Source organism: Natator depressus, chromosome 1 (assembly GCF_965152275.1).
Source record: "Natator depressus isolate rNatDep1 chromosome 1, rNatDep2.hap1, whole genome shotgun sequence".
NCBI classification, from domain to species: domain Eukaryota; kingdom Metazoa; phylum Chordata; order Testudines; family Cheloniidae; genus Natator; species Natator depressus.
Window position 1 is genome coordinate 229,757,180 of NC_134234.1, and position 275,124 is coordinate 230,032,303.

The 275,124-nt window shown below is 42.4% G+C and overlaps 3 protein-coding genes across 6 annotated transcripts; 1 reads left to right on the top strand and 2 right to left on the bottom strand.

Moving 5' to 3' along the window:
• Positions 1 to 4,162: 4,162 nt before the first annotated feature.
• ABCC9 (ATP binding cassette subfamily C member 9) lies at positions 4,163 to 135,972 on the bottom strand. Of its 4 annotated transcripts, none has more exons than XM_074937581.1 (41): positions 135,845 to 135,972; positions 132,051 to 132,277; positions 123,472 to 123,644; positions 111,371 to 111,512; positions 109,603 to 109,724; positions 108,813 to 108,979; positions 104,048 to 104,290; positions 89,432 to 89,629; positions 84,308 to 84,472; positions 83,120 to 83,275; positions 80,108 to 80,242; positions 77,536 to 77,698; positions 76,761 to 76,801; positions 75,952 to 76,094; positions 71,364 to 71,472; positions 70,158 to 70,268; positions 69,066 to 69,138; positions 67,722 to 67,827; positions 59,575 to 59,613; positions 57,863 to 57,964; positions 55,768 to 55,852; positions 54,460 to 54,540; positions 51,663 to 51,800; positions 50,940 to 51,065; positions 48,763 to 48,859; positions 45,941 to 46,188; positions 44,687 to 44,835; positions 43,769 to 43,838; positions 40,893 to 41,050; positions 36,382 to 36,474; positions 29,734 to 29,836; positions 27,041 to 27,142; positions 16,278 to 16,398; positions 15,444 to 15,574; positions 13,907 to 13,985; positions 10,659 to 10,767; positions 10,323 to 10,426; positions 9,310 to 9,443; positions 8,878 to 8,940; positions 6,403 to 6,582; positions 4,477 to 4,609 (listed from the first exon to the last, which is right to left on the bottom strand). In XM_074937581.1, the coding sequence occupies exons 3-40, from the start codon at positions 123,614 to 123,616 to the stop codon at positions 6,445 to 6,447; spliced, it is 4,689 nt and encodes a 1,562-aa protein (XP_074793682.1). In that variant the 5' UTR covers positions 123,617 to 123,644; positions 132,051 to 132,277; positions 135,845 to 135,972; the 3' UTR covers positions 4,477 to 4,609; positions 6,403 to 6,444. The 4 variants fall into 4 exon arrangements, with proteins under 4 accessions (XP_074793689.1, XP_074793682.1, XP_074793675.1 ...); XM_074937574.1 differs by lacking the exon at positions 135,845 to 135,972 and adding an exon at positions 134,490 to 134,633; XM_074937588.1 differs by lacking the exons at positions 6,403 to 6,582; positions 135,845 to 135,972 and adding an exon at positions 134,490 to 134,627 and having other exon boundaries at positions 4,163 to 4,609.
• A 24,836-nt stretch (positions 135,973 to 160,808) lies between these two features.
• On the top strand, positions 160,809 to 177,241 carry CMAS (cytidine monophosphate N-acetylneuraminic acid synthetase). The gene is made up of 8 exons (XM_074949220.1): positions 160,809 to 161,029; positions 163,057 to 163,199; positions 163,511 to 163,663; positions 166,641 to 166,774; positions 168,724 to 168,818; positions 169,664 to 169,835; positions 171,640 to 171,787; positions 172,319 to 177,241. Exons 1-8 carry the CDS (start codon positions 160,833 to 160,835, stop codon positions 172,525 to 172,527), a joined length of 1,251 nt encoding a protein of 416 aa, XP_074805321.1. The 5' UTR covers positions 160,809 to 160,832; the 3' UTR covers positions 172,528 to 177,241.
• Positions 177,242 to 186,557: 9,316 nt separating this feature from the next.
• LOC141985269 (sulfotransferase 6B1-like) lies at positions 186,558 to 196,762 on the bottom strand. Its single transcript, XM_074949234.1, has 6 exons — positions 196,618 to 196,762; positions 195,575 to 195,759; positions 192,951 to 193,077; positions 189,435 to 189,529; positions 187,970 to 188,156; positions 186,558 to 186,676 (listed from the first exon to the last, which is right to left on the bottom strand). The coding sequence occupies exons 1-6, from the start codon at positions 196,760 to 196,762 to the stop codon at positions 186,558 to 186,560; spliced, it is 858 nt and encodes a 285-aa protein (XP_074805335.1).
• Positions 196,763 to 275,124: the final 78,362 nt, after the last annotated feature.

Genomic DNA, 275,124 nt, shown 5'->3' on the forward strand with positions numbered 1-275,124 from the left:
TCACTGGCTTGATTTATTTTTTTTTTTAAGACGTGATCTTCCCATTCACGAACAATATTGTTTGAAATGTCAAATCCACATAATTATCAGGCTCCCCATTCCCCAAAAGAACAACCAACAACTAGCAGCGTACAGCTAGTTCTAGCTGTAGTTATGGGTGCAGTAGGCAAACAAAAATTGGTTTTACCTATTGAAATGACAGTATCAAACCTGAATAAATATTTTCATGAAGAGATGGAGTGGGGAGCTATGTCTGGCAGCCTGAAGGGAGGCTGGAGACAGAGAGGAAGGCGTGGAGTTGTCAGGAAGGGGAGGGGGGCCACAGAGCGCATGCAGGGATACATTAGTGAGTCTCAAGCAGGGGGAAGTATAAGGAGATAGGAAGGAAGGAAGGGAAGAAGTATGAAAGGAGACAGTAGGCACCCACAGCAGGGAAGGAAAAGTACTGAAAACAGAGAAAATAAGTCTCTGTAGAGCTAACTCTTTTTTGACACGCCTGCTCTGAAGCCTATGGGAACTTCTCCCTAAAAGAGGACACGCTTAAGAGCTTAAAAGAAAATTGCAACAATTCATTTCAAATACTTCATACCTTCTGCACCATTCTTAATACAGCAATCCGGAAAAATAAAATAGCACCATGCAAACAATGGGGAATGCTGGTGCAAAGGCATCCTTCTCTGTCAACGGAAAACACAAAAAAGCAAAGTTCAACATATGTCCCTGGTGAGTATATATAAGATAATATGCACCGCGGCTATAATAAATGAGACCTGGTAGATCTGTGGCAATTTATGTGAAGCTTGTCATCTCTCTCTTGCGATATAAGAAGAATCTAATTTCTTAACTTTCAAGTGACTGCTTGGAACAAAGGGCAGTAACTACAGGGGTGTGAGTGATTGCTGTATATCAGTCGGGTATTACAATTATCATATATGTTTGCTACATTTAGTTAATATCTTGGTAGACAGTCCTGCACTCCTGCAGCAAGATGAACTGGCTGGCTGGGAAGTCTTTCACAGCTCATTACATCTGATTCCCTCCTTCACATACTAAAAGGGTAGCATCCAGTAAACGCTATAGCGGTAGAAGGATTGTCTAGGCAAGAACTTGCTATGTGTGCCTGGTCATGACTTTGGAACAAATATAGTAGGAATAATCTGTTAATTGTTCATACAAGGCTTTACATGATCCAGGGTGAAATCCCAGCCCCATTAAAGTCAAATGGGAGTCACTTTCACTGCCCAGTCAATTGGATTGGCTCGTTTGAAAAGTGTTAAATCAATACTGCATAGACATCTAAATCAATGGATGTGTTCAGCAAAGCTCTTGGTTCTTCATTTTAATATTGAGTCTCAACATAGTGAATCCAGTTCCTTTCTAGTGTAAGTTCATCGACATCAATGGAATAAAACCAAGAATGACTTTGCCCCTTGGACTCTTGCAGAATAAACACGCTCTTATGCTGCAAACATCTGCTTCGTTTATTTATTTATTTATTACATGACAGTGGTCAACACAGTGAATTTATCCAGCAAACAACAAGAATTGTGAGACGTGCTGCTCCTCAGAAAATGTTACTGAATGATTTCTTTGGGCTGGCTAAGTGAGCTACAGACTCATTTCAGATAGTCAAGATGGCTCACTAGTAAATCGCTGTACCACTTTTTTTCTCTTTACATTATCAGGATAAATCTGCAAAATTTGAATGCAGATCTTAAACACCTCAAATTCTCAGCTGTTGAGATCATTTCTTCCGCCCTGCAACTTATCTCTTAATTTTTTAAATATTAAATAGGTCATTATAGCACCATGTTTCTTTCCTTCCTAGACATACATTAGTGGATAGGTATGACTCGTGTTGAATAGTACCAGCCCCCAAAAAGCTTATGGGCCAGATTCTGCCTTTGGACATATGTATGAAAAATTCCCATCAGTACAGTGGGATTTATGTGCACAAATAGAAGTAAAGAATCTAGCCCTAAATATTAGTCAGGTGTAGAGAGATCTCCGGTTGAGATTTTTAAAGGCACATAAGGAATTTAGACACATACCTTGCATTAAGATGTATCAAAATCCTCTAGACTGCTTTGAAAATCATGTCCCTGGGCTCAGGGTTTGATTAAGAAATGCTGTAGAACTGTGAAGAGTATTGGGAGGGGGGGGTCTGTGATGTTATTGACTTGAACGGTGACCATATAGATCATGGTTGCAACCAGGGTCCTATGGTTGCACCAGGTCTTGTACAGAGGAGGTCAAGTGGGGTGTCTATGGAAAGGTTGTAGTTTGCTGGTTATAATTATGCTATCATTTTTGTATTTGAAGTTATGAATATTGGCTATGTACTTGTATCGCAATGTGTTTGATTCTAAGTAGCCTCAGTGAAGCATTTGGTCAGCTTCTTGAGAAAGGACTATTCTCAGTAAGTGCCCAATCAAGAAACACTTAACTGAAGATCTTTGGGAGAGCTTTCCCAGGAATGTTCAAACTAACATGTAAACAATGGGATCGGCCTGCAAAAATCGGAATCATTCATGAACATGTGACTTGCCCAGGTGGTTACAAACTCCATCTTGTTGCTGTGATTTTGCACAGGAGAACAAAGGGGTTTCCGCCCACAAGAGAAATAATATAAAAGGCCCTGGAAACCCCTCCATTTTGTCTTCAGCTGGCTTAATAGATGGCTTCTCCACCCCCAAGAGATGCCTGAAAGAAACTGGAACAAAGACAGTAACTACAGGGCTGTGAGTGATTGCTAGACCCAGACTAGGAAGGAGTCCAGTCTGTAAAAGAAGCTTATTGGAACATCTCTAACGGTGAGATTTACCTGTATGCAGTTGCTCAATGTATTAGGTTTAGACTTGTGTGTTTTGCTTTATTTTGCTTGGTAACTTACTTTGTTCTGTGTTATTACCTGGAACAACTTAAATCCTACTTTTTATACTTAATAAAATCAGTTTTGTTTATTAATTAACTCAGAGTAAGTGATTAATACGTGGGGGAGCAAACAGCTGTGTATATCTCTCAGTATTATAGAGGGCGGACAATTTATGAGTTTATCCTGTATAAGCTTTATACAGAGTAAAATGGATTTATTTGGGGTTTAGGCTCCCAGAAAGACTGAATACTGGGTGCTGGGAAAGTCCCTGTTAACTGAGAAGCCCCTGGGCTAAGTGAATCTTAGTTTCTGTGAACTGCAGGGGGGCATAGCCCAGCCTCTTGGTCTATCCTGGAGCTGACTGGTGTGTCTAGGTCAGCAAGACGGGAGCAGAGGGAAGCTTTTTCTGGCAGGGGGTTTATTCTCAGTGGTATCCCAGCACATCTAGTGACAGTCTTGAGGGAGTTTCTGTGACCCAACCCGTCACAGGGCCATGATAAGAGAATACCACAAGAAGGTTCAGATTGATGAATAGCTCCTAATGATTGTCTAATTGCAAGCTCAGGCCTTACATATTAACTGGAATACTTCAACCAGGCTTCCAAGTCCATAGTTCCCTTAATACAGAGTCTTTAACATACTGAATGAAATTCATCCCCAGTGTAACCGTACTGAAGCCAATATAATTATACCAGGGATGAGTTTGGCCTTTTGACTTTCAAGAGTCCATAGAACAAACATGGATTTAGGAACCTAACATGACGCTTTGAAAATACTGAGCTTCATTTTTACTTTATAACATCCCAGCTCTTCCATTTGACGTTGTTTTGCCATTGTCATTAGGAAGAGCAGATTCCTGCCTCATCCTGAGAGTACACCACCCCGTAATGAAAGAAACGCATGTGCATAGGGAAGAGAGTGAGAGCTATTATAACACGAGGGAAGCTTGCTACAGGCTAAGCATCTTGGATAGGTTTGTGCATGGTAACCACCGCAGCATTTAAAAGACAGCATTGTTCTAACTAGCACATGTGAATTAAAGTGGAGGAGAGGAGGCTTTCCCTTTTTGGATGCTGCGACATTATGCTTTCAAGGGAAGATTTTTATCCTTGGCTTACAAAGATATTTTGGCAGGCAAAGCTTGTCTGTGGAATGCAACAGATCACACCAAATGTCATGTAGTTATTTTTTTCCTCGGGGAGGATACCCTGGGGGCCCTGTAACTCTCATGATAAATTAAACCATGTGATCACTGGTTCGAATGTAACACATGCCATTCCTAAAAGCAGCAAATGCTTTTGCTCGTTACAAGAAAGAAAAATGCAATCGATGACTCCCAAGGAAAATGCCAAACTCCCAAGAAATCAAATTGTTGCAAACGTGTGTGGGGGAAGTTTAATGGCATTTGGTACAGTGACACTTTTATTGCTTTGAGGCATACATGGATTGCAATGGGTTTTATTATTTAAAGATAATCACATGAAGAAAAAAAACCTTTGAAAAGGCTAATGTGATGCTACATTGAATAGAAAATATTTGAATTTCATTTGTTTAAAAATTAGCTATTAAAAATACAGCATGCGATTTAGTGACCCTTCACATGTCAGCCCGGACGAAAGAAGCAAAGATGCCATCTTCTCGAGACAGCAGGTTCTCTGGTGTGTCATTCTCCAAAATATTCCCTCGTTTCATCACAATGACCAGGTCAGCAGTCAAAATAGTGTGAACCCGATGCTGTGGTAAAACAAAAGCATACAGAAATTCTCATTACAATAATAACTTTCATTTAAGACCTGATCCAATGCTCATTAAAGTCAATGGTAGGAGTTCTATTGTCTTCTGTAGGTTTTGGATAAGGCCCTATTTAGCAACTTTAATCCCAAGGGATCTCAAAGGGCTTTATGAACCATGGCCCTGAGCCTGAAAATACATATGCAGAGGCTTAACTTTCCGTATGTGAGATGCCCCTTTGACCTCAATAGGACTACTCAGATGTGTAAAGTTAAGCATGTTCATGAGTGTCTGCAAGATTGAGCCCTATGGTCCATGGTGTTGAACAGCTCCTGAGGGGTTTGGAATATACTCAATGCTCATTGACTCAGGAAATTCTCAGCACCCTCCATGATTGGGCTCTATGGAACTGGCCATTTGGAACTAAACTCATGGATGTGGTTCCAGGAATAAGCCCTGCTATATATAGGTACATGATCACTGATATACTCTTGCCTCTTTGGGATGCCTTGATCAAGGACACAGACAAATTGTACTCATAGAAAGTACCATTTGTTTTTTCTGTGATCATGCAGATTAGATGATGCTTTGAGTTTGATGTTTGTATTAAAACCACACACACAGCATGGAATCCAATTTTTGTGCCAGAGAGGGTTGAGGGATGGGTTGATGCTGGTGTGATTTGGACTTGTCATTTCAGGCAAGGCTGAATCTTACACCAGTGGGTCTCAACCAGGGGTACGCAGAGATCTGCCAGGAGGTACATCAACTCATTTAGATATTTGCCTAGTTTTACAACAGGCTACATAAAAAGCACTAGCGAAGTCAATACAAATTAAAATTTCATACAATGACTTATTTATATTGCTCTATATACTATCCATTGAAATCTAAGTATAATATTTACATTCCAACTGATTTATTATAATTATATGGTATAAAATGAGAAAGTCAGCAATGTTTCAGTAATAGTGTGCTGGGGCACTTCTGTATTTCTATGTCTGATTTTGTAAGCAAGTAGTTTTTAAGCAAGGTGTAACTTGGGGGTACACACGACAAATCAGACTCCTGAAAGGGGTACAGTTGTCTTGAAAGGTTGAGAGCCACTGGCTTATACCACTAATGTGTGTCATCTGGCCGTTCCTAAGGGAACAGCTTGCTTACACTTGGGATGAATCATGTGTCCTGCGCCAAGTCCAAGCGGCAACAGTTGCATTAAGGGAATAAAGAGTTTATGCTTCATTACTTTAAATGCCTGTTTTTGTTTTGTTTTTGTGAATTTAGCACTGGTGCATGAGTGACAATCCTGGAGAATGAATGAACGCTGCCATTTAACCATAGCACACTCAACATGGTAGTGCAAGTTCTTCCCCATGCTGTCCTACCAGTATAGTTCAACCCCACTCTGGAAGGGCATACTTAGGGGTGAGATGGTAGTTCAGTTTCCAGACTAATTCAGTCCTTGGTCTCTCTTCTGAGACTACCAACTAAAGTGTCATTTGTGATGTGGACTCATGTCCACCCAGATCTGGACAGACATATGCAACTCATTTCAGATATTATTTTCAAAAGCAATTATTTATTAAGTAGTTAATTATAATTTGTATTACTATGGTATTAGACTCATTACTCTATTAAAGATAATTAGTGCCTTCATTCAAGCAGGATTTTGGACTTAAAAAACACAAACACCATTTGAAAGTACCAGAATGCAGCAAATGGCCTTTTGTACCTGTCATCTCAGAGCAGCAGAATGATAGCAGAGCTAAGATAATTAAAGAGCTAACGGTAACTACCAGAGAGCCAGAAGTCTTGCGAGCAGTGTGGACTGAGAGAGTCTACTTGTTAGTCTTCACCAAAGTGGTGAACAGGCCATCCTCTTTGAGGAGCAAGTTTGAAGCAGTATCACACTCAGCTAGAACACCATCGGAAAGGACTAACACAATGTCTCCATCCAAGATCTGAGACACTCGGTGCTGAAAAGAAGAACAGGTAGGTGGGGAGAAAAAATAGGAGGAAGGATCAGCCACAAAGGAAGAAAGAACGTGAAGCCAATGGAAGGAAAATGCTTTGTGAAGAACAGGAAAGCCACATAAGCAAATGCTATTTTTCTTCAAACAGCGATGTGGAAAACAGAAGGCCATAGACAAGTGATATTTTAGTGAGAGAAACAGTATAAATCAGACATGAATTGGAATGACAGTTTTATGAATGGGAATTTGTTTGTTACTGGTGTGTTATGCTTTTATGGATCTGAGGTTCTTAAAGCCCCGTTATACATGAGCTAGATTAAGTGATTTTCCTACGATATCACAATGAGTCACTGCTACAGCTGGAAACAGAACCCAGTAAAGCTGACTCCAATCTCACGGGCTAACCACTCGATCACACCCCCGACAAAGCAAGTGAAACAGCTGTTGAAGCAAAAATTTATTTCACACACAAAACATCTGACTGCCAACTAAACACATCTCAGGGCTGAATTACTTTAATATATATATATTTTGGAGTCATAGAGTTTATGGCCAAAAGGAAGCACCAGATCACGCAGGGCATGTCTACACAACCACTTAATGTATGACAAACTGAGGTGTAAATCTATAGCATTGCAGCGTACCACATGCTAACTGTCCATCTGGGCTCTGCTGCTGCACACTATATGTTCCCTAGTGAGCACTAATGTACTGGGGTTTATGACAGTATGTCAAAGCAAACTAGGGAATGTTTAGTGCTCATCAACAGGTTCCACATGGACAGTTAGTGCATGGCTGTGATGAAGCAGAGAAACCACCCACCAGCACGGAAAGGGTTAAAGAGAGCCTTTGGGCCAATGCCAGACCTGGAGTGGGGAGAAAAGGAGGGAGCCTGACTCAGTTTGGGGCTGACTGGTGAAGAGGCAGGAGCTGGCTGCCTCCCTACCTTAAGGGAAGGATCACTAGCTTGCCAGCCAAGGCAGCCACCAGGAACCAAGCACCGTCTTCCTGGCCAAAGGAGAGGGAGAAAGAGGCTTAGGAGTACCTGGCCTGAGAGGAACTGGGTGACCAAAGTGCGGAGACCTTGTGGGGGTTCCGACCCCACCAAACTTATGGCTGCCCCTCCCAGAGGAACCTGGGACCGCAGCAGGACTCTGCCCAGGGTCCATGAAGGGGAACTACTAGAGATAAGCCACTACTGCAACTTAGACTATGGGGCCCTGCACCACACTCAAGGGGCAACAGTAGGAAGTAGCCCAGGGCAGTGGATGCAGACTCCCCACCGGGAGAGCCCCAACTTAGGGGTTGGTTTACACAGGGCCCTTGGCTGGGACCCAGAGAAGCGGAAGAGCCCAGGTCTCCCTACCCTGTCCTACCTTAAAGACTGAGGCACCTTGATCACAGAAGGAGAGTGCTGGAAGTCCAGTACTCCAACCACTAGGCTGTCTGGCCTTCCAAACCCCCGTTACAATGGCACACTGGCACGCTGTAGATTTACACCCTAGATTGCTGCACGGAAAGTGTGTGTGTACAGACATGCCCGTAGTCTGACTTTCTTTTCATCCCGGGGCACTAACCACTACCCTGCCACCTCCACACAAAGCCCAACAACCAGAATTAGACCAAAGTATTACAGCCCAGAAGAGTCACAGGAGGGATCAAGGTACAAGAGTGCCTGAGGCTCCTGCAATGGCAGTGGTCTTACATATGTACAGAATCCCTGGCCTAGCCACTGGCACCTAGAACTGATTGAAAAACAAGGGGAGAAGTTACAAACAAATAGCTGAAAACATTTTCTTGGCTTTTGTTGAGATGTGAATATTTTCCACCTCTTCAATTTTTAAAACCACGATAATAAAACAAAGGTGTATGGGAAGAGAATAATCCAATTTGAGACACTACACTGAAAAGCTTTTAAAGTCACAGTTCATGTTACAGTTGTAGAAACTAGCGATGGGTCTAAGCAGCAAATTTCAAATTCGGATTTTGAACTAGCCCCAAACTTTGGTGGTGGTAGAATCCAGTGTTTTAATTTGAGCTGAGTAGCGAGATTAAGCTCAATGGGAAAATTTGTAATGGGATCCAGATTCCGATGCCAAACTCCACTGCAAAGTTCTGGTTGTTCAGATCTGAGGGTTTTCACTTGGCACACTTTACAGATAGAAACTATTTGCAAAACTATGGAACCAGATGCAGGTTTGAGCCTGTGTCTTAGTTTTATTTTCATAGCAATAATTAACTGGTGAAAAGCAAGTATGAGGAAAGGAGGGAGGGGCATCTGCTGGAATCGATACTTACTGCTATCGTTACAACTGTGCGGTCCACAAAGGCAGTCATCACAACCTTCTGCAAAATGTTTTCCTGTCCAGAAAAAGTTTAAACAGTTATTCAGTTCTCTTACACACTATGTGCCCTTCACCACCAAAGACTCAGGACCATACAGTATATTGCATTCTGCCTGTGTGGTAGACACTCACTGATGTGATGCAACACAGCTTGGTAGCAGGATTCTTCTTTAACCCTTCTCCCCTCACCACAGAAATCAAAATTAAAACCAAAATGACCGAAAAATAACTGAAAGATTAAAAAACAAGTTATCGGTCTCCCCCGCCTAGGTGTCATGAATGACAGCTAGGGAAGACAGTTACCAACTTCTTGGCCTCAACTTCCAATGTGTTTTTGCCTCTTAAAAGGCAAAGCAACTAGCAGCAATGTAACTGATATACTCACTGTGGCCATGTCAATCGAAGCTGTGGCTTCATCCATGATGAGAATGCTGCTCTTGCGAACAAAGGCTCTGGCCAGACAGAAGAGCTGTCTCTGCCCCACACTGAAATTCTCTCCCCCTTCTGTTACTACCGCATCTGTAACATAGTTAGTTTTCAAATAGTTAGTTTTAAGGATTATGCCCTCTAAACGCTGTTGTCTCAGGATTTTATGCAATTGCCCATACAAATGAAAGAGCAAATCAATATCACAAATGACTTTCAATTTATACCATAAAATCTCCATGTAAGAGCTGTTCAAACATCAGTAATACCCCTGAAAAGTACACAGAATATCATCTCTGATGAGTGTTGGGATGCAATGATATGGAGGAAACTGAACGCAGCTGTTGGGACCATCATCATGAGGACAACAGACCATCTCACATGATCATGGAGTAAGGAGTTAACGTGTTTGGGAAGGCCTAGTGTTATGTGTTCATAATATGGACTGTGTATAATTGGTTTTCCTTCATGAACCAGACCTGGAATGCAAAGGGAAATGCTCGAACAGTGACCTAATTAGGAGATGCAGCTGTTGGAGCTTCATTTGGCAATCAGAGAGTTGCTGCTGCAAGACTAAAAGCTTTTAACCCTTTGACAGTTAGTCCCCCCACCCCACCTGTTGATGTGCCACATCAATATTTCCCTGAATTAAGTAGAAAGCTAAAACATCATTCAGCAGCATAGCATGTACATTATCTCTGGTATACTGTTGGAATATTCATCAGGGCCCAGATCCTGAAAGGTAGGTAGGTATCTAATGTTAAGCATCTAAATACATCTTAGAATCTGGGCCCAAGTGCCTGCCTCCCTTACAGGGAGGCTCGAAGTATAGAATGCATTGTACAGTACGCTCCCCTTGTCCTACAGAGAGACATTAAGAAGTCAAACTGTTTCTTTGTAGCTATATATAGATATGGCTCTTTTTTAAGGGCTGGAATAGATTCATGGGTACTTAGCCTTGTTCAAACATACCAAGACCTCCTGGCAATGATTTGACCATGTTCTTCAGCTGAGCAATCTCCAGAGCTTCCCAAAGCCTATCGTCAGTGCACTTGCACTCTGGATCCAAATTAAAGCTGCAGGGGAAAAAGTGACAAAGATCCAGAAATTATTGTTATATGCTAGCATCCTGGCCTATTCCCAGGATACATTGTGGCATTATGTTACTTGAGCTCTCTGAAAAGGTTGTGGAACCAGTAATAGGAATTTAAGGTCCCCATCCTTGCATATCACCGCATCCCATAGCTACTTCTGTGGTACCCTCTCCCAAGCAACCCTAAAGGTCATACAGTGAGAATGGATACCTACCGAATGGAACCACTGAACAGTATGGGGTCTTGGAGAATAATTGAGAGTCTGGAACGGAGGGTGTGCAAGGGCAGTTTACAAATGTCTATTCCATCAATCACAATCTTCCCTGTTTGAAATGACACACAGAGTGAGGACATCACAAGCATCAAACTATTTGTAAGAAGCATATGGAAAGATTAAACATAACTGTCTGAGACTGACTGCATTCCTTCAGCTGTTTATGGCTCTATAAACATGTGGAAGGTGCTCATATATAACACAACCCAGAGGAAAACAGGAGTATTGATGCCCAAACACTGTTCTCTCTCTCTCTTTCTCTTTCTTCTTCTTTTCTTTTTTTTTCTTCTTCCCTTAAAGGACACACTTTGCTTCCATGCTGCATGATTGATGATGCCATTAAAAGGATAATTTACTGTGAGCACCCTCGGATCTGCAGCCAAATAGAGGAAGAGAGAACAAAAGCAGCTAATGTAGTTGTCATATTTTGGCCTCTTCTGGGCCCACTGACTTCAGTCCGAGTAGGATTGGGTCCTTTGTTTCAAATTTATGCCAGTTTATTTTGCGCAGTGCACTCAAGTGCCATAACATGAAATATCAAAGCACACCTAGAACTTTAGAAAGATTTATCTAAATTGAGTGACTTTTTCACAAGAGGTGGCTGAGTAAATGAAGAACACGTCCAGTTTTCAGGCATTTTAATCCCATTAGTGTCAGTTTCCATAGATCAGTGTCCTCTAAGGATAGGGTAAGAGATTAATTACAATGCATATTGTTCAGCTACCATAAGAGTAATGGGAACAATTGCATTAATCACCCTGCAGCCCCGGCAAGTCCTTCCAATAAAGGAAGCTGCATGTAACAGCTGGAATACTCACTAACGTAAAGGGGATTTCATCACCACATCAAGTCAGTGAGTGTGTGGGTTTCACCTGGAAAATTGCCATGTGGTGTGTGAGGTGTGGCAACATTTGGCATTTAGAGAAAAAAAAATTACAGGCCAGATTGTGACCAGCTGCTCTGCCAGTAGGAAAGGATGAGAAGAGCACAAGAAGTCTCTCCCCTTAAGACTATGCACAGGAGCCAGGTACAAGTGCAACCGCTGAGCTTCCCAGAGCACAGGAACTGTGGTGGGCAGGTGTATAGAAGGGACTAAGATGAGGGATGTAGCCATCAGGCTCAGTCCACATTTGCACTGGGAAGCCCCAGCAGGGACACTGCCTCTGTGCGGCACAATTTCTCCTGGAGCTCCTGTGTAGCTCCGTGCTGCTCCCAACATGAGGATGTGCCTAAACTGAACTTGCTAGCCCTATTGCGAATAATGATTAAACCCAGATCGCAGCCAGGCCATGACAAAGGAATGGCAATTCCAAGCGGCCCATCTGTCATTGTCAGTTTTCATCATCTTGTAGTTTGTAAACCATACAAGGCTGTATCCTGCAAGGTGCTGAGTGCTCTGGCCCTAACCCAGAGAAGCAGATAAGCACAAGCTTAACTTGACTGCAGTGGGATCACCCACATGCCTGAAGTTCAATGGGGCCAGGATTTCTTCCATACTGTTTAAAATATGATTATCTTACATTTTCACTCAGGCAAAATTAGATCACTGGCCTTCAGCTGTGGCAGCATAAACTTAACTACTTCTGCTCCCCACATGCAAAGCGGGGAGTCTGGGAAGGAGGAGACAGGACCTTGGGGTGGGGGCAGGAGCGAAAGAGGATTTGGCTTTACTGGTGAGTGGGGGAACATAATCTTGAGGGGAAACCAGGATGATCTGGGGAGGTCTGGGAAGAGAACAGAGGAAATGGGGATGCCTGAGGCCATGTCTACACTACCAGGATCAACGCTGCTGAGATTGATGCAGCGGGGGTCGATTTAGTATGTCTAGTGAAGCCCCACTAAATCGACGGCAGAGCACTCTCTGGTACTCCACCGGAATGCGAAGGGTAAGGTAAGTCGATGGGAGAGTGTCTCCTGTTGACCCAGCACGGTGTAGACACCGCAGTAAGTCGACATAAGCTACGTGAATAACATAGCTGGAGTAGTGTAACTTAAGTCGACTTACCCCTGTAGTGTAGACAAGCCTGAGTGGGACAGGCAGGGAAGAGCAGAGAGGAAATATGGGAACTAGGGAGAGGAAGAAGGGGACATTAGGGCAGGATGCCAAGGAAAAGAGAGAGGGTGGGTGAAAAAAAAGTAAAAGAAGTGAGCTCCCAAAGAGGAACAGAAAGCTGGGGATCCTTGGTGGGGAGGAATCACCATGGAATACAGGTGAGTGCAAAGTACTAACAGAATGAGGAAGCAAGATGGACACAGAGGATGAAATCCTGGCTCCACTGAAGTCAATGGGAGCTTTGCCAATGAGTTTAACGAGGCCTGGATTTCAGACAGAGAGCAGAAGAGATGGGAGCAAAGGGACCAGAGACAGTCTAACATGGGAGAGAGGAAGAGAGATGGACAATAGAGAGTTAAAGGGAGACTGTGAAAGAATCGAGCAAATATGAGAAGAAAGTCAATGCTTTCCAAAGAAAGAAAAATCAGAGATACAGGAAGAGTGGAGAAATAAGAGAGACAGACAGATAGGAAGGAGATATACGAGAGATGGAGAGGAAAAGATGGACATAAACCAGTGAATTAAACTAAGAGCATCTGATGTATTTATCCTCCCGTATCTGACTGGATTTCACAGGCAGACATTCCAGATATATAATCAGTTCTGGGTGGAAATGATGGAATGCCTTCGGAATAAGAGCACTGCAGGGGCCCCCAAAATCATTGGAATCCTTAGACAGCTTCTATTGTAACAGTAGGGAACCACAATAAAAGAAAAATATCAAGGAACTGCATTTATTGAGCACCTGTTTCTATTTTACTCACATGGAACCACGTTCAGTTATGGCAGATGTCTATTTTGTGGGGAAAAATCTATAGGCACCAGAGAGTTACATATTTTCTCTTCCCATCTAGACACAGTACATTATTCTTTCAGATCATAAAATAGGAACTTAGTACCAGATCCTATGGTGAGCTGAGCATTTCCTGCAGAACTGAATGTTGCTGCCAAGAGGTGCTCTGGACTTTGAAGGATTGGGTGTAATACACCTGATCCAAAACAAGTGTTTTGAGGGGACAGAAAGCTTAGACATAAGCCTTAAATCTGCTTGCTTGCTTCTGAAGAACTGGAGTAGGGAATGGGGTAGCAGTTTCACAGATATAATACATGCTAATGGGGATCCTAAGCAACTAACCGTCAAATATGTCTACCATTCTGAAGAAAGCCAAAGACAATGATGATTTTCCGCTGCCAGTGCGACCACAGATCCCAACCTGCAAAGCAAAGGAAATTGTTATTGTTCTGAAGTCAATCTTGGGGAGAAGGGAATTGTGAACAAAACTCACAGACCCAGTAAGGAAATTTGAAATTTAATCCATATCGATAAAAACCCCAAACCAACTTAAAAACTAAGGGATAAACATACGGCTGCACAGGAGTTGGGTTCCACAATGTGCACTCCCACAAGGAGCATTTGTATGAGGGCTGCTACTGATGCTGGGGAGCACAATGATGGGATAGTTATGATTGCCTACATTGCTAACAGATCCAGTGGTGATGGGGACATGTATGTAACCATGGTCTCACTCTCTGCTCACCAGTGCATTTCTTAAGGGGACATCAGGAGTTAATGTATGGTTTAAGGACCATGGGTTTAAGGTGCTAGATATGAGCAACGTACTGAGAGCTCAGGGTGTAAATCGGATCAGATGCTTGGCCATGGTGATTCTTGTTCCCACACATACAGGTTAGCCTGCCCACCAAGGCCTTGATTTAGCATTATGCATGCGAGTAGTCCCATTGACTACTCAAGTGCTTAAATTTAGAAACATGCTTCAGTTCCTTGCTGCATCAGGGCCCGAGGGACTCCTCTTCTCCCCATCAAAGGCAATTGAAAAAGGCAGTATCAAATATTTTATAGCCAATATAAAAGTGAAATATCTAATATCACAGTAATTGCTGCTGACAATGCTTCTAGCATTTATAATAATGATTATTATAATATAATTAATAGTTTTTAATATATTATATGGCATTATAATACTATATAATGGTATTTCTATAACACCTTCCACTTCAGGATTTCCAAGTGCTTTACAAATGATCATGAATATTAACATTTGCAAGGTAGGTAAGTCTAAGGGCTTGTCTACATTACCTGCTGGATCGATGGGCAGCGATTGATCCAGCGGGGGTCGATTTATCGTGTCTAGTCTAGACGTGATAAATCGACCGCCAAGTGCTCTCCCATCGACTCTGGTACTCCACCAGGGCGAGAGGCACAGGTGAGAGAGTGTCAGCCGTCAACTTACTGTAGTGAAGACACTGCGGTAAGTAGATCTAAGTACGTCAACTTCAGCTACGCTATTCACGTAGCTGAAGTTGCATAACTTACATCAATCCCCTCCCCCCCCGAGTGTAGACCAGGTCTAACTCATCCTCATTTTACAGATAGAATGTAGTACAGAGCTGTTAAATGACTTGCCCAGAGCCACACAAGAAATCTGTGATGAAGGTGGGAATACATAGGTTCCCAACTTAGCCCTTTGCTTTCGCCACAAGGCCATCCTTTGGGTGCAGCTAAAAATGTTGGCTCTGTTTGCACAGCTATACATTCAAGTATTTTAGATGCTGTTCTTACTAATGAGCCATTGTTAGTGGGGAGTCCTCGTTTCCACAAATAACAGAAGCTGCTATAAAGGTATCAGCCTGAAGTGAGGATGGCACATTACCTTCTGTCCTGGTTTGATGTAAGCCTTGACATGCTTCAGAACAGGCTTCAGGTTATTTTCATACCGGACACACAAATCTTCAATCTTGATTTCCCCCTCTTGTGGCCAGTCTTTCGGGACTTGAGAAGGGTCTGAAATATTTGTAGTAGACAAAGGCAAATGCTATCTTTGAGTCACCCTCATTGCGCTTTCCCCTTTACCATGCATCCATTTGTAAGCACATTTGGAATCCTCTCTTTGTTCTGTTCCAAAGGAGCTAGGGAGGATGGCACCTGCTGAGACTGCGCCCTCCGCTAGTGCTGAAAACTGCAGCACAGAAACATTAGCACTGAGCTTCCTGATCTTGACACACAGGATGAGCGGGTTTGCTTGTGCGGTACTCTCGATGTCATTGAGCGTACACGCAGGTAAACAGTGGTGGATTAGCCACTGGGCCAACGGGGCCTGTGCTCAGGGACTCAGGACAATTGAGGCGCCCTTGCTCCCCGACCCGCTCCAACCACCCAGCACTCCTGCCGGGGAGCCGGATAGGGATGTGGGGGCTTGTTCCGCTCTATCTGCCTCGCGCTCCTGCTGGGGAGCAGGGGAAGGCCCCATTTCCCCATCAGGAGCACCGGAGCAGGATGGAGGGGGGTGATGCAGGCGGACGCGTTGGGGAGAAGCCCCCACTTGCTTTGGCCCAGGGACCCAAACCCCTAATCTGCCTCTGTATGTAAATGAGAACAGAATTTGGCCCAAGGTCTCTGTGTTTTTTGCATGATCGTGAATGGAAGAAATGAAATGTGCTTGCTTTTATGGTACCTGCAGAAAATAAAAAGGATTATAGTACAATACCCATAGTGCCTTCGTAGTTCTCAGACTCCATGGTCAGGAAACTGTTCACTTTTTTCACTGCACCCATCTGCACCTCCAAGTCAGCTAAATTTCTTACAACCCAGTTCAAATAGTTGGTTATCTGCATCACATAATGAGAAGGGGAAAAGACCTCAAACACAATTCGTCTGGTAATTGTTACGCTGTTGGATACGGTTTTGATATGTTTGTAGAAGCTTTGGGCCCGATTTACCACAGTGGGCCTGATTTCAATGGAGTTTCTCCAGGCTAAAACTAGTACAGTGGCATGCTAAATCAGGCCCTTTGTCTCCATTTTTCCCATCCCACCCTCCACATTAATGAATCATGTCCCAGTAATGTAGTATTCTGCACTGTTATCCCCATTTTGAGATACAGAAGCACAGAAGCATTTTACCTCCAGCAAACTGGCCATTGATTTGAGGCACCTCGAGTTGTGGGTCCCCAACTTACAGTACCTAAGGTGCCTTAAATTGGACAGCTAAAATTTGAGGAAAACAAAATCAGTGGCTACATCTGAAAATGTTGTTTTTAATAATTTGTCAAAAGCCACACATCAGTGGCAGAGCTAAGAATAATTCAGGATTTCCAGTGCTGGGCTTTAATCACTCAGCCATAGGTTCTCAATTAGAACTGGTGGAAAAATGACATTTTTTCCCTCCATTTTTTTTGATGATTTTTTTTTTCATTTTTGTCAAATTTTTTCATCAGAATGTTTCAGGTTTTCATAAAAATAAACCAATTTTCATCTGTTTTTTTTTTGTAAACTGAAAACTGATTTTTTTTTTGGAAGGGGACTGCAATAAAAATCCCACATTTTCAATGAAAATTGAAACTTTTTCATGAAAATTTCCTTACTGTTGAAAAGCCATTTTTTGTCAAAAAATAAGTTTAATTCTTTTTTTTTAAACTAGCTCTGTTCTCAACTTTTTTCATACCATAAAGCCCGCCTGCAAGAGAAAAATGTTTTAAGCCCTTGCTGCCATAACTTATGGGACCCCTCCACCATCCAGCCATAAAGAAGGGGAATATGGTTGTGAGCTGAGCCCCTGAGAGCTGTTCATGACCCCAACCCATTCATTAGACCATTTTTCCTCTCTGTACCTAAAGCAACGTATGGACTGCAGCACCCTGAGCTGTTTAAGTTGTGGAAGAAAAATATAGAAAGCTGAGGACCATAGCAAATAAAAAGCTTTTCAGTTGAAACTGCAGTGATCCCATTATTTCCAAAAAAACCAGGAGTACTTGTGGCACCTTAGAGACTAACAAATTTATTAGAGCATAAGCTTTCGTGGGCTACAGCCCACTTCATCGGATGCATCGAATGGAACATATAGTAAGAAGATAAAAATATATTATATATATATACACAGAGAAGGTGGAAGTTGCCATACAAACTGTAAGAGGCTAATTAATTAAGATGAGCTATTATCAGCAGGAGAAAAAAACTTTTATAGTGATAATCAAGATGGCCCATTTAGACAGTTGACAAGAGGGTGTGAGGATACTTAACCTCAGCCTAGACCAATCCACACAAGCAGTCCATTTCCTGGACACTACTGTGCTAATAAGTGATGGTCACATAAACACCACCCTATACCAGAAACCTACTGACCGCTATACTTACCTACATGCCTCCAGCTTCCATCCAGGACACACCACATGATCCATTGTCTACAGCCAAGCTCTAAGATACAACGACATTTGCTCCAATCCCTCAGACAGAGACAAACACCTACAAGATTTCTATCAAGCATTCTTAAAACTACAATACCCACCTGCTGAAGTGAAAAAACAGATTGACAGAGCCAGAAGAGTACCCAGAAGTCACCTACTACAGGACAGGCCCAACAAAGAAAATAACAGAACGCCACTAGCCATCATCTTCAGCCCCCAACTAAAACCTCTCCAGCACATCATCAAAGATTTACAACCTATCCTGAAAAATGATCCCTCATTCTCAAAGATCTTGGGAGACAGACCAGTCCTCGCTTACAGACAGCCCCCCAACCTGAAGCAAATACTCTCCAGCAACCACACACCACCCAACAGAAACACTAACCCAGGAACCTATCCTTGCAACAAAGCCCAATGCCAACTCTGTCCATATATTTATTCAAGTGACACCATCATAGGACCTAATCACATTAGCCATGCCATCAGGGGCTCATTCACTGCACATCTATCAATGTGATATATGCTATCATGTGCCAGCAATGCCCCTCTGCCATGTACATTAGCCAGACCGGACAGTCTCTACACAAAAGAATAAATCAACATAAATCTGACATCAGGAATCATAACATTCAGTTTGACCAATGTACATGGCAGGGGGCATTGCTGGCACATGATGGCATATACATTGGTCAAACTGGACAGTCTATACATAAAAGAATAAATGGACACAAATCAGATGTCAAGAATTATAACATTCATAAACCAGTCAGAGAACACTTCAATCTCTCTGGTCACTCGATTACAGACCTAAAAGTCGCAATATTACAACAAAAAGACTTCAAAAACAGACTCCAACGAGAGACTGCTGAATTGGAATTAATTTGCAAACTGGATACAATTAACTTAGGCTTGAATAGAGACTGGGAGTGGATGGGTCATTACACAAAGTAAAACTCTTTCCCCACGTTTATTCCCCCCCCGCCCACTGTTCCTCAGACGTTCTTGTCAACTGCTGGAAATGGCCCACCTTGATTATCACTACAAAAGGTTTTTTCCCCCTTCTCCCCCAGCTCTCCTGCTGGTATTAGCTCATCTTAAGTGATCACTCTCCTTACAGTGTGTATGATAACACCCATTGTTTCATGTTCTCTGTGTATATAAATCTCCCCACTGTATTTTCCACTGAATGCATCCGATGAAGTGAGCTGTAGCTCACAAAAGCTTATGCGCAGATAAATTGGTTAGTCTCTAAGGTGCCACAAGTCCTCCTTTTCTTTTTGTGAGTATTAGTGTTAGAGTTAACAATACACATTACAAACAATACAATATTATGAATTTGCAAAAGCTGTGAGAGAAAGAAGTGGCATAACAACAAGTAGTGAGACAAAGTCCACAAACAAGTCCTTGCCTCTGCACTGAAGAGCATTTTACAGTTCTTCCCAACCATAATAGCAACAATATGACAAACCCATTTGACCCTGAATCGCACCCGGAGGTGCTTATCAACATATCTACTGGACCGCATGTAACAGTAGATGTACAAGAGTCTCTATTGAAAATAGCAGATGTTGGTGAAGAATAAATGGAAAGATCTATGAGAGGTGCACTTGATTCGAATGGGACATGTAGCTTCTTCAGTCCAGTCAAGAAATCTGGCATCAAAACATTTGATGACTTGGCCAAGAAGACCAAATTTAAGTCTGGCACTGGTAGGGCAATCACAGCGGCTATCAGTCCAGAAATTTTCTGCAGAGCCCTGTCCTTAGCAAGATGCATATTCTTGGTCTCCCAATGGGTCCTGTGCCTATATCCCTCTTCCATGCTTATGGAACAAGAAGAACAGACAAAGCTGAGTTAGGGCTGTCACACTGTCTGGAGTGCATGACCATGAGTGCCAACCTCAGGGCAGACTGTCAAGAAGCAGGGCAGAGACCCCAAACTGGTTGTATTTTCTATAATTAGATTTCATCAACTCAGTAACAAGTGTGAACTCCTAAAGCTTACCATGGAGTCACAGGGTCCCCTTGGACATTCCAGTCTATCTTGCCATCCAGGCAAGCTGGATTGAGTGAGAGATGGTTGCTATAAACCAAAGATCACAAAATATTCAGGTTGCTCTCAGTCCCAAGAGATCAGTCACTTACCCCAGATCAGTTTGTACCTTAGAGCACACACCAAAGACAAGTCTTATAGCCAATTCTATTGTAAACTATCTAAGGATTTATTAACTAAGAAAAGAAGTGAGAGAATTATTACAAGGTTAAAGCAAGCAAACTTATATAGACCAATGAGTTACAGGCTATGGTTTCAAAAGGTGACAGAATTGTAGTAATCTGTCAGCTCTGAATGTTTTTAGGGGTAACCCAGGTTGACTCTGGGGATCTCTGCCTCTGTTTCATAGCTCCAGCCCTGTGAGAGTCCTCACAGCAAAAGATTAAAACATTTCTTGTTGGCTATTTTTATTTCCTTCTTCCAGAATTCAAACTGATGGGATAAGCCCTTTTGCACACAGCCTCTTCCTGGGTGGAAGGAGGCAATTTACAAAGTCTTTGTATTGTGATGTCCCACAATGACCCATTTAGTTCTGATTAAGCCTTCTTGATGGGCAGGAGATGATTCCTCCTGACTGGGTTCAGAGTTTCAGAGCAAACATTTTTACAGTTACAAAGCAAAAACGTATAATATCTTTATCATATGCTACAAGGTGATATTTAAGTGAGATTAAAGCATGCAGCAATTTACAAACATTTCACATAGCCTAAACACTGAAGACCTTGTTATAAGTTCAATACCCATCTTAACCATACTAACACACAGGTGAAACAGACTGGTTTCCAGCAATGAATTCGTCAGTACTCAGCTGAGGCCTAAAGCCTTGGCAAAAGCTGGCACCTGGTCTGCCAGGGTCACAAGGGCATCAACTGGAAGCTCAGGCTGAAAGAATCTATGAGCTAGGAGCATGCTACAAGGAAACCACAGTGAATATCACAGATACCATCGCTGTCATACAAATCATGGCTGGAGACAAATTCCACACATTTGATGAATTGGCTGCTGAGTATGTGAGGCAGGTCCTAAAAGGTTTTGACAAAGCTAATTCTGTAATTGAAGTCTTTGATGGATATGACAACAGTAACTCTGTGAAACCTGCAGAAAGATGGCACCGGACAGGATCTAAAGTTGGATGCAAGAAATACTAACTGGTGGATGCCCTATTCCTGCATGGAAAAAGTTTCTAAACATGGCATCCAACAAGCAGTCACTTGTAAAATTCCTGTGTGAATATATGGTTCAAAATGCCTCTGAGGATGTAGGAGCATGCTCAACACAGATACTTCTTGCTGGAGGCTTTTCCATCACTGGTAGAGGTGTTGAAGAAGCCCAAGACTTGCGCAGTACTCAAGAGGAAGCAGACACAAGTATGCTTCTGCATGCTATGTGTGCCAAAATGGCTTTTGGGTCCGTTGGTATTAAAGGAACTATAGTAATTAGGTCACCTGATACAGATGTTTTGGTCCTTGCTGTTCACTACTTTCCAAAAGTGGAACATACAGATAACATGTGGGTTGAAACAGGCACCATGACCAGCCCAACTGACAAGCGTTGCTTCATACCTGTGCATGCAATTTGTGACACTCTCATGCCAGACTTTTGCAATGTACTTCCTGCTGTACGTGCATTAACAGGATGTGACGCTAGGTCATCCTTATTTGGTATTGAGAAAAAAAATCTGTGTTAAATGTTGTCAAAACAAAGGGAGCTTACTGCTTAGGAGATCTTGCCACACTGTGAGAGAGTGATGGACAAGCCACAATTTGTGCAGCAAAGAAGTTGGTAGCAATGCTGTATGACCACAGTGAGAAAGAAAGGAGACCCCCAGAGACCTGAATTGCTTGTGCCTCAGTCTAGCCATCAAAAAGTACAAGTCACTGGCCAAACTCCCACCATGTGAGGTCAGGTTTGAAGAGCATGTCAAAAGAGAATCTTGGCAAACAAATATTTGGATGTCTTTGCTAATAGGTAAACCACATATTGGCTTACCACTGCAACATGGATGGACAGATGTGGATGATGAACTACTTCCTATAGTCTTCAAGAGCCCAAGGGCATCTGAGCTTTTACAACTCCGTAGCTGTGCCTGTACCAGGAGAGGTTGCTGCACAATTAACTGTGTCTGTTGACAGAACAATCTTCCCTACATAGACCTGTGTATATACCAAGGCAATGAAGACTGTGGTAACTCGTGCACTCTCAGCGGAGATCATATGATGAACAAGATTATGATAGGTTTCAGAGTAACAGCCGTGTTAGTCTGTATTCGTAAAAAGAAAAAAGAAAAGGAGTACTTGTGGCACCTTAGAGACTAACCAGTTTATTTGAGCATGAGCTTTCGTGAGCTACAGCTCACTTCATCGGATGCATAGCATATTGTGGAAACTGCAGAAGACATTATATACACACAGAGACCATGAAACAAAACTTCCTCCCACCCCACTGTCCTGCTCGTAACAGCTTATCTAAAGTGATCATCAAGGAGGGCCATTTCCAGCACAAATCCAGGTTTTCTCACCCTCCCCCCCCCCCCAGACACACATACAAACTCACTCTCCTGCTGGTAATAGCCCATCCCTCTTTGAAACCTCTCTTTATAATGCGCATGATAATCAAGGTGGGTCATTTCCAGCACTAATTCAGGTTTTCTCACCCCCCCCCCAGAGAATAGAGACTGGGAGTGGCTAAGTCATTATGCAAGGTAGCCTATCTCCCCTTGTTTTTTTCCTACAAACCCCCCCCCAAGACGTTCTGGTTAAACTTGGATTATTGCTGTGCACATTGTAAGATGAGCTATTGCCAGCAGGAGAGTGAGTTTGTGTGTGTGGTTTTTGGAGGGGGGTGTGTGTGTGTGGGGGTGGTGGTGAGAAAACCTGGATTAGTGCTGGAAATGACCCACCTTGATTATCATGCGCATTATAAAGAGAGGTTTCAAAGAGGGATGGGCTATTACCAGCAGGAGAGTGAGTTTGTATGTGTGTCTGTGGGGGGGGGGGAAGGGTGAGAAAACCTGGATTTGTGCTGGAAATGGCCCTCCTTGATGATCACTTTAGATAAGCTGTTACGAGCAGGACAGTGGGGTGGGAGGAAGTTTTGTTTCATGGTCTCTGTGTGTATATAATGTCTTCTGCAGTTTCCACAATATGCTATGCATCCGATGAAGTGAGCTGTAGCTCATGAAAGCTCATGCTCAAATAAACTGGTTAGTCTCTAAGGTGCCACAAGTACTCCTTTTCTTTTTTCTTTTTAAGATTATGATAATGATGTTGACTAGAAATGTCACCAGGGCTACTACATTTCAATGAGACCTGTATCTATTTATCATTAGATTTTGTTTTACCCTGTAGATTGTTGTTGGGATGCTTTAAGGTCACAAAGAAATCTAATTTTATGCCTTGAGATAATACATAGCTATATTAAACTAACAGAGAAATACAAGTATTTCAAAGTGGTCATTTTAACATGTTGATGGTGTCATTTCTTTTTCTTGTTTCTATGGTAATGGCACCATTTGACAGCTCTACATCATACCTCACCTTAAAGAAGACATCATAAGGTTTCAAATGATGTATGATGTGCATGTGTGTACAGAGAATACATTTAATCAATCAAATCTGTGGTGTCTGCTGATCGCCTGCTATAGGAACAGATTGTTGGAGGTACACCACTTCCTATAATATACATGGGTAAAGGGCTTTTTTAGCAACACTACATATAGTTTTGTATCACTACAATACTACACAGAGTCTTATTTCCTGCAAAGAATGCCACTAGCATACCGATATTGTTCTGTAATACATTATGTTCAGGTAAGATTGCTAATGCAAAAAATAAAAACCAGCAACAGAAATTATAGTTATAAAAGGGAAATAAAACTTAATGTTAAAACTTTGTATTCAATAACACAGCTTTGGAAATTAAAATAAAAATACCAAATCCCTCTAAGATCATCTGTTTTTTTGGGGGGGGGGCATTAAACTTGTTTTTAGAGCTAGTCAGATAAGAATAATATGTATTGTTCATAGATATGTTTCCAAAAATCTGACTTGCAATTCAGTTTGGCCATATTCAAGACCTTTTTGTTTGTTTCTCCATCAATATTTAGACAACTAGTTTCTGTTTATGGAGGTGCTATTATTTGTCTGAACGCCTGCATTCAGGCCTGAGAAAAGAGATTCATTGTTGGCTACATGTTTATGAAGAGGGTGCTGGGCAACAGCAGCTGAGCCAGTGCTCTGGTCACTGCAACTCTAATTACTCTAGAGTAGACCTCATTACGAAGAGCTGTGCCTAACTGATGGGCTGAGGAGAACGAAGAGGCTAATTAGCCCATTAGGCAGATGATAAAAAAGGCACAGGAAGGAAGTGAGAGAGGGGAAGCAGAAAGAGTGAGTGTGTATGTACCCGTGCATGCCCATGTGCTCGCTCGCTCGCTCGCTCGCTCTCTCTCTCTCTCTCTCTCTCTCTCTCTCTCACTCAGAAGCAGAGGCCACTGTAGGTGTAAGGCTGTACAGTGTGTAAGGGTGGTGAAAACAAATATTGCAAATAAATTGCAGGTGTTTTACCAGTGAAAGATCTCTGAGCCGTTTGTGGGCTTGAACAGAGGCAGGAGCAAGCGAGCCAGGCCACAATTTGCAAGTTGATTTTTTGCAAGTTGATTTTTTTTTTTTAATTCCCCCATTTACAAAATGTCAGTCATCCAGCCAAGAGTGAGAAAACAATACCATATAATTTAGGTGAATTTATTCTTAACCAAGAATGAATAAATCACAGGCTGAGGTTTATAAAATGGCTGTGTAAGGTTAGGGGGCTAAATCCACACTGAGGTGCTTAAATAAGTAGCTTGACCTCAGCAGGAGCTGCTGGGTGCTAAGTATGTTTGAAAATTAGGCCACTTATTTAGAGGCCTCAATATAGTTTTAGGAACTGAACTTCAGGTGTTCATTTTTATAGAGTTAATTCACAGACAACCCATAGTCTGTGAAATGATCCTATGAACACAGAAAAGTGGGGAAATACTTTGCAGTTTGTTTGCAAAAAGGAAAGAGGGATAAATCTGCCAAATAAAAAGTTTGTTATGAATAACAAAATTCCCAATTCCACTCATTTTCCACTGAACAAACACTGTTACAAATAATCAATAGATGGAGTTTAACAGTAAATAATTTGCACTGAAATTCTGAAATAAGTTTTAGTGTCAGTCAAGAGTCTTCAGCGGTATGCAAGAATGATAGAGTAATTCCTAGGAGTAGCATGAAGAAATTCTCTTGCCATTTAGAAACCTAACTCCATGTTCAGCTTTGTAGGCTGGAGGTTTACTGTGTTTACAGAAAATCCTGCTGCTTGGGGAATTACAAACACAGATTTGATATAAAAGCCTGGCATCCAGAGAGCTTGGCATTTCATTTAAATCTGCATCAGGGTTGTGTAACTGCCAGAAACTTGGATGCTTTTATGCGTTGGAGGGGACTGGGTCTATGATTATGAGCTACCAAGGGACAGCAGTATGAATGCTTTGCTCTCATCCAGTTCCAAACATCATCACATTTGGGCTCCCAAAGAGAAACAAATGAAAACCTGTCAAGAGGGGTAGCCAATGATTGGACCACATCCAAAGTTTTGCAAGTGATGTGCTGGGGCATAAAGAGGGAGGTAACAATGTAGAGATTATTTAAGAGGTTTTTTTTTAAATGTTGTCTCAAACTTTAGTTAACGGCTGACTCTTTCTCATCTGTTTGCAAGCAAACTGCAAATACAAAGTAGCTACAAACCTTGAACGGACATCTCAGAGTTTCCAGATATCTTTGCTAACTAAACAGCATTAGAAGGAATCTTCTGAATGTGCTGTTAACATAACTTATTGGAGCAGATTCTGGGCCACTGATAAGCCCTCTTTGTGCTGATACAGAAATAAAAAGGGATTTAAAGCCATCTTTAAGGCGGCCACTGAGAATTCCCTGGCTGACGCTTCAGACTAGCCTACCACCAAGCCCAGTCTTGGTGCTAAACCTATACCCAATTCCTCCCAGCCTCCCTCCCTAGCACTAATGCTACATAACTGGCAAACTGCAGCCTGCTTTCTACCACCCCATCCATGAGACTCTTCCTCCTCCTCTTGTGGCTTATTTCCTATTACCTCCCTTAATTTATTCAATTATTTTTCTCTCAACAATATAAGAGCACCCATCCTAAGCTCTTGACATACCTTGGGCATCGTTGACAATCTTTTAAAAATACACTTATCAAGAGAACCATCCATCACCTCGATTGAATTAAATAACCAACAATAACATTGCTAAAAAAAAAATTAATCAACCTCCCCCCTACACACGCCATCAAAATCCCACCCTATTCCTTCCCATTTCCAGCCATCTCTTACTATGCAAGGAATAAAAAATGGACCTTGTAGTGTGTATTGAAGGCTAACAAACTTTGGTGTCTATGGACCTGGGAAAGGAGTGAGTTTCAAAGATCCAGGGCCCACTTGCTATCCCGCTCAGCAATCTGCACAAACCCACAGCCTTAATCTCCTTCACCAAGACATTTCACAGCTAACTGCTCCATTCCCAACCCTCGAGACTCCGACTCATATTCAGAATTGGATAGATAACAGTACTCAGCATCTGGTTGATCCCAAAAATGTGGAGACATCACCTCTGATTTTGCAAGATCTGTTGGATCGTCATTTACAACTGGTTTCACGTTACACAGCCTTAACAACATTGTACAGTGCAAAACAAAGTGCACACAAGGGCCAAGTATGCACTTCTAATTTTCTTTCTATCCTTGGGAACACACGGGGCCTGGGAATTTTTTGGTTTTTAAATTGGCTCACAAAACCTGAAGCAAGTCCAAGTTGTCCTGAACTCACTCAGCTTTGGCCTGTATCCATTATTTGCAAGATTGTTTCTTTCGAGATTAAGGAAGTTGGAAGATAACCCGTATCTATATTTTTAAAACCACCTTAAACCTACTAGATTGGTCTCACGTGTCTTGATGTTTGTTCTGGTACGTACCGTCAGTGCGTACAGGAGACCCAGGCCCAGAAGACCAGAATCAGACCCGTGGGTGATGGACGTAACAGCTGCAGTGAGAACTATGCAAGCACCCAAATAGTCCTAAGAAGGAAGGAAGAGAAAAAAAAGACAGATCCTATAATACAAGTTGGATAAAAAGTCCAGTGACAAAATAAAGCCTTATAATATCACAAAGCATGTTCTATACTTTCCTTGCCCTCAGTTCAGACATTTAAGGTTTCAGAAGGGACCAGTCATTTAAAGTGCCCAACATGAGACACTTTGAAGGAGCCTGATATTCAGAGGAAAAGTGATCAGCACTTTCTGGAAATCAGACCCATTTAAGTGCCTCAAATTAGGCACCAAAAAGCAGACATCCAAAATGACTAGTCACTAAAACAACCTTCTTCTTTGAAAAATCCTTTCCAGCAAAAAAATGACACTCACACCACTGACACTCCCTTTTGTCCCAACTCCCCAGCAGAGTTTTGATCCCAAACAGGAAGAAGTGCCAGAGACTCCATGAAGTCCACTAGGGACTTTGCTATTGCTATTGGTTGTATGTGGAAGTTGCTCAGTTACCAGAGTGATGGAGACCAGTATAAACCTCACAGATGGATGGATGGATGATGAAATAAAGGAGTTATTTTATATGCATCATTTTAGCCGAAGATTTTACTTGTCCCATTTGGAGGTGAGAATACTTCACCCTAAAGATGCAGTTTGCGTTCTGTTTTGTAGAACTCTAGCTATTTAAAGATGGATAAAAACTCAATCCATCCTCTACATTTACTATCCAAATTTTGCATCTAATGTCAGGACTTCAGATAAAAATGATCAACTGTAGATTTCTAGGTACCTGATGTGATTTGTAGACACAGTCAGGTCACTGACACCTAATTTCTATAATTTGCCCCTGCAATTCTCCCATGCATTCAGAGTCAGCATTTTTTCATCTGATTTTTCTCCTCTTCCCATCCAAGAATCTTTCCCTCTACGATTTGCAACGAATACTGCTCAATTAATCTGCTTGTAGGAAATGCTAAAGTGAAGATGATAGTAGCCTCTAACCCAATCTCTGTAGCAAGAAAGTGCATTAGATATACAGTACGCTTGGGTCTCCATCAGCTGTTGGAATAGGAGCTGTGCAGTCACTCTGAAACCCATACGTCTCTGTGTGATACCAATACCATTGGACACAGCCAAATTAGCTATTTCTTGGCAACACTGCATTCTTCCACATAGTATTTTAAAAATCCCAAAGAGCTGATAGAAGAGATATGTATTTTTGGAGAAAAAACAACAAGAAGTCCTTGTGGCACTTTAGAGGCTAACAAATTTATTTGGACATAAGCTTTTGTGGGCTAAAACCCACTTCAGCAGGTCCAACATCAGGAGATTTTTAGAAATTGCAACAGCTTATACCAGGGCTGGATTTTGCCCTTAAACTTCATCTTTCTTTTATTGGGTACAAATGGGGCATTACTGCAGTTCATTGACACTGTACAGGGCTGAACCCTGAGATCTTACTCAGAGCCAGATCCTGTCCAGAGTAGGAAATGGAGCAGAACTGTGCTGCCCCAAGGGAGTCCAAGGAGGCAGAATGCCACATGGAGATCTCTATATGCAGGTGAAGTGTACCTGACACTAAACCATTCCAAGGATAGGAATACTTGTGGCACCTTAGAGACTAACCAATTTATTTGAGCATGAGCTTTCGTGAGCTACAGCTCTTTAGCTCACGAAAGCTCATGCTCAAATAAATTGGTTAGTCTCTAAGGTGCCACAAGTACTCCTTTTCTTTTTGCGAATACAGACTAACACGGCTGTTACTCTGAAACCATTCCAAGGATGAAGCTTTGGTCCCAGTCTCTGGCACAGAGGGAAAGGACATGGGCCTGCCTACTCCTTGGCCCTTCTTTGAAATGCCAGGTGAGGCAGGGAGGGAGCAATAATTCTGCCTGACCCTTGTGGAGACCATGAACATGGAGGGAGGCTCCTTATACCCCACTCACTGAGAACTTATATCAAGGCCAAGAATCTGACTCTCTGTTTCGGGGTGTATTGCTGCCAAATCCCCAGCTCTCCCTTACTCAAGGCTCAGTTCTGCCATCTTTACTCAAGTCAAGCAGTATTTTACTCCACAAATGGCCCTATGGACTTTGGAAGGCATCCTGGCAGAATCAGGCTGTGAGGGAGATCCTCAGTCCTGGGCCCATCATTTGAGAAGTGCTTTGGGGTCCTGAGAGATGAGAGGTGACATAAAAACCAAAAGCAGAATTATTGCAAAGTTGGCAAAACTACCAAAGCCCCTTTGAAAATAGTTTCCACTTGGGCAGGGCCTCAGATGTTGCACGGTAGTAGAAGAATTTATTTCTGTGAACAGAGAGTCTTATTTCAAAGTTATGTAGATATTTTCTGTTGCACTCTTTTCAGAACAATCAACATCCCAACACCGAAGTATGAAGGAGCCTTGTATTTTCTTACCTCAAGCCAAGAAAGCCAAAAAATAAATAAAAAACCCTGCTGCTATAACATAAACAACCCTGAGCTATTTTAAGGATCACTGTACACAAAACTGTTATATCTCATTGTGAGATTAATTTAAACTATTATCTAGCCCTGTGCATCAGGCAAAGTCTCTGTTTGCTTCCAAGGTTTCAAAACCATAGTGGGGACTAAACTGTACGTACCGTCCTGACCTCCAGCCATCTGTTGGCAGCTGACAGAAACAAGTAGGCAATGTTGTTCGTGTCCGTCAGTTCCAGCATATGTTGTTTAAACCTGGCTTCATGCCTGCAGACAGCAAAGTGGTTACATTATAACACACACATGCACAAAAGTTTCAATTGTTCTAAAAAACCCAACAGCTTGCTGAACTTACTGTGTCTTTTACCAAACTTAGGACAAAATTCTCCCCTCAGAACCACACCTTACTCACACTAGGCAGTACCTTGTTCTACAAATGGTAGCACTGGGTTGGGTTGTGGGTCAGAGTGCATGTCTGTGAAGCATAGTAAGGGGGAGTGGGAACCCCTTTTACATCCCTGCATAGGTTAACCAGACCAGATGTGAAGCAGTAAGAAGGCATTATTTACCCACACTACCCGCAAAATCAGGTGGATGGGGAAGGGAATAGGCAGAGCCTTGGCTCCCCTCTCTCTCTCAAAATGCTAATCAACTGAGATAACCTAACAGCGAATTACTACACCCTGGAGCAAGGGTGGACCAGAGATTTCATATTTCAGCCAAAATCTGACTGAGAAGCCAACTGCCTGAGTCCTTCAGCACAACCAGTGCCTTTCATGTATTGGGCTGATGGACACACCACCACCATTCAACCCTTTACCTCAGCCATTTCCTCAGACAGCCACAAAATGTCCGAAAAACTGAATAATAAATCCATTTCTAAATTACAAAAGCGAATGGGTGTTTCAGCTTCCAGTTGGTTTTCCCTCCTGTGTAATAGCAATGATGTTTAGAAACCAGTAAAATACTCAATAAAAGGCTGGTAGATTATGTAAGTCTCACAACTACTCTCTGGGGGCATGTCCCCACTTGGTGTAAATTGGCCTAGTTCCACTGAATTCAAGGGATTTATCGTGATTTACTACAGCTCATCTGGCCCTTGGTGCTTGCCCAGCCTGGCAGCCATTTCTTGCTTCACATACTACTTAATCAAGTCCTAAGCATTATCACTTAAAGAAATAGCCAAATTTCACTCAACAGCTCATAAACTGTTTTACCACCGCAACCCCTCCAATTTCAAAATAATTGGTATTTAAAAGTTCAGGACCTTGCGGTGAGAAGATCATAACATGGATGGCTGAAGGCCATCCTTGATGTTTCCCAGTTGTTCCAGTTTTTTTCTTGGTTATATTTCTTATGTTTTGTAGATGTGGTAGGCAAAGAACCTTCTGTCATAGCAGTGAGTGGGAGGGTGAAAATACAGTGAATATTCTGTTAGTGTCTTTCTATTTGGCAGTAACCCCCCTGTTTTCCTAATGGAAACTCTGACACGCTCAATCTGCTTATTTTCATCCAAATCCAACTCATCTTCTGAACATTCCTAGACTTTTATCCTGTCAGATGACGAACAGGAAAGGTCACTGAAATCTCAATCTAATTTAACTGTGGTGCTTTGTGGTAAACTACTTGAGGGAGTTCATTGTTTCATCCCGGTACATAATTAACTCAGAAGGTAGGGGGTGACTAAAAAGATAATAAGTAAACATTAGCTTGCTGAGAAAGCCCTGAGACTCTGGAGATGTAAGGCTGGCTTGACAGGGAGAAACAGATGAATGGAATGGAATGGCTTTGATTCTCACCAGGGGCTGTGGAAAATTCGAGTGACCAGATGTGATCCTTCCAACCTGATGCTTCCAGCTTCTCAAGGGCTGCCCCTTGCCCCCTGCCATTCCCAGCCCATTTTGGTTTTCTAAAATAAAAGGACTGATCCTGCCAGGTGCTGAACTCCTCTTGAAAGGCACTAAGCATGCGTACCTTCCATTGACGATAGCGTGAGGTGAGGGTACTCAGAAATGCTCAGGAGGCACTCAGCACATTGCAGCACTAGGTCCAACTTTTGATCTGCTGGGTTAGCAGGTCATCTGGATGGATAAAACTTAGTATTTCATTTTGGATTTAGGGCTTTGGTCGCACTACCTAACATCTCTTCTGCTGCGAACGCAACAGGACTTTTGCCAGTCCTGCAGCAACCCTCCCCATTTTTCTCCCAATCCACAGCCATGGCAGCAAGAACCTACACTGAGTGACGGAACAGAGCCAGGAAACACCTCCATTTATTGTGGTGGTTAGAGGATCACTGGTCTCTCCCTGTCTGTGTGCTTGCTTGCCGAGTGCCTGCTCACTTGAAGTTTATAGTGTGGTCTGTTTGGGGGCTGTGTAAGCCTAGCAGCCTGCAAGGCAAGGCTGAGAGCTTTCTAAGGAGGCTCTGGCCTGCCATCCTTTGATCTCAAATCCCTTTAAGCTCTGTTCATGAGGGGGTAGGCTTAACTCAAGGGAAACGTAGCTGCTCAATGTGGAGCGGCAGTCAAAAGAGCTAACTGAACGTCAAGGACCATTAGGAAAGAGATAGACAATAAGACAGAAAATATCATAATGTCACTATATAAATCTATGGTACACCCATACCTTGAATACTGAGTGCAGTTCTGGTCATCCCATCTCAAAAAAAGATATATTAGAATTGGAAAAAAGTATGGAAAGGGGCAAAAAATTATTAGGGGTATGGAACAGCTTCCATATTGAGGAGATATTATTAAAGAGATTGGGACTGTTCAGCTTGGAAAGGAGGCTGAAGGGAGATATTGATAGAGGTCCATAAAAGATGTGGAGAAAGTGAATAGGGAAGTGTTATTTATCCCTTCACATAACACACAAACCAGGGGTCATCCAATGGAATTAATAGACAGCAGTTGTAAAATAAACATAGAGAAGTACTTCTTCACACAATGTATAGTCAACCAGTGGAACTCATTGCCAGGGGATGTTGTGAAGTATAACTGGGTTAAAAAAAGAATTAGATATGTTCATGGAGGATAGGTCCATCAGTGGCTATTAGGCTATATCTACACTGCGCAGCTTACAGCGGTACTGCTGTGCCACTAAAGTCTTGCCACTGTAAGGCACGCAGTGTGGTTGCTCTTTGTCAGCAGGAGACCTCTCTCCCGCCTACAATCTCCCACCAACAAAATTAAAGCACCCTCAACAAGGGGTGGTAGCTTTGTCAGTGGGAGAGCGCAGTTCGCATCGTTACTTGTCCACACCGTTGCTTGTCATTGGTAAAACTTTTGTCGGTCACGGGTGTGTTTTTTCATACCCCCAAGCGACAAAAGTTTTACCAATGAAAGTGCAGTGTAGACATACCCCTAGCCAAGATGGCCAGGGACACAATCCCATGCTTTGTGTGTCCCTACATCTCTGACTGCTGGAAGTTGCAACTGGATGACAAAGGGTGGATCACTCAATAAATTGCACTGTTCTGTTCACTCCTTCTGAAACATCTGGCACCAGTCCCTGTCAGAAGAAAGGAAACTGGGCTAGATGGACCATTGGTCTGATCCAGTATCGCCGTTCTTATGTTCACATAGGTTGGAGATCATGGTATTTTGAATCCCGCCTACCCAAGTCTGTATTTTGGATGGAGCTCTCCTTAGCTTATCACCTTACCTGGTGGAAACAGATATACTGGGCCAAATTCTGCCTAAAGAATCTCAACTACAATGGAAGTATCTGGGTCAAATTCAGCAGTGATGGAAAAGGTGGTCTAAGTCAGTAGCTCTCAACCTTTGCAGACTGCTATACCCCTTTCAGGAGTTTGATTTGTCTGGCGTACCCCCAAGTTTCACCGCACTTAAAAATTACTTGCTTACAAAATCGGACTTAAAAATACAAAAGTGTCACAGCACACTATTACTGAAAAATGCTGACTTTCTCTTTTTACCATATAATTATAAAATAAATCAAATGGAATATAAATATTGTACTAACATTTCAGTGTATAGTATTTAGAGCAGTATAAACAAGTCATTGTCTATATGAAATTTTAGTTTGTACTGACTTCACTACTGCATTTTATGTAGCCTGTTGTAAATATCTAGATGAGTTGATGTACCCCCTGGAAGACCTCTGCATACTGCCAGGGGTATGTGAACCCCTTGTTGAGAACCATTGGTCTAGGTTACAGATTGGGTCTAATTTGGTCAAAAAGCATGTTTAAGTAGCAATATAATGCAATTGGCACTGATTTGGAATTCCATGGATGTGCAAAATGAGTACAACTTACACTAATTTTGGCATTCCGTGATAATCAAGTTGGGATTTTGATGGGGTCACTCTGCATTTACACTAGGGCATTTGAGAGTAGAATTTAGCTAAGCACGTTTAATGGAAATTGGAAAACACATATATGCCTTGGAAAGTCTGAACAGGCCTCTTGGAATGAGGTTACATAGTCACTCATTTTCTGTGCCTCTTGTGTATATATTACAGTTTTCTGTCTTAAAAAGAAAAGAGATCATGTTTCAAACAAAATGATGACATTTTTCTATTTTCCATTGATAAGACCAGTGGCAGTTTTTGTCAGTGTCTTGTGCGTGGGAATGACTGCTAACATCATTCAGCTCCTCAAAGTGGCTGTATCTTTTATGATTCTGTGGCTTAATCTCATATGATAATTTAATAATCGTTTCATTATCCAGTCCAGCAGTGACCTTTTCTGCTTTCATGCACATTCTTGATCCCCTAGTGATCCATCTTTTCTTTTATGATTTAACATCTGCTGTTTGTTCTCTTATGATATGACTCACTTCTGGAGCACTTTTGAAGTAAATCCAATTGCAGAGCCAGTGTGCGAAGACATAGCTATCATAAATGTAAGACTTCCTGCCAAGAAAGTCTACAAACCCATAAAATTATCAGAGAGGAGTGATGGTCCAGTGGATAGGGCACTAGTCTGGGACTTAGAAGACCTGGCTTCAGTCCCCTGCACTACTACATACTTCCTTACAAGTCATCTTGTCTTTCTCTGTCTCCATTCCCCATATGTAAAATGGGTATAATAATGCTTTCCTACCTTGCAGGGATGTTTAATACATTAAAGAGTGTGAGGTGCTCAGATAATGGGTATCACATAAATACCTAAGGGCTTGTCTACACAGGGACACTCAGGAAAAATAATTTTCAACATTTTTAGTTTAATTCAATTTCAAAGTGAATTAGGCTAAATTGAATTAAGGCCACTTTAATTCTGAGTAAGAGTGTCCACACAAGGTTTTAATTAAGTTTAACTAATCCTCTTTAAATTCACATCTTTTGTTAATTCGGATTAGTTTTCATGAGCGTCCCTGTGTAAAGAAGCCTGTAAGTAACTAGATGGATAGCTCATTCCGTAAAGGGCATGATCCTGCAATGGGAGTTCCGGGTGTACATATAATGCAGGATCAGGACCCAAAATGTGAGCATTCCACGGAAAACAAAGGAATCTTGGCCACACATGATTTTCTGTTTGAACAAAACCTCTGAAAAGTTTAAATGCTACACCCTGAAAAAGCCGTCATCCCTAATTCCACAGAAGTCCTACAAGGATTGATACTGCAAATTAGATGGAGGTTTTAAAAATCTCTCCAGGGCACCCAGAGCCATGGATAGGTGCCATTCCATTAGTTGTGTGAATCAAAATAAACAAATAAAATAATACAAATGCTGAGTCTTCCTTTTGCAAGATGATTTAATTATGGCACAGCAAAGACAAATGATATGCTCAGCATCAAACACTGAATTAACAGTAGAGCCCAGCTTGCTCCTCGGTGATCTCACTTATCATGTTAGGCCTGTAGGGTTGCCAGCCCTCCTGGGTTCACCGGGACTCGCCTGGAATTGGGCTCTATCTCCCAGAGCCTACTGACACCAAAGCGGGAGATTTTAGGGGCTAAAATTCTGGCAGCGCAGTGGGGCTAAGGCAGGCTCCCTGCCTGCCCTGGCTCAGTGCTGCTCCCGGAAGCAGACAGCATGTCTCTGCGGCACCTGGGGGGCTGGGAACTGTGGCCAATGGGAGCTGCACGAGCAGTACCTGCAGGCAGTGGCAGTGCATGGAGCCCCCTGCCCCCGCTAGGGGCCACAGGGATGTGCCGGCTGGGACAGGCAAGGGGCCAGGGTAGGTAGGGAGCCTGCCTTAGCCTTAGCCCCGCTGCACCACTGACTGGGAGCCGCCCAAGGTAAGTGCCACCCAGCAGGAACACACACCCCTCACACCCTCCTGCACCCCAACCCCCTGCCCCAGCCCTGAGCCCCCTCCCAGAGCCAGCACCCCAAACCCCCTCCTGCACCCCAACCCTCTGCCCTAGCCCTGAGCTCCCTCCTGCACCCAAACTCCCTCCCAGACCTTGCACCCTGCACACTCTCCTGCATCCCAACCCCCTGCCCCAGGCTCAGCCCGGATCCCCCTCCCACACTCCGAACCCCTCGGCCCCAGCCCAGAGCCCACACCCCAACCCCTTGCCCCACCCCAGTGAAAGTGAGTGAGGGTGGAGGAGAGTGAGCTACAGAGGGAGGGGGGATGGAGCGAGTAGGGCAGGGCCTCGGAGAAGGGGCTGGCAGGAGCGGAGCCTTGGGGAAGGGGTAGGGCTGGGAGGGGGGCAAGGATGTTTGGGTTTGTGTGATTAGACAGTTGGCAACCCTGTAGGCCTGGTGGTTTTATAAGATGCCAAATAAACCAAGATGGGCTGCTCATTTAAAAAACAAACATCTTGATTTATTTGCAAGACTTGTGCACTGCTCTGAAGGATTAGGCAGTGAAGAGGAAATGCATGTTTACAAACCTAAATGCTCTGATGGTGGTGAGGCCTTCAGCTGTTTCTGAGAAGTGACAGAGTAAAGGTAGTTGGGTGCTGTCATCAAGCTCCTGAAGGTCCCTGTGATCAAGAGAAACAAAACAAGAGGTGTATAAGAAGCAAGAACAGGTCAGGACTAAGAAGCAAATGAAATGCAAACATTTTAATGGATATTTTACTGTAGTTTTTTACTGTACACATTTTTATCAGGACTATACACCAATATATTTATATTAAAGAGGGGCTAGCACAGCAATCTCACATCTGTTAGAATTTTGAAGAAATTCTGGATTTAAGCCATCTTTACCATTCTGGCTTGAGGTCAAATCCAAACCTGGAAGGGATCTGTTTTCTAGTCCTATCTTGTTTCAGCCAAAATTTCACTGTAATGGCTAGTGTCATGATAGTCCCATCGTTCAAGATGGTAGAAATCTTGGAGATTCATGGAATTCTCATGAGAGAAGTTTGTGAGATTCAGATGCCATTGAATCCAAATCCAAACTCTTGCCCTAAGTCTGATTCATCGTTGAACCTGAACCTTGAAGCCTTTAGCCTAGCCTAGAAGTAAGCCAGATGTGAATACTGAAGGTAAAGTACATGGGGCTGTTTATCTATAAGAATCCACATCCACTGGCCAATAATTCTTCAGAAATGCCTTACAATGTTTGTTATTACTGCTATATACTGAACATGAAAAACAATGCAGGAGTATAGACTTTGTGTTCTAGCACTGATGCTGCCATTTCAGTTGGGATGTATGGGGCATTTCTACAGAATTAATACCCTCTTCATTAGCCAGGCAGATTTTCTCAATCAGTCATCGAGTAATAATCCACTCAGCTAATCCATTTGAGGATATAGGCCTACAAATCCAATCTCTTGCAACTAGAATGTGTGCTCAAACATAGGGACAAATTTTGTCCTCAGACACACATAAAACTCCCACTGTAGCAAATGGGAATAGCATGTGAATGGAAGGCCAGACTATGGGTCACAGCATTTGATATTTACCCTCCTTAATAAAATTCTACTGTGTTGGTGTATTTTGATAGATAATCTATCTCTTACTCACCAGTACTGAATGTTACTCCATGGAGAGATGAATTTGATGCTTGTATTTGGATGATTAATATACTGCAGTATGACCAATTTATGATGGAAAATATAAAGTAATTTTTGGGGAATGTAGTGGTAAACATTATATGGGGTGAAAGTGTTATGGGAAATATCAAAAATATTTGTGTTCCTAAAAGTTAATAGAAAAGGAGTACTTGTGGCACCTTAGCGACTAACCAATTTATTTGAGCATAAGCTTTCCTGAGCTACAGCTCACTTCATCGGATGCATACTGTGGAAAGTACAGAAGATCTTTTTATACACACAAAACATGAAAAAATGGGTGTTTACCACTACAAAAGGTTTTCTCTCCCCCCACCCCACTCTCCTGCTGGTAATAGCTTATCTAAAGTGATCACTCTCCTTACAATGTGTATGATAATCAAGTTGGGCCATTTCCAGCACAAATCCAGGTTTTCTCCCCCCCTCCCCCATACAAACCCACTCTCCTGTTGGTAATAGCTTATCTAAAGTGATCACTCTCCTTATAATGTGTATGATAATCAAGGTGGGCCATTTCCAGCACAAATCCAGGGTTTAACAAGAACGTCTGGGGGGAGGGGTAGGAAAAAACAAGGGGAAATAGGTTCCCTTGCATAATGACTTAGCCACTCCCAGTCTCTATTCAAGCCTAAGTTAATTGTATCCAATTTGCAAATGAATTCCAATTCAACAGTCTCTCGCTGGAGTCTGGATTTGAAGTTTTTCTGTTGCAATATCGCAACTTTCATGTCTGTAATCGCGTGACCAGAGAGATTGAAGTGTTCTCTGACTGGTTTATGAATGTTATAATTCTTGACATCTGATTTGTGTCCATTTATTCTTTTACGTAGAGACTGTCCAGTTTGACCAATGTACATGGCAGAGGGGCATTGCTGGCACATGATGGCATATATCCCATTGGTGGATGTGCAGGTGAACGAGCCTCTGATAGTGTGGCTGATGTTATTAGGCCCTGTGATGGTGTCCCCTGAATAGATATGTGGGCACAGTTGGCAACGGGCTTTGATGCAAGGATAGGTTCCTGGGTTAGTGGTTCTGTTGTGTGGTATGTGATTGCTGGTGAGTATTTGCTTCAGGTTGGGGGGCTGTCTGTAGGCAAGGACTGGCCTGTCTCCCAAGTTTTGTGAGAGTGTTGGGTCATCCTTCAGGATAGGTTGTAGATCCTTAATAATGCGTTGGAGGGGTTTTAGTTGGGAGCTGAAGGTATTAATGGAGATCGTGTGCCTGGATAGGACTCCAACGTAAGTCCTGTTTGAATACACGCTCAGGCTATTCCTTCACAGTTTGTTTCACATGAATGACTTTTATAGATACAATAGTATTCCTCCAGCCTCATTTCTATTGTAAAGCACAAGAAAACAGATCTTCTAACTTGGGATTAAATGGAGTTCAAAGTATATAATAAAAAATGTCTATTGCTGACCCAAAGTTTCAGAAGTGTGCACGAAAAAGAATGTATAGTTATGTGGATGCCCACCATCTGCACTTGCAATGCCTAGTGAATATGCAAGGGTCAAGAGACTCAGGCACACAGTGTGTGTAACATCTCCCGTGCCTGTGCACAGGAACCAGGAGTGCTTGTGAGAAAATTGGGTGCACTCAATATTGAAAATCTGGGCCAGCATGTGGTTTTGCTCCCTTATAGAAAACTATGGGAAGAAAACAGAGCTTTGAATTGGACATGCACCATCCCACTTAATCCATTGCTTTATTTTTTTGAGGTAGGAATGGCCGAGTCATATCTTTCTATACTACAATGTTATATATTAATTTGAAACCACTATCACCACTAATTTGCTTGTCATTCTCAGCTAAGAATGCCATTTGAATTTATTGGAATCTTTAAAGAGGCTGGGGCATATCATGGAAAAGCAGTAGCCTCTCTGTAGCTAAAGTTGCTATCAAGTTCCATTATAAATTTTTATGGGGGCCTGGTACAAACACACAGTGAGTGACAGCCCTGGCCCAGAAGAGTTTAAATAAGATAAGGCAGACAAAGGGGAAAATGGGCACAGAGAGCTCAAGAGACTACTTCACACTCACACAGCAGGTCAGTGGCAGAGCTAGGAACGGAAGCCAGGTCTCCTGTCGCCCAGTCAAGTGCACTACCCACTAGACCACACGGTCTCCACAATACCTATTTTAGTGCCTTTTACAACTTTGGCTTGGAAAATTGGTAGGGGAAGGAGAATGTTTCTGCAGTGTGTAATGGAAATTCATCAAATTGCTTTTGAATTACAGATCATTATAAATTTACCCTGATTCAAAAATTTGCTTTCAACATTTTCATATTGGTAATTCTCCTTGAAAACTCATGTGCTGCCTAAAACTGAAGAACATAGGTTAAAATTAATCAAAGTTATCATCAGTTTTTGTTGTGGATAATTTTGAGGCCCAGTCCTGCTCCACTGATTTTAGCAGGGGCTGTTGGCTCTAAATTATGTCAATAAGAGTGTTTTGCCATTGAAAGAGACTGTTCCAGCTCTCAGTCTGAAATGCCTATGATTATCAACAGAACAGGTACAGTATGCACAGTGACAGTTCAAACTTCCCACTACACTTCCCCACTGAGGTGCATAAATCTTGACCTGAAGTGACCGTCAGGTCTTCACTTCTGTTCAGCTGTTGGCCATTTTGCTATGACTGACATCAAGGGCTGGAGCTAATCTGTGATTATGGTTTTTGTGACATAGATATCTAGCCACTAAGAAGCCGAGTAAGACAACCAACCAAGCACCTGAGACCTGATTTGGGAAACTGCCGAAGCACATGCTTAAAATTAAAGCGTTTTCTTGAGTAAGAATGTTTTCCTAAAATGGGGTTGTAGTCTAGAATTGAAATAATGACTCTAGTGCGAAAAAGTTTCACATTTTATTACCAATCTCCTGAGCAATTCAATTCTCCAAGCAAGTGTAATTTTAGGAAATTCTCAAAAAGCATACTGACAAGTTTCAGAGTAGCAGCCGCGTTAGTCTGTATCCACAAAAAGAACAAGAGTACTTGTGGCACCTTAGAGACTAACCAATTTATTTGAGCATAAGTTTATGCTCAAATAAATTGGTTAGTCTCTAAGGTGCCACAAGTACTCTTGTTCTTTTTTCAAAAAGCATAATCTTTAGAGACAGTCAGCATTTTCTGAAATGTATTAAATGTTGCTGAAAAGTGGACAAGGTTTTCTGTGGAAAGTTTTTCCATTTTTCAATCATCTCTATTGCAGGTTAAAAATTTTCAAACATTTAATTGAAAAAGAGAAACATTTATCAGTGGAATTTATCAAGGAAATTATTTTCCATTCTTGACTAGCTTTATTTATATTCTAGGATAAATCATAAATACAGGGGTTTTAAAAGAAATGTACATGGCAACTTTCTAATACCTACTTGGAAGCCACTCTGAAGTATTTCTGGATGAAATAAAAGGCTACCCCAAGAGGTACAAGAGCCACAAGGAACCACGGAGTGGCGTACGAGATCATTCCGATAGCCGACAGGCAGAGCAAAGTGGACCGGGTGAGAGACTCCAGAGTAGGGGGAATGTGCTATTCCAGAAATAAGATAAAAACATGTATTAGACCGACCTCAGGAATATGGCAACTATATACTCTCCATGCGTGATGAGTGGGGCTGGTCTGTAGCCATTCTGCTGGCCCTTCCCCACTGGGAATCCCCTTTATGCCAGAGGAATTTCCAAGGGCTTTTCTATTTCTATAAGCCTAGAGCCAATGTACAGGGGCTTCAGTGGAGGCCAGAATTAGGGCCACTGGGACTTGCTGATGCTCAGCATCTCCCAGGGTCACGGAGAAACAGGCAGTCTCTTCCCCTCATTATGAGACAAAAAAGGGAATCTTCTCTGTGAGATCTCAAATAACTTAGTAGTGCTTTTGAGTTTCCTGTTGTTCCATATAGGGTGTCCTGTTCTGAGAACCCTGCAATCACTCTCCTTTGTACATATGCCTCTAGATAAAACATTCACAATCACTTATCATCCAAGCATCTTGGTTCTCAGAAGTAGTGGAAGCTCCGCAAACAACTCTTCTGTTGAAATCTGTCCTTAGTTCACTATTATACACTATAACAGTGGTTCTCAAACTTTTGTACTGGTGACCCCTTTCACACAGCAAGCCTCTGAGTGCAACCCCCCCCTTATGAATTAAAAACACTTCATAATATATTTAGCACCATTATAAATGCTGGAGGCAATGTGGGTTTGGGATGGAGGCTGACAGCTCACGACCCCCCATGTAATAACCTCGCAACCCCCTGAGGGGTCCTGACCCCCACTTTGAGAACCCTTGCACTATAACTTTACATAGACTCATACAGTTTAAGGCCAGAAGGGACCATTAGGTCTAGTCTGACATTCTCTATATCATAGACTATTAAATTTCACCCAGTTGCCCCTGTATTGAGCCCAATGATTCGAGTTTGGCTAAAGCATAACTTCCAGAAGGCACACAGTCTTGATTTCAAACACCAAGAGATGGAGAATCCATCACTTTCCTTGTTAGATTATTCCAGCAGTTAATAACCTTCACTGTTAAAAACTTGTGCCTAATCTCTTGTTTGAAGTTGTCTGGCTTCAGCTTCCAGCCATCGGTTCTTTTTGTGCCCTTCTCTGCTAGTATTACAGTGTTGCTTGACATTGCCATACACAGAAATAAAATCACTTCCCCACTCCTTCCTTCTCACTTCTCCCCTATTTATGCATCCAAGAATCGCATTAGCTGTTTTTGCCACAGAATCACATTGGCAGCTCACGCTGAGTTGCTTACCCACTAAGCCCTCTATGAGCCCTCTATAAGCCCTTTCCAGAGTCATTGCTTTCCAGGATACAGTTCCCCTCATTCTCCATTCCTTGTTCCTAGATATATAACTTTACATTTGCTGTATTAAAAAGTATTTTGTTTGAATGGGCTCAGTTTACCAAGTGATCAGGATCACTCTGTGACTGCCCTGTTCTCATTATTTACCACTCTGCCAATCTTTGTGTCATTTGCAAATTTCATCATCAGCGATTTTATAGTTGTTCTATATCCTTGATGAAAATGGTCAATAGTGTCGGGCCTCATTCTAATCTCTGTAGAAGCCCACTACAAACAGCCCCATTCAGTGATGATTCCCCATTGCAGGGGCGCTGGAACAATTTGTATCATGGGGATGCTGAGAGCCATTGAACCAAACTGTAAACCCTGTATATAATGGAAACCACTTCAAACCAGGGAATGCAGCAGCAACCCCCAGTACCACTAGTTCCAGCACCGATGCTCCAACGACGGCTACTTTTTGAGATGTCAGTTAACCGGTTCTTCAGCATTTAATGTGAACATTATAGATATTGTCTAGTGCTAATTTTTAAGCAGAATGTCATGCAGTACTCAGTCAAATGCCTTACAAAAGTCTATTGCATCTATGCAGTTACTTTTATAAACCAAACTTCTAATCACATTAAAGGATGAAATCAGCTTTGCTAGACAAGAATTATTTTCCATCAAACCTTATTAAGTGGCATTAATTATATTCCTATCTTTTAATTCTTTATCACTTGAATCCAAGGCTTAAATTCAGCCTGAGCCCACCGAAGCAGAGCTCTGGTAAACATTTTCAAACCCACGGAAGCCCTGGCACCTGCCTCAGGGCAGAAGCCTGAACCCTGGCGCTTCCCTCCCACCACGGGGCTGAAGTCCCTGAGCCCCGGCACCCAACCCCCTGCAGGGCTAAAGACCTTAGACATCCTGCAGCTGAAGACCGGAGCCCAGAATCAGGAGCGGGGTGGGGGGGGGGAGCGCTCTGGGAAATAATCTCTGAGAATTTAATCGCTGCTTGAATCTCCTATCAGTTTTTCCATTATTTTGCCCAACATTAATGTCAGGCTAGCCAGCCTATAGTTCCCTAGCCATGCTGCTAGCCCTTTTTGAATATTAGCACAAAATTAGCAGTATTACATTCTTCTGGAATTCCTTTGGTATTCCAAAGTTTATTGAAATTAACCTAATCAAACTAGAAATCTCTTCAGCCAGCTCTTTTAGGACTCTTGAGAGCAAGTTATTTGCGGCTGCAGATTTTAAAATGTTTATGCCTAGTAGATGTTGTTTAGCTAGTAGTGGGCTGAAAGTAGTTAATCATCCTCATGTGATATGAATCCTTCTTTCCAAATACAGAACAGAAGTACTGATTGAATACAAACGGTGTATTTCTTCTCCAAAATGGTGGCATTAATTGGGCAAGACATTATAGAATAAATGGATCAATGTGCTCACCTGATCAATGATATTCGTATCAGCAGAGAAGCGATTTAGAATTAGCCCCAGGGGAGTTGTGTCAAAGAATCTATTGAACAAAACAGAAGCAAAAAACTATGTGAAGAGAAAGTCTGGTTCTGGAGAAATATCAGCCTCAGTCAGAACTTAGGGCTACTGTCGAACCAGTCCCCTAGAACCAGTCAGAAAATATGAAAACTATAATTTAGTCTTATACCTGAATTTGGAATGCCATCTAAATCTTATTTTAACCCCAAACTTTTAAGTCTCCTCTTCCACAACCCCCTGAAAAACTCTCAGTCCCCTTCTCTCAACTCCTCTATCCATCCTCTGGCTCCCTCAACTTGAAAGATTCATTGTAAAGTCCACCCGGCTGTCCTGGGTTAAGTTTCCAACTCCTGGGCTGGACAGGACAGTGTGTAACCTATTCACTCTTTATATGGGAACTGCAGTCACTGCATGCATGCAATCACACCCTGGGCCAACCCACCCTCCATGCTGGGCTATGTCAAGCTCATGCAGAACCTGTCTCTTTGGAGCATAAGAAATATGGTGTGTGTCCCCCGCACACAAACTCCCACCTCTGTGCATTGGAACTGATGCATTTCCACCACCCTGGGAACCTTCTGTGCCCCAAAACCTCTAGATGAATTTCAAACTGTCTGAAAACTTTGTAACTTGAAATTACTTTCAGATGAAAACCACTGGGTATGAAAAGCAGGCAGAATCTGAAATTGTATATTTTCCAGCCTGAAAGAGGGTAATTTCTTCAGCGTCTCAGCTGGCACTTTCAGATTCTGCGGGACTTGAGGGCTGTAGGGGAATGAGCCATGCTCTTCTCAGCACTAGCCACTGTGTTACACAGCAGGTGTTCTTTGGTAGATTGGCCTCTCAGCAGGAAAATCACTTTTGCTGTACCTGATTGGTCCGAGGATAATCTTATTGAGGAGATTGTGGTGAAGGTTCTTGGCTGCTGTGAGGCCCATCCACTCCACAGTCAGGGATGTGATGAGGCAAAGGACGATCCCTGCTCCACAAAGCATGCTGAACACAGCTACATGATAAGACTAATAATAATAATAAATTAATAATAAAATTAATAATAAAAGGAGAAAAAAATTAACCTTGGAAATCCCCAAGGCAATGTTCTTCAGAGCTAACACCAGATGATGTGTCAGACTCCAAAAGACTTCAATAATAACGGAACATGTGCTGCATGTTTAAATTAACGTGATTCTTTTTTTTTTTTTTAAACATTACAAAAGGAGTTTTCAACCTATGGCCCCAACCTTGCAATTCCCTATATTTGGGTGCAGCAGATTTTCAGATTGGGGATCAATTTGGGGGCCTAATTTGTCTCAGGAAGATGCGTAATGAATCAAGTTCACTGCAGCTACTAAAGGTGAGTATGCTGCAAGGTCGTGAGTTGAGGATGTTCAGCACGTTGCAGGACTGGGCCCAAGGCTTGTGAATTAGATAGGTGAACTAGTTTGGATAAATGCAAAGGTCCCCAAAACTCAGACTGAAGTAAAACAGAACTTTTCAGGAATTAAGTTTGGATAATGTCAGAAAGAAAAAAAACAATGTTAATTTCAAGCTCCACTGGAGGTCAGAGGGGCAGCTCCTCAGCTGGTCTAATGGGGCCATAATAATTTAGACCAGCTAAGGATCTGCCCTCTGGATTCTGCCTGGATATGAGAGGTACTGGAAATCTCATGAGAAAACTTTTACTATGTTTTCATAAGCATCTGAACTTTGGGATACTTCTCGAATCCAAATCACTGCCAGATCCTATTTAAATGGCAAAACTTTGGGTTAATTTCTCTGTTAGTATCAATGGGAACTGCTGCGTGATCAGCACTTTTGAAAATCTGGGTATTAATTTAGGTTGCTAAATGTGGATTTAGGAGCCTATTAGGCTCCAATTTTTGAAAATTTGAGTCCAAAGTTCTTCTAAACTCAAACAAGTTTTAGTTTCAGTTTGACATTTGGATTAAGATTTATATTGGTTTTTAAATTAGATTAACCAATTCACCCATCTTATTTAACAATTGATGTTATAGTATCTATATTAGCTACATTCCCAATCTAACTGGTTACTAGGTTAACATACGGTTATTTTTCAATTATTTGAGAATATTTTTGTCTGACAAGCTGTAAATTATGGCCAACCTTGTTTGAGCGTTGAGGGTCTGTGGAATCCCCTGTTTTATTTCCATTCTCCATGGATGTCCATCTTGCCAGCCAGTAATCTATGGCTACAATGACTGAGTGTTTCAAGAGCTTGGAGAAAATCATCAGAAACAGTAAGAAAAATCCTCCAGAGGTAAGATATCTCCAGCAGGTTTTCCACGGCATCTTTGTTCTAAGCCGCATTACTGTTGACATGTTATCATCATCATCTTCCTCCTCTTCTTCCTCTGTGATTCAGAGATTTGACCAAATCAGTTAGATTTTATTCAATACCACACGGACAATCATTCATGTTTTGAGTGGGGATGGTTGACATTTTTTGAATGTTGACATTTGGATGATAATTTCACATTTTTAATTAAAAAACAGCAACACTTTTAGATGTTTTGTGACTGTTCTTTCTTTTCTTCCACCAACTCTACAGCTTGTTAACATTTTTTGAATTTTTGAAAATAAGAAAAGGTGAAATGCCCTCACAAAATCATGTTTTTTCCATCCCTTTCAGTTGACTAGCTCTAGTTTTGTTAATAATCCTTAAGGACAGGTCTACACTACGGGGCTAAGTTGACCTAAGTTATGCAACTCCAGCTACATGAATAACATAGCTGGAGTCAACGTAGCCTAGGTCAACCACGCTGGGTCGACAGGAGAAACTCTTCTGTCGACTTACCTTACACTTTTTGTTTCGGTGGAGTACCGGATACTCCAGGATAGCAATCTGTAATCGATTTAGCGGGTCTTCACTAGACCCGCTGAATTGAACCCCGATGGATAGATCACCACAGCATCGATCCATGGTAAGTGTAGACATGCCCTCAATAAATCATATCTTCAGTATGGAATGCATTCATAGAAATCAGACTAGTTTTAGGATTTCCAAAAGCTTTTCTGGTGTGTTCAGCTTGTCTTTACATTATCAGATGGGGAGTGAGGCTTTTATGGATTGTTTGGGAAGCTACAGACAACTTTGTCAAACATTCCATACAGAAGAGTTGCCTCGTGTTGCTTAGCAGGGCTCTTCCTTAACATTACCTGCAATCACTACAAACTTTATCTTCATAGAAGAGGACACTATCATGTGTAACCACATCACATTGCAACATGAGGTGATGGTTGTGCTCTGTTGTAACATGCTTATGTATCACAATATGCTGCTGTGAAAACATTGCATTGTGGAGATTTGAGACACAACAAGAGTATTGAGGCTCACAGTACTTCTATGCACACTTGAGGGGAATGTAGACCTGGAGTCTTCTGACAGAACTTTCTTTTGACTTGACAGCCCTGAACTGACAGTGTCTGAAGTACTTTAGTAATTCTGAATATTATGGAGAGTCACTAATTTATCTGAAATTTCATGTGTTCTGAGGCACAGAGAGTTTAAATACCTTTTCAAGATCATACAATGAGTGAATGTGAGAACCAGGATAACAAGGAACTAGAGCACAAAGTCCTGTTAAATGTTACCCTTGAAGTTATTGATATGTATTTTACCACCTTAACCAAGTGTTTTCTCTGAGAATTCTGGAGTTGTTGGATGCTGGTGTTCTGTTGGAATGTATAGTCATGTCTCCACAGGGCCTTCAATCCCCATTCTTTATAACTTACTGAAGGAAGAAGATATCTGTACCCAGGTTATAGGACTGATCTATTGACATGGCATTACTGCTATATCCCAGAACTAGAAGTGTGGGAAGACCTTAGTTTTTCTGCCCTCAAGACCACTGGAGACTGTACATGTTAAAGAAGTGCTATGTTCAGCCTCTGGAGCAAAGCAGTGGAGGGTATCACTAAACCACCAAGTCATAGTGCCATCATGAGCCTTAGAAAATACCTTATATACCTCAAGTAGCATAGCCAGATGAAACACTCTGCAGGGATAAACAGCCCCACAAACAGAACTTATTAATTAGACAGTCAATCCAGTCAATAACTCTGCCAGTCTGTGAGTCCTTGACGTAAATCAATACTCCACTAAGCTTATGAAGCATTCAGTTAATCCCTTTATCTCTCTGGCACCATCCCACTGGCTGCCAGAACTGAATATTCCCCTGAGGGGCTCCCCAACATCCCAGAGGTGTTCTTGATAGGTCCTATTGCCAGCAGCCTATAACCCCCCAGGTAACTTTGTAAGTGACTCAGATCTGGATCACTGCCTCCAAAAATGTAGAAATTTGTGGAGACAAAAAGGTAACTTGGATGATGGGGCCACAAATACCTAGACAGATCCAGATCCCAAAATAGCAGACTAGGCTCCAGCTCTAATTTAAAAAAAAATCATGTTCTTCTTTAAAAGGATGTGCAAATAACTACAAGCTACTGTCAGGAGCCTGTTGGGGGTATCTCAATAGGCAGAATCAGTGGGGGCATTCATAACCATGTGACAAAACTGGAGCTAGAAGGCTAGATCCTCAGCTGGTGTAAAACAGCATAACACAGTGACTTCCATGGAGCTACGTCGATTAACACTAGTTGAGGCTCTGGCCCAGAATTTCTCTATATATCTTTTTTTTCCCATTTCTCTCTTACTATCTCCAGAAAATGCAGCATAGTACATCTCTAGCTCTCCTCTATCCTTATTCCTGCACATTGTTTGCAAAACTCCATGAAGAATCCATTAAACAGGTCTAATTCTAAATAGCTCAAAGTATTGGACTTTCCACTCCTATTGCCCAAAAGAGTAAATGTCATCAACATCTTCATATCTCGTTGCCAAGAACATTTAGCAATATCTTAAGAATGTGGCTACATGTGAATGATGCATGTTTATAGTCTACCCAGTGTAAAAAGATATAATGTACCTTCATCCTCATCTTCCAGTTGTGCTTTGGATTCTCTCGGGTACATTGCTCTTCTGAGAGTTTTTCTTTCCAAAGTAGTTTGGTCAGTTTCCATATCCTGTAACATTACATTAACTTGAGAGCCCAACCTACTGTGAGTGTCATTATTTTAGTGTAAGCAAGGTGATGCCAGAGACAATGGAAGTTCATTTGCATCTGAGTCCACAGGAAAAGCAAATTGAGGGAAGCATGAGGAAGACAGGATGGCATCAGCTTCCTGGAGCACAAGCAGCAGGGGAGAAAACGTTACCTGGGGATACACTTCAGAAGAATATATTTCAAAGGTTTAATGCACTTGTCAAGGTTCCTTCCCCACTCTGAATGCTAGGGTACAGATGGGGGGACCTGCATGAAAAACCTCCTAAGCTTATCTTTACCAGCTTAGGTCAAAACTTCCCCAAGGTACAAAATATTCCACCCTTTGTCCTTGGATTGGCCGCTACCACCACCAAACAAATACTGGTTACTGGGGAAGAGCTGTTTGGAAACATCTTTCCCCCCAATATACTTCCCAAAACCTTGCACCCCACTTCCTGGACAAGGTTTGGTAAAAAGCCTCACCAATTTGCCTAGGTGACTACAGACCCAGACCCTTGGATCTTAAGAACAATGAAAAAGCATTCAGTTTTCTTATAAGAAGGCTTTTAATAGAAATAGAAGTAAATAGAAGTAAAGAAATCACCTCTGTAAAATCAGGATGGTAGATACCTTACAGGGTAATTAGATTCAAAACATAGAGAACCCCTCTAGGCAAAACCTTAAGTTACAAAAAAGATACACAGACAGAAATAGTTATTCTATTCAGCACAATTCTTTTCTCAGCCATTTAAAGAAATCATAATCTAACGCATACCTAGCTAGATTACTTACTAAAAGTTCTAAGACTCCATTCCTGGTCTATCCCCGGCAAAGACAGCATATAGACAGACACACAGACCCTTTGTTTCTCTCCCTCCTCCCAGCTTTTGAAAGTATCTTGTCTCCTCATTGGTCATTTTGGTCAGGTGCCAGCGAGGTTACCTTTAGCTTCTTAACCCTTTACAGGTGAGAGGAGTTTTCCCCTGGCCAGGAGGGATTTCAAAGGGGTTTACCCTTCGCTTTATATTTATGACAGCACTATAAAAAGAAGGGGAGAGAACCCCTTACCTATCTATCACTTAAGGGACAAAAGAGGAAAGCGCTCTTGAAATCTGTGAAAGGTGGATCCTTCAGCCATATGGGTTGAAGATTCTGAGAAATTGCCTGAGACCAGTATTGTAATCTGTTCAATTTAAGACTCTAAAAAGCATGTTTTACTTTTGTTTTATTTGTAACCATTTCTGTCTCTATTACTCTTGCCTAGAATCACTTAAATCTATGTTCTTTATTAATAAACCTATACTTACTTTTATTATAAACCATCTCAGTGCTGTGTATTAAGGTGAAGAATGTGTCCTCAGCTGGGCTAAGATGTTAGTATGTGCGTAGTGCCTCTCTGGAGATAGCAGACTTAATAATTTGTGTGAGAGTCCACTGAGAACAGTGGACACTGCAAGGAGATGTCTCGGAGGAACTCAGGACCTGGGGTTCACTAAATGTTACCTGCGAGTACTGTTCCCTCTAAGCTGTGCACATGTGCGCACGCACACAGATCCTAAACCCCGCGCACAAGGCGAAACACCGCATGCACAAAAATTTGCACAGAAGCACAAAAATTTGCACAGAAGAAATTTTTTGCGCACACAGCCTGTCAAAAATTTGCACAGAAGAAATTTTTTGCGTACACGGCCTGTCAAAAATTAGAGGGAACATTGCCTGCGAGGCAAGGATTAGACTGGAAGAACCTTGAGGAGTTTGCTGGTGAGGTGGATAGACTGGTATGGCAGAGAGCTGACACAGTTTAAGCTCCAGCAAAACTCTCTCTTGCTGAGACAGAGGGGTAACACAGAAGCCTATGTTTCTGGTCTCCTTGAAGAGCCCAGAACACCAAGTCACTGCACTCAAAATCCTCCCATGAGGTCTACTGATGTGCAGAATTCCACCCATCAATCAACCTGAGAGGAGAATTTCACCATAAGTACATTAGAATGGACTCAGACATGGATCAACATTCAAGATGCTTTGCTACAATGCACCCTCGTCCCACTCTCTGTCATTACCTTTTCTAATTCTTGGTCTTGACGATTCATCAGAGTTTTCCAGTGCTCATACAGTTCAACATCTTTGGTCTGGATGTCCTTCAATGTCCCTTCTCTGAGCACATAACCATCCTTCATAGCTATAATCTAGAAAAGAGGATTATCAATACATCTACTCAACAACGTGACATAATCACTGCATTTGGAACAATGCTGAAGATCTCAATGTGAATGAGCTAAAACTCACAACTGGGCTAATTTCAGTGTTCATTGTACCCAATGGCCGCACATTTTATCAATAGCTTTTAAAAGTTATTTTGTCAAGATATATCTTACAATGAAACTATTACAGGAAATAGTTATTTGTGGACATATTGCTTCAAAAGAAAGAGGACAAGGTATAATTAATAATAGAATAATTGTTTGTATAGCACATTTCAATCAAAGATTGTAAGCAGCTTTGATTTATGAGCTATGTGCCAATTACTTGACCATGGTTAAATGGAAGTAAAGTTCAAATAAAATGTTTTTCACTCCATACCAGTCAGTGTTGCAGACCTACAAGTGGAATACAGGGCTAGGACCTCCATGCCCACTGCAAGAACAGATGGTGGGATGGCTCTTAGCAGAACAATCGTTTAAACACTATAGATTCACCTTCAACTATATCCCCACCAAGGGCCCATGGAGGTGACCACAGTCCTTACAATGTGATAAACTGGCAAGTGGTGGCTCCCCTCTTACCCAGTCCGCATGTGGCAGATATTGTAATTTATGTGTCACCAGAATAAGTGTCCTTTTGTCTTCCTGGAGGAACTTCAAGATACCTTCCTGCATCAAGTGATCACTTAAGTGAATGTCCAGTGCAGAGAATGGATCATCCTGCAATTGGATAAAAGAAAAATTGGGGCAGAGAGCTAGGTGTGACATTACACCTTATACTCTTCATAGAAATATGGTTATGATATGAATATGGCATAACTAAGATATACTTTATGCAAGCTGGCTCATGTAAGGTATCATTGGAAAGGTTATAATTTACTGAATGTGATTATCCAATTTGTATGCATGAATCATTTCTGTATCTAAAGTTAGGAATATTGACTATGTAACAATTACAACTGCGTGTGTACTTGGGGAAATGCCCACCAGACAACAGGCAATCCTCCTGAATGACCCATTTAAGAAGGACAATAGAACTCTGATGATACTAATCTCCCACCTTCCTGAGGTGCTTCCTGGGATGCTGCATTGACACTACAATGTCAGCTGATAATGTCACCTGATGAAAAGTACTCCCTTGGACACTCCTGGTACTTTTCCACTGTAGGGGGTGGGGATAAACAACAAATTATTTTTAAGGGCTGGGAAGGGAGTTGATCTGGGGTCTCTCCTCCATTGCCTACCCAAGAAGAAGGACTGCTGAAAAAACCTGAAGGGACAAAGGAACTAACCTGAAGGGAAAGGTAGGGGTGAGTCCAGACTGAGACAGGGGTCCAGTCTGTAAGAAGAAATAACTGGAACTCTGAGCTACAGAAACTCTGCATCCTGCCTAATTCAACATTTAGGGTGAGAAATTACATTTTGTAACCTTTCAGAGTAGCAGCCATGTTAGTCTGTATTCGCAAAATGAAAAGGAGTACTAGTGGCACCTTAGAGACTAACCAATTTATTTGAGCATAAGCTTTCGTGAGCTACAGCTCACTTCATCGGATGCATCCGATGAAGGATACTGGGCTAGATGCATCCGATGAAGTGAGCTGTAGCTCACGAAAGCTTATGCTCAAATAAATTGGTTAGTCTCTAAGGTGCCACTAGTACTCCTTTTCATTTTGTAACCTGTTTCTTTAGTGAATCAAGCTTAGTTTGTGTGTTTTGTTTTGTTTGCTTAGTAATCTGTTTTGTTCTGTTTGCTATCTCTTATAATCACTTAAAATCTGTCTTTTGTAGTTAATAAACTTATTTCTTGTTTATAACATTACCCAGTTTGTGCAATTCCTATCTTGGGGGTGGGGGTGGGGGCAATGTGAAGAAGCTGTGCATCTCTCTCTTCACATTGAGGGAGAGGGCAAATTTTATATGAGCTTGTGCTGTGCAGATTTTTCTATAGAGTGCAAGACAACATACCTTTGGGTCTGCACTCCAAGAGAGGGGGGCACTTGAGTGCTGGGGCAAGTCCCTTAAGCTGAGTCTTCCTAGAGCTGATCTCAGTGTCTGTATCTTTCTGCAGCTGGGTGTGGTTCTGCCTGGGTGTGTGCTAGAGGAGGCTTAAGAACCTGGCTCAGCAAGACAGGGCAAAGGGGGCCCAGCCTGGTGGAACAGGCAGGCTCAGTGGTATCCCAGTACCTTAGGTGGCACCTTAAAGGGGGGCAACCTGTCACAGTATGTACCAGAGTTTGTTTATTTTGTTCTTTTAAAAATTTAACCTATTCTAAAAAAAAGCAAACAGCTGTAATTACTAAAGTGCTATCTGTTGCCCTAATGCTAATCTGTATCATCTTTAGTGAGAGGGCTAAAGTGGAACACAATAAGAAAGATAAAACCTTTACTCTTAAGCCTGAAGTAAATCACTCAGATTCTCCTTGTGACTTTTTGGTTTCCCCTCTGAAACACCCGGCATTGGCCACTGTCGTAAGACAGGATACTGGGCTAGATGGATCTTTGGTCTGACCCAGTATGGCCGTTATGTTATGTTCTATTTCTGAGTCAATTTAGTGCTGGTCCCAGACTGACACTCTTGGAAACTAGAGATGGACCTGAACTGGAACACCAGATTTGGAATCCTCCCCCAAAATTTGGGGAAATTCAGATTCAGATTCAAACTTTAGACCTGAGCCTATTTCAACAGCTAACTGATGTCATCTGATACAGCTGAGTACGTGCCAATGCAAGCTTCCTCCAAGCCTGACTCATTAATATGCCTGTAATTCCACCTGGAGAGAGAACCTGTAAGGATGAGAGAGTAGTTCAGACTCCAGTCCTTGGCCTCTCTCCACTGTCTCTACCAGCAAGGATGCCAATTGTGTTGGCAAGTTTTTTATGCAAACACTTTTCCTCTAAGAACTAAGGTGAGTCCACCAATTTTTATTTTGCCTAGGAATCAAACAGCCATCACATGGGTGATGACTTTCAGAAACCGTCAACATACACTGAATTGGGAGTAGTAACAGAGAAGTGAAAGGCCATGTATCCCATTGCTAAACCCTAAGTCCACTTATTCCTCACAAAAGGCTAAATTGTGATACCCTGACTCTTCAAAAAAATCCCATTGATTTCACTGGGATGATGTGTGGTACTCACTGTGAGTATGGGTATCAGAATCCTGTCCCAATCTTTTTACACTGAACTACGTAACAGGGCCTCTTTCACCAACCTCCTAATATATTCTGCTACTGCTTCTGGTCATTGTTTATTTGTTCTTTTTCCTGTCTCTGCATTCTGGATTCAAATGTAGATATAGGTCCCTGTAGGAAAGCTAAATATAAGGGCAACATTTTTATTATGAAGTCTGCATACTTCATATTTAAAAAAAAAATCTTACCAAGAAGACAATGTTGGTGTTTTGATAGAGTGCTCGAGCTACACAGATTCTCTGCCGTTGGCCGCCACTTAAGTTAATCCCCTAGTGAATATAACAGGTCATAAAAATGGGTCTTTTGAATAAACGAAATGATCTGTGTATGACAAGACATTGAAAAATGCCAGGTTTTTTTTTAAACCACCCAAAGAAGTTTCCTTAGAATTTTTCTAAGTGTTGGATATAAGGTTAGTCCTGTTGGTAAACAAATACAGTCAGAGAAAGAAACTGTTATTATTAGTGCAATTTCATATAAACTAATCACCAATAACTTAGATGTTATAAAGTTCTTCTCCTAGAAGAGTAGGACTGTCTTTGGCTGTGTGTTTCAAATGATACTGGCATCAAATTATGCCAGGAAGATATGGAAGACTGTGATCAAAAGAGGCTTCTGAATAGCAGCAGGGGAGAACAGCCCCTCTCCACTCTAACCCCTCTACTCTGGTAGATTTAAAAGAATTAAAAATAAAAATAATGGTGGAGCTATTAAAAAGGTGTTTTATAGGAAAATTGATTTTTTCAGTTCGTGAGTTTAATAATATTTAAGTTTACGGTATCAATATAAGAGCTTGGAAGTAAAACTCCCACTGGATTAAGGTCAGTGGCACAGATCTTGACTTTTTTTCTGTGCTCCTGACACAGGACTTCATTTTTGTTTACACTAAGGGCCATTTTGCCCATTCTAGCCGTGTGAAGGGGCTTAGATTGTGTATAAATTACATTGACACCCACTTTAAAGCCCCTTTATCCTTCCAGAGTGGAATAGAGTGGCCACAGTATAAATGAGAATCAGGGTCAGAGCGTAAAATGAACACAGTGGAGTTATATCAGGAGTGAAACCTTCTCTTTGTTTTTCTTGAGTCTGCACAGCATTAGTCTCCTAAATGACTTCATTTTCCATGATGTATCATAAAAAGAATGCAGGGGCTCCACGGCACTTAAGGGAAAAATAAATGCACAGGGCCAGATTCTGACCTGAGAAGTCAACAGAGTTGCTCAGATTTATACCTAGATACCTAAGTTTTGATTCTAGGCTAAGGTGCCTTAGGGAGTACATGATAATGCTGACTAGCATCAGAGTAGCTGGAATTTTTTGATTGCTAGGTTTCATGAATATCTATGATGGCATATAAGTTAATATGGAATTATAATAAATATTAATAAATACAACTATTACTAATGTTTACCAGGCTTGCAGCTCAATACAATCTAGAAATGTGATACCCATCACACAAATCAGGCTGTCATAAAAACTTCCACCTCTTTATTTACCCTCTCTCCAATTTCTGTTTGATCACCAAATGGTAATAGGTCAATGTCTGGCTGCAGAGAGCATGCATCCGTAACAGCTTTGTATCTGCAGAGAAAAAAAGATTATTCTTATGGAAAAGCAACCAGACTGGATAAAACAAAAACCTCCTTCCAAAACTCAGACTTAATCTATTGGTGAAGTTCAAAAGAGTTTAGCTAACTTTAAAAGGGACTCAAGTGAAGCCTTTACAAAAAGCCATCTTTATTAGTGACTTCAATGAAGCTAGGCTAATTTACACCAGCTGAGATTCTGGCCCCCGAATTTGTGGATGCTTATCTGTATTTTGTGAGATCTGCCCATCATTAATTGCTAGCAAGTGAACTGAGTGGCATATCATAGGAAAGCATATGCTGAAATGTGTATTAATGAATTTTTAATAACTTAAAGCAAAGTGCGGGTTGCCAGTAAAAATGCCTAGATTATAGCAATTTGTTTTCCTAAAATCAAGTCACTTTTCCCTCTGCATTTGTTGGCTGACTATTTAAATGAACTCCTTTTCTTTTTTCATAGAAAGTAAGTGTTGGATAAGAGTAGTCAGAACCAGGCACAAAAGAGCTCTGTTTTGATTTTCAGTACCCCTATGCTTCCAGTGGGGCACCAGTTACCACTGGCTTGAGGTAGGCACACAGCAGGTAGGCCTGTCTTCAGCACAGTAATATCAAATGGTATGGTGTTTTGTAATGTGGTGCTCTGATATCCACCAGACCAGGACTGGATTAAGGTATGGACGCAATAGAACCATGCCTAGGTCCCCTGCTCCAGAGTCATATGATGACATCAGAACCTCAGCTTAATTTCAAAAATAGAAAACATGTTTCTGGTCTCCACAGTTTCCAAGAAAAGCTTGTAAACATGCCCCACATGTAACAGATGCCATGATATTTTTCTAAGGCTTGGTCTATGTTACAGACTTATGTCAGATAACTGTGTTGCTCAGGGGTGTGGAAAGTCCACACCCCTGAGCAACGTAGTTATACTGACCTAACCCCTGGTGTAGCCAAGGCTACGTTGACCGGAGGGCTTCTCCCGCTGACATAGCTACTGCCTCTTGGGGAGGTGGAGTACCTACGCCGACCAGAGAAGCTCTCCCACCAGCGTAGGTAGCATCTTCACAAAGTGCTACAACTGCACCACTGCAGTGCTGTATGTGTAGACGAGCTCTGAGTGTGCAGACAGCCCCCATCAGGAAAAAGGAGCAACAGCCCGTTAGAGCCAAGGAGAAAGCCCCAGACCTGCTGCCAGCGCAGAGTAGTCCTGCTGTTCAGAGAGGGGCCACCCTTCCACTTCTTGGTCAGGGGGAAGAGGTCCTGTTGCTTTTCCCACTCCTGCTCCATGTGTACTCACTGCTGGGATGGTGGCTGTGGAGAGCATCCAGGTTGGGTGTGCCTCAAATTTGGCTTAATCTGGCCCCGCATGTGGCCGTAACCTCAGAGCATTAAGCTACTTCCTCTCGGGACCCAGATGAATAAGCAGCTGCTTTTCTGAAGCAGGAACCCTCTATACCTAACAGCCAGACTATGGCTTTCACCCACCGGACTACACTGAGGGCAGTGCTGAACTGCAGTGCCCTTTGAGGAGCAATGGAGGCACAATCCCTCCCTGATCTCCTCAGTACACAGTGGGAGCACGTAAGCTGCAACGTGCCTTTGGCCAGCCAAATTCAGAAAAATTTACAAAGGGAGCACTTCCTGTGTCCTCAGAGCAGGAACTGCCATTCTCCCTGGCCCTTACAAGGAGTGACCTCCCTACTATGCAAGACCTAGGAACCATAATATAAAATAATGGACTTAGAAGCTAAGAGCCCATTCTACCTCCCTTTCTGCCCCACCCATCCTATACTTCTTGCTAGCTCAATACATCAGCAGTTCCCATTGTTACAGTCCACTCCTGGGAGTGAAAGTGTCAGTAATTGCCTCCTATGTCCTCTCCATAACATCCCTTCAGTGAGTTTAGGGTCTTTCACACCTCTTTATCCACCCCTTTGCTCCCCTCCTCCTCTGGCAGGAAGGGAATCTAGCCCTTAGGTTCCATAACACTAAGAAAATTGATAATTACCTCTGTTTGTTAAAAGGACTTCCAAAGATAATGTTTTCCTCCACTGTAGCATTCAACAGCCATGGCTTCTGTGCTGCATAAGCCACAGAATATCTGTTTCTACTGGAAAAATTAAAACCACACCAATAAAATAGATTATCTTGAAGTGTCTTATGAACAGAGTTAACAATATGCATTAAAAAAAACCAGAGGTGAAGGTAAGGTACTATAAAAGAAACTGTAACAAAAGAGAAGACAAAAGCTTTAAAGGAAGAGGTTACACCAGAGAAGCATCCACCCTCTATCCTGAAGTAAAGGTCTGTGTTCTAGGTTGTACTACTTAGACACTGCTTTAAATGGCTTGTTACTGGGCCAGAGATGGTATATGGAATGTAAGTCCAATAGCAAACTGCAAATGTCAAAACCACCATTCCGTCCATTGTTAAATATGAGTGTAAATTAAAAGACTAGAAAATGTACCAGAGTGGGATAGTGTTTTCTAACATCAAAACCAGTTACTTGGAAAGTAGTGTAAAAAATGGATGTTACCAGCCCATTTGTCTCATTGCTTTTTAGTATGTTTGTTATTTTAAACTACCGTGTGCTTGCAATACAATTTTTCAGCAGATGCTATTTTTCTTACATGTAGGTCCATGTTAATCCATTGCAATGATACACTAAAGTAGAACAACTCTGTACAAATTCAGAAGGAATCACTATGGTCTGTTAAGTAAATATAATGCATACTTTGAAATGTGCCTCAATATATAGTGATATATATAGTGTGTGACTACTTTGCCCTTTACTCTAACTGTTTTGTTTATGTATTCTGGCGGATAAGACTCTGTGATATCAGCCACCTTTCTGAGACTTCTGCAACACTTAGGCAAGCTGATGTGAATTGAGTGATGAAGTGTCCATCTTAATGATCATTGTCTTCGTGTATGTTGCTTCAGATTACAACCTTACCATTAATTTAACATAGTAGGTGTCTGTGGTTTGCTGTAGAGAGAGAGAGGGTGCTATGGTATTGGTTAGAAATATTGGTTAGAAGCATTCAGCATCATCCCATAACTTGTAGAAGACCCAGAAATCTGCTCAATTATGTTAATATTTCTCCTTAGGTTATCAGGTATCAGATAACACAGTGGTTCCCAACCACAAGTATGGGGGCAACTACTGGTATAGTACTTCTGCCATTTGTGACAGGTATTTTTGGCGACATCTCCAAAGTGACTTGAATAGGAACAACACTGGCCCCTTAACGATGAGCTTCCACATAGTGTTGCCGTTCACCCCACATTCACTGTGTGCGCAACTGTGAGACTAGGATTTGGAGCGGCACAGGATTCACTGCTGGTTACAGAACATACAAGCAAATCGGAGGTTGCAGGCTTCAGCGTCACAACTTGACATCTGTGGGCCCCATCCTGCCGGATGCTGAGTGCCCGAAACTCCCAGTGATGTCAACGAAAGTTGAGAGCACTTAACACTTTGCAGGAAAGGCTTAGCGCCTCTCATGGGCTGGCCTTTAAACAGGTGTACTGGCATAATTGCCTAAAAAAGATTGGGAACCACTGCATTTAACAAAACTGCTAGTTAATCTTTTAGAAAGTTATCACCAATGTGGTGAGGAGACAAGGAAATGACTGAAAAATACAAAGATGAAGGTTCAAGGAGATTCCGAGTAAGCAAATGATTCTGATCAAATACACTGCAAATGGAAATAATACCTTCTGGTTGCTTCACAAGAAGGGTCAGTTTCATTTATGCTGTAAGTTATGGTAAACGATGTTTAGTATTCAGGAAATAGATACAGTAACTTTTTATGTGCACATTTCACATATAGGAAAAATGGGTTGGGTACACATTTGAAAGGCTGAATTCCAACATTGATTTTTCTTTTAAAGGGCAAATACAATAACGCCTCACTTAAAGTCGTCCCGGTTAACGTTTTGTTGTTATGTTGCTGATCAATTAGGGAACATGCTCGTTTAAAGTTGCACAATGCTCCCATATAATGTTGTTTGGCAGCCGCCTGCTTTGTCGACTGCTTGCAGGAAGAGCAGCCCGTTGCAGTTAGCTGGTGGGGGCTTGGAACCAGGGCGGACCGGCAGCCCCCCCTATCAGCTCCCCACTCCCCTAAGTTCCCTGTGCAGCAGTCGCCAAGCAGGCTACCAATTGCCAGCAGTTCAGCTGTCCCTCCCCCACTGCCATCTGCTGCTCCTGCCTTCTGCCTTGGAGCTGCTCCCGGGAGCCTCCTGCTTGCTGTGCAGGGGAGGGGGGGCTAATGTCAGGGTGTCCCCCGCACTCCTTTACCCTATTGGGCCATCTCCACAGAACGGGGCGGGGAAGGGGAGCATGACGGGACTCAGGATGGAAGGAGCTTGCTGGCAGCAGCTGCTGTCTCAACTTGCTGATCTACTTAAAAAGGTAATGTACTTAGAGTGGGGTCAGCATACTGAAAGGGGCAATGAACGTCTCTCTCTCTTTCTCACACACACACGGTGTGTGTCTTTGTCTCTCTCTGCCATGCTGTCTTCCCTCCCTCCATTCGTGCTGCCTTGTAGAGTGTGAGGCTACATTAACAACAACGTGTTAACCTTTGAGGGCTCAGCCAAATGCTAGTTCATCATTTAGCAGTAAGGCATTCCCTGGGAAATATCCCACCCTCTTCCACCCTCTAACTTCACCACCTCAACCAAGCTAAGCAACTCCCATTGGCTGCTTCCATGATCAATGATATTAACAGGAACAGGAAGCAGGGAGAGAAGAAACCAGGCAGAGTGCAGTAGAGAAGCCAGGCAGGCTGCATTAAGCAGAAGCAGTTTTTCCCTGAGTACAAGCCTAAACTGATGCAGAGACTTGGGTGTGGACACTAAATTTGGGAGCCTGAGTCTGGGGCCCGATGAAATTATTATGGTAGTGATTCCTGGAGTGAGGATCTGTTTGCTGTAATGATTCCTGGGCTGAAGCCTTATTAAAAGGGATATAACCTCTAGTTAATGTGTGTTGACTTCTCCTGGCCCTAAGCTGCTAAACTGACAGCTATTGCTGCTCCACTTGGGGAAATTAAGTTGTGGCACACTTAAGGGGTGCTCTGGGATTGCCTGCACATTTACAGGACCAACAACTAGAGGGTGTTCTGAGGTCATAGATGAAGAACCACTGTTCCCTTTTTGGAAGGGTGGAAGAGCCACAGTTGCTATTTTGGGACCTTGTCTAACCAGAGCTGTCTCTTTATTCAGAAACAGATTCCTATCTTCACTATCATGGAAAAATATTTCCAAGGTACGAGAGAGAGGGAAATAGAGGCCTTTGAGTCTAAAAAGAAGGAAGAAGTTAGTCCCACGGAAAAAAGAGAGATTAGAATCTCTCATTTAAAAAAACACCTCAGATCATCTTCCTTAACAAATAGCAGTGAGTCACAGTAGTGGGAGAAGGACTGAGGAAACACATCCAGCATATACATCTAGAACTGCCAACAGAAGAATAATTTTTAAAACTTTGGGACCAATGCTATGGTGCTTACTACTAGAGTGAACAGATTGTAATAACTAAATTTCCCATTAGAATCAATGAGATCAGTTGTATGAGTAATGGGACTTTTAAGCCCCCTGTTCAGCAAACCATCCCTCTTCAACTAGGTGCGTAAACACATGCTTAATTTCTATTGACTTCAGTTGGACAAAAGCACATGTTTAAAGTTAAGCATATACTTATGTGCTACGCTGAATCAGGGATTCAATAACGAAGGGTTTGATCCTTTACTTTTATACTCGTAGAAAGTTTACTTCTCAAACTACCTACTTTAAGTTCAACAACGAAACAAGTACAGTGCGTGGCAGTAGTCCAAAGCTCAGGTTCTGGAGTGCATAATATTTCCATGAAAAGGGCTTTATTTGGATTCAGGTATTTGTAATCCTTATCTAATTTTGTTCATTTAATATTTTTTACTCTGTATTTGAAAAAATATCCACATTTCCCCAGACCGGATCACTGCTAGTTACACCAGAGTTAAGTCTGAAATTATGAAAAGCACTGAATTGATTAGATTGATCAGTCATTTTCCATATGATTACTTTGATTTTGTATGCTGATCTGTTAGCCAAATTTATTTAAAATCAAGGTTTCAAGGGAAAGTTAAAAATAGTCTTAGCTGCAGATTGGACTACTGTCAATAAAAAGGAGTACTTGTGGCACCTTAGAGACTAACAAATTCATTTGAGCATAAGCTTTCGTGAGCTACAGCTCACTTCATTGGATACATAGTGAGCTGTAGCTCATGAAAGCTTATGCTCAAATAAATTTGTTAGTCTCTAAGGTGCACAAGTACTCCTTTTCTTTTTGCGAATACAGACTAACATGGCTGCTACTCTGAAACCTGACTACTGTCAATGTATCCTAGACTGGACCTTTTTAAACACTAACATATCTCTAACTCTGCCTCTTGTTCTCCTGCAAAACAAATACAGAGGGATGCATTTAAGGCTAGAGCTCTATGACTACAGTGGAACTATAGAGTTCCCACTTAATCTTCAGGCTCAACAGGGCAATGAAGATTCAGGGCCCCAACCGTATGGATGCCCTCCAGCTGCATGAGAAACTTCCACTGAGGACTACCTTCCAGCCTCTCCACATAACCCGGGCAGAACCAGTAGCCATGCTGACATTGGCTATCTACCTATTTATCCCTAAAGGAGGTCTTTATAATACCCATCACTGTGTTATCTAACCTTGTGTGGTAGCAACACCATGGTCCAGAGCTGTACTTGTGCTGCTGAGGGAAGGCACAGAGAGCATAGCAGCAGTTAACGCTGACCTCGGACAACACTTACTTCCCATCACTTTCCTTGCAGTCTGTCACAGCACAGGGTCAAAGAATGCCATTAGTAAGGGTTTGCTCCAACTTTTGTTATGTCCATGTTTTACAGCTGGTTTCTGGGCCCTCACATATTCTTTGCACAGGGGAGGCTTACATACCCTCTACTCTCTGTAGAGCCTATACAGAGGGCAAGGAGCATTCTGCTTAGCTGCTCTCCCACTCTGCTTGGCTCCCCCATGGCATTTTCTGAGGATTTGGTTCTCTCCACACCACACATCTGTGTGTGGTACGCAAATAGATATGCCTCTGTACAGTCTGGATGGGAACTTTCCAACTCAGCCCTACATAAAGGGCTGAACTCTAACAATGATTCTGGATAGCCCCCATGCCCTATTATAGGGGAAGCCTGCCCAGACAGCTACTTATCAGAACAGTTGGAAGCCAGCCTCACACCTAAGGCTTTTGATTGCTGCAAACCCCAGCACATGCAGTGGAAAAGAGCAGCCGTCCCTGGGGCTTACAACCCCAGAATGATGTGGAAGCTGAGCCCCAGAGAAAACCTGGCCCATAACTAGGGCCTTACCAAATGCACGGCCATGAAAAACAAGTCACGGACCGTGAAATCTTGTCTCCCCCCCCATGAACTCTGGTCTTTTGTGTGCTTTTACCCTACACTACACAGATTTCACAGGGGAGACCAGCCTTTCTCAAATGGGGGGTCCTGACCCAAAAGGGAGTTGCAGGGGGTCACAAGGTTATTTTAGGGGGGGGTCATGGTATTGCCACCCTCACTTCTGCACTGGGTGGCCGGAGAGTGACGACTGTTGGCTGGGCACCCAGCTTTGAAGGCAGCGCCCCCACAGTGACAGCGCAGAAGTAAGGGTGGCAACACCATACCAGGCCACCCTTACTTCTGCGCTGCTGCTGGCGGTGGCTCCGCCCTCAGAGCCGGGCTCCCGGCCGGCAGCCGCCGCTCTCCAGCCGCCCAGCTCTGAAGGCAGCGCTGCCACCAGCACCAGCACAGAAGTAAGGGTAGCAGTACCGCTAATCCCTCCCCCCACACAATAACCTTGAGATCCGCCCCCCCCACCCCACACAGCTCCTTTTGGGGTCAGGACCCCTATAATTACAACACCATGAAATTTCAGATTTAAATAGCCAAAATCATGAAATTTACAATTTTTAAAATCCTATGACCGTGAAATTGACCAAAATGGACCATGAATTTGGTAGCTCCCTTCCCATAAAACCTATCCTGGGCAAGTTCTCTAAAAGGAAGGTGCACTGAAACTCTTTCTCTTTCTTTCCCTAACATACATGCCTAGTTTCATCCCCAGAGGAAGTAGTTACAGCTCTCACTGCTGTCCGAGTTGCACTAGTTTATCCAAGGGCTGATTCTGGCCACAATGGGCCAAAATCTACTTTGACTTGCACCAATATAAATCCAGATGAATTACTTCAGATTTACATCAGTGCAATTGAGGGCAGAATTCAGCCTAGTGGTACTATACCTACATTACTACTGCAAAGGTTTCTAGGGAATTTACCCAGTCTGTATGTCATCCCTTTGCATATTCCTGGATCAGCAGATATAGTAACTCATTTATGCAGAATTACATGGGAAGAGAATTAAGAAAGTAATCAGAACTTTTATTATGATTTTGTAAAATACAGCAACAGGATTCATTTAGTCAATACTTGAGGTATCAAAGATAAAATAACTTCCTTAAGATTGCCAAACCTAGATTAAAGTTAGCTCATCTCGAGATGCAGTATTGTAGAACTTGCTTGTTATCAGTAAGAACTGCGACTCATTTGGTATGATTTAACTTTGCTGTCTAGAGATTTACATAGTGTATTGGAATGTTTATAATGACGCTTTTGAGGATGGTTACTGGAATGATGTAAATATGAATTGTTGCCTCCTTTTACCTGCCCCTTACAAAGGAAATGACTAATCTGAAAGGAATATCCTCCTTAAATGTTTTAAATAAATAAATGGCGACCATGCATCCAATGAAGTGAGCTGTAGCTCACGAAAGCTTATGCTCAAATAAATTGGTTAGTCTTTAAGGTGCCACAGGTACTCCTGTTCTTTTTGTGTTATTACTGTAGGTCATGTATTCTAATTGACACCCAACTCTCTACTCCTATTTCTTTAACAAAAGTTATTCTTCCATGGGTTCTAACTATACCGATTATTCCAGTGAGATCATGTGTGTTAGCACAGCAGACAGTGACACACAACTAAGGAACCAAACCAATGCCACACATCAGAGCCAGTGCTAGGCATAAGCAGACTAAGAAATTGCTTAGGGCTCCGAGCAGCTCAAGGGGGCCCCTATTCACTTTTTATTATGTGTTGGGGGTGGGGGAATATTCCTGCTTAGGGCCCCCAGTGGGCTGGTGCTGCTTCTGCCACACATGGACAGGAAGAGGAAAACTGTCAAGCTTGAAAAAGCTGCTTTTTGGGAAAATGATCAAACAGATAAATATTCAAAGAACGGGCCATGCCATTTTGATCACTGTGGGTGAAAGTCATCCCTCCTTCCACAGACAAAACCCAAGGACGTGACTTTGGGTGGGATAGTTGGGGGAACAGAATTCACCTCCAAAATAACAGGCCATGAAGTGGGTTGAAACACATCCCCTCCACATCCACCTTCCCAAACTATGAGCTGCAAGAGTTACAGCTGCCCTACGGAGCTCTCTATACAGGGATTCTCAGACACTAGCTCTGTCTGACTGTGGATCCAGTGTAGGGCCCACCAGCCTCTCCCATCTGCCCCAGCAGCTTTCTCCTCAGTTGCTCTTCTCAGCTGGTACAGAGGGCACCCCCCCCCCCAAACTTAATCACACACACGGGATGTGGGTATCCCATCGTGCTTCCATAGATGTCAGTTCCAAAAAATCCAACCAGGAATATCATCCTCTGCTTACTCTGTGCTGGTGCCCACCACAGGCCCCTGAACAGATCAGATTCTATGAGACTTTGGCATGCCCTCCTCTACATGCTACCTGTAGCACGAGAACGTGAAAACTGTAAAGATCAGCCTACTTAGGTTTAGACATTAATCCAAAACTAAAATATGGCTTTGTCCTTTATCTTTGTGAAATACCCCATCCCTTCCATTTAGCCTCATTTTCTTTGCTGGAGATGGAGGAATTTTTTCACAACCACTTCATAGGTCTGAGTAGCACTGTGTGAAACATTATTGGTCAGCAAAGCCATCTGATGAAACACACTTCCAAAGCATGATGCCATTTCAAAGTGTTCAACAATGAATGCAGTTCACAGCTTTTTCCTCCGTTCGAAGATAAGATCAGTAGTCAGTATATAAATGCATACCCCGTACTATAAGAAGATATTTGATTAAAGCATTAGTTAAAAATAAAGATGGGCCAGAGACACGAACTTTATGTCCAGCGCTCTCTCCAAACTTTTCCAATATCTGAGTATGATTGGATCCAGTGTTCAGAATCAGCCTGTTTTAAAATGACAAGGCCATCCACAAATTTTGGATCCAAATCAGGATCTGAACTTTCTTAAATTTGTGACTATACAGATATGTTTCTAGCCATAATTGGTACTCACCTTAAGGTCTATTCTTGGTGTGGTAAATAATTCAAATACACCCACAAAATTGGAACTATGCATCAACAACCACCACAAGCACAGGATGGAGAAACAAATGATAAGGACACTTGTATAATAAGCAGAGCCGGTCAAAAAAAATTCACTGAAATTTTGAATTTTCAAAAAATGCATCAACCTCTAGTAATGCAAAGCCACAAAAATGTAAAGAAGTTTTGAAAAGTGTCTGAAGCAATGCTATTGCCACTGGTGTCACTGTTTGCTAAGGCAAATTATAGACCAATGTATTTGCATTATGGCAAGTCTGAGATGGAATGGACATGGAAAGAACGCTCAAAGGATGAAGGTCACACACCAGCGGTGAAATCCTGACTCCGCTGAAGCAATGGTGAAACTCCCATTGGCTTCGGTGGAGCTAGGATTTCACCCCAGATGAATTACACTGTACTGCATAGCACATGTTTTACACATAGAGTCATGGGCGGCGGGTGAACCCCTCATTCAGGGTGGCTAGCCCTCTTCCCACCCCACCCAAGGCCCCACCCCTACCCTCCACCCGACCCAAGGCCCCGCCTCTAACCCACTCCCCCTCACCCGGAGCCAGAATATCCCCGAGACTCTGACTGTGGCCTGAGCCACCCCTGAGCTGCTGGCCAGCCCTAGCCCCAAGCTCCGGGCCACCTGCCCAAGCTGAGCCCCTACCGGCTTCCGTGGAGAGGTGGAGCAAGGGCGAGGACTTGGGACGGAGTGTGGGCTGGGCCATGGCCTGGGTTTGGGAAGGTTTAACCTCCCCTGGCTTATTATACCCACTGCCCATGCATAGAGTGATCGATCCTTTCCATTTAGGTCATAAAATAAGGTTAGTGTATTTGAGACTAACTACTCAACTGGTTTTAACTATATTCAGATTCCTTTTCCAACCCTTCCTTCAAGCACCATGCTGTAAATCTGCCACTGGGGCAGGGTGAATTTTTTCAGACTAAGAGCTTATTTGATGAACAATACAGTTCTGATCAGCTCAAGACTATTCATGAATCTGACATGAATAGTTTCAGCCATTCACAAAACGGTTGGAGGAGGAAGAGGAGTGGTGGTAGAGGTGGTAATGATGGTGCTGGTTGCTGTCTCGCCTTCCCTTCTTCTCCTAGCACCCCCAAAAACATTTCTTGATTCACCAAAAATGCTGAAATATTTCAGATTTGGTTCAACCCAAAGCATTTTTTAAAAAAATTTCAGAACTGCCATTGAACTGCAAAAATCAATTATTTGCTCAGCTCAAGCTCTCACTTTCTGTCGCAAATGAAACATCACTAGCTGCATCACAATAGATCCGGTGTGAATCTACTGGTAAAGATTTGCAGGGAGGATTTTGGATGATGATTTAACATGCTCTACATTTCTTATTATGAGGCGTCGGTGCTTAAAATTAAAACAGCAATTAGAAGCTATTGGAAACTTACTTGTTCCAGTGAACTTTTCCTTCCAGGGTCTGCATCTCACCGAGTATAGCCAGAAGAAGTGAAGATTTCCCACACCCAACTTGACCCACAATCATTGTCATCTGACCTATAATAATCATAAACCGAATAAAGAAAGGAAAACCAAATGATAGAACACTAATCCAGTTAAAATTAAAAATAGCTCACTGCAGTTGTTGCTACCCTTTATATTCTGTGAATGGCAATTTTGCGCGTGTCCACCTGTGAGCTACTTTTGAAAGGAAAGGTTCAGGCATACAGTATCTCCATGATGTAAGTGTACTGTATAAACCAGCCGGAATATATATAGATTAAAAAAACAACAACACAGTGATTTATTGAGAGACCCATCTTGGGAACCAAAGTTTTATAGCAATAATTATTAAAATTAATAACAATACCCCAAGTTCCCTTTGTGGGTTTGCACTGCCAAATCGCGTGTGTGTGTATGTGTGTGTGTGTAGGGGGTGTATTTTAACACTTCTGGCCCTTTTTAATAACTACTGTTTTAAGTGGTCAGCCTGTTTAAAATTCCTCTCAGTACTGGCCTTAGTTATGCTGTTGTCGGTTTCATTGATGGCCAGGTAGATCTATTATTTTGAAACTGGCAATTCTTTTCATTATTAGCCATATGTTTAAAACAAACACAGGGAAGTGCTTCTTCACATAATGAGCAGTCAACCTGAGGAATTCGTTGCCTGGGGATATTGCGAAGACCAAAACTATAATTGAGTTCAAAACAGGAATTAGGAAAGTTCATGGAGGGTAAGTCCATCAATGTCTATTAGCCAAGATCGTCAGGGATGCAACCCCATGGTCTGGGTGACCCAACGCCTCTGCCTGTCAGATGCTGGGACTGGACAACAGGGGATGGATCACTTGATAATTGCCCTGTTCTGTTCATTCCCTTTGAAGCGTCTGGCATTGGCCACGGTCAGAAAACAGGATACTGGGCTAGATGGACCATTGGTCTGACCCAGTGTGGACATTTTTATTTCTAGCCATTATTTTTTAGTTCTTTGGAGCTATGATATAATTCCTTGAACTAGATTTCTTAACCTTTTACATCCTTCTCTTTACATTTCTTGACACTAATCTGATCACATTTTTTGGGGGGTAGAGTAGTGGGGGCACACAACCTAACTCGTTCCAAGATGGATCTTGATAAATTTATGCCTGTGACAGCAGGAGACTGGACTCGATGACCCACGAGGTCCCTTCCAGTCCTATGTTTCTTTGTGCTTTGGACTATATATGCAAGGAATTGTCATTACAGCAAATACACAGTTTCACATGTTTAGCATTTAAAGGGCACATTAATCCTACCTGTTGGGATTCTGATGTTTATATTGGATAATGTGGCTAAGCCACTTCCCCATGAAAAATATCCATTGGTAACCTACGAAATAATTTCATATATTAGAAGTGCAAACACCTCAATAAATAATTTACAATTGTCTGTTCTGCATTAAAAAGAAAAGATTGCTTTAAAAAATAAATACACTTTCAAGTATGGTCACGTGAAAAGAAAAAGTCAAGTCAAATTAGGGGAGATGGCAAAACAATGCAAAGATTGTGAAGGAAAAACAACTCGTGCATATATTGTGTGAACATCCCTTTATTAAAGGGGTAGTCTTAAGGTAAAACTCATGGGCCCAATCATCTCTTGCAGAGAAAAACCCATACAGCATTAATTTAAGGGAAGAGATTCACCTCCATAAATGGTGATTACAGGTGCTACGTAAGACATGATAGTTTACCAGGGCAGGGATAGTCTGGGTATGTATGATATCATGGTCTATCAAGGATGGAGCACACAGAGTCTAAACAGGATACTCACAAGGTTTACAGTGGACAAAAAAAAGTGCTCCCAGATAGACACTAGGGGCCATATTTTACGAGGGCTATGGGCTATTCTCCCTCACACAAGAAGGGCATCCATAGACAGAACTTGAACCAAAGGGCGTGTTTGAAACCTGTGCATCTATTTAGTATGAATCTAGTCAGAACCTGTGGGAACAGCTAGTGCATGTGCAGACAAAAGCCTTACCCACATCAGCAATGAATGTGGAAAATGACCTTATGGTACAAAAATTTTGAGTTTGGGAGTGGGCTAGCAGGGGGAACTAAAAGAAGAACCTATAGTATACTTGATCATGTAGTTCTGGTTCTTTCAGAATCACAATATCACTTGCTACTGAGAAAAAATAGAGGCATTAAAGGGAACTGATGATTTCCAGCAAATAGTCTGGTATAAGTGTATTTTGAGCACACTTTTATCCAAGTATTTTACACCTGATCTTGCAGTGAAAGATTTGCTTTTGGAAGGACTGCAGGATTTGGGCACTTTGGTACCAGTTTACTCCAGAGCATGAGGCTCCCCTCCATGTGAAGAATGAATCCATGAATTCAAACTACCTTGATTGCAATATCATCTATCTCTAAGGGACGTGGCTGTCTCCTCAGCGGCTGCTCATAGCTGTCCAGCTGATGCCTCAAGGGCTGTTTCCTGTTTATGGCTTTGGTATGCTACATGATAAAGCACAGAAAGAAGAGAAGTTGAAATTCTCATACGACGACAACGTTCAGTTTCCTTTGAAACAAAATAGCCTGTTCCCCTCCCTCCTACCAATCTAGGTCAAGAGAAGAACATGTGAATAGTAACAGGGCATTTCAACATGTGTTGTAACAAAGGTACAACACTGTGAGGAGCTAAGTGCCTCTCACAAGGGGCTGAACGCCCTCAACTGCCTCTGAAGTCAGTGGAATCTCTTCAAATCCCCCCATCTTTTATTCTAATTTAAACTTCTTGTCAGTATCTGCAGAGCTCTACATAATTCTGCCCCATCCCTCCTTATCCTCCTTTGTTACGTTCAGCGTGGCTCCCTGTGCCCTTCAAATCTATCCAGTTATCCTCCCATTTGCCAGCTTAGCTTCTCAGACAGTCGCCTCTGAAACTTCTTCCACATGGCCACTTAGGCATGATACAACCTTCCTGAGCTTGTCCGCAAAGCTCCTACCCTGTTTCAGTCCCTCTTAAAGACTCACTTTTGCTGGGCTGCTTACAGAGAATCAATCTGACTTCTACATACATTGCTTATTCTTTCCTCTCCCTCCCTCCATAATTTTTGTCTGTCTTTAGATTGTGAGCTCCTCGAAGCAGTGACTGACCCTACTTGAATGTCTGGAAAGAATCTGGCACATCATGGGGGTAAAGTAAAGAAAGAAAGAATTCAATCCTCATAACAATATGAAGGCTACATGGGATATTTAGAACAATAAACTAAAACTGAGAGGGCCAAGTCTGAATGCTACATCTATCAAGTCATTTCTTAAAGTTTTTCTTTTTTATTAATGCTTAAGTAAGAGCAGGGGCCTGCCCCGCTGTAAAAACACATAATGTGAGCCCCTCTCCTGAGGAGCTCACACCCTAAACAGGCAAGACAGGCAAAGGATAGAAAGAAACTGGAAGCACAGAGAGATAAAATGACGTCCCCAAATTATACAATGAGTGGCAAAGCCAGGTTCAAAACCCATGTCTCCTGAGTCCCAGGTCAGCATCCGCTCCACTTGGCCATGCTGTCTCCCCATTTTTGTGCTGCCATGTCAGAAAAGAGAACTTACAAGTCCTGTATGCTTCTTACAGGATTCATAGGTCACAGAGCTTTCTGCACTTCTCCAGCTGTCATCTCCAATCTCATCACTTATGAAAAATTCATTCAGCTTCTGTACGCTTAAAAAAAAAGACAATGAGTGAATGCCAGATTTCAGTGGGTAAGCTGGTAATGATCTGTGCTCTGATCATCTGATCAGAATACTCAAACTTCATGATTGGATGGACTACCTCCACTCCCTTTTGGATTGCATAGCATCCTTTTGGCAACTACAGTAATTATTTGCATGGAAAAAATAACAGTATGAAAGTAGTTAATGTATTTTCAGACTTTATTTTATTGCAATAAGAGCAACTGGAAATGAGGAGAAAAGCTGACACCATGTGTCTAACCAGCTCTCTGAAAATCACCAGCAAGAGCTCTGTGGCTTGCAGAACACTGGTATAAGGGACTATGAGGGACTATGCTATTCTTGATATGTTATTCTTTTAAAAAAATAATCTACATAGATACTCATTAGCCTTTTGGGGCTGCCTCAGTCCTCACTTCACCCCTGGGACATGTAGCAAAGGGGAAAGCCCAACCAACTGGTGAGAGAAGCATGGCTACACAAAGCCCTGTACAGTATATCCAAATCCAGAGTTTATCACCACACAGTGCGACAGGGGCCTCTTCGACAGGCAGCAGCAGGAAGCTGAGCCAGCTCCATAAGGAACGGACACACTAATCAATGTAACTCTTAGTGTGTGAACGCACTAAAGGAGCATGCAATGACATTGACCTACTGCCTTAGAAGGCATGGGTCAAACATTTATTTCAGCCACAGTCAAAAACTCTTCTGCCATCAGAGCTATGCTAATTCTTAAAGGGAAATAACAGGTCTGGCCAAAGTATAAGCACTTATTCATACCAGGGACAAGCACTTAATCATATCAATTTATATGATTGATGATGGGGGCCATGGAGTGGCCAAGCACACATTCCTTGTGCCTCTGCACTTGGGAGTTTCTAGGTTCATGGGAGAAAGATGATAGGAAATAAATTTTCCAATGGGTGAGGTTTGTTTTGGCAAACAGGGTCTTTCAATAACGTCCTTTGGGGTGGCTAAGGATAGTAAGTGAAACACACACACCATGGGGACATTAGGACAGCACTAAACATAGCACAGAGGGAGGAGGAGTGATGGGGAGGCTAGAATGGTGAAGAAAGGGGCATGAGATTTTCCATGAGTCCAAAATCATTTTAAACCCAGGAAAAATCTCTGACGTGTCCCTGCTCCCCCTTCAACAAAAGCAAAACACGGACCATTTAATTTGTTAGTGAACTGAGCGCTGGTGAATGGTGAGGGAGGGCTCAGAAGACTAGTGTCCTGGGGTTTGTTATTTGCTGTTATTGTTATCCACCCAACAGAGGCAGCAGCAACAATACAACCCTTTGCCAGCGTGCCTCAACCTGGACTCGGAGGGGCTATGTATGAGGGTGGGACGTTTAGCTCTGTTTTCAGATCCCGTCGGTGCACGGCATCTCTGTCAGCCAGGGTGTCAATTTGAGCCAGCTGTGGTGGTGGTTTTGTGACATGTACACCTGCGTAACGACACTGAGGCACCAATTCCTTTCACGTAGGCCACTGCAGAATCAACGGAGGGCAATACATTTCAGCCTCTTCATCAGCAAACTGGAGAGGAATTGCTCAGTCACCCACCACTAGGGGAGCTGTTTTGTCAGGCTATATATTTTGGGAAATGTCATACCTGAATCATGGAAAACCACAGATTTTGTGACTTCTATGATTTTCCATTAGTGCTTCTCCTTGTAGCACAAACGACAGTTTCCTCTTATATCCTGGACAAACCTCATTGAATTAACTTAAACGTATTGAATTAAGTTGAACTACTTTAGGAGTTCTTTGTATTAAAAATGCAAATGTTGATGTATTATTGTGGGATTGTATGTAGTGCCTCTAGGGGGAGGACATGGCTAATATAATGAGAAGTGTTATGAGCTTCAAAGGACTATTTGAAACAATGGGTTGGACAAGAATGAACTTTTAAAGTTAAGTGGGTTTCCCAGGAAATCTCTTGGAGTTGTTTGCAAATGTACCCCTTGGTTATGCAAGAACTCAGCCTTTTGAATCTTCACCCTGAGGAGGGGACCTTTGTCTGCTGATCACCAGTTAAATGAGGACAAGATCAGAGGGCCAAACTGTATAAAGGAGTAGCCCACAGATTCATGGGAGTGCTTGTTCTGAGCCAATGCTGTCATGAACTTGTAACCACAGAGAAACAGTCTGATGGAGTTTGAAGGGCTGACTCCTACCGGAGCCCTTGTTGGAACTGGGGTGATCTCTGGTCAGCATATTAGCATCTGCGTAGATTCTTTTTAATATATTTTCTCTGTAATGCTTTCATGTCCAGAATAAATGTTCTTGCTTAGAAAAAGCTGTGTTACCTTGTAACTGTGGGCAATTACACTGCTTATAGCTTCTGAGAAGAAAAGCAAGGCAGGCCTGCTTAGGTAGTCTGACTTATTGGGGAATTCTCCACTCATACCAGTGTCTGATTCTCCTCTTATACCAGTGTACATCAGAAGTGACTCCATTGCTGTCCCTGGTGTAACATTAATTACTAGAATGGCTTTCCAGATGAGCAATTGTCCCTCTGTTCATGCCAATGGTCCTTTCCAAAAAGAGACCCAGTGTTATGGATAGAATTCCATTATAAAGCACAGTCACTATTCTACCCCTTGTGATGGGGAGAAATAAGAGTGGGCTGCTCTCCCTGAAGTCAAGGGCCAAACCTGTTCACTTTGTTTACCCCCCAGCTTCTCCCTCTCTTCTCCTTCTAGTGTTGCTAGCCAGCTGGGAGCAATTGTGGCTGGCCAGTGCATGATGGGTGAAGATAGAAAGGAAGATATGAGCTGCAATCCAAGTCAGGACAGTCTGACCTGTAGTCAGGACTTCAAGATTTGCCTCAATTATAATTTTTCCAGCCACTAACTTTATTGACCATTTCCTTGTTCTCATATGATGCAGTAAGACGGAGTGGCTGGTCTGTTTTCTTTATGCCTTTTCACCATTTTGAATGACCAAGTTGAGTCCCCTTCATCCTGTCTCTGTCTCACAGAAGTGTAAAAGAGATCTCTTTAATATACAAACACAAAAATGGCCATACTGGGTTAGATCAATGGTCCATCTAGCCCAGTATCCTGTCTTCTGACAGTGGCCTATACCAGAAGCTTCAGAGGGAATGAACAGAACAGGGCAATTATCCACTGTCATCCAATCCCAGCACCTGGCAGTCAGAGGTTTAGGGACACACAGAGCATGGGGTTGCATCTCTGACCATCTTGGCTAATAGCCACGGATGGAGCCATCTTTCATGAACTTATCTAATTCTTTTTTGAACCCAGTTATACTTTTGGCCTTCACAATATCCCCTCACAATGAGCTCCACGGGTTGACTGTGTACTGTGTGAAGAAGTACTTCCTTTTGTTACTTTTAAACCTGCTGCATAGTTTTCATCAGGTGACCCCTGGTACTTGTGTTATGTGAAAGGGTAAATAATACTTCCTTATTCACTTTCTCCACAATATTCATGATTTTATAGACCTCTATCATATCCCCTTTTAGTTGTCTCTTTTCCAAGCTTAAAAGTCCCAGTCTTTTTAATCTCTCCTCATACAGAAGCTGTTCCATATCCTAATCAGTTTTGTTGCCCTTCTCTGAACTTTTTCCATTTCTAATACATCTTTTTTGAGATGGGGCAACCAGAACTGCATGCAGTATTCAAGGTGTGGGCGTACCGTGGCTTCATATAGTGGCATTATGATCTTTTCCGTCTCATTAGCTATCCCTTTCCTAATGGTTCCTAACATTCTCTTCGCTTTTTTGATTGCTGCTGCACATTGAGCAGATGTTTTCAGAGAACTTTCCACAGTGACTCCAAGATGTCTTTCGTGAGTCGTAACAGATAATTTAGATCCCATCTTTTTTGTATGTATAGTTGGGATTATGTTTTCTAATGTGCATTACTTTGCATTTATCAACACTAAATTTCATCTGCCATTTTGTCACCCAGTCTTGTGAGATTCTTTTGTAGCTCTTTGCAGTCTATTTGGACTTAACTAACTTGAGTAATATTGTATCATCTGCAAATTTTACCACCTCACTGCTTACCCCCTTTTCCAGATCATTTATGACTATGTTGAACAGTACTAGTCCCAGTACAGCCCCTTGGGGGACCCTGCTATTTACCTCTCTCCATTTCGAAAACTGACCATTTATTCCTACCCTTTGTTTCCTGTCTTTTAACCAGTTATTGAACCATGAAAAGATCTTCCCTCTTACCCCATGACTGCTTACTTTGCTTAAGAGCTTTTGGTAAGGGACCTTGTCAAAGGCTTTCTGAAAGTCTAAGTACACTGTATCCACTGGATCCCCCTTGTCCACATGCTTGTTGACTCCCCCTCCCTGCAAAGAATTTAAATAGATTGGTGAGGCATGATTTCCCTCTATAAAAGCCAAGTTGACTCTTTCCCAACAAATCATGTTCATCTATATGACTGATCATTCTGTTCTTTATTATAGTTTCAACCATACCTTATGATGGCCTTGACTGCAAATCTAACCACAGTGGAGAGCAGGAACAGTGGTGTGACCAGGATGTGAAACAACGACAGTGATGCAAAGGCCTGTGCTGGCTGCAGTGTTGTTTCATTTTGATATTCATAGGTCACAAAGGTCTGTCACATCAAAACAAGGGAAGATTAGTGAAAAGGATGCCATGCTACATAGGCTGGCTCAAAACAGGGGGAAACACACCGATCAAAATATTTTGCCTGAGTAGAGGCTGAGTATGAACTGAATAAGGACCTCGGTGTTTGGTGCATAAACATTTCTTACTGCCCAGCATGAAGGGTAAAGGTATTTCCCCAGTGGATGGGTCATGAAATTCATTTTTGTGCAAAGGGCTAATGCAAACTTATGTCCCACTTAAGTCCAACTTTATGACTTATTTTGAGGATTTAAATTGTCTAGGCCTTGTACTGGGCCCAGAGTGAATTTCACCCATAGACAATGGAACAGCAACACCCCAAAATACAAAGCCCAAAATAAGATATTCTCAAACCTAGTCTGTCCCTTTCCAGTTCAGCCACATTTAGATATTCTTTTTGGTTTCTGCAGGAGACTGAAATTAATGTTGCTTTTTGTTTGCTTCCTTTTTCACAAGTCCAAATCTCAGGTGTTGTAAATTCACATTTGGGAATTGAGATTGTTAGTGTCATACTGCTATGCAGGCAGCAAGGACATACTAATTCACATACAGTTTCTGTGAAAAGTAGGTCCTATATAAACAATCACAGTGTTTTTAATTTATTTTCAGATAAAGGGGAAAAATATTTTCTTACTGCAAGAACAGCTGCTATTGGGATGGCTGCATTCATAAAAACTGTGGAAAGAAATAAAATATGCATTGGACTATTTGAACTGTACAAAAATTATCTTAATATTAATTTGCAATACTTTATACCAAACCCAAGCATAGTCAGTTAAATAATATGTTAGTAGAGGACTTCAACCTCAAACATTGTTTCCTATCATTAAAACTCCCAAAGGAAAACTCCTTAGCAGGAAAAAATTTCCTTCCATGTCTGACTTAGATCTTAAATACACAAACAAACAAATCAAGGAATGTTATAGTTTCTACATTTTAGTGAGTTGAAATAAAATATTTTCATATCAACTGTAAAATTATAATGTATCACAGCAAAAAATTGCTTTGAAAGAACAATTTACTACAAATATTGGGGCCATTTCCCTCACCTCTACCTCATTACAAGGAATGTAATTGATTTTAGTTCGTAATTTATCTCTGTCCCAATCACACCCGCTGATGTTATCTCAGGACTTATTAATGTAAAATCTCATTATTAAGGTTAAAATTTTTTTTTTACAAGTTAAACAATAACAGTAACAAAATCCACCAAATGATGTCAAGCTTCCTGCTGTGTTATTTGTCGTGTCTTTTATTTTCTATCATGTTTCATAACACAATAGCCACTGCCATAAGTACAGGCATCTTGTTTCAACTGAAGTCTCAAAAGGAATTTACTATTGAGAGATAAATCCATTATCTAAGAGTTATGTTACAAACGATATTGCCCCTAGAACAGAATTACTTACTGGAAAGAGACGTGTAAAGCGCAAAGGTTTTGAGACTTATGAGCTCCTTGGTTCTTGTTTCCTCTACGCTAGTGCAAAATATGTGCTCCCAGGCATACAACTTTAACAACTTAATGCCTTTCAAGATCTCATTGGTTTTCTTTAATCTCTCAGTAGAATAATCCTTTACATTAAAAAAGTAAGAAATCACAAATTACGAAATTAATATTTTTTAAAATTATTTTTATTAAGAATGCTTTTTTCTATCACTTGTGTTCTAAAATTAGCCAAAGTATTGCAACTGGGTTTACTCATGACCTAGGATATACCTCTAAGTACTATACATAATTAAATAGTTTACAATTTCATGTTCCTTGAAGATATTAGAGACTTTAAAGTCATGAGAAGAAAATAAAAGTGATTCTACATTGAAAAAAATTCAAACTAATATGTCTTGGGGAAAATAACCTGAAGCCTATGTTTTTAAATGGAGAATGAAACCTGGGAAGAGATAATACTGAAGAAAAAACTGACAATTAAGATACGAGGGGGAGATGGTAACAGTCTAGGTATTAAGAAAATGTAAACTTAGGGTAAGTATCAAGATAAATTTCCAATGATGATCTTTACTAGACTGTAGCATCGTTTCCCATTGATGGAGAGTGTGCAATAGGGACTGATCCAATATGAGTACGGAGGTTATTCAGAAATGCAAAAGACTTTTGGGTGGAGTGTTATACAGTAGTTGATGTGATCTATTTCAAAAGGACTTACTCACATGATTTAATATTTCATTTCTATATTTTATCATTTTTATTAATTGCTGAGATTCCATACAGTACATCATTTGAATTAGAAAACAATAGGCTCCATGGCATCTAAAGCATAGATGGTCATAGATGTGATCAAGCTATTCAGATGGGGTGAAATTCACCTCTGTAGAAAGAGTCAGCACAAGGTGCATATACCACTTTAAGGCCCAAGATCAGTACAGTATTTAATCATGTGCTTAAGTGTTTTGCTGACAAGGGATGAACTGCTGAATCAGAACCTAGCCCCAGATCCTCAAAAGGTATTTAGGCTCCTAACTTCCACAGATTTCCATACAAGTTAGGATCCTAAATACATTTGAGGACCAGGGCCTAAGTCCTCATTTTCAAGGCTTAAGAAGGACCTGAGTAGTTCATAAGCTTTGTGCTGGCCCTCAGTGCAGGAGTGAATTTCTTCCGTGCAAATTTCACTGAGCAATAAATGGTCTCATGAGTGCCTATCTTGTTAAGGAGCTCCCCATTCTGTACAACTTCAATCACAATTCAGAAGAATTATGCTAAAAGTTAGTAAAAAGAAAAAAGAAAAGGAGTACTTGTGGCACCTTAGAGACTAACCAGTTTATTTGAGCATGAGCTTTCGTGAGCTACAGCTCACTTCATCGGATGCATAGCATATCGTGGAAACTGCAGAAGACATTATATACACACAGAGACCATGAAACAAAACTTCCTCCCACCCCACTGTCCTGCTGCTAACAGCTTATCTAAAGTGATCATCAAGTGATCATCAAGGAAGGCCATTTCCAGCACAAATCAAGGTTTTCTCACTCTTCCCCCCCCCACACACACAGACACACATACAAATTGTATGTGTGTCTGTGTGTGTGTGTGGGGGGGAAAGAGTGAGAAAACCTTGATTTGTGCTGGAAATGGCCTTCCTTGATGATCACTTGATGATCACTTTAGATAAGCTGTTAGCAGCAGGACAGTGGGGTGGGAGGAAGTTTTGTTTCATGGTCTCTGTGTGTATATAATGTCTTCTGCAGTTTCCACGATATGCTATGCATCCGATGAAGTGAGCTGTAGCTCACGAAAGCTCATGCTCAAATAAACTGGTTAGTCTCTAAGGTGCCACAAGTACTCCTTTTCTTTTTTCTTTTTACGAATACAGACTAACACGGCTGTTACGCTAAAAGTTAGATATTTCTTTCTCCTTCCTTCCCCCAACGCGCTCACTGAACATGCGCAGTGGGGTATCTTTGATGTCATTGTTATAGGTGAATATTGGAGAAGAGGGTATTCAAATGATCAGAACTCAGTAGTAATCAGGAATGTCAGCAAGAGTGTAACTCTGTGTATTGGTAACACGAGCTAAAGTGTGTAATATATATTGTATTTAATGCACCTCTTAAAAAACAGTTGAAAATGTTACCATTGTACAGTTACCATTGTATTACATTGAAGTTATTTGTTGGCAGCCCAAAAATAAATAAAAATTTAAAAATCAAAATTAATTATGTGGTTAATTTCATTAATAATAAACATTCCCCAAAAATAGTTCTTAGTTTTCTATAATACTTTGTTCTTTTATAGCATCTTTCATCTGAGGATCGCAAATAACTTTGCAAACAACTTGTGAAGTCGGCAAATATTACGACTTTTATTTTACAGATCTGAAAACTGAGGGACAAAAGAGTTAAATGGCTTACCCAAATTTACACAGCAAATTATTTAAAAAACCAGGAATAGAATCCAGAACTCCCAATTCCAGGTTCTCTGCTTTAACTACCGGACCATAGGCATCACTAAAATAAGTTACTTACAAGAGTGCTCTTCTGAGCCTCAGCCAACTTTGTAGCTATGAAATACTGTATTGGAGCGAGCAATACAATAACAGCAGCACCAACCAATGCACTTACTCCAAGTAAGTTATAGAGTAGGATCACGCCCATTATGATCTAAGGAGGAAAAAGACACATAGGAAAAGCAATACATTTCAAGACCCCTACAAGGCGAAAAAAAATCCTCTCAGGCTATATAGTCTAATAATACATAGAAATAAAACCTCACTTCTAATTTACTTCAGAAGTTAAGTTTTGAAATTCTAGGGAAAGTTTCTACAAACCTTTATTATCATTATTTATTTGTATTGTGGCAGCACCTAGCTACCCTAGTCATGGACAAGGACTCCAATGTGCTAGGCGCTGTACAAACATAGAATGAAAAGATAGTGCCTGCCCCAAAGAGTCAAGCATGCAGTGACATATTAGCTGTTAAGCCAGTAGTGCTCTGGAGTCGGTGGGCTTGATTCTCATTTGTACAAAAGCCCTTTTACACCACTTAAAGGGGCCTTAAAGTGAGTATAAATTACATTTACATTCAACTTAAGGTACCTTTGCACTGCCAGAGTGAGTCCTACTGTAAAAGAGAATCAGGGCCAGGGGAGGTACTGTTATAAATAAGGGCCACTCATGTCAGAAAGGGCCTGCGGGATTGATTCCCTACTTTTATTTGTTTCACCTTTTCAGTTAACTAATGAATTCAATTAACCATGTCTTTCCATTGCATAGTCAAACTACTAACATCCAGTCATGTTTAAGATTTTGCAGAGTATTATTTACATACGTAAAAATCCTTTCCTTAGCAGAAAGATAAACGAGGTGCCTAGTGGCAATTCGGGCCTGAGGCAAATCCTGCTGTCCTTACTCAGGGCCCAGTCCATCCTTTCAGGTGCCTTTGAGGGTGCTCAGCACTTTGTTGGATACACTCAGCTATTTGTAGGCTCAACCCGCAATCTTTATTCAAGACCAGCAGGATATGGTTTGATGATGTTATATTTAGGATTACATTGTAACATCAGCCTCAGCCATAAACTGCCTCGCCCCAGGAGTAGCATTGGAAGTCATTGTTCCTCAGAAACATCCCTCAGGGGTCCAATTCCTCTGCTTCGGGATGAGACGGTATGCATATTCCCCCTCCTGACTGCATTAGGGGGAATCACTTTCTAGCCCATAGTTAGCAAATGTTAATTCCTTGTCTTTTTACAGAGAAAGAAAGAAGCTAATTGAACTGCTGATGCAGAAATATCTGTTACCCCAACATGTGAATTGTTGATACCAGCAGCTGCCCAATGCTTTGACAATGAAAAAAACTTTAACAATATAATATATACACTTTATCATTTTTACTTTCGTTTTTTTAAGTGCTAGTGTCAGCTACTGGCTTGACAACAGTTCACAGATTTTAAGGCCAGAAGGGGCCATTATGATAATTTAATTTGACTTCCTGCATAACACAGGCCATAGGAGATCACCCAATAAACTCTGCATCAAACCCATAACTTCTGTATGAGCAACAGAAGATCTCTGAGAAAGACATCCATATCCCAAGGACATTCATTCAAAGTCTACTGAAGTCAATTAAAATACTGCCAGTTAAGTGTGTTTTCAGTTAGGTCCTGTTGCTCCCTGAGCTGGAGGAACAGCAAAGGAAGTGGCAATAGAAACTTCCTCAGACAGTCCTTTCACCTTCCTGGTGGGATCACCCCCATGGATTAAGAAGATATTTCAATTTCTATCTCTATTCAGTCCTTGTCATTTTCCTGAGATTGATAAAAAGGTGACCATTATGCTACATACAATTTAAGCTACATACAATTGGCCTGAGAGTGACCAGCAGTTCAATTCACAAAGACCAACCGAAAAAACCTTCATATGGTAACCCCCTTTGGACACTTCTAAGACAGCCAATTTGAAGCAGTGGTGTATAAGTGAAAATGTCTGTATAGTTACTAATCCCTTATGCCATCCAGGCCCTTTATTGTCTGTTTTTTCAGCATACATTCTCTTTGATGACCCTGCTAAAAATGAACAAATGACAAAAGTGGATGTTCCCTTTATTATTATGGATGACTTATATAGTGCCATGAATTTACAGTGTAGATCTAATTTACCAAAGCTTTCATTCCTGTTATTTTTCCTTGACAGCTGTTAATAATGCCTATAAGTTATGACCTACCCATCCCCACTTAGAAGCCCAAGAGTAAATTTTTCAAAAATATCTTAGGAGCCTAAGTCTTATTGAAAGTCAATGGGACTTAGGCTCCTAAATTGCTTCCTCACATTTGAAAATTAAGCTACCCCAACTCTAATATTTTCTTTCCTTCCTTCTGATTCATCTGTTCTTCTGCTGTACACAACCCAGATTGGATTAGAACCAGATGTTTAGAACTAGAAATTGATGATAACTAGTGCACCTGTTTAGTTCTCAACACTCAAATCAGTGTTCCTTTCTGTGGCTCACCAACCACACTTTCTGACATTATAACACTTGACATACCATACCTTCTTTGCAATACAGAATCACAGAATTAAGGGCCCAGTTCTGACACTCTTCACTCTTGCCCCATGAAACAGCTGCAAATGAATTCTGCAAACCCAGCAATATTTTGGTTCACCATAGCTGCCTGCACAGATTACTTGTGGCAGTTGCAGAACCCATATGAGCAGAGGAAGGTAAATAGGGGCTGTGGGAAAGACAGGTAATCCACGCTAAAATTCAGACCATTCTCCGGGCTTGTAAATATTACCTAGAAAAATCTCTCCCCACTGGCCTGCAGCGATACTACTTCATAGCCTTTGGAGGAGACCGTGAACAGCAGTTCTGCCCTTGAGTTCTCCTCCTGGCCACAGCTCTTCATTTGTAACTATAGTCCAGTGCTATAATTTCCCCTTTTTTTTCTGAAAGAGTCTCAAAGATGTACATTGCTTTAAAAATATCTTCTGTTTTCAGGGGGGTTTTCTTCTAAAAATTAGGCCCTTACTTTGATGCTCTACCTGAACGGGCATAGCCCAGAGATTGGGACACAGAAACAAGAACCACATCAGCTGATTTGTTTCGATGGCAACCAAGTTATTGATCTGTCCCAAGGTCATCTCTCCCATTGACAAGTTGGATGTGGAAAGCCTCAGGATCTTATTGTATATCATTGCCTGGAGAGAGGAATAAAGTACAGTATATAAAGTTACAATAGCAACCCGACGACATTGCAAATGTCGGTAACAGAGATTGTCCATTCCTGCAGCTGCCAAACAGAGAGAGAGATTTTTGAAAATAGAGGTTAAATAGTAGAAGTATTGCCTCAATTTTTTCTTACTCCTGCAGCCATTAAAAGCAGTCCCACTGGGCCAAATGTCTCCATGATGTGACTACACAGACCTCATTCAGCAGCAATGAATTTGGCCTGATGGGACTGCTCTTCTGAGCAAGGGCTGCAGGAGTGGTGCTCCTATGAGAGCAATAACATAACAAAAATGACAACAGAGTGTAGAGAATAGGGATATGGGATAAGAAGGAATACAGCTTATTTTTGATGAAAAAATATAAATAAAGTTTAACATGAGTTCAGACAAATCTAAAATTAGGAGCAATTACAGTAACTGGCAACTGGAAACCCTGTCATTATGGAATGAAAAGGAGGACTTGTGGCACCTTAGAGACCAACAAATTTATTTGAGCATAAGCTCATGAAAGCTTATGCTCAAATAAATTTGTTGGTCTCTAAGGTGCCACAAGTCCTCCTTTTCTTTTTGAGGATACAGACTAACACGGCTGCTACTCTGAAACCTGTCATTATAAAATGAGTTTCTCTCATGTTTTCTATTAAGTTTTCAAGCAGTAAGCAGTAAATAAAGGGAAGCTAGGCTGAAAGTGACCTGGTGGAGAGCATTTCGTATCGCCAAACAGGAGACCTGAGTTCAGGAGAGATTTTGGGACTACACTCCCAGAGCTGAATACAGGGTTTGGAGTAAAACAAAGATTTTCAGTCTACAGCAGAGGCAGTTTAAAACTAGCAGGGCTCAGATCTGCAAAAGCTTTAAGCTCCAGAAGATATTGTGGTACCAATCCTCAGCTGTGGTTAAACATCACACAGATAAAGGACAAGATAAATGAAAGAATAAAATGTGAAGCCATTACTCGGGCATTTTACAGCATGCCGATCTCAGAAACAATGTCTTACTCACCAGTAAGGCACCTCGCAGGTTGATGCCGGTTTCTATGGTAACATAATAGGAAGCCTGCAGAAACGTCCTCTGCAGGATAAGGGCCAGGAAGAGAAGAACTGCTAGGACATAAACATTTCCGAGAAAATCCTGTGAGGAGAGGTATGAATTTGATGTCTCCTTAGACTAGAAAGAAAGAGAGAAAAGAAAAGTTTTTTGGACAACTATATATGTTGGAAAGATGCTCTGTTGTTTGGACATTGGAAATCAGAAGATTGTTTCCATGATGGATTTACAACAGGATTAATAATACTGTAGAAAAGCCATGCTACCTATAAAACCACAGTTCCGACTATGTTGCATACTAGGACCACTTGGAACTTCTATGCAGCCATAGGGATAGAACCCAGATGTTCCTGTTCCAAAAATACCCAGGCATTTAACACGTGTGCTGAGGGAGCATTGCTCTTAGCAGAACAGAGACTATGAAAGGCAGTTCTGATTCCAAACTGAGGCCAGCAGTTCAATTACACATCCAGGCAGTTCACTACAATACTTAGCACCACTGATGGAAAAAGCCAGAATACTGAAGTCCAAGATTCTGGCACTCAGGGTCTGGGAGAAGCAGTTCACACCTGCCTTAATGCTGAGTGAATTGGTTGTTGATCTGCTCCTTGGGCCAGAGAACAGGTATAGGGAGATGAGCACCAAATCGGCATGCTCAACACAAAGGCAGCGTTGCCAGCTCTTGAAATTTTATCATGAGTCTCGTGACATTTGGTGCTTTTCTTAGGTTCTTCAAATTCTTCAGTTCTTCAAAATTTTGTGCAAAAATGTGTCTGTAATTTTCAATGAAAAATCAAAACATCTGAAATTTTTTCAACTAGCTCTAGTGGCTCCCTTTTTCTCCCCTTCCTCCAGAGCAGAGATAATTTGCACCAGCCTTAGTCCTGGCATGGATCATGTCCCCCTCTGCACCTCTCCAGCTGCATTGGCTGGTGCCCTGGGGAAAGAAAGAGTCAAAGCTCCCCCAGCCGGCCTCCAACCCTCTTCTGTGGGAGAGGAAGTAACATCCCTACAAGGGCTGCTTCCCTCCTCCTCTACACTGAGATCCATGATGTGGGTAGGCCATGCCAGGGAGTAAGGGGGTGCTTTACACCACCTTTTGCCTTGCATGAGCATGTATGTATCACAGAACACACTATGGTCCTACTAGAGGGATTTATTGGGGGGCAGGGAGGAAACTGAGTCTGGCAGCAGGAGTCACAGTGAAAGAATCTGTAGAGGGTTGAAGCTGAAAAGGAAGGGCAGGGACAAATAGTTTCTTATTCCTCTGTGGAACTTGGTCTAAGTGTTCCATACCTTTGACCCATGGGGCCCAACACTCTGCCCACTGGATGAATGTAGCAGGCACAGGTGACATATTTAGATTTGGCAGATTGCAAGCTTTCCTTTTATAAACACCTCAATGGATCACAGAGCCATGCAGTGGCACAAAAAAAGATGGTTGAATGATATTTTTCACCCAATTTTCTTCAAACCGTTAGCAACACAACTTCAATTTAAAAACAAGCACTAAGGTCTCCTGTGTCTGCTGGATGTGAAACACAGGCCTTTGTCTTCTGGCGGCAATGGGCCAGTCAGGAGTGACAACATTTAGCAGAGAATCAATAACTGCACAACAGGTACTGGCAGGGTTTTATTTTTCTTCTAAGCCCTTGGTTTCATTAAGTGAATATCACTGTTCATAGGGGTTGGGTTGACAGTCCTGGAGACTCATGCCTTTTAATTATCCATATCACAGGTACAGCACAGGCAAACAGCAGTGCAAGCTTTCTTCAACTGTCCCACCAATGCACATCCTAGGAGGTAACAGAGTAGTTTATTCACCCGGCCCATTTTGTCCTTGACTTCTCTGCTGCGTATTTTCCTGGCTGAAGACACCTACCCACTAGAAATAGGAGCTCATTTCACATAGACCACATAGCAGCTGACAGAAGAAAACTTTTATTATCTTGGGATGGTTATTGATATTTTATGTGTTTTTTATGTAATTAATTTCCTTTCAGGAATATAAAACAAGCAAATAAAGTCTATACCTACAATCATGCTTTTTTGTGCTGCTTGGTTTCAGCCAGAAGGGAAGTGAAGGTACCAAAATATTGCAAGGAAAGCTGTTCTTGTGGTATTTCTGATCCAGCTGGAAGCAGGATGTACTGGAACTGTTACAAACAGCCTGTTCTCATGAAATTTCCATCCTGATTTCCAGATGAAAGAGGTTTGGAAAAGTATGAATCCAGACCCTATCTCCAGACCCTTTAAGGTTCTCTCATCAATCTTGATTATTGTGCTCTGCTATTAGATTGCTGGCAAGAACTACTCTGCTCTGCCCATGCTGGCTTATTTCAGTCCCCACACCCACACCCCATTGCATACCCATTCCCTTGACATATGCAGTTTCTCACCAAAAGGGAGGAGGATTTTGTGGGTAAAGCAGTGACTGACCCCCAAGAGATGGGGGTTCAATTCCCAACTCTACCACAAGCTTCCTGTATGACCTTGACCAATCTATTGAGGGCCAGGTTTTCAAATGTATTTAGACATCGAAAGATGCATATAGATGTTTCATGATATTTTCAGAACTGCTTAAGCACATTTGGCACCAAAGTCCCATTGAAGTCAATGAGAGTTAGGCACCTAACCTGCTTATACACTTTTGAGAATTCCATTAGGTGCCTATCTACATCTTTAGGAACCTAAATACCTTTGAAAAGTTAGCTCTTAATTTCTGTCTGTGCCTCAGTTCTCTACATGTACAATGGGCATAATAATACTGTCCTACCTCAAGGGGGGATGTGTAGATACATTAATTAATGTTTGGGAAGTTCTCAGAAAAGAGGATGATGGGAGGGATAGGAATAAGAGCTTAATTAAAATTGGTAGAGAATTTAAAAGAGAAACAGAATGGCAAGGGCAAGGGGGAGTAAGTTTATCAAAATCCATTAATTAAAAGTAACTGCGTTTTGAAAGCAGGCCAAGAGTCACCGCGCCAATCTGACTTCTCTGGCAGAAGTTTCAAGTTCTCCATTTATTCTGAGTTCCCATTAAATTCACAAACTTCAAAATATGTTTGCCCCAGCCAGCATTAATTAAAATGACAGAAAACGGAGACACTGAAAAGGAGCACAGAGAATGAAAACAGGGGTAAAGACCCTGTGGTTTCCCAAATTTAAGAGCTAAAGGTTATCACTTCCAAAGTGAAACACCCCGTTCTTTGATTGTGCAATAAAACCAGAATTTAAGGTTCTGAGGAAGAAAATGTACTTTGACTTTTGTCTCTGTGGCTCTGATCCAATGCATTAAAGTTCAGTGATGACGAAGAGCTTTATTTAGAAGCTCTTCCACTCTTGCAGTGACTGAATGACGGTCTGATGCAAAACGCAAAGTACTAGTCAAAAGCATCATCGTAATTATACAGCCAAGGAGCAAAGTGATGACAATCAAGGGGTATGTTTTAAAGGGAAAATATTATTCCATTACACCTCCATTTTGCCCATCCAAATTCTAAACACAGACTGTGCAAAGTGTGTGGAGATGTTTCCATATTACAAGCAAGATGTAGGAAGATTTCTTCCTTCAGTCTCTTCTACTACCAGTTAATAAGTAATTGTTTTCTTAAAGAAATCTGTCCTTACCTTTCACTAGTTTTCTGGTAGTTGCTATTTGACAGACAGTTGCTATATGATAGGAAATGTTCTATAGAATACATTCATACAGCACTCACAGTGACAACTGAAATTAGATGAGAGCTAGAAGGCAAATTAGACATTTGCCCTTCTATAGCTTTTCAACAGGTATAGTGAAGTACTTGGCACTGCCATAGTCTTCAATCCAAGGATCTCATAATATACACAACAATTAATGGATTATGCCTCAAGCTAATATGAGATTAATAAATACTATTATCCCCTTTTTACCTGTCGGGAAATTAAGGCACAGAAGTGTTAAGAGACTGGTTTTTTAAATCACCCACCACTGTGAGGGCAATCAGCACCTCTGAAAATCAGGCCCTAAATGGCTTGCCCAAAGTGACAGAGTGAGTCTGTGGCAAAGCCAGGCTTAGAACCCAAATTCAAAGCCCGTTAAACTGTCTGCTACAACATTCATGCAAAGCGGACACAAAAGAGGCACAAAGGCCCAGACAAAGTGAATTTGTTTTTAAAATGTGCTAGAATATTTGTGTGTAATTTTTTGCAATATTTGGCTGTCTCTAGTAATCATCCTTATCTTACCTGCGCTTTCCTAAAATTATTGTATGAGGGCTTGATCTGGATGGGAGCTTGATAGCTACCGAGCTTGGTAAAGCCCTTATCATTTATCGAGATTCATGGAACAGTGTGGCACTAGATATGCACCAGCCCTTAACAGGAGTACTGGTTTACCAAGTCAATAGCTACTAAGTACCTCATTTCCACAGTCTGGACAATGGCTCAACACCATTGCACCAGGCTCCATCGACCAATATACCTCCTTTTGAATGCCACACATTCGTGCAGAAAGGGTATGGACACTAGTGCCAGCTGACCATGCTGAGCTTTGAGTGCCCTTCACTAAACCTTTTGGTTGCTTCCTGAACACCTGCTCTGCCTGTTTGCACACATCACCAGGTGCATCTCCCCTCTACAACATGTAAAGGTTTGTAGAATCAAGTCCTTCCACTCCCTTAACTTTCTGTCTTATGCAGAATTCCAGTCATGTGGTCTAACCCTGCGGGTATAGCAGGAATTTCCTCTCCTAGTCCCACAAGCATTTTATCTAATCTCTTCTTACAAGCCTCTAGTAGCTGCCCCTCAGCTACTTAACCAGGAGGTGGGACAGAGCCAGACATTAGCAGAGCAGTATAGGGAAGCTTGCATTGCCACTGCCGCTGCTGTGTTTATACTGTGACAACAGAGCACTTCAACTTCCAAGGCTGATAATCTAGCAGCCCCTTCAACAAACACCCATTTCACTTGACAGAAATAATGAAAGAAACAAAATGGTAATAATGCGCCAATAAGAATGCATAGTCAGAAACACAGACAGCCTCACATATATCAAAAACTGATACCAAACCAATTCTTTTAATTCATGTTGCCAACTTACTTTTCCAGTTGTGTTTGTAGCATTTTGGCTAGTATTTTGGAAGCTCTGGACTATGCCAGAAATGCATAGTGGCCCAGCAAAACCCAACAGGTCAGCCAAGTAACGGAAGGTGCTGCTGAGAAGGATTGGCCGTCCAAAAGCCCTGTACATTGCTAACCATATAGAGGGAATCTGATTCGGCTGGTTTGCCACCTTTTTCTGGAAAACAAAGGAATCAATGCACCAAGAATTAGTCTCACTGGCAGTTAATGGCAGCTTCCATTTTATTGCTCTTACGCCTTGTTGGATGCCCAAGTGTTTCATGGAGGGGTTGTAAATTAGGTTAGGTAGAAAGACAAGATAGACAGTTTGATCAATTTTCAAATGATCTTCACAACAAACTCACCCCAAAACACATCCATCTTGCTTATTATGTTTTGTCCTCAAAGTCATAACATTATTTTGCTTCTATGAATAGTCAGATGTAGCCACAGACTGCTATTAATCATTGTCATTCGTAGAAGGCCTGATCCATCAAACCCTTGCTCATGTGAGGTCAATAGTTCTTGAAAGAGTAGAGATTATTGACGTGAGTAAGGGGTTGCAGAATCAGACCCAGAAATATATGGGCAACCATCCTCCAGTATATAATGCACTGAATTGTCCATCTCCTGATGTCTTCAACTCAAAACTGGATGCATTTCTAGAAAATGTTCTTTAGCCAAACAGGGGGGAATGGGAACGTGGCTTCAACCGCCCATGATGCAGTTTTATGCCCCCTCCCTGATATCAGTGGCAAACAACCCATGTTTTTTCATGTCTTTTTTTGAAAGCCTGGCTTAGCCTCACATACGCCAAGGCCCTCAAAGCAGGGACCCTGCTCAGCTGTGTACTCTTGTTGGGGGCATTACAAACACCTCATGCCTTATCCTGCAGTATTTCCAGAGCCGAGACAGGAGCCACCACGCGGTACACTGTGATGTCATTCAAGCAGCCCTGCTGCAAGCCATAGAATGAACCAATTCCCAGTTGCTGCTGGCAGTTGCGCAGCAGCTGAACATGGTGGAGTTCCTTTCCTGGTTCCAGGAAACAAGCACTCACGTGTGGGATCACATTGTTAGGCAGCTATGGGATGACAATCAGTGGCTGCAGAACTTTCGAATGTGGAAGGCCATTTTCCAGGAAATTTGTGCAGAGCTTTCCCCAGCTCTGAAGTACAGCAACACTAAAATGAGGCCTTCTCTGACAGTGGAGAAGTGAGTGGCAATCACTTTGCGGAAGCTTGCAATGCTAGACTACTACCAGTCAGTTGGGAATCAATTCGGAGTTGGCAAATCCACCGTGGGACCTGTTGTGATCCAAATGTGCAGGGCCATTAATCGACTTCTGCTTAAAAGGGTAGTGACTCTTGGCAATGTGCAGGACATAGTGGATGGTTGTGCCACGATGGGGTTCCCTAACTGCGGTGGGGCGATAGATGGCATGCATGTCCCAATCTTTGCACCAGACCTCCTTGCCGAAGAGTACATAAATCAAAAGGGATAGTTTTCAATGGTGTTCCAAGTGTTGGTGGATCACAGGGGGTGTTTCACCAACATCAACGTGGGATGGTCAGGAAAGGTGCAACCAGGGACTTTCTTTCCAGATTTCAAAATAACCACTGATGATGTTGAAATGCCAATAGTGATCCTGGAAGACCCAGCCTATCCCTTGCTCATATGGCTCATGAAGCTGTATACCAGCCACCTTGACAGCAGTAAGGAGTGGTTCAACAACAGGCTGAGCAAGTGCAGAATGGTGGTGAAATGTGTCTTTGGACGTTTAAAAGGTCGCTGACATAGTTTGCTTATGAGGTTAGACCTCAGTGAAAACAATATCCCCATTGTTACCACTGTCTGCTGTGTGCTCCATAATATCCCCTCGGCAAAGGAAGAGAAGTTTCTGTAGGGGTGGGATGTGGAGGTGGATAGGCTGGCAGCAAATTTTGAGAAGATAGATACTAAGGCAATAAGAAGAGCCCAGAGAGGAGCTCTGCGTCTCCGGGAGGCTTTGAAAACCTGTTTCAGTAATGAGTCACAGTAATGTGCGCTGCTTATCTGCATTGTGCCTTCCCATACCATCCCCTTCATTGCACCAGTTTCCCTGAACCTCTCCTTCCCCCCGTCCCCCAAACCCCTATTTGTGGAATAAACAAAGAATATTTCATTCTTGAAACGTTGACTTTTATTTCACAAACATAAAGAAACTGAAAGACCAGGAAAATAATTTAACCTTGGGCAAATGGTGTGATAAAATTGGGAGGAGAGAAACCAAGTCAGCTTGTCTGTGAAAGCACAGAAGTCTTGCTCATCAAAGGTCTTCAGATGGCAGCCTTTTGTTCTTAGTACCTGCCCCTGATGTTGAGTGGAAGGGATACTGCACCTTCCCCCCGCCCCCACTGGAACGTTCAGGGGAAGGGGATTGGGAACAGGTTGATGTTTTCAGGCTGTTGTGCAGGGGCTGCAGAGGCAGTCTAGCCTCAAGCTTTTTTTCTTGAAGCTCAACCAGACGCCTCAACATGGCTGATTGGTCCTTCATAATCCGCAGCATCCCATCCTGCGTGGCACGCTCATACTTCTGGGATGCTCTCCAGCTCTCCACGTCCATGCCCAATTTTTCAGACAATGAAATCCTCCAGGCTCTGAGCTCCATATCAGCTGTCCTGGAAGCTGTGGTCAGATGTTCAGCTGTGTGCATGTGTTCTCCCTGTGTGCTGCCCCAGCTCTGTGCAGACAGCTGGCACAGCAGACCTCGAGTGAACCGCCCAATGACCACAAGATCTGTTAAGGTACGAAAGTGCCAGGACAGGTTTATTGTCGATAAAGCACAGTACTAGCACCTGGCAGACTCTACGGGGATACTAAGACATGTATGCCCATGACAATGGACGCAGCTCAGTGAATGGCAGGACTTTCAATTCCCCTTCGGCTGGACAAAGATACTTCCTTTGAGAAACATCTTTATATCCTGATACAAACAAGTTAGTATTGCCTCTGACATAGTTAGTTACTGCCCCCTGACGTGGCTAGTTATCACCTTGTACATGTTGGTTCGATCAAAACATCTCTATTATGTACTGTCATCCTGACCTTATCTTTTAGGAGGGGTCAGTGTATTCCTGTTATCCTCAGGGAATGTTTTTGTACCATCCTTGATATCAGGATGTTCTGGTACCACTTGATATCAGGATGTGTTTGCGTGAGTACTCTGTAATTAGCACTCCTTAGGAATGTGTATTTCTGCAATATCATCCCTGTTCTTGCCAGATTCTGTGAGCAGGTCCTGCCTCAAACCAGGCCTCTCATTAAAGGGCTTATGTCTCAGGATCTCTTCCTGCTACAGAAGCCTTCATTATCTCATTGAACATGTCACCACGTGTTCTCTTTTTCCACCTTCTAATGTGCTGTAGCCTCTCCGCCGGTGTGGAGGATGTGCTGAAGGCCAAGCTTTCCACTGGGAGGCATGAAAAGGGCAAGGCAACCATTGTCAGTGCATACCCTGGATATCGTGCAAGGTTGCTATTGAAAGAAACACTCCCCTTATTACACTCAAGTGCAAGCCAGAACATAATCAGAATCCCTAGCTATTCAATGAACCAGTTTGCTGCTCCAACTACGGTAAGTATGGCCCAGCAGCATGAGCGACGGGCCTTGTGCTGCAACTTGTGGGCAACCTGCGTCGGGAGCACAGATGGGCAGGTGGACAATGCCCCCTCCCCCTAGCAACACGGACATTGCTTTGAGATCAGGCACCAGAATTAAGCCTCTCAAATTTTGGTCTTTGTCCTTGGTGGCTCTGGGGGAGGGGGAGAAGGGGGTTTGCAGCCATGAGAGAACACAGGAAGCCCACCCCCCTTCCCTTAATGCTGCTGGTAGCAGTCACCCTGGGCATGCAGATTCTGAGGTCAATGCCAATCTCTGCCACCCAAACCACCAGCGTGCTAGGGAAACTGTGGCTGAGGGACCCGGAAATCACCACGGGTGGGGGAATCACATGCTATATTGTTTGTGGTATGAGCATTTGTAATGAAAACTTCCCCCATTTCCCCTAGGTGACCCTAAGTGAAATCAATCTCCTGAAGGTAACAGATGTGGCATGGGAGCAGATGCTGCAAGTGTCTGGTACAGACCTGGTCTTTATGCTGCTGTGCTGTATACTGCAATGATGCCAGCAGAGTTAATACAGGAGTGGTGTGGGAAAGTGACCTACTGTGGTGGAAGAAATAAGGCAGCCCTCCCCAGAAACCTTCTGCAAAGGATTGCAAAGTACCTCCATGGAAGTTTCCTGGAGATCTCCATGGAGGATTCCCGGGCCATCCTTGTGCACCCTCTGCATAGCTGGAGTGGCCACTGGGAAGCAGATGCCCACTGAACTTCACATTTTCTTCATATTAAACATAAAATATAAGAGCATGTAACCACTACAGTTTGATTGGAATTGCATACTCACCAGAGGTGCCTTCCCCAGCATCAGGCTCGGCCACCATGTTGTCCTGCAAACGGCTTGACTGCTCTGGGATTAAACATGGCTCCTGGCTCTTGAGGAGAATGGATCCCCCACTCTCCTGTCTCCCATTCTCCTCCTCCTCCTCCTCTTCCTTGTCCAGAATGTCCTCCTTGTTGTTGCCTGAGGTGGCCTGGGACTCAGATTCCCGGGAGATATCCACGCTGTGTTCAGGGGTAATGGTGGGATCGCTGATGAGAATCTCATGCAGCTCATTGTAGAAGTGGTATGTCTGTGATGATGTTTGCCTTCTTTGTCTTCTGATACACCTGCCCAAGTTCTTTCATTTTCACGTGGCACGGCTGTGTGTCCCTGGTGTAGCCCTTCTCCCCCATGCCCTGCATGATCTTTTCATAGATGTCTATGTTTCTTCTGCTGGATCAGAGCTGTGCTTGCACAGACTCTTCTCCCCACAGACCAATAAGATGTACCACTTCCTGTGTACTCCCAGCTGGAGCGCGTTTGGGGTGTTGAGTCGCCATGATCAGCTGGGCTGGTGAGCTCTCCATGCTGACCAAACAGGAAGGGGGAATTAAAAAGTTCCCGAGGCTTTAACAGGGGAGGGTCTGTTTCCTGTGTACCTGGCCGCTGTGCAGCAAAGTTGAAAACAATCTCCAGAGCAGTCACAGAGGAGCATTGTGGGATGCCTCCATGCAAGTCTGTCAACTTACACAACCCTGCATCTACACTGCCTCTCTGTCGACCCATCAACATCGAATTAAGCACTACGCCTCTTGCTGAGGTGTAGTAATTAAATCAATGTTACAGGTGAATTAGGTCAGTGGAAGGGATCTGGTAGTGTTGTCACATACATTATTAGGTCACCGTAAGGCAGCTTCTCTCCACCTAAGTTTGTAGTGTAAACTGGGCCCAAATGTTGTAAAAAAAAAATCTGACCCTAGGAGGTTTGGAAGTTCACAGAATGCTGTCTAAGGGTGAAACTCTCCCCTGTGCAGAGGTACAGCACAAGGACTATGCACCATTTGAGTCCCAATTAAGGGCTCAAAATAGTCTTCATGATGCATAGATCGTGGGCTGGACTACTTTACTGGAGCTAATTTCACCCTATCATAAGAAGTGGTCCACAATGTAAAAAATGTGTTGAATGTATTCCATACCAGGAGGCAAGCATCGCTGCTGTCTTTTAGCAATAGTACCACCTAATATTCTGTACATTAAATTATTCATTAAAAACCCAACATGTTTTTTGTTGGAACACACCATTTATTGCTCAAAGAGGGGTGGGATCTGAGTTACTACAGAAAATTCTTTCCTGGGTATCTGGCTGGTGAATCTTGCCCATATGCTCAGGGTTTAGCTGATCGCCATATTTGGGGTCGGGAAGGAATTTTCCTCCAGGGCAGATTGGAAGAGGCCCTGGAGGTTTTTCGCCTTCCTCTGTGGCATGGGGCACGGGTCACTTGCTGGAGGATTCTCTGCTCCTTGAAGTCTTTAAACCACGATTTGAGGACTTCAATAGCTCAGACATAGGTGGGAGATTTTTTGCAGGAGTGGGTGGGTGGGATTTTGTGGCCTGCGTTGTGCGGGGGGTCGGATTGGATGATCGTGGTGGTCCCTTCTGACCTTAGTACCTATGAATCTATGAATAAGTGTAGAATGGCAATTTTGTACATTTTAGTCATTTTTTAAAGAATTCAATTTTTTTAGCATACTAGTTGCTATTGCCAGTATTACTACAAAATTCACATCACTGCCATCACTACTTGAAATTCGTTCATTTGTACTAGGGCTCAACCCACGGTACTAAATCAAATTAATATTCCAATTAAAAGTGACCAATTGTCTTCCTTTGTTTGTCCAGTCTAAGCATTTTAAAGTGATTTAAAAAGACAAAGAGAACTCTTCTCAGACATATTTCTTCCTCTACTTTATCAGCTTGAAAATTGGGTATTACCCAAGGTAAAGCAGGCATCATTCATGCCTTCAATTTGGTTTATAGAAAAAATATTTAGAATTAGGTTAATAATTTACAGTATTATTACAGTGTTCTATTAAGTCAGGGGTTTTGATCTGAAATTTACTAGCCGAACAAAAAGTCATGGAATTTTTATGTAATTATGATGTCCAAAGTATTGAAGCTCTGTGCTGTTTGGAGCCTAGCTACCTGAGAAACTTCCTCCCTTCTCTATTGTCTGCTACAACAGCTGAGGTCCATAGTGGCACTTAAGCAAACAGTTCCTGAATTCAAACATCTGAGAGATGCTTGAAGGGCCCTTGACTCTAAAATTTCCTTTCCCAGTTAGTCCACCAGAGTAAGAGTCTGTCGACACTCACGGTATGTTATAAAGAATGGTTTTCAGTCTGTATTCCGCAGACTATGTTTAACGGGTCAGTGAAATTTTGTTGTTACCATAGAACAGTGGTTTTCAATCTGTGATCCGTGGATCCCTGGGGGTCCACAGACTAAGTCTAAGGTTTCCAAAGTGGTCCGCACCCCCATTCAAAATGTTTTAGGGGTCCGCAAATGAAAAAAGGTTGAAAACCTCTGTTATAAAGGCCTCTGGCTGAGGGAATGATCCTACCTTAATCCCTATGTCTTCATTATGAACTGAATGATACATAAGGCATGCATAGCTTGAAAAAATGGACCACGTGCAAAAGAGAACAACAGCAAAATTTTGTCAAGATATGTGACAATGAGTTCCCACATAGACGATCTCAGATCAGAAAGGTGGCTGTGAGATTTTGGCTGCATTTCAACATTATGGACTAGGCTATTCTTGATCTGTAGTGAAATCCCCACTGACATCAATGGGAGTTGGAGGACTCATCAAAGGGAATATAGGGCCCTAAAGACATAACCGATGCATGATGTGCGTCATGGCTTGTCTTACAGTATCCAGGGTTAGAATTTGGTGTGGAATACTTTATCTTTTAAACACATTTTAAACACAGCTATAAGATAATGTATTTGAGTTTAAATATCATGCTAGCCAGAAAGGTAACAAAAGATATACCAGTGTGAGTGTCTTTACTAGAGCTGGTTGAAAAATTTCGGAAAAAAATTTCCATCAGAAAATATTTATTCATCTGAATCTAAATGTTCCACTGAAACATGTCAATTATGACAACATTTCATTGTGGAAAAACAACAACAATATGAAGTGTTTTGATTAAGTGGATCTTATCCGAACAGAACATTCTAATTTTTCATTTTGAAACAACTTTTCATTTTCACATTTATTTTATTTTATACAAATTACTGAACTAATTCCCAATTACAATATCAATTACAAATGGCCAGCTACAATATCCCTTACCAAAGAGCAAACCAATTACCCTTAGAATGCCAATCACCAATGACCAATTATTACATTACTTTATTATTTTATTTTATTTTATAATTTTTTTATAATTATATTAAACTCAGTTTTATATAATATAATATAATACAAATTTAACCTACAAATAAAACAAAACATAAAAAATAAAAATAATATAAAATAAAATAAAACAGTCAAAATTGAAACTAAACATTTCAGTTGATCTGAAACAAAAAAAACTGGAAATTTCATTTAATGGAAAATTTCAAAATTTTATCTTTGTTCTGATTCAGAAGAATTATTTTCCCCAAAATGTCAGAATTTTTCCTGGAATGGAAATTCTGAATTTCAACAAGTTCTAGTTTATATCATCTATGTCTATCTTCTAATATAACTTCATATTTCTTCATGAAATAATAATAATAATAATACCCAACTCTCTTTTAATCAGTGGAACAAAGCACTTTACAAAGCAGAATACCACTATTCCCATTTTGCTAGAGGGAATCACACAAATATTTTTATACATTCTTATAGTGGATTAAAAAAATTAATTCTTCCCATTTGTGCATCATCCAAGCTGAAGAATTAAGTCTGCAAATAGGGTGATGGGCAAGTTAGTTTCTGCCACCTCACAATCTTTATGAACTCAGACAACTGCTGCATATTCAAATGGGATGCAGCCAGAGCCACAGCTTTGTGTTCTGTTAGCTTTTTTAGTAACATATCATCCAGTAACTTCAGTTTGGAAGTTTTACAATCAGGAAATTCAAAATAATACCATGTGATTTAGGTGCCCAACTACACAACTCAAATATGGAATTATGAATAGTGAGTACTCATAGCAACTGACCCATAGCTTGAAATACGTTTGCATAAACTATTTATCAAATATTCTTGAACAGTTAACAAATACATAAAAAATGAAATCTGTTCAAGGCTAATTTGTGGACACAAAAAGGGCCTACATTTGTGAACTTAAATTCTTCACTGAGAAAAGCTACCCTAGTCCTTAATTAGGCAAAATTCCCGATTACAGGACTCAGTGACAATTTTGCTTGAGTAAAAAATTGAGTAAGGACTTCAAGAATTGGCCCACTGATCTCAATGGGAATAAGAAAACACTCCAAGTGAAGTTCACAGTCCTGATCCATCACTGTGTCACTGCAATTTTACACTGGCGTAACTCTATTGAGTTCAGAGTAAAACAGGAAAAATGTAACGGTCAGTCAGGCCCCACAAGACCATATTCCTGTAGTGCTTGAGATATGTGTGATAAGGCCAGAGTTTTTCAGGAAATGGACATTTAAAATTCAACCTGCATCAGCTCTCTAGTTTTATCCTTGGAAAAAGTAACTCACTGCTGGTTTTAATTCCTGTCTTGAACAAAAAGAATAGAAATAAAGATTCATGTAACTGGCTATTTCAAATACACTTTACAACAAGGAACACTGCTAGCCTTATGCTCGGTGTCTTTCATCAAAGTGTGGTAAAATGCTTTGGGAAGGAACAGACTCCTCCATTCTGCATGGGTTTGGAATGCACTGAAGCTCAGCTATATCCAGTTTTAGTAAAAAGAAAAGGAGTACTTGTGGCACCTTAGAGACTAACAAATTTATTTGAGCATAAGCTTTCGTGAGCTACAGCTCACTTCATCGGACGCATTGAGTGGAAAATACAGTGGGGAGATTTATGTACATAGAGAACATGAAACAATGGGTGTTACCATACACACTGTAACCAGAGTGATCACTTAAGGTGAGCTATTACCAGCAGGAGAGCAGGGAAAAAAAAACCTTTTGTAGTGATAATCAAGGTGGGCCATTTCCAGCAGTTGACAAGAGCGTCTGAGGAACAGTGGAGATGTTTTAGTTGCGCTACATTGATGACATCTTCATCATCTGGACCCATGGAAAAGAAGCCCTTGAGGAATTCCACCATGATTTCAACAATTTCCATCCCACCATCAACCTCAGCCTGGACCAGTCCACACAAGAGATCCACTTCCTGGACACTACGGTGCTAATAAGCGATGGTCACATAAATACCACCCTATACCGGAAACCTACTGACCGCTATTCCTACCTACATGCCTCCAGCTTTCATCCAGACCACACCACACGATCCATTGTCTACAGCCAAGCTCTATGATACAACCACATTTGCTCCAACCCCTCAGACAGAGACAAACACCTATAAGATCTCTATCAAGCATTCTTACAACTACAATACCCACCTGCTAAAGTGAAGAAACAGACTGACAGAGCCAGAAGAGTACCCAGAAGTCACCTACTACAGGACAGGCCCAACAAAGAAAATAACAGAACGCCACTAGCCATCATCTTCAGCCCCCAACTAAAACCTCTCCAACGCATCATCAAGGATCTACAACCTATCCTGAAGGACGACCCATCGCTCTCACAGATCTTGGGAGACAGGCCAGGCCTTGCTTACAGACAGCCCCCCAGCCTGAAGCAAATACTCACCAGCAACCACACACCACCCAACAGAAACACTAACCCAGGAACCTATCCTTGCAACAAAGCCCGTTGCCAACTGTGCCCACATATCTATTCAGGGGACACCATCGTTGGGCCTAATCACATCAGCCACACTATCAGAGGCTCGTTCACCTGCATATCTACCAATGTGATATATGCCATCATGTGCCAGCCCCTCTGCCATGTACATTGGCCAAACTGGATAGTCTCTACGTAAAAGAATAAATGGACACAAATCAGATGTCAAGAATTGTAACGTTCAAAAACCAGTCGGAGAACACTTCAATCTCTTTGGTCACTCGATTACAGACCTAAAAGTTGCAATTCTTCAACAAAAAAACTTCAAAAACAGACTCCAACGAGAGGCGGCTGAATTGGAATTAATTTGCAAACTGGATACAATTAATTTAGGCTTGAATAAAGATTGGGAGTGGATGTGTCATTACACAAAGTAAAACTATTTCCCCATGTTTATTCCTCCCCCCCCCACTGTTCCTCAGACATTCTTGTCAACTGCTGGAAATGGCCCACCTTGATTATCACTACAAAAGGTTCCCCCCGCCCCCCCGCTCTCCTGCTGGTAATAGCTCACCTTAAGTGATCACTCTTAGTACAGTGTGTATGGTAACACCCATTGTTTCATGTTCTCTGTGTATATAAATCTCCCCACTGTATTTTCCACTGAATGCATCCGATGAAGTGAGCTGTAGCTCATGAAAGCTTATGCTCAAATAAATTTGTTAGTCTCTAAGGTGCCACAAGTACTCCTTTTCTTTTTGCGAATACAGACTAACACGGCTGCTACTCTGAAACCAGTTTTAGTAAGGGACAGCTCAACTTAATCCAATAGGTCTCAGGAGCTCTTCTCACCTGGGAAAGATTAATAGCCAATTTCATCCAGTAAAGTATATAATGGCAGCATAAACAATGACATGACATTTTTTTTTTTAGATCACAGGTCATGGCACATTTTAACCTGAAGAATTTTCCTAAATCTGCTGCTGTTTTCTAAACCAAGTCTGCACAGAAGCAAAACATTTGCTTTATGGAAGTTAAACTGCACTAAGCACCACTGGAGCGTCGTAAGCCATTTCTCAGATTATATCCACCTGGTTTACTTTAATGTTATCTATGGAGTATCAGTTTGTTTTAGGGTGTAGAAGCACCAGTGACAGCCTGGTTTGGAAAAGCAGCATGACTGTGGTTGAATCTAAGGCAGTATATAGACTTTAAACAAATTCTGGAAACCAAGAGGAGGAAAAGCTAAGTGAAGCAGGTCAAATTTTTAAAATCAAGCTCATTTAATCGTATGCATATATTTGTGCATACTTAATTTATGAATACAGATATTCAATGTGTGCCACGAATCTGGTGCTTGTGCAGATCACCAGTAAGGCATCTAACTGGCTACATGGCATCCAAATACCTATTTGTGAACACATATCAAGTATCTGCATACATTAGTCCGGCACCCTATGACAGGGTGTAAATTCCATACAGGCACCAGAAGGGTTAAGGGAACCCAAGAGTAACCACACTGATTGCACCTGGGGAAGGCAGGGGATCGACTTAAAAGAGGAGAGAGCAAGTCAGCTGGGGAACAGACTAGGGGATAGGATGCAATGAGTTCTCTCTCTGGAAAGGGGCCTGACAGACAGGGCCAGATTAACTCTCCTCTGGGCCCGGGGCTATTAGATTTTGTGGGGCCCCTGTACACAAGTCTTTTTCCCGGGAGGGAGTTTGGTGCAGGAGGGGTCTGGGACAGGGGATTGGGATGCAGGAAGGGGTGTGGAGTCTGGGAGGGAGTTTGGTGCAGGAGGGAGCTGGGGCAGGGGTTTGGGGTGCAGAAGGGGGTGTGGGGTCTGGGAGGGAGTTTGGTGCAGGAAGGGGCTCCGGGCTGGTGCAGAGTGTTGGGATGCAGGAGAGGGTAAGGGGTGTGGGCTCTGGGGGGGAGTTTGGTGCAGGCTGGGGTTCTGACCTGGGGCAGGGGGTTGGGGTGCAGGGGGGGTGTGGGGTCTGGGAGGGAGTTTGGGTACAGGATGGGGTTCTGAACTGGGGCAGGGGGTTGGGGTGAGGGAGGGGGTGCGAGGTGCAGGCTCCGGCCACGAGGCACTTACCACAGGTGGCTCCCAGCCGGCAGCACAGCTGGGCTCAGGCAGGCTGCCTGCCTGCCATAGCCCCATGCCACTCCCGGAAGTGGCTGGCTGCTGGCACATCTCTGCACGCCCCTCAAGGGAAGAGGGACAGCATGTCTCCATGCGCTGCTCACCCCCGCAAGTGCCAACCCCGCAGCTCCCATTGGACGGTTCCTGGCCAATGGTATCTGCTGGGACGGTGCTGGGGGTGGGGGCAGTGCATGGAGTCGCCTCCCGCTCCCCCCGCCAGGGGCCATAGAGACGTGCCAGCATTCAGACGTTTCTGGGAGTGGTGAGGGATCAGGGCAGGTAGCCTGAGTACCCTGGAGATCGCTGCCTATGATATATTTTTGCGGGGCCCCCCTTGAGCCAGGGCCCCGGGCTGCAGACCCTAAAGCCCCTGTCTTAATCTGGCCCTACTGATAGAAGGCTGCAGGGGGGAGAGAAGCAGCCAGTCTGCTCCTCGGGTGAGCCTGAAGACTGAGGGAAGATCAGAAGTTGCTGAGGAATAAAGGCCTACCTGAAACCCTAGGAAGGTGGACAACTGTGCCAGACTGAGTCAATGGGGTGGAGTGAGGCACAGGAGCCTGTGGACAGTTGCAAAAGTATCTCAGTAAAGCACAGGCTCACCTGTGAGGGAGACGGTGGCCAGCTGAGCCCAATGGGGTCTGAAGAGTTAGTGGTATTTATGTTTATGTTGCACTAGTTCAAGGATACTGGCCCCAGAAGCAGTCATACTCTTGAAGGTGATTTGCCCAGATTGTCAGGCCACTTTTAAGGCCAGATTTGGCCAAAGAACACAAGAGGCAAACTGAGGTACTGCTGCTACAGTGTCACAGCCAGACATTATAGGGCCCACGGAAGCCACAACTCTTCTAGACAGACAAATGTATGTGCACAATTGTGCCCATTATAGAGTCTGGCACTAAAGGACAACTTTCTCAGCTGGTACAAATGGGCAGCATTCATTGATGCAGTGCAGTTCTATCCATTTGCACAAGCATAGAATTTGGCTCTCTGGCTCATTATAAATCAGATACAGTATGCGGATTACTAAAGAAAAGCAGTCTCAAATATATTAAACACAAGCTATTGTACTAAATAAGAACCATGGGGAAAATATCCATATTTTCTTAAGGCAATTTCTACTGCAGGGAAGAGCACTGTTCTGCGGCTGCTATCCAACTCGTTCATGCATTTCCATTCTAAACTGCTGCACGGCATGCAAACCAGTTTACACTGTGTGTTTAGGAAACTGATTAACACTGATCAACACATGATTTCTATGGACCAAATTTTCCAAAGTGGCTCTTAATGTGTGTTCTCCCATTTGTATATGTGCATATATGCACCTGTGTGTACAAACTGGTGAGACTCACAATCACCTTATCTGCACATGGAAACACCGATCTGTGGGCAGAAATGACTAGGTATTGGAGCAAGCAGAAGGGTGCATGTGCAACTTGGACTGAGCAAGGTTAAGGGCTGCTTTGGGAGTGCTGCTCTCAGGCCACCCTAGGGCAAAGAGTTTCTGTCCAAAACATCCCCTGTCCTTTCCTCTCAGTGCATTTCTGAATGGAAAAGCCAGAATTTAGCCCAAAGTTTCTGAAATCAGTTTATATAACATACATATACTTTAGTAGGTAAAGAATCCACTAATTATGCTCTTATCTATGGAAAGGTTAATACATAGTCCTACCTCAGTGCAGGAGACTGGACTAGATGACCTATCGAGGCCCCTTCCAGTCCAAAATTACTATGATGCTATGAAAGGGACAGTAACTATTTCACAGTGCACAGTAATAATCTACAGAAGTTCAGAAGACGTGAAGAAGAGTGTTTCCCGTTGAAACTGGAGAGGATGTTTGTTAATTTAAAACACTGTCATGAGCCCTTAAGACTTAAAGAAAGCTTTGACTTCTAAAATGAAAACTAGCAAGTAATTTGTGCATTAGGGCTTCAGTTCCCAAAGCTTTCAATCTGGCAACTATCTCAAGCCAAGAATTCACTTTAAAAGAAAACAGTACTTTTGGACTGAAACATTATAAGCCAAGTTTCACCTTGGAACAAATTCTCTTAAGTCATAAATTCCTAAAAACAGGGTTTCCTTGTAGAAGTGAAGATACCACATTAACAGTATAAAGTTTGTACAGTACCATGGATATCATTGCTTACCTTTTGCTCTTCATATGCTTCTTTCAGACAAACATAGTTAGTAAGTGCTCGCATTGCTATTGGCAGCTTCCCAATTGCCTTCAGGTCAATCGGTTTCTTGTGAGCTGATATAATAAGTGTATTCATCCACCAGTAAGTTGCCTTTGAGAGCAAATTGACAAATGGCTGAAGAAATCTCACACCCAGATCCTGCAGGTCTTCAGGAGGCTTTACTTTCTGAGGGTTCATAAAAAATACATACCTCTGCAGAGGAAAAAACATAATATGTTCAGCAATTATCTTCTTCCACAGAATTTTTTGTTAAAGTAATAATATATTGTGTAAATTATAGGGCTGTTGCTTAATCACAGTTAACTCATGCGACTAACTTAAAGTTATTAATCGCAATTTAAAAAATGAATTGCAATTAATCGCAGTTTTAATTGCACTGTTAAACAGTAGAATACCAACTGATATTTATTAAATTTTTGGATGTTTTTCCAAATTTTCATATATATTGTATTCTGTGTTGTAATTGAAATCAAAGTGTACATTATTTTTGATTATCATTTTTACAGTGCAAATATTTGTAAACAAAAGAAATAGTATTTTTCAATTCACATCATTCAAGTACTGTAGTGCAATCTCTTTGTTGTGAAAGTGAAATTTACAAATGTAGAGTTGTTTTGTTACATAACTGCACTCAAAAACAAAACAATGTAAAACTTCAGAGTCTACAAGTCCACTCAATCCTACTTTTTGTTCAACCAATCGCAAAGACAAACACATTTGTTTACATTTACAGGAGATACTGCTACCCTCTTTTTATTTACAATGTCAACAGAAAGTGAGAACAGGCATTTGCATGGCTCTTTTGTAGCTGGCAATGCAAGGTATTTATGTGCCAGATATGCTATGCCCCGTGCTATGCTATGTGACCAGTTGTCGTATGCCCCTTCATGCTTCGGCCACCATTCCAGAGGACATGCTTCCATGCTGATGATGCTTGTTAAAAAAATAATGTGTTAATTAAATTTGTGACTGAACTCTTTGGAGGACAACTGTATGTCCCCTGCTCTGTTTTACCTGCATTTTGCCATATATTTATTGTTATAGCACTCTCGAATGATGACCAGCACATGTTGCTCATTTTAAGAACACTTTCACTGCAGATTTCAAAGAACGCAAAGAAGGTACCAATGTGAGATTTCTAAAGATAGCTACAGCACTTGACCCAGGGTTTAAGACTCTGAAGTGCCTTCCAAAATCTGAGAGGCACTAGGTGTGGAGCATGCTTTCAGAAGTCTTAAAAGAGCAACACTCCAATGTGGAAACTACAGAACCCGAACCACCAAAAAAGAAAATCAACCTTCTTCTGGTGGCATCTGACTCAGATAATGAAAATGAACATGCATCAGTCCGTACTGTTTTGGATTGTTGTCAATCAGAATGCATCATCACTATGGACACCTGTCCCCTAGAATGGTGGTTGAAGCATGAAGGGACATCTGAATCTTTAGTGTATCTGGCACGTAAATATCTTGCGACACCGGCTACAGCAGTGCCATGAAAATGTCTCGTCTCACTTTCAGGTGACATTGTAAACAAGAAGCAGGCAGCAGCATCTCCCATAAATGTAAACTGGTTTGTCTGAGTGACTGGCTGAACAAGAAGTAGGACTGAGTGGACTTGCAGGCTCTAAAATTTTACACTGTTTTATTTTTGAATGCAGGTTTTTTTGTGCATAGGTCTAAGTTTGTAAGTTCAGCTTTCATGATAAAGAGATTGCATTACGTACTTGTATTAGGTGAATTGAAAAATACTATTTCTTTTGTTTTTTTACAGTGCAAATACTTGTAATCAAAAATAAATAGAAAGTGAGCACTGTACACTTTGTATTCTGTGTTGTAACTGAAATCAATATATTTGAAAATATAGAAAATATCCAAAAATATTTAAATAAATGGTATTCTATTATTGTTTAACAGTGCGATTAATCGCATGATTAATTTTTTTAATTGTGTGATTAATCACGATTAATTTTTTTAATCGCTTGACAGCCCTAGTAAATTCACACATTTGAAATTTTCCCATGGCTGGAGGTATTTCCTCTCTGATTTAGGCTTGAGAATAGGGTGACTTGTGCCGCATGCCAGGGTCTGATTGTGCAGCATTAGCCTGACACATACTAACTCACAGTGTAAGCCCTCCTACCGCACACTACAGGTTCCGTAGTGAGCTTTGATGTACTTTTGTTTGAAACAGGAATAAATCAAAGTGCACCGTGGAACTTTTTGTGTGAGTAGCAGGGTTCACACGGCAAGGTCACAAGCAGCAGGCTAGTGTGCTATAGAGTCACACCCTGGCTTTCTGTGCATTAGTTTTCTGTGTAGACAAATCTTGAGAGTAACTGACAACATTTTGAGAAAGCTGGGATATAGATACAGGCCTAAACTGTATGGTTCACACCCATCTCTAATTTTAATGTCTAGGAAAAAAACACTATGCCTGGATTACATTTTTCAAAAGAATAAACACATATACTTACATAATACAGAGAATATATATTTTATCTCTATATCTCTGTACCAGAGGTGGGCAAACTTTTTGGCCTAAGGGCCACATCGGGTTTCCAAAATTGTATGAAGGGCCAGTTAGGGGAGGCTGTCTCCCCCCAAACAGCGAGGCGTGGCCCAGCCCCTGCCTCCTATCCGACACCCCCCTGCTTCTCACCCCAACAGCCCCCCGGGACGCCTGCCCCATCCAACCCCCCCCATCCCCTGATGGCCCCCCCGGGACGCCTACCCCATCCACCACCCCCTGCTCCCTGTCCCCTGACCACCCGCGGACCCCCTCCCCCGACTGCCCCCTGCCGCCCCATCCAACCCCCCCTCTCATTCCTGACTTGCCCCCGGGATCCCTGGCCCCATTCAACCCCTCTTTTCCCCGCCCTCTGACCGCCCTGCCCCCTATCCACACCCCCGCCCCCTGACCACCACCCCCAACTCCCCTGCCGGCTATCCAACCCCCCCTGCTCCCTGCCCCCTAACCGCACTGCCTGGAGCACTGGTGGCTGGTGGCGCTACATCCGCGCCGCCCAGAGCACCGGGTCAGGCCGCGGCTCGGCAACTGTGCTGCCCGGCTGCCCAGAGCATTGCGCTGGCGGCACAGTGCGCTAAGGCTGCGGGGGAGGGGGAACAGCAGGGGAGGGGCCGGGGACTAGCCTCCCAGGCCAGGAGCTCAGGGGCCAGACAGGAGGGTCCCACGGGCCAGATGTAGCCCGCAGGCCATAGTTTGCCCACCTCTGCTCTATACAGCATGTGTGCTTCTATCAGTACTTATATAGTGTACTAGTTCATATACATACTGACACCTACATCAATAGTGACACCTAGGCACCGTGGCCTGAACACTCAGCAGTTCCCACTAATTTAAATTACAGCTTAGCATTTTTGAAAACCAGGCCACGTATTTAGGTTTCTAAATATAAACTAAGGTGCCTAACTTTAGGTACATATGTTTGAAAACTGTGGCCTTAAAGAATACAGGATCTTGGGGTGGAGAGGAAAGCATTTAGGGGCATGAGTTTGGGATGGTCAAATTACTCACAAGTGGCCAGAAGTAGTAGAATTTTAGTAACAACACCCAAAGACCCAATTCAGAATTGGGGCTCCATTGTTCTAGGCACTGTACAGAGATATAGTAAAAGATAGTTCCTGCCTCAAAGAGCTTCCAATCTCTATGCAAGCCATCCTAAAGCAGTGCCCATACAACCTTTTTACTACACCACACCATTATACCTAGGTTACAGACAAACTAGCTTAAGGAATATTTTAGTGAGTTTTTAAAACTATTTCTTGTATCCCTCCACTTGGGACACCAGGTGCCTTACTTACATAGAGTGTGACTGTATGAAGCTCATAAAGAGAGACAAATTAAAATAAGTAATTACACCAAATAGTTTTGCTATCCACAAAAATGGCACAGTTTTAAAGGCGGCTATATCAGGACCTTTCAAGGCTGCAAGAAAGTGCTGTAGTGCATGTCGGGGGGGAGTAGAGATATCCATGTGATAATTTTCTTTAATTGTGCATCCTCGACCAGCTCACCTTCACTTTGAGGACAAAATGTAGAAAAATCCTGTCCCCACAAGTGCATTCATGAAGGGACCCCTAAGCCTCCATTACTCTACTGGAGAGGAGGATTTTGAGAAGTTACTCATTCCCTTCATAATACAGAGCTCAGCTTCCTTTGCCCTGGAAACTCACTCTAACCTGAGGAGTTCTCCGTAAGCTCAAAAGCTTGTCTCTTCCACCAACAGAAGTTGGTCCAATAAAAGATATTACCTCACCCACCCTGTCTGTCTAAATGCATTGCCAAGCTTACCTTCCCAATGGGCTAAGGACATGTGAAGAAATAAAGAAGAGTGAAAACAATAAATGGGGACTCATGGGCTTCCCAGTACAATTAGCCCCCTAAATCCTAACCAATGAAGCAGAGGAAGGAGAAGAAAACACAAGGTGTTACCCAATGACAGTGGGTGAGAGGGCAATTCCTTCCTGACACTAAGGCCCTGATCTAGCAAACATGTTTAATTTTAATCATGTGAGTGGCCCCATTGACTCCGGTGGAACTACTAATATGCTTAAAGTTAAACATGTGCTCAGCTGGAGTGGAGGCTAAAGCTGGCAATCCGGGCATGTGAGAAGGAGTCACTTCTATTCCTGTGTTTACCCCAAATACCACTGATGTCTGCCCTGTCAAAGCCTGGTAAAGTGACACATACCCTAACTCGAATGACATTGATCTCCACAGCCATCAGCAGCCCATAGAGAATGACCATAATTCCAGTGATGCAGAAGCGCAGCTGAGAGAGCGGCACACCATCCTCACAGTATCTGACCAGCTTGATGGTTTTTGTGACAAAGGCCATTATCCAGTAAAGAAAGAGAGCTGTGAAACAAACCAACCAACCCACATCATTTTAAGAAAGTACTTTTTAACTACACCAGTATCACAAGAGTATCACAGTTGACCTAGGCTCTGAGACTCAGGCCGTGAGGTTTCTTTCAGTGTCTCCTGACTGGGACAAACATGGTAAATAGTCGACAGCCATATTCCTTGAGAGCAACCTGACTTCTGTCCTGCTGGAAACAATGGGAGATGGAAGTCATCTTTACTATGAGAAACCTCACTGTCACCTGCAAAGGATGCAGGGAAATGGCTGTCAACTTATCTGAGGGCAGTCTGTGGCCTGAGACCTACTGAAAGTATTGAGAGATAATGACGATTTTGAATGAGTCAAATTTTTCCCAGAAATCATAAGCAGTGTTAAAAAGCCACATTGTAAAACTCATGATAAAATCACAGGAGTTGGCCATTTTCCATTATACTTCAGTCCACCGAGTCAAGTGTGTAATAATGTATCCCAGAGAGAAAAAAAGTAAGCAGAAAATTTCTCCCTGGCTTTTCATGAGTTTCATAAACCTCCTCCGGGTCAGAAAGTTTGTTTTGAAAAATTATGGAACAAACCAGCAGCTTTTTGGAAAACAGCGAAAATAAGATAAGCAACTTACCCAGCAGTAACTTTGGAAAGTTAGACGTTTCGATATTATGGTAATAGACAATAGCTGTGGTGGCAGCCACAAATCCCATCATAGCTGGCAGGAAGAGATGCAAGTGACGAGATTTCATCTGTCTGAAAAGAAACCAGAAATACAGTATAAATGCAACTGGATTTGGTGTCTTTTTTCACTTTCATTTTTTTAAGAGTACATATGAATTGAGTGTTCATGATGGATTGAAGTCCTTCATCCACACCACTGAGACGCTATGGGTGGACGTAATGCAAACTTCCATAACAGCCAGTGACATTTTTTGAATGTCGATTTTTCAATGAAACTTTTTGTTGAAAAAAAAATTAATTAAAAAAATTGGGTGAACATTATCATTTTTCTTCTGATTTTTTGTTTGTTTGTTTGTTTAGCGTTGTGGGGGCTGGACCAGCTATGGAGTGTTTTTTAAAAAAAGTAGAAAAGTTTAAAAAAAAGGTATGAAGTTTTGTATTAGTTTTTTACCAGCTCGAGTAAATATTCAATCGTTATCATCATAATTTCTTCTGGGTCAAAACTGCATGGCTTGTGTGATGGGGTCTACAAAACCTCTGGCTAGACAAGAAGGAGTTAAAGAGCAGCTGTGGGTTCAGGTGGCTCCGCCTCACAGGAACCTCTGAAGCATGCCAGACTTGGAGATGGAGCCTTAAAAGGGAGAGGCCCCCAGTGCACAGGCCCCAAAGTTGGGGCGGTGGAACGACCTCTCACTCTCAGGTTTCAGAGAGAAGCATAGCAGAAAACCAGCTGACTTAGGTGTCTGGGAGCACAGAACAGTAGGATGGCTGGCTGAAGGATTCTGGCAGGACAGAAGGGCAGGTGCTGGTCTTTATTTCTGATAATTAAGTGTTCTTTCCTTCGTTACATGAGGGAATTGCGAATACGGCCTTGACCCAAAGCAGACCCCTCCCAAGAGAGACGGCAGGCTAATGTGGGAAGTAGCACAGGGAAGAAGAAAGTGGTCTGGCAAGACAGATCTCAACTGCTTGCTACGAGGGTCCCTGGGCTGGAACCCATGGCAGGGGAAGGGACTGAGTTCCCTTACACCCTATTAGGGAAACGAGTGTGAAGATCCCAGACACAAGGGATTGGAAGGACTATTGTGCCTTGACCTGATGTGAGGTTCTGGGCCTATTGGGTTAAAACCTGCGTTTACCCTGGAAAGAGTGACACTAAACGTGAGCTGGCCAGATGGCCAAGCCACAGGTGAAGGGGACCACCAGTGGACCTAGACGGCCAGTCGGCAGGACTAGAAAGAGAATAAACAGTGCCATGCTGCACCTAGCCACAAAGCGGTGCATCGCTTGGTGAGTTACTTAGTCAGAGAGGTATAAAGGTTCTAGAATATATGATCTAGGATAAATCTAAAAAGTAGACTGTAAAAGGACAGGGGACATAATCACTGGTGATGCCTAAAAGAAAAGAAAGAGCATTGCTACAGCCCTTTGAAATGCTCTGTTACTCTAGTTGAGAGCGCAGTGATGACTTCCTTAGAGACAGAAGATTCTGTATCCATGTGCAATACATTCAGCTACTGTCAGCATCTTCATGCTACAGTAGGTCAAAGGGGGACAATAAAGTGCTAAATAAAACTGCCTCACCTTTATCCCTTTAAAAATTGGAAGCTTGTTAAGCAGACCCCCTTCTCTTTAGGAAAATTCTTTACACCTCATTAACAGACCTGTCACTCTATTAATGCAACTAGCTAGACTCTGAAGCAGTCACAGTAACTTACGCATCTGAAACTATGCCCTCTGCTATTTCACAGACATGTACGAACAGGAGGGTGAATGTCAGAATCCACCGCAGATTGTGTCCAGGGAAATGCAGCCATGTGTTGTGATGGATCTGGACTTTCGAACTTTGGCTACCCCAGCCTGCAAAATAAAATTAAAAGAAGAAAACAAGATCACACAGTAAGTCAGTGGTAGAACTCAGGAGTTCTGGCTCCTACGCCCCATGCCTTGGGGAACAGAGTGGGCAGTACACCAAAGTGCACTGGGAGGCTGTGACGTAAAGCACCCTTGTATTCACACTCCCCACATACCATTGTAATAATCTTTGTACAGAATATATCTTGTGAAAACTAATAACTTGTTGGTCAATCATATCATGGTGAAATGTACGTAGCAATATTATATGTAAAGTCATAAACAGAAGCTGAAATTACGACTGAAATGTGTTTACCAGACAAGTCTCAGGACTGGGTAAACCTGTTTCTTAAAGACAAAGGACAAGCTGATGCCCCTAGCCAGGTGCCATCAAAACTGATGCGCAATCACCTATAAAGTGGCTATTCTTTGGCAAGGAAGGGGGCAGGAATAAACAGAGCTGCATCTTAGCAAACAACAGCATGGAATGTCTTTCACCAACACACTTTTTGTCTTCATCCTCGCAGCGGGCGTGAACTTTATCTAGGAGTAACCCTCGGGAAAATGCAATTTCAAGGGGGGACTGAACTATAAAAGTGAGGGGCAAAAACATCCCGTTATCTTTGCCTATCCATCTCTCTTTTCCACCTAAGAACACAGAAGAAACAGCCTATGGACTTTGGGAGCATGTGGTAAGAGTTTCATCTTGAACCTAGTTTGTTAAGTTTAGAAAGGGTTTTTTATCTTTATTTCTCTTGTAACCATTTCTGATTGTAATGCCTTATACTTGTACACACTTAAAATCTATCTCTTTGTCATTAAATAAACCTGTTTTATTCTTTAATTAAAACTAATGCAGTGAACTGTGTGGGTAACTCTTTTTATAGCAGCAAACTGTTGTATATAGATCCTCTTAGAGGGGCAATGGACCTAATATATCTGGTCTGTCCAGGAGAGGGCTGGACAGTGCAGAACACACATTTCTGGGGGGAAATCCAGGATTGGGAGTGTGTTGCAATCACTCTGCAAGTAGTAACCGAGGCTGCTGGAAGCCGGACTGTGGCTGGTGTGTTGCTGATGGGCTGTTGGGATCAGAGTTGCTGGACCAGGGCTGTGGCTATACACAGACACTCAGGCTGTGACCTGCATGCTGTTTGTGAGGAGCCCAGGTTAGGAGCTACAGCAGCAAAGCATTGTGAGGCACACCAGGTTGCACAGCAGAGGTGACACAGTCCCTCACTGCTCTGGATTGCACCCGAGAATGTCATGAAGACTGAGATGGAGTCACAGACTCTAAGGCCGGAAGGACCACTGTGATCATCTAGTCTTACTTCTTGTTTAACACAGACCATAGAACTTCCCCAAAATAATTCCTAGAGCAGATCTTATAGAAAAACATCCACTCTTGATTTAAAAATTGTCAGTGAGGAGAATCCACCACGACCTTTGGTAAATTGTTGCAATGGTTAATTACCCTCACAGTCAAAAATTTATGCTTTATTTCCAGTCTGAATTTGTCTAGCTTCAACTTCCAGCCACTGGATTGTGTTATATGTTTGTCTGTTGGACTGAAGAGCCCCATGTAGGTATGTATAGACTGTGATCAAGTCACCCCTTAACCTTCTCTTTGTTAAGCTAAATAGATGAGCTCCTTGAGTCTATCATGACAAGGCATTCTTGTGGCTATTCTCTTAACCCTCTCCAATTTATCAACATCCTCCATGAACTGTGGGCACAAGAACTGGACACAGTGTTCCCGTACCAAGCGCACCAGTGACAAATTCAGAAGTAAAATAACCTCTCTATTACTCGCAATTCACCTATTTATGCATCCCATTATCATTAGCTTTTTTGGGCACAGCTCATGTTCAGCTGATTATCCATCATGACCCCCAAATCTTTTTCATTCAATGAATAGACTGACAAGTCTTGAATGACCATGTCATCTTGTTCCTACTAATCAAAGAATGGGAATGGCAGGAAAGGCAAGAGCAATGGGACAATAAGAAGACACTCAGTAAATTCTCCAAATGCTATAGAATTATCTCTCCCCTCCTGCTCCCCCCCCCACTCCTTCCCTCACTCTCAAGACCTGGGAAGGATATAATTACCTTAGTCAGACAAAGCTTATTATCCTCATCCCAGGCCTGCTGAGGATTATCATATCCTCAATGAGCTCTCAGCAGCTCCAGATCAGTCTCATCCTCCAGCAGAAGTGTCCACAGACTGGGGGAATGGGACTAGGAGAAAGCTGGGCCATCCTGAAGGCCATTCTGTCTGAATGTGAGGATATCCACATGCCCACCGCAATGAAGTAACAGTGAATGTAATCTGCACACAGTGTACACCTGAGTAGGGCATGGTGGTCAGGAACAAATGCTGTAGGTAGTTCATCTGATATTGCACATCTGCTTTATTGCCATTGCAAATACACCCCTCTCTGCAAACGGAGGGGGATCAGACCTGGAAAGTCTAGTCTTTGTCCCTCACTTCCTTCGTCTGTAAATTAGAGATGCTTATCTACCTGACAGAGGCATTCTTAGGCTTACCTTCTTTATGTGTGTAAAGTGCTTTGAGATCCTCAGACGGAAGATGCTATAGAAGTGTGGAGAATTATTAGTGTTAAACAGTGCTTTCTGTTTCACACCAATATCCACTTTTAATAACTTTGTGCAAGACCCTTTTAAATGAAACTGCTTTTAGAAAGAGCGATTTAAAAGAATGAATGACCTTAAGTCACCCTATCAGGCCTGAGAAGGAACGAATGGGATCAAAAGAACTGTTGTACTCCCTTTTGTTATTCAGGGTCTCTGGAAGTCTGTGTCATTGCAAAGGCCCTTACATATAAAAAAGTTGAGCATCGTTTGCGGAAAGTATAGGGAGTTCTGTATTGTTTCTGTAGTGGTGAGGAACATGGAGTCATGTGTGTTAGAACAAAAGATGAGCAAACAGGTTCTGATTAAATAAGAACCAAATTGAAACTGTGGAACTAAGGGCAGGTCTACGCTGTGGGGTTAAATCGCCTTGGCTGCTCATTCTAGGGTCCCTGGGATGGAACCCAGTGTAGAGGGTGGGCCTGGGTTCCCCTACCAGCCACTAGGGAGTGGCACAGGATTGTTGGAGATGCCAACCAGATAGCTGGTCTGGAGGGATTTTGTTACTTCAGAAGGGGAGGACTATCTAGTGACCTGGCCGGAGGGCCAAGTCACAAACAGGGAGTACCCTGAGTCATGAAGAGAGAGATGGGGGTCACAGCATGAGTAACTGATGGAAGGGGGTGCCAGACCAGGCAAACACTGATCCCCAGAGGTAGCCACAAGTAGACACCACCAGCAGAGAGTAGAGAACCCCGTGATGGGGCCTAACAGAGCACAACAACACTACACAATACTTTAGGACAAGAATTGAAGACAGAATGTAATTCTGAGCTGGAATTTGGCCTGGACATCTCAGTTAAAAACCTGCCACTTACAGAACATACCATGGAATCTTTAGTGACCAAATTGTGGTTAAGATCTCACTTTTTATATCTCATACACTCAGTGTTAAATCCATCAGCACTGTGCCCTATAACACCAAGCTGGAGCATTGACTCAGTGCTGACTCAAAAGGAAAAGCATCATTCATTGAGACTCCAATGCCATCTTCTTCAGTGCCTAAATATTTTTGAAAAAAATCTCCTCTACCTCCTGATCTGGTCTGTCTCTCCTTAACTTATGACAGGATCACAACACAATTTTGTGTTCTTCAAACCTCACAATATATGAAAACCAATCAAACTGCTGTTCTTCATAGTAATACAAAAAATAAAACAAAAAAAGTACAATTTGCTTGAATGTAGCCAGTGGCTACTGAAAATATTTAATTAGCACAATGCAGTATTTAAAGGTTCACAGGTATTAAGGACAGAAAGGACCATTATGATCATCTAGTCAGTCCTCCTGCATAACATAGGATATTAAAATTCATCCAGTATTTCCTGCAATAAGTCCAATAACTTGTGGTTGAACAAGAACATATCTTTTGAAAAGACTTCCATTCCTGATTTAAAGATTTTAAATGACAGAGAAGATAACGAAGCAGATCTGCCATTTCCCATGAATTTGGCAGAAGATTCCTTCAGGTTAGACTAATTTTTTGGCAGTTCTGAAGTCTCTCAATCTTATGATGAAGGGCTCTGCAATGTATTTCTTTCATGCAAATTATCATTGTTTGACAGCCCTGCAGAATTTTTTTCAATCTCACTTGCCTCATTAATGACCATCAGTGGTATAAAGACATAGCCCTGGTCTACACTATGAGTTCACGTCAAATTTAGCGGTGTTAGATCGATTAAACCTTGCACCCGTCCACAAGACGAAGCCATTTTTGTCGACTTAAAGGGCTTTTAAAATCGATTTCTGTACTCCTCCCCGACAAGGGGATTAGCACTGAAATCGACATCGCCAGGTCGAATTTGGGGTAGTGTGAACCCAGTTAGACGGGTATTGGACTCCGGGAGCTATCCCAGAGTGCTCCATTGTGACCGCTCTGGACAGCACTCTCAACTCAGATGCACTAGCCAGGTAGATAGAAAAAGCCCCGGGACTTTTGAATTTCATTTCCTGTTTGGCCAGTGTGGCACAGGTGACCATGCAGAGCTCATCAGGAGAGGTGACCACGGAGTCCCAGAATCGCAAAAGAGCTCCAGCATGGACCGAATGGGAGGTACTGGATCTGATCGCTGTATGGGGAGACAAATCCGTTCTATCAGAACTCCGTTCCAAAAGACGAAATGCCAAAATATTTGAAAAAATCTCCAAGGGCATGAAGGACAGAGGCTACAACAGGGACCCGCAGCACTGCCGTGTGAAACTTAAGGAGCTCAAGCAAGCCTACCAGAAAACCAAAGAGGTAAAGGGCCGCTCCGGTCAGAGCCCCAGACATGCTCCTTTTATGATGAGCTGCATGCAATTCTAGGGGGTGCCCCTACCACTGCCCCACCCCTGTACGTGGTCTCCTGCAAGGGGGGAGTCTCACACAACAGGGATGAGGATTTAGGGGATGAGGAAGATGAGGAGGAGGAGGACGATGAAACCGTTCTCCCCGACAGCCAGGAACTGTTTATCACCCTGGATCCAATACCCTCCCAACCCTCCCAAGGCGGGCTCCCGGACCTTGAAGGCGGAGAAGGCACCTCTGGTGAGTGTATCTTTGTAAATATAATACATGGTTTAAAAGCAAGCGTGTTTAATGATTAATTTTCCCTGAAGACTTGGGATGCATTCGCGGCCAGTACAGCTACTGGAAAAGTCTGTTAACGTGTCTGGGGATGGAGCAGAAATCCTCCAGGGACATCTCAGTGAAGCTCTCCTGGATGTACTCCCAAAGCCTTTGCAAAAGGTTTCTGGGGAGGGCAGCCTTATGCCGTCCTCCATGGTAGGACACTTTACCATGCCAGGCCAGTAGCACGTAGTCTGGAATCACTGCAGAACAAAGCATGGCAGCGTATGGTCCCGGTGTTTGCTGGCATTCAAGCAACATCCGTTCTTTATCTCTCTGTGTTAGCCTCAGGAGAGTGATATCATTCATGGTCACCTGGTTGAAATAGGGGAATTTTATTAAGGGGATATTCAGAGGTGGCCGTTCCTGCTGGGCTGTTTGCGGGTGGCTGAAAAGAAATCCTCCCCACAGTTAGCCACGCGGTGGGGGGAGAGGTGAGGCCATCATCCCAGAGAATTGGGTGTGCGGGCGGGGTGGGGCTTAGTTGGGTTTGTGCTGCACATTAACCCGAAAACCGCAGCTCCTCTTTTAAATGCCCAACCCATTTTAAATGGCCAACCCACTGGGTGCTTGGTTTGGGAAATGAGGGTGCTGCTGTTTGAAACCATTCCCACATGTTACGAAGGTTAAAGAAGCCAAAAGACCATGGCTGCCTGCAAGCCGAATGTGTGTGATCTCTCACACCAAACCAGCAGGCCCTCAATATAAGAGGCAAAATGTGACCTTGTACCGAAAGCACATGTACTATGTAATGTTAACAGCTTGGTTCACCATGAAAGAGTCTACCCATTGTTCTCTAAAATGTGTCTTTTTAAATACTACTCTCCCTTTTTTTTCCTCCCATGGCTGCAAATGTTTCAACGCTCCCCCTAACATCGCCGTCCCAGAGGCAAGCACAGATAAGAAGGTGAAAAAAATGCACTCACGATGAAATGTTCTCTGAGCTCATGCAGTCCTCCCGCACATAAAGAGCTCAGCAAAATACGTGGAGGCAAGCAATGTCAGAGTCCAGGAAAGCACAAAATGAACATGAGGACAGGAGGGACGCATGAGAGGAGAGGTGGCATGAGCAAGAGGAGAGGTGGTGGCAGCGTGAGGAGAGGAAGCAGGATGCAATGCTGAGGCTACTGGAGGATCACACTGATATGCTCCGGCATATGGTTGAGCTGCAGGAAAGGCCGCAGGAGCACAGACCGCCGCTGCAGCCCCTGTGTAACCGCCCACCCTCCTCCCCAAGTTCCATAGCCTCCTCACCCAGATGCCCAAGAACGGGGGGGGACGGGGCCCTCTGGGCACCCAACCACTCTACCCCAGAGGACTGCCCAAGCAACAGAAGGCTGGCATTCAATAAGTTTTGAAGTGCAGTGTGGCCTTTTCCTTCCCTCCTCCCCTCCTCCACCACCCTTCCTGGTGCTTCCCTCTTCCCCCACCCCTCCCGGGCTATCTTGGCAGTTATCCCCTATTTGTGTGACAGATTAATAAAGAACACATGAATTTGAAACAACAATGACTTTATTGCCTCTGCAAGTGGTGATCAAAGGGGGGAGGTTGGTTGGCTTACAGGGAAGTAGAGTGAACCAAAGGGGCGGGTTTTCATCAAGGAGAAACAAACAGAACTGTCACACCGTAGCCTGGCCAGTCATGAAACTGGTTTTCAAAGCTTCTCTGATGCGCAGCACGCCCTGCTGTGCTCTTCTAATCGCCCTGGTGTCTGGCTGAGCATAATCAGTGGCCAGGCGATTTGCCTCAACCTCCCACCCCACCATAAACGTCTCCCCCTTACTCTCACAGATATTGTGGAGCACACAGCAAGCAGTAATAACAATAGGAATATTGGTTTTGCTGAGATCTAACTGAGTCAGTAAACTGCACGAGCGCACTTTTAAATATCCAAATGCACATTCTACCACCATTCTGCACTTGCTCAGCCTGTAGTTGAACAGCTCCTGACTACTGTCCAGGGTGCCTGTGTATGGCTTCATGAGCCATGGCATTAAGGAGTAGGCTGGGTCCCCAAGGATAACTATAGGCATTTCAACATCACCAATAGTTATTTTCTGGTCTGGAAAGTAAGTCCCTTGCTGCAGCTGTTCAGACAGACCAGAGTTCCTGAAGATGCGAGCGTCATGTACCTTTCCCGGCCATCCTACGTTGATGTTGGTGAAACGTCCCTTGTGATCCGCCAGTGCTTGCAGCACCATTGAAAAGTACCCCTTGCAGTTTATGTACTGGCTGCCAAGGTGGTCCGGTCCCAAGATAGGGATATGGGTTCCGTCTATCGCCCCACCACAGTTAGGGAATCCCATTGCAGCAAAACCATCCACTGTGACCTGCACATTTCCCAGAGTCATTACCCTTGATAGCAGCAGCTCAGTGATTGTGTTGGCTACTTGGATCACAGCAGCCCCCACAGTAGATTTGCCCACTCCAAATTGATTCCCGACTGACCAGTAGCTGTCTGGCATTGCAAGCTTCCAGAGGGCTATTGCCACTCACTTGTGAACTGTGAGAGCTGCTCTCATCTTGGTATTCTTGTGCTTCAGGGCAGGGAAAAGCAAGTCACAAAGTTCCATGAAAGTGCCCTTATGCGTGCGAATCATCCCAGACATGCAACACTATGCAATCCCACCAGTCTGTGCTTGTTTCCTGGGCCCTGAATTGGCCTTCCATAGCATGAGCCTGCCCCATTGCCACCAGGATGTCCAAACTGCTGGGGCCCGTACTTTGGGAGAAGTCTGTGTCCATGTCCCCATCATTCTCATCACTGCGCTGCCATCGCCTCCTTGCAGGTTCTGGTTCTGAACATACTACAGGATAATGCACGAGGTGTTTACAGTGCTCATAACTGCCGTGGTGATCTTAGCGGGCTCCATGCTTGCCATGGTATGGCATCTGCAGGAGAGCAGAGTTGCAGCGGAAGCGGTGGCTGACGATGGATGCCACGAGAATAGATATTTATAGAGAACAACGAGAGGACCTGCGAGGTGGATTCATGAAAGCAGGAGAGCAGAGTTGCAGCGGAAGAAGCAGGAGCCCATCACAGCCAACATGGAAAAATTGGCTATCAAGACAAGAGCAGAAGAGCAGAGTTGCAGCGGAAGCGGTGGTTGGATGACCAGTTTTGCAGACCTACTGCACCAGAAAGCATAAAAGGAGCGGAAGAAGGGAGGGATCAGCAAGGAAAGCTACCTTATTGAGGTCAGAACATGTAGGGATAAAGTGAGACAGGCTAAAAGTCAAGTAGAGTTGGACCTTGCAAAGGGAATTAAAACCAATAGTAAAAGGTTCTATAGTCATATAAATAAGAAGAAAACAAAGAAAGAAGAAGTGGGACCGCTAAACACTGAGGATGGAGTGGAGGTCAAGGATAATCTAGGAATGGCCCAAAATCTAAACAAATACTTTGCCTCAGTCTTTAATAAAACTAAAGAGGATCTTAGGGATAATGGTAGCATGACAAATGGGAATGAGGATATGGAGGTAGACATTACCATATTTGAGGTAGAAGCGAAACTCAAACAGCTTAATGGGACTAAATCGGGGGGCCCAGATAATCTCCATCCAAGAATATTAAAGGAATTGGCACATGAAATTGCAAGCCCATTAGCAAGAATTTTAATGAATCTGTAAACTCAGGGGTTGTACCGTATGATTGGAGAATTGCTAACATAGTTCCTATTTTTAAGAAAGGGAAAAAAAGTGATCCGGGTAATTATAGGTTTGTTAGTTTGACATCTGTAGTATGCAAGGTCTTGGAAGAAATTTTGAAGGAGAAGGTAATTAAGGACATTGAAGTCAATGGTAAATGGGACAAAATACAACATGGTTTTAAAAAAGGTAGATCGTACCAAACCAACCTGATCTCCTTCTTTGAGAAAGTAACAGTTTTTTTAGACAAAGGAAACGCAGTGGATCTAATTTACCTAGATATACCTTTTTTAGTAAGGCGTTTGATACCGTGCCACATGGGGAATTATTAGTTAAATTGGATAAGATGGGGATCAATAGGAAAACTGAAAGGTGGATAAGGAATTGGTTAAAGGGGAGACTACAACGGGTGCTACTGAAAGGTGAACTGTCAGGCTGGAAGGAGGTTACCAGTGGAGTTCCTCAAGGATCGGTTTTGGGACCAATCTTATTTAATCTTTTTATAACTGAACTTGGCACAAAAAGTGGGAGTGTGCTAATAAAGTTTGTGGATGATACAAAGCTGGGAGGTATTGCCAATTTAGAGAAGGACAGGGATATCCTACAGGAGGATCTGGATGGCCTTGTAAACTGGAGTAATAGTAATAGGATGAAATTTAATCGTGATAAGTGTAAGGTCATGCATTTAGGGATTAATAACAAGAATTTCTGTTATAAGCTAGGGACACATCAATTAGAAGTAACGGAGGAGGAAAAGGACTTTGGAGTATTGGTTGATCATAGGATGACTATGAGCTGCCAATGTGATATGGCCGTGAAAAAAGCTAACACGGTCTTGGGATGCATCAGGAGAGGTATTTCCAGTAGGGATAAGGAGGTTTTAGTACCGTTATACAAGGCACTGGTGAGACCTCACCTGAAATACTGTGTGCAGTTCTGGTTTCCCATGTTTAAGAAGGATGAATTCAAACTGGAACAGGTACAGAGAAGGGCTACTAGGATGATCCGAGGAATGGAAAACTTGTCTTATGAAAGGAGACTCAAGGAGCTTGGCTTGTTTAGCCTAACTAAAAGAAGGTTGAGGGGAGATATGATTGCTCTCTATAAATATATCAGAGGGATAAATACTGGAGAGGGAGAGGAATTATTTAAGCTCAGTACCAATGTGGACACAAGAACAAATGGATATAAACTGGCCACCAGGAAATTTAGACTAGAAATTAGACGAAGGTTTCTAACCATCAGAGGAGTGAAGTTTTGGAATAGCCTTCCAAGGGAAGCAGTGGGGGCAAAAGATCTATCTGGCTTTAAGATTAAACTCGGTAAGTTTATGGAGGAGATGGTATGATGGGATAACATGGTTTTGGTAATTAAATATTCATGGTAAATAGGCCCAATGCTCTGTGATGGGATATTAGATGGGATGAGATCCGAGTTACCCAGGAAAGAATTTTTTGTAGCATCTGGCTGATGAATCTTGCCCATATGCTCAGGGTTTAGCTGATCGCCATATTTGGGGTCGGGAAGGAATTTTCCTCCAGGGCAGATTGGAAGAGGCCCTGGAGGTTTTTTGCCTTCCTCTGTAGCTTGGGGCACGGGTCACTTGCTGGAGGATTCTCTGCTCCTTGAAGTCTTTAAACTACGATTTGAGGACTTCAATAGCACAGACATAGGTGAGAGGTTTTTTGCAGGAGTGGTGGGTGAAATTCTGTGGCCTGCGTTGTGCAGGAGGTCAGACTAGATGATCATAATGGTCCCTTCTGACCTAAATATCTATGAATCTATGAATCTGCTGCCAGCAGCACCAGGACACAACAACAGTGTCAGTGAGCTGAGTGGGCTGCACGCTTGCCGTGGAATGGTGAGACGAGCAGGAGAGAAGAGTTGCAGCGGGAGCAGTGGATGACAACTGTCGTATAGAGGACCTGCGAGGTGGATTCATGGCCCCAGGAGAGCAGAGTTGCTGTGGAGGCGGTGGTTCGATGACGACGGTTAGCAGTCCTAGTGCACTGTCTGCTGAAAGCAGTATGGCGTCCGCACGGAAAAAAGGCACGAGACGATTGTCTGCTGTTGCTTTCTCGGAGGGAGGGCGACTGACGACATGTACCCAAAACCACCCGCGACAATGTTTTTGCCCCATCAGGCATTGGGAGCTTAACCCAGAATTCCAATGGGTGGCGGAGACTGCGGGAACTGTGGGATAGCTACCCACAGTGCAACACTCCAAAAGTCAACGCTAGCCATGATACTGTGGACGCACTCCGCCGACTTAGTGTGCTTAGTGGGGACACACCCAATCGACTGTATAAAATCGCTTCCTAAAAAATCGACTTCTATAAATTCAACCTAATTCTCTAGTGTAGACATACCCACAAATATAAAATCTAAAAGGATAAAGCTCATCAAGCTATTAATGACTCTGTGTACAAGAAGAGCATATAAATTAGGGCCACTGCATTATCAAAATTATTCTAGGGATGGATTTATCATCTCTTATTCGTGTTTACAAACATTGGCATGAGAATGAATTACCCTTTCTGTAGTGCTTCACATAACTATCATACAGACAGACCCAAGATGTAAATTTTGGAATAGCTCCAAACTCCATCAAAGTTCAAGGACAGACCTTATGTCCTAACTCTTAGAATCTAAAAATAGAGACAGACCCAAGCTGTTCAAACCTGGAGACAAACTTCTCCAAAGGTTGAGAGAATTTGGATCTGATTTTCTGGTTAGATTTCATCTTTTAAAGCTCATGTTGTAAAGTTCAGAACGTGTACCCAAAATTCCCATAAATGAAAGAGGGTTGACATTAACTCTTCCGGTTCAGGCCCATCTCTGCATTAACCCCTCTTCAACATGCCCCCTCTTGACAGGATCTCCATTCCATCTCTTCCTCATGATGCCTAAAGTAATGCAAAATATTTAAGCTGAATGAATTGCACCAGTCCTATAACATAATAAGACCCCAGTTCTGCAAACATGCATGCGTGCTTGACTTGAAGCATATGCATGATTGTTTTCAGGATTGGGGGCCTATGGCTGTATTACTCACCAATAAACAAAATTGGAAAGGTGATAAATAACAGGAAGACATGGGGAACCAGGTTGAGGGCATCCACGAAGCAGACATTTTTTAGGACGCCAGCACTGATGTCATAGGCAGAAGCGTTGTCATTACCACAAAATGCGACTTTCATTGCTTCCAAACAGCCTGACTGTTGCAAACTAGAGACAAAACACAAGAGGGGAAAAAAAAAAGTAAAACATCCAAAGTGATCACCAAAGTGTCTTACATTTCTTTTAGCTAAACACAAAATTAAAACAGCATCATTGAGGTCTTTTTAGTTATGTCCAGACTAAATAATTCAAAGAGAATAATTTATTAGACGTACGTAAACTCTGATCCTGCAAACTCTTATGCACTTGCTGAAAGTTAACCTAACGTGTGCATAAGTGTTTCCATGACCAGGGCCTTATTTACTATTAAAAGTATCCACTGAATACATACTGCAAATAAATGTTGGTCTCCATCACATTCATGAACAGCTCATTGCACATATTCAACATTCCAAATACAAAATGGAGATGGTCTGGAAACCAAAACATGTTTTAAAACCTTGCTTCCATTTTTCATCAAAAATGTCAATGTGCATAAAGCTAAGCACATGTGTAATTGTTTGTTGGATTAGAGCTACGGAGTCTCACAAATATCACAGTATGTCTTCTGCAGTCTCACTTCATAGGATTTGTTGTTCCTTAGCTACAGTGTGAGCCCTCTACCTTACTACTCATTACTGTTTATAACAGAATCAAGCAGGACTGAAAATGAAATGCCTCCTTACAGATTTCTTTCCCTCCAGCATATGCACACTAATTTGTTTCTGTAGAATTATTCACAAATGCTTGGTTGCTGACATTGTTAATTCTTTTAAAATATAATTTTTTTAAAAATAACCCATAGAGTCCCTGATTCAGCCAAGCATATTTGCTTGCACATAAGTACTTCACTATTCAGCAAAGCACATGCCGAGTCCCCATTCAAGTCAATGGGACGTAAGCATGTGCTTATGTGTCTTGCTAAATCGGGATAATAAAAAATTACTCGGACTTCACAAAATGTAAGAAAAAACAAGGTTGGTTGAGTTTGGCGGTTTAACAACAGGTCAAATCCTGCCTGTCTTACTCACACATGTAGGGCTGTTGACTTCAAATGGAATTATTTGTGTGAATAAGGCAAGCATGATTTGGCTCGAGAATCTCCTTAGAATGAACACAAACATAGCATATTTAAAAAAGAGTACATGCGAGTGTAAAGGGACATTGTGAGCCTCAGTGAGACCCACATTTTAGTTCATGTAATAAAAACAAACAAGGAGCTAAAAGGGTTTTCAAAATTTAATTTGAATAGAAATGGTCATAGTACATAGTACCATTTCATTAAACTTCTAAGAGGTCTTCTGAAAAATGTTTAATAAATTTAATCATTTTTCAAATACAAACTAGCAATGTCCTGGTTGAAGAAAACCAGCAATTGAATGACATAATGGTAATCTGCAGAAAATCTTAAATGCTGTTGCCTAATCTTTATGGAGGGTCAGAAGTTGCATGGGAGTTCTGCTGGGAATTTTCTTCCCTTTCCCACAAGCAATATGACTACATTCTCACACAGCTGATAAGCTGTCATGCTCTGGTTGTTAGATTGAGATTAGGAGGCAGGCAGATCGTGGGTTCTAATGCACATTCAATCACTAACTCTTTGTGGCCGTGAGATCCAATTAGTCGGCTCTAAAAGTGAGTAAAAGGATTGTGACATGAGAAACCGTGTCTCAGAGATCAAATCAGGGAGGGGATGTTTGGACTTTTCCTTCACTGGGAGAGAGAGGGATCGTTGGGACCAAAAGATTCCGTAAGAGAGTGGAATGTTAATTGTGTGAAGTGAGTGCCCTCAGCAAGCCTGTATCTATCTACCAGTAGTCTGTATAGTCTCATATCCAATCTCTGCCAGTGGCCAATCTTGGATGTTTCCAGAAAATATGTAAAACAATTGTAATATACATAAGTCACACTTCTGGGCAACTGCGTTCATATTTCTCCCTTGTGCTCCACCAAGGGCACCCAATCTAGCCTCCTGGCTCCTCAACCATCACCTCTCTTGGGTAGAGACATGTGTCTCTCTCCCTCCTGACTGGAGTTTTCCAGGCTGCACAGGCCCCTGCCCATATTATGTTATTCCAGCAAGCTAGACTGTCTAAACATGGCAGTGTCTGCACTTTGCTTTCTCTTTGAAGGCTTATGCACGGCATAATTGCAGAGGTCGCAAGTCACTACACAGCTCTAAGCAAGTACATTTATTCTTAAGGTGGAAGCACTACAGAGGAAATATATAAAACACCATAAAGGTAGCTATGTGCATGCTAAAAGCTTATCAGATGTCACCCATCAGTCTTATGGACCTTAGTAGGCCAAAGTCATTCCAACCCTTTCCAATACGTATTGCCACCCCCGCCCCCACCCTTGGACAGAAGGTCCTGTCCATTTCCTGGATCAGAAAGCAGGCTCAGTGTAAACTCAGGCCCTGTGTAAACTCAGTGTAAACTCAGGCTATGTATCCAAAAGGCCTGTCTTTGTCTGTTGGTCTCTGGAGAATCCAGTCTGAACTAGTATATGCGAGCCTCTCCAAATGGTGGTACTTCTCTGGAGGTCTTACAACCTGAGAAAATTTACCACATTGTTCTTAGTTCTTGGAGGAGCTGTGGCCCCCTGTCCCCATGGAATTACATACAAGCCCTGGCTCACAATGATACATAAACTGAGTATAGTGAGATCTCCCAAAGATATTGCAGGAAATTGCATACCTGTCTCAGCCGAATTTTGCAACACTATTATAGCAAACCTACAGCCATCTAATACCTTCCCTGGTGTTGTTGCTGCAAACCACAGCCATTTGGCTATCCATGGTGAGAGCAGAGATAGAACTCAGATTCTCCTGCTCCAAAAACGCAGACACATAAAGCCTAAGATTTTCTGTTATTGTATAGGGCCTGTGTCACTCAGTTGAGCAGTTCAGGCTCCACCCAGGAAATGGCAATATCATAAATAGACATTAGTAGAGATAGTCAAAATATTTACTGAAAAATTTGAAAGAATTTTTTTTCTATTATATTTGGGAGTTTTTCAAGGAATGTTTTTAATATTTTTTTTATTTTCCATTTTTTCATTTTTTTCGAAAGTAGGAAAAATATCAAAAAACTCTTTCTCACACTTCCCTCCCCTTTGAAAAAAGGCGATTTTTTAAAAAAAGTCAGATCAGTGGGCATTTTCCCACCTTCTCTCACTTTTTTGCTTTTTGTCCCCTTTCTTTCAATGAAAAGTGTTGGGGTTTTTTTTAAAGAAAAAGAACAAGAAGTGGTCTGTTCCCCACTGAAATGAAACAACTATTTTGAAAAATATTTTTGTTGAAATGTTTCAGAAAAAAATTTTCTTTGGTCAAAAAGGCATTTTCTATTGAAAAGAAGTTTTAACAGCACCTTTTGCAACCAGCTGTAATACTACCGAATGCTCATCACTCTTTTATAAACTCTTTATATTTATGGCCCTGTTGAAAGAGAATTAATCTTATAGGAAATTTTGAGAGTAATCACTTACAAAAGTTTGTACAAACAATTCATTCACAGTGTGAGCTATATAGATGGGTTTACTATTCCAAATAAGAAAGTGGAACTTCTCTTAGGAAGTGGCAGAGAAAATCTGGGGTTACAGATTGGGTATTATGGGTACTAAACAGGCTGAATAATAAAATAGGAACTCTAACATCTGAGTTTGATGGTCTCAGTCTGGTTCTCAAGTGTTTATTTCACAAAACCTACTGTTTGGCATAAATTAGTACACTTCGTGACCTCAAAGGTACATGGTTGTGATGTTCATTGATCACACTGCGCATATTATTTAATCTTCTCCAGTTGTTTTCCACATTTCTAGAGTTTCAGCTCTGGCGAGGTTTTTAACTGCGTCTATTCAGGTTATTTTCTTAATTTGTTTTACTCCTGGTAACATGTGGTGTTCAGTTCAGCAATCACACAGTGCTTAAGGTGCTTGCAAGAGATCTGCTTTATTTGGTGTCTGCTTCCAATAGACTGTGCATAAAAACAAGAGCTTTATCTCAGCCTTTAAAGGTACAGTTCCCAAAACCACAATGTTTAGCAAAATGTGGCAGTGACAGTGATCAGCAGGCATAACAGCTGCAGTGGCATTAACATCATGGGCACAGGGGGTTTTGTGTTTTTCTTTTTAAGAGTTGTACAATATAAATAGAAAGTGTTACCCTATGTTGGAATTCAGCTCTGATTGAGAGTGATGGAGTAATATCTTATGTTTGCTCATGCATGTCCACCTTCATAGATACTTGCTTTATGGAGTTTCCACTGAAAAGCTACTAGTAGCTGGCTCTAGCCTGAAGAGATGCAAAGATTGCTACATGAAATCATACTGTAATACACTGGAGCTGCAGGACAGAATTCTCAGCTCCAACTTGCTTCACAAGGACCAGTACACTCACTTAGTCAGTTTGCTACACCAGCTATTGCTGGGTGTGTGTTAGGAAGAAGTGGATGTGTAGGAGTCTTTTGGGATATAACTTCAAACAGAAGGCATTATCTGGTAAATTATCAGTGTTTGGGCAGAACTAGTGGCCCAACTGCTACTTCAAAATAAAATACATAATAAAAATGGCTATATTCAACAGAAAACTGAAATAAAGTACGCTGTTTTGAAATTGGACATTCCTTCAAGCCATTCGTGTGATTTCCCATTAAGTAGTATTTCTTTAGGATTAGCTGCTGAGATTCTCTAAAATACACCTAAGCATATGACCTTATTTAAAGTTATAAAAAAGCTTATTTTGGTTGCAGATAAAGACAACCGTTGCTCGGTGGCTGGGAGGAAGGGAGTGAATGAATTGCTGTCCTTTGCAAGAATTGTTTTTTTTTAATCAAAAAATCATGAAATACTTTACACAGACTCTACCACCTGATCATACAGTCAGTGACATGTGCCTAACTCTCCTTGAAGTGGATTGAGATTGTACATATGCAGCTGGTAAGGATAACCGGATCACACAGAACTCTGAAGAGTTCTAAAGTTTTCACAACGCTCATTGTTGCTGACTGTCTCAAACCGCCGAGGACAGTTCCTTCCTTAGAAGCCAGTATTTTGAGGCTACCCAATGTAACCGGCAGATGTGCATTTAAACCACAGTTACATGAGGTTGTTGGGGTTCAATTTGACTGCTACCAAATGTATAATACTAAGTATAGCCAAAGAGAATGCCTCATCTAAGCTGCCACATGTTTCAGGTATGTTCCTGTAGAATTAATTTCTTGTGCTGCTGAATCTACTACACCAAGCCCCCATGCTGTTCTAACCGCACATGGGATACACATAATAGAGCAGCTGCTTTGCTGTCAGTTATACCAGGTGTCGTATGTGTCAGAAGAATGCATCTGCTGCACTGCCAGAAGTACTAAGTAGATTCCAGCATTCCAACTTCAGGTAAGGGAATGCATCAGTAAGGTAAAGGAACAACAACAAAGGGAGTAATTTGTCAAGTCACTGTTCAGTAAATCAGGTGCATGCTCCCTAGATGTTTCCAGTACATTCATAGCACAACAGGGGTGTTATCACTGCCAGTAATGGCTAAATTATTTGTTTTTAATTAAACATTCTCTTTTAAATATAGGCTGTAAGAAATCTGTCCTTTTAGGCCTATAGTAAACTGTTTTATTTAACTTTTGTTCCTGTGATACGGTTTCCACCCAACACAAGGCCTGACCAGGCATAATAGGCCAATTAATCGTATATACTGCACCTGGAAGAGAGCCAGGGACTGAAAAGGGACTAAGGAAGTCCAGCTGGGGGAGGCTTTTAAAGGGAGGAAGTTGGTGGTAGGAGGAGAGCTGCATGGAGGAGCTCTGCAGTACTCCCTAGAGAGGAAGGGAGCTGGCTAGGTAGAAAGAGGACCTCTGTGGGGAGAGTAGGCCCTGGGCTCCTGCCTTGGACTACAGACTCTAGCAAGACGCTGACAGGGGTGAAGTAACTGCAGGGAGTGGAGGAAGCTCCAGTGGCAAACCCAGAGGTAGGCCAAGAGATAGAGAAGTGTGGTAGGACAGAGCCCAAGAAAACAGCAACAGCATCAGAGCTTGAGCAGACTGGTTGCTGGGCCCAGGTTTCCTGGGCTGGAACCTGGAGTAATGGGTGTGCCTGGGTTCCCCTACCAGCCAGTTGGAAAGTGGCACTGGCTTGGAGGTAGTTGGTTCCCTGTTATGTCCCTCTCTTAGTCAAGTGCTGAGACTGAAGCAATCAACTATTACCTGACCAGATGGGCGACACTTCAAAAGACAAAAGGAAATAAGGCTGGAGAGAGGGGTGGAGGCTGGCAGGATTAAAAGGGTGGACCCAAGCCGGTTTCTGGGACTATATGCTTTCAGCTCTCCTTTTATTCATTCTGAAATCTGATGCCTTGTTGGTTTACTTTGATGAAAGTTATCTGGAAGGCAGAGAGACCCTGCAATGCCTAAAAATAAACCTGCAGCCACTAAACATTCAAGATTTTGTTGTAAAACTCCCACTAGCTAGCAAGATGGGCCTCTTTGGTTTCGGACGGTGGTACAAAACTTGATAGTATTGTAGTTAACAGCAATTGCTACAAATGTGATTCAGGATTAAATAGTTGCCATGGATGAAAAGAAGGCTAAGGGAGAAGAAAAGCCAATTCATTACAAAGACATAATAATGAACATGTCATTCTTATCCTAAACTTTGTAATGTACCGTGGAACTTGGTGACTCTGAAAAGAGGCTCCATTTAAGGATCATCGAATGGTGATTCTCAAGACACGGAGCCAGACATTGATATACCTTTTTCATAAAGGACTGTGAAGATGACAATGAGGAAATGGTGGATAATATTTAAAGACCCCACATATCAAACCACGATGAATGCAAAAGCCCTAGGAATTCTAACTGGGCAACACTTTATACAATGTTTATGAAATCTAAAACTTTTCAAAGGGGGGAAATACTTCTTTTAAAGTGGCACATAAATGTTGAATATAGTTCTCCATATTCACACATCTTATTTTAACTGGATTATGATTCTGTTCTCTATGAACTGAAAGGCATTTGTAACTATTAAGAAAAGAGTGTTAAATGTGGGCCTAAAGTACTCCTTGTTCCTTGGAGCATGAATCCTTTGAACTTTTATGTCAAAAGTTGTATTTCTTTTAATCTTTAACCAAATAGCCAATATGTCTTTACCCCAGGATCAAAATATATCCGTGTATTCATTGCTTTTTCATTTTGTTTTAAACTCTGTTTTCTTCCTTGTCTTGCATATGATGTACATTTTCTGTTTTTTATTATATATACAGGATGAATAGATTAAACAGGCAGATATTTTAAAAAGTACTCAATGGTTGATTCTGCTAGCCAGATGATTCATTATAAAAGGCTACACCTTTGCTTGTCATTATAGCATTTCTCAATATTAAGGTGATGGAAAAGCAGAAGAAAAGTCTACGGTGATCTCTAACAAAGAAGGGCAAATCCTGAAATCAATCAGGTTTCATAGGTGTAACTGTCGGCCTGATCCTGAGTTTTACCATTGATTTCAGTGTGCACAGGATCAATGTGCAGAGAGCAGAGTATTTCCCAGAATCCTTTTCCTTTTCTAACGTAAACTTTTCTTTGTTTGAAAAATTCCGCCTCCCCCCGCCCCCCACACTGCCTGACTCTGCATAACAGAGTCTGAGTTAATCAGAACTGAGATTATCTGTTATTAGTCCTGGTGAGACTAGAAGTAAAGTTCTTACAGTTTGAGATGTATTTGTTTTACCAAAAATGATCCTATATATTATATTTTTCTTATTATTTCAACTAATTTAAAGATATTTGCTAGCCTGATAACCACTGTTCAGATGCTGTTGGGCCCTGAGGGGATAAATTAATTATTCTAGCTACTCTACTGTTTTCAAAGCACTTAGCAATGTATACAAAGAGCCTGATTCAAAGTCAATGGAAAGATTTTCATTGACTTTAAGGGGTTTTTGATCAGGCCGCAAATGCACAGAAAATACATTTTTGAATACATTAATGAATGTTCAGGAAAATATAGGAAGCTGAGCTAAACATAAAACTGACACTGAAAAGCAATTCACATAAATATTTGCAGCTGTCTCTCAGATACAATTCTCCTGCTTGCTTCTTTTTTTGGAAGGTTCTTACTACAGCAATTTGTGCAGTCTCAAATGCTAGCATGCTACGCTGTCTGCTGTGAAACAAGCTGGGATTTAAACTTCAGACATTAGGATGGGACAATTGTAAAATCAATTTTAAAAAAGAAACATAACCCTATGAACAATAGTGAAAGCATCAGCAGTTGGGAATGTTAAAGTTTGAGCATATTGGTTTGAGAAGAAAAAGTTAAACAGATTTGAACTCTAATCCCTGGGAAAATGCAAAGAGAAGTCTTGTCCCACAGATATAAGGGGAAGGAGAAGGTTAGTGGGAGATAACAGTGGGGGGTGTTGCTGCATGCTCCGTTTCTTTGCTGAATGTTAGATCAAACTCTGTAGCTTACCTTTATATATACACACACAAAATATCAAACCCAGTTTTCCCTTGGTTGTGCTATGTGATCAATATCATTCCGATGGCAGGATTCTCCTCCACTTTGTGAAGCAGCTCCAAGCCCTGGAGTGGATTATTTTTAGGCTGATGATGGGAAGATCAGCTGCTGCCTCCTATCGAGTTTCCAAAGTGAACAAACTTTTCTTGTCTTTCTCACACACTCAAGAGGGCAGGAAACTGGGAAGAGACAAGCAAGCAAAAGGCACCAATTTTTAGACCCCTGAAGCTCCAATCCCAGGGCCCCCAGGATTCCTCCAGATTGCATTTATTTTCATTTTCCTTGGCTGAAGTGCTAAAATACAAAGGGGTTGCATCATACGGCACAGATGATCATCAGGTGATTATTCTAAAATAATTAATATGCCCCAAGATGGTCAAAATTCAAAAGGGCATGGATAATGCAGCTTTGGAAAACAGTATTAATACACTTCAATTTAATATTTTCTTAATAAAGAGCATAGCTCTGCATTTGAGACTGCAATTTTGCACATCATGAGGATATGGGAAAAACTGGATCTACTTGCATCCTACCAAATTTTGGTTTAGAGCTCCCAAATTCTATTGCTAAAATACAGAATAAATCCAGGTTTCAGAGTAACAGCCGTGTTAGTCTGTATTCGCAAAAAGAAAAGGAGTACTTGTGGCACCTTAGAGACTAACCAATTTATTTGAGCATAAGCTTTTGTGAGCTCACGAAAGCTTATGCTCAAATAAATTGCTTAGTCGATGAAGTGAGCTGTAGCTCACGAAAGCTTATGCTCAAATAAATTGGTTAGTCTCTAAGGTGCCACAAGTACTCCTTCACTCTGGAAAGAGATAGTCAAAACCTCAGATCCATAGAAGAATACCATGCTTAGTTTCCCTCCATCTACTTATGAACATCAAACCTTCAGCTACATTGAGTTACTATGACAATTTTTCACCAGGCATTTCCTTGGCATTTCTCTTTTTTCTTTTTTTAAAGTCAGAGAAAGTTTTACAAGAAAAATTGTAAGATGGGCTTCTGAATTTACATATATCTCCTTTAACAGGATCAAAATAAAACCTCAAAATGTTCTCGTTAGTGTTTAAAATAGTATTGTGATCATAACATTTCCTGGGAGGGCAGATTCTGAGCTAATTTGATATGGAGACATACACATGTTAATGCACAACAAAAAATTGCTTACATCTTTCATTTCCTATATCACACTCTGTTTAAATGGGAGTCTTTCAGATCTGTTCTTATTGCCCTATCCACTTATTTGCCATTTTGAGATTATGAGAGGGGATATACAATGGGTGGAGAAACTATGTGGTAGCCTCTCTAAAGTAATATTTTTAATAGACCCTTTAAAATGCTTCGGCCAACACCCTCCAGACACTTCAAAAGGTGAAGTATAGTGCTGGTTTGGAATTTTTCGATTAAACATTCTTTTTTCCATTGGAAAAAGCCAACTTGTTGAAACCAAACTTTTTTTTTTTTTTTTTTACTGGAAAGGGTCAATTTTACCAAACTTTTCAACTTGAATAAACTTTGAAAAAAGTTCCAAAATTGTCAAAATATTTTGTTTTGGCCTTTTTTTAAATTAAAAATTTTGGTTTTCTAATTTGAAACAACTTTTTGTTTTGAAAGTTAAGCTAATTATTAGGGGAGAGGGTTAATGGTCAGAACTGAAAAGAAACGTTTCAAATGTATTGAAACAAAATATTGACCCACATTTTGTTCCTGATTTTTTTTTCAGTTTGTGAAAATTTCCAAGATTTTTACTTTTCTTCCCAATTTGGGATGGGGAAATATTTTGATATTTTGAGGGATGGGAAAGCCATTTTCTGCCTAGCTCCAGTAAAGTGTTCTGTTCTCAATCATTTCCAAAGTCGGTACTGCTTGTTTTAGACTCAGGAATGGGGGACTGGTTTCAAAGCCGTGGAGGCATTGTCATTTTATTATCATAAACAGCAATCTAAAGAAAAAATCTCTGAAGATCAGTTCAAGACTCTCCACCCCCCCATGCCTGAATGTGTCAGAATAATAATCCCCGTATCAGAACGCTCGCTCTCCCACACGGAGACACACATCATTCATGTAGTGAAAATGATTTGAGGTTTTTTCCTTATTTGTGGATCATTTTAAAACATGCTCTGTTTTAAATACTATCCCCCACGTGGAATTTAGGATGGGGGAGGGAGTTGGAATCAGGAAACAGTAGCATCAAGCTGCCTAAATCCAGGGGTTGTTTTTAGGGGCAGGCGTGGTACAACTGCCTTATGTAATACTGTTCTGAAAAAGAAGGAAAAAAAGCTGCCATTTTCCCATCTCATGTGGGCGGGTTCCCTGTCTCCCCTCACCCCAGCCAATCTGATTCCCCATCCACCTTCCCCTCTCTCCCCACTAGCAGAAGGGACTTACCCGGAGGTAAGGCAGGACTGTTGGCCGGCGTCTGGCTCCTGGGCATTAATCTTTGGGATGCCAGGTATTTATTCCGGCAGTCTGCTAGTGACTCGGTAATGATCAGCCCAGGGGAAGAGACAGACCCCGCAAAGCGAGCGGGCTGCGGCTGCCTGCAGGGCGAGGGAGAAGGAGGCGGATGAGAAGCACACAGACCCTTTATTTTCATTTTTAGTGAGCGGTAGTGCAGCCCGCGTGCGCCCCGGCCCCATTCACCAGCCAGCTGCCCTGGCGGAGGGGCGGCCTGGGGGCACTCCGCAATGCAGCTCCCTCAGTGGAGCCCACAGAGCGGGGGGAGCCCGGCCACCACGCCCTCGCTTTGGCATGCCCCAAAGGGAGCGTGGTCTGGCAGGATCCCCCCCAGCAGTGAATTAGCGCCAGCTCCTACTAATATTATACCCAGTTGTAAACTCCCTGGTTAGAGCCAATGGGCCAAAGTCAGAGGTGGAGAAGCCACTGGAGCAGCTTGTCTTCATTTCCCGCGTACATCCCCTCTAGCCACGTGTGGGGGAGTGAATCGGTGCTGATGTGAATTATACACGGAGCTCCCACCAATGTAACTCGCCCACTGCACCGACTTAATAACGCCACCTCCGTGAGAAGTGTGGCGCTTAGGTCAATGTAGTTAGGTCGATGCAGTGTCGGTGTAAACATGGCATTGCTTACATCCACAGCTGCTGCCTTGCAGAACCCGTGCCAGAATGCCCCACACTGACAGTTAAATTGGTGTAAACGCTCCAAGTGCGGACACACATCACCGACACAAGGAGCACAGTGCGGACATGCAAAAGCAATATAATTACTGTGGTGGCTGTACGTCAACGTAATTTCGGTCCACTTAATTTTGTAGTGTAGGCTTGCCCTGTGTCTACACTACGGGTCAGAGCCATAGTGTAGCCAGCCTAAATGGAAGGAGTTTACTCACTGCTGTAGGAACACCACCTCCCCAAATGACACTAGCTAGGCTGATAGAAGCATTCTTCCATCGACATAGCTCTGTCTATGCTGGGAGTTAGTTCAGCAGCTACCCGGGTGTGGACTTTTGATACTCCTGAGCAACACAGTGGCCCATCCACTTAACATCCAGGCCCTCCCACCCCCCAGCCCCAGCTCTGCTCTGGCCCCAGAGCTTGCCCCGCTCCGCCCACCTGCCCAGCGCTCCTGCCACGGAGGGAGCAGGGCCCCTGGCCCCCCCACTTTTGGCAAGGCTCTGTCACCCCTTGCTCCATCCCCATGTGGTTGCTGCTTCCCGAGCCAGCCCCGGAGCCGGGTCCCCCCACCCAGGTGGCTCTTACTGGCTGCGCAAGCTGTCTTACCTGCCCAAGGGGGCTGGTAGCTGAGGAGCAGTCACAGCCCCGGGCACCAGCAGCAGGGGGAGGAGATGGGGAAGTGCCATAGCTGCCCACTCCATGGCACCAGCCAGACTAGCAGCCAGACTGCACTACTCAGCTCCAGCTTCCCACCTCTGACCTGGCCAGGGGGTGGAGTCTTGGGCGGGGGGAGGAAAGAGGAGGAGGTGGAGGGGGTGGAGCTGCCCCTGGAACTGTCCCCGGAACTGCCCCCCTCTGGTTAAAGCACTGCAGTGCCCACCCAACTGTGCCCATGGACTTGGGATTTCTGTGTCAGGACTCACGAATCCCCTGAAACCAGCTCGTGGCCCCATGGCAGGTCCTGGAGTCCTGGTTGAAAACTGCTGTTTTAAGTATTTGTTGGAACTGATCTGCAGGGGGGGGGGGAAGGAGGGAAGAAGAGAGGGGGAGAGAGAGAGAGAGAGAAAGCATTAGAGACAAAATCCAATTTCAAATATTTCCCGTAGCTTTTTTTTTTTTTAATTTCTTGTTTCTATGGAGAAAATATTGCGGGAAATGTGCTATATACAACAAAGGGCACATAGCAATCTAAATAGAGAGGAACTGAATACGGAGAGAATCATGAGAAAATCCCAATCCTCCGAAATCACCAAAAGGAAGTGGCAATGACTAAGAAATAAGACCTTATTTATGTTGGGGATTTGTCCCAATTCCAGCCAGGAATGGACAGCTAATGGTATAGCTGCACCAATGACGCACCTAATGTAACCAGTAAAGTTACTATTTGCATTGTTAAATCTTACCCCTGCTTGAAGATGGGTGCAAAAACTGTGACTTAGAGCAGTTTACCCTGTCTATACTAGTAGTTTGCATTGGTGCAGCAACACTGGTGGATTTCTACTGATGACTAAAATCAGGGCAAATCTGAGCCAAGGCCTAGTGTCCCTGAAAACCCTTCCCTTCCTCTTCATTCCTCACTATAGTTTACAAATCCTAAAACCAATAGAAATGGTTCTATTAATATGAAGATAAAATTATTCCAATAAAACAGTTTTTAAAAATTCTCCTGCAATATTTACAAATGAAACATTACAATATCATGCTAATGCATGAGTACCTGAAAGTAAAATTTACTAGAAAGTGACTGTAAACAAAAGTGAAATTGAGTAATCTGTTTTCAGTATCCAAGATCACAGAAATACAAAAAATAAACAAACTGCATAAATACTGAAAAATAAATTAGACATTTAAAATTCTTTTAAAATTGAAGGTGCTAGGCAAGGACATATATTTGATTTTTAACATGAGAGGAGTTCCTTTAATATTGCAAATTTTTCCAGTTATAAATGTTAAGAACAATTAAAGGTTTTTAAATCACTCAGGTATTCTCTAAGCATTAGAATATTCATCCAAAATAGCATGCATTACCTTTTTTATCCTTTTAAATCTAAACCCCACCAAATCCAATCCACGCAATATCTTTTAAATACATTTATAGCATAGCTGGCATTGCTTTTTTCATTTCTGCTGTATTTATGTCCTGCCTTTTAGACTGTGCTTGGACAATGTTCGGAGTAGGTCCATGCAACCCCATTGTCCTCTTTTTACACTAGCAAATCAATAACCCCCTCTAGTCTAATTTTACCCTTATCTGGAAAGACAACAGGTAATAATCTTTCAGAGACAGAACTAAGCCCTGATTTTGTTTCCATTGATGTAAATGAATCAAAAAATCACAATGGGGAAAATTTTCAAAATCACCTAAATTACTTAGTAGCTTAAGTCCCATTTTCAGATTTAGGCTCTAGGTCACTTTGGGACTTCTCAGAACTTTACCCTATATCTTTTTGGTTTTTTAAGGCATACAAATAAAATGAACAACATGAGATAATATTACAAGTGCCAGCTGCTGTTACTCTGTAAAGTGACACAGTCTGTATGACTATGACGAAAAATGGAAACAATTTCAAGAATGTAGTTGAGATTACACTTGTTTCCATTAGAACTGGCAGAACACAGCCAAACCCTGCTCCACTGCACTCTACCGTCCTAATGACTGTAACTTTACAACTTGTTTAGAATTTCATATTTTATTACAGAATAAAGTTAAGGAAAGTTGAACCACTAAAACTTAAGGGAATTTCCTTTATTGGAAATGTAGAAATTTGTTGGCATATGTCAGCCCTGAAATTCAACAGTGTAGTGTCCAAAAAATCGTGCTTTGGTTTGGTATTTCCATGAGTTGTGTCTTATCCTTCAAACAGACAATATTAATGAGGAGACATTAAGAAAATTTATTGATGTCTTATCTTTCTTCATACAAGCCATCTTGTACAATTTTCTTGCTTTTTAACAAAACAAAGTTAACCATATAGGCACGGGGCCCAGTACTGTCCTATTGAAGTCAATGATCCAGATCATCAGCTGGTGTAAATCGGCATAATTTTGCTGAAGTCAGTTGAGCTATGTTGAATAACACCCAAAAAGGAACAAGTGCAATGGGAGCTTTTCTTGAAGTCATGATGCCTGGGCTACCTGCACTCAGGCTGTGTACCTCCATAATGGTGCTGGTGTTACTGGGGGTTCTTTCAACCCAAAGCTCTTGATAACTTTTACTCTGTGTGAGATGGTGTCAGGAAATAAATCAGGGGGGACACACGGCCATCCAGCCGATAGATGGCTGGCACAAACAGGACAACACAAGAGTGCTTTCACTTAAAACTAAACTTTACATAGTCTCAAGCACTTACACACGTCCACAACAGGTTATTAAAACACCCCCAACCCTCGATAATTACCAAAGCTGAGTGTGGCTCTCGAGTGGCACAGCGGCAGCCCGTCTGCTGCTGGGGACTGCAAGATGTATCCAGAGGGAGAGTCCAGAAGAGTCCAACTACCTCAAACTTTCCCCCCTTATTTATACATTAGTAATAGAATGACATGTCCCTTAAAGCAAACTTGTTAAGCAAGCAGTTCCAATGGTCAAGCAAGAGGCTTCCTTCTGATTATTGATTAACCAGGTGTGGGTTTTTCCCAGAGTTTTCACACTTGAGACCCTGTTAGACACATTCCTGAGGGCACATCCTGCTCTTCTAAGATGCACGTATCAGCAACTTCAACACAATCCTTATCAGAAAGGACGCGGGGTCAAGCTGCCCTTTCTGTGGTGTCCAAAACCCCCTCCCTTCCTGTCTTGGTCAAGCTGAGGCTGTGACATGGCCAATTTACAGCCTGCTGACTTGGCTGCTTTTAGCAATAAGCCATAGGTGGTTTCAGGCACTTTATTGGTTTGCTGACATCTCCCCATACAGTTCCCCTCCTTAAGGGTCACCTTTCATACAAGGGGGCCTTTACATGGTCGATGCCACACCTTTTCTAGATGCACCTGCGTTGAGATCCAACAAAAGCTCAAGCCTCTCAGCCGAGACCAAGCAAATTATCTTCTTGTTGGCATCCCATACTCAGCAAACCAGCATAGCAATTGACAAGCGATTGTTTTAGCCTCGTTTCCCATTTGAGGGAGGGGCGACAAGTTCGATATGTTCCTTTCCTGGGGGTAGGAGTGCCAGTGACAGTAACCACTGATTCATCTGTCGAGGGACTTTCAATTGCCAGATTTTGCACCAGGTCCAGAGTGTAATCAGGCTGGTAACAAAAAACATTACTATTTGGCACCCCAAGATTACTATGATGGGGTGTAGGGCCAAATTCAGGATGCCTGTGCCAATGGGGGACCATCCCAATAACACTTCCCACCAGTGGTGTGACAGGTCTTGGCCAATTCTTGCAAATACCCATTTAATTTCATTGGCATTATGATGCATGGTAACCATGACTCTGCGCCCTTCCTCTTTTGCAGTATGTAGCTGGTTCTGTAAATCATGGTGTACAAGCAATGTTTGTAAAGCAAGTAAATCCATTCCAAGGGGCACAGGTGTTACAATAGAATACAAAGTATAAGACACTTTTAACTGACTATATTTAAATTCAGGTACATGAAATTCAAAATCACATCCCCTAATTGCTATATAGCAACCAGCGCTCCAACTTCTAATCCAGTTCTACCCAAAGCAGTTCAATACATTTCTTGGGAGCCTTTCTTTAGGCTACCCACCCCTCCTGGTTGCCAGGGAAATCCAATAACCTTCAGTAGTTTACATTGAGATAGTATTAGGGCAGCTATACCTTCACTGAGCCTTTCTTTCCTTACATCCAATTTCATACAACACCCAGGTGCATTCAGCTGGGCTTGCATGCTGGAAGTTGACTAAGAAGTAATAATTGACAAGTCTTATTCTTTTAGTAACCAATGTTTTTACATACCCTTTTTTCCCTTGGTAATTTCACTTTGTGCTTTAAAAACTTTTTATGTCCATCCTTTCATTCCCACCAACAGATAAACCTTGTGTCTCATGCATATTTTGCCTTTAAATGTGCCTTTACCCACCTAAGGATGTTTCCCTGTTAACAGACTGGCTTTTCTGTAAATACAGTTAAAATGGTTGTTCATCCTTTTCTGCCTAATGCAGTATTTCCCTTTTTTTGGTAACACAATACACAACAATGCTAGCAACAAGACAAACAACACAAGACAAAACACAAAACACAATATTTGTCACATCAGTAGATCCATGGTATTCTGGGTTGCTCCATACACTGGGAGCTGCTGCCCTCTACTCCAGTGGCAATGGCAATCAGTTCCATCTTCAGTGGAGTCACACTGCTGAATTTCCACCACCACCAGCTACCAATGGAATCTCCTCATTCTTGAAAGGGTTTCCATGCTATGCCATTCCCATCTGGGGTCACAAAACTCCCTGACAGTCTAGGGCCCGGATACACAGCTCTTGCCTTATCCCATCTCCTGTGGAGAGGTGGACCATTTTCCCATCCCCTTTCACCTCCTAAAGCCCACCCTTTCCCTCTATGCTATAGAAAACCCTTCAGCGGTGGAGGGATACCATGGGCAGTCACTGATGGATCCAAGCACCCGTGGGAGAAGCATCACCAAAAAGTACTGGAGTAGCTATGGGGTATGGGCAACAGGAAGTAGCCTTGTCAGGAAACCAGCTGTGCCACGAGTACTTTGATTTGTTGTGGGGTACCCTGTGGTTGGAATGGATAGGGATCTCATTTAGGTTTTAATTTTCCAGTGACCCCAGGTCCACTCCTAGCCCATCCCCTCCCAAGCCGCAGATGCCTGACCTTACAAGGGCTTCTGAGAGTGACTGGGGAGGGGGACGGTACCAAAGATTTAGTTGAACAATCAAAGGGCAAGTTCCACATGCAGAGAGTCACCATTGGGTGACCGGGCTTAAGGAATGGAACCCAGAAGTCCTGGCTCATAGTTGCCGACTATTGCTAGAAAACATTGCCTCTCATTATATCTTTTATTGACTACTGTAGTTGACTAGAACTTTCCAAGTGATTCCTAATGCCAACTATAATGCAAAACTGAATTTACACTTACTATGTTTTTTTCTACAATCCTTGATGCCTTCTAGTGTTGAGCTTTGCATTCATTATATTCAGGGCCACAATGTTCCTCTAAGGAGGAAGTTCTCTAGGTGCTATTTCACTTTAGGTTTCAGGACACAAAAAGGAGTTTCCATTAAAATGAACTGAATAAAAAAGACAGAATGGAAATATTTTAAAATACATTTGGGTATCCATGACTGTGTAATTCAGTTAATGGCAGGTATGTATCCTGAGTAATTTAATTGCCACAATCACAGAATCATAGAAATGTAGGACTGGAAGGAATGTTGATAGGTCATCTAGCCCTTTCCCCTACACTGAGGCAGGACTAAGTATTATCTAGACCATCCAGGACAGGTGTTCGTCTATGTAACTCTAGTAAAATATAGGGTCTGATTCTCTACTGCCCTGCACCTTGTGTCACCAGTTACATCTGGGCCAGGTGGGTGTACAATGTTCTGATATGTAGCATCGTACACCCACTTTGTATTCACTCTGCACAGGTGCCAATGTGAAAACCAGTGGAGAGTGAAACATAGAGGACCAAAATCTATCCTTTTTTTGAAACTGCATTGAATCCAGCAGGGTTCCATGAGCTGAAAGCTAGCACAGAATTTAGCCCAAAGTTAGGGGTGAAAGTAAAATATGTCTCTTGCTGGTACGGGAGGGGGTGTGTGGCTTCCCCCCAAAAGGGGCGGGGCCTCGGGCGGAAGGGGCGGGGCTGGAGGGGTCAGCATCCCCCAGCCAGCCCGCTCAAGCCACCTGGGGCACCAGCCCGGGCCCTTTAAAATCGCAGGCCCCGGGGTAGCTGCTACTTTTGCCCCCCTCAGCCCCCCGTTGGTGGCCCGGGGGGGCAAAAGGGGCAGGGATGTTAAAGATGCTGCTGCAGCAGTGCTTTAAGCAGGGTCCTTTTGCTGCAGCAGCACTTTAAAGGACCCTGCTTAAAGCGCTCCCACGGCAGCTCTTTAACGTCGCTCCCCATTTTGCCCCCCCCGTTGGCGGCCCTGCCAGTAGGGACCTGGCAAGGCCGCCAACAAGGGGGCGCAAAAGGAGCAGCAACGTTAAAGCGCTGCCATGGCAGCAGTACGGGCCGGTACAGGTGGCCACTTTTTACCGCTACGCCATACTGACCCATACCACCTTACTTTCACTCCTGCCCAAAGTTAAAAATTATTGTCCACTCAGTTACATGAGGCTCACACCAGTGTAACTCTTACAAACAGTGTCATAGCTTCTTTTAATACTTCAATTGGGCAAGACCTCAGTATTGCATCTCATCTGAAAGACAGCACTTTGCCCCCAACACCATGCAGAAACCTTGACTCAGAGGGAAAGGTACCACCTACAGAATGTCCAGGACCACTTCCTGAAGCACCTAGGTTTCCCTTGGCTATCTCCTACCCAAATATTGCTTAATCCTGATGGTACTATTGGCACTAAGGACACTGTATCAGGGGATAGCTCACGGGTAATAAATTACTTCAGGGAACTTAGAAGTTATCTTTTCTGAGATCCTTCCTGTCCCATGAGTGAAGGAAGACAGAAGATTGTGGAATAGAACTGCTGGTTAGGCAAGTGGTGTAGGGATGAAGGGTTTTGTGCAACACTGGTCCACTTTCTATGGGGAGAGTGGGCTATATAGTTTGGATGGCCTCCACCTCAGTAGAACGGGCACCAATCTTCTTGGGGACAGATCAGCTAGAGTACTCAGGAGGGCGTTAAACTAATAACAAAAGGGAGGATAAAAAGAGGGAAGATATGAGCACTCATTTAGTGCAAACTGAGATGTTAGGAACAAAATTAATCAAGGAACCAAAGGACATAACAAGAAGAAATTCTTTAATTGCCTATGCAGCAATGCTAAGAGCCTCGGTAACAAACAAGAGAAACTGAAATTGTTCATATATGAGCATAAATGCCATCTAGTTGGCATTACTGAAACCTGGATGATTTGCATGATTAGAAGTTAAAATCAATGGTTATGATCTATTTAGGAAGGATCGAGTGGGTAAAAGAGGAGGGGGAGTGACACTCTATGTCAAAAATGGCATTACCTGTTCCTGAGTTACTGATAACTTGCAAGAAAATTATCTTGAATCCTTATGGATCAATACCCTAACAGATAAAGAACAAGATAGGGAACCCAATGGCCATCATCGTACACACCGATTTATAATGCACAGGTTAAAAAAGCTATGTGATCATGGGGGATTTCAATTTGAGTGACATATGCTAGAGATCTCATGCTGCCAGTACTAAAACATCCTTGGTATATCTAAACATTATAGATAACAATTTCCTAACTCAGAAAGTGTTGCATCCAAGGCAGGGGAATTCTATATTAGACCTCATCCTAACAGGTAAACAGCAACAAATCACAGCACTAAAAATTAATGGTAGCTCAGGTACAAGTGATCATGACTTGATCACATTTATAATGTGCAAGCAGAAAAAATCCAGACCAGTAATATATATACTTGGTGCTTTAAAAGGGTCAATTCCACAAAGCTGAAAACAATTATGAGCCAAATCAGCTGGGAAGAAGAATTTAATCAGAAAAAAATTGAATGATAATTGGAAATTGTTTAAGAATACTTTACTAGCAACAATGCCACAATCAAAAAAGAAAGCTGTATTGGTTTTTTTTTTAAAAAAAGAGCTGATTTGTAGGGGAAGTGAAGGTAGCATTAAAAATAATATATAACAAATGGAAGGAAGGGGAAGTTGATAGTAATGAATATAGATCAGAAGCTAGGAATTTTGGAATATTAATAAGGGAAACAAAGGGACATTAGGAAAAATGTATGGCTAGCACAGTTAAGGACAGTTAAAAAGGAGATTTTTGAGTATATTAGGAACAAAAATAATCCTAAGAATGGTACTGGCCTTTACTAGATGGAAATGTTAGAATTATCAATAATAATGCAGAAAAGGCAGAAGTGTTCAGTAAATATTTCTATCTGCATTTGGGGAAAAAACATGATGTAGTCATGTCATATGAGGATAACATTCTTTCCATTCCACTAGTATGGCAGGAGGATGTTAAACAGAAACTACTAAAGTTAGACATTTTTTAAATCAGCAGGTCCAGCTACCTTGCATCCAAGTGTTTTAAAAGAGTTGGCTCAGGAGCTTTCTCAACCATTAATGTTGATTTTCAATAAGGCTGGGAACATGGGGGACATTCCAGAACACTGAAGGAAAGCTAATGTTGTGCCAACATTTTAAAAGGATAAATAGGATGATCCAGGTAATTATAGGCCTGACAGTCTGTCACAGAGCCCAAGCAAGATAATGGAGTGGCTGATATGGGTACTTAATACAGAATGAAAGGAGGATAATATAATTAATGCCAATCAACATGAGTTTATGGAAAATAGATCCTGTTCAAACTAACTTGATGTCTTTTCTTAAAGAGATTGCAAGTTTCGTTGATAGAGGTTATAGAGTTAATATAATATACTTAGACTTTTGTAAGGCATTTGACTTGGTACTGCACAACACTTTGATTTAGAAGCTAGAGTGGTATAAAATCAACATGATTCACATTAAATGGGTTAAAATCTGACTAAATGATAGGTCTTAAAATGTAATTATAAATGGGAAATCATTATTGAGTGGGTGTGTTTCTGGTGGGGTCCCACAGGGATTGTTCTTGACCCTGCACTATTTAGCATTTTGATCAATGACCTGGAAGAAAATATAACATTATCACTGACAGATTTTGCAGATAACACTAAAACTGGAGAAGTGTGTGACACTAAGAGCACCCCAATGCCAGAGAACCAGAGCTTCCCTGGTATCTAGCAGTGATTTTCAGCTGACATGACCATTTCAGTGTACCCCAACTCATCTGTTGTCATAATCTGTATCTAAAAGGGGTCATAGAACGTATCATATGCAAACTGGTAACATTCTGGGAATTAATATTATTGTATCATGTATGTAGGGGTGTTATGTGAAGAATTATCAATATGTGTGGGAAATATGTTCTGAAAAGATGTTTGGCTGACAGGGCTTAAGTCACCCTAGCCTAGACAAAGGAATGTGGTTCTGCTGGCTTGAATGTGTCTCCAATGTACACTGACCAAGGAGAGACATTGCAATTACATTTATAGCAATCAGGCAAACCAGAATGGGGGATGGTTCCTTAACAAGCTCAGGTGCCTCAGATTGATGAACAGGAGATTAATTTGTTAACACTCTCAGTGGGAGATGGGAGCCACAGCTCCAGGAAACTTTCCTGCATCCTGAAGCAAGGACATTACACTTTGGAAGATATGAGCAAGGACAGAAACCATTTTGGCATCCATTACTGGACAGATACAAGAGGCCAGAGCTCTTGTACATATGAGAAACATAGAACCTTTCAACCAAGGGGGTTGAAAGTCTCTGGAAACTGAATATAGGTGAGAAACCTGCTTGAACACAAGACTCTAGTTTGTTAGGTAAGACTTTAGTCTTAGAAACTTAATTTTACTTTGTTTGTTTGTAATCATTTCTATCCCAATTCCTTCCCCTTGGTATCACTTTCATATTTTCTCTGTGTAAATAAACTGAATCTTGTTTGATTATATAACCATCTCAGTGCAGTGTTTCAAACCGAAAAGTAAACTCCTCCACCAAATTAACAGTAGTGTAGTGTCTTTTTTTAAAAAAAACAGTGAACATAATGTTTTATGAGCGTTCAAGTGAACAGGACTGGACACGCTAGAAAGAAGTTTTGCGGGAGAACTTGGGGCTGGAAGGGTCATTGAGGTCCCCCTGAAAAAAGTAACTGGGTGGTGAAAGCCAGGGTGAGGCCTGATTGCTTGTATGCTGACTGTTGGTGTCAGGGCTGTGAGCCACAGTAGCATAGCGTGCTAGGCACCCAGAGTTGCAAAGCTGGTGGTGACTGAACTCGTTACTGGCCTGGATGAACCCCAAAGCATCACAGAGTAGTTTGACAGAGTGCTGGGCATCAGCAACGGTACCAGCACTCTGATCACTGGATTACCAATTAAATTGCCCCAGAGTAAACTTGAGGGGGAAAGCTGTGCCTCACTGAGGGATTGGGATGGGCTGAGGAGAGCCCCAAAGGCTTATTAGCCCAGAAAGTAAAAAAGGGCACAGGAAGGAACTGCTCAGGGTGAGCGTCTCTCTGTCTATCTGATAGGTTTTTTGAGAGTCAAATGAGATCTCTCAGAGGGAAGAGACCTCCTGTCTCCCTCCTCCTTAGCTGAGTGAGCTAAGGACTGTATGCTTGTAAATACAGAGATGCACAAGTTTGTAAAGGTGGTGGGGACAACACTGTAAATAAATTGCACGAGGTGTTTGACCACAAGAAGGTCTACGAGCAGTTTGGCTCTAGAAAAGAGACAGGAGCAGGAGGGTGCCCCTGTCACAAGTGATAAGCAATGAAGAGGACGGGCCACTGAGTCAGAGCTATCTGGATCGCTTGGTAAACTGGGCACAAACAAACAATTTGTGTTTTAATACAGCTCAATGTAAATGTTTACATCTAGGAACAAAGAATGTAGGCCAGGCTTTCAGAATGGGGGACTTTATCCTGAGAAGCAGTGACTCTGAAAATGATTGGTGGATAATCAGCTGAACATGAGCTCCCATTGCAGTGCTGTGGTCAAAAGGATAATGCATAAAGAGAGATTGTTTTACTTCTGTATTTGGCATTGATGTGACTGCTGCTAGAATACTGTGTCCAGTTCTGGTGTCCACAATTCAAGAAGGATGTTGATAAATTGGAGAGAGTACAGAGAAGGGCTACAAGAATTAATAAAGGATTAGAAAACACGCTTTATAGTGACAGGTTTCAGAGTAACAGCTGTGTTAGTCTGTATTCGCAAAAAGAAAAGGAGTACTTGTGGCACCTTAGAGACTAACCAGTTTATTTGAGCATAAGCTTTCGTGAGCTACAGCTCACTTCATCGGATGCAGACTGTGGAAAGTTTAGAAGATCTTATTATATACACACAAAGCATGAAAAAATACCTCCTCCCACCCCACTCTCCTGCTGGTAATAGCTTATCTAAAGTGATCACTCTCTAAGTGTATACACATTGTAAGGAGAGTGATCACTTTAGATAAGCTATTACTAGCGGGAGAGTGGGGTGGGAGGAGGTATTTTTTCATGCTTTGTGTGTATATAATAAGATCTTCTAAACTTTCCACAGTCTGCATCCGATGAAGTGAGCTGTAGCTCACGAAAGCTTATGCTCAGATAAATTGGTTAGTCTCTAAGGTGCCACAAGTACTCCTTTTCTTTATGCTTTATAGTGATAGATTGAACTACTTGAGTCTATTTAGCTTAACAAAGATAAAGTTAAGGGATGACTTGATTACAGTCTATAAGTACCTACATGGGAAATAAATATTTGATAATGGGCTCTTCAGTCTAGCAGAGAAAGGTATAACATGATCCAATGGCAGGAAATTGAAGCTAGACAAATTCAGACTGGAAATAAGGCCTACATTTTAATAGTGAGGGTAACTAATCATTGGAACAATTTACCAAGGGTTGTGATTTTCTGTCACTGGCAATTTTAAAATTAAGATTGGATGTTTTTTTCTAAAAGATCTGCTCTAGGAATTATTTGGGGGACGTTCTATTGCCTGTGTTATATTGGAGGTCAGACTAATCAGCAGTTCTCAAACTGTGGGTTAGGACCCCAAAGTGGGGTCCAGAGCTGGCATTGGACTGGCTGGGGCGTGGGGCCCAAGTCCAAGCCCCACTGCCCAGGGCCAAAGCCTGAGCCCCACCACCAGGTTACAGCCCCCCTGCCCAGGTATGAAGCCCTTGGGCTTTGGGCCCCCCTGCCCAGTGTGGTGGGGTTTGGGCTTTGCCCCTCTACCCCCCCCCCCCCCGGCCAGGAGCAGCAGGGCTCGGGTGGGCTCAGGCTTCAGTCCCCCTCTTGGGACCGTTGTGTAGTAATTGTTGTTGTCAGAAGGGGGTCGCGGTGCAATGAAGTTTGAGAATCCCTGGACTAGATTAACACAATTGTCCCTTCTGGCTTTGGAATCTGTGAATCTACTTATCTTGTGAGAGCAGTCAGACCATATCATTATGGGGTTCATATAGATACAGAGAGAATGAGGGCAGGATTATGGTACAGATGGTACAATTCCAAGTCATCTTAATGCGATCGTGTTCAGTATCAGTGACTAGAAAACAAACATACGCATTGAGCTAGGAGAAAATAATTGTTCCTATAGTGCAATATTGGGAGATGGGGAGGGGGACATAACAGCGTGAATTGTACAGTGCTCCAAGGCAGACTCTTGGCAGTCATCTAAGATTAATAATACAATTTTAGGGAGACTGACATCATTTTCACCATAATAAAGCAAAAGTTATAAGGAATGTAATGGAAAAATAAGTATACTCTCGTCAGTGCTGATCTTCTGTTTTACATCTTGTTTCATTAGTGTCATTCTGGGTTGGATTGACAACACTATCTCATCACTAAGGGAGTGAACAGAAAAATGGAATCAACTCTTCATTACATATGAAACACTGTCATGCTGAGTAAGAAGCAGTCTGGAGATCATTGAACAAACAAATTTGGCCCTATTTGCTGTATGTGAGCCAGTTCACAAAACAATTGCATGTAAGGCTGCATTAGTCTATTACAGTGAATTAGTAGATACCTCCTCCTAACAGTCTCAGAAGAGCCAGGAGCAGATTAGTACATGCTTAGTGTGGGTGTTCAGCCATTTATTTTCTACTAGTTCTATTGCCTGTGTCATATTGGAGCTGGAATTAAAGATGGATTCAGTCTGTGAAATTCATATCCAGATCTGGATTTGAAACAAGCCATAGTTTCGGTGGGTGCTCAGAACTGGAGGTTTGGTTCCCACCTATCTCTAGCTACAATTGACATTGATTACCATGACATAGTACAACAAACTAACAGTCAGACCTTGTCAAAGTGGGACTGAGGTGCTCAAATATTGTGATGGTTGCATAATAAGATCCAGAAAAGAACAAAATGGGGAAGGGGGGAAAAGGGAGAGAGAGAGATTGTACCTCACTTTGCTTGGGACTACCCCACAGATGTGCTCACTCCAACAATATATACTATATTTTTTTTCAGTGTTTCTGTGAAGCCGCATTTCAGGCTATGATTTTTGTCTATTGTTGAATTACATATTAAAGGAATGGAATATAATTTTTATTTTTTGAACCATAATTTGACAGGCTGTGATTGGGATAATTTAGCATTGTGCTAGTGGCATCTTTCAGAGATGTAAAACCAAGGTCTGACTCTTGGCCACTTGTAGTCATTAAAGATTGCATGGTGGAGTGCAACTATTAAGGGGGGAGGGATAGCTCAGTGGTTTGAGCAGTGGCCTGCTAAACCCAGGGTTGTGAGTTCAATCCTTGAGGGGGCCATTTACAGATCTGGGGCAAAAATTGGGGATTGGTCCTGCTTTAAGTAGGGGGTTGGACTAGATGACCTCCTAAGGTCCCTTCCAACCCTGGTATTCTATGATTACCCATAGTATCTTGGCCAAAATCCAATGTGGTTAATTCTGTTCTTTGTTTCCCTACATTCTCCACTTCATTTTCAATTGGGTATTATATTCTTTTTGCTTCCTGTTCTGTGTAGTGTTGCTAGGAATTGGGAAATGTTTGCTATGTTTTACAAGAGGGAACTGCATTTCAGTGATGGACACAGTGTTCCCTACATAGAATCACAGAATCGGAGGACTGGAAGGGACCTTGATAGGTCATCAACTTCAGTCCCCTGCACTAAGGCAGAACGAAGTATTATCTAGACCATCCCTGACAGGTGTTTGTCTAACCTATTCTTAAAAGCCTTCCAATGATGGAGATTCCACAACTTCCCTAGGTAATGTGTTCCAGTGCTTAACTACCCTTACAGTTTTTCCTTCTTGTTCTGTCCTTAGTAGTTAAGGAGAATAATTTATCACCCTCCTCTTTACAACAACCTTTCACATACTTGAAGACGGTTATCATGCTCCCCACCCCAGTCTTCTTTACCAGACTAAACAAACCCATTTTTTTCAATCTTTCCTCATAGGTCACAGGTTTTCTAGACCTTTTAATCATTTTTGTTGTTCTCCTCTGGAATTTCTCAAATTTAGCCACTTCTTTTCCAAAGTGTGCTGCCCAGAACTGGTCACAGTACTCCAGCTGAGGCCTTATCAGTGTTGAGTAGAATAGAAAATTACTTCTCATGTCTTGCTTACAACACTCCTGCTAATACATTCTAGAACAATGTTCATTATTTTGCATCAGTATTACATTGTTGGCTCATGTTTAGTTTGTGATCCACTAAACACTCAGATCCTTTTCTGCAGTTCTCCTTTCTAGGAAGTCATTTCCCATTTTGTATTTGTGCAACTGATTATTTCTTCCAAAGCATAGTACTTTGCATTTGGCCTTATTGAATTTCACCCTATTTATTTCAGACCATTTCTCCAGTTTATCAAGACCATCTTGAATTCTAATCCTGTCCATCCAAGTGCTTGCAACCCCTCCCAGCTTGGTATCGTCCACAAACTTTATAAGGGTACTCTTTAAGCCATTATCAAAATAATTTATGAAGATATTGAATAGAAGTGACAGTATTAAAAGCCTTACTAAAGTCAAGATATATCATATATACTGCTTCCTCCCATCCACAAGATTTGTTACCCTGTCAAAGAAGGATGTTAGGTTGCTTTGACATGATTTGTTCCTGACAAATCCATGTTGACTATTATTTATCACCTCATTATCTAGGGGCTTACAATTGATTGTTAGATTATTTGCTCCATTATCTTTCCCGGTACTGAAGTTAAGCTAACTGGTCTGTAATTCCTTGGGTTGTTCTTATTTCCCTTTCTATTTGTAGGTTCTGTATTTGCCCTTTTCCAGTCCGGTGGGATCTCTTCCATCCTCCACAAGTTCTAAAGATAATTGCTAATGGCTCAGAGAACTCTTCAGCCAGTGCTTTCCTGTGGACAAACATTTGTCACACAATGATCACTCCATATCTGACCTTTCAGTCCTCTTCCTCAAAGGAAACCTGCACAACATCTTTAAAAGGTGAACATAGGAGCTTAAATTCATAATCTTGCTAGACAATAAAAATCATGGACTCAGTACAGATACAGTTTTATGTTTCTTTACAGCAATCTGTAATCCACTAACCCTATTTTGCTGTATGACTGCAGAGGTGTAAATGGCCCACTTCATTCGGAATGGTACCTAGCAACATAGGCTAACTGTTATGCTTAACAATCTGTTCCACCTTTTATTTAGCTGTGACATTCTGATTACCTTTCCCAGACCTGAAGAAGAGCTCTGTGTAAGCTTCAAAGCTTGTCTCTTGCACCAACAGAAGTTGGGCCAATAAAAGATATTACCTCACCCACCTTGTCTCTCTCATATCCTCGGACCAATACAGCTACTACAACACTGCAAACAACAGCGTGAATCATACTGAAAAGCAGTTCCTTTCCCCTGTGACTAATCCCAAAGCTCTCTCTAACTCCATCAGTTCTAGTGTGAGAACCACTTTTGCTAAATTTCCCTTGTAATGAAATGGGAAGATTGTGTGTGCAGATGTGAGTTCTGTATCCCTTTTATTGACACTCAGCAGCTGTCTCAACGCAAATGACCCCTCAGCAAAATGATAGAAAACATCTTTGGGGCTGAGAAAGTTAAACACTGGAGCAGAAGAGAACAGGGAATGTTCTGATGTTATTGGCTATTGCCTAAGCAATGTGGGGGTGGAGTAGGGGGGTAGGGAGAAGAGGAGGAAGTAGATTTTCCCAACAGTGTGCTTTACAAACGTAGTATCAGGAGAATATAATTCCCTTCTGATCTCTTGCGTAGTCTGCAGGGATTCACATGCTCATAGCAAAGCGGTGAAGAGGGCTATTTATATGACCCAGCAAAACTACACTCTGTCTGTGCATGTGCTTTTTATCTAGGGCTTGCTCTGTGGGTCATCATCAGCCAGGGATTAGATGGGAAATAGGAACCAGTCCAAGCAACAGCACTTTATTGTATTCTTTTCCCATCCCTCTTGAGGCCTAAACGAAGGGGGTTACGTGGAAAAGGAGCAGAACAATGGGTGCACACAACTGACTCATTGCACTTACAGGGACACTGCTAGCCTGACTATGCCCTGAAATTACCTTCCTTAAAGGATGAGAAATCAGAAAAGAGAAAATACAACTATGGAAGCATAAAAAATTAATGGGATCTGCAGTTACTGCTCCACAGGTGGTGACTGCAGATGGCTGCTTGGCAACCTACATTCAGTAAAAATGAGTTGGTGATTTCAGTTTAGTTCCTAGCAGACAGATTTCCACATCATAGTTGAGACAATGGGTTTGTCTACACTGCCATCAGGGCTGTGACGGCGGCACATGTAGACCAGCCTGAGCTAGCTATGATCTAGCTCAGAGGTGGGCAAACTATGGCTCGCAGGCCACATCTGGCCTGCGGGCCCCCCTGCCCAGCCCCTGAGCTCCTGGCCCGGGAGGCTCGCCCCCAGCTCCTCCCCCACTGTTCCCCCTCTCCCGCAGCCTCAGCGTGCCATGCTGCTGGTGTAGTGTATTAAACTGCTCCACGTAGGAATGTGCTACTTGTAGCAGGTACGGGGAGCAATTTACTACACTACACCGGCACACTGCTCTGGGAGGCCGGGCAAGGCTCTGGGCAGCGCGGCTGTAGCGCTGCTAGCCACCGGTGCTCTGTTCTGTGCGGTAAGGGGGCAGGGAGCAAGGCGGGTTGGATAAAGGGCAGGGGAGTTCAGGGTGGTGGTCAGGGGGCAGGGGTGTGGATGCGGTCGGGGCGGTCAGAGGACGGGGAATGGGGGCAGGGATTGCGGGGGGGGGGCAGTCAGGAAGGAGGGGGGGTTGCATGGGGTGGTGGGGTTAGGGAGTGCGGGGGTGGATGGAGGGGGGGTTGCATGGGGTGGTGGGGCTAGGGAGTGGGGGGCTGGATGGGGCAGGGGTCCTGGGGGGGCCGTCAGGGAGCGAGAAGCAATTTCCGAAACTTGATGTGGCCCTCAGGCCAAAAAGTTTGCCTGCCCCTGAGCTAAACCCTGAGCATGTGGGCAAGACTCACCAGCCAGACACCCAGGAAAGAATTCTCTGTAGTAACTCAGATCCTACCCCATCTAACATCCCATCACAGGCCATTAGCCATATCTACCGCTAATAGTCAAAGATCAATTAATTGCCAAAATTAGGCTCTCCCATCATACCATCCCCTCCATAAACTTATCAAGCTTAGTCTTGAAGCCAGATATGTCTTTTGCCTCCACTGCTCCCCTTGGAAGGCTGTTCCAGAACTTCACTTAGAAACCTTCATCTAATTTCAAGTCTAAACTTCCTGGTGGCCAGTTTATATCCATTTGTTCTTGTGTCCACATTGGTAACGAGCTTAAATAATTCCTCTCCCTCCCTAGTATTTATCCCTCTGATATATTTCATAAGACAGATTTTCCATTCCTCGGATTATCCTAGTAGCCCTTCTCTGTACCTGTGCCAGTTTGAATTCATCCTTCTAAACATGGGAGACCAGAACTGCACACAGTATTTCAGATGAGGTCTCACCAGTGCCTTGTATAACAGTACTAACACCTCCTTATCTCTACTGGAAGTACCTCGTCTGATGCATCCCAAGACTGCATTAGCTTTTTTCACGGCCATATCACATTGGCGGCTCATAGCATCCTGTGGTCAACCAATACTCCGAGGTCCTTCTCCTCCTCTGTTACTTCAAACTGATGTGTTCCCAGCTCATAACAAAAATTCTTGTTATTAATCCCTAAATGCATGACCTTGCAATTTTCACTACTAAATTTCATCCTATTACTATTACTCCAGTTTACAAGGTCATCCAGATCTTCCTGTATCCCACATCCAGCCCACGACCTCCTGCTGAGGAGTGGGGTCTGGGGCTTGCATCGCTCCTGTGTTCCAGCCACGGAGCAGGGTTGGGGGCCTCTCCACACGTTCGTGCCGCAGCTCCGCGCAGCTCCTGGAAGCAGCAGCATGTCCCCCATCCTGCTCCTACGCTTAGGGCAGTCAGGGGGCTCTGCACGCTGCCCCTGCCACAGCACTGCCCCTGCAGCTCCCATTGGCCAGGAACTGCAGTCAGTGGGAGCTGCAGGGGTGGCATCTGCAGACTTGGGCAGCATGGAGAGCCGCCTGGCTGCACCTCTGCATAGGAGCTGGAGGGGAGATATGCTGCTGCTTCTAGGAGCTGCTTGAGGTAAGCGACGCCCAGAGCCTGCGCCCCTGAGCCCCTCCCATTCCCCAGCCCCCTGCTCCAGCCGTTCTGAACCCCTCGATCCTAACCTAGAGCACCCTCCTGCACCCCAAACCCCTCATCCCGAGCCCCACCCCAGAGCCTGCATCCCCAACAGAAGCCCTCCCCCTTCCCCACCATGCCCCAATCCCTGCCCCAGCCCTGATCCCCCTCCTGCAACCTGAACTCCTCATTTCTGGCCCCACCCTGAGCCCGCACCATCAGCCAGAGCCCTCACCCGCTCCTGTACCCCAACCCCAATTTCATGAGCATTCGTGGCCTGCCATACAATTTCCATACCCAGATGTGGCCCTTGAGACAAAAAGTTTGTCCACCTCTGATATAGAATCTGGCCCTTAGGTTTTATGGAAATTGTGACAGAAAAACTCACTGAGCTTCATCCCCGATGTATTGTAACCAGTGGTGAGCTGGAGCTGGTTTGCACTGGTTTGCGTGAACTGGTTGTTAAATTTAGAAGCAGTTTCAGAACCGGTTGTTAGGGCTCCCTGAGCTCCCGACCGGGGAGGCCCCCCGCCATTCCCCCTCTCGCAGAGCCTCAGCATGCCGCGCCGCCAGCACCAGCGCTCTGGACCGCTCCTGGGCAGCTCTGCAGCGCCTGCCACTTTGAGCAGCATGGTAAGGGGGTGAGGCTGTGAGCTCCAGCGGGCCACGCGGCATCCAGACACGCTGCCCTGAGCAGCATGGTAAGGGGGCTGGGCCGGGGCTGGGGGGAGGGGTTGGATAAGGAGCAGAGAGTGGCTGGAGGGGGCGGAGGTTCTGGGGGGGCGGTCAAGGGACAGGTAACGGGGAGGGACGGTTGGGTAGGCAGTCGCCTCCCCAGAAAGTCCCAGCCAGGCTGGGGCTCGGCTGGAACAGCCCCCCAGGCCAAGGGGGCCCCGACTCGCGGCGCTAGGGAGGGTGCATGGTGTAGAGCTCAGTGTTGTAGAAGGGGGCTGTTGGAGACAGGGCTGGCTCTAGGCACCAGCAAAACAAGAAGGTGATTCTGGCGGCACATTTCTAGGGGCGGCATTCCGGCGCCGGCCATGCCGCCCCTAGAAATGTGCCCCCGCTGCCCCAGCTCGCCTCCGCTCCGCCTCTGCCTGCTCCCCTGAGCGCGCTGCCGCTGCCCCGCTTCTCCCCCTTCCCTCCCAGGCTTGCCGCGGGCAAAACAGCTGTTTCACGTGGCAAGTCTGGGAGGGAGGAGAAGCCGAGCGGCAGCACGCTTGGGGGAGGCAGCGGTGGTGGAGCAGAGGTGAGCTGGGGCGGGGAGCGGTTCCTCTACCCCCCACTAGATAAGTTCATGGAGGATAGGTCCATCAATGGCTATTATCCAGGATGGGCAGGGATGGTGTCCCTAGCCTCTGTTTGCCAGAAGCTGGGAATGAGCGACAGGGGATCACTTGATGATTGTCTGTTCTGTTCATTCCCTCTGGGGCACCTGGCATTGGCCACTGTCGGAAGAAAAGATACTGAGCTAGATGGATCTTTGGTCTGACCCAATAGGGCTGCTCTTATGTTCTTATTCACCTTGAAAGAGGACATGGGGTGTTGCTTGTTGTCAAACTCTTTTTTTAGCAGGGGTTCAGTGTGATGGGCAGCCTTATTTTTTGGCCAGGCTTGCTAGCAGAGATGGCTATAGGGATGCACTGAATCAACATATTTCCCCCCCACAACCACCACCATTTCTCCTCCCTACTATTCTGTTAGGATCCCTTTCTGCCAACATCTCATACTTTTGGGTTTCAGCTGGCCTGGTGGGTAGGAGGATGTATTAACTTTCTGATTCTCTTGTCCCCTCCATTCCCTATACTGCTCAACTTCCTGCCACTGGGGCCCTGTGCATGCATATAATCCTGAGAAACATAACCTAACTCTCATCGTTAGGCCCCCGTCATGAAAATATGTATGCGCCTGCTTAAATTCAGTCTGAGCAGACCCACTGAAGTCATGGGATTACTCACAGTGTATAAAGTTAAGCATGTGAGTTAGTATTTGCAGGATTGAGGCTTTAGTTTGTAAAGTGGATTGGGGTCCTTCAGGGTGAAAACTGCTATTTAAATGTAAGGTAGTTGTTATGATCATTATATAACACCTATCTGTGAAATAGTATAATAGCCTCAATAATGGTATTGAAAGCTAAAGGTCAGCTGCTTTAAAGACATTTCTTTTAAACACACACATTTCAGTGCTCTCTGGTTCCTACTGTATCCATCAGATGGCCAAAAGAACATAAACACAAACTATCTCCAAATAATTGAATTACTGACATTGCATTTCAATACACCGCTGCTAAGTAACTAGCGCCGTTGCATATTGGTTAGACATAGTAATACACGGAGAAAGTGTATGTGTGAGCTTTGAATACTATAAATTTGGAGCCCTGGAGCTGTTGCAGCTGGGAGTAGAAATGGGTCATAGGTATTTCTTTGACATATTTTGTTTATTTACAAAGAATGTACAAAGTCCTGTGACTCTGATTGCAGAAGGAATCAAATAGCAGGAAACAGCTTCTTTTTCTCGAACCACCAAGAACATTCTTTTCAGCCAGTACCCATGGCACAAAAAACTCTCCCAGGTTTCTTCCAGGGTCAGTACTGTGTTTTCATTTGCTCATTCTGGCTCTCTCTGTCTCTACTGCTTTTTGTCTGTTCTGTGTTTCTCCCCGTCCCTTCCCCTCATACACCTGTACCCAAAACAATATTCAGCAATAGCTCCAGCATGAGTTCACATATTCCTTTTGTCTTAGCTGGGGGCTTACCCTTACAGTTATGTTCACTGAAGGGTGAGTTCACACTTATCAATTAGATTTTAACAAGGTTTCACCCATCTCATCACAATATGTACTACATTCTCTTGTACTTTACATGATTAAGTCTAAAAGAACATAAAGCTGTGAGCCTGAAAAATGCGCGTGTGTGTGTGCTTCACAACTGCTGTGTGCCCCTGAGAGAGAGAAACTAACCCAGAAGCTTCATATCTTTTGGGTGGAGTTCTGGGAAAGGAATGTGTTTAAGTAATTGGGGCATCTCAGGGATCTGCACTTGTCCTGGGGTCAAGACCAGATGTGCTTGAGACCCATTTCTGAGAAGGGGTAAGAGACTGTCAGTTCCCAGGAAATGTGCCAGAGAGGCCATAGGAGGAACCAGTTCTGTAGCCTGCTGAGGCTCCAGGAAACACCCATGGATCCAGAGCCTCGGAAGTATGGATTCCCTTCACAGCAGGCCCAGTGAGCAGGGAGTGCTTGCTAGGCTCTGTGAAAGCTTGAGCTTGGCACTGTATAACAGCTAACAAAGATGGTTCCTGAGGTGTTAATCCCTAAACCAAAGAGTTTACAATCTAAGTAGAAGTACAGTTCCAGACAGAACTTGTTCTACATTTGAGGATCATCTATGGAATATTTCTCTAGGTCCCTGGCTCAAATCCAGCCCAGGTTGGGAGTGTGTGAGACCAAAAGTCATATCCATGGATGAATTGGTGGTCTCAGTCAAGTCCCTTGGGGACAGCTGTCCATTAAAAAAACAGCATCTTTATGGTCTGATTCACTGGAAGTGTTTCACATTTAGTTGAGAAATGCACCCATTTTCAGCCATGTATATCCAGAGTAAGTTAATTGAAATTGATGGTGTTACTGCAAATTTACATCAGCGTAGTGGATGTCAGCCAATGGGAGCTGCAGGGATGGTGCTGGGGGCTGCAGAGACATGCTAGCAGCTAGCTGCTTCCGGGAATGGCGTGGGGCTATGGCAGGCAGCCTGAGTGCCCCTTTTAGCAGCCCGGAGATCGCTGCCTGTGATTTATGTTTGCGGGGGCCCCCTTGAGCCGGGGTCCTGGGCTGCAGCCCCTTAAACCCCTGTCTTAATCCAGCCCTGTGTACACTGAAGCACTACAGCGGTACAGCTGCAGCTGTGCCACTGTAGCAGTTTGAGTGTAGACATAGCCTAAGGCACATCAACAAGCTAATCTGAGGCTTGCAGTGCTACTGCTCGTGCTGCTCCAGCACTGCGGTTAGAGGACTTAAGTCTCCAGGACTGACCTAGCCCATCTCAGTAGCACTGAACTCACTGAAAATGATAAAATAAAAAAAAAAGTACACAGCTAATAGGGAGTACAAATAAATTAGTTGTGCTCATGAAATGGAACATTGGTGGTCCCATGATCATAGGCTGGTATCTCACTTTGTTTCTGCTAGGTGCATTCGGTGAGAAATAAGTTCCCTAGGTCCTCTTCCGTTTCCTAACTCACCAGCGCAGACTGAGGCAGAATTTGTCTTAAATGGCACTTCTCGAAAAGGATTTAGCAGTGTATAGCCTATGGGTGGAATTTTGCCCCGTTTAAGTCAATGAAAGTTTTGTCATACCAAACTAAGTCCCAAACCCCTAACTCAGGGGTTCTCAAACTTTTCCAGATTGGCCCGGAGCTTAATAAAGAGATCATATTATGGAGACTCCCATTCCTGACAACATAGCATGACTGTGGAAAATAAAGCCATTGCTTGCATGGGAAAAATAATACTAGAAAATTGGGGTTTTTTTCTCGGTATCTTTTAAAGCACTTTAGCAAATGGAAAAAGGAGGAAAGCTAACCTTATGACCAGCCAGCTCTCCACAGACCACAACCAAATGACCCATGGACTAATAGTTCTCATAGACCACAGCCTGGGAACCTCCGCTCTAACTTAAATGAAATGAAAGGCTCAAGGGTCTTTCCTTTCACTGAAGGATATATTCATCATAAAATGATTCCTGTGTGATTAGGCTGCACTCTACTGGAATTCATAACAAATGCAGGAAATAATGAACATGCACTAACGAATACAAAAGGCAACTGCAAGAAAAATACAGAACAGTGTTTCTAAGGGATACAAAGTGCTTTTATTCAAGATATGCAATCATATATTTGTATCACACTGTATCATGCATTACATGAATATAACTTTAAAATATATGCTTTTAAGCGGTTCTTTCTTGGATGCAGGTTTGTGGGATGTTATCCCTTAAAATTCAGGAAAAGTCGTCATGGCATGCGAGAGAGACAAAGGATTTACTTATACCCATTCTGTGGTGCTCCCCGCTTAATACTAAGCCAACAGGCATTTGATTGCTGCAGTTTAATGTTCCCCCAGCAATGTTCTTCTACAACAAGAGTGACAACTTGCTGCGGATCAACGTACAACAAGTCAGGCTGCCCCCCCACCCGCCTGCCTCTTTCCAGTTCTAAAACCTCCTACTTACATTCTGGCTGCATTTTTCCCCACACCTCATCAGTATCCCCATCAACTCTCAAGACCTTCTTGTCAGCCTCCTCCTGGCGCTGGCCAAGAAGGCCATCCACCTGACCAAGAAGCTTGATGGGGATGGGAGAACTCTGCCTCATAGAGCATCAGGGTTGAAAGGGACCTCAGGAGATCATCTAGTCCAACCCCCTGCTCAAAGTAGGACCGATCCCCAATTTTTGCCCCAGATCTGTAAATGGCCCCCTCAAGGATTGAACTCACAACCCTAGGTTTAGCAGGCCACTGCTCAAACCACTGAGCTATCCCTCCCTCTGTCTGTGGGGCTTATTTCTGCTCCCTTATTGTATGACATCTCTGGGCAAAGTGCCTATAGGCATCATCCACTGACTCCTTTGAGGAGCGGCCCTATGACCTTCACACACAGCCCCTTTTTCTCACTCGTTGTTCCCTGTAATCATTTGCCAGCAGGGCTCAATGGTTCCTCCCACACAATTGCAGAGGGGGGACTCTGGTTTTGAGCAGGCCTAGCTGCGCATTTCCCAGGATCCATAGTAGGATTAACACTAAGCCAGGCTGGCTCTGAAACTCAGTCCAAAAAGCCATCACTAATGGTAAGCTGACCAGACAGCAAGTGTCAAAAATCAGGACAGGAGGTGGGGGGGGTTAATAGGTGCCTATGTGAGAGAGACCCAAAAATCGGGACTGTCCCTGTAAAATCGGGACATCTGGTCAACCTGTGGGTTTGTTCTTCCTTGAACTCTTCTGAGATGTATTCCCTCCCTCCACCCTGTATTGGACAGGGCACCCCCTGCCCTCGCACCCTACCCTGTGCTGGGCACCAACCCCGCCCCCTCATCCTCTACAAGGCTTAATTGCCCCTCCCCCCCAGAAGGCTACAGCGCCAGAACTACATTTCCCGGCATGCTCCTGGCTGTGGGGGCCGCCCCGGGGGGCGGGGGCTGACGCGTGGCAGCCGGGGAGGAGGCGGGGCCGAGGCTCCCCAGAGGAAGATGGATTCGGCCGCTGCTTCAGCCAGCCCCGGGCCGGCGGCCGAGGCCGCGCAGCGCCCCCCCCCGCACATGGCTGCGTTGGTGCTGGCGCGCGGCGGCAGCAAGGGGATCCCGCTGAAGAACATCAAGCCCCTGGCCGGGGTCCCGCTCATCGGCTGGGTGCTGCGGGCGGCTATCGACGCCGGGGTCTTCCAGAGGTGCGCATGCGCGGGGAGCCCCTCCCTCCCCCTTTGCAGCCCCATCCCCTCAGGGAAGTTTTAATTAGCGACGTGTCTTGGTTTTAGGTTAACTAAATAATATACTTCTTGAGTGTTGTGATTCACATAGTAATATTACTTGTTAAAGTTACTGTATATTCATATACTTTGAATGTTATTAATATATTAATGTTAACGGTTACAATTACTCTTCATTAATTAATAGACTTCGATTTTCAAATTTAAATTAAGCCGCCACCTCCTGTCCCTTCTGCAGCACCTGAGTGCCGGGGAGCTGAGTTAGCTCCCATTGACCAGGAAGTACCCTGAGCCTTGGCTCTTATCCTGCATTTTATGCTGCCTAATGTGGAGATTATAGATATGCCATGATTATAGTGGCCTGCTAATTTTCTTCTTGCTGGCTGCATTCATGAACAGGACAGACACACCCATTTAATCTTTTAACTGCAGGAGGTACAGAACTGTTAGACAGAAATGGAATACGTTTTCCAGGTCCCTTTAAAGAACTTGAAGGGGAAATGTAAATATGTACAGGAGGAATAGCTCTTTGCTTAATGTAAAGGGCTGTGGGGTTTTTTAAACTGTTTAGTTTGAGATAGTTTTATTCCAGAACATGTGGAGATACCTGGAAACTAATATTCACTGCTGTGTAGTGGCTCACATGAGTGTTGTAATTTGTGACCTGGAGCTGCTGCCATCATTTATTTAATTTATTTATTTATTTATATTCTGATGATTGAATGGAAAAACTTATAAAAGATGAGCACCATTTATTGTGTGTAGTACAGTGAGAAAGATATTAGTATCCCTAAGACAAAACAAGGTTATTTTTTTTCTCTCAAGTTTTATTGGATTTGTTACATTTTGGGGTTCTTTAAATTTTAATTCTGATGGCAGTGGTTTCACACTCCATATGCCTGCATTTTGCAACAGTACACAATTAACCCAACCCTCCTTTTGCAAATATTTATCATTCCTGATAATCCTGCTATATTGGGGCTTATTGTGCCAGAATCTCTGTGGCTGTCATTTGATTAGCAGTCACTCGGGTGGGATTGAACCTATTGCATTTATTTTACTGTAGTTCCAGAATAAGCTAATTTATAACTGAATCCATGCAAACAGATGTGAATGGTCATTGCATTAACATCATCATAGCTTCTGAACTATGCAACTATTTCAAATTCAACATGGATTCATCTGAATAGACTGTTACAATGTGCCAAACAAATTAGAACACTCTAAAATAATGCATTTCCTACAGGTATGGAAGTGCAGACATCATAAAGTGTTAGATTACAATACCACTCAGCTTTTGCGGAAAATGGATTTTAATCTAATTTAACTTGGTTGGTTGGTTTCTGGTTTCTTATCCTGCTGGTGACTGCTGTAGTTTTACTAACACAAAATACCTAAACTAGTTCTTTTTCCAGATGCAGGCACTATTAAGGTGTGATGATTCTTAGGAGGTTAGTGAGCATTTGGACACCAGTTACCAGCCTTCACAGCAAGAATAAAAATTGGCCATCACTTTTCATCTTCAAAGAATTGGAGGCAAACTATTTCTTGGTATTCTGTGACAGGTGGTCACAGTTTGATGGCTTCACTTTGATGTCCTTGTGCTTCAAAACCAAGCCTAATACTTCTGTAACTGTATGTGAAACAGTGAGAGTGGCTAGGCTTGTAATTAGTTTGGCTGTCTAATTCAATCAGTGCTTAACTAGCAAAGAGTTTTATCTTGCTAAGTGCTTTCTTATGAGGCATCTACTAAAATGCAGCATTGACTTTAACTCCCATGATTGTAGTTGCTCCACTGACAATTTAGAAATGGGATGCAGACATCCAATTTAAACATTTGTCTCATTTGGTGTTCAGATTTCTACTGTCATGAGTAAGACTAGTAATCAGCCCATTAATGTTATACAGTGCATTTAGAGATTAGTGTTAATTCTTCTCTTGTGTTCTCTCTCTAATCATTCACGCTGTGTGTCTTTGTCTGCCAACAGTGTGTGGGTTTCCACAGATCACGATGAAATTGAGAAAGTGGCAAAGCAGTTTGGTGCGCAAGTCCATCGCAGAAGCTCTGAAGTATCTCAGGACTCTTCTACTTCTTTGGATGCCATCAAAGAGTTTCTTCTTCATCATAAGGGTATATTTGTTGCTATTGATTTAGGTCCCAATGTGTCAGGGTGCTCAATGCCCTTAACTCCCACTGAAATCAGTGAGGAAGGGGGTCTTTTTAAGAAAAAAATATTAATTAGTAATGCTATAGCAACAATTTTTTTAATGGCTAAAGTGAATCACTTAACCATATAACTTATGTATCTGTCATGGGATTTCTTTGGAATTGTATGTGTGTGTAAATAATGTTAATAGTCAAGTGGAAGTATTTTATTATTTATACGTATTGAATATTTCATACAAAGTTTCTCATTATGTATTTTATTTTTCATTCTTTAGAGGTTGATATTATAGGAAATATTCAGGCAACATCTCCTTGTTTACATCCTGATGATCTTATTAAAGTGGCAAAAATGATCCGAGAGGACGGCTTTGAGTGTGTATTCTCTGTTGTAAGACGGCATCTGTTTAGATGGAGTGAGATAAAAGGAGGTAATATTCTGAAGATCCTGATTATTACCATTGTTCATAAAGCTTCCAGTCTAGCAAGCTTTATGTTCATTATACTTGGAAGTGACATCAAAAGCATACATTTCATAATCAGAGGAACCCAAATAGCTTTGTCTTTTTTTAAATAGTGATGTTTTAATGTAGCTGTTAGTCACATTTATCATTTTGTTAATGTTCACTCGTTTGTTAGAGATGACCTGAAGCTCAAAGTACAAGTGTCACTACCATATTTAAACATAAAATTACTCTGTCAAAACCCCCTTGGTTTATGTCCCCCCACAGATAATATGCTATATGTCTATCAGACAGCAAAGGCTTGCATCTTCACTAGGAGAAAAAGTAGGTTCTTATCTCATGTTGGCTAACACGTGATAATTAACACGAGATAAAATCGTAGTGAAGACAAAGTAGTGGTAGTTTTAGTTGACAAAACAAGGGAACCCTAGGTTACCCCATAGTCTTTATCTTAACATGCTAACTTGTGTTATTTATTTAAATATTTTTCAGTTTTCTACATTTTCAAATAGATTGATTTCAATTACAACACAGAATACAAAGTGTACAGTGCTCACTTTATATTTTTTATTACAAATATTTGCACTGTAAAAAACAAGAGTATTTTTTAATTCACCTAATCCAAGTACTGCAGTGTAATCTCTTTATCATGAAACTTGAACTTACAAATGTAGAATTATGTACAAAAGAAACCTGCATTCAAAAATAAAACAATGTAAAACTTTAGAGCCTACAGGTCCAATCAGTCCTACTTCTTGTTCAGCCAATTGCTCAGACAAACAAGTTTGTTTACAGTTGCAGAAGATAATTCTGCCTGCTTGTTTACAATGTCACCTCAAAGTGAGAACAGGTTTTGCATGGCACTGTTGTAGCTGGCAAGATATTTACATGCCCGATGTGCTAAAGATTTATATGTCCCTTGATACTTTAACCACTATTCCAGAGGACGTGTTCATGGTGATGATGGGTTCTGCTTGAAAATGATCAAAAGCAGTGCGTATTGACATATATTCATTTTCATCATCTTAGTCAGATGCCACCAGCAATAAGTTGATTTTCTTTTTTGGTGGTTTGGGTTCTGTAGTTACCGCATCAGTGTGTTGCTCTTTTAAGAGTTCTGAAAGCATGCTCCACACCCCGTCCCTCTCAGATTTTGGAAGGCACTTCAGATTCTTAAACCTTGGGTTGAGTGCTGTAGCTATCTTCAGAAATTTCACATTGGTATTTTTTTGCATTTTGTCAAATTTGCAGTGAAGTGTTCTTAAAACGAACAACGTGCTGGGTCATCATCCGAGTCTGCTGTAACATGAAATATATGGCAGAATGTGAGTAAAACAGAGCAGGAGACATACTCTTCTCCCACAAGGAGTTCAGTCACAAATTTAATTAACGCATTATTTTTTAACGAGCATCATCAGCATGGAAGCATGTCCTCTGGAACGATGGCCAAAGCATGAAGAGGCATATAAATCTTTAGCGCATCTCGCATGTAAATATCTTGTGACGCCAGCTACAACAGTGCCATGCGAACGCCTGTTCTCACTTTCAGGTGCGTTGTAATTAAGAAGCAAGCAGCATTATCTCCCATAAATGTAAACACACTTGTTTCTCCTGGCGATTGGCTGAACAAGAAGTAGGATTGAGTGGACTTGTAGACTGTAAAGTTTTACATTGTTTTGTTTTTGAGTGCAGTATATAACCAAAAAAAACTACATTTGTAACTTGCACTTTCATGATAGAGATTGCACTACAGTACTTGTATGAGGTGAATTGAAAAATACTATTTCTTTTGTTTACAAATATTTTCACTGTAAGAATGATAATCAAAAATAATGAGTGCTGTACAGTTTGTATTATATGTTGTAATTGAAATAGGTATATTTGAAAATGTAGAAAAACATCCAAAAAGATTTAATACATTTCAGTTGGTATTCTATTAACAGTGTGATTAATCACAATTAATTTTTTTTAATCACGATTCATCTTTTTGAGTTAATCGCATGAGTTAACTCAAAATAATCACAGTTAACTGTGATTAATTGACAGCCCTACTTAAATACTTTTCACTAATCATTTATTTTATTCTATCAGAACAGGAACTCTTGAGTAACATTTTGCAAATTGCTTTGAAAATGAAAATTTAGCTGTAGCTTTTATTGTACAAGAGCCATAATACTATCATTTAGTGTACAAGTATCATCATACAGTCAGCTTTGTGTGCTTAATACATGTTCTCAGGCTTTCAGATCTAATGTGTCATCTCTGTTTCGAGATGCCAGTCCTGTACTATGTTGAGCACTCTCAAATCTCATTACCTTCAGTGGGGGACAAGATTACTTAACATCCCTCCAAGATAGTGTCCTGAGTGCTCCTAAAACTATCCCTCCCCCCCTCCTCCCCCCACATGGTGCAAGGAATTATTACAGAAGGAATAACATGGCGTGAGGATATGTGGTAGACATATAAGAAAAAAATACTGTTTTAAGATACATAGATGAATGACCTTTTTTTTAATTTCCCTAAAAAGGCAAAAAATACTCGGATTTTTCCATACAAGGTACTAGAAATGGTAATAGGAGAAGAGCAGTTTTTCTTTCACAGAGGCAGGGACACTCTAACAGGGTGAGGTGAGGGAAGGGGAAGGGCCATGGGGCAGGTTTTGGTCTGAAGACTTCTAAGATAGATGTGTTCTCTGCAAATTTGAATGGGGATCTTTCAGTTTTCTGTACAAGAAATATAGGGCATTCCTACACCTTGGGATCCAAAGTTACCGAGAGGGACAACAGTTCAATGATTCTTGCATACCTACCCTTACTGAAACAGGAATCAAAGTAGCTAGTGACTATTTTGTACCCTTAATTTCCCAGCAGCAAGTTATTTAAAGAAGAAAGTGACTCTAAACATAAGCTTTTATTTTTTCATTTTGTCATGATTTTGTTTACAGTTAACAAAGTGACAAAGCCCCAAAACCTGAATCCAGCAAAGCGGCCCCGGCGTCAGGATTGGGATGGAGAACTGTGTGAAAATGGATCATTTTACTTTGCTAAAAAGCACTTGATTGAAGGAGGCTGCTTACAAGTTAGTGCTTCTATTTTACAGGGCTTTTTAGAGTAATACCTCTTGTACTCTTTCATTATGGAGCTCAAAGCCCTTTGACGCTGGCAGTTGTGATGCATGTAATTGGCTATAGTAAGTTAAGGGGGGCGGGGAAGCAGATGCCAGGCAGAAAGGGTTGAAACCAGGTGTGTTGTAACTTATTATATGTAACCCTTAACTACTGTTTAACCCTCTGGCACTAGTAGGTACAGTTCTTATGATATAGCTTTCTTAAAGAATTTGCACAAGAAGACTGTGTATCCTTAGGCCTATAAAAGTGCAGTATTAGAATTCCTATTGGAACTCCAGGATTCGGTTCTATGACTCTTAATTCAACTGAGTATTCCTTATGCATTGACTTCAGTGGAATTGCTTACTTACGTAAGAATTTTAGGCTCAAGCCCCCAATGTGGCATGTAGATAAAGAGGGCTGTGGCTATATTACCAACTTCCTTGTGACTTTTAGCAAGTACTTAATCTCTCTACCTCAGTTTCCCTATTGGTAAAATGAAGATAATGCTTATCTCACAAGGCTTAATTGACTAACTTTGCAGAGTGCTTTGAATCCTTTAGTTTTAGAAATGCAAAATATTTCTAAAAACTTACAGGACTCAGTCCTGAGTTGTGTTCCACTTCATTTGGAACGGAAAGCAGATGATTCTCCCATGCTGGAGGGATCCTTTGAAGTGGGTTAGTTACCAGATGGTGCAGAACTGGTGTATCTTACTCCTACATACCCCTCTTCTGTAGCCTGCAACATAAGGGATGTATCCGGGAAGGGGTGTGCTGTACTCCCACACTCTTGGAGCTCACAGCCAACTAACACACATTAGTAAAGCTCCAAGGCTAGTGTAGACCTGGCTCTTGGATGAAGTAGCTGTAATTGGCTCCCCTTGCACAGAAGGTTGTCCCAGCTGAGACTGTTAGCCATGCTGTGTAAGTTTTGTCTTGCAGCCAACTTCATTCAGTGTTGCAACATTATCATGTTAGCTGCAGAGGAAGCAATTAAACATAATAGCTCTTTGGCTTCTTACTAAAGAGATAGTTGAGCCTATTTATTGTCAGCATCCACTTTCTACAATAATATTTTGGCATTATCTGAGATTTTCCACTAAGAGCTGGTCTTTCTGAAGCTGAAAATGAAATCCTTTTTTTAATCTTAATTCTTCGATGCTAAGGTGCAGTGTCCAGTCTGCCCATCAGAGTTGTACACAGCAACTATTATTCAGGGCATGGTTCCTATGTACTAAACTGGAAATGTACTCTGCAGTAAAGTGAAAAGCCGTTTAGAGCCTTGTGCTGAATAGTGCAACAGAAAAATCAGTGACTTTTTTCACTTAATATTAATAACTTGCTACTTCTAGAGGGTGCCTTCCATCAGAGGAAGTCAAAATGATTTACAAACATTAAGTATTTCTCATAACAACTCTCTGAGAGATCAGTAGTCTGAACTCCATTTTACAGATGGGGAAACTGAGGCACAAAAGACTGTGTCTTGCCCACCATGCTGTAAGAGATCCAGAAATCCTGAGATAAGAGAGTCTGTCTTGCCAGTAAATAGTTGTACGGAGTCAGAACTAACTGTGCCGCGGTCTCTTTTCCCACTATATGACGTAGTGAAGTCAGTATGGTTTAGTGATGAAAGTCTTTGTGTCTGTTTCCTTGGCTGTAAAATAAGAGTAATAAAGTGCTTTACAAAAATGAGTTTGTAAAAGTCTAGGATGAAAAGCACTGTGCAAGTGGAAAGTAGTATTAACAAATGTTTGTTTTTTCCAGCTAAGTAAGTTGATCACTACTGTATATGGAGTTACAAATATTTAGTCCTCTTCATTTAGTCCTGAAAGCTACACGCTTCTGTCTTTAAGTTGCTCTTGTGTTAGCTACTGATATGAAGTATGGGGAATAATACAACTGAAATCAAATTTGTTTAGGGTGGAAAAGTGATCTACTATGAAATGCGTGCTGAACGCAGCGTGGATATAGACATAGACATCGATTGGCCTATTGCAGAGCAAAGAGTGCTGAGGTAAAAAGGAAGGTTTTGAAAGTTCAGTATTTATTATAATTGTGATGCATTTTGTCAGTTGATCTTGAATATCAGCCTTTAAGTGTTAGTATGACCAAAATTTGATCGATCTGTTTTTTTTCAATGTTGATGTTTGTTTAAAGAAACAGCTTAGGTCAAAGACATTTGAGTAACTATTTTTCTCCCTATCCCTGCACCACCTCCTAAGGCTGTTGAGATCAGCTGAATTGGCCTTGTTCTCGGTTCTGCGCTTTCAGCCTGGGGGTAGGTGATTCAAAAACCCCGTCTTAACATAGCACTTCTTTAGTATGTCCCACTCAGACTCTGTCCAAGGCTTTGTGTAAGATCTCCATGCAGACACCATGCCTACTTCTGTGTTTGTAAAACAGGGCCTACATTAGGATTAGGCACCACAGACACTACTGTAATGTAAAGGTTAAGTAATACTTTGGTCATTGTATCTGTGACCCCTTTTTCCACATTTTTTTCTTAAAATAAGTGCTATAAAACATAACTCGCTGTTCTAAAGAAAATAAAACGGTTGCTATTTTTAAAAAAAATTAAAATGGACAACATGGGCAACTTGTCTTTCGCCACAGAGCTGTGTTTGTTAGTAAGTTTTTTGTTTTTTCAGGTTTTGAGAAATACAGATTCATTTATTCTGCATTTATCTTTGGGGGTATATTGTGAAAACTAAGACGTCAGGGAGTCTTTCTTCTTGTGAAAGTAACCAAGAATCACAAACCAAGATCCTTTGCTTTGCATTAATGGGTTACTTTTTATTTTAATTATTTTAAATGTAATTCCAAAGAGTTCCATCCTGAAATGATAGCTTCTTTGTCTAGATATGGATATTTTGGTAAAGAGCCGCTAAAGGAGGTGAAGCTACTGGTTTGCAACATTGATGGGTGTCTCACCAATGGTCACATTTATTTGTCAGAAGATCAAAAAGAAATAATCTCTTATGATGTTAGAGATGCTGTTGGGATTTCCTTATTAAAGAAAAGAGGAGTTCAGGTAAGCATCCTTTTTGTTCCTTGTTTAACTTCCACACCGTGAACTTTTAAAAATTAAAATAGAGGTGGGGCAGGGCACTTCTGAGAACAATTTTGATTAAGCCATCTGAGCACCACAGTATACTCGGATGGTGGTAACCGTAGGATCTCTAGTTCTTGTGTGGTTATGACAAGTTTCTAGATCTCAGTCATACTTGCGTTGACATTTGCGCTAGTTTTCCCAAGACGCGGGGAAGGAATTTGTATAATATTGTGTTGGCACCACTCATGTTGCATGTGCTGCTGATCTGGAGCGCATGCTGAGCAGTAGTCCTTTATCTCAGTAATTGTGTGGCTCCTACTCGCCATAGTATCTAAGTTCCTCATGAACCTTAATGAATTTGTCATCACAAAAGCCCTCTGAGCTACAGAAGCACTATTATCCCCTTGTGATAGATGGGGAGTTGAGACACAAGATTAACTGACTTGCCCAAGGTTACACAAGAAGTGTGTAGAGAGAGGAAATTAAGCGCAGATCATTGGAGTCCTGATCTAGTGCTTTTAACCACAAGATCATCCATCCTTCATCTCAGAAGTCCTAAGAGTTCAAGACAAGTGAAAAAACTAAAACCACATTGTTTTAAGTTGCTTTCCTTAATCATTAAATTCTGCCTTAGTGAAGATCTTACACGTGTGTAAGATCTTCAGTTGGTGCAGGATCAGTCCTATAAATCAAACTTACATTTACTGTACTGCCTGATTGATTCAGCCAGGGAGAACTTCCCAGTGCAGGAACTGAGTAAGATAGCTGCATGCTGTTTTATGAGGCCCCTGTTGCAGCTCTTGGGGGACACAACAAAGGTAGGGGTGGGGCGGGGCGGGGCAGAGACCTGGTAGTTGCTGCTATGGTGATTCTGTGAATCACTGTTGCCTATAGACTGCTTGTCTTGGGCTGCCAAAGTATGTCTGAGCCCATTTCTGTACCCTAGTATTGGGAATTGTGAGGGGGTCCAAAGATGTCACAAAACCCCTGGGGCTGTGAGTTTTGTTCTGCACCTCAGTGTATACCACGGACATATGGTATCTTGCTCTGCGCACAACTCCCATTGATTCTAAATATAAAATGATGAGTGCAGAGTATTCACTGACCACTTGCAGCACAGACTGGAAAGGAGAATTTTGCCTATACATTTTTTTTTTTTTTTTAAACAAAAACACACGTAAGTGGTTTTAACTTTTGTTTTACCCTACAAAATGCTTTGTTCCTAGCTTTCAAATACAAAGTGTACTTCCAACATTTACTTTCAGTGTTTATGTAGCTCTTTCTTTTAGAATTTTGCTGAAACTCCAGAGCCCCGAGTGCAAATCACAAGAATATTACTAGACGGAGAAATCATGGAAAATATTTCAAATACATGTGTACAAATATTGTAGAAAGATATTTGTATTGCCCTGTGTGGTTTAGATTAGCTGTTGAGACCTTCGGGCATTTGATAGCCAGCACACCACGATTGTGACAACCAATATTTCATTTAACAATGGTGGCATGTGTTGTGTTTAAAGAGAGAAATGAGAATTTGTGTTTTGAGAATTAGAAGGAAACCTATGTATGGATAAATCACTCTTCCCTAATGACTAGAAATGCAAGGTCAATAATGTGGTCTTGCATCCTAATCAGCTCTGTTTTGAGTCCAAAAGAGATACTTCAGCTATGGAATGCTAGTGCCTTTATCAGAGATTTTCTAAAAGCAATTTCCAGTACGATCATTCAAAAGTCACTTTGTGTCTGTATATGGAGTTTATTCTAATTTGACTTGATTTAATAGGTATGGCTAATCTCTGAAAGATGTTCCAAGACTATTTCTGCTATGAAATTGGATTGTGAGGTGATAGTGAGTGTGACACACAAACTACGAGTTGTGGAAGACTGGATTAATAAAATGAGTTTATCCTGGAAAGAAGTGGCTTACTTAGGTTAGTTTCTTTTTTTATAATGAAACTTCATGCAACATACACAGGTCCAGTTAAATAATACATAGTATGGCTTATCTTCAAAGCACTTTGCCAGTAGTTTAATAGGAAAGATTAATAACCAAATTGCTGAAAGCTCTGATTCTACTGTGCAAAGGGTTTTTCAATTAACAGTTAAGGGCCCAATCCTCCAAACACTTGTGTAAAGCTAAACGAGTGCTTGAATAGTTCCATATACTTTAAAGGCACTACTCTTGTGTATAAAGTTATGCATGATCTTAAGTATCTGCAAGATCTGGCCCTTAATATTTTTCTCGTCTTGTAGCCACTACCTGTAAATTTTACATCTCTCATTTAGGTTTAGTAAGGGTTGATTGATTCCAGTTTGTGAGGTGCTTTTGATATCCTCAGGTGAAAAATGCTGTAAAAATAAAAATTATTTTTTAAATTTATTAACCAAGTTGCAATTCATCACATTCAAGAGAAAATGCTTAGTTATCTCACTTCAACATATCTAAATTCCCCCTTTGATAGGAAATGAAGAATCGGATGTGGACTGCTTAAAGAAAGCTGGCATGAGCGGTGTTCCTGCAGATGCTTGCGCCACTGCTCAGAAGGCTGCTGGCTACATTTGTAAAAGTAATGGTGGCCGTGGTGCCATTCGGGAGTTTGCAGAACACATATTCCTGCTAATGGAAAAAGTGAATTCACAGGAAAGAAAGCTAAATGATCTGAAGAACTAATGAGGAAAAACCCAATTCCACCCCCTTCCCCCACAGGATAAAGTCTGCCTTTACTTTGCACAATGGCTTGCATTTGTTTGACGTTTCCACAGAGTTAAAAGGGTATTGTCAACAAGTTCAGGTCCCTATATTGGTTTAATTTTAATATAATTATTAATATAAATGCTTTCAGACATATAAGCATAATGAAAAGGTTTTTGTGTGTGTTTGTGAAACAAAATTGCAGCGTTGTTATGGCGTGAGAACCACAAAGTAAAACCGGTTATTCTGTATTGACTGTCCAAGCTGAGTGAAGTGCAAAACATCAGTGGCATAAATGGTGAAAGAGATGTAATTTTAACTTTAGATCTTCTTTCTTACTAACAAAATTTTAGTTCATAAAGAGAAGGAAATTTGGAGTTGGAAATCTCTTCTTCATGACTTTGCCACCTGGGTATAAAATGCTGCTATTCTGAAAGGGCCTGTTCCAATGTTGTTTAAGCATTAGAGTGAGCTTTTAGTGACTGCACAAGGTGTAAGGCAATAGAAAAGCAGTCCTGTGGGGTTTGTTTTGTTTTTAGCCTGCTACTAGAGTGAGCTTATTTTGTCTTACAACCATATCTCTTCCAGAATATGCACAAACTTGTGCTTATTAGAACTGATTCACAAAATCATAACTGCTGCTTTCTCATACTATAAGTAGTGCCTAAAATACTGTAAAATGAGTTAATACAGTAAAAGCTTTTTTATCTAGCACCCCACCAACCAGCAAGTTCTCTAAACCAGCATTTCTGATCTGCACTGAAAGTCTGGTGGATAGTGTGGTTGGTGTGGGGCTGGCAGGAGGATGGGGTGTGGGAGGGGCTGCGGGGCATGCTCTGGGAGAGAGTTTGGGTCCAGGAGGGGGATTGGGGTCCGGGAAGGGCTCATGGTGCTGGATGGAGGGAGGGGGCGCTCACCTCCGGCAGCTCCCCCTAAGCAGCTCCCCATCCCTGCTGTTGCTGGCGGAGGTGTGGCCAGGCGGCTCTGCAGGCACACTACCTCCGTCCCTGTCCCTGACCATTGACTCCGCAGCTCCCAGCCCATTGGCTGGGAACCACAGCCAGAGGGAGCTGTGGCCGGGGGGTGGGGGGGCAGCGCCTGCAGACAGAGGCAGCGTGCCTGCTTGCAGAGCCATCTGGCTGCACCTCCACCAGGAGCATCAGGGATGGGGAGCCGCTGGAGGTGAGCCCCCGCATCCAGCACCTCGAGTCCCTCCCGTGCCCCAGCCCTAAGCCCTCCGCCCCCGGACCCAAACTCCCCCTCTGAGTCCGTGCCTTGCAGCCCCTCTTACGCCCCTGCCCCACAGCCATCCCCCAGCACTCCAAACCCCTACCTCTGAGTTAACTGGCATTTTTAATTTACCAGCACCCTCCATTTCCCTACCATGCCAGTTAAAAAAGCTTTTATTGTAATGGTATAAAAATATTGTGTGATTAATACAGACTTTTTGTTACTTTTGGCTGAATCCACTAAAATCTCATGCATGGCTTATGATGTCAGATGGGTGAGCACAAAATTTATTTTTTGCTAATCCACCAGACCATGAAATAATGCTTTCTGTGGAGTCTACTCATTTTACAATATTTGGGCCTAATCCAATTTGGTATTGTACACCTCCTGCAAGGTATTGGTCACTCTTGACTCCTATTGAACTCATTATTGGGGGTCGATGCTTTGCACCTCTTGCAAATCTGGCACTATGGCCTTAGTCCAGCAAAGCGCTTGGTACATACTTCATTTTTAGTATGTGAGTAGTCCTATTGATTTCAGGATTGTGCCTTATATTGCAAAGCTGATGTCACTGGGACTACTTACATGCTTAAAATTAATCATGTTTTCCAGTGCTTTCTGAACAGGAGGCTAAATTTGCTGGTAAGTGGAACTTTTGAGACAGTTCTGTTGCGGAAACTGTTTTTCTCCAAAGGCTGCACTTTCTCATTGTGAATATTCGTGTGGGATCACTGAAAGGAGATGTGTCACCACTTAAAATTTTCAGTATGTGAATGTAATTGCTGGAAAAACTATAGTTTGTATCTATATCTCTTGGTATAAATCATGGCTTTTTTTATATCATGTTAATTTATTGATGATTTATAAATTGGTGCCCCCCCCCCCCCTTTAAAAATGCCTTGGTAATGTATTCATACCTCCATGGATTTGTAAATATAAGGAGTTCTTCAAGAACAGCGCTTAAAAATGCAAATCTATTTCTAATCTTCTATTTATCAGGGGGTCAAATTCAACCATAGGTTATGCTAAAAAAAAAAAAAAAATCCCACTAATTTTTAATAGGAGCTGCATGTATATAACTGAAGGCCATATAATAAAAATTATTTACAGTTCAGATAACTTTCAAACGACATGTTAAATTATAGCGGTATCAGTTTTGGGAATTCAGTATGGATGTATTGCCTATCACCTCCTTTTACTGTTCAGTTAATATGGTATATCTAATCATTTGTTGCTCTTTTATTATTTATTTACTTTGTTATAACTGGTATAATGCTTAAAACTGACTATTTTTTTTTCCAATTTATTTGTTGTAGGATTCCTTGTGAATTGTTTCCTTATTGCAATAATCACTACAAAATTATCATTGAAGTATTTCTTTGTGGAAAACGTAGAGTTTTGCATAAGATGAGTTACAGGAACTCTGTCAACAGGTATAGGAAAAGCTGGACATATTTTGGACTAAGCAGCAGCCCCTTTGACAGTGTCCCTTTTAACTCATGTAGACTCAATAGTGGTAAAACTGCAGAAGTTGTACCATTTACGGCCATGACTCAGGAAGGTACTTAAGATGGTGCCTCGCTTAAATTAGTCACATGTTTAATTTGCTTGCTTAGTGAAGGTCTATATAGTCATGTTTGAATAAATGTTTATTATGGATGGGTAATTTAAAGCAGGGTGAAGGTCACTGTACTAAATTTGCTTCCTTTCTCCTCTACATTAGAGGCAGCAGACTTAATGTATGAAATTTTTGAATACTTGGAGTTATAAAAACAAAATAGTACTATGTATACACAAGAAATCTGGTATCTCTTTTTGTCTAGTGGGCAGAAAGAATTGATAGCTGTTAAATAAAATGTTCACATTTCTGCCAAAATACTTCATCATTTTATTTTTGTTGAAAATGTCTTAATACGAGCATTTTGTATACAACATACATAAGAAGTTTACAGCAGCAAGGGTTATCAGAGAAGGTACTTCTGGGGTAATTTTAAAAAGCCTTATGACTACTTGGGTGTCTGATTTAGGCTCTTACTGAGAAAATACTTAAGCACATGCTTAAAGTTGATGGGACTGCTCCTAGTGCATCAAGTTAAGCATGTGTGTAAGTTGGTGCAGGATCTGGACTTTAGGTGACCTGGGTTCAAATGCTTGCTCTGCCACAGGCATCTTGTGACCTTTCGCAAGTCACTAAGCCTCTGTGTGCTTCCATTCCTCATCTACAGTTTCCTATGTAAGGGTGTGTTGTGAGCATAAATACATTAAGGATTGTGAGACACTTAGGTACCACAGTAACGGCAGCCATGGAAGTATGTTAGATTAATAATGTTGAGATATTTTGTATAGCCATTGAACTTCAAATTAGATGAGAGAAATCCCTGAGCAGTTGTTTCTTGTCATGGAAATTGTCCAAGGTTTTTATTGCAAAGTTTCTTTGGGTAGTAGGGTGTAAAGATGTTTAAAGAATCTTTGACAATGTGGACTTCTCAAGTTTCACCAAACAAATAAAAGATAAGAAGCCTCATGTAATCTATTCATGTATAGATAAAATATGCGTGAATATACATTAATTGGTCAACTGGCAGTTAAATAGGCAGGTTTCTTTAACCTTTTAGTATAAAATTATGTATGGAGTTCCATATAGATGAAGAATGAAGTTTCCATGCAAATACTGTACTCTTTCAAATTTGATTATCACAACAATGGAGTATATCCAGTGAAGGTGGACGTTCTTAATGCACAAATTAGTGGGTTTTTTTGTTTTTTAATACAAACCTAATAATTTACCCTAAGCCTGGGCCTTCATCATGTCTCTAAAAGTGGATCTGCACTGCCGAGTGTCCTCCTAACTCGGCTGCTGCCACTCTTGCATCTGTTTCAGCAATCTGTGCTTGGGTATGTGAAGGTAAGATTGAACCCTCTGATTTTACTGTGCTTTAAAGGCCAGCCCAGTGGTTCTGTGGTGGCATAACTTCTAAATTGTGCAGAACAGGTTCAGAAATCTGAGGACAAGGTACCATTTTCAAATAGTATTCCAACCGTGGATTGGCCTGCAAGAGCGGCGCCATTATTTGTTGATTGATTTCTCTGTAAGTGTGTGTGTGTGGTGTAAATTGCAGTATACTGTAGCCTACAAGCTAAACACTTTTAAAGCAGTACATGTTGCCATCCACCATTTATTTATACTGAATCTGATCTCTGATTCATCCAGGCCACTATCCTGCCAGTTCAGAGCTATTTCCTGTAGTGCGATCCTAAGAGGTTTTTTTTTGTCCAGGCCTGTTACTTACACACACACACACACCCCTACATCTTTTAGGTGCCCATTCAAGTGATTGACAAAAAAAGTTTGCATAACAGCAGTGTTCTCCTAACATGGGGGGAGAGAATTATGACCACTACAGGAAGTCTGTAGCAGAGCATAGTATTGAATCCCCATTTCCTGTGTTTCAGTGCACTGTTTTCCCCACAAGGCTAACCTTTCCATCTTGAATTTTGCTGCCATAAATCCTAGATGCTGATGTGGCTAGTAAGTTTTTTTTTCAAAGCTTTTAAGATAAACGATTACATGGTATAACTATTAATAACTAATTGTTGTGTCCCCCTGTGCTGTAGGTAATGTTAATCCCCAGTTTATGGATGGGGAAACTGAAGTAGGGCAGTTATAACTTTCCCATGATTACAGAGGGAGTTGTATCACAGCTGGAATTAGAATTCAGAAGTTCCTGACTCCCAGTCCTCTGCTCAGCCCACAAGACTACACCTCTTCCAATAGCTGCTTCCTGCATTAGCGTAGTACAGAAATAATTTCTAAAGTATTCAAAATGGCACATGAGATTGAGAATCCTAGAAATATAGGGCTGGAAGGGAACTCAAGGGGTCATCTAGTCCAGCTCCCTCATGTTGATTAGTATACATAGACCCTCCTTGTCTGGTTTTTGTATCACCTGTTCTTAGAAACCTGCAAGGATGGGGATTCCACAGCTTCCCTAGGTAACATGTTTCAGAGCTTAATTACCTTTCTAGTTAAGTTTTTATGTAACCTGAATCTTCTTTGCTGCAAATTAAGCCAATTGATTCTAGTACCCTCAGTGGACATGGAGAACATGGAGTCCTCTTTATATCAACTTTTTATATATTTGAAAGCTGTCATCAGGTTCCAACCCCCCACCCCTCAGAATTCTCTGCAGCAGACTAAATATACCTAATACTTTCAGCCTTTCCTCATAGGTCACATTTGCTCTGGACTCTCCAGTTTGTTCAAGTCATTCTTAAAGTGGGCTGCCCAAACTGGATATAATAATCCCACTGAGGCTCAGCAGTGCTGACTAGAGCAAAAGAATTACTACATGAAACCTCTGCATGATTTTTGCTGAGCCTAAGATAAAATGTCAGCTAACAAAACTGTGGGTTTGGTTATTTAACTCGGTGATTCTCAACCAGGGGTACGTGTATTCCCTGAGGGTACGCAGAGGTCTTCCAAGGGGAACATCAACTTATCTAGATAGTTGCCTAGTTTTACAACAGGCTACATAAAAAGCACTGGTGAAGTCTACAAACTAAAATTTCATACAGACAATGACTTGTTTATACTGCTCTACGTACTATACACTGAAATGTAAGTATAATATTTATATTTCAATTTATTTTATAGTTATGGTAAAAATGAGAAAGTCAGCAATTTTTCAGTAATGGTGTGCTGTGACACTTCTGTATTTTTATGTCTGATTTTGTAAGCAAGTAGTTTTTAAGTTAGATGAAACTTGGGGTACACAAGACAAATCAGACTCCTGAAAGGGGTTACAGTAGTCTGGAAAAGTTGAGAGCTGCTGGTTTAGCTAGTGTTACACATGCTTTCAGATTTTCTCTAGTTTGACCACTGGGTGCCACCACTTATCCACACAGCAGTTAAGCATCTTCCTGTCGAGAGCATTAGCATTAATGCAGTACGTGATCGGACAGAAATTGGCTGATCAGCAAGAAGCCTAGAAATCTGTTTGCCATGGAAAAATGTAGAATTTGCTTTTTTACAGAGACTCTTTAGTTTTTTACATCTTGTGAAAAAATTAAAACATATTTACTAAATTTTACTGAAAGTACCAGTGTCACTTATTCAATGCACGCAACCTCTCCCTCTTGTGGTTGATTTTTGAATGCAATTTAAATTTACATAGCAAAACATACGCCAATAAACTGCTTCCAGCATATAGAGGTTATGAATAGTGTATGGGAATTCATAGAATAGAATCATAGAATATCAGGGTTGGAAGGGACCTCAGGAGGTCATCTAGTCCAAACCCCTGCTCAAAGCAGGACCAATCCCCAATTAAATCATCCCAGCCAGAGCTTTGTCAAGCCTGACCTTAAAAACTTCTAAGGAAGGAGATTCTACCACCTCCCTAGGTAACGCATTCCAGTGTTTCACCACCCTCTTAGTGAAAAAGTTTTTCCTAATATCCAACCTAAACCTCCCCCACTGCAACTTGAGACCATTACTCCTTGTCCTGTCATCTTCTACCACTGAGAACAGTCTAGAACCATCCTCTTTGGAACCACCTCTCAGGTAGTTGAAAGCAGCTATCAAATCCCCCCTCATTCTTCTCTTCTGCAGACTAAACAATCCCAGTTCCCTCAGCCTCTCCTCATAAGTCATGTGTTCCAGACCCCTAATCATTTTTGTTGCCCTTCGCTGGACTCTCTCCAATTTTTCCACATCCTTCTTGTAGTGTGGGGCCCAAAACTGGACACACTACTCCAGATGAGGCCTCACCAAATGGTTTAACACATCTCAAATTTCACTTCAGTCTCCAGACAGGAGTAATTAAAGTTATGAAAAGATGCTGAAAACTTTAAAAATCACCCCTAAAGACTATGTCACTGAGTTTGGCAAGGACAAATTGCACGTTGAGGGTAGGTTTCAAACTTGCTTAAAAATTGTAAATATATCATTGTGTTCAACTGATACCTATATATAAGGATAAGATTTTTGTCACAGTGGTCACGGAAGTCATGGATTCCGTGTCTTTCAGAGAGTGACATTTTCTGCTTCAAGTTTAACCCAGGCCCTGGGGCGGCAGGAACACCCCTTTTCTGAGCCACCGAGGATGGTGGGGGCCAGAGCTGTTAGTGCCCCCCGAGTCAGCCGCCTCCCCTTGTTTTTAGTAAAAGTCACAGAGAGGTTACAAGCATCCGTGATTTTTTTGTTGTTGTTGTCGCCCACAACCTACCTGTCTGTCTGACTTTTTTACTAAAAATAACCGAGACAAAATCTTAACCTTACCTACATATATTGTGACTAGGGAAGCTGAAGTTCAGCATTTCATTTTAATCATGGAAAACCAAAGACTTTAAAAGCAATGTCTGAATTCTATATTTTGAGAGAAGGCTCTCCTTAGTTAACATAAGTATGGTCTCATTTTGATGCATTAGGATTATGCATGTGACTCCTAGTTTATCAAACTGAGAAGATACACCTACAGATAATTTACATTGTATGGTAGAAGTCACAGCCAAAATATTAAAAATAGGTCCCTAAAGTTAAGCTCTTTATATCCATGCTTAGGGTACCTACATAAATAGCTTGATTTTTTCAAAACTGCAGGATGTTTTCCTAGCCTTCAATGAGAGATAGTAAACTGGGTGCTCAGCACTCTTGAAAAATCAGGCCACTTATTTAGGCACCTAAATATAGATTTAGGAACATAGCCGTTAGCCGTGTGTGTATAAAAATCTTGGTGCACACATTACTCTCAAGCTGTAGGACTGACATCATGTATATGAGTGAAGTGATAGTCATGGTGCACATCTACTTTTTTAACTGAGCTATCATTCTTGGTAGCGTGGCAGATGATGTACGATTGTCAAGAAGAATGGTCCCTCTTACAGAGATCTTATAAGACATTTAAGCTGAGCCATTTTGTAGGTAGCCAATGTTAATGGCACACTAGCTCATATGCTATTCCACATAGTAAAAACAGGTCATGGATAATTAAGGTATATGTAACAAAATATTGCACCCATTATGGCATACTGTATTTTTTATACACTGCTATATTTGTGTTTAAATGCATCTTAGTTATCCTGTGTTAAATACGATTTAAGAAGCACTAGATTAGTGTATTGACAGGTCTTGTATAAGTCTCTTATAACCATAGAGTCACATAATGAAAATCCTAGTCTTCCACAGGAAGGAGTTATCTTATTCACTGTTGGCTCATTCAGTGGTATGAAATTTGTCTTTTAGTGTCTTAAACAAAGGAGTTTTAACAGATACTTGTGTCAAACAAGGATGATTTCTCTCACCTCTCCTGTTTTGCATTGACTTCATTATGAGAAAAAGTGTAGATAGATACAATACTGTCAAAACATGGTTTAACAAAAGTACACTAGAAAATTTAGCTCTAAGTGACAGCTTAACATGCAAGCAACAATAGAATCTTCAAGTACTGCAAAAAAAGACAGGGTCAAAAATTAAACAGAGCTAATGAGAACCCATCTCAGACACAGTCAGAAGGCAAAGAAATGGAAGAGGTCAGTCAATTCACATACTGTGGCAGTAATATGCCAGCCCATAGGGATATCCAGGAGAAAACGTCATGAACCAGCGAAGCGGAAGCTAGATTCTCTAGATTAAAAGAGATTTGCTCACTGAAAGTCTACAATTTAAAGACCAAACTATCACTCTTCAATTCAAATGTTATTTCCACCTTAAATGTAAGGATGAGAACTGGAAATCCACCAAAGCTATGAAAAGACATCCAACTGCCTTCAAAAGCACATGCCTCAGGAAAATACTAGGAATTAAATGGAATGATTTTATAACAAATGTCAAGATTCACTAGAGCATTCAACAACTTATCTTCAGATTTATCCTGAAAAGAAGACAGAAATATCTGGGACGTGTTAGGAATGAAGCCAGAGTGTCTGCCATGGCAGGCTTCCACTAGGGTGACCAGGTGTCCCTTTTTTAAAGGGACAGTGCCGTTTTTGGGACTATTTCTTGTATAGGCGCCTATTACCCTCTCACTCCCTGTCCCATTTTTTCACAGTTGCTATGTGGTAACCCTACTTGCTACAGGCAGCTGGAGGAACATGTAAAAGGGGTCGACCAAAATAATCCTTCCAGGAAACCGTACTTAAAGGAGGTAAACTTATGGGACTCTGCATGTCCTCGGTTAAGAGCGGCCCAGGATAGACAGGGATGTGCACCATCCTTGTGCCTTGTTCATGTCCTGCGCAATGTTTGACAGCACGGGAAGGATTCAGATTGTATATCTGATTATCAGTGGAGAATCTTTTAAAGTCTTTCACTGTCTCTCAGAACTCAGGAAAACACAAACCAATAAATGTTAGCTCTGCCTGGCTAGCATGAGGAACAGACGTGTTAGGGAAGATCGTGGCCACTTTGTGCAGTGGTGGTTAAATACGGTCCTTTAACATTCTTAGCCCTGCTGACTGATGTGCTGTCAGGGAGTGAAATAGTTGCCTCCTACTGGAATAGACACATGACTATCACAGCATACATTCTCTGTAGTTCACCCAATGCCATTCTCTGACTAAACTCCACCAAGCTCAACGTGGTTATAGGCTCTTCTCTGGAAAAGGGACATAGTATATTGGAGGAGATGTAAAATCAGGGTTGCAACCCAGTGTGGTTAATAGAAATCCCACAGAACATTTTACAAAACAAGTGTGCTAACCTCACCCCCATCCTGGCCTAATCGCCCCATGAGCCAATGGCTCAGAGAAACTTTGTCTTTGACACCCAGGCCCAATTCCAACATGGATAATTATTTGGCACTTGCAAGAGCTGGTCAAAAATGCAGAAAAATTTTCATTGAAATTTCAAATTTTCTGAAAGTTTTAATCGGTCTGTGAACTGAATGAAAAACAGCAAAATGTATGGACACTTTACAAATCTCTAATTGAAATCTTGAGATTTTGCGTCCAAGAATAAATTAGCTCTGCAGCAGTGGAGCTCAAGAGGCTAGCAAATCATTAAATTTTTTGTCCTTAATGTTCACCAGTAGCCCATGGTCCAAATTCGGAACTAGACAATGTGATTCAATGCCATTCATACTAATGGAATTAACACCCCATACACCAGGTCTGAATTTAGTCCCATAGCTTTAAATACGGTCCTGTTTTTTTTTTTTTTTTAAAAAGCACCACTTTTCCAGTATAACCATATAGAATGCTTCAAAAACAACATCGAAATAATGTGCTTTCTGCTAGTTTATATCAAGATTTATCGAACTGCACTTTTGTGGTTGACATTTATGTATTTTTCCCTCAGCAATTAATTAGTTTTTCTTTCTGACAATAGACAGACAGGCCCTGGTTTTCAAATCAGCATGGGGGTGGTGGAGAGGGAAACCATTTCTCTGCATACTTGACTTTTCCAGTCAGTGGTCCTTACAGTTATCATTTCCAGCTAGTCCCTGCATTTGAGTATTAAATAGCATCCTCTAGCTATGTTCAGTTGACATTTCTGCACCCTTTTGTTTGCCCAATTACACTCTACCCCCCTTAAAAGGTAGGGAGTCTGGAAAAATTAAAAATCTGTACACAAAACACTCCAGCCTCTTCATTATCTGATCTCTCTTTACCTACTATGGAGCAAGCCTGTGGTGAGAGAAGAAGAAACAAACGGCATCCAAGGTCACAAGTGTTTCAGGGCTCGCTCCCCCCTTCCACCCCTCCAGGAGCTTTCAGCAAACCAAAGAATAGCAGATGATTTTCTAAATATTATTTGCATAAGAACAATGCTCAGGGCTGCGTTTGTTAAATGTATTGGTTGTACACATACAAAGTAAGCAATGCTGAACAATTGCCTGTCGCATCAGCCACGCCGCTTGTAATTTTTTTTTTATCATTTTAGCAGAAGCAAAATAAATTGGTATCAACTGTGAAATGAAATGGCTGATGTGAGGTAGGGACATTCCTTTTCACTGTAAATAAGGATAGAAGAGTTCTTTCAGAATTATACATAGGATATGCTTAGGCTACAGATATATTCATCCCCTGGAGCACAAGATTCAAAGCAGAGTTAAGGTGCTTGGCTGCACGAGTTTCTGTTTAGAAAGCTTATGCTATGGTTCTGTTTTCCAAATAGGAGTCAGAACTGGTTGAAAATTTTTCTTCAAAGGCATCTGCTTGAATGAGCACAGAGACTGAACTATTCACTCCTCTCTACAACTTTTCCCTATAGACTAGGGTGCAGGCTGGAGGCATGTTGGTTGCATTGTCACTATCTTTGCTGTACATAGATTTGTGCAGCTGATTGTCCTGGTTACAGCTTTGACTCCTCTCTGGAGTGCATGCCCCCTCCATTATTAGGCCTCTTGCCTTCACCTGGCCTGGGGTGGAATCCTGTGATTCTCTCTCTCTCTCTCTCTCTCTCTCGCTCTCTCAGATGAGCCTCAGGCTACTGCTCCTTTATACCAGCCATGAATACTCAGCCTGTGTGTGCTCAGTCTCTGAAAAGCTTCCCTTCAGTAGCTGTGACCAGTGGTTAATATAGTGACTAGACAGATGTCTTAAAATACAATATGGTTTAATCTTAACAGTAAGCACAGCATAAGGGGAAAAAGGATTTAAAAACAATAAAAGGCCTAGATGCTGTTCTGCCTTACCTAAAGCTTACCATCTCCCTGGCAGTTAGGAAGGCTCATCTCCTTTAAACCCATCCTATGCTGTCTGTGTCAGTGTGTTTCCCTGCAAACAGGTCCTGCAACTCTCTACGCACTCTTTTTCCAGGGAGTCACTTTTTAACTGTTTCTGTCCTTTTGAGCTGTCTGTTCCCAGCCTAGGCAAAACAGCTGTGTAACTTTTTGGCTGATGCCTGTAAGTACCGGGTTCACAACTTAATACCATAGGCTTTATTTCTAAAACTCAGCCCTGTTTGCCTGGAGGGGTTTTAGGTAGGCCCATTGTGTTACCTTCCTGCTATTAAACTAGTGCCAATGTGCATACAAAAAGAAAAGGAGTACTTGTGGCACCTTAGTACTCCTTTTTGCGAATACAGACTAACACAGCTGCTCCTCTGAAATGTGCATACAGTAAGTATTTTAATATAGTCCTATAATAAACCTTTTCCATGACTTGGTGACATACAGCATTCATGCGTTAATACAGATCAGTGTTCCTAAATTACATAGCAGCCCCATGTCCATCACACTGACACCACCTGTGAGCACCACACAAACACACTAATTGATATAAAACTGTTATTTTGATGAAGAAGAAAGGATGGAAAAACAATGAAGACTGAAGAAAACACTAACCTACTCTTCCTCTTCTGTGCTAAGGGAAACACGATGAGGGAACTGTGGGGACTGTAAGTGGACGAGAAAAATAAGGCTGTGTGAAATATGCCAATACCTGCCTATTAACTATGTCTGTTAAAATAGGTAACTGAAGCAATTTAGGAGGTTAAAATATTGTCACCGCAGTAAGTGGCTGTATTATTCAGATGCTTCTCAAGACTTTGGACTAAGACTTGGCAAAATAGCCAGTAAAGCAAACAATCATAAAGCTGAGGTCAGAAAAGCAATAATAGACTGAACCAAAAGAAAAAGCTGCTCCTTTTTCCTCAAGGTGGCCCAATGTACTAGGAGGTTGACAGGTGACTCATGGAAAAAGAGTCTCCTGGGGGAATAAAATGTTCCACATTTACTTTATCACTGTGCAATGGTTTATTTACACAGATAAAACTGCTGAGTTCTAGTGCACAAGATTTGTAAATTAACACAATGGAACAAAACATTTTTCATAAGTAAGGTAACAGAAAACATTACGGTTTCCAGAACATATCATGTAAATGTACAAATTGGCATACATTTGACTTGCATTTATGTCACAATCTTTGAGATTGTTCAGTACTTAATTCAAAATAAGTTATTTTTAAGAACTATGTTTTTGAAACTTTGTACAATACACAAATCTAAAGTGGTGCAATTTATGAACAGGAGGAGCTAAATAGGAACTATTCAGACCAAGAATCCATTAAGAATCCATTTGCTAAGTTTTTGCTTTTTGCCAACTCAGTGCTAGGGTTCAGTTTCAATACATCAAAATTCTGCAAGCTGTTCTTCGGTGATCTCATTCATAAATGACGGAAGTCTCACAAGATCACGTCTTGTGAGTTTCTGCCATCTTGGGTTGAAATCTTGACTGCATTTAAACCAGAACTAGAAAATCAGCCACTTCCAGTTCTGAATATGATCTAGAACCAAAATTGTAAGGGCAGGTTTGGACATGAAAATTTGAATCTGAAACCTAGCACTTTTAAACGATACACCTCTTTACACGGCTAATTCATCTTCAGGTTTTTGTGTTGTTTAAATTGTATTAGGATGTTTCTATCTCCACACCCAATCTTCAAAATTCCAAGGGGCTTGGGGCCATTTCTAACAATTAACAAAGACTTTATTTTGACTCCTAAAACTACAATTTAGTATTCCCCTTCTTTTTTCTCACACAGTTAAAAAAAAAAATTGGAAACATGTCAATTGATGTCTAAAGTAAATTTTTACAGAAACATTCCTGAGTACCTTTTGGTGTTCAATCAGTACTGTTCCCACACTTAGTTATGTACAATTCTTATGGTCACCCGTAATGTTATTATCAGATTTTCTCTTAATATTTTATTAGGAATTACTACACAGGATCTTTCTGCAAAGTAACTTCAAAAGTACAAACATTGTTTTGACACTATATTAACACATTTCCAGGTTTTTCCGCTCAGTTGTCAACTGACTAGCACTCTTCATTTGATGTCAGCATTCATATATGATACGTTTTGCCAGTTCACTCAATTCCATCTTCTTATTAAACATTTCCTCAAACATTTTGTTTTCTTTTGGAGTGAAGTGGTTTTTCCAGTCACCAACAGCACCTGGGAGAGTGAGAATGGGAAATGAACAGCTGAGGCTGCTTTGCCATTGGACAGAGAATGATTTACTGTGTTCTCTTAAACAGTCTGGCTTTGTTAGTACAAAAGTTTGCACACATTGTTTTATTATTATTATTTTGCTCCCTTGTCTTAGCATAAAGGTGATGCAAATGAGTAACGCTTAGGGTTCAGGTGAGGTTCCTCGTGGAAAGAGGCTGACTTATCAGGTGCCATATCATAATAACCATTATATCTTCAGACTACTTTATCTGGCTCTAGCTACCTAATTTCCAGTTTAAAGTCACATGCCTACAAAACTGTTTTTTCTCTGGGCCAGCTTCCACATTTCCATGCATACCTATAGTGCAGTGGAAATAATAAATAATAATCTCAAAGGACTGTCTGAATAGGAGTAGAAGAGAAGCAGGATCAGTAGTCAGCATTGCTAACTCTCATAATATTTGTGTTTTTCTAAATGCCACGGCTTCTGGAGGCATGCAAGATGGGAGGATCTCAGCTTTCATTTAAAACAAACAACCCTACATTTCTAGCCTTCATGATTGCAGAGCAAAGCTTGAAAATGTGATTCAGGCATCCCTTAAAGGCTCAGAAACACCACAGAAGACAATTATAAAGAATCCAAAATGTACTTTAAAAAAAAATCTCATTCATTTTAAGCTACTCTTTTGATCCTTGGAGGGCCTGACTCATGATTTTTGAATGCTCGGAGTAGGTAATGCTGAGTGGAGGAACTGGAAGAAGAATATATTACTGGTAATTCATTATCAATGGATTCCCACTCATCCATTTTGATTGTGTCAGCCTATTTCTTTAGCATGTCCACTTCAATAAGACAACAGGTAATATATAAGATAAACACTAACTGCAACCACTCTCAAAAGGAATGTGTTTGTGTGGTTTCTGATAAACTGAGTGACCTTGCCATGCAGTAATGAGGGTACACATTAGCATTTGTGAAGGACAGAGGTAGAGAAATATAGATAAAGAAAGAGACAGTTAAGCTGCATGAATCTTTCCTTTCAGTTCTAAATGCTCATGTAAAACAATATTAGAATTGTAATTTAGACGCTTCCCTGTGTCTAGTGTGGCCAGTCATTACAAACGAAAGAAACTGGAAAGAAAGCATACTAGAAATGGATTCAAGAAGAATTCCTTCATCACCCTATGGGCATGATCCAAAGCACAAAAAGTCATTGGAAATACCCCTGGTGTCCTCAGTGAGATTTGGATCAGGCTTTATATGAGATTTTGTTGGGCCAGTTCCAACCAACGTACCTTTTCGGAATATCAGCTTCCTATTGGATGTGAGTGCACAAACGGTGTGATTTGGGTCACTGTTTTCTTTTTCTACATTGCTTTTCATCTCAGTGAATGACGACTTCTCACAAATCTCTTTGATTTCACTGTCACTGATGTTTACTCCCAGAAATACACTCATTTTCTTCACAACCTTAGGAAGATCCTGAGATATTTGAAGAGTAAGATATTTGTTTTCTAAGCAGAATATCAGATTTTATTTCTAAACCAAATAAACAAAGATTTTTCCTTCCAAAAGACATTGTTCAAGCAAAACTGTCACATTGGTGTGTACACATGGCATCTATATATGGCCTGATTCATCTCTCGCTTGCACCCATGTAAATCAGGAGTAATTCTATTGAAGTCACTGGAGTTACATGTGTGCAAATGATACAAGTGAGAAGATATTCAGGCTCAATGGATGTACATTCTCATTTAAATGTATTGAAAAAAGTTGCATGGCCAATTTTGGTATCAGTTCAGGAAGGCAGTCAAGCATTTCTCTAACTTTCAGCGGGAGTAGTTCTCCTTGCCTTCATTAGGAATATTAACCTGCTTAAAGTTAGGCATATAGTGGAGTATCTAGCTGAACTGGGATCTGTGGGTAAAATTTTCAGAAGACCTTAAGTGGCTTAGGAGCTAGAACTGGATGGATTTCTATTTCTTCTCCTCCCCCAAAGGAAAATATTGCAAAAGATGAAAAAATACATTTTTATAGAAATTTTCAGTGGAAAATTGGGACTTTTCATCAAAATAGCCAAAACCTGACAACCACAGTTTGTTGTCTTGGGCGGGGTGGGGGGGAGGGGAGGGCATTGTTTTTATATTCAAAACTGGAAATTGTTGAGGAGAGCAGACATTTCCCACAATTTTTTTTTGTCAAAAACCCGATTTTGTGGTGTAAAAAATAGTTAGAATGGAAAAAATTTCACCAGCCTTGTTAGGAGTTCAAATTCCATAGGTTCTGAATGGGACCTATGCTCCTAAATCTCTTCAGCTCTTTTGAAAATTCCGCTCTGTGTTACTAGAAACAGACAGAAGATTCTGGTACAAGAGAAGTTTTTCACAGCCTGGCAGTGTGATCTAGCTGTCTGTGCATAGGAATAAGAGGCAGGGACTGTATGTTAGTCCTGGTTCTAACCCTGATTCTTGCTGTGGCTTTGTGCAAGTTAATCACTCTGTACCTCAGTTTCTCCATATGTGAAATTAGGATTTACTACCTACCTTACCTATGTTATGAAAATTAAGTAGCTAATACCTGTGAAACCTTTTCAAGATAAAAGCGCAGTACAAATACTAAGTATGTTTGTGTTATGAACTTGTTCTGTCTTGTACCTCTTTCGTTTTAATTTGCTCTTTAAATTCCAGTGATACAATTTTGCAACAGCTTTGTTTTGTTTTTGTTTTGTTTTTTGCTGCATGAGATGAGAAATATGTTTACCTTCTTCATGTCTTCATAGAATAAAAATAAGATGTTTCTGTCATTTTTATGCTCTTCCCAGCTTAAGAAATGATCAAACCAGGATCCACAGACAACTGTGAGAAAAACAAAATGGGATTTATATAAACTTCATTGAGAAATAATTCTAACTATATAGCATACACTAAAAGAAATGTTCTCTTCCTACCGTGCAGTGAGAGTGCACTATACTCCCCTGACTGGTTCAATTCCTTCTGTTTACTGGATCAAACCGAATGCACAAAGTTATTCAACTTCTTTTTTTGCATGTACTTCTGGTTATGGAATTCTGCTGTTCTTTTGAGAAATGCATTTGAAGCTGAACACTGACTACAAATGCAAGGAAATGTGAGTAGTCCCACTGAAATCTATGGCATTATACACTTACAAAAGTTAAGCATGTGAATAAGCATTTGCAATGCCGTCATTTGGGAAGACAGTAATCACTTTACCACAAAATGCAGCCATCTCTGGAGTGAAACACAGTAGCTGTTAATAAGTGCACAGCCATGTGTCAAAAATTTTAGGAGAGGAAGTGAAGAATACCCTATCAATTTAAACTATCGGGGGAAACTGAGGCAGAGTGGATATTAGCCCCCAAACTGGTACTTAGCCACGGCAATGTTGCCAACTCCTATGACTTTATAATGAGTCTCAGGATATGTGCTGTTTTTCTTAAATTGCACCACCACTTTTTGAAATCAAGAGATTGCAGGAGCACCTCAGCTTTCACTTAAAAAAAAGAAAAGTTTCTGGGCTTTCTGTTTGTAAAGAGAAGAATTGAAAATGTTGATTGAGATCATCCTAAAGGGTTCAGAAACCAGATGGCAAAAAAGAAGAATCCAACATTTTTTTTTTTTTTTTAAATCGTGTGATTTTTAAACCAAACTCTTGATTTTTCAGCGGCCAGAGTCATGGTGTTTGAGCACTTGGGGTTGGCAATACTGCAATCCCCACTCACTTTGGTGTGTCTAATGCTGCTGGTGGTGCTGAATGACGTTCTATGGCCTGTGTAAAGCAGGAGGTTCGACTAATGAACATATTGTTCCCTTCTGACCTTAAAGACGTATGAAATGTTACTCCCTTGGGGCTTGTGATCAGCAGGTACAATTTTGCTTCCATTGACAAGTGGCCAAATTAGCTTCAGTAGTGCAGGATCCAGCCTAAGGGGCACAAGCAACAAGACTGTGGCTGACCCCTGTGTATGTGCAGCAGGACAGGGAAAGGACTCCCTTTGCCTTCACCCTTGTCCTGAAGTCAGTGGGACTTCGCACAGGTGCAAGAAGATCCCTTAGCATGTATCTGTAGAAAAACCAAGTTGTGGTTGAACCAATGGTTTTATCCCCGCTCCAGGAACACACGCAAAGTACTACAAGACAATAGTCCCAGCTATCGACAAGTGATGGGCTACATTGATTTTTTTTAAATGATCCTTTTTCTTCCGTCAGCATTAGGTGCTCAAAACAGATAGTGATAAGGCCCTAGACCCCGCAGATCACTTAAGCATGTGCTCAACTGCTTTTGCTGGGTTGGGAACACAGGAAAGCCTGCTGATGTCAATGGAAAACTACTGACTTCAGTGAGCTTTGGATCAGGCCCCAAATGAGAAGCATTTTGTGTTTCTTTTCAGTTTCCTACAGCTGTTTGTTGCTGTATTGATTCTTGTGTAGCATGTGTCCAGCAGAAACAAACTGGTATAAATGAGTAATAAAACACTGAAAATGGGGATAGATAATGGGAACAACGCCACCAGCACAATCTTAACTTCCACATCAGAATCAAAACGGCTGCTCATAAAGGACTCATCCATGTCCTTGGGGTTTGGAACTGGCAGCTCAAGATAACCCGCCTGTCACAGGGCAGGGTAGAGTCTGTGGGTGATGGAGACTTCAACAGGTCAAGGCTTACAAATAAAACCTTTGTTTGGATCCAGCCATGCAAAACTATCTACCGGAGTGGGCTGGCAGTGTGGGTTGAAATCAGGATTTGAATTTTGCTGTTTGAACCTATCTATGGCACAAACGTTTCAAAAAGAAGCATCCACATTTATAAAGGGCCCCAGGGAAAAAATACAGGTCATGAATGCAAAATAATAAAAAGAAAAATAATAAAAATACACTGATAAATGAAAAACAAAGATAAAATAACAATTTGGAATGAATAAACAGGCTTGATAGCTATAGGGCTCAGAATAACATTCACCTTCACATTCAATAAAGGGAAATGTGTTTTATATGCTCTCCGATATGTCAGTTTAAACACTTGATTCCTTTCTGGTGTGCTCTTAGACACTACGGAAAACTCTGCTGAGCATGCTCAGAAGAATACCCACGTCTTTAAAAAGGGAGCTTATAAGCATGTTTTCTCCTTTCTCATGTGTAAAATGGAGGATCCTGTTGCAAATGACCTTATAAGCTGATTTCAAGTCAGGCGGACATTAGTATCTTCAGGTAAGATGTTGTGTGGTAGACCCTTTCTTTACCATTTGGTGAAAAAACACTAAATGAACTGTCTCTCCAGATTTTTTTTTTTTTAATCCTAAACCTAAAGGGGAAGCTGGATATTCAAGCTCAGCTGTGGCTAGTTAAAGCGGCTGGTCTTCTGGGGGTTGTAAAAACTGGGATAAAGTATTTTTCTGTCAAATCAACAGGGACATTCCTGTTTAGGGGGGACATGTAGCTACCTATGTTTTTGTAAAAGCTGGGATAGTGTTAATTTGCTTTAATATAGAATGGGGATTAGAATCAGCAGGTCAGTTTTATTTTGCTTGCTTGTTTTTGTGGATGGACCAAGGGTCAGTAACTTGTTTAGGCAAGGGTTGGTCGCAAAATGTTTTTCAGGCATGGGGAAAAAAAATGCTAATGCCAGTTCTGATAGAGTTTGCTGCCTATGGACTGTTAACTTGTCTGTATGGAGGGCTGACGTGGAGAATTGTGCTTGTTGAACTTTATTTTCAGGATGAATTCTGCCATCAATCTAAGGCCCTGCTCCTGCAGAGTGGCAGCTTGCTGGACCCATGAGCAGACCCACTGAAGTCAGTGGGAACCATAAGAGTGCAGCAATCAACCCCCTCTCCAGGACTGGGGCTTAAGCAAAGCTTCGCTGACTAAATCATTTACTGTTGTCCAGAAATACATGATGTTTCTGATGTTGCAATAAGGCGATTAAAGAACAGTGTCATTAAAGAGGAACACATACCTCTGGCAGTAATTAAATTTAAGGGGGCACATGCGGTGTTTCCTATTCCAACTATAGGAAATACTGTAAATACCACACTGAAGGGATAGTAGCTACTGTGGTTAAGTAAACAAATTGTTTTCTTTGATCTCATTTGTACGAAATGTACTGCTGATGTAAAGTAACATGCATGATTTGTGTAAGGGGGGGATGCCCTGTAAATAAGGAATTTTCACACTTATTTATATTTCTCACTTCTTACCATGTGTTATAAGTTTGTAGGCTAGCGAGAGAGAGAGAAAAGATAACACTCATCCTTACCATCTCCCCTTAAGAACAGCTCAAGGAAAATAGTCCATGAATCGATGGTGGGGAGATTTGGGTTATCTCTGTAGTAGTGAAACATAGAAACTGCAATATCTTTTGGATTTCTGATGATGTAGAAGGCCTGTAAAAGAAGACACTATGATTACTAAGGATCACTTTCTTCTTTTAGAGGATCCACTTGCATAGGTGTGAGGTCTTTTTACATGCCTTTTAGATAATGTCAGCCCCGATGTGGTTATGGGTCAGGGTTCTTTTACTGATCATCTTCCAGTCAAATGTCCTTTACAGTTAAAACAGCATTAAGGTAGAGGAGGGTATTTGTGGGGAAAAATCACTAATTGATGGATTAACAGGCAGTAATGAACCAGTGGCGAAAGCTGGACGTATATGTGCCCCTCCGCTAATACAGTATTAGTGGTTGGTACACAATTGCATATGGGTTTCCTATACATGCGTGGACTGGAATATATGCAAGAGACAGCTTTCATATTTGTTCATGAGTTAATATATGATCTCAATAAATCCCATGAGTAAAACATTTACTACTTGTCGTTCTCATATAAGCTGCGTATGATCTGTTCCATGAGAACGGTTGCAACTAGAATTGGGCCTGAACCAAAAGCCTGCATCTGAATAACCATGAAGTTTGCGTGTTTGAAATCCAAACTTGGATGCAGAGCTGAATTTTTCCAGTGGCCACCAATATTGCTATGCGGAAAAGCAAAACCTGTAGGTGAGTGTGCGAGAGATCTATCAAGACTTGGATTTGTGGCTGAAAACTTACTTTTAGTCCTTTCTTAAGTATGTGCCTTTGGTTTGCATAATTGGTATCCTTGCCTATAACCTTCTTTTGCAAACAATCTATATGTGTCTGAAATTCCACAGTCCTACCAAGCACTTCATCCTAAAGAACATTCCTGAGGAACATTCCAGTCATGTACATTACAGTCAACTTCATGTTTCTGAGAGCAGGGAAAAACTATGAATCTTGAATAGAAATAAAACTCTAGTTCTGCAACACACTAGCTTCAAGAGGATAATTGGAGGCATAGGTGAATGAAACATATAAGCAGGAGCAATGAAACACTGTTAGATTAATTATAAAGTGACTCATTAAAAGAAGTGTGATTGTGATAGTAGCGTAGTCATCGCATAGCTGTCTTTCACATGTGCATGTATCCCTTACACTTCATTATGTAATTCTAGCTCCATTGATCATTACACTGAACGGAAATGGTATACATTGTAAGGCCTTTCACTCTTGATATATATTTGTGCCTCTCTGTGACTAAAACTAGATGTATGCAGTGTAATCATGGCCATGTGGGTCCCAGGATATTAGACACAAGGTGGGGGAGGTAATATCTTTTACTGGACCAACTTCTGTTGGTGAGAGATCAAGCTTTCGAGCCACACACAGCTCATCCTCAGGTTCAAAAACTTGTCTCTCTTACCAACAGAAGTTTGTGCAATAAAATATATTACCTAACCCACTTTGTCCCACAAAGTAGATGTCATTCTATGATGAAGTCTCATCTGCAAACCCAGAAATTTAAGTTCAGGTTAAGAGGCATATATTGCCCCCATCTAGATATGCAGCATCCATTGATGTCACTGGGAGTTGAGCACATGGTTTAAAGGCAGAATGTAGGTCTAAGTATACTTAGATTAAGAAACTTTTAATTACACGTAGTTAAACTGTTTGCTACTAGCCTTATTTGAGGATGCTCAGGCTCCTGTATGTTTAGTCTTTTAAATCAAGTTATTTGTAGCTGATGCTCAAAGACATCTAAGTGCAAGTGCATTTCCATGCTAGTATATAAGGAAATTTGGCACTTTGATAACTGTGGCCATTTCAAATCCAGTCTCACAAGTGTCTGAAATGTAGTCTGAGGACTACGTTTTGCAAGACAACCGATGTCAGGCAGATTGTAATGCAAGTGGGGGAGACATGCTTCAGACCTTTCATTGTTTAATTTATACCTTGAACTAGATCAGTGTTGCAGGTCTGATGGCAAGATGTTGGCCCTATGTTATCTCATTATATTTTATGCTAAACAGTACCTGTTTACTGACATGCTATTTTGGAATAAATCTAATTCTGGTGGAGCAAGTAGAGATGAGTTATTGGCTTTTGATTAATTGCTGGGAAGTCACTTCCATCATTCATATCTGAAAAACCCAGTGCTTTTGCCATTATGAATCTGTATGATTCTATCATAGGTTATCTGCATCAGTGAAACTTACATATATGTTAATATGTTCTAGCTCAACCAACAAATAGTGATTTAGGAATTACTCCATGAAATTTTAACGCCTGTGTTATGCAGGTGGTCAGACTAGATTATAATGAAAATTTTAAACACATCAGATTCAACAAATATTTTACACTATGAAATTTTAAATAACATAAGGCCACCACCAGAATGCTACTCTGGTTAAATTCAGAGTAACCCACTGAAGCCAGGGAGTTATTCCAGATTTACACTGGTGTGGCTGAAAGCAGAATTTGCTACTGTAACTTGATACTGTAAGTACTGTGTGTTTAAAAATGGCTACTTCCAGACAAGATCAAATATATACTTAATTTGAGAGCGTTATAATGCAGCTTATTTTACCTTGCATTGTTTGACCTTAAAATTTGATGGTAACATGTTGTAGTCCAAGTGCGTTGGGATGATTCTCTTGGATGAAAGATTGTTCAGTTCTTCCACTCTGGAGATGTCCCCAAACTCAATAGGTGATGTTAGGGTGACTTTGGGAGTGTAAATCTGCATTATAATTTGTGCAAGCCAGTGAGTGCCTTCAGACAATGATTTTTAAGGAAAAAATGGGGAGAGAGGAGAAAAGGATTTATTACTAGAAAAATATACTGATACAGGAAAAGTTTGGAAGTAGCTCACTTGTTTGCAGACTGAAGCTCTGATCCTGCAACACTTAGGCATGTGAGAAATTTTACACCTATGAGCAGTTCTGTTGAGTCCACATATAGAATTAGAGCTGTAGCTGATGTATGAAATACTCAGAACTTTTCCTAGTGGATTTAACACTGATACTAAAACAAACCTTTTTAGGAAATGTGCATATTATTCAGATAGTTTTATAGAAACTAAAATGTAGTCCTATGCTTCAATTTTCCTAATGAAGCTTGAGCATAAAACTTATATACCCACCACCTAGCTGGCAAACTAACACGTTAGATTACGTATTTTCAAAAGTAACACTGACTTAATTTTTTTTTGGGGGGGGGGGGAATGAATATACAGACAAGCACCATAAAATTACTTAATACAGTTCTGGCTAGTTAATGATAACAGTGTAGTAAGTCTTTAGCCAAATCTTTACAGTATGGATTTTACTTACAAGCAAATTACCTATTGATTTCTAGTCATAAAAAGAACCCATCAGCAGGCTCAGACTATTTAAAATTACAAAATCAAAATACACTACACAAATATAGTTGGTTGTTTTTTGTTTTTTTTTTTACAATTTCACATTTTACGTCTCACTACAGCTCCATAGTTCCAATCTGAATGTAAACATCATCCTCTTTCTGTCTCGCTCTCTCACATACACATCAGGTTTTTCAGTGAGTTTACATCCAGAACGTTCAGCAAACAATTAAGATTCCCCGCAATAAATGCTTAAAGGAGAACTTTACCAGACTTTGGATAGGAAACCAAAAGGACGTCATCTTCTCTAGCATCAAAGGCATCCAAGGATTTTAGAAGATCTGGCGATGACATAGTTGTAAAGGGAATCCCATTGAATCTGTGAATAAGCGCTGTCTGACTCTGGGTTGACATATTTGCTAATGTCTTGGATCTCTGTACGTTAGATAACAGCTCAGTGACCAGAGGATTTAGAAGTCACTTGTAAGTCAGATGATTTGCACTGACTAATGAAAATTTAGAATTGAAAACTGCACATTTATATACTTTGTAAAATTCTGTGGAGTCATTTCAGACCTTTACCTCCTCAGAAAATTAATTATGGCAACTGTAAAATTCTACATAAGCTACCTTGGTTAATCACACAAATACCCTCTATTTCGCTATTATTATATGTTGCAAAGGCTTCCAGATAAACAAATCAGTGACAAAGTATTTTAACAGTGGAAAATAACTAGAACGACAAGTGAATATGCTTACAAAATATGCCTAATATGCTCATTAGCAAATTAGGCCCTGGGGTAAGTGGCTTGTTGCTTCAATATCTAAGAATGTTTCCAGATGAGGAGTGTGTATCTTTTAAAATATGCTTTTACATATCTTTTTAAAATGCAGTATTCCTTTAACTTATGTGAACACAAATAAATTATTTTGTTTTTTAACATATATACAATGGACTGAATTTTCAAAAGTGACTAAAGGGTCCCCATTTTCAGAAAGTGCTGAGCACCCACTCACAGAAAATCTCCCTTCTCAGGTGGTGTCCCAACTTAGACACCTTAAAATCATAGGGACTTGTAGAGCAATTTTCAAAATGACTAATGAAGTTATCTCCACTTACAGGCATTTCCAAGGTGCACGTCACCAAAACTGGGGAACATCAGACTCATGTTAAATATTCCCTTGAATATCACACTTCATAACGAATCATGTTTCAAAATTCTATTGGGTCAAATTCGACCCTCATTGAAGTCAGTGAAAGTTTTGCCATTGACTTCAGTGAATCTGATTTCATCTGTTACATCTAACTACGTTTTGGTTCTGTGGTCTTTGTGTACCCAAAGCTAAAATGAAATCACTTAAAACATGGCTGATTAAACAGGAGGAAATTGAACTTCTAACAGAAGTGGATCAATTCCTGCCGGTTGTAGTACTGAGCTGTCTCCGTCATTGCTGCAACAGGAATTCACTGCCAGTTGCCAGATACAGTTAGCATTTCCAAAATACCTCATCAACCATGATTTAAGTTTGCCCTGTGGGTAATTTTGGAAAGTGAGGCTGTTCTGTCTGCTCATTGGTTTGGTGGTTTTCAATGGCTCCATTATTAAGCTAATGAGTGTATTTTTTGTTTCTACAACTGTGCAGCTTTTAGGCAGAAGCTACTTATATGGAAACTTTCACACAGTCTGGATTCTTTAACTGGAAAGAGGCTTGAGACAAATTTGAAAGGCACTAAGCTGCTTTGTGTCACCAGGAAGCAGCTGATGTTCCTCAAAAGACCACAAGACTCATCGGTGGCATGCTAGATTCACAGTACTTTCAGAAAAAGGATGAAAGCAGGAAGATCCTAAAGGAAAAACTAAGTAGCATATGTTATCTTGTCAGACAAGGACTTACGCTGCAAGGCCATTATGCTGAGCAAGCTGAAAATATGCCCTGAAGGGGAGAGGTGGACTGCAATCCTGATATTTCAAAGTGGCTGAAAAAGGGTCAAGACAAATTCACAAGTCCAGGTTTTCAAAAATGATATAATGGAAACAGTGGGTCTTAAAATGGTGAGGGATATTTCTGGGAAGATTTTGGATAAGTGGTATACAATTATGGTAAATGAAGCAACAGACTTCTCCAACAAAGAGCAAGTGGTTTTATGTTTGCAGTATGTGGATGATGAGTTAAATGGATTGTACAATGTAGCCTATACATCACGGGAGGTAAGCATAGGTAATTAAAGTTGTTGTTGCATGGAAGTGTGAATATCAACAGCTGTTCCAGACAATGCTACAATGGTGCTGTTAGTATGGCAGGCTTAGTATTAGGTGTAGCAGACAGATTGCAACAGGAGGAACCACGAGCTACTATACTCATTGCTATGAGCCTGCTTTGAATTTGGGGTGCCAGGACTATTACAAATAGCACTCTCCTAAGAGACACGCTTGAAATTGTTTAGGAAATCACAAAATTAATTTAAAAATTCACCTAGATGAGATGCTATATTTTGGACATAAAACATCAAGTGCGAAGTACATCACCATGTCCTCTGTCCAGTGAGACTGACTCTGTGCAAAAACATTGGCTTTAGTTTCTGAGAACTACCCTGCACTGTGCGCAACTTGGAAAGCTGCAAATCATGTACGAAAGACCCTACAATGAGAACTTGAATTGGGGGCATAACAGCAAAAATGGGAAAAATTAACTTCCTCTTTAGTTTTGAACTAGCTCAAAATTTTCTAAACATGGTAGACAATCTCTTCAAAACTCTGCAAGGCTTGGACATTTTCAGCAACAGAAGATTCATAGATTCAAGGCTCGAAGGGACCATTGTGATCATCTAGTCTGATCTCCTGTATAAACCAGGCCATAGAACTTCCCTGAAATAATTCCTAGAGCAGATCTTTTTGGAAAAACTTCCAGTCTTGATTTTAAAATTGCCAGTTAATGAAGAATCCATCACGACTCATGGTAAATTGTTCCAATGGTTAATAACCCTCACTGGTAAAAATGTGTACCTTTTTTTCCCTTCTGAATTTGTCTAGCTTCAATTTCCATCTACTGGATCATGTTATACCTCTGTGTGTTAGATTGCAGAACCCATATATTATTCAAATGTAAATTTTTAGTATAATTTTCGTAATGTGAGAAAAGAAATTAGCTTCTATTCCAAACTTGGTGTTTCCTTTTTATCAGTGCAATCCCTAACTTTTTTTGGAGGGGGGCACTAAAGCACCCCCTCCCAAACCTCTAATTTTCCTCAACAAACCATGTATAAAAGGTAAATTGTGAGGAATTAAGATATAAATGGAATATTGTTTTACATATCAAAATGTGGTAGGCAATTTAACTGACTGCAGAAAGTGATTGTTGTAGTAAATGGTTTGTTTCCAAACACAAAAGCTTAGACTGTTAGAGTAAAGCTGTAATCTAGTTACAATATTTAAATAGTGTATAAATAGCAACATCAATGGTCCCCAGGCTTTTGGGGCAACTCTACCAGATTACTAAAACTTCAGCTGTGCCAGCAAGCTCCTGCTTCTTCTATTTACTACCCACTTCATCTGGGCATGCTCTAATTCACAAAGGACCTTGGGCTGTTTTGAAACCCTGTCTCATAATTGCAAAACTGGGGGGTAGAAGAGCTCGAGTTGTATTGTGGTTTGGAAGGCAGAAGACTGAATGTAAGACAGGTGCAGTGAGTCAGAAGAAATAAACATAAAGTTTGGTGTCCTATACATATCAGATGCTACAACACATTCTCCTACATTGCTGTCAGCTCCATCAATATGAAGAAGGGGTTGGGAGTGAAGACCAAAAGGGAACCCTGGTGGGAACCCCACCTCCTGGGGAAGACCAACAATTATCCTATACTGCCCTCTTGGGTCTCTCCTAGAAGAAAGAGCAAATCCAATTGAGAGTAACCCCTTCCACTTGTGCTGAGGTTGTCAGCTGAGTCCACCAAGTGTCTGAGGTACCCAAGACAGCTGATAATTGTCCACACTGATATAATTAAAACTGACCCTCATCCATGTCCAGGAAGTAGGTCAACTAGTGCAATCTCTGTGCCACACCCAGGGTAGTATCTGAATTCACAAAGGTCAGAGAACAATTTAAAAAAAAAATAAGTAAGTAACTTTGCCCCCATACTCACTCTATCTAGAATAGGGAATTTCTAGGAAATACTGCAGCGATTGTTTTTGTTACGAAGGCCAGATTTTTTTAAAGTGACTTTATTTTTGCATATCTCAATTTTTGGGTGCCCAACATGATACCTTATAGAGAACTGATTTTTCACAGTGTGCTGAGCACCCATCCTTGGAAACCAGGCCCCTTTAAGATGTCTCAAGTTGGGCACCAAAATCATTTGTCATTTTTGAAAATCTTGGCCAAAGGTAATGACAAAGTTTAAGGGTACTTATGAAAGACACCCATCACTTTTAGTATCTTGGTTCTTACAGCACTTAGCATTCACTAGTTCAATAGCTTCCCATCAGGCAGGAGCAGAAAATGTGAATGTTGATCCAGAATCGGATCATTTTCCCTGAATGTCTCACTCATTTAGCAGTGGTTCTCCTCTTACATGGTATATACTGAATTGTCTAGTATATTACAACATGACTGCAATAGGGCATGTTGCTTTTCTCTCCTTATTAATGTTTCTTATCAATTTCTAGTGCCTCTTAGGCACTCTCCTCCTTTTCAGTCCTCTTATCCTTTCCTACCTTTCCCTGATTAACATTAGACTAATTCTGCCATTGGATGTGTGGATCAGACTCCTGAAGCAAACTGATGGGAGCTCTGCCGTCAAATGGAAGAATTTCACCCCGTGGCTTATGCATAAAATCATTTTTCAGTGCTCTGATGGAATTCTTATATTGCAAATTACTATTTCTGTAGTAACATAAGGTCAAATTCCAGTGAAAGGCACTGGTAATCCAGAACCTAGGAAGAACTGTTCAGATAGGCTCTGCCTCATGGCAGTCCTAGTAGTATCTTGAGGCAGGAGAACAGAACAGATGCATGGGATCTGAAACCCTCCCCCTTCACGGGTCCCAGAGCTTGTTCTCTAATCTGAGCCTGAATGACTACACTGCAATTTTATAGCCCCACAGCCTGAGCCCCGCGAGCCAAAGTCAGCTGACATGGGCCAGCAGTGGGTGTTTTATTGACTTGTAGACATACCCTTAATCTGGCCATCTGTAGATCACAGGCTATAGAACACAATCCAGTTTTTCCTCTACTGAGCTTCAGAACTTGTCTGACTAAAGCATGTCTTCCAGCAAGACATACAGTCTTGATCTGAAGACTCCAAGAAATGGAGAATTCACAATTTCCATTGGTAGTTAATTCCAATGGATAAGCACCTTCACTGTTAAAAATATACACTTTATTTCTAATTTGAACAGTCAGCCTGCCACAGAGGAACCATAAACCCCCAGGGCACACTCCCAATGGCAGCTATGAAAACAAGCTGTCAGCCAGGAGTATGAATGAGGAGACTTGTGGGCCGAGGTAGTGGCAGCTGCCCAGGCTCTGCTGGTGCTGTATCTGTTGTATGGATAAGAAAACCGCTTCCATCTCTGGGGCCTGTCTTTCTGGCACCTTTCAGAAACACTAAATGCACTTCATCAAAAAAAAAAAAAGGTTGACAGATGCCAAGAATTTCACCTTAACATAGCTTTACGATGGGAGAGTGACACCTCAGCCTTAATTATAGCCATGCAAATGTGCTGCTATAATAGGTTGTGTCCTTCTTAAGTTCAGATTGTTCTATCATTACACTTGCTGTATAATTGAATTCAAAAGTTTCAGACCATATAATTTTCCATAAAGGTCATCACCTCAAGAAAAAATCCTGCTGAACTGAGTTTTAGAACATCCCGTATGGCATGATTCTGTGGCTTTTGTTTCACAGTATAACAAATAAATACGCAAAGGAGGAAATGAAAGGGGCTATGCTTTCTGAGATGAAGAAGCAGACTTTTTTTTTTAAACTGGCAGGAAATATCTTCTATTTGATTATTATTATTATGACATTATATTATTGTGGTAGTGCCTAGGAGTCATGGACCAGGACCCCATTGTGTAAGGAGCTGTACAAGCACAGAACACAGTGCCTGCCCCAAAGGGCTTACAATCTAGGTGATAATTCTGATTATGAATATGATGACACCAATTTACACCGCTTTCATTTCCTGTAATGAATCTTGAGGTGTATAGTGCTTTGTAAAGAACAAGAGTAGCATGTAGATATAAAATTGCACTGAAGAAAAATTAGGGGACAAATATGTTAACATAAGAGTCTGTGGGATACTCTGCCTGGGCAGACATTTATCCCTTGGGTTTCAAAAAGTTTACATTCAAACTGAATATTAAAAATTAGAGCTGAATGGGAAATCATTTTTCCATCCTGCAAAAATTTAAAATATGGCAACAAATTCCCCATTCTGAACTGACAAAAGTTGACATCTCAAATGTTCACAAACCAAAAATGTTTGTTTATTTCAATAATTTTGAAACATTTTGATTTCAACACTTTTCCATTTTTAATTTTTTCTAATGAGAATTTGCTTAAATTTCTAAATACGACATCATTTCCAGCTGGAAAACTGGAAAATATCAATGTTTCACTCTGACAATTTTGCCTTCTTTTGTACAATTTTTGTTTGAGTCAGTTAGTTGAAACTGACCCTTTCCCACAAACAGTTTCAGTTTTGATGAGTAAGCATTTTCTGAGGAAAAAGATGTTTTGCTGAAAAATTCCCAACCAGCTGATCATGCTGTCTGGAGTGACTCAAGACTGCATGTGCCTACCTGAGGGCAGAATGTCAAAACCAGGGAAGACACCACACAGTGGTGTGATGTTCTATAATTAGATTTCACCAACCCAGTAACATATGTGAAGTCCTGGGTCACCATATCAGTCTTACCATAGTCACAGACAGTCCCCTCAGGCTCTCCAGTGTATCTTCCATCCAAGCAAGCTGGATTTAGTGATAAATGGTCACTTATGCCCAAAATCACAAAATATTTAGGTTGCTTCCAGTCCCCAGAGACCAGTCACTTACCCCAGATCATTTGGTATCCTAGATCTTACGCCAAAAACAACGCCTGTAGGTTATTACAGGATTGGCTATCTAACGGTTTTATTAACTAGGAAAAAGGAATAAGAGTTATTTACAGGTTAGAGCAAGCAAACACAGACACACAAATGAGTTGCAATCTAAATCCTAAGAGTGACAGATTTGTACTGATCTGTCAACATCTTTGACAGCAAACCTCAGGAGAACATGGGGTGGGGGACCTCTTGCTTCAGTTTAGAGTCTCTGGCCCTGTAAAAGTTCAATAGCTAAGAGAAGAAAAAAATTCTAGTGTCTCTGTTTTATCTTTTACCTTTGGCCTTCTAGTCCCTGAGACAAGCTCCCTTGCACATAACATTTCCATGGTTGTGATAGGGCCATTCACCAATCATTTGTGGTGTGATGTTTCTTAATGGTCTGCTTAATCTTGAAAGGCCTCTTAATGGGCAGGGAGGGGGCGATTCCTGTGGCTAGGTTCACAGGTTCAGAGCAAACATTTTCAAATTTATAAAACAAAATTTACATATTTCCTTAGAACATGGAATAATGACATTACAACTGAGATTAATGCATGCAACAATTTACAAGCATCTCATAGAGTCAAAAATTGAAATACATTTTTATAAGACATATACCTATTTTAAACAAAACTAACACATGGGTGAGCTGGTTTGGTTTCCAGCTATGAGTTTGTCAGTTCTTAGTGAACACGTAGGGCCTTGGCCGGAGCTGGCACTTGGTTTACCAGTGTCACCCCCCTCAAAGCAAAACTGGTGTAGGAAGGCGTATCACTGACTGTGATGGGATGTGCTCCTACACTAGCCCTACAAGAGCTGAATTTGGCCAGGGGGGCCCAATCAGCTAATTAGGCTTCAAACAGGGAAGTTTTAGGCTGGAGGCAGCTAAAGAGAGAAGCTCATTTGTGAGGGACAGGCAGGGCTTCTACAAAAGACAGGAAATTAGAAGCAGAGGGAGCTGCAGAGATGAGTTACCTAACATCCCTCTCTGAGAGGAGGGAGTGAAGAGACCAGCAAACTCAGAGGACTGGGGAGGCCCAGAAGGTGTGGTGGAAGCAGCTCCAGGAAAGGCAGTAGCATACAGGGAACAGACCTTGGCTGTTGTGTAGAGAGGGTCCTTGAGTCAGAACCCAGGAGTAGAGGGTGGGCCCGGGTTCCCCTGTCAGCCACTGCAGAAGTGGCACTGTCGGGCACTGAAGTGGAAGACTGCCTGAGACTGCGGGAGGGCAGGAACCCTGATGCGATTTCCCTTTCCAGGGGGGAGTGTAATAGTGATCTGGCTGGAGGGCTGAGTCAAGAAGAGGACGCTGCGGCTCCTGAAAGCGAGAGGGGGGCTGCAAAGGAGAAACTGCTGGGGTGTAACCACTGGAAGGGGTGTTAGCCAGACCGAGCTAATTCCCAGAATTGGTAGGAGGCAGCGCCATCCAGCAGTAAGTAGAGCAACCCCGTGACATCTGACGGAGAATGTGGGCATGATGGTCACCCAACAGAAGGGGTCAGTAATGGACTGTGCCTGACAAGAATCCCTAGGTGAGGGCAGAGAGAGACTGTAAGGAGGTTGAACCCCGCCACAAGAGGCCATCAGAGAGGAAGAACCCCTAAGGGAAGAAGAAAATAGAAACGCCCACAGTACAGACTTTGCCGAGGGAAGTTGTCCCTTACTAGGGTGGATGCCAGAATTGCCGCTCCCACAGAGGGGAGCTGAGAAGCAACAGGGGTGGATCCATGCTATGTGGCGACAGATATTGGAGAACCAGCAAAGACTGTGGGAAGCCCAAGTGTATTTACAAGACTGTGGGATGGGGGTAGCTGGTCAACAGCAGCAGCTGTACAGAATCCTGCGGAAAAGAAGCAGGAGTCGTCGTAAGGCCAAGAACGGGAAAGGTGCTCCGGAAGTAGGAAGCCACAGACCCAATCCCAAAGGTGCTATGGCTGTGGGAGCAGGGGACACCTGAAGAGGGAGTGCCTCTATATGGAGGGAAGCAAAGAGCCTTACCAGGAGGCAAGGACTGAGGCAAGGGCCCAGGGAGCACCACCCAGTTAGCGATTGGGTCGGAGAAGGATCTGCTTTTGGTGTGGGGAAAAAGGGCCATAAAAAGAGTCATTGCTCCCAAAGGGGAAAGAAAGAGCCAGGAAATGGGGAAAGGTCCAAGGCAAAAGAAGAGCCAGAGCCAATAAGGAGCTCATAAGAATGGTGGAGAAGCCCAAGAGGCAGGTAAAGAAATCTGAGGTGAAACTAGGAGGAGGAGAAAGTTTCTGCATTAATTACTTTCCTCCCTGGGGCTCTAACACAAAGATGAGCCAGAAAACAGTGGCAACTCCTGCATCACAACAGGAGATGTCCACGGCTTTTTGACTTAGCATGCTGGAGATGGGAACAATTGCTCCCATCTACCTCTTCCTGGATCTGTTTCTGTATTTCCTCTTTAGCACAATATGCCTTGCTAGGAGTAGGGTGGGGCCCTGAAATGTCAATGGAATGTACAATCCTGTCAGTTAAACCTGGCCTTTGGAAAACGTTTGTGGTGCTTTAAAAGGGCTTACATTTCCTGCTTCTGGGAAGGGTTTAGACCCTCACACATCTCAATGCTTTCCAGAGGAATCTCTTCCCTATTCTCCCTGACGAAATCAGTTAAAGGGGCAGTAAATGTTCCCCCATTAGCACAACAAATCATATTCACTGCCATCTCCCTTTCATGGACATCTTTTAATCTATTGATATGTACAGTTTGTACAGCTCCCCTGCCGTGGGGCTTCTGTACACTGAGTGACTTCATTCACTCTATCACCTCATAAGGCCCTTCACAACAATCCTGCATTTTGCTTTTCCTCACTGGAATTAGCACTAACCCCAAATCACCAATATCAAATTATCTTTCTTCAGCATGCCCATCATACCAAGTATTTTGTGATTCCTGGCTTCTTTCAAGGTTCTGTTGCACCAGATCCATCATAGCCTGTAAATTCTCTTTGAAAGGAGTGACATACTTTCCTACAAGTTACTTGCAAAATCAAACACATTAGTCTCTGCATTACAGACCTAGAAATCAAGCTGTTTTCCACAAAATGTTCTGCAGTTTCCTGCAGCGTTGCAGCTGATGTTTTCTTACAGTTGTGCAAATCAATTATTGTAGAGTGAGGAAAAGGGATATAGCTGAGTGATAAAAGCAAAAAACCCCCAAAAGTTAATGGAAGGAAAAGAGCCTATTTATTTCTGTACAGTCACTATCCCACTTGGATTCTTGAAATAAAAAATATAGATGATGAATATGAATATCAAAATATAGATTAAAAAGTTCTCCATATATCAGGGATTCTTGGAGTCAAGGTTTTGTTTGAATTGGAAAGTGTAAATAGAAATCCAAACTTTCACAATTTTAGGGATGTTTAGATCTGGGCTTCTGCTTAAAATCCATTTATTAAAAAGAAAATGTCCTTCACTCTCTCATAGGAGTAAGCAAGGGCTTAATTCTGGACCCACTTCTGTGGTCTTGACCCAGGAGGAAAGCTCCCACTGACTTCCATGGGAACAGTTTTGCTCAAGTGAGGATGGCAGATTTTGGACTGTTTAGTACTACACAATTTAATAGGTTTTACTGACAATGGGTTATCTCTTGAGTTGTTTAAAACTGGCCTGAACTGAACACTACAATATAATATAAGGGGAAAAAACCCTGCAACATCAGGGGAATTAAAATGACCAAATACTCCATGAGGGTCTTCCATTTTATATTTTAGATTCTCTGACCATCTAATGCACTCTGACTTGCTCTGAGTAGCATTACGTTTATTGGGACAATTGTCTTCTCAGTTCTGCCTCAGCAACCTCATTGTCTTCATTTGGCCCATTGCACTTGAACAGTGAAAAGAAAGATGGAGAAGTAAACTGATCCCCTAAGCAATGCTATTTCTGTGGATTTGCCCCAAGTCTTAATAGTAAATTTGTTTTTTGGAGGATGCTGCAGCTACTACCTAGTAGATCAATCATTTGACTTTCATTAGATTTGATAGCTATAAATGCTTCTAGATGCAGGGTTCCCTTACAAATGAAATGCCACCCAACAGTCTAGGCTTAGGATAATTGCCTGAGTTAGCACACAAGAAGCCCTAAGAGGAGATAAATATTTCAGTTGGCGCGGTATTCTTGAGAAATGAGAAAGAGGAGAAAAATAAATCTTGGAAAACAAATACTTGCCAGAAATAGATACTTCTGTATATAACAAAACAAGAAATCTCTACACTGAGCTCAGATGCTGAAAAATGGTTCCCCTTTTCTTGAAAGTTATTTTTATTACTAATTTACTTCTTAAAATTCAGTGAAACCTATGCAGGAGACCAGCTTTACAAGGCAAACCTCTAAAATAAGGGCTTGATCCAAAGCTAGTTGAAGTCCATTGGGCTTTGGATCATGCTCTACCTGATTCTAATTCTGCTACACTTTTATTAGAAGATCATTTCCTTTAAACAACTGACATGTCATTCAATTGAGTGCTCAGCTAAAATGGGTTTCATTTTTCCCTCATAACATAATACCTTACCATTAAAAAAAGTACAAAATCCAAACTTCCAAAGCCACGCAAATACACATTTGAGACCACTTTGTTTTCTTCATTACATGCCAAATTCTGCAGTCCTTATCCCAGTAACATTCCTATTGAAATGGATGAGAATTTTGACTGAATAAGGATTGCATAATAATAAGGATCTTATTCCAAATTTAAGTCTCCCTAAATTTTGGAGTACATTTCTTTTATGAAATTATGAGCCAGTGAGCCTAATTTCAGTACCAGGCAAACTGGTAGAAAGAACAGAATTATCATACACACACAATTTGTTGCAGAAGAGTCAACACAACTTTTGTAAAGGGAAGTCATGGCTCACCAATCTATTAGAATTCTTTGTGGGTGGCAACAAGCATGTGGGTAAGAGTGATACAGTCAATATAGTTTAATTGTCAAAGGCTTTCTGAAGATCCCAGGTCCCTCACCAAAGGCTCTAAAGGAAACTAAATAGTCACAAGATATCTGGGAAGGTCCTCAGTTAAAAGATAGGAAACAAAGGGCAGGAATAAATGGTCAGCTCTCACAAGGGAGAGAGGTAAAGCATCGGATCCCCCAAGATCTGTACGGGACCTGTGCTGTTCAACATTAATGACCTGGAAAAGGGAGTGAACAGGGAAGTGGCCAAGCTTACACATAATATGAAATTATTCAAGGTAGTTAAATCCAAAGCAGACTGCAGAGAGTTATAGGGGGATTTCACAAAACTGTGTGACTGGGCAACAAAATGGCAGATGAAATTCAACTTTGAGAAGTATAGAGTAATGCATATCATAAACGTTCATCCCAACTGTACACATATAATGATGGATTCTAAACTAGCTGTTACCACTCAAGAAAGAGCTCTTGGCGTCATTGTGAATATTTCTCTGAAAACTTCAGCTCAAGTGACAGCAGTGGTCAAAAAGGCTAACAGAATATTAGGAATTATTAGGAAAGGGATGGAAAATATCATAATGCCGCTATATAAATCCATGGTGCACGCACACTTTGAATACTGCATACAGTTCTGGTTGACACATCTCAAAATCGGTATGATGGAAATGGAAATGTTTCAGAGAAGGGCAGCAAAGATGATCAAGGGTATAGAATGGCATCCATACCAGGAGAGATTAGGACTGCTCAGCTTAGAAAAGAGAGAACTATAGGCCTCTATCATATCCCACCCCTTAAAGTCATGAATGGTGTGGAAAAAGTGAATAAAGTATTATTTCCCACAATACAAAACCCAGGGATAATCTGATAAAAGTAATAGGCAGCAGGTTTAATATAAACGAGAGGAAATACTTTTTTGTACAATGCACAATTAACCTGTCGAACTCATTGCCATGGGTGGTTGTGATGGCCAAAATAACAACTGGGTTCAAAAAAGAACTAAATAAGTTCATGGAAGACAGGTCTATCAATGGCTATTGGCCAAGATGGTTAGGACATGACCCCATGCTCAGGGTGACCTTAAACCTCTGACTGCCAGAAGCTAGGAGTGGAAGACAAGGGTAGATCACTTCAAAATTATCCTGTTCTGAACACTCTCCCTGAAGCTCCGGTACTGGCCACTGTCGAAGACAGGATATTAAGCTAGATTGACCATTGGTCTAACCCAGTACAGCAGCTCTTATGTTCTGTTGGAAGAACCCAGCAATGTAAGAAGGGTAATAACTCCAGTACTTATGTGATAACACAATACTTACAAAATCACAAACAGAGGGATAGATACGTAGTAGTAATATTTAGTACTTACTGTGTTCGAAATATTTTGCAAACATTGAAGTTACTGAGAAATGGAGGTGCTCAGGATTTGGTCCATTAGCTAATCAACCTTTGTAATGCCCTTAGAAGGTAGGTAAGCAAGTATTGTTAGATTTTTAAAAATTTTTTATTGTTGTTGTTCTTATTTCTGTTGGTAGTTAGAGCTGCTAGGAAAATTTTCATCCAAACAGTTTTCTGTCAGAAAATACTGTTTTGATTAAACTGAATTTTTTTGTGAAATCATATTGATTTTGAATACATTTCCCAGGAAAAATATTTTCAATTATTTTGAAATGAAATTTAAAACAAAAATTTTGTTTCACTTGTACATTACATCCACATTACTGCTAACATGTCGTGAATTAATAGTACAAAATGAGATTATGATATAATATTTTGACTATATTTTATTTTTAAAATAATTAAGGGCAGCTACTACTTAGTACAGATTGAAACATCTTATATTATTTTCTTATTCAAAGTGTCTCCTTTATGTTCTGATGAAACAGTTTGACACTTTGAACAAAAAACAATTAGCACTCAGTGTACTAATTAGAGGAGTAGCTGTTTTCAATATCCTTGTGTTAGCGTGGAATCATTTTTCTAGGATAATGAAAACAGCTCCTCCTCCAGTTAATACAGAATATGCATATTTTTTCTTGTACTAGCTAACTTGTTTCACTTAAGGCACTAAATGGTCATTAAAGGCAACGTTAATTAGGAGTTTCCATCATAATTAACCTTGGCTAGATTTCAACCATCAATTTAGATATGAAAAACCTTGTATTCTATTATTAATCCCTAAACTACTCAACCCCCAGGGTGACCTTTTCACAATCACCTTTATTGCTTATGAATTATTCATTTCTACTCGGACTTTTATGTTGTCTCTAATAAGTTAAATCTCTCTCGGCTTTCAGAAGCCTGCTGCATTAGAATCTCCACTGCAGAAAGGGAAAAAAATCCAGTCTATATATTGAAGGATCTTTTAGTAAAATCAGTCCTTTCCATGGGATATAACAACATACTACAGTCCATGTTCTGTATTTCAGGCACTTAGCTCTTACTGATTTCAAGAGGAGTTGTGTATGTGGATCAAGGTCTTGCCATGATCCAAAGGTCTGAACTGCTGAAAGGCACTGCATAGAAGTGTCCCTCTTCACGTGATATTTTTTGCCTTAGTTCAACACTTAGCATGAATAAAAGTGAGGAAAGACAAAGGGAATTAGTGTAGTCAGCGGACCTTTTTAGTATAGCAGCTACTATCCCATATCCCTTTCCCTCTCCATTTCCTTCACTAATGTAACCAAGGGGGCTAATGTGACTAACAGACTCTGATCGCTGAAATGGTCATTTTATATCCGTAGTAATGGTTGAAAACAGTTATTTGACAAGTGAATGTTATGTTTGGGCCCACCCATTTCACAAGAGGTTAGTTTAATGTGTGTGGGCCTGTTTCTGTGGCTCTTGCTCTGTTTACTCATTCCTTACTCTCATGATCTCCTTCTGGCTTCAGTAGGCATTTGACTGAGTAAGGACCTCAGGAATTGTCCCCAAACTGTAACAGGTCCATTTAATCCTATTACAAAAGCTATGCTTTGATCTTAATCTGCAGTGATGAAACCACTGCCATGGCAGTCTCTGCAGTTACACAGAGAAAGCAAGTCAGCGGTTAGAAAACCATCCCTTCCTATCCCCATGAATGAAAACAGTCATCTGCTCTGAATGAGGAAAGGTGACTTCAAGTTTTACTAAATCCAGATTTGCAAAGGTACCTGTGGGATCTTGATGTTCAATTCTTGTTAATTTTAATTGGAATTAGGTGTCTCAATTCCTTAAGGTGGTTTTTGACAGATCTTAGCCATCATTTTTAACAGTAAGATGTTGAAGGGCCCTAAAAATTGTAACTAGAAATGGTTTTTTATTAAATTGTTATTCTGTTGTATGGTGTGATGGGGTGTCCACACGGCACAAGGCAGAGCAGATTGTTAGGTTAATTTACCTGATAGGCTACACCTGGAGAAAGCCAGGGATTGAAAGTCTGATTGATGATGGAGCCCTGCTGAGAAGGAACAGACAGAACTGCTATAAAGCCAGGAAGTTGGCAGCAGAAAAGGGCTACAGGGGAAGTAGTCCACAGTTACTCCCTGAGTTTGGGCTGGTAAACTCAGAGGGGGAGTCACAAGATATAGGAAGGAGTCTAAGGAAATAGCAACAGTATCTAGGAGTAAGCACACTATAGTTGGTAAACATAGGGCCCCTGGACCGGGACCCAGAATAGATGGCAAGCTCGGGTTCCCCTACCAGCCACTGAGAGAAGTGGCACAGGCTGGGCAGTGAAGGGAAGACTGCCATTTTGGATGGAGAGACTGACTTGGGATAAGCTATGAAGAAAGAGCACCTTGAGTGAATGAGTGAAAGAGAGAGAAAAGACAATATGAGCTGCAGAAGGGGGCGCTGGAACTGGAAGGACTTAATTCCCCAAGCAGCCAGGAGGAGGTGCCCTAGCAGTGAGTGTACCCTGTGACATATGGGTTACTGTAGGTTATAGGAATAGGGTAGTATCCCAACTTGTGAACCCTAGAGTGGTGTGTTAGGATATAGATATTCAGGCCTGTCTGTAAAGGCCTGTACTTTATGAATTTAGGGGTATTCTTATCACTTGGCTAGTTCTAGAGGTATAAAAGAAAGAATCAAAATCACTGTCTGCTGGTGTAAGGGCCCTCTCTTACTGTGACAGTTTGAGGCCCTGTTCTTAGGCTAAGGCCTTTGGCTAAGCAGCAGAGGCAGCTATAAGCTAGGAAGTGAACAGTCACATCCTCACATTCCAAACTAGTCACATTGAAATAAGGTGCTATTGGGCTGTCGGGCACTATCAGGACAGGATTATATTCCTATCACCTCCAGAGAAAGGGAAGTGCCTAGAAAATGTAAAAAGAAACTTAGTTTGATAGCATCCTGTCTGGCAAGAACTCACTTATCAATAGCTGGGATGTGAAACCCTCACTTCTGTATTGTTTTGTCATTATAGTTCCCACTTTGCTATTGTTTGTCTGTATAATCTCTGTCTGGTTCTGTGATTGTTTCTGTCTGCTGTATAATTAATTTTGCTGGGTGTAATCTAATTATTGTGGTGGGATATAATTGGTTAGCTAATCATGTTACAATATGTTAGGATGGGTTAGTTAAATTTCAGTAGAATGATTGGTTAAGGTATAGCTAAGAATATTACTATATAAATTAGGGGCAAACAGGAAGTAAGTTGGGATTCGAAAATAAGGAAAAAGGAACTTGTATTTAAGCTTGCTGGAAGTTCACCCCAATAAACATCGAATTGTTTGCACCTTCGGACTTCGGGTATTGTTGCTCTCTGTTCATGCGAGAAGGACCAGGGAAGTGGGAGAGTGAAGGAATAAGCTCTCTAACATCTTGGTGCCGTGACTCGGATACATCGCATTGGATAGGTGAGTGGCAGCCTGTAAGTCCCCCTCCCCAACAGTCCGCGCAGCTGCTTGGAGGGGGTATGGCGAACACTCATGATGGTAGTTGCGGGTTCTGGCAAGCTGGGGTAACGGATTTTTTGAACAAATGGATAAGGAAGAATCAGAGCCCATACCAGGTGCAGGGGTTCACCTGGGATGAGATTGAGAAGGAGATGGGAGAGGTTTTGGGAGACCCCAAGGGAAAGGAGTGTAGGAAAAAGGGAATGGTATTACAAGGTTTGTGTGCTGGGATGGCATACTGGGTAAAAAGGGAAGCTGATCTCCTCCAACACATTAAGGATTTGGAGGGGATTGTGGATCAGCAACGGATTTTAACAGAAAAATCTATGTTAGCAGTAGAGGTAGTGGATTTGAAGGCACGGGATGCTGCATGGACAAAGGAGTCTTGTGAGGCAATCCGGAGAGAGAGGGACGAACTGCTGGGGAGAGTAGGAGACTTAGAGGAGGAATTGTATCATTGTAAACATGGGGGCAATGGACTTGGGGACCCCAAACCATCCGCCCCACTAATGGAACTGAAGGAGACACCTCCACCACCCTACCCTGAAAAAACACTGTACCCACCGCCAGTGGACATTGTAAGCTGGCGATCCACAGTTACAGCCCCTGCGAGAGAGGCTACCCGGGAGGAGGCAGGAATAGTGGCCCCGGTTGCGGGGTGGTGGTGGTGGGGCATGCCCCACAAGTAGTAGAACAGGCAGAAATCCGCCCCTTGTCCCTGAAGGACCGGGAGGCAGTACTGGGCCGCTTGGGAAAGGTACCCCGGAATGATTGGGATCAGTTTGTGCTGAGGCTTGTGGAGGTGGGCAGGGAGATGGAGGGTCTAACTCATGAGGACCAGGTGATCTTATGGCGTAGTCTTTTGGGACGAGGTACCTTGGGAATCGATGTGGCAGGAGTGGCACACCATTTCTAATCCCTGGACAGGTGGCAAAACACTTGTTTGGGGTGTACTCTCGTGCTGCAGGGATGAATAAGATGAAGCGAATCCCTGGGGAAACAGGGCGGGATACACTTAATCGCATACAGGCATGGGCACGGTGCTGGGTGGATCCCCTGGACGGTCCATGGGTGATGCCACAGGCAGGGGCACCGGGACCTGGTGGGGGTGTGGAGCAGGGTAGGGGTGTGGAATTGCTGGAGAAATGGTTGGAGCTGAGCAATCCGCAGTTCGTGGAGCATTTAAGGTTGGAGCACCCTGAACTTGCTCCCAATCAGCTACCCCAGTTTCTGGAACAGGCAGATGTGTGGAGGCAGATGCATCAGGGGGAAGAGCCAGTCCATGCTATTACTGCGGGGGATCAATACAAGGTGGAAAGGAGTGGGTCAGCCTGGGGAGGAGGAGGTAGAGGGAGAGTTCGTGGCTTTGGGAGGGTAGTCAGGGACGAGCGGGCAGCTATAGAGCAACAGATCCAGAGACTGCAGGCTAAACTGACTACCCACAATCTTACCAGATCGGGGGAAAGTGGTCCCGGAGGCCAAGGGACTGGGACTGCCTGAAATGCCAGACACACAATTTTGCATGGAGACAGGAATGTGTTCGGTGCCAGGACCCCCGGTCCCCCCATGAACCAGTGGGAGGGACAGAGGTGGGTGCTGCAACTTAGGGGTGCCCTGGGAGACGTCCTGTCCATGTTCTCAGTTTAGGACGGGATGCATCTGGTCGCCCCACGCTCCAGGGGGCAATCGAAGGGAGTCCCATGAGGGATTTTTTGATAGACACTGGAGCAGCCATCAGTTTAACCACATGGGGGCAGGGGAGACGCTCAGAAGGGACTGTGACAATTGTAGGGGCAACGGGAGGGGAGACACAGTTAACCCTGAGGCGGGGACAAATCAAAGGAATCTGGGGGGAAGGGGAGATTATGTGGGGTTGTAATGAGATGCTTAATCTGTTGGGGGCAGGAGATTTACACAAACTGGGACTTGTACTGGATTTAGCCAATTGGGTGTGTTTACTGGGGCAAACGCAGGATGGTCAGGGCTATACCATTCCCATGGGGATAGCCACTATGACCATTAAAGCGGCACATGCCCTCCCACTACCCCCGGCTGGGTGGGAACACATCCCTGTGTGGGTGAAGGATAACCTGGATTTTGGTAGGGGCAGCATGGAGGTACTGATGGAGGGAGGGGACCCTCCCCCACAGAAACAGTACCCTATTCCTCGGGAGGCATTGGCAGAGGTGGGGGCAACTATTGGGGAGTTGGAACAGAGGGGACTGATTCGGGCAGTTGCATCCCCTTGTAATGCTGTTGTGTGGCCCGTGAGGAAGCCAAATGGTACCTGGCGCCTCACTGTGGATTACAGGGCACTAAATGCTCTGGCCAATTCGCCAGCCTCAGTGGTGGCAGCGTACCCTGAAATGTTGGCCCGTATTGGACCCCAATTCTGAATTTTCACTGTTTTGGACATAGCTAATGGGTTTTGGTCTCTGCCACTAGCTACCTCGTGTCAGTATAAAACTGCATTCACATGGGAGGGCAGACAATTCTGCTGGGCAGGCCTACACCAGGGATATAGGGACTCCCCTGCAATTTTTCACAGATACATGAGACAGGCTCTGGAGGGGGTGGATTCAGCAAGGTGCATACAATATGTAGATGACCTGTTGCTAATGTCAGGGACAGAGGAAGAAGACAGGGAACTAACTGAGCAGGTCCTGCAAGCTTTGGCAAGAGCAGGATTGAAGGTCAATGGGAAAAAGGCTCAGATGGGACAGACAAGAGTGACCTACTTAGGAGTGGAAGTGTCTCAGATGGGAAGGGAAATCGATAAGGGACGGGTGCAACTGATCCAGTCCCTGCCACTGCCTACGGATGTTAAAAGCTTGCAAAGTTTTCTGGGTCTAACTGGATTTTGCAGGGATTTTGTGGCCAATTATGCAGAAATAGCCCAGCCTCTATTTGACCTAACCCGAGCCTCAACTTGGGAATGGTCAGAAGAGTGTACTGAGGCAGTGAGAGTGCTAAAGGAAAACCTGACCAGTGCTCCAGTGCTGGCCTCCCCGGATGGGGAGAAATTCTTTTATCTGTATCCTTTGGTATCAGACACTACCATTGGCTGTGCATTAACACAGGAGTATGGAGCAAAGGACCGACCTGTGGCCTTTTGCCTCTCGACTTTTGAGTGCTGTGGAATTGAAGTATGGATGGTGTGAAAAGGTGCTGTTGTGCTCCTACTGGGGGGTAGGGAAATTTAAATACCTTACGGGAATGCAGAAAGTAATAGTCCGATCTCATCATGACCCCCTGCGGCTGTTAAACATGCACACTATCTTACAGGGACAAGTGAGTGGGCAGCGTATTGCTAAATGGTTGCTGGCTCTACAGGCAGAAAACATTAAAGCAGAGGTGTTAAAGGAACCCACAGTCTGGGTAGCTGGATTACATCTGGCTGGCACCCCACACCAATGTGAAGCCAGCCCAGGTAAAACCCAACATCAGGTGTTTTGGGCAGTTAACCCCAATCAGGTAAAAGAGGGGACACTGGTATGGTTTTTGGATGGAAGTTGTAGGTATCAAGGGGGACGGAAAACTGCAGGCTTAGCTGTTGTGGGAATCAGAGGAAATGAGACAGTCAGCACCATTGGTTTCTCACTAGAAGCAAAGTCAGCTCAGGAGGCAGAACTGGCAGCCTTGCTAACAGCTTTAAATGAAGTGGATCCCAAATTTGAGCCAGAATGTTGGGTGGTGGTAGATTCAGATTATGTATTTTGTGGGGCCACATTAATGCTGAGATGGTGGGCAGATAATCATTTCGGGGCAACAGACAGCTCCACAATCAAGCATGCTACCTGGTGGAAGCGAGTGGAGGAGCTCAGTCACTGTTTTACACGGATCAGTGTGGTAAAGGTAAAGGCACACAAGAAAACAGGACCCCTAAGCAAAGGAAATAATCTGGCTGATGTAGAGGCCAAGCGGGCTGCAACAGAGGCACCCCCATGGCCCTGGGAGCCAGAAGAGAGAGTGCCTGTAGCAGTGTTAACAAGAAGCGGGGTGGATACAGATCGGGGAGGGCGAATTCGAGAGTTGCAGGAATCTGACCCAGCACTGGAAGGCATCATGAAACTTGGGGACAGGCATGTGCCAAAGGTGGAACTAATAGAAGGGATTTGGTGTGTCTTAACAACTGAGGGACTGGTAATGTTGTGCCCTCAGGGAAGTCGGACGGCTTTCCTAAGCTGGGTGCATGGAAGCTTGGCAGGGGGACACCCCGGGTTTGAGGAGGCACTGGGAACTTTAAAAAGGTTGTGCTGGTGGCCAGAAATGGCAGCTGATTTAAAATCACATCTGGAACGTTGTTTGGACTGTGCCAGGCACAGCCCACCTCACAAGGTGCTAAGGGGAGAATTAATGAGACAAGCCCCAAGGGGACCACAGGATGAAAATACAGATTGATTACACAGGACCCCTACCACCAGATCACAGGAAAAATCGATTCATGTTGGTGGTAGTGGATGCTTTCAGCCGGTGGGTGGAAGCTTTCCCCACAAAGTATCAAACTGCCCGGGTAACTGCTGCAATACTGGTAAATGAGGTATTCACTCGCTGGGGGGTCCCAAAGGTGATTGACTCAGACCAAGAAGCTGCTTTTCGGTCAGATCTGTTAGGGGAGCTATCAGCCCTCACTGGAATCACACAGTTGTTCCATATTGCTTATCACCCCCAGGCTGCGGGGCAGGTGGAACGCATGAACCGCACCATTAAAAGTGAGCTAAGAAAGGGAGTAGAAATCGGAGGAAAAAACTGGTCACAGTTACTGCCCTTTGTCTTAATGAGAATAAGGGCCTGAGAATCAAAGGGCACAGGATTTTCTCCATATGAAGCTCTCATGGGAAGGCCTATGGAACGGTGGGAAAATCTACTTACCCCAGTACCTGGGGAAGTCACAACAGACGGCTTAACACAAGAATGGATTTTAACTTTAATCGAACATGTAAAACAAGTACAGCAGGCGGTGGCCTGGCGAGATGAGCAAGGAGCAGCAAGAGTCAAAGCATGGTATGACCTGCCTGGGGAGCGTAATCTACCCATGGTGGGAGATCTAGTGATGTACAAGATTCCAGGTCAACACCATCCATTCCCAGCTCCTAAATGGAAGGGCCCCTATCTTGTCCTTGACCAATTAGGGCCCAGTCTGCTATTACTGGGTACAGAGAATGGAGGACGGGAGTGGGTTCACTGCACGCAAATAAAAAGGTACAAACAGGGGATTGGGAAAGGGGATGTGTAAATTTTGTTATGTATGTATTACAGGTTAATTCAAAAAGGAGAAAAGGATGAAAATTCCCTGGCCCTGGATGGAACAATTACTAGTGCTAATCACAATTGTCACATTTACAAATTCTATTCAGATCCCACGATGTGAAGTGTCAAAAGGAGGAAACACATGGATGGCTACACATGCAACCTGTGGTAATAAAGCTAATGAAGACTATGAGAATCTCCCCATAGAAAGATGTACCACTAATACTCCAACAGGAATTTGGCAGTGTCGGTAGATGGTTTATGGATTAGATGGGGGAATCCCAGCCAGGTGGAGAATATCAAATTTATCAGGAAATATCGCATGGTACTCCCTGGGTGCTGCCATGATTAATGATAGCTGGGTAACTGTGTTTTCCACTATGTGGTTTGTTACAGAGGGTCCAAAGAATATAACCCTCTGGTCTCCTGGAGCAAATGAACCCTCTTGGGAAAATAGGGCCCCACATTTAGGGTGTGATGTTACCATATGTAACCACAATGGTACTTCCATGGAAGATAATCCCTGAAGGTGTGATTGTTATGTACATTAGGCGTAAAATCCCCTTTGGGACGCTGGGTGTATGATGAGTTAACCATTTTACAGAATGTAACCCTACAGGTGATATGGATGCCAAGTTGGAAGAATCCAAATTTAAAGTGGCCACAGCCTGGAGCCAAGAATATTCCCCGACGAGCAAATGTATGGGAGCCATTGTGGGAGCAGGTGCAGCCAGCACTTTTTAACGTGTCCTTTCACTCTATTACATGGGTGGTACGCCCCAAGGAATGGTGGGTGGACCAAATCCATCCTAATTGTAGTATGTACATAAAAGGATTGAAACAACAATTCAATGCATGGGTGAGGGGACACACCTGGAATCGTCGTCGGAAAAGGGGATTGTGGGCAGCTGGGAACACTATGCTGGGTACATGGAATCTGGGGGGCGAGTGGGTAACTAAACAATTAGTAAGCCAAAATGTGAAATTTCTACAACAAATTAATGAATTAATGGCACAGCATCTATCAGCAGTTGCCACAGGGTGGAGGACAGCAGTAGAGGTAAACTTGCAGTTAACTCATTGGGCAGGGGACCTGGTGACATGGGTAGAGGATGGCTTCAGAAGACTAACATGGGGAGAAGTGTGCGTAGGTATTCAAAATGCTCAGTTAATAATGTTAATGGATATTATGAGAGATGCTTGGTCAGAACAATGGCCTTCAGTATTAAATCGGGAGGCTAGCCCATATTTATCCACAATTGCAAAAACATACCCATCTACCTGGAAAATAACATCTCCGACCTGTGGGGACAGTTCTTGTGTAATTGTCACTATGATACCATGGGAAGGAAATGCAAATAAGGTGGTTCCCTTGAACCCTATGGGAGTAAGTAGGGAAGGGGGAGCACGTTGGGAGCCACTAGGGAATAGGTGGGGGGGTGGAATGGGGTAAATTGGACTGTCATCACATTAAACAGTTGTATATCCAGAGGAGGAATATGGATGTGCCCCTCTCCTATGACTATGGAGGAGCAGGATCGATGGCTTATTGCAAAGGGGGGGCATTTAGGGGTAATGTATATGGGGTACGGTGTATTCTGTTGGGAATGTATGCAATCCTGCAATATAACACTAGGAGGCAAAATCCTTCCAGTGTATGACAAAATTATGAACTTCTATAGACTGCCACCTGGACTATGGTGCACCAATGGATCAGTGGACTTAATCGTTGTAAACAATCAAACCAGCACCTACTACCCCATACCGTACCAAGTAGTTGAATTGGTTTGGACAATACCAAATTTCACTGTGGATATTCAATGGACACACAATATGGACAAAAGTACACAAAGATTACAAGAGCAACTTGCTGCAAGCGCCAACATTTGGACACACTTACAATACACACTACAGGATGGCGCTGACAAAATTTTAACCTTATCAAAGGAGGAGAAGCAGTGTTTTTGGTGGTGGCCAGGGTGTTGGACCATACTGCAGTGGTCAGGACTCTCGGTGTTGCTGTGGATTATCACAGCAGCTGGTGTATTGTTAACTATATGTGTGTTACATTGCATATGGAAACGATCAAGGGGGGCACAACCCCCTAGAGAACAGCCACTAATTATAACCTATAAGTAATGTAGTAAGCCCCCCCACCAAGTGTACTAGACAACCCGGACCCAACCTTCTCGGGCCCACTATACTGGGAAGTCTGGAACACTAATTGGAATAGGTGTGGTATGCCCGTACGAGAGAAGGTGCAGGGCATGATACTACACAAGGGGCAGTGGGACAGATGGAGCATCGACACCTTCCACCTTGATGCCTGGCCCTATCAGGACATGTGTCACCATATGTCCTATGCTTTTCCAGGGATACCTGGGCAGGAGGATCCCAAAAGAAAAAGGAAAAAAAAAAGGGGGTGGAGTGTTAGGATATAGATATTCAGGCCTGTCTGTAAAGGCCTGTACTTTAAGAATTTAGGGGTATTCTTATCACTTGGCTAGTTCTAGAGGTATAAAAGAAAGAATCAAAATCACTGTCTGCTGGTGTAAGGGCCCTCTCTTACTGTGACTGTTTGAGGCCCTGTTCTTAGGCTAAGGCCTTTGGCTGAGCAGCAGAGGCAGCCATAAGCTAGGAAGTAAACAGTCACATCCTCACATTCCAAACTAGTCACATTGAAATAAGGTGCTATTGGGCTGTCAGGCACTATCAGGACAGGATTGTATTCCTATCACCTCCAGAGAAAGGGAAGTGCCTAGAAAATGTAAAAGGAAACTTAGTTTGATAGCATCCTGTCTGGCAAGAACTCACTTATCAATAGCTGGGATGTGAAATCCTCACTTCTGTATTGTTTTGTCATTATAGTTCCCACTTTGCTATTGTTTGTCTGTATAATCTCTGTCTGGTTCTGTGATTGTTTCTGTCTGCTGTATAATTAATTTTGCTGGGTGTAATCTAATTAAGGTGGTGGGATATAATTGGTTAGTTAATCATGTTACAATATGTTAGGATTGGTTAGTTAAATTTCAGTAGAATGATTGGTTAAGGTATAGCTAAGAATATTACTATATAAATTAGGGGCAAACAGGAAGTAAGTTGGGATTCGAAAATAAGGAAAAAGGAACTTGTATTTAAGCTTGCTGGAAGTTCACCCCAATAAACATCGAATTGTTTGCACCTTCGGACTTCGGGTATTGTTGCTCTCTGTTCATGCGAGAAGGACCAGGGAAGTGGGAGAGTGAAGGAATAAGCTCTCTAACATGGTGCTTACCATATTCTATGCTTTAGAGCAGCACTTCTCAAACTTTAGTAACCTGAGGACCTCCATTTTGATTTTAAAATTTTTGCAGACCCCCTAAGCTGGCTTCTAATTTTCCCTGGGGATTTTCAACCTCCGCTCAGCCCCAGACCCTGCCCCACTCCACCCCTGTGCCTCCTCTTCCCTGCCTCTTTCTGCCCCTTCCCCCTCGCGTACTCTGTCCCCACTCTTCCCCCTCCCTTCCATTGCCTCCTGCACACCACAGAACAGCTGTTCAGCAGTGTGCAGGAGGCGCTGGGAGGGAGAGGAAGGAGTCGATCAGTGGAGCCAGCGGCCCCAGACATGACTCCTGGACCCCTGGAGTACCCTCGCGGATCCCTGTTTGAGAACCGCTGCTTTAGAGTTTAGTATCCTCCAAAAAACAGTCAGAGCAGCGCTATGTATGTAGCTAGGCCCCTTATGTCTGTGGTTAGCAAACCGTTATTGTGGCCTCAGCTATGCCTATGTGTTTTCTTCATGCTATTGTTGTACTGTCTGGTTTCTATTGTCATCAACTCCTTACTTCATTTTCCCCTGAATATTATTCTAGTTAATTCTCTACTCTAAATGCATTTCTGCATGGATTATCATACACAGAAGGGCTAACAGAAATTATGTAAACCAAACCCATTTTTTTCTTAATGGAAGAGAGAAAAATTTCTTGATAGAAATAATTGAAAAAAAGAAGCTGCATTGTGATGGAAGGAGGGAGAGAAAAGTATGGACAGTAAAGGAGGAAGGGAAGAGAATAATATGTGGTTGAAGGAGATACATGCAGAGATTAAGTGCACTGAGAAAACAGAACATGAGAGCAGATGTGGAAGAGAAGAGGTTTCTTTTGTTTTTTTTTAAGGGACCTTGTAGATACAACTGGCAACAGGAATCACCCTGGTCAAGTAGACAGGGTACTGGACTAGGAGACTGAAAACCTCATTCCTATTCCTGTCTCTGACGCTGACCTGTTGTGTGACATTGAACAAGTCTCTTCACCTCTCCGTTTGTGTTTCCATTCTCACCATTTATCCACCTTGTCTTTAGAAGAGGGACTGTCACTTACTAATTGTTTGTACAGTGCCTAACATAATGGGGTTCTAGTCTTATCTGAGTCCTCTATGTGCTGCTGTAATTGAAATAAGGAGTGGAAAAGACTTTAGCAGATTTACCAGGAGAGAAGAATACAGGCAGAGCTGGGCAGGTGGAATGAGTCAGAGGACTGAGGTAGGATTAGAATGTTCCCATGGGCACAGATAGGACTTGCAAAATGTCACATAAACAAAAATACAGAAATTTGCTCAACTCTAGCCTCAAGAGGGTCATTTTCAATGATTTATGGAGTCTGATCTGTGATTTCCATTAACTGTATTGAAATTCATGCAACTAAGTCCCCTAATGGGAATTCCAACAGCTGTATCCAACAATTCAGGTAACTTACACTATCTTTGTGTAATTTTATTTGCTTGACCTACTAGAAATTGCTAACTCTCCCGTAGGTAGGTGTTGCACCACAGGGCATAACACTTGAATGTAAATTCTGTGAGCCAGAATCATCCCAGGTATAACTTCATTGTAAGTAGTGGAATTGCACCAGGGTTGAATTGGCCCCAAAAGCAGTAAAAGTCGTATTTATATAGCTATTTCAGGTAGCTGTGTATTATGTAAAACAGGATAACTGATTGCATTACTGACATTGCAATAAAGAATGATCAAATAAAGGGATATTTGTGTTTTAACTGTAGTAATAGCTTTGTCCACCCTTATTAATACAAAGCATTTTGTACTCAAACTACACTGGGATTTTTTTCTGTTTATATGAATAAACAAGGAATCTGATTTCTAGTTCCTTCATTAGCTGCTCAGCTGATTAATTCAGCCCAGCTCTACTAAATTCAGTAGAACAATGCTGATTTATAGTGGCTGAATATCTGAACATTTACTTTCACTGACTTTAGGTGTGTAGGTTTTTTGGCTACTTGGGTGCCCTTTTTCACTTCTTGGGAAAAGTGTTCCATAATTCTGAGCCAAAAGCTGTTGGCTGATTAGCCCATGGCTGCGATGAAGTTAATCTCTAAACAATGACCACATTAAAAGAAAAAATGGGACAGGGTGTGGGTCAAGAGGAAAGCACAAGAAATATCCAGAATGGCAGGCAACGTACTTTATGCTGACGCCTCAGAATTGTATTTTGCTGGCTCATCATTATGCTGTATGCTATCATTGACATTAATCAGTGCACATAAGATATATTTAGTAACACATTACTGGATGCAATTTAATTATTATGACTGTACCCTATCATTCATCAATACCCATTAGTTTATGGTAACTCTTTACTGTCCCTGAGTAAAATATTGCCCTATCTGTAACTTGGATGAAGAGAAGTATGTTTTCACCTATATGCTGGTTCAATTTCACACCTGAATACATGTGCTTTCTTGAGTCGTCCTCATGCAATATTTTAGAAACAGGCATTTATACACTTCCTCCTGTGAGGATGATTTGAAAAGAAAAAAGTCACCAACAGCCTATGCAAACTTCCCTACCCCCCCCCCCAAATCTGTATCATGCATTGATATGGAAGTAAACACATTCGAGTCATCTTATAGTAATTCATATGAACTTCTGTTGAAGACCCTGCTCTTACAAACAGGACATACATAGTCCCCTTGAAGTTCCATTCATGCTTAAGTGTTTTACTAGATTATGGCCTAAGTGAACATCAAAGTTTATTAACCAAGAGGTAAATCTCAGTTTATATTAAAACAAAGGGAAAATACATCTTGATGTTCCTCAAAACATTATGTTCAATATAGCATTGCATTTATTTTGAATATATTCATCAGAAATACCTGGAAACGTCACTATTGTGAAGATTTAATTTTATGATGGTAGGTTTCTCCAAAGAAATAGAGTACAAAGTGGGAGGTCAGGGAGAAAACTGTTCTTGACATTTGATCCAGAAAAGAAGCACAGATTTGCATACTCCGTTGGATTTCTTGAAACATGCATTAAGTGAAAATATGCAGTGATGGTGTAGCTGTGTTGGTCCCAGGTAGGGTGACCGTATTTCCCAAAGGAAAAATGGGACACCATGCGGGGCTGGCCCGAGGGGCCCCCCCCACTCCCTCCAACCAATCACCTGAGGGACCCTCCCCCTTGCAGGGCTCACCCCAGCCGTTCTCCCAACCCCTTCCCCCACAAGACAGTTGCTGGTTGCCCAAGCCCACCCACCCTCTGCATTAGGCAGTCATTGGTCTCTTGAACCTTGCTGGTCCCCCCTCGAGGCTGTTGCTGGTCACTCGAACCCTGCCAGCCCCCTGTGTGCTGGAACCTTTCCTCTCCCCCACACCCCTGCCTCCCCCTGTGCAGGGCTGGCATCTCCGCTTGCCCTTCCCTGCACTTTCCTCCGCAATGCACCCCACCCCACTTTTTTTGACAAAAGTGGGCATTTGTCCCGTTTGCTCTTGTCAACTGATCAAATTGGCCAGAGCAAACGGGACAAATGCCCACTTTTGCCCCCCCCCCCCAAAAAAAGTCAGGACAGGGCTTAAAAAAGGAACTACCCCGGCCAAAACGGGATGTATGGTCACCCTAGCCCAGGATATTAGTGAGGCAAGGTGGGTAAGGCAATATCTTTCATTGGACCAACTTCTGTTGGTGACAGAGTTAAGTTCTTGAGCTTCCACAGAGCTCTTCTTCAGATGTGGGAAACTTAAGTGAAAATAGTTATTGATTCCTGAGAAGGAAACCAAGGAAGCGTACCAATTTCTCACATATATACCTTCAGCTACTCGTTACTGGATTTTTATCTTGTGTAGGATGATAGTGCGACGGGGGTGGGGGGTTTGTCTGCACAGGTGAACAAAGGATTAACAGGAGTCTGATTGCTGAGTCCATCTTGACAGTCCTGGAGGGTGTGTAAGGCTTGATCTAAGACCCAGCTGAGAAGAAGCTGGGTTTTCTTCATAACAAAAGGAAATGAAAGCTACATGAGAAAGTCCAGCAGCAGGACCCACAAGGGAGAGGGTTAGAATTCATAAAACCATAGAAGATTAGGTTTGGAAGAGACCTCAGGAGGTCATCTAGTCCAACCCCCTGCTCAAAGCAGGACCAACTCCAACTAAATCATCCCAGCCAGGGCTTTGTCAAACCAGGCCTTAAAAACCTCTAATGATGGAGATTCCACCACCTCTATAGGTAACCCATTCCAGTGCTTCACCACCCTCCTAGTGAAATAGTTTTTCCTAATATGCAATCTAGACCTCCCCCACTGCAACTTGAGACCATTGCTCCTTGTTCTGGCATCTGCCACCACTGAGAACAGCTTAGCTCCATCCTATTTGGAACCCCCCTTCAGGTAGTTGAAGGCTGCTATCAAATCCCCCCTCACTCTTCTCTTCTGCAGACTAAATAAGCCCAGTTCCCTCAGCTTCTCCTCATAAGTCATGTGCCCCAGGCCTCTAATCATTTTCGTTGCCCTCCGCTGGACTCTACAATTTGTCCACATCCCTTCTGTAGTGGAGGGCCCAAAACTGGATGTAGTACTCCAGATGTGGCCTCACCTGTGCCGAATAGAGGGGAATAATCACTTCCCTCGATCTGTTGGCAATGCAGCCCAATATGCTTTTAGCCTTCTTGGCAACAAGGCCACACTGTTGAATCATATCCAGCTTCTCGTCCACTATAATCCTAAAGTCCTTTTCTGCAGAACTGCCACTTAGCTAGCTGGTCCCTAGCCTGTAGCAGTGCATAGGATTCTTCCATCCTAAGTGCAGGACTCTGCACTTGTCTTTGTTGAACCTCCTCAGATTTCTTTTGGCCCAATCCTCCAATTTGTCTAGGTCACCCTGGGCCCTATCCCTACTCTCCAGCCTGTTTACCTTTCTCACAAGCTTAGTGTCATCTGCAAACTTGCTGAGGGTACAATCCATCCCATCATCCAGATCATTAACGAAGATGTTGAACGAAACCTGCCCCAGGACTGACCCCTGGGGCACTCCACTTGATACTGGCTGCCAACTAGACAGCAAGCTGCTGATCACTACCCGTTGAGTCTGACGATCTAGCCAGTTTTCTATCCACCTTATAGTCCATTCATCCAATCCATACGTCTTTAACTTGCTGGCAAGAATACTGTGGGAGACCATATAAAAAGCTTTGCTATAGTTAAGGAATATCACGTCCATCACTTCCCCCATACCCACAGAGCCATTTATCTCATCATGGAAGGCAATCAGGTTGGTCAGGCATGACTTGCCCCTGGTGAATCCATGTTGACTGTTCCTGATCACCTTTCTCTTGTCCACCGTGCTTTAAAATGGAGTCCTTGAGGACCTTCTCCTTGATTTTTCCAGGGAGTGAGGTGAGGCTGACCTGTCTGTACTTCCCTGGATTCTCCTTCATCCCTTTTTTAAAAATGGGCATTATATATGCCTTTTTCCAATAGTCTGTGACCTCCCCAGGTCACCACAAGTTTTCAAAGATAATGGTCAATGGCTCTGCAATCACATCAGCCAACTCCTTCAGCACCTTCAGATGCATTGCATCCAGCCCCATGGACTTGTGCATGTCCAACTTTTCTAAATAGCCCTTAACCTGTTCTTTCACCTCTGAGGGCTGCTTACCTCCTCCCCATACTGTGCTGCCCAGTGCAGCAGTCTGGGAGCTGATCTTGTCTGTGAAGAATTCCCACACTTTAGGAGATCCACAGGAAAGCTGTAGGAGAGGAGCTAGTCCCCAGGGAAAGGGACAAGGCTCCAGGGAAGCAACCTTGGGAGTTGGTGTTACACAACAGGAACAAGGGGCATGGGAGAACCTAGTGGGGCTTAAAAGCACTAGCCTGGCTGGGCAGAGATTAGTTTAACTGGGCTTGATTTGTTTCGGATTTTCTGTGTTCTGCTGGGGGAAGTCTGGGAGACTGCTACTCTGAAAGAAGAGTGGGACTACAGAGCACCCCAGGACGGACAGATGATGCTGTGTGGGACACTTGTTGTACAGGACATTGGTACCCCAGACGGCATGAGACTTTAAAGTGACCTGGCTAGAGGGCTGAGTCATGAGAAGGAGCAGATCACCATAGGCACCATAAATGGAGAAGATGAAAAGTATCTCAGATGCCATGAGGACAGTAGGATTTTCAGCTCTTCTCTACAGTCCTAGAGAACACCCCAATGTGAGAGCCTTTTATGGTGAAGTTAAGTGGGCTGACTCCCTGATGAGTGGGGGCAGGGCCTAGCTCCTGGCCAGTCAGACTCTAGAGTCTTGGAGGAGGGACTTGAGACACTTCCTCTTTAGCAGCTCCACTCAAGTGTGGTGTGGGATGGAGGAGTGCAGTTTGCAGACTGCAGGTGTTCAGCTCTGTTGCCACACATCTGTTCTGGGGTGATAGCTTGCTTTAACTCGCCCAGTCCCTGCTCTACCCAATTTCCCCTCTCTGACTGGTCGATGACGAGTGAGCTCTTGGGACCTGCAAGGAGTAAGCTTCCTCTCTGCATCTGCAAAGCATCTCCCTACATTCTGAGGGTACTGAGCAACTTCTACCACCCCCACATGCTGCTGCATCTGTAACCAGAGACTTAGGCAGGCAGTATTGGTAGCAGGAGCTACTCTGAGTTGTCTGTCAGCAGGGAGCAGATAAAGGTTTTTCAGGGACTGGAGAGAACTTACTCCCTGCAGATCCAAGAGTTGGCACCCAAGCTTACCTGTGAGGGGGATGATGATGATGATGTATGTATTTAGATGGAATAAGGGGCCCAAATATTTTAACATAACCAATCACTGTCCAACATTAAACAGTGTTAAACAAGGATGGGGGTGTGGTATACGGAGACCTCAGCCTGCTTATTACCATGGCAAACATACTATTAAAAATTCTTTTAACCTTCGTTTAGTAAAGATAAGGAAAATGAGTTAAAGCATTTGAAATGTGAAGTATTAAGTAAGGCTTTCATCTCAGCCACAGTCCTTGTTCTCTTTCTCTTTAGCTGGAGAAAGATTTTAGACAGAGACCCCCCGCCCGCACATCTTTCCTTCTTTGACTGTCTCAGAGAGCCCAAAGATGGTAATAGCTGTCCTTTGGGGGGTAAAGAGAAGAAGTTAGTTGAGATGAGATGAAGCTGTTGCTGCTGCTGTTGAAGTCGGTCCCGTTTTATTTCAGATGGTGGTTGGAATTGAGCTGGAACTGATAGGGGTGGGGAAGTCATCTGGATCACTCTCTCTCTCTCTGACCCAGTTGGTCAGGATGTCCTTCAGGATCAGGATGAAGAAGGTCTGGGGTCCCAGGAGATGGTGGGAGTGGCAGCCATGATGGTGAAGCTCACTCCACTAACCTCTGCCTGTCCTCCCCCAACCTCACCCCCTCAGAGTCTTTCTTTTGGATTTCAGAAAGGGAGTGGTGGGTAGAATAGCTCATTCCCTCATTAATTTGTCCACCAATTAGACCTGTCATAGATCGCCGGTTCCACATCTGCTATTTTTACCAAGCATGATTTTTAATATAGTCCTTGAATTATATCAGCATGACTTTTTGTCTGGACTAATTTAGTCTCTGTTTTGTTCTTTTGCACCTGTTGATAATATTCTCTGATGAAAAGAAATTGACCTACTTTCTGTGGTAAATTCCTAAGCAGGCAAAAGTTATAGATTGTTACAACACTACCTCTTACGCTCCTAAGCACTTTAGAAAAGGTGTGTCATTATCCCCATTTTATACACGAGTCCTAGGGAGGTGAAGTGACTCACCCAAGGTCATGCTGCAAGATCATACCAGCGCCATGAATTGAACCTAGGTCTCCTGAGTTTTGGTCCAGTTCTCTAGCCACTACACAACACTGTCCCTGCTAAATAAATTATACATTGGATGATGGTATAAGAGGAGAAGAAGAGAAAGGGGGTTAATCATAAACACTATCAAGTCCTTCCTGATCTGTAAGAGCATGAGGAGGATGAAGATGGGGTGGTGGTGGCATCCATCTCCTCCAAACATTAAAAGCTTGATATACAGGATAAGAAATTATGCTGATTGGAAAGGAACGTCACGGAAGTCCCATTGCTTGAATCACCAAATACTGGACTGAATGAATTATTAGAACAGCAGCCACAGGGACTGGCATAAAGAAAGATGTGTCTCTCTCCACCCCTTACTTGCCAGTCTTTTACCCTTTGTTGATGTCCCTCTCAAAATGGCTGCAGATCTTACTCATGTGCACTTCTAGTTCTCCCCCACTCCCCAGATTTACTTATGTGGTTGCACCTTGGATAGAGCATATGCTGTAGGAACCGTCTGTCCTAGTAGGAGGAGGGAATGACCTAATTTCTAGGGTTCTATTACATTTCAATCAACTGAACAGATAATTTAATAGTGGGATTTACACAGTACTAATGCTGGGTTTTAAAAATGTTGTTCTAAAATGAAGCCTAAATTTCCATGAAGGGAGAGATCATATTCCATGTATCCAAGCTGTCATTTCATTTAATAGGTGTTTCTTCCTAAGGGCACCCAAATACTCATTTCCATAGCCAAGTCAATTCTCTCAAGAACTGCCAGAGGTGTCTGGTTTTTAAAGAATTTATTTTCTTGGCTACCATTATAGCCCTTAAAATACATTTACTTATGTTACAGCCCAGGTTCCTCCCAAATGAAAATACAATATTACTTAAAATGTCTGGTATAACAAAGGATCATATGGACAGAGATGTTCTGTTGAAGACATCTTCCTAAAATCAATTGCTTTACTGCACTCCCAGATTGTAAATACAAATGTGGCACCTCCAGCATTTATAATACAGAGCTGTGTGAAAAATGAAAAACATCACTTGCAGATAATTTAATCAAAAATATTATGAAGTTAATCAAATAAATTATGCAGTGACTGACTATTATTCAGCCAGCTCTAGTTATTAACTTAAATGCCAGCAGCAGCTATGTCTCGCTGCAGTCCAACTCATCTGGAGGACTTATATGGCAAATCGGCTGTAGCATTAAACTCGAGAGGCTCATCTCAAATCCCTTGATCTCTCTGTTTTATGAACTTTGGTGAAATATAGATATGGATCCAGATTTTGTAGCTCAGGCCCTTACTCAGCTGTAGGTCAATGGGAGTTTGCCTGAATAAAAACTGAGAGTCCAATCTGGCAAAGACGGATGTACATGTTGGGACTGCACTCCTATTTAAAGCTGGGGCCTCAGTCTCTGCAGGATTTGCTTGTTAAAGAAAGTAAGATGGGGCTGTCATAAAGGGTTTATCAGCACAAGTTTGCTCAGAAATGGGAAGCCCTTAGGGTGTTAAGGTGATCCCAAGATGGTGTCAATAAATCCTTTATACAATAGCACACTACACCATGTATACAGTATGTCCCACAATTTACAAACAACTATTTTGCAAATATTTAGAGAATTTGAACATTTGTACTGGCAATTTTTTGTAGCCATCCACTTGAAAACCAGGTGCCTTAGTTGTCATGAGTCCAACTGTACGGACTTTAAATTGAGAGGGAAAGAAAGCTATCAATCACACATTTTAAACCTCAAAAATAGCTTTTCTGTACAAAATAATACCTAGATCTTGTATAGCACTTTTCATCAGTAGATTTCAAAGCAATTTACAAGAAGGTCAGTAACATTATCTCCATTTTGATATAATGAATTTAAGGACTTATATTTGGTAAATTGCCATTATTAGCTTATAATCTTTTTGGGGGCAGGGAATATCTTACTATCTCTGCACAATGTAGTGAGACTGGATTCTATTTGGGGCCTTCAAGTGTGGTATTCCCAGAATATTAAATAATAGTATTTTCTATATATCACTTGGATTTTCCTTTTCCTTTATTTAATTTTCTAGTTAATTTTAATGTTGAATCTAGTGTTCATGAAAAGAGCAGGAATGACAACTCTGAAATCTTCTTTTTAGCTAAAGGACATACATAACAACTTTTCTTCATTACACTGTAGCCTGGCTTTGACGCATTTATCTAAAAACTGAAGCCTCTCTATCCATTCATTAACCCCCTAAACCATCCATTCACCCACAATTGCATTTAAATAATTCTTCCCAGTCTGTCACTAGCTAGGCTCAGATTGTTTATCTATACACTGTCCCCAAAGATGTTTTCTATTCTCTCCATTTAGGAATTTTTTCCATGCTTTTCACCAGGGTTTTCTGGCCACATGGTCAAAATGTCACCTGCAACTTTTTCTAGTTTTCAAAATCGGCGTTTAAAGAATTTTTTTTCTCACTTTGCTGCAATACATAAAATCCTCCTGTGTATATCCAGCAGCTAACAACATTATCATCATCTCATGCCTTCCAACCAGCGAAGTCTCCTTCTGCTTTCTCCCCCCAGACGTATCATCTGGTCCACTCTCCGCAATGGTACCTGTGGAGAGAACATGAAAGCAGTTAGTTACCTGTGTCTGCGTTGCTGGTCCTGCTTTGAGCAGGGGGTTGGACTAGATGACCTTCTGAGGTCCCTTCCAACCCTGATATTCTATGATTCTATGATTCTATGATTATAACTTCATAATAATCTCTGCAGCCAAAGGCTACTTCGGTATTTTGCAAGTAGGGATTAAAATAATTGGTATGACAATTCTATTGCTTTGTGTACTGTTGTGATCATGGATAGAGATGTTAAAGGCATTTCAAGTTGTCTGGCTTTACATCAATTTTTAATGCTAGGTAGACCGCACAATTAGTGGATTTATATATTTAATTTTCTCTTTGAAGAATAGCTTTTAAACTGCTTTTAATTCTGTGCATCTGGGTAATAAATTATTCATGCAGCACCTGAAATTAACTACTATGTTCCCAAATAAGTGCAAACAAATATGTTTTGCAAATAAAATAAATCCTATTTAGTTATTAGAACAATAGAAATTAGAACTGGGAAAGACCTATTAAGTTTTCTTGTCCATCCTATTAGGAATGTTGAAGGATTGTTTCTACCTTTCATATATCAGTTTTTCTTGCTGGTCAGCTCAAATGATCCTGCTTGTTTTCCAGTTTAATTTAACATACCGAGAGAGAAGGAGACTTTGGATGAACATCTGAAGTTTGGAGGTCTTAACAAAACAACCCTCCAAAGTCCATGGGAGCTGCTGAGAGCTCATTACTCTTGAAAAATGAGTGGTGAAATGCTGTCCATTGAACTCAATGGCAAAAATTACATTGATTCCCATGGGCCAGCATTTCACCCCATGTTCCCAAATATGGGGGGTTGAGCTTCATTTTAGTCTCACATTTTAAAAAAAAAAATCTTGACCTGTGAGTCCTGCCACAGCTCTCTCACAGCAATGAGGGCTGGCTTCAAAGTCCAGAAGTTCTGTTAACAGTTAGCAGATACCACTGGCTTGAGCCCCCACCCAGAAACCTGGAAAAACTAAATATCTCCCTGGGAGTCCTTAGTAGGCAAACTTCCCCACTTGTCAGTCTGTGTACAAAACATGTAAAATTTTACTTGGGGTTGGGGGAAAGAGGTCACAGAATATATTTGGGAAAGCCAGGGCACTGTGTGTGTGTGTGTGTGTGTGTGTGAGTGAGTGAGAGAGAGAGAGACACTGACTCACTCACTCCCACCCACACCCTGGGAGTGTCTTAGACGACTGAGTTTATTCATGATTTGAGCATCCAGTAAAGTACTATGTCCCTGCAATAACTACTTCCCTCCGCCGCTGCACCCCTCCCTGTTTGTTGCATGAGGTTGGTGGAGTCCAGAGTTTGGGCAGGTCAGTCTCCAGCCCCTATGGGAAGTGCTGCTGGTTCTGCTCCCTGGGCTGTACCACTTAACCCATCTGTAGCTTTATTGATTGCTGGGTAGAGAGGTCCTCACTGGAGTTCCTCAGCTTTGCTGGTTCCCTCTGCAGCTTCAGGTAAAAAGCCATCTCTGCTGTATCCTGCCTCCATGCCACCTCTTGTTTGAGAAAGCTGCCTCTGCACCCTTTCTGTGCAAAGTCTTCAGGGATCAGTGTCATATAGCATCTGGCGCAGAGCCCTTATGACCTGGGACCCCACCAGGAGACATGAGCCCCTTTCCTTCCTAACAAGAGACAGTGCGGCAGCTCTTGCAGAGGTTAGCTGAGTTAGTCAGTGACACCTTCAGGGGAGATGGGGCAAATGGCTCCCTTGAGACTGGAGACAGCGAATGAGAAGAAAAGAAACTTGGATGACTGCTACTTGCTGCCCAGCCATGAGTGGGGTTTGGTGCATGGGCAAGGTGGTACCATCAAGGGACTGTAACCTGTGGGACAGTCTCACTGGCAGAAAGAAGGGAGTTAGACTGCTGCTACAGTTACTGGACATGGTGTGTGTGTGTGTGTGTGTGTGTGCAATGGTATTTTAATCTTTATTTGCATATATATATTCTGTTGCTGTGTGTTCCCGAGTTGGTCATTGTGTTCCTTTCCCCTAATACAGCTTTCCTTGTTTGTGCACAATCTAAGTGCTTAATAGTGTGGAAGTTCTGCCTGTTATGGACATCTAGAGAGGGTGTATTCAGTTTTCCCAGGTTTCTCCGGGATGTGGGGGAGGCTCAAGCTTGTGTAGTTATTTGTCCAGGGGGAGCCTACATATGCTGAATCTGGCCCTTTTTGCTTCCATTAACCACCTGGCAGAAGGGTTACACCAACATATAGTCTCTCGCTAACTGTGGGATAGAGTTCAGCCATGTTCATGTCCCTGTTGGTGATGCCCTATTTCAATGCAATAGAAAAGGTAAGCAGACTTTGTGCCATGCACGACTAGCAGCTGAGATAAATAACACAAACCACCCCTGTCATAAAATTAAAGGGAAGGATAACCACCTTTCTGTATACAGTGCTATAAAATCCCTCCTGGCCAGAGGCAAAACCCTTTCACCTGTAAAGGGTTAAGAAGCTAAGATAACCTCGCTGGCACCTGACCAAAATGACCAATGAGGAGACAAGATGCTTTCAAATCAGGAGGGGGGGGTGGAACAAAGGGTTCATCTGTCTGTGTGGTGCTTTTGGTTCAAAATGATCTCTGGTTCAAAAAAATCCCACCTGTGCCACCATATCAAGGTTCCTTCCCCATTCTGAACTCTAGGGTAGAGATGTGGGGACCTGCATGAAAGACCCCCTAAGCTTATTTTTACCAGCTTAGGTTAAAAACTTCCTCAAGGTACAAACTTTGCCTTGTCCTTGAACCGTATGCTGCCACCACCAAGCGTGTTAAAGAAAGAAGAGGGAAAGACCCCACTTGGAGACGTCTTCCACCAAAATATCCCCCCCAAGCTCTACACCCCCTTTCCTGGGGAAGGCTTGATAAAAATCCTCACCAATTTGTACAGGTGAACACAGACCCAAACCCTTGGATCTTAAGAACAATGAAAAATCAATCAGGTTCTTAAAAGAAGAATTTTAATTAAAGAAGAAGTAAAAGAATCACCTCTGTAAAATCAGGATGGTAAATACCTTACAGGGTAATCAGATTCAAAACATAGAGAATCCCTCTAGGCAAAACCTTAAGTTACAAAAAGATACAAAAACAGGAATATACATTCCATTCAGCCCAGCTTATTTTACCAGCCATTAAACAAAAGGAAATCTAATGCATTTCTAGCTAGATTACTTACTAACTTAACAGAAGTTCTGAGGCTGCCTTCCTGATCTGTTCCCGGCAAAAGCATCACACAGACAGAAAAACCCTTTGTCCATTCTCCCCCTCCAGATTTGAAAGTATCTTGTCCTCTCATTGGTCATTTGGGTCAGGTGCCAGCTAGGTTACCTTAGTGTCTTAACCCTTTACAGGTGAAAGGGTTTTGCCTCTGGCCAGGAGGGATTTTATAGCACTGGGGACAGAAAGGTATTTACCCTTCCCTTTATTTTCATGACAACCCCCAGACATCCAGGAGATTTGTGATGGTTGATTTATGTTCTGCCATTTTGAGCAACACAATTTATTGTAAATAAAGCTAATGGAACCGGAAACTCAGTAAACTCTATTCTGAATGTGATTTCTGCTGCCATCAGTCAGGAAGTTACACATTATGCACACTGTCACTTGATTCTTTTGTAGATCCCTAGAGTATCACAAAATGGCTCACTCTAGAGAATCACGTATGATATCCATCTGTAAATAATGAACCGCTTATTTTTCAGAACAATAATCCTTATCTCAACTTCCACCTTCTGTATTAGCTTCTTAGCTCAACTCAGAATGACAATTCCCTCTTTTCCTCTCCATATTCCCAGAGCCAGGTGTTTTTCCAGCTGAGGCAGCTCAGGAAGGCTTGTTCCCTGTGGAATTCATCTTTCTTTCTACTGGACTTGCTGCCAATTCATGTGAACAGTTTTCTTCCCCATCCTCTTGCCGAGACTGGATTTGTGGCCTCTCCAATGTTTTCTGCACCTGTTGATGCAGCAGGAACATAGGATCTGGTGTCAAACCCAAACTCTGATCCCCACATAGCAATTCACTAGGCTGCTGTAACAATCCAGATTGCTAATAAATTGTTCTAGCTGCTGCTGCAACAGATGTTGTTCCCACCTCTTTGCTGGCTGGTGGTTGCTGGCACTGCTGCCTGCCAAGAGCTAACTCAAATGGCATCTCACTCTGCAAGCAGGAATAGTCCTACAAACATGATCTGGCTGGATAAAGTTAAGTGTTAACTTTTGAAAATGAGACTTAGGCTCCTAGGTGACTTAGATGTTTTAGAAAACTTTATCCCATGACTGGCTTTCAACTAGCTGGGAACCTTGACAAATTGCATTATTATTTTGTGGGTCAGGGACTGACTGTCTTTTTGTTCTGTTTGTACAGCAACTAGCACAATGTGTCCTGATCCGTGACTGGGGCTCCTAGCTGCTACCACAATACAAATAATGATGCACACCACATTACATGCGTGGTAATGGATGGAATACTATTCTCTCTGGCATAAGGCTTTAAAGATGACCTACAAAATAGGAAACACATTGTTCTTGTACTTTACTCTTTTTATTGATGTACAAGGACTGTCTCAATGATTGTTTTGATTTTTAAATGCCTGGTTGTGTTTTATATTCAAATGATCAGTTCCTAGCTTCCCTTTTTGCTGGAGCTCGCTTGAACAAGTACTTTGGACCTAAATGTCACACTAGGCTGTAACCTGAGCTGCAGCTTCTCCTCCCAAAATCTGAGGGAATGAGTGCGAAGGGGATGCTTTGTTTTTAGAGTCTTTAGGGGCTTCTCTATGCTAGAAAACTTCATGGCTGTAATTCTGGTAAAAATGCCGGAATCCTGCTTGTACTGTGAATTCCATGACTACTAATGCCAGGGGAGCTGCACCTATGGTAAGTGTATTGCAATGAAATTTGCCAGTGTCGATTCAACCAGATGGGGAAACAATGAATTACAGCTCAGCTGATATCACAATTTGACCATGTCAAGATCCTCAGGCAAAAAATAGGGAAATGAGGAGTTGATGTTTCCAGTGCAGTATTGCCAGTCTCCAAGCATTCAAAAATCATAAGATATGAAAAATAACTGAGTTTTAAAAATGTGTCTGCTGGTGTTTTAGCCTTTTTGATTCATATTTTCAAGCTTTTGTCTGCAACCAGGAGGTAAGAAACTTTTTTTTTTAATGAAAGCTGAGATACTGATGTATTCATATTACTCCTGGAACTGGTGGTATAAGAAAAACACCCAATATCATGGCACGTGCAATAAAATCACAAGAGTTGGCAATAGTGGCAAGGTAATAGTAATAATAAAAAGACAGAAAATCCTTTAAAAAAACACAAAAACCTGAAATTGTGTATAAATTATAATGACAACAAATTACAGTCCACCTTTAAAACTTCTGAGGGTGCTCAGTGTGACTTGGTCTGAAAAGGTATTGTGAATTGGTTGACAATAGACTGCAACTAAATAGCTACGAGCAGGATAAGGAAGAAATATTTTCAATAGAACATTGAAATAATATTAAAGTTCTGTCTGGTGTTGATATTTATAAGTGTGTGTTTAATATTTTAGAATCTCCTGACAATTTTCCTCCAGCAAGGTGATGGTTGTGTGGCAGTGGCTGTTGTTTGTTGTGGTATCCAATGTGGGGATGTTACTTTTGGTGAGCTTTGATTGCCTCTATAGTGCTGCATTTACTTTGCAAAGTAATTGGGCTTTTTTTGGATAGGTTAAGAAGTAACTATTGTGACAGGGTCGGGCCAGATGGCTATAGGACAGTAATAGAAAGCAGATATATTAGCCCCAGGCTAAGTAGGTCCCTTTTCCCTGGGTAAGATAGCAGGGAAGGTTCCAGAACAATCAGGAACCTCCTGGAGACAATTAAGACAGGCTGATTAGAACACCTGCAGTCAATCAAGAAGCTGCTAGAATCAATTAAGGCGGGCTAATCAGGGCACCTGGCTTTTAAAAAGGAGCTCACTTCAGTTTGTGGTGTGCCTGTGTGGAGCTGGGAGCAAGAGGCACTAGGTGCTAAGAGTGAGAACACGGACTGTTGGAGGACTGAGGTCCATTATCAGATACCAGGAGAAAGGTCCTATGGTGAGGATAAAGAAGGTGTTGGGAGGAGGCCAGGGGGAAGTAGCCCAGGGAGTTGTAGCTGTCGCACAGCTGTTCCAGGAGGCACTCTAGACAGCTGCATTCCACAGGGCCCTGGGCTGGAACCCAGAGTAGAGGGAGGGCCCAGGTTTCCCCCAAATCCTCCCAACTCCTGGTCAGACACAGGAGGAGTCGACCTGGACTGTGAATTCAGAAAAACGGCTAAGCTGAGGGCTGCTGTGAAGCTCCAAGGTGAGCAAATCCACCAATAAGCGCAAGACCCATCAAGGTAGAGCAGGAACTTTGTCACACTATCCATGGTTGGGTGTAGTAACACGTCCCTCTTCTCTTCGCAGCTGTGCACAGCTGATTACATTGTATGGCACTATGCATGCCAGCTTTGCAAGACTTAGAGCAAGGCCTGGCCTCCCAGAGGTACAAGAAATTAGGATGCTGTCCACCACGTAGTGGCCACACATAACAGTGGAGTTAACCAAAAATTGGAGTCTAAACCAGTGGCTGGATCCACTAATTATTCACTGGCAAAAAATGTTCTTAACACCGAGTTAAGGTTGCCCGATAGTATATTGTGCCCTTGCAGAATATCAAGTTCAACAAAACTCAGACTTCTGAAAATAGGAAATAGAATTAAGGTACATGGCCTCTCCACCTCTTCTGCCTCTAACTGACAATAGCCCCTGAGAATTATCTGCATGCACTCCATACTCCTGGAGGAATTCTGTGCGAAAAAATTACAAATTCTGCACACAATATTTTCAAATTCTGCATATTTTATTTGTCAAAATAACATAAAATAATTGAAACTGGTGTGATTATATTTGGTCATTTATTTCAAAATACCTATCAGCAAGTATGTCTGTAACAATACAGACAACAAAAATGATGCAGGAAATGTTTCTTGACAAATAGATTCCTTACTAGGCATATTAATACAGTTTAATTCATTTAAACTACAATACAGAACCGTATTTCACGCACCGCTCAGAAGCAGTGCAAAGGCTTGTGGGAGTCAGGGGTAATGGAGGAGCTGAGGGAGAGGGAAGTAATTGCTGGGAAGGAGTCTGGGTGTGAACTTGGAGGGTTGTTGGGTATGGGTGGGAAAAGTATGGAACAGGTTTTTTTCAGGGGCTGAAAGGGATTGTTTGGGAGTTTCTCCCACGCAGAACCTGGCTGATCCCTAGTCTATCCCATTCAGTTAGGCACATCTGCCCCTGTCCCCATGTGTCCCTTCACCCCCATGTTTCCTTGCACCCCCTGTCTACATGTGTTCCTCCACACCCACTCAGACACCCACTCCCCCATCCCCATGTGGCCCTGCACACCATCCCCGCTGTGGCTCTGCTCCTCTACTCCCATTCAGCCCTTGCCCCAATCTATCCTCCCCCATTAGCCCTTTTGAGCCCCTGTCTGACCCCACAGCAGCCCCATGCTGTCTGTCTCCCCATAACCCCTGTCTCCTGACCTGGCCTGACAGGCGCTGTGAAGAAGGCACTGCAGTCTTTCTCTTCCCAAGTTGGCCAGAAGCTGCTGCTTTGTTCTATTGCCACAGTGTGCTCTGGTGGGCTAAAGGTGGGACTGCAGCAACTTTCCGGCAGAAGCTTTTTCCTGTGCAAAATATTAAAAATATACATGGCTCATTAATTATGCATGTGCACAGTGGTGCAGAATTCCCCCAGGAGTAAATCAAGCTGCATTCACTGTGTTAGGTGTAGCTGTATTGAATGGTGGAGGAATTTGTTGGAGCAGCTTGAAAGAGCTGTGATTGTAATATGTTGTGATGTGGAGAGCTGTGCCTCTCTGGAGATGTGTGTGAGCCTGTGATGGGGTGTCTGCCCCACACTGACAGAGAAGGGGTTAAAAGCAGCCTAGGAGGCTGTGCAGGGAACAGCCAGTAAGAGAGAGTCTGTGAGGAACAGCCAATCAGCATCCAGTAGGTTCATATAAAAGGGAGCTGCAGGGAAGAGCAGTTCAGTTGCTGCAGGGAACTCAAGAGAGAGGACTGGGTTCCTAGAGGGCTGCAGGAGGGTAGCCTCTCAGACAGGGCAGCTGCTAGCAGGTACCGAGGGAGCTAGAGAGAGAGCTCTGGCCGGCTGCTGGGACTTGCAGGCTCGAGGCCCTGGGAAGAGGGTGAAGAAAGTGCTGGGGCCCCAGGGAAGTGGCCCAGGGAATTTGAAGCAGCTCTGGTGAGAAGTTAAGGAGAGTCAGTGGGAGGCTGCTAGCTAAAGGGTCCCTGGGTTGGGACCTGGTGGATCTGAGTCTCACTCCCCCCTGGGGAAGTGGTTAGATTCTAGAACTGAGATTCTCCTGGGAAAGGGGAAAAACACTAACAGTGACATGGCCAGAGGGCTGAGTCAGGAAGAGGATGCTGCAGTACTTGGACTGAGATGGGTCTGCAGAGGCATGGATGAAAACAGACAAGGCACCATCAGGGAAGGGTGCACTGGCTAGCAGAGCTAATCCCCATGATGGCCAGCTGAAGGCACCACAGTGGTGAGGGTCTCCTGTGATATGTGGTGGAGAATGCGGGCATTCCCCTTCCCCTGAGGGAAGGGGATTGAGTGAGCGACTCAGATTGTTTGACAGCTACCCCTGATACAAGGGGAATGGGAAAGACTATAGTAGAGACACATGGGGCAAAAGGACAATGAAGCTGCTATGAGCAGAGACCTTTTTGGCAGAAGGCATGTATAGCTTCTCAGGCTGGACTTCACAGTTGACGCTCGCACTGAAGAGCGTTGAAGAGCAACCAAAGGGGATCCAGACCCTAATGAGGTAGATCCTGGAGAATCAGCAGCTACAGTGGGAAGCACAGACATACCTGCAGGAATGCCTGAGGCAGCTGCCTGAAAATCAACACTGTTTGTTTGCTCAAGATCCTCCAGGAGGTGAGCAGAGGCCAGGAAGCCTGGGGCAAGAAGTGAGGCCCCAGGATCAGGAGGCTAGAAGCCCAAGCAGGGCTTGTGAGAAGCGGGGACACTTTGAGAGAGAGAGAAAGAGTGTCATTATTGGGAAGAAAGGAAGTCTAGCCCCAAGGGAAAGAAAGATGGAAAACCCCAGGGTCCCCGAGCTGTGAAGAGAACAGGAAGGGGGGATGCTTGTTTCACCTGTGGGGAACTAGGGCATGTGAAGAGGCAGTGCTTTCACAGGCAGGACCTGAGCCAGGAGAAGGGTAAGGGATCCAGAACAGACCAGAAAGAGGTGCCAGATACCCAGAGGGGGTGCACCAAGGTGATGGAGAGGGCCAATGGGGCCAAATAGGAGAGAAATGAGAGCGAAGGAAGAGACCCTTAAATGTCTAGCTGAAGGATGTGGGGACTTGTACAGATACCAATCGGGGGAGCTGGGAACTCGGACCATAGGAGAAGGGGTGCTGTGAGAGCCAGGAAAGCAAGGGCCTGGGCTAGGGGAGAAACTGAAAACCACTGAGCTGGCCTTGCAAGTACCGCAAGGGGACACAGAAGCACAGAAAGGAAAATTCAGGGACACCATGGAGGAGAAGGGCAAGTTGCTCCACTTAGTGGTGAACCTTAGTCAGGAGAAGGACATCCCATGAACCAAGTTGCGAGGGAAGCAGGGGAGGTAATGCCTACTCCCCGGGTGGTGGTCTTGAGGAGGAGGGTGTGTGATGGGGCATTCACCCACACAGCCAGAGAAGCGATTAAAAGCAGCCTAGGGAGACTGTGCAGGGAGCAGGCAATAGTAGAGGGTCTGTGAGGAACAGCCAATCAGCACCCAGTAGGTTGATATAAAAGGGAGCTGCAGGGAAGAGCAGTTCAGTTGTTGCAGGGAGCCCAAGGGAGAGGACTGGGTTCCTAGAGGGCTGCAGGAGGGCAGCACCTCAGACAGGGCAGCTGCTAAGAGGTACTGAGGGAGCTAGAGAGGGAGAGCTCTTGATTGGCTGCTGGGACTTGCAGGCTCAAGGCCCTGGGAAGAGGGTGAGAAGTTGGGAGAGGCAGCAGGGCTAGCTACAGGGTCCCTGGGCCAGGACACAGAGTAGTGGGTGGACATGGGTCCCCCCTCCCCAACTCACCAGTGTGGAGGTGGCTAGACTCTAGAACTGATAGAGCTCGCCTGCCCTCCCCTGGCCCCAGAAAGGGGTAAAACACTAACAGTGACACGACCGGAGGGCTGAGTAAGGAAGAGGATGCTGCAGCACTTGGACTGAGATGGGTCTGCAGAGGCGGTGGTAACAACAGGAGAGGCACCAGCCGGAGTGGGCACACCAGCTAGCAAAGCTAGTCCCATGACAGCCAGCAGGAGGCACCGCAGTGGTGACGGAACCCCTTTTCCCTGCCCTCCATGAGTGATAAAGGAAATAGGGGCATGTGTAGCTTGAGAGATCCAGCATGCCTCATGTTGTATACTATCGGCTGTGTCAATAGCGGACCACAGAATCTCCTTGTCATGGAGACTGTCAGCAGATGGGTGGGAGATGAGTGTGGTTTGTGAGTTTAATGAAGTCTAGTGTTAGATGGCATTGTGTGGAGAAGGGTAAAGGGATTATAAAAGGATAGATGGGATTCCTTCTCTGGAGGAGGCGAAGTGTTTGAGTGTAGGGCAGTGCAGCTCCTGTTCAGTACAGTGCAAAGGGAGAGTGCAAGAATGTGTCATGGTATATTGGGGCATTGCTGAAAGAGGCTGGAGTTATGGTTTCATGTATCTTAACTTTTCAATGCCTGGGTTTCAGAAATTTTGAGTTTTGCTGAACTCTGTGTTCTGGGAGGGCACGAAATATTACCCAGCAACCTTAACTCTCCATTAACAAAGTCTCTGGTCAGTGAATATTAGAGAAGCACTTCTGCAGTTTTCCTCCCCAGTTCTGTGCCTCTAAATTAGCTATGGTGCATGCATCATCAAAGAAGGTGTTCCATCCTTCATCTAAATTTCCAGGCACCTAACCACTCCCTACCAAAAAGGATACCAAATCACATGTCATTTTATAACCTGGTGCAGTCCAGGAATAAACTCTGGCTCACAATTGTCTCCTGGAGGAAGGATGGCCTAGCAACAAGGTACTGGGCTGGAATTCAATAGACTTAAGTTCAATTTCTGCCTCAGCCACAGACTTTCTGTGGGACCTTGGTCAGGTAGCTTAATCTCCCTATGCCTTGGTTCCCCTCTGTAAAATGGGGCTAATTCTTCCCTGTCTTACTGTAATGCTTGTGATGTGCTCAGATACGACAGTGGTGAGGTCTATATGAGTACCTAGACAGATGCAGTTGAGATATAATGCCTTCCCCTTCCCTATCATATACTAAAAAGCAACCCGGAGTCATGTGACCAAAAAAGGCTGGCAACTACATGCCATAGCTCAGTCACAGAATTTACAAACCCAATGGTCTCCTAGTGCAACTCCCAGGGTTTGTGTTTCAGATCATTGAGGGGACGGGAAGGGGAAGGAAGGGTATTGGTTTAAAAAAAAAAAAAAAAAAAACCTTAAGAGCAGTGTGGTTTATTTCCAGCTCTGCCACTTCATCTCTGAGCCTCTGTTTCCCCTCCCACTCTTCTTACATCTTGTCTGTTTAGATTAATTCTCTTCAGGCAGGCACTGTCTCTTGCTATGCATTTGTACAGTGGTGCCTGAGGGGCAGCTCCATCACCTCATCCCAAGATCCCGGCAGACACTGAGAAGGGAAGAATGTGGGGTTGATGAACAGGAGGGCTTCTTTTTTTCCCCCACACTACCTCTGCCATTTCACCCCATGTTTTCCTTCCTGGAGTTCCACCGCTCCCACCATCCATTCTCATTTATCCCTCTCCCCTCGCTGTGACCTTACTCCTTTGCCCCCAATCCCCCTCCCATCCCAGCAAGCATTCACATATTTCATTTATTTTATTTTCACAAAAGCTTGATTACATTTCCCCAAAACTAAAAAAAACAAAAACAAACCCTGACAGACAGATTTTTGGGAAAATGCCAACAGCACATTTCCAGATTTCTGCCCTACATCAAACAAAATCAGCCACTAGCTGGGTGTTGGCTGGGATCGGTGGCTATGGCATATCCCTTTAAGACAGCATGATAGAAAGCCTTTTGATAGCTAGTCTATCCGCATGTGCACAGTGTAATCAGTTTGGGGTATGAGCTCTGGAATGTTAGGCACACTCCTAAATAGACAGCTAAACTTTCTTGAATACCATTTTCAATTTGATTCCCCCAAAGGGGTAGTGTATTCCATGCATAAGGGGGGTAACTTTCAAGTGACTGAGACTCTTGTGCCAGGATCAGAGCCTAGATTTGATCCCCAGTTCTGGGCAAAAACACATTGCTAGAATCTGAACCTTAAGAAAAGGTTGGCTGGTTTTTTTTTTGTTTGTTTGTTTGTTTGTTTTTTTTTTACTGAGGCTGGTGCTGGATCTCAGGAATCCCTGGGTAAAATGATGCCAAATCTGGACCATTCACCTTACCATGTGACCCCAGAGGCACACAGAGTTTCAAATCAATCCAAGTAACCGTGCAGATTGTAGAGTACTCAGACTCCTGCTTTAAGTAGTTCTAAGCCTGGTGGTGTTCCACTATAATACCCTGCACATTGCTGTAGTTGAGACTTCAGCCTGGACCCTGGAATGTGTGGGCAGCAATTTGTCCAAAATCCAATGCGTTGAGTGATGGTGTGTTTTTAAACGTGTCTCAGCTGGAAATCGCTCCTTGCATCTCTTACTGGCCTTTCACAAAGGGCATAGGAAAGGGAACACGGGAGAAAAACAAAGAGGTAAGATATGGAAATAACTGGAACCTTCTGCCTCCACTCTTAGTTTAGCCTCTCCTCCTTGTCTTGGGTTAGTCTTTCCTCCTTTCTTCTCTGCTCTGTTCTCTACGTCATCCACCCAGAGCAGACAGTCAAATAAAAATTCAAATAACGATCCGTTAAAACATTTGTAGCTCATTAATTGGTACCCTGGTTGGCAGACTTAGCAGCCAGGCCGAAGGCTGAACTGGTGATGTCTGGCCCGCAGCACTGTATCCTGTCACGTCCAGAGGTCGGGTGTGTTGAGGCAGATTGGAGGAGGGCTGTGCCCCATGCTATGCCTAGTCTTAGGATAAATATCACTTCAGTTTCCAGAGATGTCATTCTGGTTATCATCCACTAGCACTACATTCACAAAAAGCAAATTGTCTGACAGCTGCTTCTTCTTATATAAACAAATACAAGTGAGTCTTAAATGAAAAGTCAAAATGATTCATGTTTTAATTTAGCTGTGTTTGTATCATTTAAAAACTCCCTGGCATCAGTATTGATCTCTGAAAAATCGTTTCCGTGAATCTCGTTTATAAAGGAGGGGTGGGAAAAAACAGTCAGACCCAGTTTGTGGAATGTGATTGATTGAAACACTTTAGTATTTTCATTTCCTACTCCATCCTCTTTGCCCTCTCACCCTCTACACAAACAGATCACATACCAATTGTGTTAATAGGGAACAGACGGGAAGCTAAAAAAATTCAAATTAGAAACAAAACATCAAGTTTTTAAAAGGGAGGGTAATTAATGATTAGAGCAGCTTCCCAAGTGAAGTGATAAATTCATCATCACTTATAGCTTTTAAAGTGAGGTAGGATGTCTTTCTAAAAGATCTACTCTACTCTGAAAACAAATTATCGAACCCCAAAGTGTTCTCTTACATGGTAGGAAAGAATAATTCTGCAGGAATTGCTGATGCAAATCTATGGCCTGTGTCATGCTGAAGATCAGCCTAGAAGATTATAATCCCTGCCGGCCTGAAAAATTGATGAATGGAAATTCACAGAAGAAACAGAACACATTAACAACTATTAGCAGAAAAGACCTTGAATGTTCTACACACATTAGCCACATCACAGCTTTAATGAAAATGATTTGGGCAGTTCCTGTCATTGATTCTCCTTTCAGCAACTCCTTCGTTTCATAATTTTACTGAACGTGACGTACAAGTAGTGTGAGATTTAAAACCTGTATCCTGACAATAGAGCTACTGCAGGCATGCAGTTTAATGGGGTGGTGACTAGGCAGTGAATGATTATAATAAGGAACACAAGCTGTGTTGGGCTGTGGGGAACAGATTGGCACAAAAGCAGTACTAAGTGCGGAGCTCTACAGTCTGAACCCAAGATAAAAGGGAATTTTATTTCTCTCTGATGCATCTACATTAATCGGAAAAATGCATCTTGTGTCCCCCGTGTTCTGTAACTAGGTTTATTATTTTCAAGTTGAAACTTATTTTTACGTTCTGAGAAAAAACAACCTCAGCATAACTTTGTAGATCAGTGACAAAAGTAAAGGAAGTTCTGGTTTTCAGAAGAAATATAAACCTACAACCTTTAGGCCGTTAAGATCCAGTGGCAATCCAGGCCTTAGAGTCCAGGCCATATTTCAATTTATATAATAACATGCAATCTGTGCTTATTTCGCCTGTGGTTTCAATTCAATATGGGATACTTCATTTCCTGTCATAAACTGTCATGTAATGCTGCTGTATGCTGTTAAACAGATGTCACATTGCATCCCATTGATGGGTGATATGTTGCCAACTTTCTACTTGCACAAAACCGAACACCCTTGCCCAGCCCCTCCTCTGAGGCCCAGCCCATGCACCACACCTTCTCCGAGGCCCTGCCTCCACTCACTCCATCCCCCCTCCCTCTGTCGCTCGCTCTCCCCACCTTCACTCACTTGCTCATTTTCACTGGGCTGGCTCAGGCGGCTGGGGTTCAGGAGGGGGTGAGGGCTCTGCCCGGGGTTGCAGGCTCCAGGGTGGGGCCAGAAATGAGGAGTTCAGAGTGCGGGAGGGGGCTCCAAGCTGAGCCAGTGGGTTGGGATGTGAGAGGGGGTGAGGGCTCTGGCTGGGGGTGCGGGCTCTGGCATGGGGCCAGGGATGAGGGGTTTGGGGTGCAGAAGGGGGCTTTGGGCTAGGGGATGGAGCCGAGGGGTTTGGAGTATGGGAGGGGGCTCCAGGCTGAGGCAGGGGGTTGGGGTGTGGGAGGGGATGAGGGCTCTGGGCTGGGGGTGCAGCTCTGGGGTGGGCCCAGTAATGAGGGGTTCAGATGTGGGAGGGGGCTCCGGGCTGGCACAAGGGGTTGGGGTGTGTGTGGGGGGGTGAGGGCTCTGGTAGGGGGGCAGGCTCTGATGTGGGGCTGGGGCTGAGGGATTTGGGGTGCAGGAAGGGGCTCCGGGCTGGGGCTGAGGGGTTCGGAATGTGGGAGGGCACTCTGGGCTGGGGCAGGGGTTAGGATGGGGGGTGTGTGATGGATTTCTCGTATCTGAACTGATTATTTTCATTACTAATCAAAAGCTAAATCTACTTTCTATCATCTGAGAGTCAATGAGCATGCTAGATATAGAGAAGTGAATCCTCTTTTATGATCCCTTGTCGATTTCAAAATATTTAGTATGATTCAAATGGAGAATATGGGTCAGCCATTCTAACAAACTGCAGACAAACGGTGTAGAGTAAATGAACCTTTCATATTTTCATCCACTATGTGATGAGATATTATTCAGAAAACTGAGTGCAATTAAAATCTTCATGTAATTAGTACACAAGAATGCAGCTGCAACTTTCTTTGGTAAACAACCAGGACAACCTGAATGTTCCAATTGAGATGTTTCCTCCATGATACCTATCAATTTGCTACCACGTCTATAACAGTTTTCATCCTCCATAAGGATTATGAGAACAGAAAATGAAATGGATGGGCCAAAATTCTGTAACCAAGAAGACTGCACCTTCTCCGCTGAGCTACTTGTACTGACATTGACTTCATTCAAATACGAGGGTATTCCATAATATTTCAGGAGGTACTGCATCCCTTGCAGGCTTGCATTCTCCCAGTCCCAGCAGCCCAGCATCTCCTATTGTCCTCAGAGCTGCTAGAAAAAGTTTGATCTATCTGTTTCTTTCATTCTCAAGTCAGCTCTGAGGCCTAATCACCGTTGACAAAGGTTTTCAAAAATGGATTCCTAAATGTTGGTTCCTAAATCCACTCTGTAGCACCTAATTAAGTAGCCTGATTTTCAGAAGTAATGAGCATTCAGCAGCTCCCATTGACTTTATTAGCATTGAATTTGACCCTATGATTCTATGAATAAAATATTTCTAATCATGTTTTCAGCAAGATTGAAAATTAAGAACTGACCCACAGAAGAACAAGACTGTACACTCCTTTAAAAAAAAAGTGGGGGCAGTATAAGAGCACCTATGTTGCTCTGTTGCCTTAAAATGTTTCATGCTGTTATCCTTTTTACAAAAACACTGAATAAGCACATTGCCTATTTCATTAACTCCTCCCACTTCCAAAGACACGGTAGGTATTTAGTAGATTTGATTTGAGGTGTAACTTCAAACTAAATATGGAAACTGGTTGAAAAATCAGTGAGAAATTTTTAATGAAAATTGTCATGGATTTTTTTTCTCTTTGTCAAAACTTGAAATCTTAAGTGTTAGACACTGGAAATTAATTAAACTGTAATTAATACCAGCCATAGGGTGAAAGCTGTGTCTTTGGGCCTCATAGACAATATGAGGTATGGTGTAATGTTCACACTGTGATCTCTCCAACTTAGTGAGCTGACTGACCATTCTTCATCCAGCAGTAGAACCAGAGCTCTAAAGGTTCACAATGAAATTTGCCTGATCTGGTGTTTCATTATGAATTCTAAACTGGGGCAGATATAGCCTACTGATTCAATGGATGTACTATACTGTGGTCAAGGGGGGCACCAACCACCTGCAGCAGCACCCTCCACCCCAGGTCCACAGTGAGGAAGGAAGGCCCCAGGAGGGAGGGGGGAACAAACTCACCCTGCACTCACCCTTTTCCTTCCCCCTTCCTCCCCAAGGCAGCTCCTGTCTCATGGGGCTGGGCCTGGGTTCCCAATCTAGACATTACTATCTGGCACATGGGACCACAGCACGGCTCAGGATTGGTTCCCTTGATTTCACAATTTCTGTGTGTACAATTGAACCCATGAGCAAGTTCTCAGCCTGCAGTCCTGTGTAGCCTTATTTTTGTTGCACTGAACTGTCCCTTTAAAAAAGATTCCATCCCATTTGACTTTGTAGAATCCTCTGTGGTTGCAAACCAAACACACCAAGCTGAGCAGAGCTTCATGCACAAAATATTTCAACAAAGAACAGTCCTGGAGGAAACTAGACGGAGCATGGCATGAATTGTTTCCTCCTTCAGTTCTGCCATCACTGGCCTAGTCCACACTGTGAATTTTGTTATCTCTAAACACAACTCTTGATAATTGGGTAAGCCAGGACTGAGCAGAATTTAGCTGGGAAACCAACGTTCATCATCATATCAACTATGTTATTAAATGCTCAGTAATGAGGTTAGCTGTGCATGGCTTTCCCTGGTCTGTGTCCTTGGCTAAACTGTTTTCAGTCTTCTATCAGCTAATATGTTTGTTGACAACCATGGTCAGGCATGGTAGACTGTAATAGACCAGAACAGTTCTGGGACTGATGTTCAAACTTGACAAGTCTTTCCATTGGTCCTGCTACTGGAAAAGATGGGGGGAGGTAGATCAGGCTACAAATTGCTGAAGCTGTTTGGTATCCCAAGTAGCCACTTGTTTGTTTGTTTGCTAGCTTGCTTTAAGGGCAGCCCAGAATTATCTTGGCATCTGAGATGAAGAGCCTTAGTATCCGCAATCTTCTGTCAGCGTACTATACTCAAGGAGGGGAAAAAAACCCTTGAACTGAAGCTAAGTTCTGAAGGCATCTTTCTCTCTAAGAAGCTCTGTCTGCATGAAATCAATTGCTATGCCATTAACTATATAGAAGTGCTCAAGGGCCAATAATGGAATAATGCATTAACAGCCACCACTTGTATGTTGTTATGAATCATTTTAGCTGTTTGATGCACTGCTGGAGGAGTCATTTTCCTTGCAAAAGTACAGAGTAAGGATCTATAGAAAATGTATGCTCCCATTGTCAAAGGTTTGCCTTCTTTAAACCAAAATGTATCCCCATGTCTTCTATTGAACTGAATGGATTATGAAATGAATCATTTTACAGGTGTGCCAAAGTGTGCTTTGAAATTACAAGGAAGTCGCAGTTGAGATTTTTTTTTCTGTTTCTCAGTAGTTTTAACTGCAATAGCAAATTGCCTTCTGCCCCCACAACTAAAATTCCCTGCAGTTTCAGCTAGTTGTAAGCTTCTTTATTTGCTGACCTATCCTGTTGTGCAGGGTTATTGTAGGTGTAGTTACACTGGTAAAAAGGGCTGCTATTTTTGATCCCAGAAATTGAAGCATTTAGCCCAAGGGAGGAGAAATGACGTGACTGTGGATGCTAAGCCTCCAAAGGTTCTGTGTGTTGATACAGCTTCAGGGTATGTTGCAGCTGCAGCCCTTTATTCATGCAAAAATATGGCCAAATCCTGGCAGTGAATGGCAGCAAAGGGGCATAAGGTGCCCCTTGATCCCATATGTGCATTACCCATGTGACTGGTAGTAGTGTAAGCACTGTGAGTAAACTAGGTTCGCTCACCACATGTATGTGCATGAAAGGGCTAAGGAATGGGTGAAACCTTGGCTTTGTCTCCAACCAGCTGTCCAGTATAGCTGCACAGAATATACGCTGTCCGATATAGACGTGTAGAACAAGGGACAAAACAGTAGAGCCTTGTGTGGATACAGCATTTGTATCCACATCTGATCCGCAAACATGGTCAGCGGATATCTGCAGATATAAAGCGCATATCCGTAGATTTGCAGGGCCCTACGAAACAGAATATAGATTGAGACAAAGTCACAGTTTGCTTTTTGGTCAGCCCCTATGGCAGCACAACATCAACACTCTCTGCTTCTTGCTCCGGGCAAAGCCATGATCTAGCCCACGGGTCGGCAACCTTTCAGAAGGGGTGTGCCGAGTTGTCATTTATTCACTCTAATTTAAGGTTTCGTGTGCCAGTCATACATTTTAACATTTTTAGAAGGTCTCTCTCTATACGTCTATAATATAGAACTAGACTATTGTTGTATGTAAAATAAATAAGGTTTTTAAAATGTTTAAGAAGCTTCATTTAAAATTAAATTAAAATGCAGATCTTATCAGTTTAATGTGATCCTTGCCCTTGCTTTTCCTTGCTGAGTTTTCCAATGTCTGACACATATTTGGATACTTCAAGCTGCACACAGGCTTCTGAGGGATCAGTTGTTAACTGGCTCCGAGAGGGACAGAGAACAGATTTCATGTGTGAAAATACCTGTTCACACAGGTATGTGGATCCAAATGCTGAAAGCATTGCAAACGCAATTGTCTTCAAACAGTTAAATTTCATTGACAGGGACATCCAGCAGGTCAGAATAGAGGTCCCATGATCTCTCTCAGTAGCTTCAAGTGCACTCCACAAATCTCCAAACTTTGATGCCCACAATTCTGAGCTTTTTAACTGAATGAGTTGCATTTGAACTCTTCAACATCCATCCACTGAAATACAGACAAATCCAAGTCACTTTCTTTGAACTTTTTAGGTTTAATTAGAAAAGAAAGCATTGGGCCAAATTGCTGGAAATCTTGAAATCTGTCAGAAAATTCTGATTCCAGTTCTTGCATGTACATTCCAATCTCATCGACACTGACAGTGCAACGTGTCGATAGCTCTTTTATGTGTTGGAAGTAGCGGAAAGTCAAAGTTTGAATATCCCGAGAAAAAAATGCTAGTTTTACAACAAATGCCTTCCAAGCTTCATAAAGATCCAGAACCGTTTGCCCTGCACCCTGGAGACAGAGGTTGAGTTTGTTTAGGTGAGCGGTGATTTCGTTAGAAACCTGAGTTTACACATACATTTGTCATCATCCAGTTCGTGGTAGTTTTGTCCTTTTTCCGACAAAAAGGCCTTGATTGCATCAAAACAGTTTACGAAGTGCACCAAAACCTTGCCACGACTTAGCCACCAAATGTTGCTGTGAAATGGAAAGTCGTTATAAGCACTGTCCATCTCTTCTAGCAGTGCTTGAAACTGTCTGTGAGTCAAAGCAGATCGAGCAACAAGGAAATTCACAATTTGCACCACTTATTCACAGGGCCGCCCAGAGGGAGACGGGGGGGGGGGAAGCGGGGCAGTTTGCCCCCGGGTCCCACCCACAAGAGTTTTCAGGGGCCCCCATGAAAGTTTTCGGCGGCACTTTGGCGGCAGGGGGGTCCTTCAGTGCCGCCGAACACACCCGGAGTGAAGGACCCGCTGCCGCTTCTTCCGCTCCGGGTCTTCAGCGGCAATTCGGCGGCGGGTCCTTCACTCCGGGTGTGTTCAGCGGCACTGAAGGACCCCCCTGCTGCCGAAGTGCCCCTGAAAACTCTCGTGGGGGCCCCTGAAAACTCTCGTGGGGGCCCCCGTGGGGCCCGGGGCCTGGGGCAAATTGCCCCACTTCCCCCGCCTCTGGGAAGCCCTGTGAATAAGTGATGCAAATTGTGAATTTCCTTGAAGACCCGGAGCGGAAGGACCCCCGCCGCCAAAGACCCCGGGCCCCCTGAATCCCCTGGGCGGCCCTGCTTATTCATCACATTGTTAAGCTCTGAATTAGAAATTTTAGCACACAGGTTTTCTTGATGGATGATACAATGAAATTTGACTGTCGGGTGGACAATTTGATCTTCAAGTAACTTTACAAATCCCTTCTGTTTTCCGACCATGGCAAGAGCACCATCTGATGTCACACAAAATATTTTTCTGATGTCAACCCCTCATTCTTCAAAATGGTTTACAAAACTTTCCACTGTATCTTCCCCCTTTGTTGTGCCATGCAGGGGTTTTAGACAACAAATTTCCTCTTGGATTTCATCAGAAGCACAATATCTTGCAACACCTGCCAAACGTGGAACGTCATTTATATCCATGCTCTCCTCAACTGCAATGCTAAACACTACTGTGTCTTTTAATCCAGTCGTCTGCTTTTCGTTAATGTTTTCTGCCATTTCACTTATGTGTCTCTCAACTGTTCTGGCAGAGACAGGCAGTTCTTTTATTCTGGATAAAGATACAATCCAGTTTGGCAAATCATTGAATAAAACCTCCGAACTGCTGAGAAAAACTTCTTTTATACATTCCCCATCTATAAACAGCTTTCCATTTTTTGCAATTGTGGCAAATTGCTGGCACTACTATGATGGGTCTCGCGCTTTCTCTTCTTCGGTGGCGGTTCACGGCACCGTTTCTTGCCCCTGAACTTGGGTATTAACTGCCCCACTAGTGTCCTAGAGGAGGGGAGTGGAGAGGGAGGGACCCGGGCCTGCCCTCTACTCCAGGTCCCAGCCCAGGGGCCCTAGGGATAGCAGTAAACCACTAGAACTCGCGGTTCCTTCCTCTGGGCTACTTCCCTCTCCTGCCCTTCAGCTTGTGGGGCTTCCTGCGCTCCCTCTGCACAAACCAGGTGTCCCTTTACCTAGGGTCTTAGTCTTCTTAGCCCACTGCAGCACTTCTCCAAACTCTCCTCTGTTTCCCTCCAAACTGCTCTCTGCTCCCACACCAATCCACTCTGCTTCAGCTCCTCCTCTTGTCTGATTGAAACAGGGGGGTTTTATCATGTGACTGGCTTTAATTGGCTTCAGGTGCTTTAATGAATTTATAGCAAACTTTCTTCCCTCTACAGGGAATAAGGCTCCCTTCTAACACTCTCCTGCTGCCCTCTGGCCATGCTGTATCACACAATGCTCTGTGCAATCTTGTAACTTCCTTCTGTGGCTTGATTTTTACTTAGACTTACGCATTTAAAAACACTGCTTTGCTTCTCATATCCTGCTACTGCCTTTTTGATCGATTTCAGTCTTGTCTGCTTCATCAAGAAAGGTTTTCTCGTGCTTTGTTTGAAAATGTCCTTGAACACTTGATGTGTGACAAACAACACTTTCACAACAGAAAGCACAAACCGCACGGTCCTTCTTTTGAATCCACATGTCTGTCCAAGAAGGCTGAAATGAATGGACATCTAACTTTGACAAAATGTCAGCTCCTAAGAAAGCAAATGTACCCCTCAACTTGCAGTGGGGGAAACAATTGTGACAGACGGCATGCACAACGTCAAATGCAGTGCGTTGTTTCACGTGGCATGATAGTGATGTAAGCAGCAAATAGGACTCAAAAATATCCCAGTACAGTGGTGCTGGAACAATTTTTAAGGTGGGGGTGCTGAGCTGCGAACCCTCTTGCACCCCTCACTGCCCCAGGCTGGGCCACAGCTGGGGGCAGCTGCAGAGCCCTGGGCCGAGGCCAGGAGCAGAGCCCCAGGCTGGCAGCCGGGACCCTGGGCCGGCAGCGGAGCCCCCCAGACCGGTGACTGGGACCCAGGGCCAGCAGCAGGCTGAGCAGGGCCGGTGGATGGAAGCCCCTGGACCAGTGGCCAGGACCTGGGCCTGGCAGCAGGCTGAGCAGGACCGGCGGACGGGACCCCGGCTGGCAGGGGGCTGGCGGATGGTATCCCAGGCCGGCAGCGGAGCCCCCGGAACTGGTGGCCAGGACCCAGGCAGTGTGAGTGCCACGGAAAATCAGCTTGCGTGCCGCCTTTGGCACACGTGCCATAGGTTGCCTACCACTGATCTAGCCCATGAGTAGTGGCATCCTAATTTACAGGTGGGGAGACAGAGGTGACTTGTCCAGGATCACACAAGGAGTTGGTGGCAGAGGTGGGGAAGGGGGGAAGGAAGCTGCAATTCCCAGTCCCAAGCCACTAAATAAGTGGGTCTCTCCCATGCTTCCTTTCCTACCTTAGGTAGGAAAACACAGCTAATCGGCAAACGTAGTCCTTATTGCTGCATAATTTTTACTAAATAAAGTCTCACAAGCTAACAAAGAAGCTATCAAAATAAAAATGAACGAGGGGGAGGGAAGTGGGGGAAGGAAATGACTTTCTGTTGCTCAGTGTTTCATACATTGCTCAGAATCAGTACTAAAGCTGATTGAACCATTCGTGGCAGATCTAGCCTCTTTTCTAATAGTAAGATTTTTCCTGATCCAAACTTTGATTTCTGCAAATGTTTTCATTATTGTCTTCTATTCAGCCTATTGGTTTTTTTGAATAATTGAACTCTTCAGTTCAGCTATTCACTGACTGTTATTTGTGGCGTCTGACTCATCACCTCAGCCACATGGGCTAAAACTAGAAAATAATGAACAACACAGATGGCACATTTGCTATGAATTTTCAGATGTGTAATCTTAGGGGCTGAAATTTGTAAAACTTTAGGCATTTGCCAACATTTTCATGAATATCCACAGGTTATCTAAATACTCGTGAGTAACCAATTTTACGACTCTAAATAATGGGGAGCCAAATTTGCCTTTTTAACGAGAAATCAGTTGTATTATTCTTTATTCATTTCTAAATTATTCTGTTTTTAAGATGTTTGACTCAAATAATCAAGAATAATTTCCAGATGTCACAATTGTCCATAATGTCTTGCAACCTGCAGACTATTTCCTCATCGACTATATCTGAAAGGTCTGTGATATAATACTGTGTGCATGTGCATGCATATAATCCTATCATATTAGTAACACAACCAAGGAATTTATAATGCCTTATGGCCTGATTTTTTTTGAAAAGTCTGAGCATACGTAGCTCCCAATAATACCTAATATAATACCGAGCTCTAATATAATGATTGTCAGTAAATCTCGACACACTTTACAAAGGAGAACGGTACCGTTATCCCCATTTTACAGTTGGGGACACCAAGGCACAGAACTTCTGGGTCCACAGTCCTTCTAAAAGTCATGCCATAATTCTATTCCGTATTAAAGCTGCTATAATCTTCATTTCCTTATGTGAGCTGTTTGCTTGCTTTTGGCATTGCTCCATGGAACTAGGCTGATCAGTTTCACTTTTTGCACCTTGGGCCCTAGCATGCTGCATTGTTGCAGTATTAAATGCTGCACAGAAACATGTAGTTGTTTTTCAAAGATCTGTTCTCACTGAAGCCTAGAGGGGAAACATCCTTTTAATATCAGGGTTTTTTAAAACCTTTTCAGTATCATGCCACTATATAATTTTATATACCATTTGTCATACATACCGTATACATGAGTAACACTGTTAGAAAATTAAAATAAAGGTACAGGGAGAAAGTAAAAGCTTTAGGCAAAGAAGAAAATCTGCAATTTGAAAGTTGATGAAATAGAAGAACTAGAGAGAGGCCGCTCCAAACAGCGGGAGCTGCAGAGGGCCAACAGTGGCAAGACTGCATAAAGAGATGAAGAGGAAAGAGGGGGATGGATGGATAGAGCAAGGCTGCCCTGGGCGCTGAAAAGGAGGCTCGTTTCAAAGTGGATTTGGAAACAGCTGAGAAGCGAGCTGAGCTATTTGAGTTTGGGTTTACATGACATATATGGGGATATGGCTACATAATATTCCGTAAGGAATGATTTCTGGACAATTGAGACAACCCCTACATTTGGGTTTAAACTATCAGGCAGTGTTCTCTTTAAAACTCAGCCTCAAAGAACAGAATGAAAACTTCATCCTCGGGTCCACCAGCATTGGTAGAAGCCTTTTTTCTCTTCCTCATCTCTTAGCATGCCTGATTCTCATTTACCCTGAGGCCCTTCACACCCTACTGGCACTGTAAAGGGGCCCTGGAGTTGGCGTAAACTACATAAACTGTCACATTAAGGCCAATTTATATTTTCAGAGCAGTGTGAAGGGGCCTTAGAGTACATGAGAATCAGTCCCACTATATATAATAAAGCCTTTAAACCTAATTTAAACGTAGTCATCAGGTCTGTGTTTCCTGCCATGTAAATGAGATGCGAGAGGCAATGTACATTATGACTGTCACTCGTGGCTTGTGATGCCAGGAGCAGTTCTTTATTACGATGAGGTGAAATCTATTATAGTAAAAGACAATTGTGCACAGTTTTATAGCCAAATGAAGGCGATATGCAGCAGCAGCTGGTTTGCTGCCCCCTAAGGTTTGTAGAACAGATTTCATTAGGAGAGTCCAAACGGCTGCGGGGGAAAGACTTTAGAAGATAACCCGCATTTTTATCTGCAGACACAGAAAAGGGACTGAGGAGCATTTTGAAAAGTGCCCTTAATTAATAAGCCCCTCAGCAGGAAAGGGGCATTACAATTCCTGCCATAAAGTTTTGATTTAGAGCTGCCACTGTGTCTTGCCTTGTCTTGTCTCACCTGTGGGATCTGATCTGGTAGGGGTGCCCAGAGCAAGCCTAATGCCATCCAACACTGGGTGTGGAGGTAGGAATAGAGGCAGATGAGCCTCCCGTATCTCTAGCTCACTGGTTAGGGCATTCGCCTGCTAAGTGGAACACCCTGGTTCAAGTCTCCCCTCTGCCTGATAAGGTGAAGAAGGGATTTGATGAGGGGTTTCCCCACCTCTTGGATGAGTGATTGTAGTCACTGGACTATGGGATATTCTGTTGTGAGGCTCTCTTGATGTCACTACTTGTTGAAGCTTTGTATAAATAATTACATATGTATGGGTCCAGACAGAGAGTCAGGATAACTGTAAATCCGGTGGTTAAAGTAACTTTGTGGATCTGACCTATAGTGCATGAAAGAAGAAGGATAGTCCAGTGGTTTGAGTTCGAGCCACAGACTTGGGTTTAATTAATTCTCTGCTCTACCGTAGACTTCCTATGTGATCCGGGGCAAGTCACTTAGTTTCTCTGTGCCTCAATTTCCTATCTGTAAAATGAGGATAGTAGTACTTCCCTGGTGCCTGGGGGTGCTAAAGATAAATGCCTTGCAGATCGTGAGGTGCTCAGATTCTACCGGAAGGGAGACTAGATAAATACCTAAGATAAGTACCTGGTATTCTGTAAAAGTAACAGAGCTGCTTTCTGATCTCTTCACACTAGATTTTGTGTTTGTTTCAGTTGATAGACTTGGACAGCTTGGTAATTGGAAACCAGAAGATGTAAAGGTTAAAGTGACAACACTTCCAGCTCCTTGGATTTATTTGTCATGTCATTCTAACCTAGAAGCTCGTTTAGACTTTGTGGTGACAATCTCCTCGCTAATTTGACACCACATGACTAGACAGAACAGTTTCAGTGAACGACCTTGGAGAAGCATGGTTCTTCACTCCTGGGTTGACAGTTTAAACAAAGTTTAAAAGCTACTGAAGTGTAGCTTAATCACTGATCTCCAAGAATGAAAAGAATCTCAAAAGGGAAAAACCTTTAAGTCAACTTCATGAGCCTTTTATCATGAAGACAGGAGTCTTCAAAATATATTGTCCCCTTTTAATCTTTTATCTTTGTCTCCATGGATGGCCTCTCATTACTTCACATACCTTAATTGTTCTTTTCCAACAAAGAGTGGCTCCCAGCAGCTAACTATATTTTGTTTCCTGAGGGGTGAGCATCAGAAAACTTGAATTTACCCCCATTTTATACCTACTCAAACATCTTTGGATTGGAAGCCTTTTAAAATCAGGCTCACATGCTATTTGTAGTATTTTCTGGGTTTTCTTTCCTTTCTTTCTTTTTTTTTTCTGGCTGAGCCAAAAATCAGATTTGTGCAAACCCATCCCAGTCATTTGGGTTCAGATATAGAGATTAAGGGTCCAATCCTGAAAGTGACGACTATCTGCAATGTCCATTGACTTAGCCCTTCACAGGAAGTGGTGGGAGTTCTTTGGCTCAACTGGTAACATTTTTCGAAGATTGAAATGTTAACTATTTCAATTTTCAATGGAAAAAATCTGTATGCTCTCCAAAGTGGGAGAAAATGCCTCTGTTCACTTGACCCAGTCCAGTGTGAAAACAGGGCCAATGAACAGAAAGCAAATCAATGCTGCCACCCTGCACTAGCCCTGCAACCCATACCAGGCACTGAGCTCCTTGGCAAATGCCTGCTTCTCCCGTAGTCTAATCAATGCAGGCTCATTTGCCCAGCCTATGGATTGTCAATGGCCATTATTTTTCCAGGATCATCCTGATTTTGATGGGGCCCGAATGCCCTGAAAGAGCTGTGATACAGTTTTGGGGCAGCACATCACTGCAAGAGTGAGGAAGTCAGGATGCCATGTTACTGTGCTGGGATATAACACATCATAATGTTGTGTTTGCAACTTCCCGGCATTGCAAATGCATTAAGGCTTTGTACACGTTTATTCTGTAGGATACTTCAAAAGTTACACCGAACCATCCCAAAATGTTCTCTTTGGTAGTATTGTACTTCTGATAGGTAACTCTTCCAAGAGTACTATTTTAACACAGAGGGTCAGTATCCCAGTAGTAAATACAAGGATTAAAGAGAAGACATGATAGATGTGGAGAACAGTTATTTCATTATCTACATGTTTCCCGGTTGTATTAAAGAATATACTTCTCTGGCATTTGTGTCAGGGAATGGGTGCTTCACTGACAACATTAATACGTTGTCATCACTGCAGGTGAACTTTATATATTTAATTACTGGGAAGGAAAAGGTCTTATTCTTTCTGGTGTACTTCAGGCAGATGAATACAATGTTGATTTAGAAGAGAAAGGATAATCATGCTACTGAGGGCATGCAAATAGGTAAATGTAATCAGTATATTAATAAACAGGTGGCTCCAAAATTAATCTGAAGACCAAACTGAAGCACACAAGAACTGAACGCATAATGAGATGTTAAACCTCATGAGAGATTGGAGTTGTTTTAAGGTGGTACTTCAATGAAAATCTCCCCTTCCCTTTCCGTACTTTAGGGCAAAAAAGATTTTTTTTTCTCTGTGCCGTTCCCTTGTACCTGTCCAGTACTCTGTATGTCAGATCCTCATCTGGTGTAAATCAATCCTTTCTGTGCACAGATACTAGAGCAACTCCATTAAAATCAGCAGAGTTGCTCCAGAATTACACTGGGGTAACTAAGGGTCAGACTGTAGCCTAAAACCTGTAGTGACGTCAATGAAAGTACTGCAGGCAGAATAAATGCGGCATATGGAATACAGAAATCCACTGGACAGACCAGAAAGGAGAATTTTGGCCCAGTACACTGTTAGGTTCAGTAATATTGGGATAGCTCAGTGGTTTGAGCATTGGCCTGCTAAACCCAGGATTGTGAGTTCAATCCTTGAGGGGGCCATTTAGGAATCTGGGGCAAAAATTGGGGATTGGCCCTTCTTTGAGCAGGGGGTTGGACTAGATGACCTCCTGAGGTCCCTTCCAACCCTGATATTCTATGATTCTATTGTGATTGGACGCTGTCCAAAATGGTTATAATTTATTGGTATAATTTTGTTCATGAGTAAATCTGGAGAGGTAAAGTAAGCAAATATTTCATTCAGGAAGCAAAGGAACTGGCAATGCCACTTGCTATTTTGATTCCCCTTTTAGCCACAAAGGTTGGATTTCTGTCCCTCCAATAAATCTTGTGCTGAAAGCTTTTATTGCAGATTTCTACTGACTTCCCAGGATGAGCAGGGTTTCCTTTTCCCCTATTAAGGACAACCCCATATACATACATGTACATAGCATAACAAATTAGTTGCGGAAATAATGAAGATGGCTGTTTATAGACTATTTGAATTTATAAAGGCCTGCTAATTGCTTTTCTAAACACCTCGCTGATGGGAAGCTTCTTGGTGACAAAACGTTTCTGGACTTTGTGTTTGTTGTTAGAGTTGAGTTTTCATTTTGGAATAACTGAGTTTAAATGTTTTGTTTTTAAAGTGAGTTTATTGAAATAGATGGGGCAGAGGTGTATTTTTAAATACACAAAGAGGAATGGAGTGTCTGATTCCCATTTGTGCCTTTTGAAATCTTCCTCTTAAATGTCATTTTTATGCTTCCATATAAAATATTTACTGCAGGCTATTCAATGATTAATCCGAGCACCTGAATGGTGAAGATCTGGAAAGCTGTTACCTTTGGGGGCGAGGGGGGGGGATTTAATTTATACCCAAGGCTGTTACAAATGGTAGCTGACTGATTTGCCTTAAAAGCCATAGACCTTATTTCAGATTTCTCTGGGGAGGAGGGGCTGGGGGCGGGGGGGCTGATCCTGTGAGTACTGAGGGCCTCCAGTCTCATTGCAACTTGCTAAATTAAGGCTAAACATATTATGCATAAAGAATGAGCCACCCATTCTCCAACGTCTATTCACAAAAACTCAGTATTCTAGGAAATTGCACAAGTGAATATTTATGAATCATCTGTTTTACATAGGTATCCCATTTTTGGAAATAGCACTAGCATTACTGACTTTTGAATTTTCACGAAAGATGAGGGCAGGACACTGGACAGTTTAGCTGATTGGTAATGGGATGAGGCCCTCTTCACATGTAGATCAGTGACTCAAATCCACTTTAAGTTATTGATACTTACAGGGGTGAAATCCTGGGCCCATTGAAGTCAACAGGACTTTTGTCACTAACTTCAGTGAGTTACCCAGTTACCCCTGTACTTTGGGATAAGAAAATCATACAATCAATTATTTGTTGGGTGGAGAAGGGTACATTCCTTGCCCTTCTCTGCTGTCACTATCCAACCACGAATCTGAGTCTAACTTTACATTAGCAGCAAAATGTGGCTGCAAATATTAGTGATTTGGTTTGCCTTTCAAGTACTGCTCTATTGACAGTGGCACATGTCCCTAATGTTGTCCCAGCCCTGCCATCCACTGGAATTCCATACAGGCATATAGGTTCTCACTAGCAGATCCCATGCAGGATCTGAGTTGATATTGTTAGTTTTTATTATTTATTTCAGAACCCTACTTCCAGAAGACTGCAGGGAGCCAACAGAAGTCTCCCAAGATTCCCTCAGTATAGCCCATCTATCAGAGCTTATCTAAAATAATCACAGAGACCACAATTTAAACAACCGATTCCTTATTAACTAGGGAATTAGGAATAGGATAGGCAAGAAGGGAATGGGGAAGGAGGATTAATAATACTGAACAGATTTTATAACCATGCACTCTTTCACACGGGAATTACAAAAGGGTAACTGATGGCTGCTCACTTTACCATGTCCAGATGCTGCTGAGACCAGGATTCGATGGATGACCCACCGGACCATGACCACCATTGGAACAGCCACCGCACCGGAGAATGACGATGAGGAATCAGGTAAGGGGCCTAACTAACTTCCCACCCTAACCCCTTTGCAACATCCTGTCTGTGAGTAAGAGCCCTAGCCACTTGAGGTAGAAACCCCATGGATGGAGGTATGCTTCCCTTGAAACAATAAAGCAGATCTTTTCCCATTCAATTAGAATTGAGCTGTTATCTAGGCAGATAACTTGTGTCTGATCTCTTGTAATGAGGTAAGAGCGCAGGAAGAAGAACCCTTTCCCGCTCTTTCTCAGCCTATATAATCCCTCCCATTGCCTAGCAACAAGCCACTAGATTTCCCGCCTTTTCTCTCCTAAAGGGAACGAGAAGGCTGTCTAACATGACAGACTACTTGTCCTTTACAAACCAAAACGGCGGACAATACATGGAACCATATTAAACACCATTACCAAGTATCAGGTCATAATTTTATTAGGGTGGAACTCACAATATTAGTAACCTGTGTTCTCTCCTGGGTAATGCTTAATCAACTGATCCTGAAGCATTGACTATTTTCTCTGTCTAATTTATGAATACATATTAAAAATTATAATAATTCACTCAAGTGTCTGATGGGGGAATGTTCTATCACACATTGCATGATGTGGGAACAGATAACAGAGTCTCTTTGTAAATGACCCATGCCAGTGCAGTCAATGAAAAATCATTGATTTTTCCATTTGGGAGTTATTTGCATTTCTTAGTTATAGGACCCTGTATATTGTATGGCTTATATGGATTTTGCTATAATCCTGAAAACACATAAATATCATATATGCACAAAATAGTGTGTGTGTTGCAGTGTAATTATATTGCATAATGAGCAACCAAGAGTGGCAAACAGTGACATAGGAACATACAGACCTGAATGAGAGAGGACCTATTCCTAAGTGACGTTAGTCATTATTAGTAAGTGGAGGTGATCCTCTAGTCCCACTTTCCAGCACCGTTTAGGGGACCATCTGGATATCAGATGGCCATTGAGGCTTGGGTGTTCTAGGGTGATTGACATACTGACCAGTGTGCAGAGTAGTGTCATTTGTGGCAGAGAAAATACAGGACTTGGTTTTATTTAAGATATAATATGGATTCTTTATTGAGGCTGCTGGACACATGTATACCTTGGTGTTCTCTGAGCAGAATATGGCCAATTGGCACAGTCGGAGAAGCTTGCAGGCACAACTGCTCCCACGCTGTAACTGCTCTGTGGATAAGCAGAGCACTGAGTCTGCCAAGTGGTCAGTCTGGCACTTATCACAAGTGGTATGTTCATTACAGACTTTAAATAGTGAGATGTAATTACAGGTTGCACTCTATTGGGAGCAGCACGTTGTTGCTCTTTGTATTTTTTAATATTTTCCCATGCAGTCCATCTGAGCCCAAGCACCCAATTTCTTCTCATTACAAGACAGTGCAAGAAATTCTCATTTAGCTGCATTGCAGCAGTTTTACCACACAGCAGAGCAGTTAGTAGGAACTGTTTTCTCCACCATCAGCACCTCTAAGATGGTTGCAAGGTCGGTTTGCTGGTCTATTAACTTTATGGGGCGTTTTACACAGCCTGACACAGCCCCAACAAACATGGCTACAGAAAGGGACACAGGCTACATCAGCAACCACATCTGCAGTACTACAAATCCCAGAAGCCTTTTTGTGAGTCATTAATTCTTTCTATAGTGCTAATGCCAAACTAAGTCCTGGAGATGGAGGAGATGGGGACTTATGCTTCTCCCAGTGATCTCCACCTAAGAGAAGCAGGGTAAGGAGCACCTATTCCAGGCAGCAGTAGTAAATGGCCACAGACCGGAGTGCCAAGAAATGGCGCTGTGATCAGTACAATGGAAAGGAAAAGGGAAGAGGTCTAGTGAGGGCACACAATATTTCCAAAAGGTATAAATTAAGAAGGGGGTGGGGAACGTAACAATATTGTGGGAAGCCAAGTGCCCTCTAATGTACATAGTCTTTCAAAAATGTTACTTGTCACAGGGAAACAGATCCTAGCTGAACAGCGGAGTTGTTTCTATGAAAATTCTTGTAACTAGTGCCTAGATACTAAGGTGGATGAGTGCATTAGAAACTCAAAGATAATGTATTGGTGGCCTAGGAGTTCTTCCTAGCAGTTTCCCAATGGTCTGTCTTGAAAACCCCACTGAAGTCTCCTGCATCCAGGTATTTTTAGGAACTATATGAAATAACTTTAAAAAAAACCAAACACTTTTGCACAAGGAAAAAAAAAGAAATTCTTCTCTCCTGGCTTGCTGAATTCAGGTGTTAACAGTGAATCTAGGGCTTCATTTATCATTTTTGTTTGAAAATGCAACTGTTGAAATCAGGTGTGGAGCTAGAACTAGGTTTAAATAGGAAGAGTAGGATATTGTGGGCTGAGGACTGGTTCTTAATTCAAGGATCTGTCTTCTCCTTTGTCAAACTTGGGTTATTGATATTCAAGACACACAGGGGCTTTTTCAATCTATTCTCTGGAGATGGAAGTGTTTTGTGATCAAGAGCAAATGAGATGATCTGGTCAAAAAAGAAGAAAAATCATATTTTTTTTCTATTTTTTTTCTTTTAAAAAAAATCTTAATGTAAACCAGCTCTATAGCTGTCTCAAAAGTGAGGAAATGATTCTTGTGAAAATTTTGTCAATCCTTCCTTTTTTTAAAAAAAAAATTAATTTGTATAGCTAAAGCAATTGGAGGCTCTGGGGGGTGGATTATAGGATGGAAACTAACTGTGTTCATTGATCTATTTTGTATGAATGAATAAATTTTGTACACGCCCTTATATCAATGGTAAGAGGTCCATTAAATAGATTATTGAAATATGTATTTGAAACATAGTAACATAGATAAAGAATGTAGAGATCTAGAATAATTTCCCATTCCCTCAGCAATCCTTCACCTTGTGGCTCAAGAGAGCTTCTCATTGAGTCAAGAAATAATGCAAAAATGTAGTGCAAAATGCCAAATTAATTGCACACCTTGTGTCTCCAAACCTTGCAATTTCTACAACATGGGGGGTTGTCATAAATATAAAGGGAAGGGTAAACCCCTTTAAAATCCCTCCTGGCCAGAGGAAAAATCCTCTTACCTGTAAAGGGTTAAGAAGCTAAAGGTAACCTCTGTGGCACCTGACCAAAATGACCAATGAGGAGACAAGATACTTTCAAAAGCTGGGAGGAGGGAGGAAAAACAAAGGGTCTGTGTCTGTATGATGCTTTGGCCGGGGACAGAACAGGAATGGAGTCTTAGAACTCAGTAAGTAATCTAGCTAGGTATGTGTTAGATTATGATTTCTTTAAATGGCTGAGAAAATAGCTGTGCTGAATAGAATGAATATTCCTGTCTGTATGTCTTTTTTGTAACTTAAGGTTTTGCTTAGAGGGATTCTCTATGTTTTGGATCTAATTACCCTATAAGGTATCTACCATCCTGATTTTACAGAGGTGATTCTTTTACTTCTATTAAAAGTCTTCTTGTAAGAAAACTGAATGCTTTTTCATTGTTCTAAGATCCAAGGATTTGGGTCTGTGGTCACCTATGCAAATTGGTGAGGATTTTTACCAAACCTTCCCCAGGAAGTGGGGTGCAAGGGTTGGGAGGATTTTGGGGGGAAAGACGTGTCCAAACTATGTTTCCCAGTAAACCCAGATAAAGTTTGGTGGTGGCAGTGGAAATCGAAGGGTAAAATAATTTTGTACCTTGGGGAAGTTTTAACCTAAGCTGGTAAAAGTAAGCTTAGGAGGTTTTCATGCAGGTCCCCACTTCTGTACCCTAGAGTTCAGAGTGGGGAAGGAACCTTGACAGGGGTACAATTTAATTATGCATCTTTATACAGGGACTGCTGTCAAGGAGACTGCTCGTCTCTGCAGGAAGCATTTCAAATTAAAAAAAAGAAAAAATCTGTGAGCGAGTGGAAAAAGGACACTCGGATTCCTGCAAAGCATCTCAAATGCCAATTAAAAAGATTAAATAAAATGAAATGCAATTTTGAGCTATTATTTCAGAGATCACATCCACAAATTATAAAGCACTATTGCCACCAGAAAGCTAGCAAAAGTTGTATGTCTAATGGATGAACATTAAGACATTTGTGCTTTGTGAGGCAACTGTAATATGGGAAACATAATGTAGCCTTTGAGGAGAAGATTATGTTGGGCAAAAACATGCACCAATTAAAAAAGGTTATTGAATGCGGGTGAAAGGTGTTGGACTGACAATCTTGGCAACTGAAGTCCAATGTTTATTCACTGAACAAATACAGCATGACTACAGGCCATCCTCATGCTGCTGTGTCCTGACCCAAGGAAGATCATGTCTGTGAGGGAGTCAGTCGAACATCTGGCCCCTCTGCTGGCATTGTCAGAGCAAATGTGAGTCAGGGTTAGTTGTGGTGGTAGCAACATAACTCCACGTCATAGAAACATGAACTCATTTTCCATAGGCCGCTGTGTGTGGTGGTGGTAGTGGTATCCATGTGATAAATTGCTGAAACACATGATAAAGTTAGTTTATCGTCACCTTTTAGTGCCTCACCTGCATTCTTCTCAGTAAACCCATCTTCACTGGGGCACATTCAAATACGTTAAGTCAGTGATTAGCTCCAAATAGCCACCTTTTAAAAGAATCAACCTCCTTTTCCCTCTAAATATGGAATTCCTCCTCAAATTATCCTCTGATGTCCCCTTCAAAAAAAGAAATGTCCAGGACAAGCAATATTCAGGTCTTCAACTGGGACACATTAAAGGTCTGATATCTCATATCCTAGCAGGAATGGAAATAAAAGCTTATGCCACTGCTGGAAAGGAGAGATTCTCATCTTCTCAATGGGATGCAGTATACCATGGATTCCCCCTCTCCCCCACCAATTTACAGTACCACTGAGCATTATAGTATCTAAATGAAGGATTTGCTTCTAACCCCAGAAGGTCCCTAAGATGTCGGACTTTGAATTTGTGACATTTTTATGTATAGAAACTATATTGTATTTTAGATCATTTTTAGAGGTTTGAAAATGTGTTGGTGGACTCAGAGTCCAGCTTCTCTGGTGTAAGTTGGTGCACTATTGACTTTAGTAGACTATACTAATTTACACCAGCTGGGATCTGGCCCTATAGTAACTAATACACCTGGATTTTCAGGTAGAGAGGTCCCAATTACATTCATTTTATTTTTTAAAAAGCACTCTAAATTTGTTTTCCTGTAAAATATGTGGTATATATCGTATGTGCTGGTGGAATACAAGGGTTTGTCAGCACTCATCAGGATGAGTTGCATGGTTTAGTTATATTGTCACCAGACCTGAGTATTGTGGCCAGAGGTGAAAGTAAGCCGGTACGCCGGGCCAGACCGAACCGGCTTCCCCAGGCTGGCGATTTAAAGGGCCAGGAGCTCCCTGCAGCAGCCGGAGCCCTGGGCCCTTTAAATCGCCTCCCGAGCCCCGCTGCCGGAGCCCTGGTGTAGCGGCAGCAGGGCTCCGGCGGTGATTTAAAGGGTCCGGGGCTCCTGGACTCTGCTACTGCAGCGGAGCCCCGGGCCCTTTAAATCATCGCTCGAGCCCCAGGGTAGTGGTGGCAGCCGGGAGCCCCTGGGGCTCCGTCAGCGATTTAAAGGGCCTGGAGCTCTGCTGTGGTAGCGGCGGCCAGAGCCCTGGGCCCTTTAAATCGCCCCTGAGCCACAGTGTTCCCAGCTGCCTCTGCAGCTGGGAGCTCCAGGGGTGATTTAAAGGCCCCGGGGCTCCCAGCTGCCACTACCACAGCCGGAGCCTGGGTATTTAAAGGCCCCGCCTCTTCTGGTCAAGACCACGCCCCCTGCTCAGGACTCCAGTGTACCGGTAAGTCCTTTAAGTTACTTTCACCCCTGATTGTGGCTATAACAAACTCATGCCAATGAAACGTGCGTGTGTGTGTGCCCACGCACACACATACTCTGTTTAAAATTAAATAGGTTTTACACATCTACTGTTGTTATTTCCAGGAATTTTTTATAACACTAAATTGGCATGCTGTTGTATGCTGTGAATAAGTGATGTTTTGGTATTAAGTATTAGTTGAACAAACAAAAGACGAGACGTTTGTATTGTGTTGGAGGTACCTTTTCAGGAACGGGCATATCAAGAATGCTGAAATTATCATGATACTGAAGTTGTATGTGAAATCTAAGACCTTACTTTATAGGTAGGGGAAATTTACAGTACTTCATCAGCAATATATGACAATTCCTAATAGGGATGGCTTTTAAACATTCAGAATTAGCCAGCTGAATTAAGTTATTGTACATATGTCTTTTATAACACATCTTTATAGATTGGAAGCTGTTCAGGTTATGTCTTCCATTCTCTGGCAGTAAGCCATGTAAATGTATGGCTCTATATAAATGATTGATAGTACTCTCGTATATTGCGTAAATAAAACATACAATAAATTTTATATTGCTCAATATCAATTTGTTGAAAACACATTCTTCCTAACAAAGCTCTCAGAATGATTTGAAACAAGATTACCACATTAAATATTTGGATTTATGTAAGTGTATTGTTATTTTTTGCATTATGTCTATTCAGCCTGAAGAGTGGATTAGATGGGTGGGGTTCTAGTTACTTATTACATCAGTGAGAAATCGGAAGATATGTGGCAGAATACCAACCTCTGAGCAGGGTTTATAACCAGCCATGAATTTAATACTGGATTTCAAATTAGGTTGGAAAGAATCCTTTTTTACTGTAAAAGGTGGAGTAATTGCAAAATTCTCAAGATACAGTGGGTCAGATCTTCAGGTGGTGTGAACCAACACCACTTATGCACACATATTCTCATTGATGTAGTTCTAAGTATAGATTGAGGGCTGTATAGTATACGCTCTATTATGGAACTTGTCTAAGACATCAAACATGCCAGGGGGTGTGTCGTTGTTTGGATGACTAAATACATAATCAGAAGCAGCATCTGTTTTGTAGGAAAAGCAAATTTGGTTCATTTTGGCGTTTCCCTTTTTTACATATATGAATATTAAACAGGTGTGTGCGGTAATTTTTTCGTTCTTGTGACCCTTTACATATTAGTTTCTAAATTTTTTTAAAAAATGATGGGCCAACTCCTCTGCTGGTGCGAATCAGCAGGGTTCTGGCCTGATATTGCTTAACATAGACATTAATTTCACAGGTATGCTAGTTTAAATTTCAAGGTCAAATTCTGGCCTCCTTCTACAGGTCATGGCTTGGTATTAGGGAAAATGATGGATGCATTTTACCATAACTATTCCCTGACCTGAAGGCTTCTCATTTTCTTGGAGAGCCTTCCTAGACAGATAAATCCTGGAGCATCACAATCATGCCCCTTTTGTGGTCTTTACTGTGAGCCTTTTGGGCTGATGCGGGTGCCCTACCCGAGTTTGGTCAAGGAATTGCACTGAAAATCTACATTTTTGCTCTTTCCTCCATGTAACTGGCTAATCAGCAAACAAGTGAGGGTACAGCTATGATTTTTACGTGGTGTCCTGAACTCAGTGGTACCATAATTATATTCTCAGACATCGTGCTAATGGGTGCAATAGAAAACCCAAAGATAGATAAAGGGGCCAGATCCTCGGCTTGGTTTCAGTGGAGCTGTGCTAATTCATATCAAGTGATTCTATGACTTGGTTTGTACACTCTGATTAGCATTGTACACCCACCTGGCACTGGTTTAAATGACCACACAAGGTGCTGGACAACAGAGAATCTGGCCCAATATATTAGCGGATTAAAGAAGAAATTATTGGAAATGCAGGGGATAAATAGGTAGAGAGAGAGAGAGAGAATTATTTAAGTGTCTACAAAGCAGTCTAAATTTACTCATAAAATTTTACATTATATATAGAGAGAACAGTGCAGATTCAATGCAACTTCTGAATAATTAGTATGGAGACTATTTATCCACAAAATTGTTTTGTAACGATACAGTCTGCATGAATCAGCATTACATATTTAGGACCATATACTGTAATTACTCATTGCCTTAAGATAAATTGAATCAAATATGTAATTATGGCTCACCAGCATGAAAAGGTACAAAGTAAAAATGATGCTGGACATTTCCTCCTGTAATCCTGGATGCAGAGGTATTGTGGCTTCCTGGCCTAGAATGTCAAGCTGGGAGGAATCGGCTTGCCCTAATTTACCTGTCTGTGGGAATATTTGCCTCATATTCCTCCTATCACTGGTGAAGGTTTCCCTCGTGCACAGTATAAGGCAGTCAGATTCAGTTTGGGCTGAGTCTCAAGGGTGGGAGATGAGGATCTTTGGTCCAATAGGCCCCTATTTTCTGGAGCTCAGTAAGTGAGACATCAGCCATAGTCCCATCATGCTTTTTACCTGCATAACTGACATGGGTCATTTTACAAAAGAACATTCCTCACCCCTATCTTCTCATACACTAGGATACAGAAGCAATCTCAGTGCATGCCTCAACACCCTTTCCCTGGAGCTACAGAAAATGAGGAGTGGAAAATGATGCACCCTTTCACTACAGTGTCGCAAATGTTTCATTATAACGTTTATACTCAGGTCTGTATCAATATTTCTACCTCTGATTCATAAATGAAGTAGTGATATTCATGTACTCATTAATGATGCAATTTTTCTTGCCATGTTTCATTAGAAGCCTTATTATCTACACAATTATTTTTGCCCCTCTTCAACTTTTTCTGTTTAGTCATGCATGTTTGACTTGATTTGCTCCCCATCTCTATTCCATGAACTGCATTTCATGATGATGAAACTTTGCTTTGTCAATGTGAGAGTGTCTTTGCCATCGGCGTGTCAGCAACATTCATTCTTAATGACATCCTGAAATGAGACTGAAGAGAGAGAGAGTGTTTTTTTTTTTAGCAGGCTGAAAAGCTAATAATTAATGACACCTGCATTAAGTTAGTTCTTAAATAACATTTCTTTTTAGAAGCTTAGATGCCTGGCACTGAGAAGAGGGCAATCTATTCATTCTCAACCTCGTGGATGGATTTTAATAGAAAAGACAAGTTATTTGTTCATACCAAGCATCTGTAAGCCCTTAAAAAAAAAAAAAAAAAAAAAACCAGGCCCTAGATGTGATATTTTTCTGTTTTTACACTAGTCATTAAGGGCCTATGGTGAGTTCTATACAATAAATGCTTTTTTTTATTTCTAGGCGAGCCAGTTTTCTGCCTTTCTCCTGTTTTATGACCTTATACTTCTTCAGAGAGTGGCAAACTCTTTGCCAACAATGGGATAATTGTGTGGAAGTGAAAGTTAATCTGTCACACCACTCCATTCAAGTACCCTGAGCCACAGGTACAACAGTATGGATTTATTCACTTTTTCTGTAGTCACTCATTGTTCAGAATATAGTTGTGCATTGCCTGGACAATCGTGGATTACAGGTTTTTTGGGGAGCAAGCATGAAACCCCTTTTCCCCAACTCTCTCAGGTTTCATCCTACATTGACAGAGTAGCATATTCTGAAAACCATGTTAGAAGTAATCATTAAGTTTGATAACTGGCTAATAAGGAAGATATGCAGATCTGTGGATAATTACATATTGTAATGCTTTTTGCTCTCTGGTGAGCATAATCTTGTTTGGTTCTTATATAACTCAGTGTGATATCTGTGGTGCTATATTAGCACTTTTCAAATATTAACTAATCCTGATAGGCAGGAAGGGAATGGGCAGATGAGTGAATAATTTGCAACTAATAATTTATCTGATGAATGTAACCTCTTTCTGTTTATGGATATTCAATGAGTAGAATGTGGAATCCCCTAATTTAGGCAAGGGTTTGTATATATGCTGCATAATAGCAGAATTAGCCTCAGGAGGCATTGACAGACACACAGCTCCTCCTTGCTCTGGGGGTACAAACAGTGTTACTTATACCAGCAGCAAAGCATGATGCTCACCACAACAGCTCAGTTCCATTGGACAATGAGTAAGGGTTGTGGTGCTAAGGCACAACCCTTTCCCTGCCTGGAGTTGGCAGCCTCTTGCTGCTGTACAGCTGGACCCAAGCTCTGGGTAGCCCGCCCGAGGGTGTACTCTCCCTTGTGGTGGCATGTAGGCCAAGTCACCATTTAACCCTTATTTGTTATTTGAAATAAGTCAGAGACTTATTTATTTTTCTAAGGCTGTGTGTTGATCGTGCTGAATGCTCTGTGCACATTTGTTTTGTGCTCTCCCTACGTTGTTAGTTGGGGTTAATCGGATAAGTCATTAGATGTGTTTCCACTCAAAATATTCACCCTGTGCATTCTTTTACTAAATCTCCATTACACAGATGGGGAAAACTGAGGCAGATATAATTACTGATTTGCATGAGGACAAAGCAGTCTGTTTGAAGGCTAGGATTAGAACTCAGGAGCTTGTCTCCCGGTCATTTGCTTAGACCATATTGTCTCTGTATTGCAGAGGTTGATGTTGTGTTGTGTTTAGTTTATATATGCACAACACATTGCATCCCTATATATATATATTTAAAGCTCACACTGATAATGCTATATTGGTGGAAACAGTTTCCTGGTAGATAAGTTGATAGTAGGAGATTTCCAGTATCTCAAGCTGCATCCAAACGAGAAATTGAAACCAATGTGTCTGGGTTGTTCATATTAGAGGCTCCTGTTTCGTACCCATCTCTTGTGATAGAAAATATTCTGATAGTGATCCAGTTCCCAGTGGACTAGGGATCTGATCCTGCTGCCCCTTGAAGTTAGTGGGAACGGGCCCTCAATGAATACCTACAAATGATGAATGATCCTTGAGTTCTGGTTAGCATTGTGACCTGAGTTAGGTCAATCCTGTCAAGTTGAGCTGGCTGGAAGTTTTCTAAGGGAACATTTTTCATCAGAAAATACCTATTTGTCAAAATGGAGCTGGGTGTCTGAGTACGTCTACATAGCCCACAGAAGTGAGCCTCCCAGCCCGGGTCAACAGAATCATAGAGCCATAGGGTGAGAAGGGACCACAAGGGTCATCCAATCTAACCCCCGGCCAAGAAGCAGGATTTGTTGTGTCTTTAAAGTGCTATCTACACAGCTATTTTTAAGCTGCATCTCAGGCTGGAGCTCATGTTCTGAAGCCTATGCAGGGATAGGGTGGGCTTCAGCGCCTGAGCTCCAACATGAGCCACAGCTTCAAAAGCACTGTCTACACATCTATTTTTAGAGCGCCAATGCGAACCCTGCTAGCGGGAGTCTGTCTACCTGGCCTGGGAGACTTGCTTTCATGGGCTGTGAAAACCTACCCTCAGTGCTTCTAGGCTTTCCACTCCTTGGCAGGGAGCCTGGTAGCTCAGGAAACCCTGGGGGCCCCAGAATGAATTGGGTTTGTCAGGATTCCTGACCTCATTGTAACCCAGCAGGCAGGAACCAGCTCTCTGGGCACCTAGTCAATTTTGTTTAGAAAAAGTCAAAACAAAATGTTTAGACTTTTCAAAACAAAACTTCCTGACTCTCCCCATTCCATAGGAAATTTAGAAAGTGCCAGTTTTCATTGTGATGCAGAATTACAACTATGGAATTTCCTGTGGAATTCTGGGTTCTTACCAGCCTTACTGTAGAGCTATCCCAGTCTTAGCATCAGTGGATAAAGTTCCATTAATTTAAGAGTTTAAACCCAAACTGAACTACCGCTATCCTCCCTACATACTACCCCCTTAAAAACCATGTAGGTGTTTCTTTAATTTCACAGCAAGAGTATAGACTAGGTAGGGAGGCTATAAGGTTATAAGGTTTCCAAGGTCTAGTAGATGCTTCTGTTTATTGACAGCGAGTGAGCTGTGAGTCCATGAAGTGAGATAAGGAAATGCCAGTCAATTGCTGCACATTACTTCATGAATAATGTAATTTCATCCCCCTGCACAGAGCGTTAAAATGCCTTTTGATATAATCATCGCACAGCTGGGACCAGGATCTTCTACGGTTGATTTGTTGCTCCCTGGAAAGGGAGAGCTCCATCAGAGAGGATTGTGGTTCTAGTAATAAATAAATGCAATAAAAAGGAAAAATATTTTCTTTTAATAGCCATTTTTAAAAATTTAATCTTCTCACTTGCTGGCGGTAGCATAAAGTGTTGTGTAATGAAAATAAAGGATGGGTTAGATGGTTTTTAAAGACACTACCCAGCTGCCGGTGGAAAAGAGATGTTTAGAATAGATCGGGGCTGTTTTACTGCTTATTCTTACAGCCATTACAAAAATAAAGCATAATAGAGCTAACTAAATCTGTCAGTATTTTTAATTAAATAGATAGAGGACAAAATACAAGAAAATATTCTTTAGAGAACAGACTTGAACTGTCAGAGGGAAAGAGGGAGACTAGCAGACTTAACAGGTCTTTTCCATTGCGGATGGCTTCTGATTCTGTTATGCAGTTGGAATGCATACTTGTCTATGTACTGTCTTTCCAGATAAGAGATCGACCTATACACAGATGAAAATGCTCATGGCATCACTGACAAAAGTTATTCAGGCACTTTAGAAAAATTAGATAGACCACAGGTCTGATGCAATATGACAAATCCTATGCCTGTATACACGCATGGTTATTACTGGGCAAGATTCTGGCTGCTATAACTCAGAATACTCCTGCAGTTGAGAGAGCTGAAGATTTGACCCATGAATAATTCTTTGTGGATAATAGTTGTCTGTTCATTATGTAACACTAAAGTCTACTATCTTGAACCTTGTATCATCATTTACAGCTGTGCAAAGTGTGTATGTAATGATACCACATTAGAATGGCAGCACTTTACACTCACATGGCTATAAGTGACTACATAAGGCAGTGGAGAATTGGGTGCACCTGACTGAACACCCAGTCCTGC

What these genes read in the sequence shown, in the direction of transcription:
- LOC141985269 (XM_074949234.1), bottom strand. Translation starts at nt 196,762, where the DNA reads ATGTCAACCCAGAGTCAGACAGCGCTTATTCACAGATTCAATGGGATT. An exon ending in TCTATGAAGACATGAAGAAG is followed by an intron (nt 188,157 to 189,434) that starts GTAAACATATTT and finishes CAAATATCTCAG; the next exon opens with GATCTTCCTAAGGTTGTGAA. An exon ending in GAAGCTGATATTCCGAAAAG is followed by an intron (nt 186,677 to 187,969) that starts GTACGTTGGTTG and finishes TCACTCTCCCAG; the next exon opens with GTGCTGTTGGTGACTGGAAA.
- CMAS (XM_074949220.1), top strand. Translation starts at nt 160,833, where the DNA reads ATGGATTCGGCCGCTGCTTCAGCCAGCCCCGGGCCGGCGGCCGAGGCC. An exon ending in GACGCCGGGGTCTTCCAGAG is followed by an intron (nt 161,030 to 163,056) that starts GTGCGCATGCGC and finishes GTCTGCCAACAG; the next exon opens with TGTGTGGGTTTCCACAGATC. An exon ending in ATGGAGTGAGATAAAAGGAG is followed by an intron (nt 163,664 to 166,640) that starts GTAATATTCTGA and finishes TTTTGTTTACAG; the next exon opens with TTAACAAAGTGACAAAGCCC.
- ABCC9 (XM_074937588.1), bottom strand. Translation starts at nt 123,616, where the DNA reads ATGAAAGTCGCATTTTGTGGTAATGACAACGCTTCTGCCTATGACATC. An exon ending in AAACAGAAATTGGAGAGAGG is followed by an intron (nt 54,541 to 55,767) that starts GTAAATAAAGAG and finishes TATATTCACTAG; the next exon opens with GGGATTAACTTAAGTGGCGG. An exon ending in ATCTGCCACATGCGGACTGG is followed by an intron (nt 51,066 to 51,662) that starts GTAAGAGGGGAG and finishes CCTCTTTTCTAG; the next exon opens with ATTATAGCTATGAAGGATGG.